Here is a 268,361-nt window from a genome sequence, read left to right as displayed (position 1 = left end):
TGACTGGGGAAGGACAGGGGCTATGGTCGAGCTGAGAAGGGACATCGGGGTTGCCCTGCTAGATGCTGAACATGCTGTGGAAGGCTCTCAGGACATGGTGGCTCTCTGGCTGGGTTCCTCCAAAGCAGACCCTGAGACAAGAATTCAAGGACAGGCAGTTAAGTTGGGAGACGAAGGAAATCCTGGGAAATGAGACAGGAAAGGCAGCCAAGGAAGGTGTGTTGTCAAGTAACTTAGCACTGCGGGCCACTGGAGCTCAATCCCACAGGGACATCCCGAGGCTGGTGGAAAATACCTCGGCATTAGCCCACCTGAGGAGGAAGAGAGCCAGGGTGTTTATACATCAAGTCCTGTCAGTCATGGCTTGAGGGTTGCTGCTTGGGGACAGTGTTAATTCTCGAGCACTTCAGACCTGCCCTGCAGTTGGTGGAGTGGGTTCCAGTGACAACAAAAAGCCCTCAGTCAATAAATGTCGTGCTGCCAGCTGGGGGTCAGCCAGTGTGCACTGAAATGGGAGGTGGGGGACACAGGTGGGGCACCTCCAGCATTGCTCAGCTGCCTCAAGCAGAGGCTTTAAGGATGAAGAGAAGATGGGGAAAGGGATGCATGGTCCAGGCAGAGAAAGGGGCATGTGCAAAGGCCCGGAAGTGAGAGTGAGGGGGTGTGTTTGAAGGGCTGATGGCCGTTCATCCAGCTGGAGGCAGAGGTGAGAGATGAGGCTGAGTGGTGGTGCCAAGCCAGTTAAGCCCCCTTTAAGAGTTCTCACATCGTGCTGAGGGCACTGGGAAGTCACTGCAGAGTTTTAGGTGGGGAAATAACATCGAGTTTGGGTGCCAGAAACCTGAAATAGCCTAAAGTACATATATGGACATTCCAACGTATTAATTCACGCTGGGGGCTAGCTGGTCCTCGCCACTGATGGGGTTACTCTTTCCCTTCTTCCATGAGTCTGGGGATGGACTCAGCCACCAAGAGGCTGCCCTTGAGTGTGAACTCAGGGGACAGTGAGATGGGCAGCCTCCGGGAAACATTTCACCTGGGCCCACTACCGGTCGACTATAAAAGATGTGTTGTTATCATGACAGCTATGAGGTTCCCCACGTGCCACCTACTGTGCTGAGAACTTTACAGCATTATCTCAGTTGAGGTGATATCGTTCTTATTCTGGTAACAAATGAGGAAACTGATGCTCAGGTGGATGAAGCTGTTCTTAGCCCAAAGCCAGGAGCTAACAAACACCCACGTCCATAGAAAACGGCAGTCTAAGTGTCCAGACAATAGGGGATTAGATAAATAAATTAGAGTAAATCCATACCGTGGAACAAGTGATATCCACCAAATGAGGAAAGTTAACAAAAAACAGGTTACAATTATTTAAGTTACTCTAGAAATCCTATCTAGCTTAGGTTACCATAATCTTCCAAATGTAAAAAGAAAAAAAAAAAGCAGGTTACCAAAAAAGTATGTACAATTCACTTTTTGAAACAGATAAATTATAGAAGGATAGTCAGTAAAAGAAGTTATCTGGTTAGATTGGGGTCAGTGGAGACAGGGGCAAGAGGAGATCACGAGTGATTTTTTTTTCCTTGATTGGATTTTCTAGTTTTCCTGCTGTTAGGGAATTGTACCCTCATAAAATCCACATGTTGAAGTCCTCACCCTCAATGTGACTGTGTTTGGAGATAGGGCCATGAAGAAGGTAATTAAGGTTAAATGAGGTCACAAGGTGGGGCCCTCATCCAATAGGACTGGTGTCTTTATGAGAGGAAGAGACACCAGAGATCTCTCTCTCCTCGAGCAAGCACCAGGCAGAGGCCATGAGGACACAATGAGAAGGCACCGTCTGCAAGACAGAAGAGAGGTCTCGCCAGCCTGGAACGATCACTCAGGAGGTCTTGCTCCCAAGTTCTGGGCAGGATGGATGGTTCTCCTGGGAGTTAGAAGTTGCCTGAAGGAATTTGCTGTGAAAAATCCTAACAGCTAATGCATCTAACTTCGACATCTATTACATCGGGGCCCGCTGATTCAGGAAGCTAGAGAGTCCAGAGAGATGCCCTAAATGTGAGGCCGACCACGTCTGAACCCACAGGGTGAGTGGAGACTGTGGTGAGTAGGAGAACACATGTCCCACCCCATGGGGACAGCTGTCCCTGGCTCCAGCCCATTACTGCCCTGCTGGAACGCAACCCAGTTGCCAGCTATTCTGGGTTTTCAAGAACCTGGGAATACAGATGTTTGTTGTAAAATCACTCATTTTAAGATTTGTTGACAAAAGAAAAGAAACACAACACTGGTGCAGGTGTAACAATACATATTTGTGGGTGGGATCTAAGCCCTCACACTGTCCGTTTGTAGCCTCTGCATTAGAAAATTTAATTTTTGCCACAATCCTGGAGGCAGTATGTTAATGTAGTATTAACTACTATAACAGATAAACTGCGAAATCACAGTGGCTTTACACAGTAGAAGTTTCTTTTTCATTCACATTAAGTCCAATTAGCAGCACATGAGGGGAGGAGGAGGGAGTTCTGTTAATCTTCCCATGTGGTTTCCAAGACAGCCCAGGCAGTGATATCCAACGGGCACTGATATCCAGTGGGCATGGATATCCAACAGGCACTGATATCCAACGAGCACGGATATCCAATGGGCACTGATATCAGCAAGCATGGATATCTGACAGATGCTGATATCCAACGAGCACGGATATCCAACGGGCACTGATATCCAACGAGCATAGATATCCAACAGGCACTGATACCCAACAAGTATGGATGTCCAATGGGCACTGATAGCCACTGAGCATGGATATCCAATGGGCACTGATATCCAACGAGCATGGATATCCAATGGTCACTGATATCCAACGGGCACTGATATCCAGTGAGCACGGATACCCAGTGGGCACTGATACCGAGTGAGCACGGATATCCAATGGGCACTGATATCCAACAAGCATGGATATCCAATGGGTACTGATATCAAGTAAGCACGGATACCCAGTGGGCACTGATATCCAGTGAGCACGGATATCCAATGGGCACTGATATCCGGAGAGCATGGATACCCAACAGGCACTGATATCCAGCGAGCATGGATATCCAATGGACACTGATATCCAACGAGCATGGATATATGATGGGCACTGACATCCAGTGAGCACGGATATCCAACGAGCACTGATATCCAGCAAGCACGGATATCCAACGGGCACTGATATCCAGTGAACATCGATATCCAGTGGGCACTGATATCCACTGAGCATGGATATCCAATGGGCACTGATATCCAACGGGCATTGACATCCAATGGGCACTGATATCCAATGAGCATTGATGTCCAATGTGCACTGATATCCAGTGAGCATGGATATCCAATGGCAGTGATATCCAATGGGCACTGATAGCCAGTGAGCATGTATATCCAACAGGCACTGATATCCAGTGATCATGGATATCCAATGGGCACCGATATAGACTGAGCATGGATATCCAATCGGCACTGATATCCACTGAGCATGGATATACAAGGGGCACTGATATTCAATGGACATTGACATCCAATGGGCAGGCAGTGAAGAGAGTGAGTCCAGGACCAGGTGAGCACTTGTCACTTTGCCCACATGCCACTGGCCGGAACTCAGTCGTATCACTCCCTCCACCCCACCTAAATGCACAGCAGAGCTGGGAAATGCAGCCCCTGGCCTGCGGCAGGCACTTTCCAACAACTCTGTCCTATGGACGAGTATGCAGATCTCTGAGGGACAGTGGCCCACCTCTGCCTCATGTAATTATTATCATCTCCATTTTACAGATGAAAAAACGAATCTCAGAGATGCTAAGTGACCTGTTGGAAGTGACACAGCCGGGAGCACTGTCCTCTGACTCCAATCCAGGGATCTTTCTCTACCTCAGTGTTTCCCAATCTTGCCATCTCACAGGAATCACCTACAGCACTTGTTAAACATTCAGGTTCCTGTACCTCACCCCAGACGCTGGATCTCAATGTTCAGGGCAGAGTGCGGTAACCTGTGTTTCCATTAAGAATCTCAGATGATTCCTGCATCAGGCTCCACACCAGGGGCTGCCCCTTAGAATGGTCTAGGGAGCCTTGTGAAATGCTAATCTCTTGGTGCTAACTCCTAGGAATTCTGATTCAAGTGGTTTTCAGGGAGGGTCCCTGACAGTGACATTTTATAAAGCTCCCAGGTGACTTTGATGTGCAGCCAGGACTCAGAACCACTGCCTCTGCTCCCACACCAAACTGGACTGGTCATGAGTCACCTGGGGGAGCTTTCAAACTAAAGCATTGAGAGAGACGGGAGGCGGGGGTGGGGGGAATCAAAGAGTGACTCTCTACCCTGGGCATCAACATTTTAAAACTCCTTCAAGTGATTCTAGTATGCAGTCTGGGTAGAGACCTATGAATAAATGGACCAGAAGATTCTGAAGCTGTAGGTTTGGGGTAAGCCAAGCTTTCTGTATTTTTAAATCATGCCCAGGGGATTTTGATGCCACTGCCCTAGGGCTTTTCTACTCGAAGTGTGGTCTGAAGTATCAGCACATCCCTGGGAGCTTGTAAGAAACGCAGACTCTCAGGCCCTACCCTAGACCTGCTGAATCAAAATCCCCAGGAGATGAGCACACACGTCAGTGTCAGAGGCACTGCTCTAAGGCACATGGGCTCTTTTGGGGAAGACAGCAGACTATGTCCTCAGATCAGGGCTGGCTCATCTCTCCCATCCCTATCCACCCTCTTGAAGGTGCAGAACCTTTTCTAGTGGCACCAGCATAGTCTGTCCTCAAAGGTCTGTGCCTGGCTGCCCCATGCTGTGGCCATCTGTTCAGGGAAACTTTGTTGGAAGGTCTGGGCATGCGCACGGTTTGATGACTCAACAAGGGGCTTGCAGGCCCTTCCTGCAGGGAAGGACATCACAGATGCTGAGTATTGACTTGAGGTCCAGACCATGGGATTGGAGGCTTCACCCGGAGACCTAAGGCTCTTTAGATCTGCAGGTTGGAGAAGAAGACAGACTTGTTTTCTGAGGCTCTGGGACCCATCAGAGGAAGTTGTAGGGAGGGAGGATGCAGGAAAAGTTTCAGACAAGCAAGAGGGGGCAGAGTTGAGGGCAGTGTTTCCTATTCCTTGAAGAGAACAAGCAGAAGTTGAATGGCCTTCACATTTAGGGGCAATCTGGAGGCAATCTCTGGATTGGATGTAAACTGGAAGGAGGCCTCTACTCAAGGTTAAAACATACAGGCCCCTCAAAGGCTGGGGGGCTGGGTCAAGAAGTGAGGAGGGCACAGGAAGCAAGATAACTCAGGATCCTACTGTGCCAACTACTGTTTGTGTATGAAATAATTTCCGTGTTGGCCTCCACTAGTCTCAAAGCTCAGCCAGGTCAGTGGCTGGGCCCCCTGTTGACCCCACAGCATGTTGCACAGGGTCTGACATACTACTGTATCTGCCCAATAAATATTTGTTGACTTAAATTGGCTGAAAATGAGTATCAATGCCTTATTTCTCTCTCACTGATCATGTCTGTGCACTGGAGGATAATTTGTCATCCTTTCGTGCCCTTTAAAACATTTTTGTCAGGTGTTCAAATTTTCTGTGTTTTTCTTCTTGTTTTCTCATTAAGTTCTAATTCTTTTTCATCCAGTTTATATCTGCACTGCATTTTTTATAGCAGCAAAATAACTAAACTATCCTAAATGGCCCACAAAAGGGGGTTTAATCATGCTTAGCTAAACAATGAAAGAGAAGTTGCCAAAGAGTATTAAGAAACAAGTTCACTATATCAGTAAGTGAAAAGAGGCTGCAGAAGAGCCTGTATGTTAAGATCTCATTAAAAAATATTTTAATGAGCCAGTCCAGTGGTGTAATTCACATGCTCTGCTTTGGTGGCCTGGGGTTCGTGGGTTCAGATCCCAGGTGTGGACCTACACACCACTCATCAAGCCTTGCTGTGGTGGTGTCTCATGTACAAAATAGAGGAGGAATGGCAACAGATATTAGCTCAGGGCCAGTCTTCCTCACCAAAAAAAAAATATATATATATATAAATATATATAAAAATATATATATTTTAAATATATGCCTAGAAAATATCTAAAACAGTGGTTCTTGTTTTGGACCATGGAGAGTCAGGAAGCTCTCTGAGAATTTAATGGGAGACAGAAATCCAAACCCACAGACAATTTTAGTGGTTTAGGGGCGCTATCCCCCAAAGCCCACCCACCAACCCAAGTTAGGAACACCTTATCTGGAAGGATCCCAACAAGACACCCACAGCTTGGTCTCTGAGTAGATGGAATTACAGGTGTTCTCTATGAACTACTTTTTGCTTGGCTGTATCTTCTGTGTTTTTTTTTTTTCTGTTCTGAGCATCTATTTCTTTTAAGTAAGAAAATTGTTTCTAAACTCTATTTCAAATCTCTAATTCATTTTAGCCAGCTTTATCTAATTGGCAATGTTTTTACTTGAGAAAATTGCAAATTGCAAAATGAAGTGAATCCTTCCAATAACCAGTTAGCGAGGAAGCTGAGGCCCCAAGAAGGACAGTGATTGACCTGTCTCTGCGCACACAGCAGGGCAGGAGCAGAACGCAGACGGTGACCTGCAGACGGGTGTTCCTCCCCTTGCATCACTCCCTTCCCCTGCCCCTGTGCGCCTCACTCCTTTCTCTCCCTCCACGTCAGCAGTGCAGGGTTGTCACAGTCATCCACGGCCTCAGCAGCTGGACACTCTATTCCCGGGACACGGTTTGTGTTGGTTCCAGAGAGTGGAGAGACCAGGGCGCCTCCGCATATGCCTCCGCTTCCTGGAAGACCACAGCGAGCTGCACATCAAATGCACAAATGCTGCAGGAGTCCTGTCCCAGGCACCAGGGCCGGCACCGTTGACCCACTTTGAAAGTCTGCTATGGAGCAATTCTACCATGCCGTCTGCAAAGGCTGTAGGCAAGTCGATAGCCTTTCTGCCATGTGGGACATTTTCCCGGGAGTATCCAGGTAAAACTGACAAGTCCTCCACGGACACTTTCTCCAGGCTGGCTCTGACTTGCTGGAGCCAAGTGAAAGGAGGACACTTCTCCAGCAGTCCTTGCCGTGCTGGGCAGGGCTCAGGCCCGGGCTCCACTCCTTTTTCATCAACAGGATGCACTGGAGGGACTGTGAATGTGTTTATGCGGCGCCAGAGCCTATGCCAGCAGCTCCGGCCTCCGGGGCGCGGAAAAGCCCCGGGGCTTGGCTCAGCTGTGCCGGCCTGGGAAATTCACGGGGTGAATGGATCTCAGGTTTCACAGCTGAAAAATGAGCATGAGGATTTTCTCTTCTGGCATCTGGGCAGAGGAGTCCATGGCAGGTGTTCCGGGTGCCCTAAGGTCAGCTACAGAAAACATGCTGTTTTGGGGCCCTGCTCTGTGGTGAGGAGTATCCTGGGCTAAGAGGACTCTCAGGGGGGCTCCTGGGTCTGGTGTCCACTGGGGAAGGAGCTTTGCAAGGGCAACAGAGAAATTCTGAAGGCCAGACGACGGAGACTTGAACTTGAAGCGCTGACGGCTTGTCAAGGCCCACTTGAGGACTTTCTTTCTACACCTTATCAGGGAAAAACAGGCGGCCACTTACATGATTAACTCTTAAGAACAGACTGCAGAGTAATAATCAAAGAGGTGCTGATTTGAAAAAAAATCTCTAGTGGCTTTTCAAGAAAATTACATAAATAACACACATTCATCATAACAAATGCAAATAATATATAAAGTAGGAAGTAAATATAACTCCATCCTCCTGAAGTGGTACAAAATGAAATAAGGTATCATTTTTCAAACTACCAGATTGGCAAGATAAAAAAGAACGGCAATATCCAGCACCGGCAGGAGTGTGGGCCAGGGTTCCTCGACTGCGGCACTACTGACACAATTCTCTGTTGTGGGGTTGTGCTGTTCACTGTGGGGTGCTCAGCAGCACCCCTGGCCTCTATCCACTAGATACCAGTAGCATCTCCAGCACTACCCTCCAGGCTGTGACAACCAAGCACGTCTCCAAGTACTGTCAAATGTCCTGCGGGGAGGGGGCACAAAATGACCCCCCCAGCTGAGACTCACTGGTGGCAAATTCTGGTGGGAGTGGAATCTGGCAGTCTGACTTGTCAAATATTAAAATTTGTGTCATCAGCAATTCCACTTCAGAATACATTTACAGAGCACAAACTTGTCTGACAAGAATTTTAATGCAGCACTATTGGTAATATTTTAAAAATGGGTAATGTTCCAGAGCACATTGGTAGAAAATTGGTTAAGCAGATACATACCTGCAAAATGCCGAGACACAGAAAACAATGAGGCAGCTGTGATGTAGAGAGGTCTTCAAGATAAAATTGTTAAGGGAAAAAAGCAAGGTGCAGAACAGTGTGGAGAACATTTTTGTAAAAGTTAAAGAACGAAATTGTATGAGCAAGTGCATGAGTGTAAATATAGTCAAAAAATATATACACAGAAATAGGTATATATATATATATATATATATACACACGCGTGTGTGTGTGTGTGTGTGTGTGTGTGTAAAGCCTGGAAGGAGGGGTACTAAACAAACAGCGCTTCTCTCTCTGCACAGCAGGATGGAGGGTCAGGGGGGAGCACGCGGAATTTTCCACATCTACGTTAAATATTTCAGCATCACTTGCATCATTTCACAATAAGGACATCATAAAATAATAAAGATAAAAATAAGAAGAAAAGGAAAGGAACCCTCCCTGGAGCACACCCCCCCGCCCCGCCCTCCCCTGGAGGAAGTAAATCCGGCTTAAGGGGTTCCTCGTGCCCCACCCTGCCAAGTTCCCAAGGCAGCACCACATGCCCTGCCTCCCCGGATCCTCAGAGCAGTTCTTCTAAGATGGCAGAGAGGGGTGGTTATTTCCGTCTTGCAAATGGGGAACCTGAGACTCAGACTGCAGTGACTTGCCCAAGAGCCCACCGCCAGAAAGACGGAGCCCAGGTCTCTGGAGTCCCAGGCTGCTGCACCCCTGCCCTACAAAGTAACCGGAGCAGGTCCAGCCACAGGCTCTTAGACCCACAGGCCAAACGTGCTTGCCTGGTTCAAGGGCTCCTACTTGCGGCTTCTACTCCTTCCACTCCTCTTCAGCTTTTATCCCATCAACCAAGGCTGGTATTCATCTCCCCAAAGGAACTTTCATCGTTCTGCCCCCACTTTGCTGAAGGCATCATGCTTTAGAAAGCGTGGGGATCTGAGATCCAACCCTGTCACTCACCGGCTCAATGAGTGGCTTTACCTCTGCGGGCCTCATCGTAAGACGGAGACAAACACACCTGACTCCCAGAATTGTTTTGAGGGTCAAAGCAATCACGAGTGTGAATGCATTTTGGAAAATATAAAGCACTTAAAAATATTAGTTGATTTTATTTTAGCAAAATCAAACTCTAATTCTCCACAGAAAGCCAGGGCAGCTGCAAGTGAGCACACTGAACGGAAGTGTGACTTTGAAATGTGGCATGAAGACTGGCAATATGAGTTCAGAGGGCCACACAGAGAGTTCAGATAATGGGTCAGCCCATCTAAGCTCGTACTTCACCTGAGCCAGGTTCCCAAAGAACCTGTTACTGGGCTTTGCGACCTGAGCTGTCCCCAGGGAGAGATGCCATAACGCTAAACATCTTAGGGCAGGGGAACAGGGAAACAAGAAAACCGAAGGTATGACCAGCACCACAGATTATACTTCCACCTACAGGAAAACGGACCGGGCAGGAAGCAAGTGACCGCATTCATCCAGGGCTTACGGGTCCGCTCAGTTAATTCATTAGCATCATCAGAAGTAACGGACGCACAAGCACGTCGGGCATGGGACCATCTCCTACCATCCTGGTGCAATGTGGTAAAAGGGACTTCGTAAAGGAACGGCAGCACAGCACGCAGACTTAAGAGAGCTCGGCTCACTCACCCTCACTGGAGAGGGCTGGAGAGGGGGACCCGTGTGTACGAATGGCCGATAACCTTTCTTTTATGCAATTTACTGGAGCGTTAGCAGAGCCTTTCAACAGTTCATACCTTCTCACCCAGGAGTCCCAGGTGTACACTTCTACTCTAAGAAAACAATCAGACCCATGGTCAGATGTAGATACAGAGCCCCACATACACACTTTTATATGTGTACATATAGTTCACACAAACAAGGGTCTTCAGCTTAGAGTTCTTTATTATAGCAGACACACATACACAACTGTTCAAACACAGAAGAATGGTTAACTATAGAAGAAATCATGAATATATTTAAATGGTGGACTATGACACAGTCACTAAAATCCTATTTTTGAGGAATATTTTGTGACATGGAAAATGCTTACAATAGTTGAGAAAAAGTAGAACATAAAATTGTATACAGAGTTTATCAGCAATTAAAACATATACATTGACAATAATAATAGTAAGAGCAGCTAACATTTCTCAGACACTCACTATGAGCCGGGCCGTGTCCTATCACATTACTCGTCAATTCTCTCCAAGCTCGGAGGTGGGTACTATCGTCACACCCATTTTTCAGAGGAGTAAATGGAGGCAGTGGGGCTCGGGCAGCATGTGCAGGGCCTCACAGAGGGGTGGGTGTGGTTAAGCAGGACTTCTCAGAGAGCCAGTCTGGCCCTCAGGCGCCCTGCAACACCACACAAAACGCTAACAGTGGCCATCCCCGAGCGCTGGGGTTGAGTGACATGCAATTTTCTTCTTCTCATTTTCCTACAGAGGTATATATATCTACTTTTTTTCACAGAGGTAAATTTTCTACAGAGGTATATTTTTCTTTTGTTAAAATTAGTTTTCATTATAAAAATAACACATTAACACATTAAAAATACTTCCAAAGTACAGGGGGGTCTTATGTAACCTGGGAGCCAGACAGATGGGAGCTGGTGAATGAAATTCAATTAAATGGAAAGGGACTCGGAGAAGTTGGAAGACCAGCCTCAGAGGGGAAGATGACCCGTTCAATTCTGAACACACGGTGTTTCACCAGGCGTTTGAGGGACATCCTCACAAAGCCAATCAGTAGGATACAGGACACAGAGGCGTGCTGAGGAGACCCATGGGCTGGAGACCCAGATGTGTCATCAGCAAGCAGCCTGCCCTTCCCTTCCCCTCTACCCTTTTCTTTGGGTAATAGCAACCCAATGTTTCCCTTGGAGAAGTACCCCTCCCACTCTCTGTGGTCTTGTGCCCTGCCATCCAAGAGGTGGGCACATCTGTCAAGCTAAAGGAGAACATTTCTTGAGGTCAAAACCAGCGTACTTTTGTGGCTGACAATTCCTGATTCCTAGGAAGCCTGCAGCTCCCAGCCATTTAATGAATGGCCTTGGCTGCTCAGGGAGCCTTGCACAGCTCTGAGTCTGAAATTTGGTTTTCTTGAGTCCACAGTGAGATAACAAGAGTCTTAAAATCTGGCTTTGTTGAGAGAGAAAAATGTTTCCGATTTTTCAAACTCTTCTCTTTGCAGATCAAGAACACAACTTGGGGGTGAGAGGTAGAGATTTTCTGTAAGCCACAGTGTGGAGATGACACACTGTAAGATTAAAGAGAAGTTCCCAGACAGCAGGAAGAGACAGGCCTGGCGGCCTGCCCAGGAGAAAACACAAGACAGGAGTTCAGACACAAGGCTTCCGGTCCACCCTCCTTCAAGGTCAGATCCCCTGCGTGGGGCTCAGGAGCAACTAGACAGGCTTGGAGGACATTCGCGCTCCCTTCCCCGAGCAAAGCCAAGGGAGAGCGCTGGCCTCTCAAAGGAGCCCCACACCAGCTGTGCCGCAGCACCAAGTTGGCAACTATACCATAAAAGCAGCCTCAGGAGATGACAACAGTGACTCCCCCGTCCCCTGACCTGTGTGCCATTTAAGCGATCTGGAAGTGTACACATGCCCCCGTGAGGGGTCTTGGGGATGTGTTAAGTGGGCTGATGGATGAGGAACGGCCAGGAATGAGGGCTGGGGCACATGAGGACCCCAAGACTAGAAACACTGGAAATTTCTTTTTTTTTGAGGAAGATTAGCCCTGAGCTAACATCTGCTGCCAATCCTCCTCTTTTTGCTGAGGAAGACTGGCCCTGAGCTAACATCCGTGCCCATCTTCTCTACTTTATATGTGGGATGCCTACCACAGCATGGCTTGCCAAGCCGTGCCATGTCCACACTCAGGATCCAAATTGGTGAACTCCGGGATGCCAAAGTGGAACATGCAAACTTAACCACTACGCCACGGGGCCGGCCCCAACATTGGCAATTTTCATGATTCTGCTCAGGAACTGAAGCAGGTCAGCCCCTTCTTGGTGGGTTCCACCAGAATCCATGATGCCTAGGGACAAGTCTAGAACAGCCACGTGGCAGCGAAGATCAGCAAAGGGTAGAGAACAGCCTCAGACCCACAACGCTCGTCCTCTGTCCCTCCTACTAGATGCCACTCAGGGAGAAAGGAGGGAGAGGGGCAATGGAGAAAACCCTGAAATACTGAATATTTATGCAAAACAGAGTGCTGTAAACCAGGAGAGACTGAAATATCCTCTAAAATTGGGAGAACGGGAGCTTGACAGCAAGATGAGATCAGCTGGAACAGAAAAGTTGCAGTTTTTACCTGTGAGCAGCAGTGGGTAAAATCTGACCGAGCCACAGGGACAACCAGAGCGTCTCTCCTGGGGACTTTTGTACAGGGGGACACGGAAGGATGGGAAATGTGCAGAACTGCATCTCTCTGATGGCAATGCCCAGACAGGCTGCCTGTGCATTCCCAGCACCTGGGAAAGGCTCTGGTCCCCAGCTGGATAAGGTCTGGTTGTTTAGCATTCCCTTTTGTTGAGTGAGCTTTCTGATACCCTTCCAGTAAATTCCTTTTCCACTCAAGCAATCAGAGTGGATTTCTCTGTTCTCTGACACAGGATCATCCAGGAAGTGAATGTGAGATGAGAAAAGTAGGGAGGCGAGGCCCCTGAGGACCAGCAAATGGGCAGAAGAGGAGCCTGAAAAGAAGAGGCCGAGAGGGTGTCCCTGTGTGCAGGGGCCACAGAAGCAGGAAGGATGGTGAGTTAAGGATGAGGCCAAGGCCAGTGTCAGACAGCACTTGGGACTCAAGCAACATAAGAACCGAGAAACAGGCCACCGGATTCAGCAACGAGGAAGTCACTCACGACCTTGGCAAGAAGCGTTGCAGTGGGGGTGGAAGTCTGGTTGTGGTAGACTGAAGAATGAGAATTGAAGTAGAGAAACTGACTCTGGTTCTAAAGGGGAGAAAAGGACAGGAGCTTGGGGGAATCTGGGTAGAAGGGGGCCATGTGGGTTTGGGTTTTGTGGTTCATTTGTCTTTTAAAAGATGAGAGAAAACATGATGTGTGTTTGCATATATGGAAAAAACAATGTGAGTTTCCTGAGAAGGTGGGAGAGATAGGAACGAAAGTGATGTGAGAGCAAGGCTTGGTCTTAGAGGGAAGACCCTCCAAGGAGGAGAGAGGGTGCCTGGTTGCAGAGATGGGCAAAGATGAAAGGACGCAGAGCAAGATCTCCTATCGCCTGGCTTCTGAGGACACAGGCGCACCTTTCTGGTGAAACCTTTTCTTTTTCCCTCTGGCAGAATTAGATGCTCATGAATTATAGGTAAATGTCAACCTGAGGACAGGCTGAGAGGGCACGTTGGTGTCGAGCACATGCTGGGCAAGGGAACAGTTCCTGGGGGTTAGGCTGAGCCAGGAAACCGAGACACAACAGCTCAGATGTAGGACCTAAGTTGAAGATGCCTATCAAGACACAGCTTAATTCACACTTAGAAAACCAAACCCAGCCCTTGTGGAACGGGCAGATATAACATCCTGCCTGCCTAAAGCCTCAGGGCAACAGCTTTAGAGCAGGGGCTCCTTCCATTTTTGGCTGCTGTGGTTTTGCACAGGTAATATATGGTCAGGATTCAAAAATCAGGACATAAGGTCCACGTTACAAAGTCTGGCTGCCCCGGCCCTGCCCCCACCATTCTCTGAAACACTTCTCTTAGTGTTCTGTTTAGCTTTTCAGTGTTTCTTTATGCAGATACAAGCAATACAAATATACACTCTTAGCCTGCATCTTGCTCTTTTCACTTACTGTATCTTAGAGATCTTTCCTCAGTCCACAGAGAGTGTCCTCTTTTCCCAGCTGCAGTCTTTCAGTGTGTGGCTGCACCTCAGCGCATGTGCCCAGTCCGCCACCAACAGACACCTGGGTCGTTTCAAATCTTTTGCTATTACAATCAATGTGGCAATGGATAACCTTTTATATAAGTTATTACATGTCTGTAAGAATGTCATCTGCAGGGCGGATTCCTGGACTTGTCATTTTGACATTTCACAGTCCCACCAGCAATGTCTGAAAGTGCCTGTTGCCTCTTGCCCCGCCCCCACCTCAACCCCATCCAACGGCTGTCACACGTTGGGACTGCTGCCAACCAGAGAGATTAAAATTGCTATCTCTGCTCTTTTAATAAGCATTTATCTATTAAAGACTAAGATTGAGCATCTTTTCAAACATTTAAAGGCCACTTGCATTTCTGTTTCTGTGAACCACGTGCTCACGTCCTTTGCTCATTTTCTCCACTCTCCTGCTGCAAAAATTCTTAACCTGGGGTCTTTCTCCCAGCGTCTTGTGATTCAGATAAGGTTAAGAATTATAGGGAAAGAAGAACAGCTCATCTTAATCTGATACATATCTTGTGGCATTCAGACAGAGATTTGTCTGTTTTCTTAAGTTTTTAAGATGTTTTATTGAAGTTTAATACATATACAGAAAAACGTACCTTACTGCATGTCATAGCTTGATGAATTTTCACAAACTGAACACACTCCTATAACCAACACCAGATCAAGAAACAGAATATTACCAGCACCCAGAAGCTCCGCTCAACGCTTGCCTCCAGTCCTCACCTCTGACAGACTCTTCTCTCCTGTAGCTTTACTGCTTGATTCTGGTTTTTGGCCTTAACATCTTCCTGATGTCATCATCCAGTTCAAACTGCAAAGCCGAATGAACTCTGAGATAGAAGGCAGGGGATTCACTAAGCCTGGGTCTTCATCAGTTTCAAAAACCCTCTCTGTAAAGAGCTTTTCTACAATTATTAAAGGAAGAGAATTGGCGGTCCCAGGGCTCCCCCTGCTGGCGATTGGAAGCCACCAGGAAAAGCCCCCCTTTCCTTAGAGCTCTGAGGCTTGAGTGCCAGGACTGACTGATCCAGCGCAGAGGGATATGGCCAGGCCCCTTACCAAGGCTTCCCACAGTCCTCATCCACTCCCCACTCTGTTACCCAACATTTCAGGAGAGCAACTATCCAATAACAGACCATAACAGCTTTGGGGCTAAAAAGAGAATGATGGGCAAGAGCAGTTAATCTCCACTTCCCAACTCCTGCCTATTTCCCCCCAAACAAATGACTGCTGTGAAAGGCCCTGCTGCTACAGGCAACTGTCAAAGGAGTCAAAAGCCCCAGTATGGTTCTAAAAAGCCAGTGGGCAACTGTAATTATTCGCTGAGTGAGAGGATTAATTGACTGACTGACGGACTCACTGACACACTCGCTCATTCAATACATTCGGCAGCAGACGCTGCGCTAGGTACCAGGGACACGAGATGCGGCCCTGCTAGGACGGAGGAAGTGTGAAGTGCTGTGGGAGCACAGAGTGCAGCGGCATTTAACCTACAGAAGGGGAAACGGACTGAGGGGAAGAGGCGGGGAAAGTTGGGGGAAAAACGTAACAGATGATTCTTGCCCTCCAGTAGCTTAGAATCAGCAGGAGACACGAATGTGTATGGGTAAAAGGCTCAAAATAACTTAAGGACGCACCTGAAGAAGTTCCAAGTGACGTGTTTCTGGAGCTCTGGAGATGGGGAGGGGCCCTGGGCTGACAAGGCTGGCAGGTGGCAGACAGGAGCTAGAAGCTCTTCAGCTGTGGTGAGGGGCAAAAATCAGATGTCCAGGGAGGCCAGGGGGCCACCAAGCGGAATCTCATGGCAGGAGAGAGTGGGAAGTGTTACCACCACCAGGACTGCGGTCCAAAAACTCGACCTTGTCAGGGTACCCAGAGCTGATCAAACTCAGGGAGGGCGGATCCATAAATGCTGACTGATGATGCATAAACCAGATGCCAATTTATTAACTGCAGAAGGGAAGATGTTCCCCACAACTGGAATGCCTGTGCCTGCCTTCCAGGCTTCTCCGTCTCTTCCCTCCCATTGTTTCCCACCCTCTCCTTGGGGGCCCTGGCCCCCTCCAGTGGCTTCGATGGCCATCTGCATGTTGAGTGCACAATTTATTTCCAGTCCGAGTCTCTCAGCTTCAGACCCATGTATCTTCCTGCCCCCTGGACACCTCCACGCAAGAGGCATCTCATCAGAGGGAGGCAGTGGGACCACAGACTCTAGCCAGACTGCCTTGGTTCAAATTCCAGCTCCACTCCTTCCTAGCGGTATGACCTCAGGCAAGTTACTTTACTTCTCTTCATTTCCGTTTCCCCATCTGGAAAATGAAGATGATAACGGTCATCTCATAGGACTGTTATCAGGACTGTTGAATGAGTTTTCTGACACATACTAAGAGCTTTAAAAGTACTAGCTTTTATTATTATCTTTCGTTCAAATGTTGTTCCTCATCAGTTCCCTGCCAACAGGATTCAACAGTTATATCGGAAATATGCAACAATAGTCATTCAGTTGCTCAAACCAGAAAGCAAATTGTCACTGTCTACTTTCTCTCACTGCCCCTCCTGTTCTCTCACCAAAGCCTGATCTGCACCACTTCCAAGCTGTTAACTTGCTCTCCGTTCCTATGGCCACCTGCTCTTCAGACTCCTGCCATCTCAGGCCTGGATCACTGGGCCCTCTAGGCTGGAACCAGAGCAATCTTTCTCAAATGGTCATTTCTCTTTTCTTCCATAGCCCCCACGGTTCTCAGAATAACCCCCTTCACATGACCTGTAAGACCTGTCATGACCTGACTCCTGCTTTCACCTGCACTTCAAACTCCTTATGTCCCAAACTAAACTCTGTCCCCAGTCCCCACAGCTGCTGGCTTTCTGGATTTCCCTCCTTAGTGAATGGTGCCACCTACAGGCCACTCATTCGCTGGGGAGGACACGTCTGACCAGCATGCCCCTCAAGTCCCGCCAACCTCTTCAGACTCCACAGCCTCCTCACCACCCTTCAGCCACTGTTCCGCTTCTGGCCTTCATTTAGATTACTTTCAATGTCTTCTAACTGGCCTCTCTTACACTCCGCTCCCGCCCCATCTACTTTCTAAGAGGCTGCCAGAGTGATATGAACTGCCCACTGGCACATCACTATTTTGCTTAAGGACACAATCCAAGCTCCTTAACACCACTCTCTCCTTGACTTGGCTTGGCCCTCTCTGCAGCCTCATCCCACCCCTGCCCACTGCCCAGGGCAATGCCTGACTTTCGAACCCCAGTTTAGCCAGAACCTACTCCAGAAAGCCTTCTCGGAGACACCCCCTGCACCTCCAGACTGGGCTAGGCAACCCTTCTGAGTGTCCACATGGTGTCCTGCGCCTCTGCTTACACAAAGCACTGGGCAACTGGCAGATACTCGCTAAGGTCTGTGGAAAGAACGAGCAGGAACTGAGGACAGGAAAGGCACCCTGACACACCGAGGTCCCAAGAGAGCAGCCTGGGATGCAGCTCTCTCTGCTCCCGTCTTCCGCAATGATCAACATACGTTTCAGTCCTGCTACCACACTGCTTTGGTAACAGAAAGTTTCTCCTAACAGGATAACTGTGGGGATTAAACATACGTAAACGTTTCTAGCACACAGTGAACATTCAATGCTTTCATTTGACAAATAGTTACTGAACGCCAACTCTGTGCCAGATGAGAGTTTAGGCCCTAAGGATATACTGTATTTTCTTCAACTCTTAGATGCCATCATTTTAAAGATTCACCATTAATTGTAGGTAGAATTAAGAAACAAACAAATGCTAGCAATTAAACTAGGACACACTTTTGATTCCAAGACGCATCGAGATTTTCAGAGCACTAAATTGTGGGAAAAGTGCATCTCAGACTGAATGAGAAAAGGAGCGATAAACAAAAGACACAAAGTCTCTGTCCTCAGGTAGCTTCTAGTCTAGGGAATATCCACTGTCAGGTAGTGATAACAAAAAATAAAGCCGGGCAAAGGGATACAGAGGGAAAGCTGCTGCTGGGGTGGGCAGGGAAGGCCCCTCTGGGGAACTGATATGAGCAGAGACTTGAAGGAAGAGATGAGTTCTGGGTAAACAAGGTTCCTAGCAGAGGAAATATCAAACACAAAAGACCGGAGAGGGAAACATGCCTGATGAGTTCAAGGACAGGCAAGGCAAGCGTAGCTGGAGCACAGTCCCAGACCCTGGGCAGCCAATCTCCTCAAGCACAGTGGTATTTCCCAGGTGGAAGCAGGCACCTCTGGTCTAGTTAGGGTGTGTGAGGGGTAGTGGAGTTGAGGCTAAGAAAAGCAGTGTAACTCAGTGATCAGGGAGGCGGGTGTAGAGTCAGACGGCCTCGATCTGAATCCCAGTTCTGCCACTTACAAGCTCTGTAACCTTGGACAAGTTATCTAACTGTGCTGAGCCTTAGTTTTTGCAGCTGTAAAATGGACATAACAAAATTACAAGTGGGTTATGAAAATTAAATGAGACAATCCTTGTAAATCAAGACACAAATGGTCATTATAATCACCATCTTCTACTCCAAAGTCATTCTTAAAATTATATCAAGGCAAGGAATAAGTTAACTTAAAATATAAGACTACTCTTCCAGATTACCAACTGGTAGGATGGTAGCCATACTGTTGGTAAAATAAATCGGTTTTTTTGTGAGGAAGATTCGCCCTGAGCTAACATCTGTGCCAATCTTCCTCCTCTTTGTACGTGGGATGCCTCCACAGCACGGCTGATGAGTGGAGTAGGTCCACACCCAGATATGAACCCACAAACCCCTGGGTACTGAAGCAGAGTGCATGGAACTCTAACCACTCGGCCATGGGGTCGGCCCCAAAATAAATCTTTTTAAGGCTTTGAACTTGCCTTCTCCGAAGTTATTTTTTAAAATCAAAAGTTATCTTCCTATATCAATTGGTTGTTTCTGCAGTATAATTTGGTGGACTTAAGTGTCCCCTACTCAGTCGCTTATAAGGTACATGTAACAAGAAGGATGTGCTGTTTTAAAGAATTTTACAGCTACCATAGCTTTCTGATTAAATGCCATTACTACGTGCATTAAACTAACACCAAGTCAATTTCATGAATGTAAAATAAGTTCAGGGATTTTTTCTGTGACTGGAGAGATCCTATGTTGCTGGTGCAGCAGGCAGGTCTGGCTTCTTGTTCTCGCAGATCATGAGTTTTGTAGTTTCTCTATCTCATCTTAAGTCATAAGATAGCACAGAGTAAGCCAGGCCTATATATAACAACTTGAGAGTCCAGGCCATATCAAGGGCTGAATTAGCTTTCAGTGCTCCCAAGAGGTCTCGCCTTCCGGGTACGCCCTGAGTAATGAGCCACATTCTCAGAAAGCATCTAACTTTATGACGGAACTATGCCTACATAAAATGAAGCACTTTAAAACTTTTTAGTTTTTAGTATTTAATGCCATAATGGGTGGAAATAAGGTAAACTGTAAAATCCACCACAATTGCATGTAGCACCCACTAACCCTCAGGAACCATTAGGCTTTGCGAATTTATTACTCGTCTGTCTGGATACAGTCCTTGCCTTCAAGGATGTGCGAATTCTATCTGAAGCTGTATTTTCAAATGACAGCTTAAAACCACATATTTAGGCTGGATGCAATCCACTTGGCAACTTCTGAGGAAAAAACACATCACATTTCCCTCTTTCTTATCATTTTCTAAGAGATGTTGAGAGCTGGGCAGCAGTGGACAGACAGGCTTTTGACACTGACTAAGTCACTTACCAGCACTGTGTGACAGAGGCCAAGGAGAGCTAGGACAAGTTTCTAACACCTTTGAGTCCCAGTCATCTTCATCTTTAAAACGTGTAAAATCACAGGGTGTCAAAGGAATGAACATGCACACAGCTGCTGCACGGCAGAAGGGAGCCATTTTATTAGCATCATTAGGTTTTATGTTGGAACTTTAACAGTGTTTTTTCATCCCGTCAGTTGCTCAGCCTCTGGTATGAACAAGGAGAATTTAAATGTTTTACCCAGGGCCCACTTCATCTTTATGTTTCACAACCTTACGCAATGACCTGTAAGATTCCATTCCCGGACACGGGTCCAGCATTCCAAGGGCTGGCTGTAGTTAAGTTGGATATGCTAAACTACTTTCAGCAGCCTATCTAGGTAGGCGACTATACCTAAGGTGTTGGGGAGTGTGGGTGGAAGGGTCCAGTTTGGGTTCAGGTAACAACCCTCACTCCAGGGTTGGGCCAGAACAAATTAGAGCCAATTCTATTGAAGAAAACCATCTTTGCCAAAAAAACTCTAAGCACACCGACGTGGGGCTGGGGCGTGGTGAGTGAGGAGAGGCACAGAAGATCTGAAGCACTCCTGGTGACGGAGGGGGTGGCAGCTGGTGCACAGCTCACCCCTTCTCTGCCTGCCGTCTGAGCAGCCATCAGAGTCAAACAAATGGAAGAGCCCTAAAGATCACCTACTTAGGTGACCTACCTAAAGCTTTCTGCAAAATTTAGCGCGTCTGTGCATTTCTCTGTCGAATGGTCTATAGATTTCATCAGATTCTCAAAGGAGTCCATGCTGGGAAAAAAACGAGATTCGATGATACAGTCCAACGTCCTCACTTCACAGATGGAGAAACTGAGGCCCGGAGAGGGAAAACCAGTTGCCGCAAGTCAAACGACAGGGGCAGTAAAGAGAAGGCATTTCAATTCCAGTTCTGGCCTGACTTTCACGGCCCTGGCCGGGTCCGATCTCTCCTCGCTTCTCAGCAGACCCTGAAGGATTCCCCGGGTCCGAGCCCCGAGGCTGTCGCAGGCGGTCCAGATTCTAGCATCAAGGAGACTCGGGCCAAGCGCTCAGACGGGGGTCCGTGGCCGTGAAAATTCCCCCACCCTGGCCTCACCCTGCGGAATTCCGTCGGTTGGGTGACTCCACGTAGAGTACCCAGACCAGGGAGACCCCGGGAAGCAGACGCGGCTCGCCGGAGGACTGCGAAGAACACCGCCTACTCACTCACCTGACTGAGAGGAGGAAGCAGGCACGCCCCAAAAGAGTCGGTCCAGCGCTAACCCAAAGCGGACGGAGGAGGGAACGAAGAGAATAACAGGAAATGACGTAAGGCGCACGTGCTTCCGAGAGGGGCGGGTGCGGGGCGTTGAGGAGGCGCGGCCACAGCTCTGCGCCTGCGCAGCCACCGCCTGCCGCGCAGCCGAGTCACTGGAGTGGGAGGAGCATGAGCAGGGGGCGGGGCACGCGCCCGAGTGACGCAGGCGCAGTGCGCCTCCGGAGGCGCGGGCCGCCCCCTCCGCGGGTTTGGATCCGGGTCAGTCAGGCGCCGCGATCGGGGACCGACGATCTGAACTGACGGTACTGGATCGCCGGAGCGCCCCAGCTGCGAGGAGGTGGGTGCCCTAACGTGACGGCGAGGGGCCGCGGCGCCGCGTCTCGGCTTCTGGGCCCGGCCTGGCCGCCGGCGGCTTCCTCGGGGCCTGCCTGCCTCTCGTCGCCTCGTCCCCCGGCGTTGGCTGCCTGGGCCGGGCCGGGCCTGCGCCTCTCGGCGCCCCCTCGGCCGCTGCGGCCTGGCCCTGCCCGAGCCCCGCGCTCTCGCCCCTTCCCGCCTTCCTCTCCGCTCGCGGCCCCCGCGCCGCGCCTCCGCCCTCTCCTGCCCCACCGTCGCTTCCCCTTTTCTCCCTCCTCGGCCGCACTTTGCCCCTTCCCGCCCTTTCCCGCTCGTTTCTGAGCCCCAGTCTCGTGGTACCCCTTCGGCTCCGCTCCCGCCTCCTCCTGCATCCCTGGTGCCAACTCAGGCCTCTCGTTCTGCCCCCGGGGAGTATCCAGAAGGGGCAGTTTTCCAGCTGGAGACCCCCGGCAGGCAGAGCCCCCCCTCTCCGAGCCCTTCCAGGTTCTGACTTTTCCCCCGATCTTGTTTAAGCGCTGCCGATCCAGATTCTGGGTGAAAAGGATTAACTTCGTGCTCCGGCTCTAGCACCGAGAGCGTAGGGGTTGAATAGTGGGTGTGTAGAGAGAGGTGTGACCGTGTGTTGTCCCGGGGGCCGATTGTTTCGATCCAGTCTTGTTTGCGTCTTCGAGAGTTGCTGGACAGGGTTTTCTTTCCCGGGCTCCACACTTCCTGGTGGGCTGGGAAAGTTTCTAAATCTTTAACATTGTGATGACACGTGTACCCGCGGATCCTTTAGTGATCGTTCGCAGGTCTTGTCCAGGTGCTGGAAATTTGGCCCTAGGCTTGGGGTTCAAAGAGGTCTTGGTTAAAACTGCAAGATATAAATAAGATTGTGACACATGCTATTCGTTGAAAGTCAGTGAACCAGGAATTTGCCCTTTTGATGGAGGAACTTAGAAGAATTTTACGTGACGTTTTTGAAAGGTTGGGGAAAAGCCGAAGCAAAGTTAAATTGCTCGGCGTGATTTTGACTTAAAACAATACAAAATAACTTTTAATAAGCCTTTAAAAGTTTGATCTTTTGGAGGATTGTTCAACTTGAAGAAGTCAGGGCAGTGAAAATGGGAAGAATGTCTTCCAGAAATTTAATGAGGAAGAGCAAACCCAGTTTCCCAGGGTTACTAGTACAGCTCCTGATTTGAGTGAATCGGAAGCTGTGAACACAGAGAAACATAGCCTTTTGTAATGACAGGCATGCTCTGATTTTGCTCTTAAGGTCCTGCCTAGCACTCACCTTTGCTCTGGGTTAATATAACTAAGGGAAAGGATGAGTGGTCAAAATGCTGGAAGTCTGAAAATAGATGGAACTTCATTCCTAAAGTTTTAGTCTTTAGCCAGTTTTTATTTTGGTCTGTTTTGGTTTTTAAATGATAGATTGAAATTTTAGCGTGTCAACAAGAATGTTAACTAAGTTTGTATTAACAGCTAGAGATCACCAGCGGTGCTATCAAGTTAGCACTATGTAATTAAAAGTTAAGTGGGTGCAAAGCTTCTTAGCACAGTGTTAGGGCAGGAATGAGGTTCTAGTCCTTACAGGAATGGGGTTCACAGTCCTGGTATGTGTCAGGTTCACCCCTAGATCCCCAGCTTCCAGTGTAGTGTTACAGCGTGTGGTAATATTTGGAGAAGGAATGAATTTCTGTCTATAGAACTCAGCAGTGTACATTTAGATGTGATGTGTACTCATTCCCATAGAGGCCCACAGAGGATTTATGTGGGGTCTGCAGAGTTGGGGAGACTGGCTCAGATGATTTCACTCTAAAGGCCAATAGTCTGAGCGTTTGACTGGTCATAGGTAATTGAGGAGAACTATAAGTCAAACTTTGATTTAGTTCTGCCAACAGGAAGAATTGGTTTATAACTATGACAGCACCCCTTTAGATGCTGTGAAGCTTCAGAAATATTTGAATATGTGATGACTGCTCACCCCCTCCCCAGATGTATAGGACGTTACTGTGTAGCTGGGGCAGGATCCTCCTCTAAATCCAGAAGAATTAGAGACCATCGAAGTGTGGAATTAATAATGTTTCCTCAGATTCTGTTCTGGTGAAATAAACCAGCACAATATATGTGGGATGTGTGTTTAAATTTTTTTTCTTAGGAGGTTGAGGCGAAAGCTAGCTAAATTCTTTTGAGACTATTTTCAGTGTTCCCCGGAGAGATCTGCCTAAAATCCCTTCTTCTACACAAAATAAATAAATGAGATGAATAGTCTTGATTCCTTGATGCTTTTTTCTGCCTCCGGTACCACAGTGTTACATTATGTCAAACATATTATGACACCTTGACCTTTGGAATTTTAGAGGCCTCACAATAACCTCAAACCCACCCCTGAGACGGGAGCAGATGCGGAATCAGAGGATTCAAGGGTCCACAGAGAGGCACTGCTCCCTCGCGGAGTGGCCAAAGGGGGCGGGAGTATGGGGGCGGGGGTATAGGGGTGGGGGTAGCAGGTTAGAAATAAAGAAGAGGTGAGGGGAATTTTTGCTTCAGAAATTCTCCATCTTCTATTTTTTGTCTAACTCTTGTCTTTCTGATTCCTTGTGATATGTTCATAGATACTGATTTGTTAATTTTTTGTTCAGGATTTAGTATTAACTAATTTTTTACCCTGAGTGAAAAAATAATTGGGAAACTAGATTCAAAGAATTTACTAACAGACTTCTCCCTTGTGTCTCTTGTTGCTTTGGTTGGTCCCCTTTCCCCTTTTCTTTGTTTAAATATAAAAATCAGGGTGGAAGAAAGGGAGAACTTTAGTTAATCAAACTAGTTGATTAAGCAGAGAGCTTTTAAAGTCGCATTTACAGAACAATACTTTCTATTTTTTTCTTACCTCCTACATCTTTGACTGAGTTTGTTCTGTTTATCTTTTTGAGTTGAAAGTAAGTTCATGTATTTTCTGTCTTTCTTGTTTAATAATTAAAGTATTCAAAGCTATTAAAAAATAGACAAAGGTATCAACCTTATAAAGTGTAGAATAATCAGTAATCATTGAAACGTTTGTAATCCTCCTTTAACAATGGGAACATCTTGATAGCTGAGTATGAATATGAATATGAAATTGATATCTGGGTCAGGATTGCTCTAGAGAAATGCTATCATGTGTTTGGAAGTTAACTGGAATTTTGGGGGTTTGACTAGACAAATAGTCAGTAGCATTTTAAAGAGTCAGAGTCCTATAGGTTGAGCTTTTCCCTTTTATTTCTGGTGCAAATGTCATTTTGTCTGTAGGTTTCTAGACCTCTACAAATGGAGAGATTTTTCCCCTTGTTAAAAAGTGTACTTAAACACACATTTCTGGTGATCTTGTTTGTAAAACTGTGTAATAGGATATTGGCATCAAGGATTTGGACAGTTGAAATTCTATCATAATAAATAGACAGTTTCTATATCATTTCATTCATCTCCTCTTAAGAAATAAAACTTGCGGTTTCCTAATCATCTACACTGAACTTCCTTTTAGAAATAGAGTTGTGTTTGTCCCTCAACAAGCAGTAATAGTGTCAGGAATAATGATTTTAATAAGAGGTATACTTTTGAACCCACTTGTTTTCACTTTGCTCATTTTATTTTTATTTTCTTTTTAGTATTAACGGGAACATCCATAGTAGTGTAAAACCTTTCACAATGAAATCGGAAGCCAAGGATGGAGAGGAGGAGAGTCTACAGACTGCTTTCAAGAAATTAAGAGTGGATGCATCAGGGTAATTAAATATGTAATATACTATTTGGGAATTGGTTACTAGATTTAAATACCCTTTTTCTCTGAAGAGCTCTTTCTCTTCTAAAATTCCTCATTATTGGTAGAAGATATAAATGTCAATAGTGTGACGTTCTACCAAATTTTGCACAGTGTTGTTTTACTTATAAAAGAAACTCATCTGTTAAATTTTGGAAAGTAGCACCTTATTTGTACTCCAAGATTGCGTGTTTTGGTTTTCCTTAACTCCGAGAAGGCTTCCCCCACTCTCTTTTTAATCAAACATTATTAAGCAGTGTCGTATTGGAGATTTCCTTACACATCTCTAGGGAATCACAGTATTTTTCACTAAAAGTGAATTGGCTCAGTAGAAGTCTGTGCAGACATTGTCAATTTCATGGGCTTTGATTGCTGAGCCTATCACTATGGAAACCTCTATTCATTAGGGTTCTGTCACAGAGATCAATAATCTTGGACCCTTTGGCCAAACTAATTAGAGCACCTGCAGACCAGCTGCTGTCTGAATGTTAATATTTCACTCTTTGCACAATGTTTTGTGCAAGACTCCTCTCATCCCCATTCTTTGCGCCAGGCCAGAAGAAACCTCCCATTTTTAATGGATGTAAAAAGATTTATTTTCATAAATGGAAACCAAACACTGGAAGCTCAGAGTAGGACACTCCACAACAAGTAATAATAATAATGACTAAAATATGTTACTCACTCACTATTTCCTAGACACTGGCTTAAAAACTCCGTACATATTTAATCCTCACCACCAACTTAGTAGATACTACTGTTACTCCGGTTTACAGATGAGCCACAGATGAATTAAGTTACTTGCTAAAGGTCACTTTGGTAAGAAGTGGTGGAGCCAGGATGTGACTGCAATTTGTCTCCAGAACCTGTACTCTTAACTATCTCCCTATATGGTACCTTGAGGACAACGTGAAGAAATGCATGCAGTACCTGGCACATGGTAAAAATAAAATAGATGTTGGTGGTTGTTCCAGCTGTCTGATTATTACTGATACTGTTTTGACATGCCGAATGAGAAGGTTTGTACTAATAGACTGATTTATACTAACTATAGAGTAGCTGTTACAGGTGCTCACATTTACGTCTATCATACTTCAAATAAGTATGTTTCTCCTCCAGTGGTTTTTCCAATATCGTGGTCATCTTGCCATTAAAATTGATCAGTATTTTATGAGCCATTTTGGGAAATGGAAACACAGCAGAGAAACACTTCCAGATTGTGGTTATGGTGTATTCCTTTGTGATTTCTGGTGTAGAAATAATTTTTTTTTTTAAATCAGGAAAATGCTAGGAATGTATATACACACGTGAATCCCTTAGTATATAAATTCATATAAGTAACTTAATACACAGACGCCTTTCCTGGTGTTTTAAGAAGTTGGAACATAAAAGTAAGTTATTTTGGTGCCCCTAAAAATTACTTAGAACATTAAAAAACCTCTCAAAATATCTGTACAATACATGGTCGCATAATATATATTTGTAGCATGTGATGTGCTTTGAGTAAAATTATAGAAAGAGAAGGAACAGTGGAAAACATTTGAGAAAACCAAATACATAAGGGTAGCAGGGGTGAGTCATTACCATGACTAAGCAGAGTGAGACTTGTATAGCGTAGCATACATTTCTAGTCGTTTCATATTGTCGCTGATTTGCGAAAGGGACATCTGAGGTACTGACTCATAAACTAACCAAGCCTTGCCAGGAATTTAGCATGATCCTGTTCAACAGGTTTTGATTGCTATCAACAGGTTTTGATCCTTATCAGGACAAATCTCTTTACGTTTATTATAAAACAGTATAATCCTTTTTATCTGAATATAAAATAATATATGCTTATTATTGAAAAACTCACAAAAACAAAAAAGCATAAAAAAGAAAGTAAACATCACAATGTACTATAACCACTGTTAACATCTAGACCATCTGTATATAATGCCGTATACTTTTTTACATAGTTGAGATCCTAATGTAGGTAGAGGTGTTTATTCATGCTGTTTCCCCTTAATATTATAAACATTCTCTCATGTCATTAAAAGTTCTTTGTACACTTAATTTTTAATAACTTCCTAATATTCCATTGTATAGATATGCCATAATTTATATGATAACAGTATTTTCTATTATTGGACATTTAGGTTATTTCCAGTTACTTTTTATTTTAAATTATATTTCAGTGAATGTCTTTTTACTTTAGCAGATTGTCTCTAAAGGATTTTTATCAATATCACAGCATGTATGGTAGGAGCCCAGTGTGTGTGTATTGAAAAGGTCTGAAAGGATTTCTACCAAAATGTTAATGTTGATAATTTCTGAGTTGTGAGATTATAGGTGATCTTTTTTTCTCTTTTAAATTTTTCATCTTCTTTACGCCATAGGAACCCATATTACTTGTGTAATTGTAAACTGCAAAGATTTAACTCTGAGTAATATTTCAAGTTTATTGGTTGTAAAAATTAGAATATTTTTCTAAAAGTTGTATAATTTTTGAAAATGTATTCATTTTCAAGTTAGATCGAGTGTCCTAAAGCTTGCTCCTAACTTAGTTTCCACAGCTCTGATTTGCCAACATAAAATAAGTGGTCAGTGTTATTAGCATTCTGCCTGGACGTAAGGCCTGATCTGCCCCAGATAAACAGCCTAAAAGTCTATTTATATCCTGCTGCTGATTACACTTAAGAATCATTCTTTGGCTTATGATTTTGCAACTGTGGGCTTTTCGGGATCCTCTAAATTTGGTTTCAGAGGAAAGTTTGCATAAAAACTGAGCAACTTTTGAGAAACTCAAACTAGAAAGAAAATAAAGGTATTAATACGAGTTGTATTTGGGTTGGCAAGAGCAGTGAATTCTGCTGCACAGTTTTCTGTAGCAGTAAACTTTGTTCTTGTCTCCAGGTCCATAGCATCTCTGTCTGTTGGAGAAGGTGCAGGTGTCAGAGCATCAGTCAGAGCAGCAGCAGATGAAACCAAACCTAAAACCACATGTGCGTCTAAGGACAGTTGGCATGGGTAAGAGCTGCTTAATGCAGATGATTTTTATCTCAGTACCTTAAAATATTGTTGGGTTTTCTTTCCTGAGTATCCAGAAAAGAGTATGTTATGATATGGAACCCAAGACCCAAGAACTAGACAAGACCCATTCTTTTTAATTGTGAATTTGCCGAGACTGGCTGCATGGCCTGGTTCATAGTCAATTTTTGTAAATGTTCTGTGTGTGTTTGAGAAGAATGGGTCTTCTCTAATCATTCTTGGGTTCTATATATGTCCACTAAACTAAGCTTTTAAATGTGTTATTTGAATCTTTTTTCAAATAATTTTTTTGTCAGTTTGACCTTTTAATAATTGAGAGAGGTATGTTGAAATCTCCCATGTGGGAGTGCGTTCTTTTGTTTTCCCCTTCAGTTCTATATTTTAGCTTTGTGTATTTTGAAGCTATTTTGTTAGGGTCATGCTGCCAAGGTTCATCCCAGGTTAGAATGTTCTCTTCCTGGAGAATTGAGATTTTTATTGTATAGTGATATTCTTAATCCCTCATAATGGCTTTTGTTAAAGTCTATTTTGTCTGGAAATAATATAGCTAATCCAGTTGTCTTTTAGTTAGTATTTGCCTAGTGTATTTTTTTCTATTCTTTTATTTTGAACCATTCTGTGTTTTAAAATGTTAGGTGTGTCTCATAAATACTTATGGCTTATTTTGTTTTGTTTTATTCAATCTGAGCATCTTTTTTTTTTAAAAGACTGTCACCTGAGCTAACAGCTGTTGCCAGTCTTCTTTTTTTCTTCTTCTCCCCAAAGCCCCCCAGTACATAGTTGTATATTCTAGTTGTGAGTGTCTCTGGTTGTGCTATGTGGGACACCACCTCAGCATGGCCTGATGAGCGGTGCCATGTCCACGTCCAGGGTCCAAACCAGTGAAACCTGGGGCTGTCAAAGTGCACATCTTTAACCACTTGGCCGTGGGGCCGGCCCCTGATCATCATTTTTTTTGCTGGGAAGGATTTGCCCTGAGCTAACATCTGTTGCCAATCTTCCTCCTTTTTTTTCCTCCCCAAAGCCCCAGTACGTAGTTTTGTGTTTTAGTCATAAGTCCTTCTAGTTCTTCTACGCGAGCTGCCCCCACTGCATGGCTGCTGACAGATGAGTGGTGTGGGTCTGTGACTGGGAGCTGAACCCGGGCCGCCGAAGCAGGGCATGCCAAACTTCAACCACTAAGCCATCAAACTGGCTTCTTATCATCTTTTTTGAACTGCTGGGTTTAATTCATGTATTTTATTGTGATTATTGATATATTTGGACTTGTTTCTGCTATTTTATTTTATGCTATTTTCCTGGGTTTTTTTTTTTTTTTCCTCTTTTCTTCCCACCCTTCCTTTCCTCCCCACCTTTTACAGAATTTTTTGAAATGAGTTGTTTTTTCCTCTTACCATCTTTCCTTCTACTGGCTTGGAAATTGTATACTTTGTTTCTGTTCTTTTAGTGGTTGGCCTTGAAATTTTACTATGTATGCTACCAAGACAAAAGTTAATATTTTAGCCCTCCGCCTTAGAACCTTTTTACTCTGACCTCCTGACTTCCAGGGTGTAGTTGCCAGATACTTTAGTTCTGTCGCTTCTTTAATCTCACAAAATAGGTTTTATTCAGCCTACTTTATCGTTATTTAAATAGACCATGTTTGTTTAGATTTATCTCATTTAAAGTTTCTTTGCTCTCACCATTCTTGTATCTCAGACCTTCCATATAGTGTCACTTTCTTCCTTCCTAAAGTACTTCTTTCAGAAGTTCCTTTAGTAAAGGTCTCTTATTAGTAAACGGGGCGTCTGTGTTATAGAACTCCACATAGAATAAATTTGAATGATGCTCCCTGGAGTTGTATAACGTGTTCTATTGGTGAATGTACTTTGCTTTGATTTATCTGAAAATGTCTTTATTTCGTCTTTGTTCTTGAAAGCTATACCTGATTTGATATACTTGAAATTAAGGTTCTAGGTTGACAGTTATTTTCTCTTAGCGCTTGAAGGGATTATTCATGTCTCTGGCCTCATTGTTGGTGTTGAAAAGCCAAGCCTCCGTTCAGTCTAATTGTTGTTCTTTTGGAAGCAGTCCATGGAGTCTCTGGCTGCTTTCAAGTTGCCCTGTTGTTTTGGTCTTCTGCAGCTCTGCTACAGTGTGTCTAGATGTGGATTTCTTTTATTTATCCTCCTTCAGTGTGCTTCCTATATCTGTGCATTCTCTTCTTTCGTCAATTCAGAAAATTTCTCAGCCATTATCTTTTTAAAAGTCACTTGTTCTCCATTGTCTGTATTCTTTCTTTCAGAGACTTGAGACTTCCTATTCTGTTTAACATATCTCTTAGCTTTTATATTTTTCCAAGTCTCCAAGTCTCTGTGCTGCATTCTAGGTCAGGGGTTAGCATACTTTTTTGGTGAATTTCCAGATAGTTTATATTTTAGACTTTGGAAGCCAAGAGGTAAGACCTGAGGATATTATGTAGGTCCTTACATAAGCAAGAACACTCCTGCCCTGCCCCGTTTGCATGATGTGCACCATCCTGGCTGGTGGACACACTTTGTGTTCAGTTGCTGAGACAGTCTCAGGATGAAATGGCTAGCCTGGAGGGATGGGTAGGTAGGGGCAGTGCTGGGCTCAGTTTTACTCTCTACCCCAGTGGCACCCAGGTTCCAGCATGCCCTTCTCTCCTGCAGAGCGCCCAGTACAGGCCAGACTCTCAATTGAGATACTACCTGTCAGTGCCCAGTGAATGCTGAGAGCAGAGCCCCAACATGTAGATGGTAGCCAGCGGGGGCCCCAGCAGTGGTGTGACGTGTCTGCTGGCCAGGAAGGCAAGTGCAGGGAGTGGAGGGGAGAATGAGGGTGAAGGAAGACAGCCCAGCCTGGTTTCCATGGCTCCCAGTGCTAGCCCACAGGAGCAGCATCCATGGGCTGTACAAAGACAGGTGGGGGGCCATATTTGACCCACAGACTGCAATTTGCTGACCCCTCTTATACATAATTTAGATTTATCTTCCAGTTCAGTTTTTCTTTTCCTTAGCTGTATGTATTCTGCTGTTTAGACCATTTAGTTTAATTTCAGATAGAAAGTTTTTTATTTCTTAAAGATCTATTTGGTTCGGTTTTTAAATTTGCTTGGCAGTTTTGAGTCTCGTTCTTTGCTCAGTTCTTTTATTTACTTAAATATTTTATAAAAAATTATATAGTGTGTCTGATAATTCCCAATGTCTGAAATCTCTTTGTCAGCTGTGCCAGTGATAGAAGTGAATCCTGAGTCTGCTGCTCTGTTTAGTAGTCATGACAGAGTGGCCGTTTGTAGTATTAGCCTCACAGTGGCACGAAGCTGCTGTCTTCAGGGCGCAGCACAACCTTTAGGTTTTACAGCATCATTTAAGCTGTCTAGGCTGCTTCCAGAGACCCACTGGTCACAGGTGCCCAAGCCAAGGGTTGGGATACGGCAGGTGTTCTGCACCAGATGTTTGGTCCAAGACATGCAATTAAAAACTGCCCTTTACCTCTCTTGTTTCTACAGCTTGCTAATAAGGAGGTGTTGAAGTTTTGGATTCACAGAAACTTAGGCAGCTTGAAAATGGAGGCAGGCACATCTTTTGGGGGAAACTTATGACCTTAGACCCGTAAACCTGAGAGGAGGCAAATTTCCAGCTATCATAGAGAATCTGTTTAGGAGAGCTCTGTGTCCCAACATCTTTTTGTGCATTTTTTTTTCCTCTTAGGTCTACGAGGAAGTCTTCACGAGGAGCGGTGAGAACCCAGCGTCGTCGGCGTTCCAAGTCTCCTGTCCTTCATCCTCCAAAGTTTATACATTGCAGTACAATAGCTGCTGCTCCCAGCAGCCAGCTCAAGCACAAGAGCCAGACTGACTCCCCTGATGGCAGCAGTGGGCTGGGGATTTCAACCCCTAAAGAGTTCACTGCAGGAGAGTGCTCTGCTTCCCTCGATACTAACCACACAGGGGCAGTTGTTGAGCCTTTGAGAACCTCGGTTCCAAGGCTCCCGTCAGAGAATAAGGAAGAAGATTCCTCTGTTGCTACCCAAGTCTCCCAAGCAAGTCTCCAGGCCAATGATCTCTCTGACTTTCAGTCTGTATCCAAGCTAAACCAGGGCAAGCCATGTTCATGCCTAGGCAAGGAGTGCCAGTGTAAGAGGTGGCATGAGATGGAAGTCTATTCCTTTTCAGGCCTGCAGAATGTGCCTCCCTTGGCCCCAGAACGAAGATCCACGCTTGAGGACTACTCTCAGTCGCTTCACACCAGAACTCTGTCTGGCTCCCCCCGCTCCTGCTCTGAGCAGGCTCGAGTCTATGTGGATGATGTCACCATCGAGGACCTGTCGGGCTACATGGAATATTACTTGTATATTCCAAAGAAAATGTCCCACATGGCAGAAATGATGTACACCTGATAGCAAGAAGCTAATTAACATGCTTTAAACCAATGAAGGGTTGTCAGAGAGATTGAGTTAATGGCAGACCTTGTGGCCATTTTGTGTGCGAAGACATCTCCTTCTGCTCACTGTGCTTGCAATAAAAACTTTTCTTGGCATCTCAGTTAATCTTCCTTCTTTAAACTTATTCTCTGAGTTCTTACATACCCACCAAGGCAAGCAGATCAAAGAAGTATTCCTCTCTTTTAGAAATGTCCTTGGGGGATGAAGAAACCCTGATTGCTTGACTGGCAGCAGTGGATACATGGTAAAGGCCTTTGTGAAACAGTGCGTTTTTAAGATCTGTTTAAGATTTGGTGGCCAAGGAAAGTGAAACGTGGTTTTGTAACTGGACTGAACATTTGTCATGCTGTAGTTGCCAGCCCAGAATATTAGAAGTTATATGACTGATTTAAACCATCTCTCATCTAACGCAAGATTTATTGTGTCTTTAAAGGTTTCTGATGTGATTGTTAAGCCAGAGATCTAAGGTCTAGATTCAATATGAATAAACTAGCTGGCCTGCTTGTTGTTTGAGAGAATCATTAAGCATCACTAAATAAACCCCTGCTGGTGCTCTTCGCCGTCAGGCGTGGCGCATGAGGTCTCTCCTGTAAGAGCAGCTTGCAGGGGGCTGCTTCAGGTGGAGGGAGGGGCTGTCATAGTTGACACTAGTGTGCGTCTTCTCCACCTCTGGCATTTTAATATATCTGGCATGTTTCAGTCAGTTGTATGTGGATCTCATACCTCAGTTTCAAATGTTCTGCATGGATCTCTTTGTCCTGCCCTCCTACCCCAGCAACCCCAAAAGAATTTTTTACATGCCATGTCCTGCATTTCTGGTCAACCATCCCAAAATTCCCTTCAAAGTTTGGTAAAAAATTCTATCCTCAGTTTTAGCTGCAGGATGAATCCTTATCTTTTTCTAGTGGCTCCAACGTGAATTTTACGTATGCCACATAACTTTTATTTTAATTGAGACCATCCTAAGCATAGCTATCAAATTTAGTAAAAATTTGTCCAGCCATTTTAACATGTTAACAGAAAGTCTGTTTTACTTTTATTTAGATTACAAAAGTTTTACTCTTTTTTTTTTTTTTGGTGAGAAAGATTGGCCCTGAGAGAACCTCTGTTGCCTGTCTTCCTTTTTTTTCTCCCCAAAGCCCCCCAGTACATAGTTGTATATCCTAGTTGTAGTTCTAGTCCTTCTATGTGGGACGCCACCTCAGCATGGCTTCATGAGCAGTGCTAGGTCCGCACCCAGGACCCCAACCTGCGAACCCCAGGCCGCCAAAGTGGAGCACGCGAACGTAACCACTCGGCCACAGGGCCAGCCCCAAAAGTTGTACTCTTTATTAAAACATCCCGTTGACTATGGGGTTGACTTGTGACAGTGGGGTCTGGGCTTCACAAATAGGTGATTTGTACTTGGGAGAGGTGGGAAGGGTATTTAGCAGAAAAGTCCCCAGCTGAATAATGAGGGACCCTTCCTAGTTACTAGGTTAATATGGATTTAGTAACATCTGGAGGCTATGGTTTGAGAAAGGGAGCAAAATGCCATGCCATCACAGCACTAGAAACTGAGGATTTCTTTCTCTTTTTTTTGAGGAAGATTAGCCCTGAGCTAACTACTGCCAATCCTCCTCTTTTTGCTGAGGAAGACTGGCCGTGTGCTAACATCCATGCCCATCTTCCTCTACTTTATATGTGGGACGCCTACCATGGCATGGTGTGCCAAGCAGTGCATAGGTCCACACTGGGGATCCGAACCGGTGAACCCCAGGCTGCTGAAGCGGAACATGCGAACCTAATAGCTGTGCCACCGGGCTGGCCCCTGAGGATTTCCTAATGCTTAGAGAGGGTGCACTGAAACTTCCTGTTCTCAAGACTCTTACACTTAGAAATTGAGGATCCCAAAGAGCTTTTGTTTATGTGGGTTATATTTATCGATATTTACCATATTAGAAATTAAAACTAAGAAATTTTAAAAATATGTATTACTTCATTTAAAGATAATGAAGCCATAAATCCATTTAGGTTAGTATAAATAACATTTTTAATTGGAAAATAACTTCCAAAACAAAAAACATTTAGAAAAGTGTCGTTGTACATTTTTGCAAATGTCTAATGTTTGGCTTAATAGAAGACAGCTCGATTCTCCTACCTGCTACTTTCAGTCTCTTGTGACGTCACATGTCACGTGACCACTGGAAAACCACACTCATGAGAGAATGAGCACGAGAAAGGCAAATCGTATGTTAATATCATGAAACTAGTTTTGACCACGCAGATCCCCTGAAAGAGTGGATTCCCAGGCCGCACTTTGAGAACCGCTAACCTAGGCCATGAGAGCTGGTTTAGGTCCCTACCACCCCACCCTCACCCCCACAACTAGTGTTTTGCTTCACCTTTTTTACCAGAGAGTAGTGGAGCAAACCGGCCTTAGCATGTTACGTGAATTAAGCTGGTTCCTAAGTCTCTAAGTCCTTTTTAGTTCACTTTTCAACCCAGTGGTCTGGTTATTTACTTAATTCTGTGTATTAACAGAACAGTCAGCAGAAAGTAAAGGCTGATGCACGTTCCTTTCATACAAAGTTGTTAGGGCGAGGGATGTCAGGATTGAAAAGGACCAAGTTCCAGTGGCTGAGTAACCTACTGAAGAAATCCAAACGTGGATGAGAGCTCAGGCATTCCACATCCGCGGGAGTAAGTTGTGAGTATTTACATCTCACTCAGAATCTTCCTCAAAAGATGAATCTTGAAGCTAAAAATTACTTGGCTCAGGCCCAGTTGGACCAGCTTTAACACGTGTCCCTCCTTGGAACAGCTGGCCTTTTGTGAGCGACTCACGGAACCAATCTTTCTCTGACGCATCCTGGAAAACGGATTTAGATTGTGGATTGAGCAATTCTTACTCTGATGTTTTGAAAAGTAGTATCCTGACGTGTCCTTATTTAATAACTATCCATTGAATATTCATTCATTTATTCAACAAATACTTATTGAGTGCTTACAACACTAGGCATGCTATGCTGGGTGCTGGGCATAGAACAGTAGGAGAGCAACATCCTTGTCCTCAGCAGAGAAATGCTTTGGAGAGAGAAGGATTAGGAGCTAATGAGGACTGGGGCAGGGGGAGGGGTTGCTATTTTATTCCAGGCGGTCAGAGAAGCTTCTGTGACAAGGTGACATTTGAGCAGAGACCTGAAGAAAGGGAGGGAGTGAGCCATGTGGCTATTTGGGGGAAGAGCATTCCTGGCAGAAGGAACAGCAAGGACATCTGTAGCTCGAGGCAGGCAAGGTCACAGAAGCATGGGGCACAGGGGCAGACCATGGAGGGCCTTATGGCCACTTGAAAGGCTTTGACTCCAGAGACGATAGGGAGCCACTTGGAAGGCCTGGAGGAGAGGGTGTGGTATCAGACTTGCCCTTACCCAGAGCGCTAGCTCCACTTATGGACCATGAGGGGGGCAGTTAGGAGCTATTGCAGTAAGTCAGGCACGGGTGTTAGTGGCTTGGACACTTGGCAGTAGAGAAGGTGTATTCCAGAATTATTTTGAAGGTAGAACTGAAGAGATTTGCTGCTGGATACAGGGTGTGAGAGAAAGACTGGAATTAAGGAGGATTCCAAAGCTTTTAATAAACTAGGAGTTGGCTGCAGGAGCAGATCTGGGAGGAGAAATTGGGAATTTGGTTTTGATCTTGTCAAGTCTAAGATGCTTATGAGATACCATGTAGAGATGTTGAGTTGGTGGTTGCATACATGACTGAAGATCGGGAGAGAGGTACAGGCTGGAGATCCAAATTTAGGGGCCATCAGTATATGCTTGTTTTTTAAAGCTATGAGACCAAAGGGGATTGCTTAGCAAGTGAATGTGGATAAAGCATTGGTTAGAGGACCAAGCTCTGGGATATTCCCAAGGTATTAGAGGTCAGGGGAATGAGGAGGAACCAGCAAAAGACTAAATAGGAACAGCCAGGAGCAGATCCAAGCAAGGAGTCCTAGAAACCAAGTGAAAAAGCATTTCAAGACGGGACATGTCAGCTGCCAAATACCGTGGAGAACGAAAGATGAGGAGCACCCACTATGTGCAAGCCCTGGGCCTACAAAGATGAGCCAGAGTACCGGGCACTTAGTAGGTGTTCATGCATTTTTTTGGAATGAAGCTAATCCTTGCTTGAAACACTTCATAGTTTGGAGGAGGAGCCAGCATGTGGGAAGGCTCCTGACCCAGCCAGGAAACTTGTCTTGGGAGGTGAAGCTGCTTCAGCTGAGCCTTCAATGGCTGAGAAGAACTCAAGTGGGTTTCTGTGCTCAGGCCTCTCTGTTCTGGATTTTCAGTTCCCTCCCCTCGGTGCTCCCTAGGAAGCAGCCACGCCTGAGAAGTTGAGAAGGAAAGAGAGGCAGCAAGTGACTGCCCCTTCTGACCACAGAACAGAACCACAGAGCAAGGAAAGACCCGGAAGAGAGAGAGAGTGCGATAGCTAGTTTAAAAACAGTGTCAACTTCTTTCCCAGTTTAGCTAATTCCATCCAGTCTGAAGAACCTGGTTTTCTCAAGGAAAATCCATTGTCATACACATATGGCCACGAGGGGTCTCCCTTTCCCCGACCCGAACCTCTTTAAAGGGCGGGGCGCAAAAATGAAGGCTGGTCACAAAGTTCACTGGTCAGGTAAGGCAGGACCAAATTTGGCAAAGAGTTTACTTAAACTTCAGAAATTAAAGTGTCCCTTTACCAATAACAGTTTATCATTTAAAAAAAATGAAAAACCACGAGGTAATGTTGAGTAAACACGGATTGCACAGTAAGGAGAGCTTCGCTATCAAGGAACTTAAGAGGGGTGAGTCTCTCTTCCCTTTTTGGTGACTATTTTTATTAAGCATGTTAGTGTGAAAAGCAACTTGTTATGTGAGAAGAATATTAATAGCTAACGTTTATTCGGTGTCTGGTGTGTTCTAAGCCTTTCACACTGTTAACTCACGTAATCCTTACTCAGCCGTGTAAGGTAGTTACCCCGAGTCGTAATAATCCTTTGAGATAGGTACTTTCAGAGATGAAGAGTTTATGGTTTAGAGAAATTAATGATTGGGCCAACGTCACACAGCTTGTGAGGGACAGAATTGGGAGTTGAACACACATCTAACTCCACAACTATCTACTCTACACAGCCGATGGTAAATAAGTGGATTCATGAATTTGTAAGTGTTATTAAGAAACAGTTTCTTAATTTGAAAGCATGCAGTGGTTCTTAACCAGGAGTGAAAGGCAGGTTCGTCTGAGGAGCTTTTAAGAAAATGTAAGGGTCCAAGGCTTCTCCCAGGACCATCTAATTCAGTAGGTTGGGGTTGGGGATCGGGGTCTGGAATCTGTTGATTTTTAAGTTCTCCAGGTGATTCCTGTGTGTACCCACCGGTGGTGGGAACCCCACAGGGAGCTGCACTGATGAACAGTGGCTGCATTTCCATAGGTGGAACCGCTCACTAGGACAGAACAACCACTCAGCCTCAGCACAGGATTACCGGCATTCGCCTGGCCTTTAGCTACACAGGGTTTTGAACTCGGGCAACTCAAACTCCTCTAGCTTCCAGTGTGAGATGCTCTTTCCTCTCCCCTTGAGAGCAGAGCTGGAAAGAAACGTGTGATTCTCCAAAGGCCTCGGTGAGAAGCGGCAAAAACAGAACTCTCCGGGGGCAACAGTGCAGAGTTCTTAGAAGGGAATTGTGCGAGCAGGCTGTCGGCCAGCCTGGCCCGTGGTGAGTCAGAACCCAGAGGATACAGTCTTTACCCACTGCCATTTGCTGCCTGTCAGCTTGGCACACAACCAGGGATAGTGAGCTCAGAGGCTGGTGTCTCCACCTGGGGTGAAAGGTGGACACGGAAGGGGCTCTCCAAGGCAGGGGGCTGTGAACCACAGAGGAACCGTGTCGTGAGGACTGGGAACCAGCTGGGATGAAGGGAGAGAACATTCCTCTCCATTCCTGAAAGAACAAATCTGCAGAGTCTTAAGTCGTCATGGGATTTGGAGTATGTCAGATAATAGTCTGATGTTCTCAAGTGCCTTTTTCTAGTGCTTTCTCTCCTCCCCCTCTCCCATCTCTCTCTCACACACACCCGGCTTCCTGTTCTCAGCGGCCCGTACCTTTCCCAGAACTGCCCTGTGCTCCTGTTAACCCTGGGCTCAGCTGGGATTTCCAGTCATTAGCCTTGGCCACAGCTTCATGTCATAGAGATTTACTCGTCCCTTTCTCTAGAGTCTGTGGGAACCCGAGTGCTGAGCATCCGTCCAGGCCCTTAGCTCCTGCCCTGCCCCAAGAGCTCCCTGAAGTCTGGCCTCACAGCCTCTTAGGACACCAGAGCGAAAGGGAGCTTGGCAAGGGAATATTTTCAAAATATCACAATCCTTGAGTATTTCTGAGACGACCTCATTCCAACACAACGGGCAACCCTGAGTCTCAGAGGCAGAGAGAGGAGGGCGGGCTCCTCGCTCTTCAGAGGAGACAGATAGGGAACCGTGGCTGCCTTTTGCACTGGGCTCCTCCCAGGGTTTTCCCAGGGTTGGGGTGGCGGGAGGGAATTGGGGGTTGTGCGTGAGTGCTGGACTCAGATCTGCTCTATCTTCCAGACTCTGTTTCCAGAGCCTCACCTCTCTTTCCGAGTTCCCTCCTCTGCTTTCAAAAGCCTGCGTGAAACCATGCCCCGTTCCTTTCTCCTTAGGTCACCAGATTCCTTTGCGGGGTTGGCAGCGTGCGATACCCCAGGTCCTGTTAGGGCATGTGAGTAGTGCTGGGGCTGTGACTTGCCAACCTCTGTGCTCTGGGGGATTTTAAGTGTCCAGGACTGGCTGTTCCGCTAGTCTTCCTTTCCCCTCCCTTCCCTGACTCCTCTGCCCCTTCCCTCCCCGCAGACTCCCGGGACCATGAAGGTGGAAGGGAGCTCTTACCCAGTGGGAGAAAAGCCACCAAATTGCCCCAGCTGCTGATACTTAGTTCTCAGCGTCCCTTCCTCATCCCGCCAGCCACTCCCTGGGTCCGAAGCACTAGCCCAATTTTAAACACCCCTCCCGCTTTGAAGGAGGCTGGGCTGGCCAGGGGGTTATTTTGGGAGCAGCTTCTGAGATCCAATGGCCTTGTTAGGGCAACACTGACCTTTCCATCCCTGGAGGAGGGCAGGATTGGAGAGGGGGCGGGGCGGCCGCCCGGAGATCGACAGCCCCGCACACCCACTGGGGTGGAGGAGAAGGGGGCCAGCGGCTACAGGAATTCAGCCTCGGGCTGGGGCTGTCACCGAGGGGAATTTCCCCTCTTTGAATCGGACTGGGGACCCTCCCACCCCACCCCTTTCACTGTGCCTTCTTAAAGGGATCACACTGTTTTCCTCTGACTCCATGGAATCCAGACTTGGGACGCTCTGTGCAGACTTTGAATCTTTCCCTCCCGCTTCCTTCCCAGCTGGCAGCCTTCCTCTGGCTGATTGAGTGGGGGCCTCCCAGGCATGGCACTGACCAGCCGACCCAGTGCTGACTTGGCTCCTGGGCTGCTTCAGCCTCTGCTGGCATCTCGCGTGCCCCCTCCTGGGGCTCTGTGGCAGTGGTGAGTGGGGGGCCCAGCCCTGCGCCCTGAGCGTGCTTGGAGAGTGTCGCTGGCACCCCTTCGCCCTCTCCCCCAAGCTGGAGGACGGCGAGGTCGTCAGGAGCTATGATGAGATGAGCGGGGGCCGCTTTGACTTTGATGATGGCGGGGCGTACTGTGGGGGTTGGGAGGGGGGAAAGGCCCACGGACATGGACTGTGCACGGGCCCCAAGGGCCAGGGCGAATACTCGGGTTCCTGGAACTTTGGCTTTGAAGTGGCGGGTGTCTACACCTGGCCCAGCGGAAACACCTTCGAGGGATACTGGAGCCATGGCAAACGGCACGGGCTGGGCATAGAGACCAAGGGACGCTGGCTCTACAAGGGCGAGTGGACCCACGGCTTCAAGGGGCGGTACGGAACCCGGCAGAGCAGCAGCAGCGGTGCCAAGTATGAGGGCACTTGGAACAATGGTCTGCAGGACGGCTACGGCACCGAGACCTATGCGGATGGAGGTGAGCCCAGCCTGGGCCCCGCAGAGCTGGGGCAGGAGCCAGATGGGGTGAGGAACACTGGTGGAGGATGGGAAGAGCAAGGGGCAGTGTGGCACAGAATCAGAGGGGCCAGGATGTTATTTGCTGTGTGGCATTGGGCAAGCTGCTCTACCTCTCTCAGCATCCATTTCCTTGTTAGTAAAGGCAGTGCCAATAACCAGGGCTATTGAGAAGACTGGCAGGAGTGCTTAGTAGAAGCCCTGCCTTAGAGATACATGCTTAACACACATTCAATAAGATGTAACTGCTACTGTTTGCATGCTGGGTATACCAACTGCTGGGGAATATACTCTCGCTTGTGCTCTGCAAGAGTTTGCTAAGCTCAACATTGCCATGAAAATTATTTTCAAACAATAGATCATGAAGTGTCCATTCATTCATCCATCCACCCACCCACTCCTCCATCCATCCATCCATCCGTTCACCCACTGACTGACTCATCCACCCATCCGTCCATCCATCCATCCACTCACCCACTTATCCATCCATCGACCATCCATCCACCCACCCACCCACTGACTCATCAACCCACCCATCCCTCCATCCCTCCATCCATCCATCCATCTACCCACCCACTCATCCCTCCATCCAAGCATCCATCCATGTGTCCTTTTGTTCAGTGTGTATTTCTATAGCACTTCCTATTTGCCAGGCATTGTAAAAGGGTTGGATATAAAGGTGAATAAGACACAGCCCGTGGCTTCAAAGATAGGCATTTGGACAAATAACTGCACACCTGTATGTACAGAGTGCCGTGGCAGAAAAGGGCAGTTAGATGTGAGGAGATCATGGAATGCTTTAGGACAGGTGACATCTGAGCTGGATCTCGATGGGAACATCTCCTTTGTTGGGGTGGGAGTGGGACAGAGAGGAAGGAGTGAAAAGCTCAGAAGCATGAGTGCTCAGAGGGTTAAGGACACGGAAAGGAATTTCCTGCGGCAAAAGAGCCCTGGGAAGGGGCAGAGCAGACAGCAGCACCTCCTCCACTGGGTGTAACTTTGGACATATCACTTCTCTGGGCCTCAGTTTCCTCATCCATAAATGGGGTGTTTTAGAATATCAGGACTGCTCAAAATGTGGTCAGTGGACAGGCAGCATCAGCATCATCTGTCCGCCAGTTAGAAAAGCAAATCCAGGGGTCCCACTCAGGCCTTCAGAAGCATTCTGACTCTGTCTGAGGGCGGGCCAAGGCATCTATTTGAACAAGCCCATGTGGCAATCTTTATACACATTAAAGGTGAAGCAGTATTGCTTTAAATCAGTTTCTTGCAAACTACAGATAGTGGGCCAGCCTGGCCTGCTGCCTGTTTTCGTACAGCCTGTGAACTGAGAATGGTTTCACATTTTGAAATGTTTGAAAAAAACCCAAAAGAAGAACACTATCTTGTGACAAGTTAAAATTCTATGAAAGTCCCTATGTAACAGCCTCAAATTTGCCTCTTGGCCCACAAAGCCTAAAATATTTATTATTCGACTCTTTACAGGAAGCGTTTGCCAGGTCCTACTTCAAATGTTCATTCAGGTTCCTTCCAGCTCAGGATCATTCTGTGAAATCTCCCTCCCGTGCTCCATTGGGAAGAGGAGCTGACGCAGATAACTCGAAACTATGGCTAATTACAAAAACATATTTGGTATCATAAGGCATCGTGGTATATTATATTTGTCACGAGTCTCCCTTCCTTATGGTGAGGGCAGGAGGTGGGCAGTCTGGGAGGGCACTGGGGGTGGGGCAGGAAAGAGCATAGCCAGCCCAGGGTGGAAGGTTTGCTCACACTGAGGCCTTTGGGCGTACAGAGAGCAGCCTCAGGTGCAGGATGGGCTCCTGACCGGGCTGCCAATTGGTGAGTGTCTGGCGAGGACCCTTCCTTGAATGTGTCTGGATGTTAACAGGGTTGTCCCTGGAATTTCTGTGGGCACAATGGCGGCTGCACAGCATGGGCTGGAATTGGACAGAGGTGAAGACAACTTCTGGCTCCCCACTTCCTAATTCGGTGACCTCGAGCTGTTTGCTGAACCTCTGCAATTCAGTGCAGTTCAACTCAGGAGATGTGTATGCCCCACACTGCGCCAAGCCCTGGGGACAAGCAGAGAGCAAGCCTCAGTCTCTCTGGCTATAGAGTGGAGATAATCCTTGAAGGCCCGGCAGGCGTCAGTTCCCTAAGCAAAGTGGTGCAGTCTGCACGTGCCGACAATTCCCTCCTTTCCCTCTTCCCCCTCTCCAAACCAGGGTGTGTGTGAGGGCCTGGATGTGAGTCACAGGGACACACATTTCTGGGAAACTCTGCACTGATCTCCCACTATGTCGGAAAGAGGAGAAAACCATTCATTCATTCATGCGACCAACATTATGGAGCAAGAACTGTGTCAGGCACCATGCCGCAGCAAGGTCCAGGGGCCAGGGCAGGGAGCAAGCAAAGTCCTCAGGGAGCTTCCTGTCTAGTGAAGAAGACAGAAATAAACTGGAAAACAAATATACATGTAATTTCCAGAAGTTACTGATATGATGGTAAAAATAGCAGAGAAGGAAGAGGGTGATATTTTTGAATAGGGTGGTCTGAGAAGCAGGATGGGGAAGACTAGGGAGGCAGTAAAGACTTCCAGGCAGAAGGAATGGCAATTGCAAAGGCCCTGAGGCAGGACTGGGCTTGGCATGTTTGAGGAACAGCAAGCATGCCAGAGGGGTGGGCATAGAGTGAATGAAAGGAACAGGCAGGAGCTGACGGTGGAGTTGTGGGCCAGGTCACTTGGGCTTTGCAGGACCCTGGGTTTTATCCTAGGTGTGTCCAGGGGCTCCTCAGGCCAGGAAACTGGAAGACCTGCTCCTCTGGTTTGTCAGAGGCCCAGATTCTTCTGCTTAACGAGACGGCCCCACATCCAGGGGCCAGGAAAGCTCACAGATCCTCTCTCCAAAGCCACACACGAGGTGCAGCACTCCAAAATTAGATGTGGCCACTGCTTCGGAAAATCTCGTTAATCAACCTGTCATCAGTACCCTGAGGGTTTGTTAAGGACCTGCCCTTTGCCCCATCCTGTGTAGTGCTGAGGGGAATGTGGACAAATGAGATCCTGAGATTAGGAGCAGTTGCGAGTCGGCAGCCCTGGGTTATCGCTCTGGCCTTACCATATTACTTAATCTCTTGGAGCCTTAGTTTCCTCGTCAATAAAATGGACTTGTACTAATCTCTCATAAGATTTCTCGTGGGATAAAGGAGTACTCGATAAATGGTAGTTGCTATTATTACTACTAACTATCATCAATTCATTCAATAACTGTTGAGTGAGTATTATGAAGCCAGCACTATACTACACTGGGGGCAGAGGGGTGTAGAAATGAACAGAATGGGGAAGGCCCCTGCCTGCCAGAGAATCTAACAAGAAATTGTACTACAGCATGTTGGATGCTAGGCAGGGGCATACCGGGGATGAAGGGAGCAAGAGGCCGGCACCTAACCAGACTTAGGCGTAAAGGGAGGCTTCCTGGAGTAAGAGGCAAGCCGGGCTCTGAAGTCTGGAGTGAGCCAGATAACAAGGGTGGAGGACGGATGCTCCAGGTGGAGAGAACAGAGCGTACAAAAACCAGGACGTCCACACTCTGCAGTGCAGCTGGGAGAGCAAGCTGAAACTGGCATCTTATCTCCAGTTTTGAGAAGTATTGATCAAAGGGACAATATGTCCCATTTCCTCCACTCCCCACGTTACCTCGCAGTCAAATGTTGCCGGTGACCGTCTTCTCTAAACCAAAGTTTTCCAAACTGGAGGTGTCGCCCATTAATAAGTGGTGAAAACAATTTAGTGAGTCATGACCTGCATTTTTTTAAGATGAAAAAATAGAAGAGAACAGATTAGAATAGAACAGAACAGAACAGAATAGAAAACATCAGAGTGTTTCACAGAAAATAAGGTAAGGCACTGTATCCTGAAACATTTGTTCAGTTGGAGATATATGTAGATATTGTGTGTGTGTGTGTGTGTACAAGTGTCTGTGTTTATGTATGTGTTACGACGTCAAATGTATTTCCTACTGCAGGTCATGCTCAAAAAGTTTGAAAAGCACTGTTGTAAAGTGACTTCAGCTGGCATCTTCATCGAAGCCCCTGCCATTCCTACCTCCACAGCCCCTCCCTCTCCTCCGCGCTCACTTTGGCTGGAGGTTAAGCTCTCCACTTCTCTGGCAGGAAGGGGAAGGTGGCGAAGGCAAAGGAGCTCCGGCTCCCCAGCTCTGCTGTGAGCCTCCTGGGCCCCCTCCCCCACCTATAGTGCTTATTCCTCCCCTGGCCATATATAGCAAAGCTAAAAATAGCCACTGACTTAAAGTGCCAAAGCAAGCATACACCAGACCCTTAAGTAGTAACCTGTAATGTGTTGCGTGGCTGCCTGGCTGTTCCCACCCCAGAGACCAACAGACCCCGGGACTAGAAGGGCCATTAGTGATCTTTGCTTTCCGCAGTTCTTCATCTGGGACCTGTGCCTTGGCCTCAGAGGCCCATGAACGCGCTGAAATTGCAGGCAAGATGTGCGCGTGCAGGCAAGATGTGGGCGTGTGCGCATGGACAGCCTGTGGTTTTCTTAGGGGCATTTCCTCGGAGAGCCATCAGATTCTCAAAGTAACCTGGTGCTCAAATAAGTTCCAGAACCACTGATCTGGTTCAGTAATGCCCCCCAAGATGTGCAGTGGGAAAACCAGGCCCAAGGTTGACTTTTTTTCATAAAGCTAATAATAATAATGGCCAACATTTTTGGAGTGCTTACCATGAGCCATGTGCTGTCCTTGGCATCTGACATACGCTGTGTTATTTAAACCTTGACAACAACTTTATGGGGAGGTACTGTTATTATCCCTATTTTATAGACAAGGAAACTGAGACACAGATCATTTAAGTATTCTCACTCATCGTCCTCTGGCCAGTAAGAGGCAGAGATAGAATTTGATAATAAGAAATGGTTATTAAATATTTCACGTTATAAATATTTTCATAAGTGATAAACAACTATACAAATAGTCAGCACTGGCTATGTCATTTGTAAGACCCAGCGCAAAATGAAAATGCAGGGTTCCATCTTCAAAATCATTAAGGAATTCAAGATGGCGACAGAACATTAAACCAAGTGCACTTCCTTCTGAGAGCAGAGCCCTGTGTGACAGCACGGAGTGAATGCCCACGAAGCTGACCCTGACAACAGTGATGACTGTATCTGCCACTTATCGAGTCTTTACTATGTACCAGGCTCTGTGCTAAGACTCTTACATGCATCCCATTATTTAGACTGAACAACTCTCTCATCTACTACACTCATGGCTTTCACATTTTTATGATGACAACCCTGTAAGATACGTATTTCACATTGTAATTCTATGCATACGTGCACACAAATGTAAAACTGAAACAAATCATTACAAAACAATATTTTCCTTCCTATTGTGGGACTTGCTATTTTCTCTTTTATTTGATCTTGTTGATAGAATTATTATTCTATCTTCTGGAGAGAATTAAATGATGCCTTGATATATGTCAAGCACTTGGAACAGATTTTGGCATGTGGTTAGTACTTTTATTATGATTACATGCTGAAAAGATGATATTTTTATGTTTAACTATGATAAATGGATCAAAAACCCAAGGTTTTGGGCTCTGGATACAGTTTTCTTTCTCCCGCCCAAAGCTGATGACTGAAGCTCATTTTAGCCCCACTGCCTGAACATGGGAGCTGAACGAATTTGCCAGGATCGGGGCCTGCGCAGTACCTGCTGTCACATTATCTGGGTCTGTGATATGTGTTTCTTGAAGCAACTTAACCTCCATATTTATTTATTTATTTGCTCCCCGAAGAAGTGTCTTTTCTATTGATCTATTTGTCTATCTTTGTGCCAATGCCACACTGCCTTGGTTACTGGAGCTTATATTAAGTTTTTAAATCAGAGTAAATCTGCCAACTTTGTTCTTCTTGTTCAAGACTGTTTGGGTTAGTCTAGGTCATTTCCGTTTCTATTGACGTTATAAAGTCAGCTTGTTGATTTCTACAAAAAAGGCTGGCTGGGAATTTGATTAAAAATGCATTAGATCTATACATCAACTTGGAGAGCATGGACATCTTACCAGCAGGGAGCCGTCCAATCCATAGATAAGGAAAATATCCCTATTTATTTACGTCTTCTTTAGTTTTCATTCAGCAATGTTTTGGAGTTTTCAGTGTCTTACAAATCTTTTGTTGAGTAAAATTAAGTATTTTTTATGACATTGTAAATTACATTTTAAATTTCATTTTTCCAATTTTTCATCGTGAGGCAGTAGAAATACAGTTATTTTTACATATTGACTCTGAAGCCTTTCACCTTGCTAAATTAATTTTTTAGTTCTAGTGTGATTTTTTTGTTTTTGTTTTTTAGATTTAAAAAGAATGTCTTTCAACTTAAAACTTCTTGATTGCTATTAAACGTCAAGTGTAGACGTCCTAAGAGAGTCTGGTGATACCGAAGGAGGCACGTGGTACTTAAGCACCTGGGGCTTCCAGGAGCCAGATCTGGGTTCAGATCCCAGCTGTGCCACTTCTCAGTTCTATGAACATGGGCACATCATGTAACCTCTCTCAGCTTCCATTTCCTTCTTTCCATTACGGATGTCAGAATCTCCCTCAAAATATGATTGAAAAATGAAGTGAACTGATACAGAAGAAGCACTTAAATAATGCCTGGCACATGGAAAACGCTGAAACAGATCTTTTCTTTTCTGTGTTTCCTTCACACTCCAAAGAGTGAACTGATTCAGGATGGCCTGAACCTCAGCTGTCCCTATTTTGGAGAGAATATTTCAGCACAAAAACTGGATTTTGACTCTGGAGCAGTTAATCAGCCCGGCCCTCGTTCTGCCTTGAGTCTTGCCAGTGTAGATGGAACCCATGCCAGGCACGGTTCCATTTCGAATGTAGAATCAGCATAATTTAACCTCATCTTGAAAATCTCATCCCAGATCACAGCCAGGGGTCAATACAACAGCCAGCTGAGTTGCTGTCGTGGCAGCTTTTGGCATTCTCTGGGACCCTGGGGAGCAGAGTGGACCCTCAGCAAGACAGGGAAGTGGACATAATTAGCCTTTCCTCTCTATAGCCTTCCTTTCTGTGATGCGTGAGTCCAGCTGGCCAAGTGTCTGCAGACGTGCCCCTGTCCAAGGCCAGGCCCTCGGGATTCATTGAGCTTGCTTGTTTCCAGGGTCTGCTAATTCCATGTCCCCAGCAGCTGTTCCCTGGACCAGCCCTTGCGGCCACACCCTTTTGAGGAATGTCCAGTCTGATCTTCTGAGGGCCCTGGTTGAGGGTGCCGTGTGTGGTAAGGGGACAGGGTTGCTGACTGCCAAGGACCGGGGGCTGTCCTTGTTCTCTCCTATCCCTTTCCAAGCTAGAGCTACAGAGAAGGTGGGCAGTTGGGTCCGGTAACGAGCGAAACATCCAGGACCCCGACTGGCTCCCACATAACTGCTTTGAGTGGCCAAGACCCGCCTGGCAAAATCCATAGAGCCATCCAGGGGCAGTGGGAACTCCTGAACCCCTTCCCCTCATGCAAGCGGTAGTACCTTGTGCCCAGAGGTGTTCAAGCTCTGGACACCATCGCTAAGGACGGTGTAGAATGGGGACCACACGCCAAGGCCTGAGGGCTACACACAGCTGTGCCGGGAATGCTGTATGGCATGCACAATGTTTTTATTACTTTTATTTTCAATGAAGTTTGAATCCCTTAGAGATAACATCTTAACAAAGTCATCCAATTCCTTATCATTGATGGTAGGACAACCTGACAGTATGTGCCCATGATGGGATGTACAGAGGACAGTATGTGCCAGGAAGGTGTGGAGCAGGGGCAGTTCATGCAGAGGCTTGCAGGCCGTTGTAAGAATTTGACTTCTACTTGGAGAAAAACGGGGACCATCAAAGTGACATGATCTGACTTCGTTTAAAGGGATTCCTTTGGCTACTGTGTTGAGAGACAGGGGGACAGGAGGTGACACAGAAAAGGGTAGAAGCAGAGAGACCACTTAGTGAGTTTATGGCAATAAAACAGGTGAGAAACAGTGATGGCCTGGACCACCATCTTGTCACCAGGAGTGGAGACAAGTGGTTGAACTCCGGATCCATTTTGAAGGTGGAGCTGATAGATTTTGCTGATAGATTGGATGGGGGAGCATGAGAAAGAGGAATCAAGGATGGTTCCAAGGCTTCAGCCTGAGCCATGGAAGGATGGCGTTGCCCTGAACTGAGACGGGATGAGGGGTGCGGGGGGGAAGGTCTGGAGCTTGGTGTTGGACATCGTGGGTGACAGAGGCCTGTTAGATGTGCCACGTGGGCATGAGGGTTGTGGGCAGCGCTGCATACAAACAGAGGGGCCTCCTTCTGAACTGAGACCCTCTCCCCTTGATCCCTTTTGCCTCCCCAACAGCCAGTTATTTCTGGTTTCCAAGGCCCTCAGGGTTGCTGAGCTGACCCGGGGCCTGGCGAAGGGGCTTTGACTCGGGCCCCTGGGCTTTCAGCACCAGGCAGCGTCACCTGGTTAATCCCTGGCTTCTCGTTGGAGCTGTGGGGCGTCATCCGGGGCAGCAGCCTCGGGACGTGGGGGTGGTGGAACCCTGCAGGCTGCAGGGACTTGTCGTACACCTGCTGCAACCCGACCCTGCTCTCGGGAGCTGGTCGCAAATGCCACCGGCTTCTCTGCTTTGGGGCGCTGATGGGGGATCCTGGGAAACCGGAGACAGCGGCGCACTGACAGGCGGCAGCATTTGGAGCCATGGGAAGAGACTTTGGTGCCACCCTGCAGTGGGGACAGAGCAAGGCCTTGGGATTGTTACAGGAAAAACAGAGTGCAGTCTAAATGCCCGCCCAAAGGGACTGTTACACGAGCTCCTGAGACCACGCCATAAAGTATTGAAGCCCTTAGACAAAGGCAGACCCACTCTACTCACACGGAAAGGAATGGAAGACATTTTAACTGAAAAAGAGCCACTGGACAGATACTTATTGAGAGCCTACTGCCTGCTAGGCAGTGTTCTGAGTGATGGGGATAGTGGTAGGGCGGGGAATAGCTGACCTTTTAGTCTATTTGTTATTTGTTTCATGCATAGGCTTGTAAATGAATGGAAAAGGCCTGGAAGGACCTAAATTGTTAACAGCAATTACCCCTGGGGAGACAGTACAGGGTTTTCTTATTTTTTTTTTAAGATTTTATTTTTTCCTTTGTCTCCCCAAAGCCCCCCTGGTACATAGTTGTGTATTCTTCGTTGTGGGTTCCTCTAGTTGTGGCATGTGGGACGCTGCCTCAGCGTGGTCTGACGAGCAGTGCCATGTCCGCGCCCGGGATTTGAACCGACGAAACACTGGGCTGCCTGCAGCGGAGCGCGCGACCCCAACCACTTGGCCACGGGGCCAGCCCCCAGGGTTTTCTTATTTTAAATCCTCCTTTCTTTTTGAATTTTATGCAATGAGGATGTGACTTTTGTAATTTTTTAAAAAGTGCCCTCTGTCCCAACACATAAATAACATTTATATACAGACATGGTAAGAAGTCTTAGGGTACAAAAAAGCATTTGGGGGCTCTAAGCAGAATTCTCTAGAATCTAGGCTCAGATCCCAAATGATCTCCCTTTGTTCCTCCGCACTCTGGGGTATTCAGCTCTTCAAGGCAAGGCAGAATTGAAAGGCAAGCAAGGCCGCAGATCTGTTCTTTAGTCCCAGCTGAGCTACTGAGCTACCAGGCGGCTGTGTGGCCTTGGGCAGGTCCCTCTACCTCTCTGTGCCTGAGCTTCCTCCTTTGTATAATGAAATGACTGAACTGTACTTACTCCTAATAGTAAGCTGATTTTCTTTCACAAGCAACACCAGCTCATTGACTATGGCTGCCTGGAGATGTGATGAGGGGAGGCTGCTTGGCCACATGAGTACTCAGCATCAGGGTGGATTAGCAACGTCTGTTGTGGTCACAGGATGGGGAAGAGACGGTTCATGTGACAGATTACTTGTTGCCTTGGGCTAGATGGTCTCCAAGGTCCACTCCACTGTCACCTTCTGAGGATTGAAATATTCTCACCTACCCGAGTTGAGGTTGTCTATGACCACGGTGACCATTTGCAGATACCAGGCACGTGACAGTCTGTATGAAGTATGAGGTGCTGGCACCAGCTCCTACCGGCTCATGAGAGCCCACTGTTAAATTTTTAGAGACTTTGCAAGTAGGCTGTTCCACTGTTGGTAGCTTGACTGGCAATGGTGCGAATAATTCTATGATGGAAATTGGCCAACACTATGAATCAGGGTTGATTGTTTTTCCAACGAGCTGTTTACCAGTGTACCAGTGAACAGTGTGTGAATACGAACAGCCCTTCTTCCCTTCTCACCCACACTTAGGGCTACCAACCATCCCCGTGTGCCTGGGAACCATCCTGGTATTAGTACTGGAAGTCCCGCATCTCGGGACGCCCCTCAGTCTCAGGCAAACGGAGACGACTGGTCCCTGCAGTGACTTCACTTCCCTGAGTGAAGGGACCCAGCATCAGTCGAGAGTCTAAGGTCTCTGCTAGACGACCCACGTAATACTCACAGCAACCTGGCAAAATACGCTTGCCGTGCTTACTTTACTGAGCCGACAGAGACTCACAGAGAACTCGTCCAAGGCCTTGTACTCATTCACCTGACAGTGTTGCTGAATGCCTCCTATGTGCCAGGCATCGCACCGAGCGCTGGAGATGCTGTGGTGAGCAAGGCAGCCTCAGTCCCTGCCCTCAGGACACGCATTCTAACAGCAGAGACCAGCACCGAACAGCTGGCTATTTACAACAGGGGATAAGTAATTGGAAGGGCAAGTAGGAGAGTTTATGAGCTGATAAGGGGGAACCTAGCCTGGTGGGGTAATCAGAAAAGGCCTCCTTGAGGAAGTGATGTTGAGGCTGAGATCTGAGGGATCAAGAAAGGTTATCTGGGTGACAGGGGAGCCACACTGTGCCAGGCAAAAGGAACATCAAATGCAAAGGCTTGGAGGTGGGAATGGAGCATGTTATGTTCCAGAAAAGGCTGGAGCACAGAGATTGAGAGAGTGGGGTAGATGAGGATGGAGGGATGGCTGGGACCGGACCATGAGGGCCTCGTGGGTCACAGTGAGGAGTTCTGACTTTATCCTTATGGTAGATTCTGCTGGACACCCTCAGACACCCCTCAGGACCAGGGTCCTCATTCCTCCAGCTGCCGGGAGTGTTGGCTGCTGATGGCCCCTAACTGGGCATTGGTGTCTGTCAAAGGGAGATGCCTTACTCTGGGGGCAACCCACAGCTGATGACTGGCTGATACAGGAGCACACAGACCTGGCCGCCTTGCTTTGATTTGGGACAACTCCAAAGGGCCATCCCAGCTCCAGAGATCCCGTGGGGTCAGCTGAGGCTCAGCTGGAACTGTTCAACTTCTTCCACCGTTGAAGCCTGCTCCCTTCCTTACAGGTGCCCATCCCGAGAGCACTCCCCGCAAAATCACCCACATGCAATCTCAGTCGCAGACGACATTTCCTAGGGACCCAAGACAGTCCCCCTTCCAGGCACTGGGAAGCCATTGCAGGGTTTTAGGTGAGGCACCCTGAGCAGATCTGCATCTTATAAAGGAGACGACTCTGGCAGCAGCGAAGAGTAGATTGAAGCAGATGTCAGTGGAGGTGGGAGAGCGGGGAAGCTGCTGTGTGGTGAGCCTCGGAGAACTGCCGCGGCCTGGACCAGATGGATGGGTGCAGATAAAGAGGAGTGGGGGATTAAAGAGATATTCCAAATCAGGTCTATCTGTGTCCAAAGCCCAAGCAATTTCCACTATTCTTTACCGCCCCTAAAGATGTCTCAGGCTTGACTTGCTTGCTCTGGGACACTGGGTCCATGGTCTTTATCAAGATGGGTTAGAGCCAAGCTGGGATGGTCCCCTATACCCAGGGGCATCTATATGGGTGTCTGTGGCACGGGCATGAATGTTCGCCACCATGTGCGTTCCTGGTTTACCTGCTCCGGTTTTGGTATGCCTGGATGAAAGCCACTGACCCCCGGACTCTCTGGTGCTCACTCTCCTACCTGCCAGGCTCCATCTTAAATCCAGTCTGAAATCTGTTGATGACACTTCCATGGTCCTGCCCAAAGTTCTTGTGCTAACATCTGAGACTATGTGAGAATACTTGGAGAAGGATCGGGGACAGCTGTTAGACAAAACAGACAAGATCTAGGCAAGATAGCTGCCATCAGAGAGAAGAAGAGACAAACGTCTCCAGCAATGAGAGTTTGGAGGGAGGAAGGAGTCCTGGGGAGGTTTCCTGAAGGAGGTGGCTTTGAAGCTGGGCTTTGGAGGGTTTGGGAAGACAAGGCTGGGAAGGGGAGTTGGGACCAGGTCATGAAGACACTGGACTGTCAGGTGAGGACTTCCATAGGCAGTGGGGACCCTGGAGTCGAGCTGGGCCTGATTCCTCGTCTCTCCATCTCTGTTCAGTCCTCCAGGGACACTGACGTCCGGAGGCTGATAGGAGGTCGGTGGACACGTCTTACAGCTCTTACCCAGGTTGCATATTACAGTCACCTGAGGTCCTTTAAACAGTCCAGTATCCATGCCAATCAAGTCATAATCTCTGGCCAGAGGGCGGGTCTTGCACTATAGACGTGGCTTCCAGAAACTGCTCTGTTGTGTGTGTTCAGGGGGTGTGCAGGCAGGTCTCACTGATGAACAGACCCCCAAATCTTCTTCCTCCCAAGGACGCAGGCTCTAAGGCCTCCTGAGTCAGGGGTGGGCATTCCGGGCACATGCCTGCTCCCTCACAAGCCACCAGGCAGAGGCAGAAAATCGGGGCTGGTCTCATTCCCTCCGTCTGAGTTCTCTCTGTCCTCTCTGGCTCCTTTGCATGTTTCCAGTTAATCCTTTCTGGGCCAGCTTTTCTGAGCAAAGACTCTGACCTGCCAAAAAGCTAGCCTTTACTGAGCACCGACTATATGCTGCTTGCCTCACATATAGTTCACTTAATCTTTGGTCAACCAACCCTCCCCACTCCCCTGTCACCCAGGACCTGGACCACCATTACTCTGGACCATGGCTGGGGCTGCCTAATGTTTATTTTTGTGATGGTTGATTAAATCTAGACTGTTCCTGGCGCTAGACTCCAAGCCCCTTGAGGGCAGGGATCTGTCTACTTGTTCACCGCTGCGTCCCCCACACCCAGCACCAAGAAGGCAGGGTCCACAGCAAACACTTGTTGAATTCAAAGGAACGAATGACCATAGGAAATAGGTATCGTTACCTCCATTTTACAGAAAGACAAACTGAGGCTCAGCAGGCTTGAATACTTCATGCACGTTTTAGAACTACTCGGTGTCAAGGTTAAGGTTAAAACCCAGGTTATTCGATCCAAAGCAGAAGGGCGACTGCAGAGAGAAAGCGATATGCAGGTTTTATTAAATTCAAGAGCCTCCTCCGAGGGACAGAATGGTAGCTACCATGGGTGCAGCCCTCACCAGCCTGTGACATGTACCCCCTAATTCCCCGGGTTCGAGCTGGCTGCTGAATCTAGACTTGAACACTCTGGCCGCCGCTGCCCATCACCATGGAGCAGTGACCACGGGCTGAGTCCTGCCCCTGGAAGAACGGAAGCGTGTCATCCAGGAGAAGACACTCGGAGTCATCAGATGCTTACCGTGGGCTTCCTTGGGCCTGGGAACTGTGCTAGGTTCTGGGATCATAGTGGGAAGCAGCTGGACATGGCTCCCTCCCTCTTGGAAGCTAAAGTCTGGTAGGAAAGGCTTACGGTGTACAAATGATCTTAATAATTATTTAACTGCAATTGGGAAAAGTGCCAAGAAGTACAGGGTAACATGACGTCATGTGGCAGTACTCAGGGTGTAGGGTTCAAGAAATCTTCCTGGATGAAGGCACATTTAAGCTGAAGTTTGAAAGATTGGTAGAAGTTGGCCAGGGGAAGCGGGAGAAGAGCATGCCAAGAAGAGGAAAGGAAGCAGGTACAAAGGCCCTGAGGTGAGAAGGCGAGTGTGACTGGAGAGCTGTGCAAGACGAGTCAGGAGAGGTGGGCAGGGGCAGCCCACGCCAGGCCGAGTAGGCTGCTGAGGGTCTTGCTCCTCACCCTGAAGGCAGTGGGAAGCCCTGCAGGGTTTAAAAGGCCAAGTGAGGGGGACAGCCAAAAGGGTATCAGAAGGCATGTCCTTCCACAGGGGCCCTTCTTAGCCAGACAGCTGTGGGCAGGGTCCTCCTTCTCTCCCTCTTTGGATGCGTTCTTCCTGTCCCCAGGGAGAACTGTGCTCTCTTAGAGAGAGTCAGCCTGGGGACGGCCCCAGCACTTGGCTTTTCCCCTTCCCAGGGCCCCGCCACTCCCAGCCTCCCCTGGGTGTCTGTGCCTCTTGCCACTTGCTCGTAAGTTTCCTAATATAGACTGGCCGTTTCCTCCCAACTGGTGGCCAAGAGCCGCTCTCCTGTTGCAATCTCAGTTTTTCTTGGGCTTAAAGGGACCGTGTCAGCCCATTCACACCAAATTTAAGCTGAAGGTGGATTGATTGACTTAATTTCCCAACCCAGAGATGTCTTCTCTCTTCCCCCCACTTACTATCTTCTCTGCCATCTTCTCTTCTTGTTCGCTTTCCCCTTTCATACTTTTTCTTTTTTCTGAGACAAGTGGAAAGAGCACAGCCAGCCATGGATGTAAGTTTCGGCTCTGGCATATTAACTAGTTGTGTCATCTTGGGTGACTCTGACAGGAACCATTAATACCTTTCTGGTCATGTTCACAGAGCTGTTTTCAGATGGAGAGAGCAGAAAGGAGAGAATCAACAGCTATAGAATGCACACTGTTCATTCATTCATTCATGCATTCATGCAACAAACATATACTGAGGACCTCTTTGGTGCTGTCCTAGGCACTGAGGATACAGCAGCGAACGAAAGAGAATGGAATCCCTGCCCCTACGGAACTGACGTTCCAGGGAGGAGACGGTCGATAAACAAGAGAAAAAGCAAACTATGTTATATTAGATGTGCTATGAGGAAAAAGAAAGCAAAGAAGGGAGCTATAAGATCTTAGGTGGAGGTTATCATTTTAAAGACAGTGGTCAGGGAGCCTTCAGGGAGATGGCATTTGAATAAAGGCTTGAAGATGGTGAGGGAGTGAGCCATGCAGAAAGCTGGAGGAAGCGCATTCCAAACAGAGGGAACAGCAAATGCAAAGGCTCTGAGGCAGGACCATGGCTATTGTGCGGGAGGAACAGCAAGGAGACCATTGTGGCTAGAGTGCAGTGGGAGAAAGGGGAGAACGGAAGGAGGTGAGGACAGAGGAGTGATGGAGATGAAGTCAGGTAGGGCCTTGTGGGCCACTAAGGACTTCAACTTTTCCTCTGAGTGAGAAGGGGCAGAGCAGTGCTGTGATCTGACTTACTACGTTTGAACAGACTCCCTCTGATTGGTGTGTTAGGAATAGATGCAAGAGGGAAAGGCGGAAGCAGGAGCCCAGTGTGGCAGCCGTTATGAAAATCCAGGTGAGTGATAATGGGGGCTCCGGTAGCCAACCGGTAGCAGTGGGGGTGGTGAGAAGTAGCCGGATTCTAGACTCACTTGGAAAGGAGAGCTGCCAGGATCTCCTGATGGATATTTGCAGGACACTGTGCTGGGTGGTTTTTTTTTTTCTTAAAAGTTTATTTACAAATTATTTATTTATTAAATCCACTTTGTCGAGGTATAGTTTCCATGCAATACAATGCACTTTAAGCGCACCATCTTGACAAATGTACACCTGTGTTACCACCAGCACAACCAAGACACAGAACATCTCCATCAACTCAGAAAGTTCCCTCGTGCCCGTTCACCCTGATCCCTCCACTCCAGCCTGATAACCAGAGATCTGCTTCCTGTCACTACAGATTAGCTTTTTCTAGACTCTCACGTAATTGGAATCATCCGGTTTGTACTCTTTGGCCTCTGGCTTCATTCACTTGGCACGTTTCTGAGATCCTCCCATGCTCTACGTATCAGCAGTCCATCCACGTTGTGGGTGTCAGAGTCTGCTACTTTTTATTGCTGACTCGTATTCTGTTGTGTGGTTGTTGACCACAGTTTATCCACTTGCTGGTTGATGGACATCTGAATTGTTTCCATTTTTTGTTGTCTCCTTTTTAATCTTTCCCAAAACCCTGGAAAGTGGGTATTATCTTTCCATTTTCCAGATAAACAAATCGAGAATCAGAACAAGTAGCTTGTCCAAGGTTCCCCCGCTTCGATGCTATTTGAAGCCAGTTTGTGTCTGACTCCACGTCTCTTTCTGTCTCCCCGCCTCCCATACAATGTGACCACATGTGCATGAGCTGGGAAAGCGGAACATACTAGTTTTCCATCTATCCGTCTCCCCATTTTTTCATCCTTTGCACCACACTGTCATTTCTCTGTGTTTTGCACCTGCCACGCAGTCCCATTTTCCACTTTCTCAGCTTGAGTCAGACCTCAGTCTACATATCAATTCTGCTCCTTCCTCACTGTGTGACTTTGGACAAGACACATAAGCTCTCTGAACATCAGTCCAAACTGGGGAAATGGAGGTCATATTTGCGTCTTCCTCTATGAGATCATTCCCAGAGATCTCCGCTCTCTCTGTCTCTCCCCATTTCTCTTGGGCCCTTTCATACCTGATATTCTGTGATCATTGGTTTTTCATGGCTGGTCATGGAAGGGAGGAGAGACCTGACATCCCTCTTACTCGCGGTGGCTCCGCCTGCTGTACGCCTCCCTGGGAGCACCAGGGGCCTCCTCAACAAATTAAACCAGAATTCCTGGCGGTGAGGCCCAGGGATCAGTATTTTTTTAAAGCTTCCCTGGTGCTTCTGAGGTGCCGCCAGGATTGAGAATGAGGGGCTCAGAGCATGAGCTTGGGCATGGGAGAGACCTGGGTTTGGATCCTGCTTCCTTGGTCAAGCCGCTTAACCTCTCAAACCACCGACTTCCTCTCCTGCAAATGAGCATCATCATGGGACCCGCCTCACAGGGCTGCCAAGAGGTGTAAGTGAGCCCTCTGCATAGTACCCGAGCCTCACGGGGCTCTGCATGCAGAAAGGGCTGGGCGGGCGAGGAGTGGGAGCCTGGGCTGGAGCAGCCAGTGCCGGGGGGGACCAGGCAGTGTGGACGTGTGCTCCTTCGCCTCCAGAGTCACAGTGCCCCAGTTCTTAGAAACCCAGCACCCCAAAGTTAGACGAAACCTTAGAGAGCTTCATATCCAACCTGTCACTGACCGATGTAATGGAGGCCGGAAGAAAAGAGAGCTGCCCAAGGTCACACAACAAGACGGAGTTTCTGGACAGGTTCAGCCAATCAATCAGCAAATCTTCATGAAGCACCTGTATGTGCCGGGCACTGTTCCAGGTGAGGGGGATACATGAGAGGACAAAACAGGAAAGATCCCTGCCCTCGTGGGGCTTCCACTCCAGCTGGGGGAGAAAAACAGTAAGACTTGAAGGATATCTGGAGAAAAGAGTTCCAGGCAGAGGGACCAGCCAGGGCAAAGGCCCAAAGGGAAGCGTGTCTGTTGGGCTGAGCTTAGGAGTCCCTTACCTGGCTGACGGATGCAGGTACCCAGCCACCCCGGGTCAGAGGACTTGTTGAGAAGGCCATTGGGTTTTTGTGGTTAACCAGGGGAAAGTCTCCACTTGTGTTTATGACAAAGGCTCTGAATCTCCCCTCTCCATTCAGTGAACGTTATGTGTCCGGCCCTGTTCTCTATGCGGGAGCTGCAAAGATGAAGCCAGGCCTGGCTTTCCAGGGAGCTGCAGTGGGAAAGAAAGATCAAGAAGGGAGCACAAGGGTGTGTGGGGTGGGGGATGATGAGCTGGAGGTGACTGTGTAACTTCGAGGGGGCTTCTACCTCCAGGCTGACGTTGACGTCTGGAGCTGCAGAATGGAAGGGAAGGGGCTGGGATGTATGCGGGGGAGTCAGCAGGACGCAGACAGCAGTTATAAAAACACGAGGTGACGCGATCACCCAGGAGGATGGGGAGGAGGTTTTGGGTGGAGCCCTGGGGAGCACAGCAGGGTGGGATGGGGGTGGAGTAGGAAGATATCTTGTCAGCTTTGTATCAGCTTGTTCCTACAACGCAGGTGACCTCACACACTAGCACAACTCTGCAGAGTCACAGTATCACACACATAGCTTCCCTTCCAGAGTTTTTCAGAGACAGTAACTCATTTAAACCTCAAACAACTCTACAAGGTAAGAGGCAATTATTATCTCTGTTTGACAGATGAGGAAGCTGAGGCACAGAGAGGTTAAGTGACTTGCCCAAGGTTACACAGCTAGTAAGGGCAGAGGGAAGATCTGGACCCAGCAGCTTGGCTCTGGGGTCTATGCTCCTAACCACTACCCTGTGCTGCCTCTTATTCACACCATGGCACACTTACAGAGTCTTGTTCCCAGGAGGTCACATGTTCACACTCATGGACCGCGAGGTCTTCATTGCTGACATCTCCTTGTATACACCACAGTCCTGCATACACATGGTCTTACCTGGTCTGCTTCACTAATGCCCACAAGCTCGCACACTCATTTAGCCTCAAGTGCCTCCTACTACTTTGTGCTTTAACACTCAGATGGCCTTGCACACTCAGAACCTCTCACACAACCATAATGTCACCTCCACAGGACCTTGGGCACTCACCCGACTGTGTTCACACTGCATTGCACTCATGATCTCATATTGTCAAAAGACACTGACATGCACACCCATAAAAGTCCTCTATACACACGGCCTTGCACAAATACACACTCTCCCATGCTTTCCAACCCAGTTCCATGCTCTCCAACATTCACACTACGGTGCAAACTCACTGTCTGATCCATTCATGAGCCTCCACATTTGCATCACCTTGCACACTAGGATAACCATGCACACATGTTTAACCTCACAGTGCCTGGCCTGCTCACATACCTTTGCACCCTTTGACCCTCAAGGTCTTGTACCCTCACTCAACCTGGCCTTTCCTTGCACACTGAAGACCGCGAATGCTCTCATAACCTTATGTTAAGGTCCCATTATGTTACACTTGCGTGATCTCAGTCACCCTCTGTGCATGCACTGCCTTGCACACTCATGACTTTGGGCCTCCACTACCTTGCACACTCCCACAATGCAAATATCCACGTTACTACACAAACTCACTGTCTTAGGCACTCATGCTCTTGCACACTCATTCTCTCTTGTGTGGTTCAAAACCTGTGCACACTCATTTAAGTTCACACTCACAGAGCCTCACCTGCTCATATAACTTCACAGTTTAAAACTGACTCACTTAACCTCGCCCTGTTTTGCACACTAGAGATCTTGGTGTGTTCCCACCAACAGACATACACCATCATGCAAACTCCTCTGCTTTGTCCACTCGTGTCCTTGAACACTCGTTTAACCTCGTGCACTCCCAGGGCCTCACCTGCTCACACAACTTCATACACTGACGCTCTGCCTTGCATAACCTCACTCTATTTTGCGCACTTGTGACCTTGCCATGTTCCCACCAACAGAAATATTCACATCACTGCGCAAACGCCTATCTTGCACACTCGGGTAACCTCACCACTCAGAGCCTCCCCCACTTTCCTAATTTCAAACTCCTCGCCCCTCGGACGGCCTGGCCCCCTCCTGCCGGCACCCCCGCCCCCCCGCGGGTCGCGGCCCACAGGCGGGGGCCCCGTCGTGCTGCCCCACTGACGCGCCCTCTCCTCGCCCGCAGGGACTTACCAAGGCCAGTTCACCAACGGCATGCGCCACGGCTACGGCGTGCGCCAGAGCGTGCCCTACGGGATGGCCGTGGTGGTGCGCTCGCCGCTGCGCACGTCGCTCTCGTCCCTGCGCAGCGAGCACAGCAACGGCACGGTGGGCCCGGACTCGCCCACGTCGCCCGCCTCGGACGGCCCGCCGCTGCCCTCGCCCGCCATCCCGCGCGGCGGCTTCGCGCTCAGCCTGCTGGCCAACGCCGACGCGGCCCCGCGCGCCCGGCCCGGCGGCCTGTTCCCGCGCGGCGCGCTGCTCGGCCGGCTGCGGCGCACCGAGTCGCGCACGTCCGTGGGCAGCCAGCGCAGCCGCGTGAGCTTCCTCAAGAGCGACCTCAGCTCGGGCAGCGACGCCGCCTCCACCGGCAGCCTGGGCGAGGGCGCCGAGGGCGCCGACGACGCCGCGCCCTTCGAGGCCGACATCGACGCCACCACCACCGAGACCTACATGGGCGAGTGGAAGAACGACAAGCGCTCGGGCTTCGGCGTGAGCGAGCGCTCCAGCGGCCTGCGGTACGAGGGCGAGTGGCTGGACAACCTGCGCCACGGCTACGGCTGCACCACGCTGCCCGACGGCCGCCGCGAGGAGGGCAAGTACCGCCACAACGTGCTGGTCAAGGGCACCAAGCGCCGCGTGCTGCCGCTCAAGAGTAGCAAGGTCCGCCAGAAGGTGGAGCACGGCGTGGAGGGCGCCCAGCGCGCCGCCGCCATCGCGCGCCAGAAGGCCGAGATCGCCCTCTCCAGGTAGGAGCCCGGGATGGGGCAGAGGGGAGGGCCGCTCCGAAGGGGTCCCGGGGCAGGGCGACCCAGGAGGTCATGTCTCCAGGGTCAGGTGTTCCCCCCATGACCTTTGGAGGGTTGGTTAGTTGGAGGCGCTTCAGGATATGGTGGTGTGTTTATCACCTGTGGTAGGTCGCGGGCGCCCAACCTGTTCACCCATCCAAACTCCATTTGCTTAACCCGTCCATTCACCCAACCTCTCTAATAGCCACCCGAACAACCATCTCTCCACCCAGCTTTCCAACCACCCACCTACCCAGTCAACCACTTTCTGTTTACCCATCAACCATCCAGGCATCCATCCATCCGCTCAACTCCTTCATTCACTTAACTTCTTGACTACCCACCTGAACAACCCGTCTATTCACCCAACAGCCTCCAGTCACTCATCCTCTCTAACATCCACCTGAACAACCCCCCCATCCATCCTCTCGTTGACCAACCACCTGCATTCACTCAACTGCTCCCATCCCCCCAGCCGCCCATCCTAACATCCAACCATGCATCCGTGCCCCTAGCCACCTCCATTTACCCAACCACCCTGTCTTCCAACCTTGTTTCCATCCACTGAAGCAACATCTGCTCCCACCCACCTGCCCAGTCATCCAACCACATATCCCTCTAACCACCGCCATCACCCAACACTTCCATCCAACCACCATCTGCACTGCCCATTCACTCACCCCTCCCACCTGCCCATCCGCCAGCTCTGCATCCATTCAGCACCCGCCCTTTCATCCATATTCAAACCCCTCTGTGTCTTCTCATTGTGCTTCAGAAAAGTTCTAATGTTGTCTTCAAACATTTATAGCACCTACTGTGTGCATAGCACTATTTTAAGTGTTTTACAAATATGGACTCATTCAATCTCCTTAATGACCTTATAAGATCAGTCCTGTTTTTATTTCCATTTTACAGATGGGCTAAATGAGGCTCAGAGAAATAAAGTGATTTGTCCCAAATCACCCAGGTAGTGAGTGGCCCTTCGTAATCTGGTTCCTACCCCCCTCTCCAGCTTCATTTTCCACAGCTCTTGCCCTGGACCTGGATTTTTTTCTCTGTGCTAGTCACGCTGGCCTTTGAGCATCCGTCTGTAGCTCCTCCTGACAGACGGCTTTTGCTCCTGCTCGTTCCTTGGCCTGGACTGCTTTTCCTTCCTGTTGCTGCCCACTTAATTCCGACTGCTGCTTTGGACTCAAGTCAGACCTGACTCCCTTAGAGAGCTGATGAGGCCCAGGCCCCGTCACAAGCTGCCTCTCACTCAGCTGCGTGGCCGTCTTCTTAGGATGTCTCACTGTTGCAGCTCTATGTTGCTTATGTGGCCTGTTTTCAACCTACTGCTTATGAAGGGCCCCGTATGTGCCAGTCGCTGTTCTGAGGTCTTATGTTAACTCGTTGAAGCCTTACAAGATGTTGATGAAGTAGGTGCTGTTATTATGCTCTTTTGGCCAATGTGGAGTGAGCTGCAGGGCCAACAGCGGGTGTGGTAGGACGGCGGTGAAAGGCACACACCTGTCCCGGTGCCCATAGCAGTCCTGCAGGTGGCTCTGATGGCCTGGGCTGGAGGCTGTGACATTGCAGTCTTCAAAGTTAAGCAGACTCAGGGCCGGATCTGCCGTCTTTGAGCTCAGAGACCTGGGCCGATCTGTTTATCCGTCTGTTCTTTAGTTTCCCCCTCTGTGGCACAACCACATGTATGTTCTTGGCTAAATCAACCTCAGTTGTCTCATCTGTAAAAATAGGGTTGGCCTGAGAGTTAAGAAAGATGGGGCAGGTCCAGCGCTTCACGGTCGTGTCACGGGGCCAGCTCCCCGGGAATCCGGCTCTGAGATGGAGATTAGTGTGCGGGGAGGTTGTGGGGATGCTGTCAGGATCTACGCTTGTGGGGAAGGGAAGGGAGCAGGACTGGGCAGAGGGAGACCATCCCCAGGGCAGCCTCCGCAAAGGCCTCAGCCCACCTCAGGGGCTCTGCGGTGCAGACGCCCTTCAGAGTTGTCCCAGGTTGAGGCGAGGGATCTGGGTCTTTCCACCCTCTGCGCTGGGTGCCGGCTACCCTCCAGAAAGGACCATGTCCTGGGGCTGGACAGCCCTGCTCAGCCAGGGGCAATCGCTGGACAGGGCTGACAGCCGGGAGCACGCAGCAGCTGGGGGAGCAGGGAGAAATAAGGCCTCCATCCTGAAACTGGGTGGCACGTCCCAGTGTCCACTCCAGTGCTGGACACCTAGCAAGGGCTCTGTGAATATCACTAGTCACTGTCGTCATTCAGTGAGTTCATTTTACAGATGTGGAAACTGAGGCCCAGAGAAGAGTGTAATATGCCCGAGGCCACCTGGCAAGCAAGTGGGAGAACCGGGGCTGCGGCCCCCGGCTTTCTGGCCCCAAAGCTTTGACCAGTGCATCTTGCTGTATCTAAACTCTGTAAACTATAAATTGCCACGGATGTGCAAGCGGGTAGTATCCTTAAGGCAGAAAGAAGGTAGAGGTGAATTTTTTAAGATTTCTTGGTTAGGGGCGGAGCCAGGCTTATAAACAGGTCACCATATAATTGATTGTCCAAATCTGGACACTTTTAGGAGTAAAACGGGGCACCTTTTAAAAATGAAACTTTTATGTTGGAATAATTTTAGATTTACAAAAAGGTTGCAAAGATAGTATAGAGAGTTCCCACATACCCTCCTCCCAGTTTCCCCAGTGTGAACTTCTGTTGTTATTAGTGCTGTTGAGTCGATTCCAGCTCCTCGCGACCCCGTGTTCAGCAGAGCGGGGCCCTGCTTGGTCTTTTTGCTCTGTCTTCTCCCCTTCCGGCGCCGTCTCAGACGGTGCTCTGCTGCTGTTCACAGGGTTTTCATGGCCACCTTTTTTGGCAGTGGGTGGCCGGGTCTTCTCCCTGGTCTGTCTTAGTCTGGAAGCTCTGCTGAAACCTGTCCACCGTGGGTGACCCTGCTGGTCTCTGAAATCCCAGTGTCCTATCTCTCGGCATCACAGCAACACGCAGCCGCCACAATATGAGAACAGACAGGTGGGTGGTGTGGTTCCCTGACAGGGAAGTGAACCTGGGCCTCACTGATGTGAGCGCTGACTCTTAACCACTAGAGCACCGTTAACTTCTTACAGTACCAAATACGTTCATCAAAGCTGACATCCATACGTTACTATTAATTAAACTCCAGACTTTATTTGAATTTTACTCGTTTTTCCAAAATTTTCTTAGTTTGTCCTTTTCCTGTTCCAGGATTCCATTTTTCACTTGATTGTCTAGCCTTCTGAGTCTTCTCTGGCCTGTGACCGTTTCTCAGTCTTTCCTTGTTTTTCGTGCCCTTGACAGTGTTGAGGAGTACTGGTCAGCTACTTTGTAGAACGTCCCTCAATTTGGGTTTGTCTGATGTTTATCTCATTATTAGACTGAGGTTATAGGTTTTGGGGAAGAAGACCACAGAGGTAAAGTGCCCCTCCACCACATCGTATCAGGGCCATGAACTTGACGTGACTTATCACAGATGACGTTGACCTTGATCACGTGGTTAAGGTGGTGTCTGCCAGGTTTCTCTGCTGCAAAGTTGCCATGTTCCCCTTTCCATACTCTGTTCTTTGGAATCCAGACATTAAGTTCAGCCCATACTTGAGAGGGAGAAGGGTCTGGAATTAAGCTCCAGAGGGAGGGGTGTCAACATATATTGTGTGGAATTCTCCTGTAAGGACGATTTATCCCTTCTTCCAAAGGGCACCTTTTAAATTATTATGCCCAGTGTCTAAAGTTATTGGAGGCACAAGCCAGGACTGTCCTGGGCAGCCCGGGACATGGCACAGTTTAGAGTAGGTAGAGGTTAGGCTCTTGATTCGGAAGACTATGAGTTGGAATTCTGTCTCTTCTACTCAGGAGCTGTAGGACCTAGCCCAAGTTGCTTCACCACTCTGAACCCTGGATCCTCTTTCCTCCTAGGGTTCTTTTGAGGAGTAGGTGAGCGAATGCCTGTAAGTGCCTGGCACAGAGCAGCCAGCAGTGACAGCACTCACTGTCATCACCTGATGTGTTCGATTTTAAAGGCGAGACTGTGCAAGCTTGGGGAGAAGGAGGGATTTTCCCAAGCTCTTGCCTCTTGGGGACAGAATCTTGCCCCTGCCTGCCCCCTTGCCTTCCCTTCTCTTCTAGTGCTTCCTGTAACGCCTAAGCCCTTGAATGTGAAGGTGTTGAGCTCCCTGCTAGAAGTCTGCCAGGCCCAAGACGGGAACTGAGTCTCCGGAGCGAGAGGGTGGTGTCCAGCTTCCTCCACGTGGTGCTGCTCCGGGGGAGCACTGGGGAGACCTGGAGTCCTCGTGTGTCTGAGGAATGTGTTCCCTACGCCCGCAGGGCTGGTGCCATTGGCGGGAGGGGGCGGCTGCCTGGCTTGGTTTTAAGCTTAGACTGAATTTCCAATTAAGGGAAACTTTGTGTTAGGAGGAAAAGCAGAGTTGTCTCCCTCCCAAGGGCTTTGCTGAGTAATGGGGAGCAGAGGAGCAGGAAGCATTCGCAGCAGCCACCCGCCTCCTGGGCCCAGGCAGGCTTGGGTTTCTCTCCACTGCGGCCTCGGGCTCCTTGCCCCGGGCTTACAGGGAACTTGTCACTCCGTGTCTAGGATCAGGACAGCTTTCCCGGGGGAAGGAAAGTCTCATCCCCCTAAGGTGAGCTATGGATTGAAAAAGATTCTAGCCCTGTGCTGTCCAATATGGTAGCTAGTAGCCACATGTGGCTACTGAGCTTTGAAGTGTGGCTGCTCTGAATGGAGATGCGCTGTAAATGTGAAACACACTCTGGATTTCAAAGACTTAGTAAGGAAAGAACATAAAATAACGGGTTAATTTTTTTCATATTGATTACATGTTGAAATGATTATATTTTAGATATATTGGGTTAGATAAAATATATTGTTGTAATTAATTTCACTGTTTTTTTCTCTTTGTTTTTGGTGAGGAAGATTGGCCTTGATCCAACATTTGTGCCAATCTTCCTTTATTTTGTGTGTGGGATGCTGCCACAGCATGGCTTGATGAGCAGTGCATGGGTCTGTGCCCAGGATCCAAACCCATGAAGCCTGAGCTGCTGAAGCGGAGTGCGTGAACTTAACCACTGTGCCACTGGGCCAGCCCCCTTACTTGTTTCTTTTTCCTTTTTTCAATAATTTTGAATACTAGAAAATTTAAAAATTACATATGTGACTCACATTATATATATATATATATATATATTTTTTTTTTTTTTTTTGAGGAAGATTGGCCCTGAGTTAACATCTGTGCCCATCTTCCTCTGTTTTATATGTGGGACGCCTGCCACAGCATGGCTTGAAAAATGGTGCTAGATCTGCACCCGGGATCCAAACTGACGAACCCTGGGCTGCCAAAGCAGAGCAAAGCAGAGCACACGAACTTAACTGCTACGCTACCGGGCCAGACAGTGTTGCCCTAGACCCATTCAGCCCTAGGAGATAGTCCAGCTCCCTCACTGACCACTGACCAGATGGGGACACCGAGGTGCAGAAAGGGACAAAGAGACCCCCATAGCTGCTAAGTGGTCGATGGGGAGCTGGCCTCGTGTCTTTGGATTTTGTGGCTAAGAACTCTTTCTGTAGAGGCGTGGAGGCAGGGACATGTGTGGTGTATTTTGGGAGTGATGAGTCATTGGGATGCTGGAGTGGATGGGGAAGAGATTAGGGATGAGGCTGGAAGGCAGCCTGGGGCCAGCTTGGGGCGGGCTTTGCATGCCAGGTTAAGGAGTCTCAAACTTACTGTGCGGCGGGCACTATTCTAAGTGCTTGGCAGAATTCACTCATTGCATTCTAACTGCGGCACAGAGAGGTTTTTTAACATGTCCCAAGGCACACAGCCAGAAGTGATGGAGCTGAGATTCCGACCCAGAGTTTCTATCCTTGGCCACCACGCCCTTCTGCCACTTCATGTACAGTAAGCTTCTCTCTTTATCTTTTTTCATTTTTTTACGTTGTTTGAAACAACGTACTTTTAAAATCTAAGGAAGCTAAGAATAATAAAAAGTAAGAAGCAACAAAATCCCTCTCGTCCTTCCATGTCAGTTGCATGTCAGAAATAACCATTATTAACAGTTCACTCACGGCATTCCTCCATTTACCTATTCCAGTTTTGTTTTTTGTTTTTTTTTCACACCTGGGACTGCCTATCTAATATATATAATGAAGCTGTGTGATGTTCTTCAGCTTGCTTTTTTGACTTGTGTTTTGAGATTTTTTCATCTTGTGCACATAGTCTGCCTTATTCTTTTTAATAGCTGCGTAATAGTCCATGCATCCATTGGATATACTGTGATTTCTTTAACTGATCTCTCTTGATGGAGATTGAAACATTTCATGTTTTCATGATTACAAATGAGGTTGCAACGAACATGCTTGAGCAAGAACACATACATATTCTTGCTCACAGAGCTGGTTAAAGGGATGGCCCAGTCTAGCACCTTATTCTTCTGGGGACATTTGAGCATCATTGGTATGCATTAGAAATGTAACACCAATTAACCCGGGTCTTTGCAAGGGACTGACTCCTGACATTCACTGTCAAAATGTGATTTTGATGGTCGCTCTCCTGACAAGGTCCGCAGTACCCTTAAGTAGACTAGCCCAAACAAGCAGAACTCCACACCACTCCTATCTAATGCCCGTACCCCACATATGTTCAATAGATATGTAAAAATAATTGGTGCAAGAGGTACCAAATTATTAGCTTGCTGGAGTGCTCCCATGTCTCTGCCTATCCTTGCTTGCACAGATCTGCTTTTATGGGTTAAATTCCTAGAAGGGGAATTGCTGTGTCAAAAAGAATGTGCATTTTAATTATTATCAGAACCCCGATTAACCTTCAAAAGGGTTGCACCAAATTTATAAGCCCCCCACCACCAATAGTGTACAAGAGGGCCATTTTCCTCACACCCTCGCCAATACCATGCACTACCAGTCTTTTGCATTTTTGCCAAATTATTTGGGACGATCAGGTGTTCTATGAACCCAGGGACCACAATCAACTGCGCACACTCAGATGGGCAAGGTTTGCCCCGTTCTGTTTCTGGCTCACCTCCTGAGATTCCTCCTGGACATAGGGGTCCGTGGAGGGGGATTAAGCTCTCTGAGGATGGCCTTGAAAGGTTGGAAAGACCCTGGACCCTCGGCTCCTGCCCTCCATCACATCCCTCCTTGCAGAATTGCCAGATGGACACAATCCCTTTGCTCCCGGAGCCTGAAGACTCGGGTGAATGGAATTTCCTGAGTTGTCAGAGCTGGATTCTCGTGACATACACGAGGCAGCTGTGACTCCACGGCCGGCCTCTGGGCTGAGTGGTCTGGCGAGAGAGAGGAGAGCTTGCCTGGGTCCGTGGCAGCAGGGAGATGTTCAAATGCGGGGGCAATGCTTTTGGGGGAGCCAGGCCTTCCAAGCCAGGAGAGTAGAGAGCCAGAGAGAAGACTCCACATGCTCCCCTCAGTCCTCAGAAACAGCCGATCAGAGCTGGAGGACACCTTGGAGCGAAGGCTGCCCAATGTGCTTATTTCACAGATGGAGAAACTGAGGCCTCAAAAGGGACCGCGACTCAGGGTCAGAGCAGAGAGAGGAGAGTGGCCAGAGGGCGGAGCAGGGGAGGCTCCTGGGTCGCATTTAATAAATCAGCTGGGCAGAGGCCAGGGCTGTGGGAGGTGGGAAGAAAGGTTTCTGTCTCCCCCTCCCTCAGCCCTGTAAAGTGTGCTTACTGTCCGGCTCCAGAACCTTGCCAGCTTGATTTTTCAGCGTAAATAGCAAAATCAGAGAAGAGAGAGGCTAACAGCCTGCACCTTCGGAGAAAAATGCCCCTTTACCCAAAAGCAAGGGTTTCCCTACATGCCAGTGAAAGGTCTGATCAAGTGAGGCCATGTGTGGCCCTGTCCCCGGCACCTGAGCTGAGCCCCAGCAGTGCCAGGGGCTCAGGGGTCAGCACTGGCAGGGCCGGACAGAGGGTGCTGGAGTGACAGTGACGAGCATGAGAGTGGCTGACGTCGGGGAAGTGCTGGAGTGTCAGGCTGCCTGGGGTCTAGGCCTGGACACTTGCTGGCTGCGTGGGCGAGTGACCTGCCCCTAAACCTCCATTTCTTCATCTCTGAGACGGGGATCATGAGAGAACCCGCCTCGTGGGTATATGCAAGGATCGAGTGCTTAAGACAGTGCCTGGCAAAGATCAGTGCCCCTTTCTCAGTGCCAGGTGCCAGACTCTGTGCTAATTCCATTTATATGCATCTTCTCATTTAATCCTCATGAGGGAGGTGCTATTTATTATATTAACCCATTTCACAGATGACAAAACTTACCCAAAGTCCCAAAATAACTGACACAAGCAGACTTGCAATTCTCGGATCCAGACTCTGCCCCCCTTACCGCTGTTGGAAGGGACGGCCTTTCAGCTCTAAAATTTCAGGTTCCCAGCCTGCCAGCCTGATGGTCCGTGCCTGGACCGTGGGGCCTGTCCGTGCTTTTGAATGGCAGAGCAGCTGAGAGCATAGGCTGGGGAGATGGAGAAATTGAGGTTCAAATCCTGTTTGTTCCTTGGCCATGTGTCCTTGGTCCTTTCTGAGCCTCACTTTCCTCGTCTGTAGAATGGGGACAGTAACAGCCGCGCCTCCAGGTTGTGGTGAGATGATGTGTGTGGAGGGCTCTGCGTGGTCCTGGCGCTTGGCGGGTGCTGGGTAAGTAGAGGCTGTGGGCAGTTTTAAGTCTTTCTTCTTACCCAGAGACGCGGGCGAGCGGAACATGGAGAGGCCAACAGGCTCCTCCTCCGAGCTTCCTCCTCCCCCAGGTGCAGGCCGCTTGGCTCCCCCGGGTCTCCAAAGCCCGGGCCGACTTCCACTTGACTTCCTAAGTCCACACCAGTGAGGCCCTGCCCCGGGAGAGGAGTTAAAAATAAAGCCCAGCCTTCAAATCCTTCAAGTAAACACCCAGCTCTCTAAAAATAGCACCTTTGCAACAGGTCTCCGGAGCCAGGCCGGGCTTAAGCGATGGCGCTTGGTCAGGCTGGTTGTCGCAGCCAGGCGGGTCCAGGCCAAGCCTCCACGTCACCCTACCTTGCCACCGAGCCTCTGGTCCTGAGGGGGGACCAAGTGCCCATTATTCGTCTCTACCCCTTTCTCTCTGTCTCCACTACCGCTGGCACCTCTCACCGCACCACTGTGAGGGCCCCTCGTCAGCTCTTCACTCCCCTTCCTGCCCTCTGCTCTTCTCTGCACCATAGCTGGAGTGAGCTTCTAAAAATGTAAGCCTGACCATGCCACTCTGGCAAACAAAACTTTCACGGGGTCTTTAGTTTGGATTCCCCTGAAAACACAGCCTGAGACGAGGATCTGGGTGCAGGAAGTTCGTGTGGGAGGTGACGCCAGGACGGAGGAAGTGAGTGGGGAGTGTGAGATGGGGAAGAAGGAAAAGCCAATATGAGTGTGTGTTATCCAGACATCATTGCAGGCCACGGGGACTGGATTGGGCAGGGACCTTGGTTCAGAATGCCACCCTGATTGTGCACATGGAGGGTTAGGGGGGTGTGGGCAAAGCTCTCTCCTCTGGCTCCAGTCCCCCATTCAGTGAAGATTTCCCGAGGGAGCATAAATCCCCTGTACTTCTGGGCGTGCTTGCACTTGAGGTGGGGGTGAGGGGCCTCCTGCAGCCGCAGAGCGGACTCTGGGCAGAAGGCGGAGAGCTGTACTTGCGTGGGATGCTCGCTGGTGGTGCTGGGGGAATCTTACCACATGTGGAGCCGCCCTCCACAGCTACGGATGAAACTGGAAGATTGAGGAGCTGCAGTATGGGCATCAGTGGCGTCTGCCTGTAGGAGGAATTTCAGACTCCTTCGTCCCGCAAGATCCCTCCTCTCTGGCTCCAGCTTGCCCCCAGCCCCATCTCACACCCCTCTCCCCATCGCTCACCTTCAGCCACAGTTCCTCCAAAAGGCCCTTCTCTTTCCTGCCCACAGCCCTTTGCACATGCTGTTCCATTTGCCTGAAATGCTTTTCCCTTACTCTTTACCTTGCTAACACTTTCTTGTTCATCAGGCCTCCTGCAACTCAAATGTTTCTTCCTCAAGGAAGGCAGCTCTGAGCTCCCTTCTCATCTGGGTTCCCTGTTTTATTGTTCCTGGTACCCTATGTGCCCTGCCTCAACTGTACCGACCCCCTCATTGTCCTACTCGTCTGTCTTCCCTGCTTGGTTCTACACTCCTGGAGGACAGGGACCCTGTGTGCCGTGTGGGCGTGTGCTTGGAGTGCTCTAGCATGGCTGACGTGGCGTGAGAGGGGAGGACGACAGAGGCCAGGGAGAGTGCGGGGTGGGGCAGGGACGGGGTGCTAGCCAATGTGGGAGACCCTAGCCACATGTGAAAATTTCAATGTAAATTAATTGAAATTAAATAAATTAAAAGTTCTGTCCTACGGTCGCTGTAGCCACGTGTCAAGTGCCCAGTGGCTACCGTATCGGAGAGCACGGACGTAGACTAGATCCCTCATTGCTGAAGTCCCGTTGGGCAGGCCGCTGTAGGGCCTTGCAGGTCACTGCAGGGCGACAGCCTTGCCCCCACATAACTGGGCACACTTCCTGGGGTCCTTTCCTCACCTCTCAAAGTGGGTATGATTAAAGCATGCAAGGCCATTTGGTCCAGCCCCAGCCAACGTCGGAATGCCTTTCCCGTCATCCTTGCCAAGCTGTCCTTCAGTGGCTGCTTCTGTGTCTCCAGGCATGGGAGACTCACCACCTCTCAGATGGTCCAGGCCAACTTTGGACAGCTTTGACTTTTGGATTTGCTAAAACCAGAAGAATGTTCTGCCTTTCCATACCTTCTACGCGTTGGTCCCAGTTCTGCCCTCGGGGACAGTATCAGTTAGAACTGTGTTCAGCTGCAGGTAACGGAACCTGTCCATTGTGTCCTAACCACTGGGCTTACCGTCTCACGTGAGAAGATCAGAGAGGCAGTGCAGGGCTGTTGTGGCTGCCCCCTGCTGCCCTCAGGGACCCACCTCCATCTGCCTTTCCCTCCTACTCTCTTTGGAGTGAGACTTCTGTCCTCGTCCTCAGAGATGGCCACTGCACTCCTGGCTTCACCTCTGCGTTCCAGGGCAGAGGTCAAAAAAATGCAACAGCCTTTCTTCACGGGGAAGTGAAGCCGAAGCAGGGATTTACATCTCCTCCTGAATGGGTCACATGGCCTCCCCTACGTGCAAGGAACCCGGGAAGGTGAATATTTCTGTCGGGCACATTGCTTCCCTAAATGACATTAGGCTTCCATCAGCAGGGAAGAAGGAGAGAGTGGAAGTTTGGGGAGCAGCTAGTAATGTCTGTCCCTGCAGAGATTTAAAGATTGTGATCCTAGCAACCCCAAGAGTCTGCTCCATCTCAGCCTCTCCAGGCCCTTCCCTCGGCCTCTGCTCTCAAGTCTCCTCACTTTCTGCATTTTCTGCGGGAGAAACAGAGGCACTGCATCATTTAGCGACCAAGAGCTCAGGTTTGGGGGTCGGATAACGCTGGTTCCTTGGGCACGTCACTTCCCCTAGCCTCACTTTCCCCAACTGTGGAACGTGGTGTAAATTGGTATAGTGCTGACTGCTGAGGGCCTTGTGAAGGCAAAATGAGATAACCCACGTGTGCCTGGCACGTAGTAATCACTCAGTAGTGGCCGTTGTCATTTTTATTATTATAACTAATATTGCTCTTACGTCAGTGATTCCTTCTGGTGCTGGTGAATGGACAACCAGAGAGCACAGACCGGGTGAGCTCTGCCGGGGTCGCCTAGGTGTCACCATAATCCCAGCACTCACCCCAGGGAGAGCCTCTCCTTATGTCTTGGGGAGGGGTGTGGAGTGGGACCGCAGATGGGAGGGAGGGGCTGCAGTGTGGACCATCCCTAAAGCCACTTTTGGCTGAGCCGCATCCCTCGTGGGGCTGTCACATCGCTGCTGAAGCTCTGATCCATCAGCCCAGCTCCTGCAAGCCTTTCTGGGAAGCCCGCTGCCAGACCGTAACCCCATGGGACTTGGTATGGTCCTGCCGGAAGTCTGGCCAAGGGTGGGGGGGCGCCCAGGAGCTCTGACCCACCAGGTAGAGGGTCAGAAATGCCACAGAGCAGGTCATCTAGAAGGGGGCTTGTCAGAGGCTAACCTGGGGCAGCCTCCCGGGCCCCAGGGCTGCACAGCTCTTCCCTGACCGCCCCAGCCGGGGTGATAGAGAGACACGCATCCTGCGGCAGAAAAGCCGCCTGGAGCCCGTATTATTTTTTCCTGTATTTTTTTAATAGGTTACCATTCATATGGTTCAAAACCCCACAGTTATAAATATGTAAAGTCTGTCTCCTCTGCCCGTTCCCCTCCTGTCAACACCTCCGCTCCCGAGAGGCAACTATTGTTTGTTGTTTCTTTCCTTTCCTTCCAGAGTTACTTTACACATATATTAAGGGGCAACTTATGAAATTGCTAATATTTGACCATTTTGACAAAATGGTGGTTTCATACAGTTCCACGTAACCTCAGCAAAGGCATATCTGGATTCCTACTTTTCTCTTTCTTACACAAAAGGTAGCAGATTATATGTACTCTTCTGAACTTTGCTTTTTTCTCTTTGCTCTGTATATATCAGAGATCTTTTCATAGCTTTCCACATAAAGAACTTTGTCAGTTTTTTTACACCCACGTAGTGTTCCATTATATAGCTGCATCATAATTTATTTAATCAGGCCCCCGTTGCTGAACAGGATTGTCTGGGTAGTTTCCAGAATTTTGCTGTGTTAGATAAAGTTGTACACACCTCATTTCACCCATGGATCCGTAGATCTCAAGCATTGATTCCCAGAAGGACAATTACTGGATCAAAGGCTCTCAGGGGTGGTTGTCCCATTCTGTCTTCCCATCCACATCATGTGAGGGGGAGAAGGCGTCTGCCACTCACGTGATGAATGACCTTGGGCCAGTCCCTGCCCCCTGCGGGTCTCTGTTTCCTGGGGCACTGAGCTGTCTTTGCCTTGTCCTTGGAAAAACAGCCGTCCCAGACCCGCCTCCTTGCTTGGCCTTTCCCATGCCCCAGCCACGTGCAGCTATTGTAGCTGTGGTTTCTTTGGGAGATGACTTCAGCCCCGACTGAGGCCAAGGCAGCCCAGTGAGGTCAGCATGGAAGAGCAGCCAGAGGGACCAGCATGGACAAAGGCACAGTGGTGTGACGGCATGGGGTAAGGCAGGATTTCCCAAATGCCAGTCACTGAGGTACCTTCCTGAGCCATGTACCGCATACCACCTGGGTAGTTGTTTCCTTACTGTTTAAAAAACATTTTAATTTTCTTAGACTTAAATTTATCTTTATAAAGGAACTTTACATTATTACCATAAATAGAAATCCAGTTAGATAAAGAGAAGTTAGCCAAATACACACACACAGACACAGGAAAAGAGAAAAATACACTGAAACAAAACATCATTAAACCATCCCTCTGCTGCCTCCTGAAAGCTCGGATCAAGGCTGCTTGCTGCTCTGCTCTCTCTCTATTAAAAACGGAAATACAGTCACGAGTCGCACAGCAACATTGTGATCAATGACGGCCCGGATATACGACGGTGGTCCCATCAGATTAGCACCATGGAGCCTAGGTGTGTAGTAGGCTCGACCATCTAGGTTTGTGTAAGTGCACTCTATGATGTTCTCACAACGACGAAATCGCCTGACAACGAAGTTCTCAGAATGTGTCCCCGTGTTAAGTGATGTATGGCTGTGTAAGACACATGTTAAAGACATATAAGCACCAAATGAGAGTTTCTCACTGATGAAATCAGGGTGGCTGAAGTCATATTTTAAAGGAACAATGTTACCTGGTGAGTGTCCAGTACCTGTCATTTTTGGTCCTACCAGTAGTAGGCACCCTGTTCTGTAGAGACACTGGCCTGAAGGACAGGTTTCTCTGCTCCCTCCTCAAAGAGCCTCAGAGAGAGGGAAGTCAGTCTTTGGAAGGGCCCATGCTCCAGGAACCAGAGTTCGAGCCGAGAGGAGCCCAAGCTTAGACAGGCCTTGCACACAGTGGGCACTCACTAAATGCTCGTCAGTGACTGACCATCAGTGAGCCTGAGGGGCTCTTATGAAAGAAAGTCAGGCATTCACACTAACAGGTGCCTTCCTGAACCTTTGCCAAAGAGACCGTCCTCCTCTCCTGTCATCTTGTGACAGTTTCCCTCACGGCTGATGCTTGCTGGGGGAGCACTGGTATTGGAGCCGCCCAGAGTGGATAGGAGCCCAGAACCTCTCTTGCCGCTTTTCCCTCATCTTCTTCCATCCTTCATTTGTTGGTGGGAAACAAACACACAGATGTAGCGCAGATCAAGCACAGGTTTATTTCTCACTCATGTAAAGTGCAAAGTAGGTGCCCTCATCAGTGGGCGGCTCTCCTCCAAGCCACGATTCAGGGACCCGGCCTCCCTCTGTCTTGTGGCTCTGCCGTCGTCATGCTCTTGTGCATCAAGCTGGTGAAAAGGGAAAACATATAGAAGGATGCAAGTGGGAGGTTTTTATGGGCCAAGCCGGAAGTAGGGCACATCCCTCCCTCTCACATTCCATTGGCCAGAATCCAGTCACATGGCCACGTGTTCCTGCAAGGGAGGCTGGGAAATGGTCTAGGTGTGTGCCCAGGAAGAAGCGGAAACTGCTACCTAGTCCCAGCCATGCTTAGTGAGCATGCATTCAAGGCCCTTTATCATCTGCCTCCATCCTATCTCTTCATTCACGCACATCATTGTAGGCTGAACTTTTCTCAGTTTCTTAAACACCCAGTACATAAGTGTGTGTGTGCATGTGTGTGTGTGCACGTGTGCGTGCGTTTTTCACACCCTTTTGTGCCTTGGCTCCTGCAGTTCCCTCTATTTAGAACACCTTTTCATCACTTCTTTCTTTTCTTCTCTAACCAGCTCACACAGCTGTGGAAATAAGACCACAGCCTCAGAATTTAAAATAAAACTTTATCGTTTTCTAAGACTACATGCACGGAGAAGGGAGGACATGTGTCCGCAGCATGGAGGGGTCCTCGTCAGCTCCCCCAGTCCTTCACAGAGCAGATTGCGGGTTTTCTTTTCTATGCAGATGACTGCTGAGACCTGCTCAGCTAAGTAGGGGAGGGGAGACTTGGGGTCACAGACGGCAAACCTCAGGAACTTTTTGTCAAGAGAGCGAGTAGCTGGTTTTCCAAAGGGCGGGGCCAGGGGGCGGGTTGCAGAAATTGCCCAGGGAGGAGGTAAAACATAAGGGTCTGAATCTGTTGAGACAGTTAACTTTTTTCTAGTTATTGTCTATTCTGAGATGTACGTGCTGATTAAATAGCTGTGGGGTGCGGGGCCGGGGGAGGACGCGAACCCTGCTTCCCTGGGTTTGCCGATTTCCACGGTGTAAATACAGCCCTATGCTCGATTTCAGGCTGCCACTGTGCAGTCACTGAACGCAGAGCCGGGAAGATGTGTGAATAATGGGCTCTCGGGAGCAGCCGAGAGCTTGTGTGAGTGGCTCCGGCACGCTCTCAGCCCAGGCCTTGGTTTCCCCGTCTCTGCTCTGCTTCAGGCTGTAGCTCAGAGGTCCTATCTGCAGGGAAGCTGACCATGTCCCTTTTCCTTCTGGGCTTCCTATTTTAGAAGCCTGAACATTCCAGATTGGGTTGTTCTTCTGCAGATCTTCTCTACTCATCTGTAAGTTCCTTACGGCCAGAATTCTGGTTTTAAATTTCTTTATGTGCCTGTTCCATTGTCGGATGCCCACCCTTAGTCGGCACCCAGGAAATGCTTAGAGAAGGCAGGCAGGAAGGAGGACAGAGGGAGATGGGGGTGAAGAGCCTGGCGGGGAGTCAGTTCCTGCTCTGTGACTTGTTGGCCGTGTGACCTCAGGCAAATCCCTTCACCTGTCTAGGCTTGTTTCCTCATCTGTGAAACAGGCTCCTGTATTTTCCTCTGCTCCAGCTAGACCAGGCCTATCACTGCGTGATAATTCTGACAATAATAATAGTCATGGCTACTGTTTACTCATTCAACACATTTTTATGAAGCGTCTGCTGTGGCCCAGACGCTGCTCTAGGTGCTGGGGATTCATCCATGAACAAAACCATCAAAAATCCCTTCCACGTGGAGCTTGCATTCTGCATTTGCAGCGAACTACAAACTGAACGAATTCCACAGGCGGCACCTTGTTTGGTCCCTGGGCATCCCCGGAGGGTGGAGGCATCGCTGGCCGCATTGTGCGCTGCAGGAAGTGAGGAGAAGCGGATGCAGGGGATGCAGAGGTCAGCCAGTGCATAAAGGGTAGAGACCGCCGGTCCCAGGACCTGGTTCTTAGCCATGACGACATGCCCTCTCCTACCCACAGGCCCCCTTCCTGCCCACCTCGCTGCCTTCGCTGGGGCCGTCCCCGCCCTTCCCCCAGTGCCCTCTCTGCATTCCATCTGTTCCCAAGAACACATCCGTCAGGCCCACCGGCCGCCTGTCTCCTCCCTGGTGCTGTCTTTCTCCACCTCGGGCCTTGTCTCCGGATCCTTCCTCCTTATCCCACCAGCCATGGTTGGTCACCAGGGATGGAATCTTTCTTTAGTTTGCTCCCTCGAGACACTTCTTTTCCTCCCCCTCCCCCTGCCACCCCAGGGCCCAGGCATGGACCCACAGGAAGAGCTCAATAAATACCTCTTAATGCAATGAAATCTTAGTTTTTCTCTGGCCTCTAGGACAAGTCTTGGTTTTAAATGTCTTCATCGTAAGGGCTATTTATTCTTCTTGGGAAATGTGAAGGTCAGATCCTTTAAAACAAACAAAACTTCAGCAGCCCTTGTGTGCACCTGCTGTGTGCTGGGTATGGCATTCGGTGCTGCAGGGCTTACAAAGATGACAGACCGAGTCACTGATCTTCAGCCTCAGTTGGCATCTTAGTGTGGTCAAGGCTGAGATGACCACATGGTTCTGTGTGCCTGCGACAGCACTGGTTCCTGCTAGGTTCCAGCCTCCCTCTCGGCCCCAGGTGCCCTGGTTTGAGTGATAAGCTCTCTGGTCAGGCCAGACAAGACCTGAGGACAGGACCCCTCTTACTGCTCTAAGCGCTTTGCAAATACCAGTGCATTGAGTCCTCCCAACTCTGTGAGGTTGGTACTGTTATTCTCCCATTTCACAGATGGGGAAACAGAGGTGCAGACAGGTTAAGTAACTTACTCAAGGTCACACAGCTAGGAAGAAGCAGGGCTAGGATTTGAATGCAGGTAGGCTGGTGCCAGAGTTCTCCCGCTTAACCACCACCCCAGTGAGACCTTCCCTAAGAGGTCCTCCCTGATCCCATGCTCAGGGCTAGACATCTCTCCCCCTCGTCCACCCCACCAGGAGCTGTGGACTTAGCCCCGTCCTGACTGCTGGGACATGGTTTTGTGACAGGAAGACAGCCGCGGGCTCGGAATCTCCTCTGGAGCCCTCATGTCTGGCGCTGCGCCCAGGGCCAAGTCAAATCTCTGGCTTTTTGAAACAAGGGATGCGATTTTCCAGGGCTGGGGCTGGGTTTGGCCCTCCCTGTGGCTTCTTCCTCCCTGTGTGGCAGCAGGGGTGCCAGCCCCCAGGAGCAGATGTAGCTGCCTGGAATTCCTTCCCAAGGCTCCTTATCAGTTTTCAGAGCAGCCTGGGGTGGAGCGAGGGGGGTGTCAGGGCCACTGGGGGCTGCTCTGGGAAAAGCTGGAATGCCAGAGCAGAGCTGCACCTGGGGAGGGGCCGGAGGCGGGGGAGGGTGCTGGGCGGGGCGGGCTCAGCTGTCACATTCCTCCGCTCACAGAAAGCTCTCCTGGGCGCCTTGTCCTTATTTAGGCAGGAGATGTCTGCTGACTCGGGCCGTGTGTGATGCCATTGTGGGGTGAGCTCACTGGCTGGAGTGGGCTGAGGTGGGGGGCAGAGCACGCCTGGAGCCAAGTCAGCGGGCTCTGGGGCAGGCGATCCCTGCAGACCCAGACTCGCTGGGGTGGGAAGTCCAACCCTTGGGAAGAAAAATCACTCTCTAAGTAATAATAACACAAATAGCAGGTCCCGTTCATGGGGTCCCTACTACGCACAGGGCACCAGCTAGGCTAGTCGGTAAGCGCCAGGAGGTGGGTTTCTTCTGTTCATAGTTGTACACCCAGATCTAGTCCGGGACGTGGCACACAGTAGGTGCTTAGAAAATACTTGTCATGATGGAATGGATATACACTTCACATGCCACAGTCCACTTGATCCTGACGATAAGCCTAGTGGTAGCTCAGTGCTACTACTAACCCATTTTATAGATGGCGAATCTGAGACTTGGAGAGGTTCCATGAGTTGGCAAAGGCCCCTCAACTTGAAAGTAGAGGAGCTGGGGGTTGAAACCAGGTCGTCTGACTCCAGCATGTCAACGCAAGTAGTCCATAATCAATCTACAAATCAAAATTGGGGTGAGTTTATTATGAGCCAGGTCTGAGGACTGTAGCCCGGGGCCTTCCCTCCCTAAGGAAGGAAGGGCACCAAAGTGGGGTGTACAGAGTGGTTATACACCGTCTTGGAACAAAGAGCATCCATCACATATGACAGGAATGTCTCTGTTACTACTGTCAGGAGATGCTTCTCTGGCACAGCAGGTCGGTGGTCACAAGGTGAGCACAGCAGGTCAGTAATTAATCCTTAGTTTCCAGAAAGAGATGCTTATCCTTCACGAAATGCCGATATTGGGGGGAAGCTACATCCCTATCTTTAAGGGCATCACTCTTGTCTTTGGGGCTTGGTAAATGTTTAAAGCAGATGTACAACACATGCTCGACAGGCCACGCCAGGCCCTTTTGAAAAAATAGAGTTAGACCGAATTAGCTTTAAACCAGATGGCTTCCTCAGATACTCCAGTATGTCCCATTGCTGTTCATTTATTTACCAAACACTAACTGATGCTTCCATCTTTTTTTTTTTTTTAAAGATTGGCGCCTGAGCTAACGTCTGTTGCCAATCTTCTTTTTCCTTCTTCTTCTTCCCAAAGCCCCCCCAGCACATAGTTGTCTATTCTAGTTGTGAGCGCCTCTGGTTGTGCCATGTGGGATGCCACCTCAGCATGGCCTGATGAGCGGTGCCATGTCCAGGCCCAGGATCCGAACCAGCGAAACCCTGGGCTGCCGAAGTGGAGTGCGCGTACCTCACCCCTCAGCCATGGGGCCGGCCCCCCGTCTTCTTCCTTTGGTGTAGCCACTCTGTATTTCCTGGCTTTCTCCCTTTGCTGGCTCGCGAGTTGGGTTATATAACCTTCTTATGCTTAGTTTCCCACCTGTAAAATGGGAACTGATAGTGCACTCTACCTTAGAGAATGTGGTGGGGATTAAGTGAGATGACACATGCAAATGCCGTAGCAGAGTGCTGGGCACACAGTAGGTGCTCCCCAAGTATCGCCTGTTAGTAATGGTGATGGTGATGATGACGTGCCCCAGGGGATTCAGCATCCTCCTGGCGGGGTGGGACCCAAGCAGCAGAGTGGGCAAAAGGTGAGGCCATTCGCCAGCAGGCTCCACCCCCTCCTGGAGCATTGTGACAATCGTGGCCTTCTGCAGAGGGCCACTCCCAGGCTGTCTGAAGCCTCCCCGGTTCCCAGAGCAAGAGGCTGGAAGGGATCTGGGGTCCTACCCTCGGTTCATACCTGGTAGGCAATCACACTCTTGTGTCACTTGATTGCTCAAGGCTTCCACGAGCACCGGCCATGTGCCCAGGCCTGGGCCAGCTCCCTAGACGAGGCAGAAGCAGGGCCAGCTGGCCTCCCTCGGGGTGCCCGTGGCCACACTGTGGAGTGGCAGCAGAGCATGGTGTTGGAGAAACAGGGACTCTGGGGCCAGGCTGCCTGGGTTCCCCTCCTTGCTGGCTGTGTGCCCTTGGGCAGGTTGTTGAAGTGCCCAGCACCCCAGTTCCCCCTCTGTCACTGAGGATTTAGTACTGGTATTTCTCTCTTACCAGTGTTGTCCGGGTGAGTGATATAGCATGTGTAAGCAGGAGACCAGGGCCTGTCGCGTGGTAAGTGACCCTTCCAACATGTCTGTAACAGAGGAACAATCACAATGATTTATTTTCAATTATTGAAAACGATCACACAGGCTTCTCTGGGCCTCGGGTCCTCCTCCTTGTTACCGTCTTGTTCTTAAATGAGGGGAGATGGTTTCTAAGGGTCCTTCCAGCTCTGTGAGTCTCACAGTCAGATAAATGTGATCCGCACAGCACAACATTTACCTAACAGATGCCCATGAGCTCCTGCTGTGTGCCAGCCTCTGTTCTGGTGGCAGGCGCACAGCAATGAGGCTTCTGCCCCTTGTGGGGCCCACAGACTAGTTGCAGGAAGATGAAGTAGTCTGGCAATTAAGTGCAGGGGATTGCAAGAGCAGAGAGCCAGCAGTCAGGGTAAGCTTTCTTGAGGAAGGGTCCTGAAGGATGAATAGGAGTTTGCCAGATGAAGAGGTAAAGGATAAGACTGGGGAGAAGAGTTCCCAGGAAAGGGAACAGCCTGTGTAAAAGCCCCAGAAATGGAAACAATAGGGCACGTGTGAAGAACTGGAAGTTTCTGGCTGTCTGGAGGGCTGGTTTGGATTAAGACCAGAGAGACTGGCAGGAGCTAGGTCATGAAGTGGTATGCGTGTAACATCGTAACACATTTCCGCTTTATCCTCCAAGCTCTGGGAACAGCACTGAGCGGTCTTAAGCAGAGGGTCAAGATTATATTTGTTGGGGATGGCCCGTGGCGAAGGCTTCCTGGACCAGATGGGGCATAAGAAGGAAAACTTACGTGCAGAGTTAGTGTCTGGCTGGACACTCTTGTAACATCGTGCCAGTTGTTAAAGTTCTGAAAGATTCCAGTTTGTACCAGTTTGTGACCAGCAGCTGCCCTGAGACCCCTAAGTGCTCCCCACCCCGTGTTACTGTCCTGTACTCGTGGCCTCTTGCCCAGAACCTTGTCTTCCCCAGGACCCAGAAACTAAATGTTTAACCACCTGGCACAACAGGAGGGCCTCCACACCATTCTCATTGGTTGGCGCCCCTATGCAGTTACTGGATATTTTTAATGTCACCCCGCTGCCTCCATCTCAGTCAAGCCTTCCAGCTCCAAGAAAGCCTTAGAGAACACAGCACAGAGCAGGACCAGCCCAGGAGACCTGGGTGTTAACCCAGTCCTTGCCTTCTTCCTGTGGGGTACACAAGGCTTAGACTGGAATGTCCCCTAGGGCCCACCCTGCACTGGATGACACAGGCTCGGCATCAGGCCACCAGGGGCTCAGCCCCAGCCTTGCACTTCCCAGCTGTGTGGCTGCCCTGGGTCACACTGCCTCTTGGAGCCTATTTCCCTGCCTATTTAGTGGCCATAACAATACTACGCCTTAGAGTTGTTGTAAGGAATACATAAACCATAGCTCTAAAAGTCCTCCCACTGATAGGTGCTAGGTTTTTAAAATATATTTACTTATTTTGGAATAGGCATACTATATGCACATGCAAAAGATCTGAAGAGGTCGTATCAGTCAGAGTCCTGGCAGGAAGGGGTGTATTCAAAAGATTCAATTGAAGAGAGTTTAATGAAGCTACTGTTTTGTTTTCCAACTTTATTGAGATACAATTGACATATAACAATGTGTGAGTTTCAGGTGCACAATGTGTTGATCTGATACAGTTATATATTGCAAAATGATCACCACTTTAGCATTATCTAATACCGCTGTCATGTCACATAATTACCATTTCTCTTTTCTGGTGGTAATATTTAAGACCTTTTTTCTTTCTCTCTCTCTTTCTCTCTCTCTCTCTCTCTCTCTTTCTTTCTTTCTCTCTCTCTCTCTTTCTCTCTCTCTCTTTCTCTCTCTCTTTCTCTCTCTCTCTTTCTTTCTTTCAAGATTGGCCCTGAGCTAACATCTGTTGCCAATCTTCCTCTTTTTGCTTGAGGAAGAATGTCACTGAGCTAACGTCTGTGCCAGTCTTCCTCTATTTTTTATGTGGGATGCTGCCACAGCATGGCTTGATGAGTGGTGTGTAGGTCCGCACCTGGGATCCAGACCCACAAACCCTGGGCTACCAAAGGAGAGCATGGGAACTCAACGACTACGCCATCAGGCCGGCCCCAGGACCTACTTTCCTAGCAAACTGTGCTTCCACTGATTGCCGACGTGCAGCCAGACCTCAGTCATACGTAGTCAGCCAGGCAATTCCCAGGTCCCGATGGACTAGCCTTTCTTTGGGAATGTAGGGGACATTACTGCTAGTAACCACTAGCCCTGGGCCCTCTCAGACAGGCAGGGTGAATGCTGGGGATAAAATTCAGGGCCTCACAGCGCCCCTGGGGGAAGAAGCTGGGTTGTGTCTGGGCCCTTCTGGAAAGGGCTTGACCTGCGGCAGCGTGCAGATGTGCGGGTCAGCGCAGGCTGCGGCCCCACACGGGCCTGGATTCAGGTTCCAGCAGCTCTGGCACTTACTAGCTATGAGCCTTGGGCAAGTAATTTTCTGAGCCTCCATTTCCTCTCCTGTAAAGTAGGTTGTCTTGAGGTTGACGTGCAATCACACAGGTTGTTCTAGCTTCTTATTGCTACTGTAACAAATTCCCACAACCTGGGGGCTTAAAACAACACAAATTTCTTCTCTTACAGTCCTGGAGGTCGAAAGTCTGAAATTAGTCTCACTGGTCTAAAGTCAGGCTGTTGGCAGGGCCGGTCCTTCTGGAAGGTCTGATGGGAGGACCCAGTTCCTCGACTTTTTAGCTTTTTCGTGGCTGCCCGTTCCTTGGCTTGTGGCCCCTTCCTCCATCTTCAAAGCGTGTCACTCCAGGCCCTGCTTCTGTCATCACGTCCTTTGCCTTCTCCTCTTCTGTCGTCACATCTCCCTCCACCTCCCTCTTTTAAGGACACTTGTGATTACATTTAAGGCCTGTGGCGTAATCCAGGAGAATCTCCCCATCTCAGGATCCTTAATTTGATGGTATGTGCAAAGGCTCTTTGCCATATAAGGTAACATTCATGGGTCCCAGGGAGAAGGGGAGAAGGGTCGCCATAGAACAAGATCTGGAAAACGCTGCCTCCGTGCCCTGGGGATTTCAGGCTGGGATTTCAGGGTGAGGAGGTTCTGCGTAGGGCCTCTGGGTGGCACAGACCCCCAGACTCAGAACCCATGCCCCCCACTTTGACTTGAACAAATCCTCTTTCTGAATTTTCCAAACACTTGCATAGAGCTCACTGTCAGCCAGGCTCTGTTCTAAATGCTTTATGTACACAAATTCGCTCTATAATCCCCACAACCCTGTGAGGTAGGGGCTGTTCACACCCTCATTTTACAGATGGAAGAGTCAAAGCACAGAGAATTTACACGAATCACCCACAGTCACGCAGCTGTGCTCCTGACCACCTCACAATAGCCAAATGTTAACGGCAATTTTTTCTTAAAAAAAAAAATCTATTTTCCAAAATTTTCAACAAAAAAGCCATAATATTTTTTTAAATTTTTTAAAAAATATTTTATTTATTTATTTTTCTTTTTTTTTTTTAAAGGTTGGCACCTGAGCTAAAAACTGTTGCCAATCTTTTTTTTTTTCTTCTTCTTCTCCCCAAAGTCCCCCAGTACATAGTTGTATATCCTAGTTGTGAGTGCCTCTGGTTGTGCTATGTGGGACACCGCCTCAGCATGGCTTGATGAGTGGTGCTGGTCCACGCCCAGGATCTGAACTGGCAAAACCCTGGGCCACCAAAGTAGAGCCCGTGAACTTAACCACTTGGCCACAGGGCTGGCCCCAGAAGCCATATTATTTTATACTATATATTTTATACGTTTATATTTATAATATATAGCATAAAAATAACAAAACACGAATTATGAGCTTGTAACCCACCAGATCGGCTTGCTCCTCTAGCCTTCTATTTGTTCTGCTCTCACGACTTTTCACCTTGTCTTATCTGTCCTACCAGACTCTATATCCTTCCAGAGTGGGAGCCGTGTCTGGCTCAGTGGTCATTCTGATGATATGGGCAAGTGACTTAAGCTCTGGGTGTCAGTTTCCTCCTCTGTAACATGGTGGTGGTGCCCACCTCATAGGGTGGTATGAACCCTTAGGTTATTTCTCATTTTTTCTTATTGGAAGCAGTGCTCATAGACCTATATGTAAAAGCTAAAACTATAAAACTCTTAGAAGAAAATATAGGAGTAAATCATTGTCTTAGATGGGACACCAGAAACATAGGCAACAAAAGGAAAATAGATAAATTGGACTTCGTTAAATTTAAAAACTGCTATGTTTCAAAGGACATCAACAAGAAAGTGAAAAGACAATCCACAGAATGGGAAAAATATTTGCGAATCATATATCTGATAAGGGACTTGTGTCTAGTATATATAAAGAACTTTTACAACTCATAATAAAAAGACCAAAAAAAAACCAGTTAAAAATAGGCAGAGAATCTGAATAGACATTTCTCCTAAGAAGATACATAAATGGCCATTAAGCACATAAAAACATACTCAACGTCATTAGGCGTCAGGGAAATGCAAATCAAAACTGCCATGAGATGGCACCTCTCAAACCACTAGTGTGACTGAAATAAAAAGGATGGATGATAACAAATGTTAGCAAGGATGTGGAGAAATTGGAAGCCTCATACATTACTGATAGAATGTGAAATGGTGCAGCCACTTCAGAACCAGCCTGGCCGTTCCTCAGAAGGTAAACATGGAGTTACCATATGATCCAGCAACTCCGCTCCTTGGTGTCTACCCAAGAGGAGTGAAAACACACATCCACACAAAAACTTGGACACAAATGTCCATAGCAGCATTATTCATAGGAACCAAAAGGTGGAAACAACTCAAATGTTCATCAACTGATGACCAGATAAACTAGGGTTCATCCGCCCAGTGGACCGTTATTTGGCGAGAGGAAGGAATGAAGTGCTGATACGTGCTATAGCGTGGGTGAACCTTGAACAATGTTTGGATGACCTGTCCTTCTACAAGAATGTATATTTACATCCCAATTTGTAGTCAGTCCATAGAGTTTTGGAAGGGAATTGCTGGGAGTATTGTTATAATAATAACAAAAACCACGATAATGATGATAGCTAGTTTTTGTTAAGTGCTTGGTTTATTATGCTAAGCACGTTTGTATTATCTCATTTCGGACTCTTAGTAATTTTATGAGGTAAGTGTTATTATCTCCATTTCACAGTTGAGGAAACTGAGGCCGGAGAGCGAAGGTCAGATACCCACAATGTGATGGTCTGCAATTTGGGCTTGAGCTTGGCCCTTAACCCTCTATGTGAGGGGCTTCCCGGCAGGGGCTTAGCACTCGTTTGCCGAGTGAATGGAGTCCTGAGGGTGGGGTGGGGAGGACTGCCCCTGTCCGTCAGGGCCCCCTAACTGGGCCCTTGCCTGCATCCTTGGCGGGGGCAAGGGGGCTTTCTCCAGGGAGCCCTCTGGGCGGGTGGCCAGCTGTGGCTCCTCCTCATGGTTCCTCTGACCATGATTGTTCTGGGGGCAAGGGCCATGGCCGTCCAGAGCCGGGGCGAGGGGCCATTTTGGGAGAGGGCAGGCCAGTGGCATGGGAAGCAGCCCCCCAGGAAGACCCTTGGCAGCACTGTCCCTGTCAGCCACCTCAGCAGCCTCCAGAGAGGCTGAGCTGGGGACGTGGATTATCTGCCTCTGTCCTGCAAACCTGCCGTGGGCTCCTTGTTCTGAACAATTGTATTTTTTCATTTTCATTTAACAAATTAGTGACATTTGGTACATTCAGGATTTTTTTCCTCCAAAAAACTGTGCTTGTTATTTAATTTATTTCCCAAGCCCCTCTTGGCACTTCGTCTGTCCTGGCCTCTGTTCTCAGTCCCTGCACTGTTTCTCCGAGGCTGGTGCTGGTGTTATCCCCATGTTACAGATGAGGAGACTGGGGCTCCGGGGGCTCAGACTTGCCCAAGGGTCTAAGGAGCAGAGCCAGGACTTGCACCGAGGCAGCCTGGCCAGTCTGGCCAGCCTGGCCCCCTCAGCTCCTCCACCATGAGGCGTATGGGCTTTGCTCTGCACCCCTGTTCATCCGTTGATTTTCAGAGATGTTGCATGATTGTCTTGGCAGACCTGCATTAGGCTGCGAGCTCCCCAGGTGGCTGCTGGTCCTATTCCTCTCCATCCGTGGTCCCCGCATGTGGAGGACCTGGCCCAGAGTCAGTGCCAGCAGGGCAGCAGCTTGGTGTGATGGGGAAGAGCTTGGGCAGATTCACTTTCTAGCTGTGTGACCTTGAGAAGGTGACTCCCCCTCTCTGAGATCGTATGTGTAAAGCCATAGCACAGAGCTGGGCACAAAGTGCTCAACAAATAACAGATTAATATTATTAATAAGAGTAGTAGAAGAGACAGTTGTTGAGTGAGTGCATTAGAAAAGGGTCGGCAAACTTTTCCTGTAAAGGACAGGAACGTCAATATTTTTGGCCTTGCAGGTCAAAGTCTCTGTGGCAACTACTTAACTCCTGACCATATGTAAACAAGTGGGCGTGGCTGTGTTCCAATAAAACTTTATTTATATGGCCACTGACATTTGAATTTCATGTAATTTTCACATGTCAGAAATTATTACTCCTTTGGTTTTTTTTAACCATTTAAATATATAAAAACCATTATTACTTCACAGGCGGTACAAAAACAGGCAGCGGGCCGGATTTGGTGTCCCACCGTAATTTGCCCACCCCTACAATAGAATGTGGCTCTACAGGGGATTTTCTGATGCTTGGTTTCCTCTTGTAGCCACAGTGCCCAGAACACAGTAGGCACTCTGTCGAGTTGCGTTAAATACACAGAAGCGGGTCTGGAGCTGGCCATTAAGGCTGGGAGGGTGGACGGAGGGCCAAGAGCATTCCAGATGGGAGAACAGCCAGAGCAAAGGCATGGAGTCAGGGGCCAGGCCAGCGAGGGTCCCTCTCTGGCCCAATGAAGCCATCAGTGCCTAGTGGAGGTTCTAACTGAGCGTTGAGGGCCGGGGCGGGGCGGGAGCTCTCAGACGTGCTTCAGTTAGGGTTAGCCCCCTCCCTCTGTCCCTCAACCACCAGCCTTATTTTTAACCCTGCTGACGAAAGATAATCCGAATGAAATCAAGAAGAGTGACTGATCCCTGCCCCTCCCCCTGCCCCAGTTACTGCTCCTTGCCTTCCCCCCAGCAGGGTCAGAGCCCTCCTAGGAGACCCTCCCCCAGAGGCACCAGGCCAGACCCCAGGACTGGTGGTGGGAGAAGAAATGGTTGTTGCATTTCCCTTCCAGGAGCCAAACTCGGGGAGGGTCCTGGTGCTTAAAGAGAACTGCTCAAGGCTCTGGGGGGTTGAGCAGGCTGGGAACTGCCGAAAATAGAGCTGGATTTTCTCTCTGTCTGTCTAGCACATGCTTCTCAAACTTCAGAGAGCAGTGGAAGCATCTTGAGAGCTTATAAACATGGATTCCTGGCTTCTCCCCCAGAAATTCTGATTCACTAGATCTGGGGTGGAGCCCGAAAATCTACGTTTCTAGCAAGCTCCCAGGTGATGAGGGGGCTGGGAGGGCATGGACCACACTGCGAGTGGCACTGGACTGGAAGCCGTGGCCTCTGGGCAACAGCGATTTGGCCGGCCCTTCACCCTCTGAGCTGCCAGATAGACCCCATCAAGACTGCCTCGGGCCGAGGGTCTGCAGAGCTTTGAAGGCTGTGCTAAGTAGTTGGGACTTTATTTTGAGCACGGTAGGTAGCCTTGCAAAGATCTTGAGCAAGAGGTGAGGCTACTGGATGTATGGGGTAAGCCAGCTCATGGTGGCGCTGCGTGCAGGATCCATGGTAGGGAGCGAGCCAGGAGGCAAGGAGGTGGCAGATGGGGGTGGGGGCTTTGCAGGAGGAGTGACAGAAGGATGGAGAGGTGGGCACATTCTAGAGCTTAGAGGGAGTAGAAGGGACAGTAGGTGACTGGTGGCTGTGGATGTGGACGGGGATGAGGAGGGAGCGTGTGGGAGAGCACTGGGATTCTGGCTGGAAGGCTGGGGAGCCGGGGAGCCATTCCTGAAATCAGAGCCACTGGTGAGGGGAGGGCTGATAAGGGATTTGATCGATCGGCCAGGCTGATGGACGCGGGCAGGAGTGAGCTTCCTTCCAGCACAGCAGCCCTCACTGCCTTGGGCTGTGTGGCCTCCCCCTTCTCAGCCCTGTTCTGGCTGCCCTGAAGAGTTCACAGTTGATCCCCGAGAATATTCCAGGGCTTTGGGTGAAGGCTGCCGTTCCGGCCTGCGGAGTCCTGCAACACCGCTTCCCAGGCACTGGGAAACAAGCCTCATCCAGCTTGCATTACCAAAAAAGGACATTTTCTCAGTTTGAAGGTTTGCCCAGCCCTTTCCCTCCTCCCCCCACCTGGGGTTTCAGGTTTCCAGGGAAGTGTTTCTGGAAAGTTCAGGACTTTGAATCACACATACCCATGTACAGGCATATATGAGCCTGGGGATATGCATGTACGACTCGCAGTTTTGATGTCATAAATGGCATCTTCCTCCTTCTCCTCCTCCTCCCTCACCACCACCACCATTATCACCGCCATCACCACCATCACCACCACCACCACCACCACCACCACCACCACCACCACCACCACCACCACTCAGCCCCATGCTGGGCTAAACACTGTCATATGCTGCCTCTCTTTAGTTTTCACAGCAACTCCCTGAGGGGAGAAGTATTGTCTTCAGGGTACTGATTAAGAAACTGAGGCACAGAGAGGCACAGCTACTCACCAAGGTCCTAGAGCCCCAGTGGGATCAGGACTAGGCTGAGGCAAGGGAGGCAAGTCACACAAATGCAGGGTCTGATCCAGTCTTTATTCACATTTTGTTCATAGCTTGTTCATCAAGGACTTTTTTTTGCACTAATTTTGACTTTTAAAAATAATGCGATAGAATAGTATTTATCTTGATTACTGAGTTTTTTGGTATCCCCCTAAGTTTTGAGCCCAGGTGAATGCCTCACTTGCCTCACCCTGGCTGCGGCCTCGGCAGAGCCACAGTTGGAATCCAGGGCTGCTGACGCCAAAGCCGTGCTTGTAGCTATTGCCGATGTTGCGCCCTGGTCTGTACACGTACGCGTGTGTGCGTGTATGCGTACGCTCACTTACGCACTCTTTAATTCAGCAAAATATTCTTCCCTCCAGTAAACGTTGTGGCAGTGTGGCAGAGTGGAGAGGGCGGGGGCTTGGGAATCAGACTGTTCTGGGTTGGAACTGCACTCCTCGTTACTGAGTGGAAGTGTTGCCCGTCGTTAAGGGCACAGACTCCAGATCCCAGAAAGCCTTGGTTTGAAAGCTCACTCTGTCGCATGCCAGCCGTATAAGTTTGGGTGAGTTCCTTAGAGCCTGCTGTGGCCTGGATTTCTCCTCTGTAAAGAGGGATGATAGTAGTAACATCTGCCACGTAGAGTTATTGGGGGAATTAAAGGAGGATTTCCGTAAAGCCCTTGGCATGTGGTAAATGCTTTGTAAGCAAAGCATCATTTTGTGTTATTAAGCATCATTTTGCATCCTGGACCAAGATACCTGTCTGAGACTCAATTTCCCCACCTGTGAAGTACGGACAGTGAAAACTACTTCCCAGGCAGTTGTGAGGATTGAAAGGCATAACATAGGTAAAGGGCCTGGGACGGGGCAGGAGCTTAATAAAATTTATCTCCCCGATCAGGGGCTCAATTCTGTGCTGGAGACTGAGATACAGACACACATACACAGACACACGCACAACTCTCCCGGTAGTTAACTCGTCTGCATGTGTGGGCACTGATTTGACCTTTGAGTTTCCCAAAGGCACAAGCTCTTACTCCCCCCAGGGCCTTTGCACATGCTCTTCTCTCTACGTGGCTTGCTGTCCCCTCCTCACCTCTATGGGCCTACTTTATGTGTTTCTCCGTCTTAGCCTGAATGTCACATCCTCACGGGAGTCCTCCTGACCGCCCCCTCCACTGCCGAGCTGCATCAGGTCGCCCTGTTCTGCATGCTCAGTGCATTCTGTACTCTTCCTTCATGACACGTCTCACAACTGCAGTGAAGAATTTTTTATTTAATTACATTTCATTAAATAACTTTGTTGTTTATTTACTCCCCATTCCCCCTCACTGGACAGTGAGACAGGCACCAGGCTTGTCTCGTCCACAGGAATCTCTGTCCTCAGCTCCTGGCCACATGAGTGGCACATGCTCCAGAGTGCGCTCAAGCACACAGGCCCTGGAGTCATCTGGCCTGGGTTCAGAATCCCAGATCTTGCACTTAGTGACTCTGAGAGCTTGGGCAAGTTATTGAAGCTGTCTGTGCCTCAGTTTCCTGTTCTGTAAAATAGGGAAAATAGTAAGAGCACTGGCTTCCTAAGGCATCACGAGATTACGTGAGCTCATCCCTGCAACTCCTTTAGAGCGGTGCCTGGCCCATCAGTCAGGGGCTGTGACTACTTAGTAGTTACTAATAGTTATTAGTATTAGTGTTATTAGTCAGGCTAGACTAACAGCTGAAACAAACATGCCCCAAATCTCAGGTGCTTAACGGAATAAACGTTGAAGACTTGTTTAAATGTTCCACATTTAGTGTTTAAATTTAATGCTTAAATGTCCCACATTCCAGTGGGTCTGTGGGCGGGGGACTTTGCTCCATGCAGTAATCACTTATGGATCCAGGTTCCTTCCACTGTGTTTCTTAACCTGGGTCTGCAGGGGATTCTCTGGGTATAATTCAGGGAGTCCATGAACTTGGATGCTGTCATAGATTAGATTCCCTAGAAGCTGGATCGAAGATGGGGATTCTGTGCAGGTGTTTATTGAGGGACCACTCTCAGGAGAGGGGGGGGTGAGAGAGGTGGGATGGGATCGGGAAGTAGCCAAGCAAGGGTGTGGTCTTACGTGGAGTCTTGCTTCAGCCTGATCCCACAGGAACTCTGGACCCAGGATAAGACCACAGAGTTGCTTCCTCCTGGGACAGGAGGGGGCTGGGCAGTGTCATTAGTCATTGGTTGGGCTTTCTGGGTTGGGGGAGCTAGGGGGTTTTGACCTCTGGAATAAGATGGCTTCTTGATTGCAATTCTCTGGGACAGCAATGAGCCATTAGCAATCGGCTGAGCAGCTGGGGGTGGGTGCATTTGCCCAGTGAAGGGATCTGGGCAGGGTACCAGCGGTCTACATCAGATGGGAAAACTACATCTTTATTTTTCTTAACCTCTAACTGAAATTTAGCATTTTCTTTAATTATGGAAGCAGGCAATAAACCACAGTAGTATTAGAAGTATCTGTGACTTTGTCACCAATAGAAATCACAGATATTTTCATGTCACATTACTATTGTTGCAGTATCCTTGAAATATCCTTTATGCTAATGTATACTTTAAAACTGTGGTAGTTAATAGACCTGCTAGTATTTTGTTTAATGTATTAATAAAGAAGGACATACATTATTATATTACAAATTTGTTCCTTTAGATATTTTGGTAACAGTGTGTCAGTATAATTGCATCCCTTTGTAATCCTATGTAATTTATGCATTTCAAAACATTATTCTGAGAAGGGGTCCATTAGGCATCACCAGATGCCAGAGGGGTCTGTGACACAAAAGAAGTTAAATGCCTTGTTTAGGGACGTTGGACTCCTCTGCATTTTATAGCAGTGGGGGAAAAGAGAGGACATAGAGGATTACAGGGGAGATTTTTATGGACCAGGCCTGGAAATGGGCTACAAAATGTCTTCCCACAATGCATTGGCCAGGACTCAGTCACCTGACCACATCTAACTGCAAGGGAGGCTGGGAAATGTAGTCTATCTGTGTACCCAGAAAGAAAAGGAAATGGTCTGGGGGCTGCACAGCAGTCTGGGCCACAGGGCTCAATAAATACTCATTGACAGCCTGAGTGAATGGATGCTCTGTCCAAGGTATCTCTTTGTAGGTTGGGGAGGAGGAGCAGAGGGCTGGTTCTCTGGAGGGATCCTGAATCTCCGCCATGTTGTCTCCTTAGGACAAGCCACGCCAAGGCCAAAGCAGAGGCAGCGGAACAGGCTGCCGTGGCTGCCAACCAAGAGTCCAACATTGCCCGCACTTTGGCCAGGGAGCTGGCTCCAGACTTCTACCAGCCAGGTAGGGCCAGCCAGGAAGAGGGTGGGCCGGACAGGGTGGGGAAGGTCCCGGGGAGTGGACACTTTTTTTTCCTTTGCTTGCTGGAAAGCTGAGATGCCTAATAGATTCATGAATGCCTGTGAGTTCTAGAAACTGTGGGGCCTGGTGCGAACATGGGATGGGATGACACAAAGGGACTCATGCTGAGACTGCGGAGCTGGTATGGAGGCCCCCAGCAGACTAGCCTCACCCCAGGCTCTTTGCTCTGGGAAATGAGGCTGCAGAGTAAGGAGTACCTGCGGCACTCATGCAGACTTTGCTCTTGGGTTGAGTGGTGGGAGCTCTCCGGGTGGGAGACAGGTGTTCTCTGCATTGAGAATTTTAAGGTGAGTGGATGATTAGATTTGTATTTTCTAAGCCTTATTCTGGCTGCAGCAAAGAGATCAAAGGGAGACTAGATGGAAGGCCTTGGAGCACAAATCCCGGAGGTTAAGTTGCTTCTGGTCACAGTGCCCCCCTGCTGGTCCCAGGAAGAGTGACACTGGCGGCTACCTCTGTCTTGGGTGGTTGTACCAGCAGCTGTCACTATGTGCCAGGCCCTGAGCTCGGCATTTTACATGCATTTTTTCCCACTCAGTTGATCCTTCTATTTGCATTTATGAACTAAGTATGATTAGGCCCATTTTTCAGATAAGGGAATGGAAAGAGATCAGTGTCACCGTTAAGAGCATAAACTGGGTGCTGGTCCTGGCTCTGCCCTTTGTCAGCTGGGTGATTTGGAAAAGTGATTTCACCTCTCTGAGCTCCCTTTCTTCGTGTGTAAAATGGAGGTTAAGTAATAGCGTCAGCCTCGTAGGGTTATTAAAATGATTGAATGAGTTCCTATCTGGACATTGCTTAGACCAGCGCCGGGCACACGGGAGACGGTAGGTGAGAGCTGGCTGAGTGAATACACGAGGCTCAGCGAGTTAAGTGGCTTGCCCGGGATCCCCCGTGGCGGCCCGGGGGTTCAGACCCGGCCCCTCCGTGTTGTCCCTGGCAGGTCCGGAATATCAGAAGCGCCGGCTGCTCCAGGAGATCCTGGAGAACTCGGAGAGCCTGCTGGAGCCCCCCGACCGGAGCCCGGGCGCCGCGGGCCTCCCGGAGCGGCCCCGCGAGAGCCCGCAGCTGCATGAGCGCGAGACCCCTCGGCCGGAGGGAGGGCCCCCGTCGCCGGCCGGGACGCCCCCGCAGCCCAAGCGGCCCCGGCCCGGAGCATCGTCCAAGGACGGCCTGCTGAGCCCGGGCGCCTGGAACGGCGAGTCCGGCCCCGAGGGCAGCCGGCCCGCCACGCCGTCCGAGGGCGCGGGCCGCCGCAGCCCTGCGCGCCCCGCCGCCGAGCACATGGCCATCGAGGCGCTGCAGGCGCCGCCCGCGCCGTCGCGGGAGCCCGAGGTGGCGCTGTACCGCGGCTACCACAGCTACGCCGTGCGCACCGCGCCGCCCGCGCCGCCGCCCTTCGACGACGAGCCCGAGCCCGACGCCGCCGGGTCCGACTCGGCCCCCGCGTCCCCGGCCAGCGCCCCCGCGTCCCCGGCCAGCGCCGCCGCGCCCGACTCCCCCGCCAAGCTGGAGCCCAAGCCCATCGTCCCCAAAGCCGAGCCCAGGGCCAAGGCCCGCAAGACTGAGGCCCGGGGGCTGACCAAGGGCGGGGCCAAGAAGAAGGCTCGGAAGGAGGCGGCGGCCGCGGCGGAGGCCGAGGTGGAGATAGAGGAGGTGAGGCTGGTTCCCTCGACGGGTCGAGCTTGAGGCAGGATTCCGTGCAGAGGACTAGGGAGAGGGTGATGGCACAGGATAGAGCCGGGGGCAACCCCCAGCAGGGATGTGGGCTCAGTCAAGTGTAGACTGATCCCGGAGAACCTGGGAGCATCAATTACCCCGCAGCGCCGCCTCTTCCGGGCAGGGGCAGGCCTTTGTACCTGCTGTCTAGTCAGCAGGGGGCAGTTCTTTGGAGAATGGGGCGCTAGGGGCCCTAAGCAGCTGGGGGTGGGTGCACCTGCCGGATCAGAGAGATCTGGGCGGGGCACCAGCAGCATCTGCTTCCCGGTGTAGCAGGGAGGCCTTCCTAGTGGGGGTGGAGGAAGGGCCCAAGGGGGCTTGGGTCCTTGTCCTCCCGGCTTTTTATGGGAGGCTGGGAGCTGGGAACTGAAGCGACGGAGAGGGAAGCTGGGCTCTGAGGGACTGACGAATGCGGCTCCAGAGGAATTAGCAGTGGGGAAGGCCGAGCTCCTGGGTTCCAGGCGCAGCCCAGCCCAATGTGTACTTTGGGGCACGCTCCTGCGCCTCTCTGGGCCCCGAGCCATTTGGTAAATTATTTCTCAGAATCCTCTGGCTCTGATGGTCTGCTGTCCTCTGCTGGACACAGCAGTGAGCAAAACGGGGTAGGGGGGTACTCTCAGGAGGAGCCTTCTGTAAGTTACTGCTGCTGTGTCCAGCCTTGCTGTGACTTGTGGGGGACATGTTTCAGAGGCCGGGGGACTCAGGCGGCCCCTCTGCGCTATTCCCAGGTCCCCAACACCGTCCTCATCTGCATGGTGATCCTGCTCAACATCGGCCTGGCCATCCTCTTCGTTCACCTCCTGACCTGACCCTCGGCTACCAGGTGCGGCCAGGAGGAGGCGTTGGGAGCACACAGAGCTCTGGGCGGCAGGGTGATGGGACGGGCCTGCTGCCTCCTGGGCGTCTGTCCTGCGGTTAGTTGAGACCCACCCCCCAGCAGAGGCAGGGGCCTAGAGTGTGAACTTGATAGATTCTGCCCTCCACACACGCACACACACATGCGCATGCACACACACACACACCCCTCATTAGCTCACATCTGCAGAGCACCTGTCCTCTGTCAGGTGAGCAGTGGGGCTTCACCCACTCATTCGCTCACTCGTTCATTCATTTGACCAACATTTACTGAGCAGCCACTCTGCTGGGACCTAGGGGCGCAGCAGCCACTCCCTCCTGCCCTAGGAAATGGAGCGCACGACAGGAGTAAACCCTTCACCTCCGGCTTACTTGGTAAAGCCTTGCAGGTCAGACATCAAGCAAAGCAGTTCTTGACTCCCTCCCCCCAGCCCCCCAGGTCCAGACGGAGTCCACTTGGGACGGCCAATCCTCTTCTCTCTGCCCTCCTCTCTTCCGGTAACCCTGCTGTCAGTCAGTTGGTTCCATCACTTGGTTTTCTCCCATGATGGAGCTGGGGGGAGGGGTGCTGTGTAAGGCCCCATGACAAGAAGGTGAGGTGGGCTGGGCTGAAAGAAAGTGGCCCCCACTGACCTCAGGGTGAAGTGTCTACAGGACGGAGTCCTTCTCCTGCCCGGCCCAGCCTTTACACTGTCCGTCCCTTGCTTCATGATGCCAGTGGAGTTTCTGCCTCTTGCCCCGCCCCCCACGAAGTCCCCCTTCATGGATCCTAGCTTAGTGTAGGCTGGAGGGTCCTCCTCAGTCCCAGAGAAGGAGAAGAGCTCCCTGTCCTGTCACCGTCTAAATAGCCAATGACAATATTAGCCTGGTCGGTGCCGACCTGGGGGTGAATGCTGAGCCCCGAGGGGTCCCTGGTTCATAGGGGATCTGGGAACGATGGCTGCAGGGACTGAGGATGGAGTGACCTGAAGGATGGGAAGAGTGAACCAGATGGCAGTGGGGGAGGAGGAAGGGAGGGAAGAGGGAACCAGGCAAAGGACACGGCACTGCAGACAAGCAGAGGCAGCATCCCCAGGAGAATGAAGCCGGCCTGAGGGCCCGGGGAGGCCTCAGGGACTGTCTCTGAACCCTGAGTCAGAGCCAAGGGGCAAGGCTGCCCTGGGGGCCTAGGAGGCGGGATCTTACCCCAGGGAAGATCAAGCCTGAGGCTTGAACTCTGCCTTGAACCTGGCTCAGCTCTCCCTCCCTCCCTTGCTCCCTCGCCTGACACTCTTGCTGTCTCTTTGCAGAGCCAGGAATTCCTGCTGAGGACGCAAAGACCCCTCTTTTTGTGGTGCCACGCAGGGTGGCCAAGGAGGACTGGAACCCCTGGGTCCAGCTCACTTCCACACCGCAGGCGTTCAAGGAGGCCTCCCGTGGCGCCCGCACTGGGTGGCGGAGGCACCCAGAGGACTCGAATGCACAGGGAGGCCCCCAGGGAAGAGCCCTGGTCTCTGGAGCTCCCTGACCTGCTCCCGTCCCTCCCTCTCCCATGCTCCCTCACCCCACCCGTAGGTCCCCTCCACCCCAGGCTTTTGTGTGTTTTGGGGGAAGTCCCCAAATCAGGATGTTAATAATAAATCCCAGCCCCCTTCTTCCGCCCTTCCCTTGCTTATTTTAGCCTCTGGCTGCAGGGCCGGGGCCCCCAAGCAAGCGGGGGGAGTGATAGGACTCCTGTGGTGGGCCAGCAAGGGATGCAGTCTCAGCACAGGGGCCCTTCCTTCGCAGGCTTGATCCAGCACACACCTGTCCCTTGCTTACAGATGTTCTGGATGACAATAGAGGAAATGGACATGCTCAGCTTCAATATCCCAGGAGACAGTGCTCCCATCTCCTCCCACCGGTCCAGTTGGCTTCCCTTCTGGACCAATGGAAGAGGGGGAGATGTAAGGAATTGGAACCTTTAGCTGGGAAGCCACTGACCAGGTGGTGGGGGGTGGGAGTGGGAAGACGGGCTAAGGGGCCGTTAGGATGGCCCCTGTTTTGAGTGTGCCTGAGCCCAAGGTTGGCATTGCATTTAGGGCTCCCAGTGTGCTCAGAGTGCTCAGGGTCACCCTGGGGGAGCCCCGGGGCTGACAAGGTAGAGCTCCTGTGAGGCCCTGTGAACTGGTTTGTCCACACCCCAGCTCAGGGGAGCAGGAGTGGAAGCCCTCGGAAGCCCAGGCAGACCTCCCTGGGGCAGACTAGCAGGCAGGTGCTAAACAGGCTCCTTGTCAACAGCCTTTCCCGGGGAGGGAGGAGGAAGTCTGGGCTCCCACTGGGCGCAGTCTGTGCAATAATTAGCCCTTTGGCTTGTTTGGCAGAAGAGAGTGTTTGCATGTAGCCCATTACAGATGTTTGGTACCACACTGGGTCACTGGGCCCTTGTGCTTGCTGGGGGTGGCTGGAGGCTGAGGGATTATGGTACCCTGCCCCCGGGAGGACAGAAGGAGTGGCCCCTCTCAGTTGGGGGAAGGATGTGGTGACAGCATCCAAGCAGAGGTATGGAGAACTGTGGCCCTTCTGCCTTGGTTTCTCTGGACCTGGGGCCTTTGGCGTGGTGACCTGGCCTCTGGGGGCAGCTCTACGACCTGCGGTTTGCTTCTGATGGGGTCAGCTCTCCCTTTCCCCCCAGTTCTAGGCAGCCTTCCTCCAGCTTCACACTTGCTGTTTCAAGCACTGCTGGGGACTCGGGGTGTGGCTGGAATCTTGGACTGCGTTTCTCGGATTCTCCCATCCCCACCAGGGCCCATGGCTCTGCATCTGTGTTTGGGCTTTTCTGGCCTCCTAGGGAATGTAGGGGGATGGCCGGGGGCACTGCTCAGGCTGACAGGCTCCAGGTTTTCGGCCTGGCCCAGTGCTAAGGATTAAGCCTCCCGCTGCCAGAGCTCCCAGGCCTAGTTTTGGGGCTGGTGTTTGGGGCGAGGGTTCAGGATGCTGCAGTCTGTGCAATAATAAACGTGCATCTGCTCACGGGCTCTGGCTGGGCTGTGGTGTCTGCTTGTGGGCCCAGGATGAGGGACTGGCTGAGGGAGGGCGACAGTGGCTGGGGGCCTCTGGGTCATGCTGGTCCAGGCCCCCTCCCCTCTCTCTTATAATTCCCATAATACCTTGTGAGGAGCAGCTGAGGGGCGTCGGTCCTGGAGGGGTGGCTCAAAGGCCACAGACCTCCTAGGGAAGACCCTGAGTTTCTAAAGCGGACTTCCAGAAGCTTCCCTGAGCGGCATATGATAGAAGAAAGAGCCTACCCTTTGAGGTCGGGTCTCCTTGGGCTCCAGTCCTCCTCAGCCACTTACTTCACTTCTCTGACCCTCAGTTTCCTCATTTGTGAAATGTGGAAAATAACTACCTACTTCCTGGGGTCATGGTGAGGATTACATTGACTACTGAAGCAATGTGTGTAAAGCCGAGCCATGGAAAGCAGTTGAGAAATGGAAACTGTATCATTATTGCTGTTAGACTGCATTACTGTCAGTAGCCCTCTCACATTTTCATGGAGGACCCCGGAAGCCTGCACGGGGTTGAGATGATTCAGGCCCAGTCAGATAGTCTGGAATGTCTCAGTCAGAACCGGACCCGGAGACCATCTTCGTACTTTACAGAGGCTCAGAGAGAAGAAAAGACTTGCCTAAGGTCACACTACACGTCAGTGGCGGGAAAGCAGTTGTCTTGACTTGGTTCACCAAGGTTCTCTCAAAGCTGGCAGCCCCCAAGACGGTTGGCAGGGAGGGTCCCTCGCCATCGACAGGCTTGAGTTCAGGCAGGTCCCGGAGGGGCTTGGTGAGCAGGAGTCTGCTGCCACTGACTTGCTGTGTGTCAGTCACCTGTGCCTCAGTTTCCTCTTCTGCCAAAAGACCATAATCCCTGCTCCGTTGCCTTCGTCACAGTAGTGCAGATGTGAGAATCAAATGGGGTGGCTTATGGGCAGTAAAGAGTTTTCAAAACCTTAGAATGGTCCAGGGATCCCCAGGAAGAAGGGTGGGTTTGGTGGGACCTCGGAAGTGATGAGAGTGGGAATGAGGAGGGAGTCATTTTCATCTGCAGATGTTTTGATAAAACCCACAGGGGAAGGGAGAGGCAGGGAGCCCAGTCAGCTGGTCTGTAGACGGGCTCTGTGTGTGCGTGTGTGCGTGTGCAAGTGTGTGCAGAAAGTGGGAGTGAGGGGTGGGGTCAGCGGGATGGCTACATTAGAATCATCTTGGATGGCTTGAAAAGAAGGCTCGTTGCTGAGCCCCCATTGGAACCTCGACGTCCTGGAAGGTTGGTTGGAGTTGGGCGTCCCCTGGTGGCTCAGGCACAGCACACAGCCTGGCTGGTGCCCCTTCCGATCTCCACTGGCCCCTTTAGGAAGTTTGTCCTCGTCCTCTGCCACGTCCAGGATCCACGTAAGGTGTCTTGTGCCCTGAGGGAACTTGAAACCACCCTGTGGGCATTGCCGGGGCTTATGAACACTGACCGCTGCCTTGGAGTCTCGTCAGGGCTCTTCCAGGGCGGAGAAAGGGAGAGGGCCCAGCAGCTGTGGGATTCAGATGTGGGATTGGTGGTAAGAAGGGAATTTTCGTAATCTCTGATGGACCCACGGAGGATTGGGCTGTGCTGGGAGAGATGCTCGAGATGCTTTTGGCTGCACGTAACAGAAAACCAGCCAGATGGTCGGAAGCCTTTGGGGGCCTCAAGCCTGAAAGAGTTATATGGAGCAGCCTTAATATGTAACTCAAAATAAAAACAATACCTAAACCGTAAAACAGAAAACTTGCATGTATGCTGAAATTAAAACAGCTCAATTTTTTTTCCTTTGTGCAAAATTCTGACTGTGCCTACGGAGGCTGGACTTCTCCCTCCCTCCCCCTTGCTCCGCCCCTGTCTTGCTGGTCCACCAAGAGGAGGGAAACCCCACGCTCAGTGGAGTCAGGCGGCGCTGGGCAGGCACCGTGCTGAGCCCTCCACTTCCTCTGGGTGGTGGCAGAGCAGCAGTGTGGTTCGGTGCAGGAGCTCTGAGGTCGGGTCGCTGGTTGGAATCCTGGCTCTGTCTTGTGACATTCCAAACCTTGCTATTTCCTTTTCCAGGATGATGATTACCACGCTACCTGCCTCTTAAGATTAAAAACATGAATAAAGCACTTAAAACAAGGCCTAGCATGGAGTGAGCACATGATAAATAAGCTCTCATTATTCAATCTTCACAACAATTCTGACATAGATCTATCACCCCATTTTACAGATGGGGAAATTGAGGCCTGGAGAGATGGAGTGATTTGTTCAAGGTATCAGAGCGAGGGGAGGGCAGAGCTGCAATGGAAACCCGGAGCCTGTGCTCTTTCCGCAGAACCACACTGCCTCCCACAGCGCAGGAGTGAGCTCCCCGTCACTGGAGATGAGCCAGCTGAGGGCAGGTGGCTACTGACCCGGCAGGGCATGGTTGGGGGGAGGGGCTTGCTGGGAACTGGGCAGCTGGAGGAGGGAGGAGGGGTGCTTGCTGTCCAGAAGGGGGCGGGAGCTCCATGCCCAGATGAACCTTTTGGGCCAGTAGATCAATGAGATGAGCAGTAGCTGTCAGAGCTGGAAGGAGGCTCAGAGACTATCTAATCCAGCCCCTCCTCAGGTGGGGAGACGGGCCCAGAGAAGTGAATGGAGTGTCTCAAAATCACACAGTGATTCTGTCAGAATGAGGACTAAAAAGTGCTACCGTCCAGGCCCAGCTAGCTTCATGGTCCTCACACTTAGTTTAAGGCTCTGCTGTCACCATCTTGAAGTTCTCAATAATTTTTGAACAAGGGGCCCCACATTCTCATTTTACACTGGGTCCATACATCACGTAGCTCCTCCTGCACCATCTACTGGGAGTGGGCTCGAGTGTGCCAGGCACGTATCTGTCATGTACCTACTGTTATTTTGCCCATTTTACAGATGCAGAAACTGACGGTCAAAGATGTTGAGTACATTAACCAGGGCCAGGATTTAAACCTGTGCAGTCTGACTTCAGAGATGTCCTCATAGGGGTGACACCATGTTGCCCCCTGGGGAAAGGCCCTGGGCTCTGGGCCACCTGGTGGCTCGTGCTTAGACCCACTCAGGCTCGTGTTTCCAAAGTGGCTCCAGTGGGAAAAGGGGATGAGAGAGGAGGAGGATCACAAGGGGCAGCGTCCCCCAAGAATGAGATATCAGTGGGCGGAAGGGGGACGACCAGCCTCCTTCTTTTCCTGGACAACCAGCTTCTGAGAATTCACCCACTGACCAGGGCACCCTCCGAGTGGATTACACAAAACCATCTAAGCACACAATGTCAGGATGCTTTAGGCTGCGTGTAACAGAAAACCAAAGTCATGAAAAGCTTTAAGGACACGATTTTAGAAAATCATATCTAATATGAGGTTTGGTGGTGGGCTGCATGGTCCGCAGAGACTTTCATCAAGGACCCAGTTTCCTTCCATCTTTTTCTTCTGCCCGGCTCACAGCAGGTACACTTGAGAAAACTTTCTTCATAGTCACAGAATGGCTGCTGCTGTTCCAGGTGTCTGGGCTCCCTATACCCAAGTTCAGAGGCGGAAGAGAACAAGTTCTTCCTGTTTAATTTTTAGCTGCCAAGAAACTTTCCCTAAGAGCCCAAACTCGCCCTGGCAGAGTTCTCCCCTCATCTCATTGGCCCGTTCCTAAGCCAATCACTGGTAAGTGGACTGATTCTGACCAATTAGGATTCACCTGAGTCACGGGGGTGGGGTGGGTCCTGGATTAAACCCCTGCACAGGCAGCGTGGAGGAAGGAAAAGGACTGTTTGCTTTTTGGTGTAGATTTGCTTCTGGCCCATAAGGGTAAGGGGGCGTGGCTGTGTGCTGGTGATGCCTTGGGCAGTGAGGGGACAAGGCAGTGTTGATGGAGTGTGCACAGTGTCCTAGGAGATTGACATAAATTGGATCATTTAATATGGGCCACACAGTAACCCTGTGAGGTTGGTATTTATTATTCTCATTTTACAGATGAAGAAATGGAGGCTCAGAGAGGGGAAGCGACTTGCCTGTGGACACACAGTAAGGGCCAAAGCTGGGCCTGGGCCTGGAGCAGACTGGCTCCAAACCTGCTCTCAGCCACCGGACCCTAAATGTCCTCTCCGTGATTCTGACTGTAACAAGGAGAGGAGACAGAACAACAGGGACCAGACAGCAGAGGGTGGGCGAAGGGGTGACTTGGAAGCAGGTGATGGGAACTGAGAAGAACTGGTCCAGGAGAACGGATGGGGGGTCTAGGAGCTGGAGCTGAAAGTGGCCACTTGAGAGGACGGACGAGTTCAGTGAGGCACTTAAGACAGTCGGAGACCTGCCAGGACTGGAGAGAGCAAGGGGTTTACAGGGGGCCCCCTGCGTGTGGGGACCAAGCACACAGGCCAGTCAGCGGGGCCTTGTGTTCAGAGGTCAGCTCTGGCAGTAATGGCGGGCTTGGCCCATAGCCCTCTTGGAGCTCCTGGCGTTTCATTGGAATTAATTGCTAAAATGTTTGAAAGCAAGTTACTTGGGAATAGGCATTGGTTTCTTGACTCATGGAGGAGGGCTTTATGAGGCCTCGCTTTTGTGTGTGTGTAAGGGTTTCGCGCCCAGATGCAATGGTACTTGAAGAGTCCTCGTCAGACGGCGCAGTGTGGAACCTCTGGCAAGTCCAGCAGGAGAATCACAGTGCAGACCCCTGAGTTCCAGGGCAAAGACATGCCCTCTTCTCCAGAGAAAGACATCGGGACTTGCTGTTGGGTCCTGGTAGAGACTAAAAACCTGGCCATCAGGCCCCCGAGGCAGACATTCGGGAGTGGACAACAGCAGCCCATCATCAAGAGGAAATGGCGCGTTCCGGGTCGGGCTCGCTCTGGTCCTCAAGGTACAGGCAAGTTTTGCGTGAGCAGGGAGGGCAGGCCCCCAGGGCTGTTGCTTCGGATGCTTTGCTGCCGGTCCGTCACTGCGCAGGTCTGGTCCCAGGGAAGTTCCCGCTGGTGGGAGAAGAAAAAACTCGAACCTGTGTGCTTCGAGGGTTAATTCCAGGAGGCCTGGAATTAGCCTGTTTGGCTGAAGAAAGAGAGGCACCTGCACAGAGCTGAGCCCGGATCAAGGCATGAAATGCGCTGATCAATTGTGCTTCTTTGTAGGAACGGGTCCAAGGCCAGTGTGGGGGCAGTTTAATGACAGCTTGTCGGCATTGGTTGTTGGTAACAGTGAGACTGATGATTGGCGCCTGGTCTTGGTGGGGACCCCAAAAGGCTCTGCTGTTGGGGCTGGTTACGTAGCAAGAATGTGCCAACGTGCCCAGCAGGGCACAAGCTCCATCTTAGGCTCCATGGTTGGGAGGTCTGTGTTGCTGGTCTCTGATCCGAGAGAGAAAGCACACAGTGCAGGCTGCAGAGCGAGGACAGTGGAGCTCACACTCAGCCCTCAGACCCGGCTGTGAGGTGGCCTTCGGCTGTGATGTTTATCCTTGCTTCAAGCTGTTGCTCCATTGAATTCTTTTCTTAATAAACCTTAGATTGGAGGCAGTGTCATGTGGGGTCCTGCGAGTCATCTTTAGCAATTGAACCCTGTCTAACTGCCACCATTAGCACAACCTGGTTTTCAGATTGTATTAATTTTCTATTGCTGTGTAACAGATTACCGCAGACACAGAGGCTTAAAACAGCACCGATGTATCATCTCACAGCTTCTGTGGCTCAGGAGCCCTGCACATTTTCACTGGGTCCTCTGCTCAAGGCTCTCAAGGCTGAAATCAGGGTGTCGGCTAGCTGCGTCCCCGTCTCGGGGCTCATCTGCTTTGAGCTCCCCTGGGTTATTGGCAGAGTTCATTTCCTGTGGTTGTAGGACTGACGTCCCTGTTTTCTGGCTCGCTGATGGCCAGTGACTGCTCTCAGCTCCTAGAGACCATCTTAGCAGTTCTTGATCGTGTGGCTTCTCTGACAACAGAGCAGCTTTCCTCCTTCAAGGCCAGCCTTGTCAACGTGAGCTGTTACTCCTGCTCTTATTTCTCGCCTGGCAGCAGGAAAGGATGCAGGGAGAAAGTGGAGGCCTCTCTTCGTGGGTTGCCAGATAGAAGGGGCTTTGGTTTGCTGGAAAAAGACCCCAGGATCATGTAAGGAGACGTGAGCAGGGTGTGGGAGGAGGGGCATGGCTGACATGGGGCCAACTGCTCCAGAGAGAAATAGGGGCGGAGGCCCTGCAGCGTGAGCTCAGGACTGGCCTCCAGTCCCCCGTCTCCTGGGGGTGGCCCCACCAGCCAGAGGGCAGGCTCTCCCACCTCATTCCCTCCTGGCCTCTGAGAAGGAAGGAAGTCACCTCTCCAGGCAGAAACAGCAAGTGGGGCAGAGGAGTGTGGGTGGAGTGGGGGGTCCCGCTGGAGATAATGACAATGCAAAGTGTCACACCCCAGTGTGCCATTGTTGTATGGGAGGAAAGCAGCTCCTAAACTCATCTCCCATGGGTATTTGACACTAGCGGTCATCCTTCCAGGGGGAGTCTTCATCTTAAAAGAGAAATCTGGGTGGAGCAATGCATAATCCAAAGGAATATTTTGTTCTAGTAAAATTTCAGATATCCGCAGGGGATCTGTGTTTTCGGTCAGGGGCTCCAAGCCCCGGTAACCCTCCCTTACCCCCACGCAATAAAAGAAAAAATAAATAACAACTGGGTGCCTACCTGTTTCACCTTCTTGCAAGAGGCAAGGATGTTGGCAACATGAGGCCGGCGGTGTTCTGAGAGTTAGGATCATGTAGCATCACAGCCAGCACTTATTAAGGGCCTACTGCATGCCTCCTGATGTTATCTTGTCTCATTAAATTGTCAGAGCTGCTCCCTGGGGTCGTGACTGTTGAGGGAGGTGGAGGGTAAGAGTGGAAGTGAATGACCTAAGTTACCTACTTGGATACGGCAGAACTGGAGTCAAAGCCATTGTCTGTCTAGACCCTCAGCCCAACTTGGCGCCTAACCATTCTACCAGGACAGCTATACTGCCCTGCAGTTCCTGATTACGACCACCAGGAGGCGCCACCACTCCACCTATGAGTGCACTCATGCACTTGCTGGAAAAGACTGCTTTTTTTTTTTTTTTTAAATCGTCACCATCACTATTTTCTGATTTACCACAATAATAACAGCTACTATAAATTAAGCACTTACTATGTGCCAGGCCCTGGACTAAACACTTTACTATTAGTGATGACAAACATCATTTCTTCACTGAGAAGAAAGAACAAAAAAAAAAGCCCAATTCTTGCCTCTATGTTAAAAAGTACGGTGCACGAGTAAAACAGAAGAAGCTGGAGGGGGGATGCCGTCTAGCATTCTTCAGATGGGAAGGGTCTACCGAGGGCCAGCCTAATGAAAAAAGACCCCCCTAAATGGACATCCCGGGTGATTTCAAGACACAGCAGACAAAGAGGAAATCTGAAAGCTACCGGAGAAGGGGCGCGATGCAAGCGCCAGACAAACAAACGGGAAGCGGAGTATCGTCAGACTCTTCAAGAGCAATGTGGATCCTAGAAGGCGACGAAGCGATGCCTTTGGAGTTCACAGAGAAAGTTACTTTCAACCTGGCTGTCTTTCCCCAGTCCAACCGTCACTCGAGTGTGCAGAAAGAATACGATGTCTGCAGAACTGCAGGTTTCCTTCCCATCTACCTTTCTTAGAAAGCTACTGGCGGATGTGCACCACCACCACAAAGGCGCAAAGCAAGAAAGAGGAATAGAGGGATCCAGAAAAGAGAGGACCCTTCCACAGAGAAAGTGAAGGGATTTGCTCAGTAACAATAAAAGGAAGCTCCAGATGACAGCTGGGAGGCTACCTGGAGAAGGGAGAGCAAATGGGCCCACAGGTGTCCGACCGTGTGCAGAGGGAGCTCCCACCCTGTGAGATTTGGGGAAGAATGAGTGGTAGGGGGAAATTCAGCACATGAAGAACAAAAAACAACAACAAAATGATTCCAGCCAAAAATGTAATGAAAGTCCACATCTTGGCCCATCAGTGAACACTAGTTTATGTAACAATAATGTAAACACGGAAATTGATTTAACCACAATTATTATGGAGCTTCACTGGGAGGACAGGGGAAGGGGAAGCAGAGGCAGAGGCGTAGAAGCCCTGAATCCTCTTTTTTCCACAAACAGAAGTAAATAAATTCTTCAAACTGGTGTGTCAAAGCTGTGTGACCTACACTCACGTTCCCACCAGGTACACAGGCAGTGGGGGCTCGGGCAGGCTGGCCCTGAGGTTGGCAGGCTGAGTCAAGACACAGATGGAGGCCCCCGCCCATAGCCCCCCCATGTGTTTCTTCCCACCGCTGACCACCATCCTGCAGCCCAGCATGCACATTTGTGTCCAGACCACCTAGTTCGCATGTCCAGCTGTGTCCACCTCCCTCCCCTCCGGGTGACACCATTGGCCACCTCTCAGGGGCAGGAGCGCCCCCCTCCAGCAGCTCCGAGAGCTGGCCACAAGCCCACCGAGGTCCCAGGCCATGGAATGTGGTTCAGAAAGGTGGAGTGCTCTGGGTGGGCACGTCTCCTCGGTTCCAGGGACCTCTCACCCCGCAGGGAGGGCAGCAGCCAGAGCAGGACCCTGGGAGGTCTATGTCAGGCGGAGCCCTGTCTCCCGCCTGAGGCAGCACTGGTCTGCAGCAACCAGAAGCCCAGCCAACGCTTCCGAGGCCGCGGTGGCTCTCACCTGGGGGTGGTTTTACCTTCCGGGGGTCATTTGGCAAAGTCTGGGGACTTTGGGTTGTCACGCCTGGGGGAGGGGTGCCACTGGCATCTGGTGGGTAGAGGCCAGCGGTGCTGCTAAACATCCGGCAGTGCCCAGGATGGCACCTCCCCTGTCCCTCACCAACAAAGAATTGTCCAGCCCCAGTGTCACTGGTGCCAAGATTGAGAAACCCAGTGATACATGTGTGTGTGGAGGCCAGCAGACTAGGGCTTCAGACCTTGACTCTGCCACTGACTTGTTCTGGGATCAGTTGTTTCATCTCTCTGTGCCTCAGTTTTCTCATCTGTAAAATGGGCTTAATGACAACTATCACACAGGCTTATGTGAGAAATAAAATGGACCTGATATGGAACATGCCTGGCACACAGTAGGTCCTCAATTAGTGTTATAAGTGTTCCTTAGATGGGAAAAAGACGTGCATAAATAATATTTTCAAATGTACAAGTGAAGAAATAGCAGTAAATGCATATTTATTTATTTGTTAAAAAGAGCAAATAGCTGAGAGTTGAGAGTATCACCCCAGAGGTGGGAGTCGGGGGCTGGAGGTGTGGAAAGCGGAGGGCAGCCTGTGTGGGTACAGGCTGCATAGCAAGTACATGTGTTGCTGAGGTTTAGAGTTGAAATCAAAGGCCTGAGCACTGACATTCTTCCTCCCGGGACAGATGCTAACTGCCGTCACACAGCAGCACGAATGCCAGCTGGGTGTCCCAGAAGTGTGGTGCATCCTCTGAGCCCGCCCCCCTCCCCCCACCGCCGCCCCGTCCTGCATGCTCCCAGCGCTGCGGGAGCTTTCCTTGCCCCTCCAGAGCTCTTCCTAATTCTGAGGGTCCAGCAGTCAGCCCGAGCTGCCACCGTACCACAGACTGGGCGGCCGGAACAGGGACATTCATTTCCTCACAGCTTTGGCGGCTGGATGTCCAAGACGGAGGGGCCTCCAGTCTCCGGCGAGAGCGCTTTCCTTCACAGGCAGAGGGAGGAGGCCAGCTGTCTGCTGGCTCTCTTCTTACAAGAGCACTGACCCATCCTGGAGTACCACCCTCCTGACCTCATCCAAACCTCGTCACCCCCAAAGGCCCCATTTCCAGATCCCCTCACACGGCGGTTAGCGACGCAGTTCAGTCCACAGCCGAGGGCGACAGCGAGTCCCCTGGCCTCCGTGCCAGCCCGGCCCCGCCCCCAGAACTTCTTCAAGTGTTTTCTTTCACTGCTTCGCAGCTGCGGCTTAGAATGGCCTTTCCTGGCCAGCGCTCTCCCTGACTCTCTCCCCGCCCCTCTAGTCTCACTGTCCCTGCGACACTAGGCGAGTGTGCTGGGGCAGGGACTGGGGCCAAGGTCCCTGAGGCCAGGACTATGGGCACTTCACCCAGTGCTGCGTCTCTCTACCAGCAGCTGTCCTGCTCCGCTGCCCCGCGAGGCCCTGTCCAGTCTCCCATGGCACAGGGCATCCAAGCTGCCCGGATCCCTCTCCTCCACTGTCACCAGCCTGCCAGCTCCTCCACCCCTTCTCTCCCCCAGGACTGCTCAGCCCCCTGAGGAGCCCCCGACTTCCACTCCCCTCCCAACAGCTGGGGGGTTTGCGGAAAATGCAATTGGGATCCTGGCTCTCCTTCGCTTGCTTGCCTTCTCGTTGCCCTTAGAACAAAGTCCAAGCTCCTTATGTGGTCCAGAAGCCCGGATGTGCCCCTGCCAGCTTCCTCACACCCCTCTCGAGCCTCCTTCCCCAGCCACGCTGGTTTCCTTGCTGAGCTAGCCTCTTCCTGCCCCAGGGCCTTGCTGTGTGCTGTTGGAACTCTGTTCTCTGATGTTGTCATTGCTTGTTCCTTTACTTCCTTCAGCCTCTGCTTTGCTGCCTCCATCCCCTCTTTGAAGTGGCCACGAGCTCCCTGCACTCTTCACTGTCATGTCACCCTATCATGCAGTATTCTGAGCATTTGTCACCATTTCAAACTATCCTGCTTGTTTGTTTGTCTGAAAATGTTGACTGGCACCTTTCTGGTCGCCCAGTGCGGGTGACCAGGGCTCACCCTGAGGGTCTGAGTGTTGAAGAAACTGATTCTTAGTTGGGGCCAAACGTCACCACCCCCAACACACACATACCCAGAGCTCCCGAAGAAGTGGATGAACCAGCGCCTCCTCCAGGGCAGCCCCGGCTCCATCCACACCCCCTCCCATGGAAGGGGACGGCTGGAGCAGGCAGAGGGCCACCAGGTCACCTCCTCAAAGTCCCTTCCTTCACCACCTTCCACTGATCTAACCAGGCCCACCTACTATTCTTGCCCAGGGCCGCTCTGAGAAGACCGGGCCCTCTGAGCGTTATGACGGTTCCAAGCCTTAGACGTCTTGGCGGGTGTCCTTGTTTCAGGCTTGTTTCTCCAAGAGGGTGGGCCTGGCCTGTGCTCTTCATCACTTTGTTGCAGCACAAAGCACAGAACCGGGCACTTAATAGGAGTTTATTAAACATTTGTTGAAGGAATGCCTATTAGCCTGTTTTGTATTTTCCAGGCACCTCTGGAGGTCAGCCTTTGGCTGTCACAGTGGAGGGGCAGCGCAGGCCTGGCCAGATGGGCAGAGTGGGCCAGTGGCTGGGGGTGGGGCTGCGGTGCCTCCGGGGGCAGGAGCAAGCCTGGAGGGGAGGGAGGAGAGAGGCCCAGGCAACCTGCGCACAAAGTAAACTGAGGCAGAGAGATGGAGGGCCAGCTGGTCTCTAGGCTCTCACGCCCACATTCTTAAAGTAACCATGCAATGATAATAAATGCCAACGTGAGTTGTGTTTTTAGGAGGCAGACACTTCCTCACACACCATCCCTTGTGATCCTCACAACCGTTTAGTGGGATGCATAACAGTCTTCCAATTCTGCAGATGAGGAAAGCAAGGCTTAGAGAAAGGCAGGTGCAAAACATTTATTAAATCGTCGCAGCAATTCGCACGCATTTCCTCATTTAATCATCAGGCTGAGCCGGAGCTGTTACTGTCATCGTTCTTCACACGAGGAGACCACATCTCCAGGTGGAAAGTCTCCCAGGTATCAGAGCCAGCGAGGGTCGGGCTGGTCCTAGAACCCAAAGCTGTTGCCACCAGTCTCTGCTTCTTCCCAGATGCTGTGCAACCTCCCTTGTGCCTGAAGCCTCTCTGGTCCTGGCCTGCTGGGATTCACAGTCTAAGCCAGGGCGTCTCTCCAGCCCCGACTCCAATGTCGTCTTCTTTTTCCTTTATTCCAAGGACAGTGACAGCTCACCTGGTCCCCTTTACCAAGACAGAAACCATTTTGCAGAAATAAATATGTCCAATAATTCACCTATGTCATTTATAAATGTCGAAACAAGAAAAATTGTAAGCAGGCTGGGTGAAATTCTTTCCCCAAAGCTGCGTACTGAGTTCAGTACACGTGTACTGAACCCAGGGGTTGTGCTGCTGCCTGCGGGGCGGCTGGTGTGTGTGGGGCGGTCTGACCTGCACCTGCTGTCCCCAGAATGCTCGAGTCCTGGCGTCTGCTCTCCTGGTCTCCCACCTCCTCACCCCGCCCAGCTTCGCTTCTCAGTGTTGGTGCGCTGGCCCCCAGAGCGGTTTTCTGACCTTCCCAGCATGCTGAGGGCCGGAAAGTAAAGCGTGCGGGGATTGCGTGTAAAGCGAGGGTCTGGGGGACTTCGTGAGAAGCCCCGGAGCTTTCGTGCCTGAGCTCTCAGCCTCCCGGGATCTTCCCACGTGCGAGTGTGAGAAACCCGGAGGGAGGCTAGATTCGGGGTCTGACAGACGTCACCTTAACTCTCAGCTCCCCACAAATTATTTGACCTCCAGCAAGTAACTTGACCTCTCTGGGCAACACGTTCCTCATCTGAAAATCTGTTATAATATATGGTAACAGCCTCGTTAGGAGCTCACAGACTGTTGCAGCCCCCTCCCTGCCCGGGGCACAGCGCGACAGCGCCTCTCCAGCCTGCTGACCATGAGCACGGAAGCCGCAATGCAGGCCACCTCCAGGCCTTGGCTCCCAGGTGTCCCCTGAGACCCCCTCTCACTCATCCCTGGCGGCTGCAGAGCATCCAGGAGAGGAGGCCTGGCTCCCCGCGGCTTGAAGGCTTGGAGGAGGAGCCCCCGAGAGGGAGCCAGAAACTTCTGTTGAGTGACACCGCTGAGATGTCCGGAGTCGTCCCTGCAGCCGAGCCTGGCCGAGCCTGACTGGTGCAGAATGCACGAAACCTGCCTTCTGGGGTGGAGATTAAACAACAGCAACAACAATAATAATAATTACTGTTCTAAGAAGTTTCCGTGTATTAACTCTGTTACTCACAACAACGCTTTGCAGAGGAGCCTATTATTATCCCCAAGTTACATCTGAGGAAATGCAGAAGGGGAGAAACTTGCCCAAGGCCGTCCCACCTGGAGGCAGCAGAGTGACGCTCTCAGGCAGGCTGTGCCCTCAGCGCCCGCTCCTCACCACCGCGCCGGCCGGCCTCTTTCTGCACGACAGCCCTCCAGCCTCTCGTTGGTTTGAGGTTACTGGTTTGGGCAATTTGGGGAGCAGAGCTGAGTAATATCTGATGGGTTGGGCAATTTTTTTAAAACCCCTGAGTCTGTAATAGCTTGTTAGATTTTTTTGCATGTGAGTGCTTTCAAACTTTCAAGAACACGTTATTCCCACACTAACTGAGGTATGTACATGCATGTGCTGTGCACGGGTATGCACAGTTGGGTGGTTTGTGTGTGTGTGTGCGCGTGCATGTGATGGGCATGTGTGTGCAACATGCACTTGTGTGTCTAGTGGGTGGGTGTATGGGGGATGTTTGTGTGCCTGTGGTAGCTGCGTGTGGAAGGCTTGTGTGTGTGAATGTGGTGTGTGTGTGAGGTATGTATGCATGTTTTTACATGTGTGGTGTGTCATTGCATGACATGCACACATGGCATATATGTGTGCACAGGCATTGTGTGCATGTGGTGTGTGATGTGTATGGTGGGCATGCCGATGTGCTATGCACGTGTGTGATGTGAATGTGTATGTTTTTGTGTGGTGTGGGGGTATGTAACGTGCCCACGTGTGGATTTGATGTGTGTGGTGTGTGTGGTACGTGTATGCATGCATCTGTACGTGTTTTGGGTGCACTGCACAAGTGTATGCTCTCTCACATGCACACCAGCTACACATATGCACACCACATATGTGTTCACATTTCTCTTGCTTTCACCAAGTACACCATGCACAGATATGCACACCACAGAAAAAGAGATGCACACCACCACACACAAATACACAGCCCAAGTATGCATGCATAAACACTACACACAGACACACACACCACACGTGCACACCTCATCCACCCCACACGCGAAACACACAGGCACGTGACTCACTCCCCCACCACTCTCCACCACCCCACCACACCGGGAGTCAGGGCTGGCCGGACCCCAGGAGGTGGATGCCGAGGTCAAGGGCTCAGGAATAAGCACCGTGCCTGAGGTTCGCCTTCAACCTGACGGTGGCTGCCCCCGTTCCTGACTCAGAGATCCTCACGCAGCTATGTGGATGCAGCCTCAGCTTTTCTTCTGGAGAGAATTCTGGAGACTACCAGCACAGAGCCACAGCCTCTGGGGGACTGGGATCAGGAAAGCACAGCCCTCTAGAAGCCCGTCAGTCCTTGGGATCAGTCCTGGTCACTGTGCAGGGCACAGCCCTGTCACCTCACCCAGGAGGCCTCCGCAGACCCCGGCTGGAGTGGGGCCCCCTCTTCTGCATTCTCCTGCCTCCCTCTTTTAGCACTGGTCACGTAGTATTTGTTATATTTTTATGATATATAATATAAAGTACAACTTTATAATTTTAAATATTATTATTTTCCTTCTCTGCCTCCCCAACGAGACCTGAAGCTCCTGGAGGACGGAATCTGCGTCTGATTCCACTCGGCATCCCCAGTGCCCAGCCGAGGGCCTGGCAGAGGTTGACTGCTCACTTGTGCGTGTTCTTGCTTAGTCAGCAAATTGAATTTTAGCATCATGGACTCTGAGGATTAAGTGGAAGGCCCCTCCGCGCCATGATGCCCGCATTCCAGTCTAATGTGGAAATTCATACGGAGCCCTCTGGGGATGGATTACCGCTGGGCAACCTTAGGACCTGCCATACTTCCCTCCTGGGCCTGGGGCTGGCCTCTGTCCAGGCTGTGCCTCCTGCGAGGATTCCACTGTGTTTGTTGGGGGAGGTGTGTGATGGAGGAATCTGAAGGAGGCACTTGGCACTCGGACAGACAAGGGGCTTTGGTCCCTGGGCGAGCTCCACGGACAGTGGGCCAGGCTGTAGGCAGGAGCTGAGGGTCCTCACAATGTCAGGGGCACTGTTCTAGGGTCCAGGGGCTAACAGGTGCTCGAGGTGTGGCAGGTCCAGACCACAGACTGGCCTTGGCAGGTTGAGGGTGCCACGGCCACGGCAGTACCCAGTCTATTCTGAGGCTGTGCAACCAGGGTGGCAGCTCTGGGAGCATGGGGGTGGGGGTCGGGGGGTGGGAGCTGTGGCAGAGGCCTTGGTGCTTTTACCATGGTTGTGGCCTTGGGCTCTCGGTGGCTCCATGGGTTGTGGCTGTCACCATCACAGGATGGAATAGGAAGAATGCAGCAGACACTACTTCCAAGGAGGGAGAAACTTTCTGCAAACACGTGGGAACCTCAGTCCCCCTTGGGCGAGGTTTGGGTGGGTTTCAGGGGCTGACAGTCTTGCATCTGCAGGTAGGGCCAGAGCCAGTGACAGAATACGGAACATTACTGATGAGGCCCCACTGTGCTCAGCGAGTATCACAGGTCTATTTCTCTAGAAATAGACAGAGCCCGAGATGGGAACTCTGGTTAGAGTGATTTATTGAGGGGGCACGCTGGGAAAGGGAGGGAAGCGATCAGGGTAGGGTCGGGAAGAAGCTAAGCAAGGATGGCTGGAGAGCTGCTGCAGCCTGATCCTGAGGAAGCTCTGGAGCGTGAACGGTACCACAGAGTTGGCTGCTCCATTAGCAGAGGGCAGCTCTGGGGAGATGAGGCATCACGTCCTGGCCAGGGCAATGACTGGGACAAAGGGGGCAGCTTTGTGAGCGGCCAACACTCAGGAGCTGGGGGATGGGCACTGGCCGATTAAGGGATCTGGTTGGGGTGCTAACAGCACCCACTATAGTTGGCGTCCACTCCATGGAAATCAGCCTTCTTGTACCTTCCATCGACCACTGGCTCTGTCCCATTGTCTGGGGCCACAGGACACACCCACTTGACAATCCCTGATATCTGTAGGCAGGGTATTTAGACTGCTTGGGCATCTGAGCATCCTTTGCAGCTGAGAGGCCAGCCTCGGCATGCAGGCACTTCCAAAGGACTCCTGAGCTCTTGGCACAGCAATGAGAGGCAGGTGGATGTGTCTGCCTTGGAAGCAAGAACCCAATGGCCTTGCACTCTTGTTATTTCAGGCTGTCTGCACGGATTCCAATAATGCTGTTTTCTCAAATGTAGAAGCAAGAGTTGAATATTAAACTAAGTCATCACCGTGTTACTGACCAGCTCCCCACAGGAGAGGACATTGTAGCCACATGAAATACTGATGCTTTGTGTTGCAAGGATGCTGCTCACATGGCAGCGGGTTGCTTGTGTTTGTTGGTTGGGTTTTCTTGTTTCTTTTTCCAAAGTGGATTACAAAATGCCCTCCAGTGAGGAAACTGCTCACAGAGAAATGGCGCCCCTCCCCACCCCCGGGCTGTTATCTGGGAGAAGGCGGGGTTCGATGAAGGAGCAGCCCTGAGGGCTGCTGTCCAGGGGGGCTCCCGTCAGGATCATGGGTCTGGCTCAGAGGGCCAGTGGATGTGCCCATGTCGAAATAGTAGTGTCATGGGGCCCAACAGCTGGAGCCTCCCAAAAGCTCCCCCACACCAGGCAATTGTTATTTTTCCAGATACAGTTAAAATAGTCACATAATTACTATTATTTTTTTGAAGTATCACCACCTAACATTTGTCGGGAAACCTGGTTTAGAGTCGCCTGTCTGGGATGCTTGCTGTGCTCAGGTTTGGAGAAGTCCACCCCTCACCCCAACCCCTGGGCTCCCACCACCCTGAACCCACCCTCACCTCCAACAGACTGAAAGCTTTCAGAAGACAGAGGCTCCGTCGGTGGGGTGGTGGGAGGGTGCACTGCGGTCACCTGCTGATGAGTGCTCCCTGCCCGGCCAGCACTCTATGCCCAGAAGCCCCTTCAACCATCACAAGAACCCTGCGTGTTCAACCCGTTACTATGCCACTTCTACAGACGGCAAGATGGAGGCCAGCGAGGCTCTATCACCCACAGCCACCTCAGGGGCAGGTAGACGGCAGGGACGACCTCTACCTCAATCTGACTGACGCCAGGGGCTCCGTCCTGGCAAAGCCACCAGCGAATGGCACTTCGGAAGGCCTGGCCCCGGCTGAGCCAGTACAAGAGGAAACAGACTTGTTTTCAGCTTTTCAGACGTTTTATTACAAAGGAGTCTGAGAGAAGCACTGGGCACCGAGACACACGTTCGCCAGGGCCAAGAAACAGCGGCAAACAACACCAAGAACCAAACCCAAACCAAAGCCCAAACCACGCACGCTTTAGGGCACACTGCATTTCTGTTCTTGAGTCTTCTTCTTAAATAGACAAAAGTCATTGTTGGCAATTTTAAATAGATGGTTTAAAAAAAAACACACACACACAATGCCTCCGAGTGTGGCTATAAATTGTCCGGTTCTTGCCATACAGACGATGAAACGGGTTGGCAGCCGCTCTGTGCACCTCTCCCTGAAGATAAAACTTAAAAACATGTGCTAAGGGTCATATAAAATGCTTTTTACCTTAAAGGAAACTACTTTTCTCCCCCCACAAAATAATCTTACAGATGTCTTCAGCACAGTTCTAAAACACTTAGTCAACTACTTACACGGAGCCAACAGTTCATAGGGTCATAATCTTTTGTTCACACTGTAAAACCGCATTTGCACGTCCGTGGCTGGGCTGGCCCCTGCCCCAGGCATCTCGGGGTGGGTCTCTGTCGGTAAGCGACCCCTCCAGGGGCAGCCCACAGGCGCGTGGGCTGGGGCCAGACGTCCAGACATGGGGTACGGTGTGCAGGGCGAGGAGCGGGGGCCACAGTAACCCTGGAGCAAGCAGGTCAGGGGGCGGAAGGTTCCTGCAGGTTCTCTGGGCTGGCGGCGGGCGGCGGGCTGCCTCTGCAGTCTGGTGGGAGGTCGAGGGAGAGTCTCAGCCCTGGGGCATTGGCATGTCACTGCTCTCTCTTCTCTGTCACCCTGCTTCTGCCCAGGCCTTTTCTCTGCTGTTGGCCCTTCTGGCTCTGAGCAGTGCCCTTCCAGCAAGCCTCAGGGAGGAGGGGGAGGCGGGATTAGGTGAGGTAGAGCGATTTATCCCTGGGGAGCAGGCTGTGGGAGAGAGGAGGGGCTGTCAGAGCCAAGGCGACCCCACCCAGGTGCCTGGCCCTCAGGGGCCTGGACACAGGGCCCCGGGCAGCCGCAGGACACCCGCTCACTAGCCCTTCACCCTACCCTGGACTCCGCTGACCCCTGAGGATGAGTGAGGGGCAGGTGCTGGTCCCTCCTTGACTGTGCACTGGGGAGAACCTAACACCCCTCCCGGGACCCTGGGGGGAAGGTGGCAGCAGTGTGTCCGTCCTTCATGGAAGCCAGTTCCAACACGGCCAGGGCTCTCAGCTCAGTTTTTGGTCGCAGTGTTTCACGTATAAATTTCAAACAGAATTAAAGACGGGCAGGTGCTTTTTATGTTTTTGCAATAGGGCGCTCATTTGCGATAACATGGATGGACCTCGAGGGCATTACGCTGAGTGAAATAAGTCAGACAGAGAAAGACAAATACCCTATGTTCCCACTTATGTGGAGAATAAAAAAACCCAACAAGCTCATAGACGGAGAGAAGAGATTGACGGTTGTCAGAGGTTGGGGGGGGGGGGTTGAGTGAAACGGGAAAAGAGGGTCAAAAGGTACAAACTTCCAGTTATAAAATAACTAAGTCCTGGGGGTGTCATGGGCAGCAAGGGGACTGCAGTAACAATACTGTATTGCTATTTGAAACTCGCCAAGAGAGTAGATCTTAAAATTTCTCATCACAAGAAAACAAAGTTATTAACTATGTGTGCTAATGGATGATATCTAGGCTTACTGTGGTGATCATTCCACAACGTGCACAAACAGCAAATCATTCTGCTGTACCTCTGAAACGAACATAACGCTATACGTCGATTATATGTCAATTAAAATAAATGAATGAAATAGGGCACTGCTGTCATCGCCCCTCCATGTTGGGGAAGCTCTGACATTCTGGGCTGTCCACGAAGGAGCCCCCCGACCTCCACACTCTGACCCTCGGGGAGGGAAACTGCGGTGAGGGGGAGGGGGGGATGGGAGTTCCTGCTGAGCTCAGGCCGCCTGCTGGTAGACTCTCCTGCCGGGCACATCAGAAGTTGGGGCCCGTGCCAGGTGTGCTGGCTCGCTGGCAGGCTTGGCAGGGGAGGAGCCAGAAGGCCGAGAGCTAGGGCTGGGGCAGCTGGCCTGTGGCAGAGATGGCAACTGTCCACCAAACGTTAGTGTCCCACCTCCCAAGGGGTGGAGCTGTTGCAGGGGCAGCAGCCTGGCACCACAGTTCCCAGGCACAGCCGCAGGATTAGTTCCTGCCAGGGGAATGGGAGTGGGGGTTGGTGGGGTTAGGGAGCAAGCCTGGTCTCTCAGTTCTGTTTTGCTGTTCTGCTGGCCGAAATGAGGTCACTCTGGGAGGAGGTGTCGCACGGATCCAGGAAGACTTTCTAGAGGAGGGGCAATTAGCGTGGGTTTGAAAGGCTAAGAGGGCTGGAGGGGAGAGGATGTCCTGAGGATGAGGACCAGGGAGGAGCCAAGTGGCGCTGGAGTCTGCGTGTCAAGGCGATGCTGGGCTGCAGGGCTGGTGTGGGTACCACTAAATTCGGCGATCCCTTGAGTTCAGTAGTCGGCCTCTCCTCCCAGGCTGCGGTCAACACTGCCTGGTGGCTCACCTCGATCCCTTCCTGCCCTCGCAGCTGCCCTCTACCCTTGGCTGGATGGGACCTGCCTTACCTGGGGGGCTACACTCTCTGGGGCAGCCCACAGCCAATGGCTGACTGACACAGGGTACAGAAGCCCTGGGCTCCTGATGGGATGGCGTCTCCGGTGGATGCCTGCCCAGAGCTCCCAGCTGGATGGGGCTGACCGAGTCTCCAGCTGAGGCCACACCCTCGCTCAGCTCCTTCCCCTGCCCAGTCCTGCTTCCCTCTCTCCCTTCCTCCTGCCAGCTCTCCCTCAACATGTCATCATCATCATCAAGGGCACCCAAACCCCTGCAGCCTCAGGCTCTGCTCCTAGGGAACCTGACCGAAGACAGAAAACATTCTGTAGATGTCACACGGAACCCCTCAGGAAAAAACCAGGATGGCAGGAGAAAAAGCAAGATGGAAGACGGGCCTCAGTTTCCCAAGCGGGCCTTGCACAGACCAGCTGAGTCCACCTGGGGCCTGGCTTCACTCTCGTCCTCTCTTAAAGCACACACGAGGCTCTCCTGCGGGGCTGACAGTGACCTGGCCCTTCCCATCCCTTGGCATGTCCCTTCCCATCCCATGTCCCCCTCTCTGGCACCAGCAGGACCAGGGCCGCACAGTGGTGGGCTGGGGCGAGGACCGACCTGCAGGTGCTGATGCCACACTCCCCGCTGGGGTAGCTGCTGTCCCAGTCTCCGCTGCTCGTGGGGTTGGACGGGCCAGGGGAGCGGGAGCCGGAGCCGCCGGGGAACTCGGAGATGTGAGGGAAGTCCTGCCAGGGAAAGGAGGCCGGTGAGCCGAGGAGAGGGCGCAGGAGGTACATGCGCCTGAGGGGTTCGCAGGGACACTTCCTCCCTTGCACAAAATCTCCACTCTGCCTCTCCACCGGGAGGCGTCTTCCTTTTCCCACTAGAGCACCTTTTGAAAAGTTCAGCCCTTAGCTGCAGGAGGGGGTGAAGGACTTTGCTTTCAGGGCCTTTCCTAGTCCGGGCCTCAGTTTCCCAATTTGTAAAATGGAGTTATTGGGCTGAATGACCTCCCAGGGCCATGCAAGTCTTGTAACAGTGTCTGTGGATGGCTCAGACAGGGGCTGGGGCTGATCTGGTAGAAGCCACAGTGGCCCCAGCCCCTCGGGCCAGAGAGCGGAAGTGGATGAGGATGAGAGAAGGCAGGCCTGGGACACCCTAAGAGTGTCAAGAGTCTGTCTGGCAACTCGTCAACTGTTCACTGCAGCCAGTCCATCTCGGGTGAGATGTACTAGACCCATTTCACAGATGTGGTAATTGAGGCTCAGAGAGGTAAGGCGCCTTGGCCAAGGTTACCCAGGTGGTGAGTGGCAGGCCCAGTATGTGAAATCCCAAGCTGCCTCCCCTCTCCACAGGGGGTCCCAGAAGGGCAGTTCCTACTGCGCCCTGCTTACCTGTGGCCCTGGAGGTGAGGGGCTCATAGCCAGCTGCACCTGGAGTGCCATGGGAGTGGGCAGGACAGGGGGTTGGGGGGCTGGGGACATGCTAACAGGGGGACTGAGCAGGGCGCCCTGGGCGTGGGGGGGCAGAGGCAGCTGCTGGTGCAGCGGGGGACTGAGCGGGAAGGAGGGTGGCGGAGGCGGGGATGCGCTGAGGCCTGGCAGCAGCGACTTGGAGCCCAGAGTCCGGGCGAGGCTGGCGGGAGAGGCCCCGCTGCGGAAGGCCTGCAGGTCCGATGGAGTCAGGAAGGAGGCCAGGCCTGGCATGGCATACATGGGCTGCTTGGGTGGGAGCATCTTGGCCGGAGGGCTCGCTTGCGTGCTCTTGGTCTCCCCCGGGTCCGGGGAGCTCTGAAGGGAGACAGACACCAGTCACTCCAGAGCAGGTGGATGAGCCAGAATGTGGGCCGTGAGGCCAGCTGGCTTTGCAAGCCACTGACATGGCCCCTGGCTGGCTCTCTGGCCCCTTGGGGGAGAGCTGTGGACTAACCAGAGATCATGCAGGGTCCTCAGGACGCTTGGCTCTGACCATCCAACCACCCCTTCTTTAAACCCCAGGGGCCCCCCTGCCTGCGGGGGAGCCCACGCTCCTCAGCCTGGCCAGTGAGGCAGAATGATTCCACTGGGCCAGCCTCTATTGATGCTCCTCCCCAGCCTCTATGCCTTTGCAAGAGCTGTTCCCTCGACATGGAACACTCTTTGCTTGGCCCTTTATGGCCTAGCCCAGAAGCCATGTCCTCTGTAACAGCTTCCAGACAACACCCCTGCCCTGCTTGGGCCACACATCCACCATCGCACTGAGCCTCCTGTGGCGCTGGTGCTGACTGAGGAGGCAGATGGTGTGGTCAGGAGTGAAGGCCAGATTTGAAGACTGACAAAACTGGGTTTGAATCCCAGGACAGGCGCCTAACAGGCTGGAGAATTTCAGGCAAGTTGCTTAACCCCTCTGAGTATTGGGTTCTTGTTGGAAAAATTAAATGAAATGACATGCATGTCAAGTACCCCACATGAGCCTGGCACACAGTAGGCACACTGAGAAGTGACCACCTTGGTCTTACCCATCCTTTCCAAGACCTATGGTGTTGACCTCAGTGGGCCTCAGTTGACCGTGGGCCTCTGTTCTTGCTCCATCCCTGCAGGGGCCCCCTCTTACCAGCACTGTGTCCAGGAACCCCAGGTGTTACCTTGGAGACAAGGCTGGCCCTGTAGGCAGCCAGAGCCTTCAGATATTCCTTCTTTGCCGCCTCGGTCTTCCTCTTGTAGGCCTGAAAGATCCAAGACAGGGCAACACCGGGGAGAGGCTGGGTGATGAGCCTGAGGTCACACAGCTGGCACCCAGCATTTGCCTACAAGCTGGTTCTGCTCCCTCTTCCCCCTAGAGGCCCTTCAGAGGGGGCCAGAGGCATATGGGCAGGGGGACAGGCAAGCTCCGGCCTGGACCTCAGACTGTCAGAGTTGGAGGGACAAGATAGATAGAGATGCTTGTTCTCAATTGACAGATGAGGAAGCAGAGGTCCAGGATGGTTAGGTCACTACTGAATGCAGCTGGAAAAAGCAGAATTGGAAGGGACCTAACTTCCCAGCTTACAGACGGGGAAACTGAGCCCAGTAAAGACCTCTGCAAGAGGCTAGTTCCAGAGGCCAGGTCTTGTTTCAGACATTCCTGTCTGTCTTTGGTGCCAGGGCCTCAAAGCCTCAGGGGATGGCTCAGAAAAGGACGGAGACTCACCTGTTTCTGCTCCTCTCCCAAGCTGTCCCACATGGAGGCCACGATTTTGGACACATCCCCGAAGGTGGCGCTGGGGTTCTGTCCCTTGATGGCGGCCTGGGTGTCTCTGAAGAAGAGCGCGTAGGCTGACACGGGCTTCTGGGGCTCGTTGGGGTCTTTCTTCTTCTTCTTCTTTGGGTTCTTGGCCTTTTTTCCTGGGTCAGCCGAGGGTCTCTTCTCTCCTGACATCTGCCAGGGTGAGAGGAGTCAGAAAACCAGAGAGGCCCAGGGCCTCCTGCCAGGGGGACCCACCCAATCTCAGGCAGAGCTGGACTTTTCTCAGCAGGCCCACCACAGGCTTGTCCAGCCCACTGCACGGGCAATGATGGGGGGCTGGCTGGCCACCGCCCCGGGCTTGAACACAGGCAGCTTGGGCCACAGTGTAGGGCTAACCACCCACTCGGTGGGGGCGGAAATGGACCCGCGCGTGTGTGCGCGCGCGCGCACACACACACACACACACACACACACACACACACACGTCCTGGGTAGGAGTCCTGGGTTTTTTATTTAACTCATTGAGAATCAGCATGATGGTAAAGTTGATCCAGAGAAACTGGTTAATACCTTTTAGGAATTTTAAATCTTTTCTACTGGACAGAAGTCATTTGCATCTCTACAGGGGAAAATTAATTTGCCTTGTAATCAGACAAAAATCCTTTACCTCTCTGTCACTTTTTCCCCAAGTGAACGTCTGTCTTCATAGAGTGTGAAACCCCCTAATCGATAACGAACAACGAATCAAAACATAGGTACCTTCTCCGCGGGAATCAGAGAAGTCTTGAGTGAACCTGCTAGACAATGCTGTGGACACCATTGAAATAATGTGCAGTCACTGTTTTTTGACCTATTTCCAAGTTTTGGATAGATATCTTTTCTTAACAGTTGACCCCTCTTATGATCAAAAATAACCCCCAGAGATTATGCTCGATTACAAAGGCTCGGTCTCCTCCACCACATTTTAGCTGTGCAACTTGGGGCAGGGGGCTTAGCCCGCTGTGGCCCCTGTGAAGTGGTTGGATGGCAGTGAGGTTAGTGTGACTGTCATTGGTGTGGCCTCACCCTGGACACCTGGCCTCTGGAGCAGTCCAGCTCCAGACCACAATCGTGCAAGCACCTGACTTGGGGCTTCCAGGGTGGGGAGGGGATGGAAACGCTCACTACAGACCTCGGGGGCTCACTGACAGGACCCTCAGGCCACACAGGGATCAGGGGCTTTGGTCAAAGGTCCTGCATGCTGCAGAGAAGACTGGCTCTATGCACCAAGAAGATGAAGGTGACCCCAAGGAAACCGTGGCCAGCAGACAGACTTGGCCTCCATGTCTGAGGGACAGTGAGGGGCAATCTGTAGCAAGGGCAGTTCTGTTCCTGAGCCTTCCTCCGCAGCCAGCACCTCTCCAAGCCTCGGTGCTGTCAGCACCGTGGGGAGGCCCTAACGCAGGATAAGGGACACAATGTACCTGTAAGTGATGCAGAGCTGAGCAGACGCAGCATTGCAGGTGGTTAAGAGCACCTATGCTGGGGCCAGACTGCAACCACCTCGGTTTGAAGTCTGGTTCTGTGACACTGGATAAGTTACTTAACTTCTCTGTGCCTCAGTTTCCCCATCTGCCAATCAGCGATACTAATGGCACCTACCACATGGGGTTGCAATGAGGATTACACGGACTCCTACTTGTTGTGCGCTTAGAACAGTGTCTGGCCCGTGGGAAATGTTTTAGACATTTTTGTAAAATAAAAACCACCCCTGCGTGGCCTACGTAGAGACCAACTTATCCTGGGGATGAAGCTGGACCAGGACCCAGAGGTGCCCACCCCAGCTCACGAGGTTAGGGCCTCTGGTAGATGGTGCAGTGCCATGGTTACTGCCCAGGCCTCTGCAAGGCCACGGAAAAGGGTGAGAAGCCCTTATGAAGAAGGAAGGGCACCATACTGAGGGCAGCAGGACGTTGAGGGATCAAGTCTTGATTCTGCCACTAGCCCCGTGGGAGACCCCCAGCAATCACTTCCATCCTTGGCCTTCCTGGGCCCCTGTTTTCTGCCCCAGTAAAGCAAGATGCTCTCCAACAGAGAGGCAGATTTGGGGTCAGTGCAAAGAAAGGACCAGAGCCTGGACGGTGATGAGCTCTCATGCCTGACGTGTGCTTGAAGAGGCAGGATGATCCCGGCTTCAGGGCTGCTGGGGGGGGGAGGCATGTCCTCAATGAGGGTTTTTTTTTTAGTGCTCTGTCATGTGGTCAGTGCTGCCCAGAGGTGCCCTCTGCTGGATTGCCCATTTTTGTCAGAGTATTTTTGCTTAAAAGGCCAAAGTGGCCATAGGACGTGACCCTGAGGATCTTTCCCATGCCATCTATGCCACTGAAATGACCCACTGGCCATTCAGGAAAAAGACATCATGTTTTCACAGAATTTTCTCACCCATCCTCTTGACATCTGTTGGTGTTGTCTCTGCTTTACACTCAGGCCCTGGGAGCACAGAGGGGCAAAGCTCGTCAAGGATGCTCCGCAAATTTAGCAGCTGAAGCCAGGTTTTCCAAACCCCAATAGGTGCCGTTCCCGCTGACCAGGGGTTCCACTAGCTGTCCCCATTCTACGTCTGCTTCCTCTACTCTTCTAGAGGCCCAGCCCCCTGCTGACAGGAGAGCTCAGTCTTAAGGCTTTGCATTTCCACCGCTACAGTACCTTGAAATGTGCTTCCGACTCCTCCTCCTGAGTTGAACTGGAGGGAGAGGGGGTCGCTGACTTGCTCCCTGGAGGTGACGGGGAGCTGTGGGCGATGCCGCTCCGGAGGCCCATCTGAGAAATGAGCTGGGACTGGCTGAGGGCGCTCATGTGGCTGGCCAGCATCGCCGGGCGGCTCAGCAGGGGCCCTGGTCGGCTCGAGTCATAGGCAGCAACCTCCGAGTGGACCATCTCCTGGATCTAAGAGAGGAAGACAGGGCATTTTGTGTTAGAAAGGACCCGCCCTGCCACCCCATCACATCTGCACATCACGCCCAGAGGAGGGGCATGTGGATGAGAGGTGGTGGGTGGCTGGCTCCACTCTGAGCTGTGGTTTCCCCATGGATCCCCGAGGGGCGAGCCCCCATTCTATTTTGCACGATTCAGTGCACGTACGGGGGGCCTACAGCTCCTTGACGGTTTACCATCCTATTGACATTCACCCCACACAGGCGGTCAGCATTCTGGCCTTTGCCAGAGAGCTCAGTCCAGCTGTGAATGGATCATTTTATGATACTGAGTCTTCCTTCCTGGAACCCAGTGTGTCTCTGAATTTATTCACTATGCAGCATGAGAGCAAAGAGCACAGATGCTGGAAGCCGACTGTGTTTGACAGCTTGGTGACTTTGGCCAAGTTACTTAACCTCTCTGTGCCTCAGTTTCTTCATCTGAAAAGTGCAGATAATAATTAAATCTACCTTCTAGTGTTGTTAAGGATTAAATGCACCTGGCACAGAGTAAGTCCTATATCGTATAAAGGTTTGTTAAATACATAATATAAAAAAATTCCTTAATAAAATTTTGCACTTTTCTTCCTATAGGTCAGCAATTTTCTTATTAAAATTATTCCCTATGATATTTTCTAATTGGCTATTTTTTACACACAGGCATTTTTCACACTAAACACATATTTAGAATAGTGTGTACTTTTCACCTAAACACTATATACACGCACACACACTGTTCAGTGAGGCATACCAATTTGCATGCTCATAATTATTTTTATTTCCTCTGCATCTGTGGTTATTTTTCCCTTCTAATTTCTCATGTCGAGTATCTGTGTTTTCCTCTCAGTTTTTCTTCATTAGGCAAGCACATGGGTTTTCCACTTTATTATGTGGGATTTTTTTTTTCTCCTCAAAAGAATCAAATCTCAAATTTATCACTTCTCCTTCTCCTACACATTTTCCTCTGAGTGTGACTTGAACATTTCTCAGAGACTTTACCATGTAAGGTTTTCATTATTGTTTTTTATGTATTTATTTAATTTATTTAATTCTCTCTTTTATCCAACAGTCATTTCAGAAGTTTTGAAATTTCTAAGAGGTTAATTTCTGTTTGTTTCTCTTCATTTTGCTACTAATTTCTAGTAATAAAAGTGATCAAAGAATATGGTTTGTACTATTTGCACCTTTGAGAATTTATTAAGGTTTCCCTAAGGACCCCAAAATGTCCAAATTTTGTATCTATGCCACAGTTCCGGGAAGCAAAGGGTAAGCTGTGTCGGCAGATTAATATAACAGTATCGCGTTTATCTATTCGATCAGTGGGGATGGTAGTATTTCGATTCCTGTCTTACTTTTTGGCTTATCTAAGTTGCCTACAACTTTTCTGCTTCCATTAAAATCTCCCTTAATGTTTGAAGTTTTTGTTTTAGGAATTTGATCTTGGTTTTTATCACAAAAAGAAAACTGGCAATTATATCTTCATTATGGGATGAACTTTAATATTACTATAAAATGTCTCATTTTTGCCTTGAATTCAGTGGCATTTGATATTAACATTCTCTCTTTGCCTGTATATGTATTTGTTTGAATTTGTCTGGCGTGTCTTCATTTCTCAGGAACTTTCTTTTTTACGTTTCTCTGAATTTTCATTTTTTTAGGGTTATTTTTGTCAAATGTGGGCATTTGTGTTACAGTCAGCTTTAGAAAAAGAACTGAGATGTTTTCCTTTTTCTTTATGTCCTGGAACAGCAAAAATAACCTAAAAATTCTATTTTTCTTAAAGGAATAAAAGAGTTTATCCATAAAACCATCTGAGGTCCAGTGCTTCTTGAAAGATTGATTTTCACAATATTTTCCATGGTTCATAGGTCTATTTTAGTTTCCATATTCTCATGATTTAGTTTTGGTAAATTATATATATATTTTCAGAAAATTGTCTACTTCATCCAGATTTTAACACTAACAGCACACCACTGGGATAATATTATCATACATATTTCTAACCTCTCTATGGCATTTGTAGTTAAATCCCCACTTACAATTATAGTATTGTGAATGTATACTGCTTTTTAAATGTTTCCTTCTGAAAAGTTTATATATTTTTAACTGTCTATCCAAAGAACCAGTTCTTATATTTTTAAAAAATCCAATTTAACAACTTTTCTGATGATTAATTAAATTTTTCCTTCCTCTCTATTAATGTTGACTACAGGTATCAAATATTGCTTTTTATCTAGCTTTTCAAATTAAACAATTTACTTATTTTCACTTTTTCTTTTTTAATAACAGAAGTATCTGGGGCAGAGTTCTTTGGTGTGTAGGAGGCACGTGGCAATGCCTGGAGACATTGGTTTCACAAGTGCCTGGTGTGTGTACGGGGGTGCTACTGGCATCTAGTGTGGAGGCCAAGGATGCCGCTAAACATCCTACAATGCACAGGACACCCCCCCCCAATAAAGAATTATGTATCCCAAATGTCAGTGGTGCTGAGGATGAGAAGCCCTGCTCTGTAACTATGATTTTTTTCCCCCTGAGAAGGATTTTAGCTGCATCATATAAATATTTTTAAAATATTCTACAACTGAAGACTTGATTTTCCTTTTTATCCTAAAGTTATTTGGAAAAGAGTCTTTATGGGATGTATCCTTTTGTTATTGGGGTCAGAGAACATGACTCCTAGAATTTTATCTGTTTGGTATTGAGGGTTTCATTATGGCTTAGGATACGATCAATTTTTGTAAAATTTTCATGGACATCTGAAAGAATGTTTACTCTGTAACGTACACATTTCTCTCTGCGTCTATTCAATACACTGTTTTGACTGCTTTAGCTGAGAAATCTCGAGAAAGATGAGTCAAAGCTTCCCACTACCATGGTGCTCCAATCAGTTTCACTATAGAATTTAAACAGGTTTTCTTCATATACATTGACGTGAAGCTACTCATTCCCATTAATATATATAAATATAGAAGGCTATATTTTCATTATGGCTTCCCCTCGTTAATAAAAAAAGTATCTTTGCCTCAATCAATGCTTCTATTTTAAATCTTGCTTTATCTGGGATCACTGTCCCTCTCTTTACTTTTCCACTGTTTATTTTTGTCCTGCATCCTTTTAAGTGTGCATCTTGTAAACAGCATTTAGGTAGATTTGGGTTCTGAGTTCTTAATATGCTATATCGTGAAATATATATTTTATTATTATATTGTTCATAAAGAAACCTGAGAAACAGGCTTAAAGTGAATTGTTTTAAAGAGTAGAAGGTTTTACAAACAATCTTATGAAAAAATGGGCAAAGGACTTGATTAGATATTTTGAAGACATACAAATGGCCAACAGGTACGTGAAAAGGAGCTCAACATCAGTAGTCATCAGGGAAATGCAAATCAGAACCACAATGAGATCTCACCTGACACCTGTTAGAAGGGCTATTATCAAAAAGACAAGAGACAAGTGTTGGCGAGGATGCAGAGCAAAGGGAACCCTTGGGAACTGTTGGTGGGAACGTAAATTGGTGCAGTCACTATGGAAAAATAGTATGGAGGTTCCTCAAATTAAAAATAGCACTGCCATATGACCCAGCAATTCCACTTCTGGGTATACAACCAAGAGAAATAAAATCACTGCCTTGAAGAGCTCTCTGCACCCTCATGTTCATTGCAGCATTATTTACCATAGCCACGACTTGGAGACAACCTAAGTGTCCCTGAACAGATGAATGCACACAGAAAATGTGGTGTGTATATACAATGTCATTCAGCCATAAAAAAGAAGGAAATCTTGCCTTTCCCGACAATACGGATGGACCTTGAGGGCATCGTGCTAAGTGAAATAAGTCTGACAGAGAAAGACAAATACTGTATGTTCTCACCCATAAGTGGGATCCAAAATAGCCAAACTTGAAGTAATAGAGAGTAGACTGGTGGTGGCCAGGCCAGGGGGGTGGGGGAAATGGGTGAAAGTGGTCAAAGAGAACACACTTCCGGCCATACGACGCATAAGTTCTGGGGATCTAACGTACAGCATGGTGACTATAATTAACAATACTGTACTGTATCCTTGAAAGGGAAGAGAGTAGATCTTAAAAGTTATCACCAGGGGCTGGCCCAGTGGCACAGTGGTTAAGTTTGCAAGTTCCGCTTCGGTGGCCCGGGCTTTGCCGGTTCGGATCCCAGGTGCAGACCTAGGCACCGCTTATGAAGCCATGCTGTGGCAGGCGTCCCACATATAAAGCAGAGGAAGATGGGAACGGATGTTAGCTCAGGGCCAGTCTTCCTCAGCAAAAAGAGGAGGATTGGCAACAGATGTTAGCTCAGGGCTAATATTCCTCAAACAAACAAACAAGTTATCACCACACACAGGAAGGCAATTATGTGAGGGGTTGGAGGTACTAACAAACCTTATTGTGGTCATCATTTCACAACACATCCACGCATCAGACCATCACATGGTATACCTTAAGCCCACGTATGTTAAATGTCAGTAATATCTCAATAAAGCTGGAAAAAAGTTTTAAAAACTCTCAAAAACCAAACGAGTAGGTTTTAAATCTATTCTCTAAATATCCTCCTTTCCACTCCAAAATGTACACAGTCTTCCTTCCATGACTCTTAAAATAAGAATCTGACATTATTTCCTCAAGGGCAAATGGGCCTTGGGGCTCCGTGGTTAGGGCTTGTTTTTCATTTTACTTTTTTTCTTCCCAGCTGCCTGCTCTAGATTTCTTCAACCAGATATTCCTGACTCAGTAATTTAATATATTGTCGACACTTGATAATGGCAGACTTTTGAATTTTTGCAGATCTGCTAAGTGTGAAATGCTCTCCGAGCTGTTCTAATTTGCCCCGCCCTGATTACTAGAGAGGCTGGCCACTCTTCATAAGTTTGCGGGCTATTTGGGTTTCTGTTTACCCCGCTGTTGGGAGTGTAAACTAGTAAGATAAACACTTTAGGAAATAATCTGACAACAGCCAGGATGTTGAAGATGCACATATCCTATAACCTAGCAATTCTACTCCAAGATATTCTATACTATAAAGAACTTCCCCACACAAGAAGATATATATATATATACTGACAGAAAATTTTTAAAGACTTTGAAATGGGCAAAAGAATGTCCTTTCAATGGAATGCTGGGCATTGGCTAGTGCACCTGTGGGGTTATCTGTTTCTATAGGAATCTGTGCCTTTGACTTTATTTTTTTTAAAGATTGGCACCTGAGCTAACATCTGTTGCCAATCTTTTTTTTTCCTTCTTCTTCTTCCTCTTCCTTTCCCCAAAGCACCCCCCCTCCCCCTAGTACGTAGTTGTATATTCTGGTTGCAGGTCCTTCTGGTTGTGGCATGTGGGATGCCGCCTCAGCATGGCCTGATGAGCGGTGCCATGTCCATGCCCAGGATCTGAACCAGTGAAACCCTGGGCCACCACAGCGGAGCACGAACTTAACCCCTTGGCCCTGGGGCCGGCCCCGTGTGCCTTTGTCTTTGACTAGACTATTTTACAACTTTGTAAGCTGTAGAAAAATGATATTAGTGAAACTTATTTTTTATCATTAAAATTTTTTTACAATTGTGGTAAAATACATATAACACAAAATTTACCATTTTACCATTTTTAAGTGTACAGTTCAGTGGCAGTAAGTGCATTCACATTGCTGTGTTATCATAAACACCATCCATCTCCAGAGCTCTTTTTATCTTGCAAAACTGAAACTTTGTACCTCCTAAACAAAAACTTCCTATTCCTCCCTCCATGACGCCCCTGGCAACCACCTTTTACTACTATGAAATCTGACTACTATTCTGTGACTCTGACTACTCTAGGTACCTCCTGTAAGTGGAATCAGACAGTGTTTGTTCTTTCGTGATTGGCTTATTCCACTTAGCATAATGTCCTCAATGTTCATTCATGCTGTAGCATATGTCAGAATGTCCTTTCAAAGGCTAAATAAAATTCCAACGTATGTGTATACCACATTTTGTTTATCCATTCCTCTGTTGATGGACCCTTGGGTTGCTTCCACATTTTGGCTACTGTGAATAATGCTGCTATAAACATGAGTGTACAAATATCTCTTCAAGATCCCACTTTCAATTCTTTCAGGTATATACTCAGAAACAGAGTTGCTGGATCATATGGTAATTCTATTTGCAATTTTTGAGGAACTGCCACACTGTTTTCCATAGTGGCTGCAACATTTTACATTGCCACCAACAGTGCACAAGGGCTCCAATTTCTCTCCATCCTTGTGAACACTTTTCTTCTTTTTTTTTTTGATAGTAGCCATCCTAACGGGCTGAGGCGGAATGCAACTGATTCTTGTCCATGAAAATGCAAATAAACGTGGTCTGGTAGAGGTACAATTGATACCACCCTGTAGAAAAGAACATTCTATGAGTTGTTCCAAAATTATACTCTCTTGCTCTATAGATATCAACCAGTTTTGCATTTAATAGAAAATTTATTTTAGCATTCTTGGTTGCCTATCCATGTGCCTATTGATCAGATTCTCCTTTTAGCTGACTGTAATATCTTATGGGTGTCCTCATTAATTGAGTTAAATTGACACATTTCACTTTACATTTGTATGAATCATGACATTACCTTTCAAGAATTATATATTACAAAAAGATGATCACTACAGCATTTTTTTGATTCCAGAAAAACTGGAGATAATCTAAATGTTCACCACTTGGGAAATGGTGAAAATCTGTGATATTTTCACATGATGGGATTCTGGATAGAGTTAAGGTAAATGGCCTGGAGCTACATCTACCCATGTGGATGAACTCACAAACAATAATGAGTGGAAAGAGTTTCATAAGGATACACACAATACCTTTACGTACATGTTAAAAACATAAAACATTAGTATAAAGTGTTTAAGGACACATAAAATATAGTAAAGGCATAAAAACACCTACTACAGAATAGTGGTTATTTCCTTCCGGGAAAAGAGACGGATACAAAGGGTGCTTAACTTATATCTGTTATATTTTATTTCTTCAAAAACAGATCTGAAGCAGAAAAATAATAAAAGTAACATGGGCTCTTCAAAGTATAGTGCTGAACTCAAATGAGATGAGTCCTGGGAAGTCTGAGATGAGGGGAGATGGCTGGCATTGCATCACTGGCTACGTAATGCACCCTGAAACAAGGTGTGACTGGCCCTGTCATCTCTAACCGGGCTCCAAACTCTTACGTTCCATTGCCTAACTGACATCTTCACTTGGATGCCCCACAAGCACATCAAACTTAACAAGCTGAAAATGGAACTCTTAATTCTCCTTGAATTTGTTTTACCAAAACACTAAATGGCATCATCCAAGCAATTGTCCAACTCACAAACCTGGGCATCAACCTCGATTTCTCCTGTTCCTTGCGCACCCCCTCCCCTGCAGACACACCTCTGTTGGCTCTGCCTCTACCATGAATCCCAAATCTTACACACTTCTCCCTCCCAAGCCACTGTCATCTCGCTTCTTATTTTTCTTATTTTATTGCCCTGCTCCCCATCCCCACCACCCATCTATTTCCCAACCAATCACCAGAGGGATCCCTAAAATATGTAAATCAGACCATGCTACTCCCCTCCTTAAAATTCTTCATCGGCTTCCTGATCTCCTTAGAACAAAGTCCAATCCACTCACCACAGTTTTCAAGGCTGCGCCTTCTTGGACCCCAGGCTAATGCTGCAGCTCTGCTTGCGCACTGCCCCCTTCACTTACCGGGCTCTAGCTCAACTTAACTTCCTTCCTTCAGCCCCTCAGCTGATACAGGAAGGCTCTCCCTGCCTCAGGCTCCTGTGCCTGCAGCTCCCTTAGCTGGGAGCATTCTTTCCCTGGACCTCTGCACGCGGCTCCTCATCCTTAAGTTCTTAACTTGAATGTCACCTCCTCAGAGAAGCCTTCCCTGACACTTTGTTGAAAATACCTAACCCACTACTATTATTCTCCACCATCATACTGTTGCCTTCATAATGGGTATTTCAAGCTATAATTATCTTGTTCATTTATTTGTTTATTGTCTCTCTTCCCCTCTGGAAGCTCCGTGAGTGGAGGACTATCTTGCTGGCCATTGCATTCCTAGTGACTTAAAGTGCCTGGAACATAGCAGGTTGGTACTTAATAAATATTCATTGAAGGATGAAAAAAGGACGGGAGGGGAGAATGGTACTCCTGGTAGTACCATCTTGCCTCTTTTCTTGGGAATGTGATGGAATGCAAGTTGTTTATGGTAATAGAACGGGGCAGAATTGGTAGAGGATTGGAGGAGATGTACCATTGGTTGGATATTTCCTTCTTTGAATCAGACTTAGGTTAGGACATAGTCATTCCCTGTAGGATCGACAATCTCCTAAGATTTTTATGAGCCAGATAAGACTCGATCTTCTCTACATCTTTTTTTTGGAGTTTCCTTCACCCTCCTGGCATAGAAAGCACAAATAATATAAATAATCAAAACAAACAAAAAACAGCACAGAATAAAATGATAGAATAAGTAAGAATAAGTAAGTAAAATAGTTATCCAATTATGTATATAAAGAATCTTATTTAAAAATCAGGAAAATTAATCCATTCGTATTTATTGTGAAGACAGAATTATTTGTTCATAGTTATCTCAGCTTATTTTTTTGCTTCCTTGATTTTTCCCCCATCTTTCTTTTGTTGATCAATTTTATCTAGTGATTGTCATGCCACTGTATCATTTTTCTGCCTCCTCATGTAAGAAGAAAAATTAAACTTTTAATTTTTCCCTCCATCAGTGGTTTGTGTTACAGGTTGCTATTATTAATTTATATTTCTTCATTAAATCATCTATTTCAATCGTTATTTTTACAGTTGCAGTAAGTTTCATAACCATGATGACAACAGTACTTAGACATTGACTCCAGGTTTTGCTGTTTTCATTGCTCACACCACTCTTTCTTATACCATATGTTTCCCATACTTAATCTATTTTCATTCATTTTTTAATCAAATGTGCTGCTTAAGTAATTTTTTTATCCCAAAGTTTCTTTGAAATAAGAAAAATATGTATGATGCTATTTTTGTATGCAGGCAGTATTTATTTAATTTTGCCCAAGACTTGGTCGGCTCTTTTGAGCTGAACACTTTCCACTTTCTTCAGAGAAGTGATATTTTATACTACTATTTCTTTCATTATTTCCTCTTTTCCATTGGCCTTTGGTCAGAATTTCCTATCAAACACATATTGAATCATCCAGATCTTTTATCTTTTCAGTCATAATTTTGAGCTCTTTAACTTCTTCCTTGGAGTTTTGGGAGAAAATCTTGAGCTGATCTTTTTTGCTTATTTAATTATGTGCAGTGTTGTTCACTACTTTCACTGCATTTTTAAATCCAATAATCACATATTTCATCCAAAAGCAATCTTTCCTGATGTCAATTTTTTCTCATCATATAGATACACTATATAATTGAAGTTTGTCAGTTTTTCCCCATTTCTTGGTGTAGGATCTTCAGAATAGACCTTCTTTAGATAGACAGTTTTTGTACATTTGTCCAGTGATTTTTCTTTATAGTCCTAATATCTAGATTAGCATGTTGCACACAGCAAGAGCACATGCTTGTTCGACCTACTGAATAAAATTAAAGATAGAACAGCAGGATTGGGTGTGATCTGGGAATGATGTCAAATTGGGCTCCGCTGTGTCCAGGGTGCCCATGGAGGGTGGGTAGGGAGCTGAGCCACTTCACTCCTGCTATAGTTACAAATATATTCTCAGTAAACAATTGTCAGACCTTTCATGACGTCTGCTTTGTGATGGACATAAGCAGACAAGAGAGCTGTGGAAACGAGAGAGCCGCCCCAAGTGCCCTTCAGGGTCCCACAGTTCATTAGAGAGACAGACCCCTATGTAAAGATAACATATGACTGGTTATTGGCAGACACAATCCAACAAGATGTGGGAACAGCCACATACCAGATTTTCTAGGGCATTAAAAAAATTTTGTCCTAATTTCCCCAAAGTGAAAGATATGCCCCCAATTTGAGGCCTGCTACTCGAGGATGCCACTGACGTAGACACCATAGGCGCCTAACCCAGATCCCTCTTACCAGGCGGCTGCACCCATCCCCAGTGTTCTGGGAGGGTCAGCACCTGTCCCCTTCTCCAGAGAAGTGCCTTTGGCCAAACGGGAGCTGCCTCCCTCAAGAGGCTGTGACACCCCACAGCCCTAACGCCCAGGCCTGCAGCAGACGCCAACACTGCGTGACTGACACAGGGGTACAAAAGGCCAGCCCCTCTCCTCTGCGGTGCAGGTCTGCTCCAGACCTCCCTGCGGGATCAGGCTGAAGCGAGTCTTGGCTGAGGCCATATCCTTGCTTGGCTCCTTCCTCTTTGGACCCTGAATCCTGCAGCCCTCTTCTCCTGAGAGCACACCCTCAATAAACAACGTTCACAAGAATCCTTGTCTCAAGCTCTGCTTCTAGGGGTGTCGCCTAAGTCATCCTCCATCGGGTCAACTGGCCTCCCCTCTCTGTGGGCTGCATCCCAACAGCATCAAATCATGCCAACTTCTCTCCTGTTTTTAAATGAAAATCTCCCATGCTTCCAGGTCTCCTAAAAACTTGTTCCAACTTTCCTTCCTGCATGGCTAAGCTTCTTCAGAGAACTGTCCATCCTTACTGTCACTAGACCCCGCCTCCCGTCAGCACTCATCCGGCATGTGTCCTCATTACTATCTATACCACCATAATCATTTTCATTGTCCTCACCACCATCCTTGTCAGGAGGAGGAGGAGAAATTGGTCACATTGGTTTATAACACTGAGTAATTTTCAGCTGTACATCATTATATTTCGGCTTCTCTCCAGACAGCATCGTGTTCACCACCAAAAGTCTAGTTTCCATCCATCACTGCACATATGTGTCCCTTTACCCCTCTTGCCCTCCCCTCACCCCCTTCCCCTCTGGTAACCATCAATCTGTTCTCTGTAGCTATGTGTGTGTTTGTTTATCCTCCACATATGAGTGAAATCATATGGTATTTGTCTTTCTCTGTCTGGCTTATTTTGCTTAGGATAATACCCTCCAGGTCCATCCATGTTGCCCCAAATAGCACAATTTTGTCTTTTTTATGGCTGAGTAGTATTCCACTATGTGTATATACCACATCTTCTTTATCCATTTATCCATTGATGGGCAGTTGGGTTGCTTCCACGTCTTGGCTATTGCAAATAATGCTGTGATCAACACAGGGGTGCATATATCTTTTCAAATTAGCATTTTCATGTTCTTTGGATAAATACCCAGAGGTGGAATAGCTGGATCACATGGTATTTCTATTTTTAATTTTTTGAGAAATCAAGGAGGATACATTTGTATAAAACACTTACTATGTGCCAGAAGCAGTGCTAAGCTTTTCCATATACGACTCATCTAATCACCATAGCTACTGTAGAAGGTGAGTAACATAGTCATCCCCAACTGAGGAAGTCAAGGCTCAGAGAGGTTCAGAGATTTCCCACGCTCACACAGCTGCTAAAGGTGGAGCTGGGTTTCTCCAGACTGTGACACCTTCTCCCTGAGCTACGATGCCTTCCACAAGACCCTCCCCAGTCACCGAGTCCTGGGACGGCTGCCTCCCCACCGGCCCTCTTCCCTCTGCCTGGCGCCTGGCTCTTGGCTGTCCAGCTCTCTCTCCAGCCGGTCCTTCTTGGTGTTCTTCAGCCCACTCCTTAAACACCAGACCTCCTCAGCTCCTATGCAACCTTCCCTCCTTTCCCACACTCCCCCTGGGTGAGTCTGCGGCTGCCACACGGATGCCTATAAATAGGGGTTGCCACCCTGGTGATGATTCTAAATTCGTATGTCCCACCTAAGAAAGAGTTTCATTTAAAGCCAATTTCAGGCTGTACAAAAAGGGGAGCTCACAGCAGAGGTACACAGAAGTGGTCAATGTCCATCCTTCCACGCATTCTAGAACACTCTATTGGTTCACAGGACCCCTTCCCCAATCAGAATCCAGCCCCCTCTGCCCAACACGTTCAGCAGCCATCGCCTCATCCTAATGGCTACAGCAGATGCTGTGAGGGGCTTCCCGTCCACCCCTGCCCTACCTTGGAGGTCCCCCCAGAGGGTCAATGCACCTGCTGACGGCTTCTTGCATTGCTCTGCCAGAAGGCGTTCTCTGCCCAAGGTGGCCTGGAATTGCTGAGGAACTGAGGCCCCAGGAGTGACCCTCAACCACTGAGGGGCAGGAGTTTGTGGACAAAACCTCGGCTTCCTCTCCCCTCAATGGGACAATTCTGAGTGGCATTCCCGACGCCTCTCAGAGGGTCCACGGCAGGGCGGTGTTCCAGTTGCCACAGTGGTCACGGCTCACCGACCTGCCCTTGCCTGGCTTTCTTCCCTCCCAGTCTCACTTCCCCTCTTCTTGCACAGGGTGTCCTGGGATCACCCCCCCAACAAAGTCCTTGCACCCAACCTTCTGTGTCAGCGTCTGTTTGTAGGGGTCCCAAATTAGGACACCGGCCCTCCTTTAGCCCCCAGCATGGCTTCCTTGAGTCCAGGCCACGGGGGCCCTGAGGGACCCTTCTGGAATATAAAACTCCCTGCTCACAACCTTTCAGGAGCTCCCCTGTGGTCTGCTGCCTTGTCCCCGCCTTGTAAAATGCCCCAGGGAGACCTGCACCATCTCTCCTGCAGACCTCTCCAGCCCCTTCCCACAGCTCCCCACGGGCAAGTGGCCTTCTCTCTAGAATGGAGACTTTTTCCCCTGTGGGCTCTGTGTCATTGTCCTCCGAGCTTTACCTGAAACGTCACCTCCTCAGAGAAGCCTTCCCCGATCTCACTCTTCTCCTCCCTCCTCTGGCCACACCCTCTTCCCCAGCCTCTCCGAGGGCTCACCAGGGTGGATCAAGCATCTGCTTACATGCAGAGACACAGCAGCCTCCCCGGCCCTACAGGTGGCCCAGCACACAGCTGGCACTTACAAGCTGTCTGGTAACGAAATGAACCAAGCCCGCCGCTTCCCTCCTGGAAACATAGGGACACGTCCAGGAGCCACAGCTGCAGCCTCTCCAGGAAGGATGGAGCGCAGCAAACGGTAAGGAAGCGCCGAGGGGGATATAACGAGGTTCACCTGGCGTAACAGATCCTCGGGGAGGCAGGCATGCAGAGGGGTTCTTCTCAGATGCCCCAGCTGCCGTCTCCACAGAGAGTAGCCCCAGGGGCCGGGAGCACCGCGCACACACACGGCGGGGTGAGGATAAGACATCGCACCTCTCGCCTTCCCGCCTCCTGCGGGTTCACAGAGCCAACACCCCGACCGCCGCGTCTGAGGCCAGGACGGGAGTCACAAATACAGCCTCACACTCTGCCCGCGGCACTGGGACGCTCCTCCTGCAGGCGAGCGCGGCTCTGCTCAGCCGCGTGCTCTCACGGAAGCCCGGGCCGCAGTTGCAGGGGGTCCAGAAACTTCTCCTTAATTTCTGAGCACAATCAGACCCCAAAGGAAAATTCACAAGCTACTGACCAGCATTTTACAACCCCTTCCACAGTCTCAGAGCAGCCTTTTCTAACAGATGCCAATATCTCTGTTTCACAAAGGATGGAACAACAGTCATAAGGATAATAATACCTCCTATTATACTTAGTGAGTACTCACTGTGTGCCAGGCATGGTGCCAGGAGCTTATGAGCAAACCTTTGACATAAATGCTCTCATCACTCCCATTTTACAAAAAGGCACTAAAACTCAGAGAGGTTAAGTGACTTTCCCCATGTCACACAGCTGGAGTGGGAAAGTCAGAATTCTGGCTGACTCTTCACTGCACCCGCACAGATCTTAATGGCTCTGTCACAGGTGGAGGGTGATAATGAACCTGCTCACATGGGGCAGCTGTGAGGATCCAGTGAGAAGGCTCTTTGTCCAGAGCCTGGCACATAGTAGGTGTTCAAACCAAGTTTTCCTTTCCTTCATCCCCTCATGAACTTGCTCAAGATGTGAGCTTGAACTGGATTCCACATGGGCTAAGAGGTCAGAAACAATGGAAGTTTCTGGATATGAGAGAAATGAGAGAGAAGCCAGAAAGGAGGCACCAATGAGAATAAAAATAGTAGCACAAGGCCGGCATGGGGGTGGTGCTCACAAACATTTGCTCCATTTATTAGGTCAGGAGTTGGCAAACTTCTGTAAAGGGCCAGATATTAAATATTTTAGGCTTTGTGGGCCAGATTGTCTCTGTCGTACCTACTCAACTTCGCTGTGTAGCACAAAAGCAGCCATAGACAGTACGTAAATGAACGATGTGGCCGTGTTCCAATAAAACTTTATTTACAAAAACAAGCAGAGGGCCAAATTTGGCCTGTGGTCATAGATTGCCAACCACTGTGTTAGCTGAATATTAAGTAAACAGAAATAATGGTAGAAGCACTACTTTTTATTTGGCAGTTACCATCTGCCAGGCGCTGACGTGGCCACATTTAATTCTCACCCAGTCGTGGGAGGAAGGTATGTTTATCATCAGCATTTCACAGATGAGGAAGCTGAAGCTCAGAAAGGGAAGCAATGTGCCCAAGGTCATTTAGTTGTAAGCAGGAGAGCTGGGATTCGAGTCACGGGCTGTCTGTTTCCCACGCCTGTGTCCTCAGGCCCAACACCATCAGCCCACCCTCCCGTCCAGCCCCAGCCTAGGAAATACCAGCTCTGCTCAATGAGCTGTTCCTCGGCTAAACCCTGCGCTGGCACTAACTGGGCTCTTGCTCTGACTCGCATCGCAGCCTCTCTCTAAAACCCGTGCAGCCACGACCGCTGCCACCCAGTAACCACTTCAGGGTCACAACGCTGCAAGTGTTGGCTGCTGACAGCTCACAGCTACAGCCCTCTCCAGGAACTGCCTTCGGCTGATGGAGCTGCCTCCCCAAGTTACAACCTCTTCCAAGGTGCAGCCTGCATTCAATGATGCGGGGGTTCAAAGGCCCAGCCCCCTTGACTCAATTGAGGACATCTCCAAATGGGCCTCCTGGATCCAGGGCTCCCAAGGGGCCTGGCTGAGGCCTCTGGGGCAAGGCATTTTGGTGCTTGTTCTTTCTCTTCCAATCCTGCTTCCTTTACCCCTTGCAGCTGATGTTCCCAAGAGCGCTCCCGGAAACCTCCTGCCCACAGTCTCCACCTCAGAGCATGTTTCCAGGGATCCTGGCTGACGACAGCCCCTTGCTGGCCCTGCCAACTCCTCACCCAGCACGGTCCAGCTCTCTGTGCCCCCCATGCGTCGGGCAAGGTCCTGCTGAAAGGGGCAAGGACCAGCCTCTCCCTGAGGCACCAGCCCTTCAGCGAACCCAGCTGATCAGGAGCAGAGGCCAAGCCCAGATGCTGGGTTCAGAGAATGCAGGGGTGACTGAAACACAGGCCTTCCCTTCAAGAGGCCTGCATGGGGGCGGGCAGTGGTGGCAACAGCCGTGTAGACACTTCCCCAACCACTTGGGAGAAGAAGAGGGCTACCGAGAGGGAGCAGAGTCTCACCTGAGTCTTGCAGCTGATCAGGGGTAGCTGGTGAAGAGGGGAGAGGATGTCCAAGCAGAGGGAGCAGCCTGCGCAAAGCCCTGGAGGTGACATGGACCTGGCAGCACCCAGCATGGCTTTGTGAGACTTTGGAGGTCAGCAGAGGTTGACGGTGATGGGCCCGGAGAGCCAGGGTCGGACGCTTCTCCCAGGCTAATGGGGAGCCATCAAAGGGTTTGAAGCAGGGGAGAGAAGTATTCAGGAGGCCCCTTTGGAAAGACCATTCTGGCTGCCTGTGAATGATGGAGTTGGGATAGGAGGCCACAGCAGCTGTCCAGGAGAGGGGAGCATGAGATAGTTGATAGGGGAATGTGGTCCCAGGGCAGGGAGAGACTGGGTGGGTCTGAGAGGCCCTGAGGAAGACTTCTGGGTGATTGAGTGGGATGTGGAAGATGAGCAGTGACCAGGAGTTGAACGAGACTCTTGGGACAAAGTGGTGATGAGGGGTGGGTATTGCAGTTCTCTGAGGTGGAGACATAGCAAGAGAGGCAATAATGTGAGAAGTCAATGCCAGAGCTCCCAATGCCAGTCCAGGGGGGAGAAGAAGAGGTCATAGGTCTGGGGTGCAGCCTAGAAGTCTAGAGCCCAGAGAAAGGCCTGGACTGGTGACGGAGACCTGGAAGTGGGCCCCTGTCCTCCAACGCTGAGCTTCCATCGCTGTCTTGAGCCTCTTTCTCATGTTCTTGACTGGGCCTCTGACCTGAGCTGCCCTCCTCAGAACTGCCTCTGTGGTCATTTTGCTTCTCTAGTCCTCCCGGGTCCCCAAGCCTGCTCCTGTTACTAATTCAGTCAACAAACATTCCCTGAGGGCTGCTTTGTCTAAGACCCTGAGCTGGATGCAGGAGACAAAGAACAGACTAAAAACACCCATCCAGAGAGCACAGTCTGATGAGAGAGGCAGAGATGTACTCATACAGTTTTAACCTGTGCAGCAGCACAAGGGCACAGAGGGCCCTGGGGGCTCAGCGGAGAAGGGGCACCTCCAACGCCTGGAGAGCCAGAAAGCCTTTCCACAGGAGAACATCCTGAGCTGACTCTGAAGGGGAAGCTTGCAGAAGATGAGGAGGGTGTGGAGGGCATGTTCAGGAGCAGGAACAGCATAGGCAAGGGCACAGAGGCATGGAGCAGTGTGATGGTTAATTTTATGTGGGCCCCAGGGTGCCCAGACATTTGGTCAAACATTACTCTGGATGCGTCTGTGAGGATGTTTCTGGATGAGATTAACCTTGGAATCTGTGGTCTGATTAAAGCAGACTGCCCTCCCCAGTGTGGGTGGGCCTCATCCAATCAGTTGAAGACTGGAAAGGAACAAAAAGGCTGAACAAGAGAGAACTTCACCTGCTTGACTGCTTGAACTGAGACATTGGCTTTCTTCTGCCCTCAGACTGGAACTACACGACAGCTCTCCTGGGTCTCCAGCTTGCTGACTGCAGATCTTGGGACTTCTCAGCCTCCATAATCATATAAGCCAATTCCTCATAATTATCTGTCTGTCTGTCTGTCTATCTATCTATCTATCCATCCATCCATCAACCCATCCATCCACGCACCCACCCATCCATCCACCTATCCACCCATCCATCCATCCACGCACCCACCCATCCATCCACCTATCCATCCATCCATCCATCCACGCCACGCACCCACCCATCCATCCACCTATCCACCCATCCATCCATCCACGCACCCACCCATCCATCCACCTATCCATCCATCCATCCATCCACGCACCCACCCATCCATCCACCTATCCATCCATCCATCCATCCACGCACCCACCCATCCATCCACCTATCCATCCATCCATCCATCCACGCACCCACCCATCCATCCATCCATGCACCCACCCATCCATCCATCCACCCACCCACCCTATTGGTTCTCCTTCTCTGGAGAACTCTGACTAATACAAGTGGCACGATGAGATGATGAGCTTTGCAAGCTACCCCTAGCCTGGCTTGGCTGGAGTGTCGGAAGAGTGGAAGATGAGAATCAAGGGGCATCCAGAGGCTAGGACTCGGAGGGCCAGTGTGTTGGGCAGAGGTGGAGGGACCATGCCTGCAGGCGCTAAGTTGATGACCACAGGCTTTAAGCAGAGGAGGAGGGCGAGAACCCAGGTCTGTGTGCCGACCACTGTCATGGAGTCCTGTGATGCACAGCAGAACCCCCTCCCCAGGGAAAGCCGTCTTAGGACTCTCTGAGGAGCAGCAGAGACCCTGGGGAGTAGCTTCCCATCACTGCTGTACCAAATGACCACACACTTTGTTGCCTAAAAGAACCAAACGTATTGCCCCACAGCTCTGGAGGCCAGAAGTGCACTGAGTCTCACGGGCTAAAGGCAAGGTGTGGGCAGGGTGGCTCCCTCCAGAGGCTCCAGGGGAGGCCCTGTCTCTTTGTTATTTTTTTAGGACGGATGCTGTCCTTATTCCTTGGCTCCTGGTCCCACATCACATGTTCTGTTCTCTCTCTGCTTCCATCGTCACATCAGCGATTCTGTCTTAGACCCTCCCGCCCCCTCTTGTAAGGAATAATACAGAATAATCTCCCCATCTCAAGATTTTTGAGTTAATCACAGCTGCAAAATACCTTTTGCTACAGAAGGTAACATAGTCACAGGCTCAGGGCATTAGGGCAAGGCCATCTTGGGGGTGTGTGGCATCATTCAGTCTAAGGCACCCCAGAATCAAGCATGTGAGAAGTCACAAGGAAAGCTCCCCATGCCAGCCTTCCTTGGGGCACACTGCTCTCTGAGGCGTCCTCAGGCTTTCGGAGTCAACTATTTGAAAATTATTTCCTTTTAGGAAAAAAATTCCAGCACCGAAGAGAAGAAAAGAGAGCCAATGGGAAGCCTTCCCCAGTGCCTGCCCCTCGCCCCGAAGCCCTGTCAGCCAATATTTCTAATAAACTTTCACGCTTGGCGGGAGATCCTTCGCACGCTGACAAATTCCTCCCGAAATTTGAGATGTCTTGTTCAGAGTAATAGCTGTGGTGCCCAGGTGCCCAGCTGCTATTGTAAAATCAGTAAGCATTTAATTGAAACAAACGACTATAATAATAGTACATTATCCCTGCAGGCTGAGCGCCATCACAGTTTTAATTATTGAGTTAAGAGTCAGACTAATTTATCCTTTAAAGCAGCAGCCTCGTTCCTGGTTAGACTGATCATCCTGTTATGAATATGAAGACACCAGCAGGGAAGGATGTAAATGGAAGGCAATCTGTCCCCCTCCGGGGCGGATGTTGTGTTTGAAGAAAGGTTTGCAAACACTTCGGTCTTGGTGGCTGAGTCACTGGGTCTGGGTCTGGGACTGCCCTGTTGGGGGTGTGAGATTTCTGCTCAGGTTGGGACAGGGGCTGTGGTCCTCAGGTTTCCCATCTCTGGGAGGCAGGCCTCACTCCCCTGCTCAGAGCCTGCACTAGCGCCCACTCCGTGTAAAAGCCTAAGTCCTTACTAAGCCACAAGCCCCTGGAACAAGCCCCACCACCTGGTACTCCGGCCTTCTCCCCTTGCTGCTCTTGCCACCACTCACTGCACTCCAGCACACTCACCTCCTTGCGACCCCTTGAACACCCAAGCACGCTCCCACCACACCTCAGGGCCCTTCGATAGCTCCACCATGTGATTTGACCCCCTAGGGGACATCTGGCAATATCTGGAGATATTTTGGGTTGTTACAACTGGGAGATGCTACTGGTATCTCATGGGTAGTAGGTCAGGGATGCTACTAAACATCCTACTAAGCACAGGACAGGCCCTGCAACAGCTCAAAATAGTGCCAAGTATGGGGAACCCTGTGAGTCGGCTGTTGCCCCTGAATGGAATGTGCTGCCCCCATCTGGGGGGACACCTGCCTCACTTACTGTCTCACCTCCTGCCAGTCTGTGTTCACATCTCCCCTTTCCTCTGAAGCCTTCCCTGACCCTCCCACTAACACTGCAGCCTGCGCCCTGCCCCCACCACGCCCGCCTTCCCAGTGCTCTTCACGCTGCCACCCCTTTCCTTCCTTCCAAAGCTCTGATCCCCTGTGCACACACTACAGGATTTATTTATTAGTTTGTTGGTACTTATCTTGCTGTCCCTGCCAGGATGTAAGATCCACATGGACAAAGATCTTTGTTTGGTTCGCCGATTATTGCCAGTACCCAGAACAGTGCCTGGCACAGAGCAGGAGTTCAATGAATGTTTGTTGAGTGAATTATCTGCCTGGACCCCTCCCTCCTTCACCTCTCATGTCCACTCTGCCTCCAGGTTGGGGACATGCCACCTCCTCATGACACCCCAAATCCACCCCTTCTTGCCCAGCTTTATAGCCTGGGAGGGTTAATTTTAGGTGCCAACTTGACTTGGCTAAGGGATGCACAGAGAGCTGGTAAAACATTATTTTTGGGTGTGTCTGTGAGGGTGTTTCCAAAGAAATCAGTAGACTGAGTAAAGAAAATGTCATCACCAACGTGGGCGGGCATCAGCCAACCCCTGGAGGGCCCTAACAAAACCAAGTGGTGGAGGAAGGGCAAATTCTCTATTCTTGAACTCGGACGTCCATCTTCTCCTGCCCTCGGACACCGAAGTTCCCACTTCTCAGACCTTTGGACTTGGGCTGAATTACCCCACCGGCTCTCCTGAGTCTCCAGCTTGCAGATGGCAGATCGTGGGACTTCTCAGCTTCCATAACCACGGGAGCCAATTCCTATGACAAATCTCCTCTTATATGTCTCTCTCTCTATCCTCTTGGTTCTGTTTCTCTGGAGAGCCCTGACTAATACAGAGCCCATTTCTTTTTCCCAAACAACGAAAAGTCTCTTAATGGACAGCTGAGACATCTCTCCAGCAAGCGTTTTTGGGAAACTCCCACATGCCACCTGGTACATCCTCGGTTCCTTGAAGGCAGAAACAAGGCCTGTGATCTGTCACAGCCCCAGGCCCTACACGATGACTGCCCATGAGCCACAGGCCCTGGGACACACAGAAGGCAGGCACAGGCACTGCCACTGGTCTTGGTGGCCGTTCTTGGTGGCCTCCAGAGAGATAAGTGAGCCAACCATATCAGTACAGCACAACACATACTTTTTGTTTTTTTGAGGAAGATTAGCCTTGAGCTAACTGCTACCAATCCTCCTCTTTTTGCTGAGGAAGACTGGCCCTGAGCTAACATCCCTGCCCATCTTCCTATACTTTATATGTGGGACGCCTACCACAGCATGGCATGCCAAGCAGTGCCATGTCTCCACCCGGGATCCGAACCAGCGAACCCCGGGCCACCTAAGCAGAACGTGCGCACTTAACTGCCGCACCACCAGGCCAGCCCCAACACATACTATTAATGCACCATTAATTCACTCATTTGACAAATGCAGTGTATTCCACTGTGGCCTGTGTTCCTGGGACACAAACTAGCCCATCCCTGTGAGCCGCGGAAGGCTGCACCACATGGACGTCCCCATCAGCCACATGTGATTCTTCCAGCACCTTAAGAGTTTGTGCCAAGGAACAGCCGCTGGACACAGAGGACGCTAATCCAGCTGAACTCAGCAAGCGGTGGAAGAATCTGTGCTATTCCCCGAGCCCATTCGCCCCACTTCTTCCTCTCGTCCTGTCTGGCCACATGTTCTGGCGTGAAGGCACACCACATGCGTCTCCCCAATCTTTGTGCTTTTTGTCCTTGTCTCCATAACCAAGCAATGACAAGGTGTCCTTACACCCCTCCCATCAAGCTATCTTCCTACTTCCTACCGAGAGTTTATTTTGTATGAATTTACACATATTTTTAAACTGTGCAGGACATGCATTAGGACTGTTATGATTTTCTGTTAGTGCTCTGTTTTCGAAGTTGTGTAGACCTTGAGAGATTTGCCCCAGCTCCATTTTTCTTGGAAGCTCTGTTACTTTTAGGATTTTGCAGGTTTTTCAGGACTGCATCTGTCGCGATGTAGAGAAACATCTGCATTTATTAAGCATCTGCTATGTGCCAGGCACTGCGTGGAGCATCAAGGATTCCCAGTAAAGAATGCAGGCATGGTCTCTGCCCCATGGAGCTGACAGTGTCGTGGGGGAGACAGACACTGATCAACTCCACACCCAAATCAAAATGCAGTCACAGTGGTGATGAGTGCTGAAAGGACAGCCACAGGCCCGCTGAGGTTGTTAGATGCAGACTGGGGGTCTGGAAAGGCCTCAGTCTGGCTGGAGCGAAGGATAGTGGGGAGGGGTGAGGAAGGCGGAGAAGGATGAACTTAGAGAACCAGGCAGGGGCCAGGCCGGGGAGGACCTTGCATGCCAGGGGAAGACGTTTGGACTTTATCCTGAGGGTCATTGGGAACTCAGAAAGGTTTTAGGCAGAGCAGTGACTTGAATTTTAGAAAGACCAGGTTGGCTGCAAAGTGGCAGGTGGCAGCTTCCAGGTGAGAAGCGATGTACCCACCATTGAAGATCTGGATGGATGGCAAGTAAGAGATGGGTACGAGAGATGCCATAGGAGAGAGCAGGATTTGGGACTGGTCATGGCAGGTGGTCAAGGATGACACCAGATCACTGATGATATTCACAGGCTAGTCACATGGGAGAAGAGACACGTCCAGCCAGGTGGGGAGAGGTGGTCAGCTCTGAACAGGCTGAGCTTGGGCACATCATCCATGTGGGGTCTCCAGCGGGGGGAAAGGTTGATTACATGGTCTGGTGCTTACAGGAAGGGACTGAGCAGTGGAACCTGGCCTGGGGTCCCCAGTGGCACCTGGACACAATGGTGGAGAATCAGGCAGAGAGAGACAGAAGCAGGAGGGGTCTGCAAGGGGGACAAGAAGGGGTGGTCTGAGCAGTGGAGGACGCCAGGAGTATCCCATCGAGGGAGCAGAGGAGAGAGGAGATTCAGGAAGAAGGGGGTGGCCAGCTGGTCTAACACAGCCAAATGTCAAGTATGACAGAGACAGCACATGCCCAGTGGATTTGGCAATGTGGAACATACCAGGGCCCCTAAGTGGAGCAGTTTCACAGTCAGGGGGAGGCAGAAGCCAGAGTGAATGGGAGGGGAGAAAATGCAGACAACCAGGGTCGATGACCCCTCCCTGGAAGCTCCGCCGTGACCGTGAGGGGAGAGATGGGACAGCAGGCAGGTGCCGAAGGATGACTTTCTATTTAGATGCTAAGGGGAAAGTACAATTGTGGCAGGTGGGTGTTCCTGTCACCGTTATGCCCCCATGGGGACTTTAACTGCAAAATCAATGGGTCGCAACACGGCCACGTTCTCATCTTCAGTCTCGGGTGGTCCTTGTAAGAGCCCTGTGAGGTACATGCTGCTCTTCCCCCTTTACAGGTGAGCATACAGAGTCTTCGAGAGGTGAAGTCAAGTGCTCCCTGTCCACAGCTCGCACAGAGCAGGGCCAGGATCCCAGCCCGGGCCTGCCTGACCCCACACCCTGAGATCTTTTCACTATTGAGGCAGAGAGCCACTGCGCGGGCTGGGCTGGCCTCGCCACCCTCCCGCCTGCAGTTACGGAGTGCCCATATCACCGCACGGTGGCGTCAGCACAGCTCCTCCACCTTGTCTCTGCGACCGCTGATCTCTTCCATATCTTTGTGAGGAACTGAGAGGACAAAACCGCTGGACAAAAGCAATGATGAACCACAGGAAACTGCCGGGATTAAATCAGAACTGGAGGCAAGGCTTGGGGTCCAAAGTCAGCACGAGGTCACCCTCGAGTGTCAGGGGCTGCTGAGACTTGGCGTGCACTGAGGCCAAGGCAAGGACAAAGTTGGGGGAGTCCCGAGGGTCAGATCACAGCGGAGGAGGGCTTGGTCCTCAGGCACTGGGGAGCCAGAGTGGCTGAGAGAGGAGGATGGCCCAGCAGGTTTCCAGCTCAAGGTAAGAGGCCAGAGGGGGGTCAGGAGGCACATGGGGCAGACTTGATGGACAGGAGAGAGCTGAGAAGATGGAGACAGCACCCTTGGAGGCCGATAAGCAAAATGACCTGTCCGACCTGTGACTCCTCCTTCTTCCTGAGTTTGATCTTTAGTTCCTATTCCAAAGGGAGCCCGATGCCTGCAGCACTGGGGCTGAGCCACATTCTGGCAGGATGTGTCCACTTATCCGGCAACGAGCCTTTGCCTCCCTATCCGAGTGGTGGGTAGGGTGTACTTTATTTCTATATCTCATCTGCCTGTCTATTCGCTGGAATGTAAGGTCCATGGAGCAGGGCTTGGGAGAGTGCCTGGTACATAGTAGGGACTCAATAAAACTCTATAGAATGAATGAATACGTGCATGAGTGAGTCCTGATGAAGAGAAGCTGAGAAACTCCACATCTTGCTCAAGGTCTTGCAGCTTTAAGACCAGACTTGGGACCAGAAAAGGGGGTTATTTCTCCTTCCAACAATGAGCCGCCCAAACATAGACACCTCTTTCCCATTACCAGCCCAGCCCCCCAGGCCACAGCCAAAGACTCTGCTAGACCCCTGTCCTCACACCTCCTTCTAGGGACGGGGCAGCTCTGACACCCTGCTGGCCCAGCTCCCTCTGCCTGGAACCCAGTTTGCCTCCCTCACCAATACTTACTTTCCAGGACTCAGCTCAAATGTCACCACCTCCAGGAAGCCCTCACTGGCTCTCTCACCTAAACCAGGGCCCCCCAGTGATTGCCTTTCACGGCACCTTGTTATTTTTTTCATTGGCCTCATCACGGTTGTAATTACCCATTTCCCTGCGTGTGTTCATGATTCTGTGTGTGCTCCATCTGTGAAGATGGGAACCATAGCTGCTTTGCTCGGGGCTGTTTCCCCGGTGTCCGGCCCCAGGCCTGGCACCCTGTGGGCACTCAGTAAATGTTGAAGGAATGAAGCAGGTAGGCCGGGGAACTCTGGGCCCCAGAGTGCCAGCCTCCCCAAGCTCCAGGTCAGCCCCGTGGACAGTGAGCCCCTAAGTGGGACCTGCTCTCCAGGCATTTGAGGCACCCTATGGCTGGGCCCCTGATTCCTTCAAGCCTCTGCTCATCCTGCTCCCTGCTGGCAGTCCACACACTGCACGTTCCTGCCTCTCTGCCTTTGCTTATGCTGTTCCTTCTGCCACGATGCCTCTCCCATCCCCACACATCTGGAGACTGGCTGAAGTCAGAGGGTCCTGGTGTGTCCCTGGGGACCTGAATGACCTTGATTACCTACTTCATCTCTCTGGGCTTCCTCAAAGTAGGGCCTCTAAAAGGGGCAGAAGTGGAATCAGAGTTGCATTTCAGAAAGCTATGCTGGCTGCCCCAGTGGGAATGTACCAGCTCACGGCTGAACCCGAGGGGAAGAGACAGAAGCAGGAGACCAGTTCGGAGGCTTCTGAGGCAGCCCAGGCCACGACAGGGATGTCTGAGCTGGGATTGGGCAGCGGCGGGGGGAGAGACTCTGGAGGGAGGCTCTGCAGAGCCTGGTGGCAGGCTGGCGGGCTCTCAGGGAGGGCTCAGAGATTCCTAGCAGGTGGTGGGACCCCACATGAGACAGAAATGTGAGGAAGAGGAAGGGTTACTCACCCCCTCCCCCTTAACGCTTAACATCCTATGCTCTGAATTAGTACATGTGCTAATTAAAATTATCTTTCCAAGGAATTTATTATAGGATATTCCTAGCTAATTATAAATTCTCTGTTGCTGGTCCTGAGCAGTTTGCTAATGCAGTGTTGAAATCTCTTTGGCCACCCTCGTTTAAATTATTCATTAGGCCCTGCAACAGTTGTGAACTGTAATTTAAACAGTCAGCTCATGAATATTCAATCAACACAACAAACACTGGCGTGTTTTACTGCCTTGCCGCTCAATATTTTGTATCCTCACCCGTGTTTACATGTTTTTATGAACTCTCGAGAAACGCGTTGCCTGTTGAAGTCCCTGGTTAAGCTGAGATTGAAATGCCCCAGAGGCGGCTGGGGGCAGCAGGCAAAGCTTCCAAAATCCTTTCTCAGGAGAGCTGCGGGTGGTCAGGCTGGAAGCGTGCAGGGATGGGAGGCCCAGAGAGGGCAAGGACTGGCCCTGAAGTCACATGGCGGATCCAAGGCACACCCAGGACTTGGAGTTCTAGTGTGGTTCCTGCTGCCTAATCTCCCACAAATTAATTGGCAAAGGGGGTCTGTCTGGGGACATCTGGCACTGAGACAGTGTTAGGAACATCGAGCCCCTGCTGCCTAGCCTCCTAAGGGCAATGGACAAATGTTGCCAAAGCAGGTACAGCTGTTCAGGGCAACGGGCTGTTTTAGAACCCAGGCTGGCACCACCTTTAACCATCAGAGTTCCCACCCCTCCATGGCCAGGTCATGTCGCCAGGAACGTGTTCCCTCCCCTTGCCGTGGGCTTTAGGGACCCCCCAACCTGTAAATAGTTCTGAGGCCTCCACAAACGGCTCCTCGTTAATTCTCACATCCATCCTACGAGGCCAGCCACAATGACAATTCCCATTCTCACAGACGAGAAGACTTAGAGGGCTACGAAGCTCACCCGGGCAGAGCTCCCCTCTCCGCCCTCTCCTGAGACAACGACCTCAAAAACTCATGCTCCCACCTCCTGAGGAACCCGTCCCAAGAGAGCTTCACGATAAAGTGAGAAATAGCCTGTCTGTCTGTCCATAGAACATTGTGTACGTTCACGATGAAATGTCCATACGATGGAATGCTATGCAGCCACCACAAATGAGGGCATGACCTATAATTATGGACATGGAAATACATCCATTAACACTGTTGCAGAAAATCATCAGGTCACAGAACAGTTCCAACAGAACAGATGAAAAAGTACAGGAAAAGGCACCAGATTATGGTCCCATTTATGTAAATTTTATGTGTATAATGCACAAAGATACCACTGGAAAGGTACCTAGCACAGAGTTAGGTTAATAATGGTTAGCTGTGGATGCAGCAACTTTAACGATGTTGTATTTCTTCTTCGTATTCGCTGGTGTTTAACATCTCTTACAATGAACACGTGCCATTTTTATAAAGATTAATAAAGCCATGTTTTTGGAAGAAAGAAGTAAAAGATGTAAAAACACTCCATTTCAAAATCTGTGGGATACAGCCAAAGCCATGCTCAGAAAAAATGTACAGCCATAAACTTTTTATTATTAAACAATAAACAATAAAAGTAAATGAACTAAAGAATCTAAAATGAAAAATTTAAACGTCTACAGAAAGAAAGAGGAAGGGCTTAATAAACATAAAAGAGGAAATGAATAAATTAAGGAAAAAGAAAAGTAACAGAATTGAAACATAACTCTGATGGTTAGTTCTCTGAATAAAATGAATAAAACAAAGTAGATAAACCAATAACACGGATAAACCTCTCATGGAACATGAAAAAGGAGAGAATCACAATATACAACTTTAGGAATATGAATAGGGTCTAATTATAGGTACAAAGACTATGAAATTATAAGATAATACTAAATACAATTCAGTGGTAATGACTGTACAGATCTCAGGGTAACGAACTATTCGTTTTATAAAGACGGTATAACCTGTACAACGGCTCTATAGATGATAGTATAATTTATATTTTGATACAGAAATATGAGAAAGCGATCTTATGAAAACTAGAGCCATTTCACTATAAAAAATGTAAAAGAAAAATCTTAAGTAGTACCTTAAATCCAGCCCCATACTTAAAAATTCATATGTGTATGTATGTATGTTTAACTATGTGCACATACACGCATCCCATAACCAAGCAGAATATATTAATGCTGAGGAATCTACTAATAAAGTTCATCACCTCAATATACCATGGGAGAGAAACTATATGATGACCTCAATAATACTCAATAGGCACTCGATAAACGGGAAAGGTCTTGTTCAACCAGTGAAACAAGAAGAAAAGGCCAAGTATAATTTACAGATAGGTCAGTCCCCTACGTGGGCACAAGCCAAAAGTGGGCAGTGACTTTACTACGCAATATTCCCGGGGGGCTTTGAAAGGGAAGAGAGTGGAAGGATATTCCCCGTGGGTGGAGCTGCGAGCCCTGCCCACCATCATTCATTTGTGTGGAAGGAGAAGTGGCCTGAGGGGAGCCTACACAGTCCATTCTCATCATTCACAGTACTTATGTTCCAAAAAGTTGCCTTGAACACTGAACTAGCGAATACTGAGCCATTTCTCCTAGGGGAAACAAAGGGTGAGGTTCCTGTGAGCCTCTGGTCACAACATTTTCATCAACCGATCAATACATAACCTTGTTTTACGCGTGTTTCTGTTTAAAAACAGGCTATTTGGTATATATTGTTCACGCGTCAACACTGAACTGAAGGCACTATAATTCATGCCGAGGCACAGCACAGCTCTCTTGCTTAGAAGCACTAGCCAGCACTTCGGCACTATACTTGGGGACCATTTCAGACAGTGAAATCAGCCAGAAAAAGCACAAAAATGCAAAAAACGTGGCACTAAATAGACCACGGAAAGGATACTTGCTTATGGATGAGAGCCAAAACGCGAAGGCGGAGTGTCGCCTCGCTCGACCTCAGCTGGGAAGGTGCTCATTGGGTGACTGGAATGTTTTGCTGCTCTGCACATGTCCGCAGATGACCATGAGCATTGATTTTGGGGTTATAAATAAGTTGTAGCTAGCAGACGCACTGGCAAACACAGAAATCCACCGATGAGGAGGATGGACTGCATATAGATTCACAGCAGTGGCCAAGGGCCTGGCTGTCTGGTCAGGGGCCTGGGAGGAAAAGGACTGTGAGCTTGGAGGTAAGCTGGGCCTGGGGTAGAGGTCCGGGGTATGGACGGAGATATGGGAGTGGACACAAGGTGTGATTTTTGAATCACAGTTTGCCAATCAGAGGCATTCACCACGGAAGAAGCCCTGAACTACCACGTGGACAGGAATGGCTCGGCCCATTGCCGTTAGCCAGCCTTCATCACCAGCCACCCCACAACCGGCACTGGGCATGTGAATGGAGTAGCCAAGGTGGCAAAGACGGAGGCTACATATGGGCCCAACGACATGAACTCTCACTTCCCAAGGCAATTTAGCAACCACTGCCTCTGAATGCCCACCCTGTCAGCAGCAGATGCCAATGCTGAGCCCCCCATGGCGCTGTTCCTTGAGGAGACCAACCAGCCCCTGGATGGGCAGCTGACTACACTGGGCCCCTTCCATCGTGGAAGGGCCAGCAGGTCATCCTCTCAAGGACAGATATTCTGGGCATGGTCTGCCTCTCCCATCAGCAGAGCCTCAGCCAGCACCACTCCCTGGGGGCTGAGAGAAAGCCTGGTCCACAGGCATGGAATCCCACAGGGCAGAGTATGCAACCAGAGGCTCTGCTTCACAGGGACAGAAGTGTGGGAATGGGCCCCTATCCCCATGGAATCTACTGGTCATGTCACATATCACACCCGACAGAAGCCACCAGCCGCACAGAATCCAGGGACGGCCTTCTAAGGTGCAGATGAAGTGCTAGCTGGGAGACGACACTCTGGAAGGATGGGCTGCTGTCCTTCAGGATGTGGTGCCTGCACTAAGTCAGAGACCTCCACATGGTTCTGTGAAGAATACCTGTGTACAGGAACCAAGAGGCGGAAGCAGGAGTGGCCCCACTGAGCATCACTCCCAATGGTCCCCCGGGGGATCTTGTGCTCCCTGACCCTGCAATTCTGGGCTCTGTTGGGTTGGAGGACCTGGTCCTCAAAAGGGCTGTGTTCTTGCCAGAGGACACAATAGGTATGGCTGCTGCCAGGGGCCTTGGACTTCTTATGTCTGGGAACCAGCAGGAGAGAGGAGGACTCCCCGTCAGGGTAGGAGGAACTGATGCCGATGAGCAGGAGGAGGGAGGGCTGCTGTGACTCAGTGGGGGCAGAGTGTAATACACATGCAAGCCAGGTGCCCCTCTTGGGGGCTTCCTGCCACCTTCCCCACTGCAACTGTAAATGGACAGGTGCAGAAACTCTGACCTGAGACGAGTATGAGTGCCAAGGACTCAGACCTCCCAGGAGCAAGGAAGACACATAAGCCACCACATCTGCCTTGCTGATAGCCAAGGGAGAGGGGAATTTAACAAGAAAAGCAGGAAAGGATGAGTATGAGTTATAGCCCCAAGATCAAAGGCAGCAATGGGGGCTGTAATTTGTTCCACTAAGTCTCCTTCAGGAAGAGGGGCCCAGGGAACCATGGAGATGCTGCTCCCTCACCTGCATGGAGAAGCAGATCTGTGTGATGGCCGTGGAAATGCACTGCTCAGCTCTCCCGCTTTGCGAGCACCAGTGCTGAGAGCCCAGCTGCTGCTCTTCTGGCCCCATGAATGCGCTCTCACTGAGGCCACCCTTCCCACAGGACACCCTCAGCCAGTGACTGAGCATACCAAGGCTACTGAGGCAGGGCCACCTGGTGAGACATGTGGCTCCTCCAAGGGGTGACGTTGGTTTGAAGACTCCCTATTGGACCGGCCAAACCTTTCTTGGAACTGTGCTGCAGTCCAAGATTCTTCCCTCCCAATCCTCCTGCCTTCCTTTCCTCCTCCCACAGGTGTCAGACCTGCACCATGGTCTGAAATTCCCCCCACCTCCCGCCTTCTCTTTCTCCCTCCTCAACGAATCTCTTACATGTCTAATTCTGTCGAGTGCCGCTTCTTGGTGGACTCCAGCTAATGCAACCAGATCTCTCTTCAGGAGGAAACCACTTATTTGACTTGTATTGAGAAATACACCGATGCCCTAGTCAGGGTGGAGGGTGGACTCCAAAGATGCTGAGTCCAAGCCAAGGGGGCCCTAAACCAACCTCTAAGGACACTGGGTCCTTTTAATAAAGGAGCCTGTGTTCTCTTGAGCTCAGAGGTACATCTGGCTCTGCACGTCTCAGAGGAGATGCTGAGGCTGAGGGAATCACACTGTGAGACAGGACCCAGAGGAGCCGGACACCGACCATGCCATGGGGGCAGGGATAAGTGTGAGGTCACTACACTGTCCGTGTCACCAAAAGGGGACTTGGGAGCAGCATAGACATGTGTAAACTGTCTGTGGTGAGACCCCCATGAGACCCCAGGGACCCGACTTTGTCCACCAATACTTGGGCAGGTAGATTTCTTGGGAGACTAGAAAGGACGCAGAGTTCTCCACGTGGGTTGGCAGGGAAGAAAAACAGAGGCAGCTCACACACAAAGTCCTTGGAGACAAATAATAGACTGTTATGGCTACCATGCTGAGCATTTTATAAGCTTTACAGCATTTAATTTTCCAAACCACCCCGTAAGGTAAGAATTATTAACATATCCATTTTACACATAAAACTAAAGTTCAGAGCGGGTGGGGGTAACTTGCTCAACACGGCAAGCAGCTGGAGGAACTCAGATTTAAACCCAGTCTCTTGAAGTCCGAGGACAGTGATATTAATTCTGGCAAAGGACTGATCCCCTCTCAGTAGGGCCATGGGCACTGGGCCCAGAGACGCAGTGTGAGCATCCAGGTTGAGGGGCCGCAGTGGAGGCCAGTCCCCTATTCCTAGAGGACACTTTTGTCTCTAGTGTCATTGGCTGGCCACTAGTCACTCACACTCTGGACACCTGCGTGGGTGGCAGGCCACGTGCTGGGGAACTAGAGCTTGGTCCCTACCATGTTTGGGAATCATTTTGCAGAGGGTTATGGGAAAATATAGTTCTTATTTACTACGACCAAGGTCACAATGGTGGGGATGTGCAGAGAAGAGGGCACCCAATTTTCTGGCTGCAGTTTATCTGCTTCTTCTGGCAGGGACACAGCAGTAAGAATACATCAAGTTCACAAGGAGATGAAAGCGAGAGGGGAGGATGGGTCTTATGTGCAAAGGCATAGGGGCCTGAGGTCTGGGGTTCTCCAGGGAGGAGAGGAGTGCTGTGGAATGGGGGAGTGACCACCTCAGGCTGACTCTTTGGGCCCAGGATCTCAGGCGGGGACCCCACTCTTTGCTGTCACCCTGTGCCCTTGACCAAGGCCCGGTTCTTCTGGTCCAGCTGCTGCCAGTGCTGCAGACGTCCAGTCTGAGTCTTGCCCAGCTGCTCACACTCTGCCCTCTCCTGCTCTCGGAGAGTGGGCTTCAGTCTCGCCCTTCCCTGGCACACAGGCACGCTCCCCCCAGGCAGTAGGCAGAACCCCGTGACCTCCCCTGCCCGGGGTTTCCTTTCTTTTCCTGATTGCATTTTGTTTCCAATTCTGCATAGGCCCTTCGTGCACAATTACCAGGAGGCCTCACAAGGATGAGACCTTCTACAGTCTGAGGACATGTGGCCTGGAGTCCCTCTCATCACAGGCTGGGGACAGTCCTCTTGCCAGGGCGTCTGCTTCAAGGCCTGAGCCAACAGGAGGCAAGTCAGAACCACAGGCAGAGGTGTGGGTCCACTGGTTTCTCTGGGGAAAAGGTTTGCAACTGTCACCGGTGTGATGAAACCCTCAAGGCAAACAGAAACACAAGTGACAGTTCCACGTGTCCTGAAACCACTGGAGAACTGGGGATGCAGCTGCGGGTGATGGCCACCCCCATTCTGAGCAGGAGCACAGTCCCCTGCAGTGCTGGTTAAACGCAGGCTGAGGGGCTCAGGTGGGGCCTGAGGAGTGCCACTCTAACAAGCCCCGGGTGCCATGACCCAGCCGGCCGGAGGACCTCACCTTAGATGCAGATGCTGCTGGAGCCCCGCTTGGATCAGCTCCTGGAGAGCTGGCTGCCAAGGGCTCACAGCTGCCCATGTTCCAAGAACTGCCCTTGGCCAGCGGGAGCCCCACCCCCACCCCAGCCTGTGACCATGATTGACTCATACCTCACATAGGGGTACTAACGCCAGCAACTCTGTGGTCTCATTCAGGCTTGAAGGCTCCCTGTGGGACCAGGTGGAATGCCTTCTAACACAGATCTGCGTACCATCTGTGATTTCTCATCTACTCCTCACAGCAACCCCACAACAGAGGAAACTGTGGCACAGAGAGGTTAAGTGGCTTGGCTGAGGTCACACAGCTGGTTATACATGCAGCTGTCTGACCCCAGAGCACACCTTCCCAACCGGCTGGGCTCTCCTGATCTGCAATCCTACTGACAACAACCCTTTGCGGGGCCCATTCACGACATGAATGCTTTAGCGACGCTCTCTCCCCGATCCTCTCCACGACTCCTGCGGTCGTGTGGGATTTGTCCATTCAACACAGGAGGCAAGTGAGGCTGGGAGGAAAGTGACTTGCCTCTCACAATCCATTAGTGGTGAAAGGGACAGGACATGAAACCGGGTTTCCTGACTCCATGTCTCTTGATCAGTTTCTGGGGTGACAGGAAAGACTAGCATGAGCCCCACCCCCAGTTCACAGGCCTGAGGTCAGGGGCTGGAGCGAGGGATGCTTCTGTACCATGTTGAGGGCACAAGACACTTGGGCTCAAGGGATCGAGGCTCCCGTCCTGCCTCCACCACTTCCTGGTTGTGTGTCTCTGGACAAGCCACTTGCCCTCTGTGTCTCAGGTATACACCGATAAAATGAGGACTCCATCACCCTCCAGAGTCAACAGGAGGCTTAGATGAGATAAGATGGACTGCCCCATAAGACAGAGAGGCTACAGGGTCCCCACCGGATTACTCACCTGCAGTGATGCAGGCAGCACTCTACAGTTTATGTAGTATCCACACAGTTTTCACTCATTCATCCAGTCAGTCAGCCAGTCATTCAACAAACCCCATTAGACATTGGCTACATCCCACGCACAAAGCTAAGCACCAGGAGTATTTTATTAGCACATGTGACTCTCACAACCACCCGTGGGGTAAACAGCATCAGCTCTATCTTACCTGAAGCTCAGAGAGGGAGAGCAAACCCCCACATCACGCACTAGGGTAGAACAGGGACCCCACAAGCCCAGACGCCATGTTAAGAGCTATCACGTGGACACCAGGCTGCCACCATCACAGCCGGGGCCACAGCCCAACCCAGCTGGTGTGCTGAAACCTCCAAGAGGATGCTCTTCTCCTCGAAACGCTCCTGGCTCCTCGGCCTCGACGTGCATCGACGCTCTCTTCTGGAGCCTTACTATTTAGATGAGTTTTATTTGTCTTGCTGCTTTTTATAAAGACCCTGAGTTCTAAATGGACAAAGCCGTAAGATGAGGGAGAGAACGCATGAGGCTGACTTTTTATTATCCAGCCAGAGCAGGGGGAAAATGACTCCAATAGATCTCAAGTTTTATGTGCTCCAGACACTCTGCGGAGCCAGAGATGGCTTCTCAGCAACGCCGACGGTACATTAAAAGCTCATTTTCCCAAACATGGTACTGAATATGCACTCGGAGGAAAGAGCCATTATCCCGGGTAATATGGAAGCTGCGGCTGACGAATGCTGCTGTGACTTTCCCTGAATTCTCCCTTATGACTCAGAGTGTGTCTCAGAGGAGAGGTTCTCTGCTGAACCTGGCATCTTGCCCGGGCTGGAAGTTAAATGCCTGGCCCTTGCAACTTCGTGGCCAGAGGGTCACAGCTCCAATTAGGAGCCTGGCAGGGGATGAAGAGGACAGGCACCAGAGGGCGCCTAAGCAATCATAAAACATCACCAACTGTTCTGTTTCAGAATCTCAGCAGAAGGGCTGGCGATTGGGTCTGAACAAGGAAGTCCAGGCAGGTATGAGATTTCCTCCTCTCAGGCTTCTGCTGCTGTTCTCTGGCTCCTAAGGCTCAGCCCCAAAGCCACTGCCTCCAGGAAGCCTTCCCTGCTACTCCTCTCCTCTGAGCTCCTCAGTATTTATCTGTTTCTCGTTCCAAGCTCCAAGCTAGCACCTCACACTTCATACTGTGGTTACTTATGAACAAGAAAGGCTTGACTCAGAATCAAATTGATAAAGTGGGTCTCGATCCTGGCTCTCTCCCTCCCTCGCTCATTCATTTATTCATTCCTTCGTTCCTTTGCAGGCTGTACAGGTTAGATACTGACCACACAGGCTGGGGAGTCGGCCTGCCTGGGTTCAAATCTTGACAGTTTCATAGTTGTGTGGCCAAAGGATTTACTTCTCTGTGCCTCTGTTTTCTCACCTGTGAAATGGCAACAATAATAGTACCTCCTTCTCAGGGTAAAAGATGCAATGAGATAACCAATATAAAGGGCTTACATGGGTGCCAAGCGCATAGTAAGTGCTAAATAAATGTGAGCAGATTACAGTTACAGATAATTCATCCACTCATTTAGAAAAAGTTCACCTGGAGGATATGGGGCCGGACAAGGTGTGGTCCTTGCTCTCCAAAGGCCAAGATGAGGAATCTCTGGCCACAGGGAACAGGAGCAGCGCTCCGAGGCACTGGCCATCACCACTCTGTTGGTGGGGATGCTCTGCGTCAGCGAGCTGCCAGCTCCTGCCTGGCACGGGGGTTGTGAGGCTGCAACGAGACAGCCACAGGGAGAGCCAAAAGGATACCCACCTGAAGTCATGGCTGCTGTTACCTGTCCCCCTGCCCCAGGCTGTGAGCGCCCCAGGGAATCTTTGATCCTCCATGGTGCGGGTACCACCCTGTAGGCAACCCCCATTCACCCACACAGCCTCAAGGGTGCAGAGAGCACTGGGCTGGGAGTCAGAGGCCCAGGGTCAAGTTCCCACTCTACCCTTTTTCTCGCTATGTGACCTTGGACTCTCTCTTCTCCTATTCATTCAGTCAAGAAACAGACATTGAGGGTTATCTGCTCGCCAGGCCCCCTGCCAGATGCTGGCGACCGAGAAAGGCTTAAAGCGCAGACCTGCCTTCAGGCTGTCCCTGGCTGGTAGTGCAGATGGGCATCTGAATGGACAACCATGTATTTCCATGAATTCAGACGGATCTCACCTTTATGTAAATTTTTGATTTACTGTTCATCATGGTTTATTGATTTTTAACTTTGATAAAAATTTTGACTTTTAAAAATACAACATGAAAATATTATTTATCTTGATTACCGAGTGTTTTGGCACTCCCTTATTTTTGTGATTGGGGTGAGTGCCTCATTGCCTCACCCTATTCCCAGGCCAGAGGATCCAGGGAGCCTCAGAGAGAAGAGCACTTCTGAACTGGGTCCTGACACAGGAATAGGAGTTCACTGCCTTGACAAGGGGGAAGAGCCTTCCTAGAAGAAGGAACAGAACGCTGGGTTCTCAAGCAGGGGCGATTCTGTCCCCCAGAGGACATGTGGCAATGACTGGAGACATTTTTTATTTTGATTTTGACTGAGGAGTGCTACTGGAAGCCAGAACTAGTGAGCAGAGGCCAGGAATGCTGCTAGGCATCCTACAATGCACAGGACAGTCCCCCACAACTGAGAATTACCCTCTCCAAAATGTCAGTAGTGCAAAGCTGAGAAACCCAATTCTAATAAAGCACAAAGCTGTGAAACACCGTGGCATCAGGCTCCCTATTCCTTGGCCTCTCTAAGCCTCAGTTTCTGCATTTGAAAAATGGGGATAACAATGGTCCCCACTTCAGAGGGTTGTTGGGAGGAGGGAATGGCTCCAAGTCTGTACACCGGAGGTGCTCAATCAGTGTCCATGCTCCCTCCTTTCCTGCTTTGAAAACGCCTCAAACTTCACAGCAAACAGGTCTCAAAAGAGACAGCATCCCGTGTTCCAAAGAAAACTGGGACACGGAAAAGAATACACTTTGTTCTTTTCCGACCTTTCTCTTAGTGAAAACCAGGAGCCGTATCTCTCAACAAACATGAGCCTGTTCGCGTAGAACCAGCCTGCGCGCTGGCTTATCACCGGCCTGAGTTTTAACAGGGAGTGAATTTTTACGACCGAGTTATAAACCTTTGCAAAAACCATTTTTAAACTAAAAAACGCTGACAGGTTCTTAACTACTATAGCTACTAAATTAAGCATGAGGGATGGGGTGGGGGAAAGAAAACAAAAGTGCCCTAAAAAGAGTTGGTGGAGGTAAAATAATGTTCATTAAAAATAGAAAAACAAACACACAAAAAAATCTTTTGTGTTCAACTTCACACTCGTACATCATAATGTTCCAGTAAAAGGCCATTTCCCCCTGAGATAATAAAAGAATTGAATTTTTCCTTATCGGTCATCTATTTTTCTAGCTGAAGCTATTACTCCCGCTCTGGGGTTGCTAGGCAACAAGAAATATTAATAGCAGCTTTTATTAGCTTAGCTTTTGCAGCCGAGTACCAGAATGAGAAAATGGGAAACATAAATGTGTTACATAAATCTTTCAACCTTTCAGAGCTGGTGTTAGTCTCTGTTTTCATAATGATTTATTGAAGTGATGGTTCATTTATGAGAAAAAGGAGTGCAGGATAAGAAAACGGAGCAGTCCCCTGCAGGAGTGTTTGAAAATAAATAATTATAGCAGGGGAGCAAAAGCTGTTTAAAGCCATTTTTCTGAGTTTTATAAAATGTAAAAAGACATATTTCTTTTGCTTACTGCCTCTGCAAAACAAGGTGAGGGAGCTTCATCTGGACTCTGCTGAATACGAGGGACCTCTGGGCCTCCGGTCACCCCCACTTAGGATCCTCAGAAGCCTGTTTGGGAGATCAGCGCCCCCATTCCCACCCCCAGAGGGAAATTAGACAAAAACATGGCACCCAGGAAAAGCCCAAGTTGGAGGTACGTACCCCTGCGAACCCCTGGTTTTATGTAGACGGATCCTGCCCCTGGTCATGCAGCCAAGAAAGTTGGGTTTGGGGCCCTTGCTTTCTTGGCAAGCCATGGAACTGTCACCCTGCTGTTGTTCTCAAGCTCTGAGCCCTGACTGAGGTTCTGGTGTAATTAATATGCCCTCTCCCCGCCCACCCCCAAGATGGGGCCCTCTACCTACCCCCAGTGACGTCACCTCAGCCTCTGCCTGCCTTTCCCAACCTCTACCTTTTGGATGAGCCCCACGGGTAAGCCAGCCTGACCACTGCCCCAGCAGAGCTGATCCCTAGCAGGTCAGGCTGGACAAATGTAGATTCAAGGCTGAAGCGACCCAAACCCCAACAGCAAAATGAATAGATTAATAAATAGAGTAGTTTACATTTATTAAATGCCTACTGCATGCCGGGTACTGGGCTGAGTACTTTACTACACTGCTCATTGAATCTTCATAAGTTCCTATGAGCCAAGTAACATAACCTCCGTTTTACAGATGAAAAAACTGAGGCTCAGGGGCAATTAATTCCTTGCTCTAGGTCATAGGGTGGAGGTTAACAAATGGCAGAGCTGGGTTTTGAACTTAGGTTGGCCTAACCCAGAGCCCGTGCTCCTAACTACTGGCTGATGCTCTACGTCAAGAAAACACACACACACACAAAAGCCTTATCACAATAGATTACCAAAAGGGCCACAAATTCGTGCCCCCCTGCATCCACACCACTTCTGCAACATGGCTCTGCCACTTCTCCCTTCAAGAGGTGGGGTCTCTTTCTGGGCTTGGCCATGTGACCTGCTCTGGCCAATGGGACATTAGCAAATGTGAGGCAGGCAGAGGTCTTTTCAGCGGTTGCACACTGGGTCTACCCTTTCTTGATGCTCTTGGGAACCCTGTGACCATCCCCATGTAAACAAGGCCAGGCCACCATGTGATGAGAGACCTGTGGCCAAGCGATCCCCACTGACCCCAGCTGACATCGGGCCAGCTGCTGAGCTGCGAACAAGGCCGTTCTAGACCATGCAGCCCCAGCCAAGCTGTAAGCTGACCCCGGAAATCCAGCCAAGCCAGTCCACATCAAAAGAACTCACCCACAGAATCATGATAAATAGTTAAAGTTCCATTTTTGCTTTAAGTCACTAAGTGTTGGGATGGTTTGTTACACAGTAAAAACTGACTGATACAATCATAAAAACAAAAACAAAACAAAAATTATGCATTAAGAGCAATAAAATAAATAGGTTGGACTGAGGGGTCTCTACTGCCTCCTGTGGCTCCAAAGTCCAGAGGACCAAGGGTTGGGGGTCTTTGGTCCCTTTCACTCAGACTCCGGAGGGGATCCCCTGCATCCCCACTTGTGAGACTCAAATAGAGGTGCACCAAGTCTTCCGGGTGGAGGAGTGATAAGTCAGGGAAGGGAGAAGGGGAGAGAGAGGAGATTGGAGGGGAAGAGGAGAGAAGAGGAAGAGAAGGGGGTAGGTGTTAGGGGGGATATTAAGGACCTTCCAGAGTCAATACACAGGCCCTGCCCCTAAGCTCTGAGCCCTGCCCCCAGGCTCTAGGCCCTCACCCAGGGCTGTGGCTCTCTCATGGGACCATCTCTAAAGCAAGGGGGCGAGGTGGTAACTAATGTACTGCCCAGCCCCCTCCCCAATAGCCTGCCCCAGAACACTAGCCCGGAAAGACCCTTCACTTGGCATGGGGGTCCCTGGACCACAGCCCCTTGCCCTGTCCTTGTGGGGAGAAGGACCAGTCCTGGCCAGGTGCTTGAGACAAAGACCTAGAGCATCTAGACTAAGTGCTACCAGTGAGCACTCAGGATTCTGATCCAAGCTGATAAGATTTGAGCCCACCAGGCCGGTGGCATGTTGTGGTGGTGGCAGTGCAGGGTCTATCAAAATTCAAACCCACATACTTGTCCAGTGTGTCATAGCTGATAAAGCAATCATTCCTATTTGTGAGTTCACCAGAGCTGGAATCCCAGTCACCATCCCATAGACGGGAAAACGGAAGCTGGGAGGCAAGTGACTTGTCCAAGGTCCCGGAGAAAGCAAGCAAAGAGTTGATGCTGGAGGAGCACGCTTGAACGACAGCTGTGTACCATCCCTGCGCTAACTGAGGCCTAGGCTAGACCACACAGCTCCAGGGACCCACAGGGCTCAGCTTGGGGAAACCTCATATTTCCCGAATCACCAGAGCCCATGGCTGGTGCGGGGAGAGCTTTGCCAGAACTCATCTCCCATCGGGCCCCGTGTCCACCTGCCCCAGGCTCTCCCAGCAGTTTGTCTGGTCTCACAGGAGGTGCAGGTTCACTGAGAACTTCTCTGGGAGCATCACGCTGTCTCCCTTCCCAGGATACTTCCTCTCCAGGGTAAGCCAGGACCATAAGCTCGAACATTTCCCAAGGACGACTCCAAAATAAATTATTTCAGACTTAACAGAGGCTGCTTAATACATTCCACTCTTCTAGTTTCTTTGGATATTTTAGAAACTGATTTATACATACAATATCTCTCTCAAAATGAGACAATCAACACAGGATAAAATTATTGAGTTATGAAAATAGGGGTCAGATGGAGGTGCAGTGCTTTAAATTAGACCAGCAAAATATATCTTTCATACTAAATTGACTCTTTTTGTCTTGGAAATGAATGTTTAATCAGTTAAGACGATGAAGTCGAGGGAGAAGCCTTAAGCATATTTAATTTTGTGAAAGGACCCTATTCCAATACCGCACATGATTCCTGCCAGCAGCCATACCCTTAAAGCAGAAGGGCCAACTCCCACGCATGTCAGGAGGTGGCATGGGGCAGGGCAGGGGACCAGAAGGAATCAGTGGCCTCTGAGATGAGAGCCAAGGGGGCTTGGCATTAATGAGGTGGCTGCCAAACGCCTTGGCCTCACCCACCTCTCCAGGGATGACATCCTTTTCTCATCTCAGCCTATGCAAACAGCATCTGTGGCATCCTGGCCATCAGAGCATCCTCTGTGCCACTTGTCGCCCTGCAGCCCAGCTGCTCTGTCCCTTGTGCACCTGCTAAAACTGAGAGGTCCTGGCTTACCCTGGAGAGGAAGTATCCTGGGAAGGGAGACAGTGTGATGCTCCCAGAGAAGTTCTCAGTGAACCTGCACCTCCTGTGAGACCAGAGAAACTGCTGGGAGAGCCTGGGGCAGGTGGTAGGAGATTGGATTGGGGACAAAACTGGGCTTGAATTCTGGTTTTGCTGCTTAATAGCTGTGTGACATTCATTCATTCATTCATGAAGTACTTATAGAACCTACTATGTATCAGGTCATCACTTCCTTTAGGAAGCGATCACGCCATAGCTGAGCCAGGTGCATCCTCTAGGCACACACAGCACTACACACTGATCCTATCAGAGCATTTACTACATTTTCAGAAATGGGCTCTTCACCTGTCTCTCCACCTGCACCAGGAGTTTCTCAAGGGCATCTCACAGATCCAGGGCTCAGAACGATGCCTGGTACCTAGCAGGCTCTCAACAAAGGATGCTGTACAGCTGATCACCGAGGTAGGTTGAAAAATGGCCCCTTAAAGATCTCAGGTCCGAAGCCCTGGAACCTGAAAATGTTACTGTATTGGAGGGAAAAGTGTCTTTGCAGGTGTGATTAAGGCTTTGAGATGGGGAGATGATCCTGGATTATCCCTAACGGCCACCACGAGCATCCTTATAAGAAAAGCAGAGGGGCAGAAGGCAATGTGAAGACAGGCAGAGACTGGAGTGATGCGGCCACAAGCCAAGGACGGCTGGCAACCACAAGAAGCTAGAAGCAAGAAGCCAGAAACAGATTCTTCCCCAAGCTTCTGGAGGAAGATCGCTCCTCCTGACACTCCTGACACTTGATCTCAGCCCAGTGATACTGATTTCAACTTCTGGCCTCCAGAGCTGTGACAGAATCAATGTCTGGGTGTTTTAAGCCACCAAGTTTGTGCCAATTTCATAGATCAGCCACAGGAAACTATACCATCACCTACCTGGCCTGCGCCTCCATTTCCTCATGACGGTAACACCTGCCTTGCGCGGTTCTCGGGAGCATTACAAGAGAAAGCGTTTGTAAGGCCCTCTGCATGATGCTGGACACCTCGCAGGTGCTGACACAATTCCAGCATCAGCCACAGAGCGCGCACGTCCACACGCAGACACACCCCTGCATCCTGCAGCTCAGACAAATTTAAAACGTTTTATCTTTAAGGGCACCTTGTCTGTCTTCGCCAGATAGTCCTACTAGATGGACATGCACTTACCCAGTTTCCCAGTTGGTCTAGCAGCCCTCCCCTGGGTCAAATGGTTTGGCTTATCCTTCATTACATAACATGGGAATATAAAATGCAGCGAACCTTTGAAAACTCTGACTAATGGAAGAAGGAAAGCTACCTGAATTTGTGAAGCATCTTTAACATGAGCTAGCCTTAAAGAAATCTGGAAAATGGCTGCAAAGTGCCTATTTGGACTGAGCCCAACAAAAGCATTTCCTAGAAGGAGCGATCAGGGGGTCGTCGCCGATAAACAGATAACGTCCTTTGTAACTATCAGAGCTACTGTAACCAGCTGCCCTACGAAGGTACCTGAGAGAGGGGGTATCTGTAGTCTGTTCCTTTAGGTAAACGAGACTTATAGGAAAACACTGCCGTTTGGTTACAGTGGGAATTCATTTCTATTGCTAATAATAATAATAGCAAATATTCCCTGATTGTTTATTATCTGCCAGACATTTGCTAAGGCTTTAGATACAGTATCTCAGATACACTTTACTGCAGTCTGGAGGTGGGTACTATTATGACTGCAAGACAAGGGAACTGAAGCTCGAGAGGTGGAGCCAGGATCTAAGGCAGGTCCCTGGGACCCCAGAGCCACGCACAAACCACTACCCCACACTGTCTCCATTAACCGCCAGCACGGCAGGCCAGTGACGCTGTGGCCCGGAACTGCACCATATGCACCCTGCACTCACGACCCTCCCCAGAGGCATCAGCGGGGCCCTGCCCTTGCTTGTGGTACCATAAACCCCGAACCGGGACAGTCTGGAGCAGTGAAGTTTTTGTTAGGAAATCAGCCAGGAAAGCAGCTAAGGTATGAGCATGCTAACGAAGTGGCATTAAAACCACACGGCTGTGAAATCTTCAGGTGTCTCAGAGCAGAGGAAGCTCAGGATCTGCATTATTGATGGGCCCAAAAGGAATGTATTCCTCAAGAAACGCGACATCAACTTCCACCGAGCACTTCAGTCAGACCCCGAACATTATAAAACGTGGAGCTTGAATTGGCTTCCTTCCTCCTCCCTCCCTTCTCTCCTTTTACTTCTCACTCAGCTTCAAATAAAAAAAAATGTGATGTGGCTTACAAAAAACACATAGAGTATGCCAGCTTTTTTTAAGCAAGGAAATTTGGTGGTAATGAGAGTAAACAATAAACAAGTGAAATACAGTCAAGATTGTTAGGATATAAACTGTATGCCCAAGGTCCCAGGCATCTGCTAGAATTGGGCCACCAATTTGGCTGTGGCCTCTGAGCAGCCTCTGCAGAGGTAAATAGGATCCACCCAACCCCATGCGATTCTGAGAGGAAATCAATTAAGCAGCCGCTCCTTCCCTGCCACAGGTGTGTGTATTTGTGACCCAAACTGACAAAATCAAGGAGTGCTTCCTCCTGGACACAAGGGTTGGTCCAGCTATGCTCCATCACGGTCCTCCCTGGAAGATCCAAACTGCCACCCGTGAGAGATGCCAGGGAAGATGTTGGCTGCCAGTAGCCATGATGCCTGCTATGTGTAAATGGGGATGGGATGCGGCCCTAATAACACTCCTGGAGTTCCTGGATCTAACCATGCCTGAAACCCTTTGTCCATCCTTGGATATTTCAGTCTTTTTTGCTTAAGCTAGTTTTAGTGTGGTTCCTGTCACTTAGGAATGAATGTAAGAGTTGTGATTAGTATATAATACTAAGTATCAATGAAATAGCAAGAATAAACACAAGTCATAGTCATTCAGGAGAAGTACTAGAATTCCCTTAAGGAGATTTTCTTATTATACAAAAAATCTCTACTGACTTTCTACAGGTCTTGATTGTTCAATCAGCCATTCATGCTAGAAAACCATACATTTCCTTAGCATGGGATTCAGGACCCTTACGATCCAGGCCCTGCTAATCTCCCCTCTCCCTCCTTAGCTTCAGGTCCTTTCTCTCCAGCCCAATAAAAGGAATAAACCACATGCTGCTCCCAAACACAACATGAGCCCTCTTGCCTCCTGTTTTTGTACATGCTGTTTTAAGATACAATATTTTAAAAATAACATGATTCCATTTATATGAAAGATCCAGAATAGGCAAATATATAGAGGCAGAAAGTAGATTAGTGGTTGCCTAGGGCAGGGGGTTGTGCAGGGCACTGGGAATGATGGCGAAAGGGTGCAGGGTTTCTTTTGGGGTAACGAAAATGTTCTAAAATAGATTGTGTTGATGGTCACACAACTCTGTGAATATATTAAAAACCACTGAGTTGTACATTTTCAATGAGTGAACTGTATGGTATGTGAAGTATATCTCAAAGCCAGTAAACTTTTTTTAAAAGACGAGATTACACTATTAAAAAAATAATAAAACAAATAATACCAAGATATTATAAACAGAGCTCCAGAAGTAAGTCGTGTGAAGACATAAATTTCCCTCCGCGCCTACCCCCCATATTCTGCAGACCCCCATGGAAGCCACCGACTGAGCCTGGACTCTGCACAGAAGCAGAGGGTCCTCATCAAGGCACTGGCATCCTGAGCCCCCTCAGCCCCCCCCCATCACCAGTGGGAACCGTGGTGGGGGACAGGGACTCACCGTGGGCAGCTGGCCTGACAGCAGGTGGCTGTCCTGGGCCAGCATGTTCGATACCATGATAGCGGGGAGGTCCATGGCCTGGTAGGAGTAGGCAGGGAGCAGTCCGTTGGGCGCGAGGCCGTGGCACAGCGAGTGGTAGCCGGCTTCGTGGTCCCCCAGGTGCAGGAGGGATGGCTCGGGGAGGTTGGGAGGTGTTATCGGGGGGATCTCATAGTCTTCGTTGCTCTCGTTCTGGCTGTTGTAGGTCTAAAACATCAAAAGGGCAGGTTGTCGGGGGTCAGTGTCTTACAACTGCAGAAGATACGAGACCAATAGTATCAACAACCACGATAACAAGCCCCTCGGCAAAGGAGAGAAGAGATGATCGTCTGCAAAGCAGACAGTCCAGATGACCTGACTCCTGTCCCACCCCCAATACAGGGGGGTCTCTCCCACTACAGGGTCTGGATGCAAAACCCTGCCCTCCTGCAGAGTAGGGACAGCTCCTGTTCACCTGTTCTCTGTTTTCCCACCAGATCTGGCCACTGCAGCCCACCATGAATCCATCTTTCCACACCCACTCATTTTACAGATGGGAGAACTCAGGTCCAAGAGACAAGCCACCCAGGCAAGGTCAGGAGAAGAGCTGGGAGTGGAGACGAAGAGTCCCAACTCGCTGCCTGGTGGTTTTCCAGGGCAGCTGGACAACTTTCTCTCATCAGTTCCCAACGCCCGGCCAAGCGGGTCCTCTCTTGGTCTTTCTTGTCTTGGTAAATAGTACAAACATTTCCCCAGGAGCACAAGCTAGGAGCCATACTGGACACCTTCCTTTCCAATCCTTATTTGTTCATTTTCCCCACCTCACTGCACCGGCCAGGAAGCTCCAGGACAATGTTGCATAGAAATGGTGAGCGTGGGCACCCTTGCTTTTTTCCTTATCTTAAATATCCCAATATTTTACCACTAAGCAAGACATCTGCCATAGGTTCTTACAGGCATTTCATAGCAGGTGGAGGGCATTCCTAGTTTGTCAAAAAGGTGTTTATTTTTTTTTTAATTATGCATGGATTTTTAATTTTATTGAACTCTTTCCCCCAGCATCTACTGAAAGGCTCAAATGACTTCAATTCAGTTAATATGGTAAATTACTTCACTTGGTTTTTCTAATGTTAAAATAATTTTGCATTTCTGGAATAAACCCAACTTGGTCATGATGTATTATTCTCCTTATGCACTGGTGGATTTTCTTTGCTGATATTTTGTTTAGGATTTTTGCACCTAGTTCATGAGCAGGATTGGGCTATGATTTTCCCTTCTCACACTGCCCTTGTGAGGCTTTGGCATCAAGCTTATGTGAACCTGGGGAATCATTCTTTACCTTCTACACTCTGCAAGAGATTAGACCCAGAAGAAAAGAGGTGTGTGGACCGGAAGAGTTAGAAAGAGGTCTCCCTCCCCCACAATTTACACCATCTCCAAAGAAAGGCAACACTTTCACGTCTGTGACACGGATCCTTGGAATCTGGGTCCTTATATCCTTAGAGGCAGCACCAAGTCATGGCCAAGGTGAGAACCTGGGCACCAAGAAACAGGTTTGGTCCGACCTTGTTACTGATGAGTTTGAGAAAGTAACCCCTCGCTCTATATTGTGAGGATCAAAAGCACATTTTCTTACACAGGACACTGATCCAACGTTTACTGTTACCTTGAATAAGAATCCTCATGACTAGTTACGGGCCACCCACTTCATGCTGGGTGTTTCATATGTGCATGACACTTAACTCATTTTTTTTCTCCACGATTTCCTAGTGTATAACATAGAACTGGTAAGTGTCCCTAATACCCCAGGTGTGTCTATAGTCGTGACCTCCTATGTCCCTCTAATTACAAATGTGTGTCTGATATGTTCTGGGATGTCTCCCTAACTCCCCACATATGTCTACACTGACCCGGGATGTCTCTTAAGTCCCCAGTGGTGTCTACCCTGTTGTGGGTTGTCTCCCTAATTCCCTAGATGAGTCTACGTTGACATGGATGTCTCCCTAATTCCCCAGGTAGGTCTACCCTGAACTATTTCTTCCTGGGTTTATTAAGATATAACTGACTTATAACTCATATCTAATTCTTAAAAGAATCCTGTATTCATCCCCATTTGACAGATCAGAAAGTCAAGGTCTGGAGGCTTCGCCCAGGTTACAACACTAGGAGGTAACCGGGTCTGATCCACATCTTCTCCTGCTGCTGTGACAGCAGCAACCTCTTCAAGGAGCCTCTGTCCACTCTGCTCCCAGCGCCCTTCCACAAATAAATACATTCCGAACACTCCTGCTTAAAAATTAGTACCTGTCTACGAAAAAAAAAAAAAAGAGAGAGAGAAAGAAAACCAAACATCTTAACATGGCACCTAAGGGTGATGGAAATGCTTTTCAGATTGTATTTTAATGCATTTTGGTGCATATATGTGGGTGTTAATGTAATTTCACCCTTAAGTGCATCTCTTTCAAGACAACACACCCATGTGTCAAACGATAAAACTGTAGTTACCGATATGAATGGTGCACGATTTGGTGAAGGGAGACTGCTGTAGGGGAGCACAGAGAGGGGAAATGGGAGGAGTACCCCCAAGTAATCAGAAATGAGTGGAGGAGAGAAAGTGCTCTGTGCCCCTCTATGCCTGGAACCTGGCCAGTAAAACCCCCACCCTGATGTGAACCCAACCATCCGCCCCCTCTGCACCTGACCAAGAGAGCTGAGCACGGCTCTGGCCAAATGCCACCAGAAATCACGCTCATCAGCTCTGTGGGGTCTTCCATGCCCCTGGAAACCACTCCCTCCCAGCTCGTTAGTTTCCATGATGACTCTCTCCAGCCCCATCTTCTCTCCTCAGTCCTTTAGCTCCCTCTCTGCTCCTTCACCCTTTGCAGATGACCAGTTGCCTACTTCACAAGGAAAACAGAAAAATAGCTCCAACCACATCCTGAAACCAGGACCACAAACCTGCCCATTCAGCACTAACTTGCTTCCTGTTTTGGGGCCAGAAGAGCCATCCCTCCTTCTTCCTAAGGCCACTTTCCCTGCCTGCGTATGGAATGGTCCTATCCCCCCTTCCCTTCTTCTCCTGTCCCAAGGACCTCAGCCAACCCGCTAACCATTCTGATGCCTGGCTCCTCGGCCTCCCCCCTCTGCTGGACGATTCCCAAGAGCACAGAAACATGCTCAACTCTCTTGAGTCTTACACGCTTCCCCCATCCCTCTCCAGCTACCGCTATCTCTTCTTCTTCAGGTCACACTCATGTTCCTGAAAAGGCTGTCCTCACCCAGTGGCCCTCTTTCTCATCTCCCATTCTTACTCCACAGGCCACTGCAACCTGCCTCCTCCGTATGCAATGGGCCCTCACCAACCAGTGGCCTCCATGGCACCACATCCAATCAGCTTCTTTTAAATCGCATCCCACTTGTCCCCTCAGCGATGTTAGCCCAGTTGATCTCTTTCCTTCATCTTGAAAACACCCCTCCTTCAGCATCCAGGACGGCATGCTGTCCTCGTGTTCTGCCCACCTTCTCACTTCTGCTTCTCCCTTCCAATGCCACCTCCTCCTCCTCTCCCCAACCTTTCGTGTTGGAGTTTCTCGGACTCAGTCCTGAGCTCTCCTCTCTTCCTGCCCTACACTCTCTCCCCAGGGGAAGCTGACCCAGTGTCAGTTTCAGCTCCCATCTAGATGCCACATTTCCCCCTCCAATCTTGGTCACTCACTGGAGCTCCAGATCTGAGCATCTAAACGTCCCTCAATATTCCCACTTGATGTCTCACGAGCATCTCAAAGTCAACACGCGCAAAGGTGCTATCACGTCGCCCCTTCCCCCACCTGGCACCTGCGTCTCCCTCACTGGGTCCTCCACACAGTTAATAAAGCCACAAACTTAGGGCTCACCCTTGGTCACCCCTCAAACCCAATGAAACTCTTCTTAATATGTTTTAAACCTGTCCATTTCTCTCCATTCCCGCTGCCACTGTCTTGGAGCAGGCCACTACCACTTCTCACCAGGACAACGGCAACAGCCTCCTTACTGGTCTCCCACAGCCCACTCCTGCCCCCGCGCAATCCATTTCCCTCCTGGAGCCAGTGGGGTCTCCAGAAAGGGGATCATCTCATCACGTCACTCCCATGCTGATGATGCTTTGACGGCTCCCCATGGTCCTTAGGATAAAGTCTACAGTCCCAAACTGGACTGCGGCCCTTAAGTCCTTGCGGGGCCTGGCCCGCACCACCCCTGTAGCCACCGTTATCCTTCCTGCCTCCAGACCTCACATACGATGTGCCCCTCTGCTAGAAAGCTTTGCCCACCACACGCTGTCCCCTCATCTGGCTCATTCTCACTCATCCCTCAGCAATAGGTTTTGTTTAAATGACTTCCCTGAGACCCTCTAGACTAGGCCCGGGTGCCCTACAGTTCTTAGAAGCACTCATCAAACTTGCAGCTAACTAACTTCTTGTGTTATTATTTGTTTAATGCTTAATGTGCATTCTGCCAGGACAGCCCTTGTAGGTTCTGTGTTCCAGAACCTGGCATAAACTAAGAGCTCAAAATAATTAGTTGAATGGATGAATGAGCCAGGTCCTAGAGTAGACGCCACAACCACACATCTCACTCAATCTTGGTGACCACCCTGGAGGCAGGTGTTACTGTCCCCATTGTATAGGAGGCAGCACGATGCTGTGGTTAAGAGCCAGAGGGCCTGGGTTTGCATCCTGGCTCTGCCATGTACTAGCTGTGTGACTCTGGGCATATTACTTAACCTCTCTGTGCCTCAGTTTCTTCATCTGGGAAAAGAGGGTAATAACATACTACAAAGTTGCTGTAAAGAGTAAATGAATCAACACGTGCAAACTGCTCAGGACACTGCCTGGCACACAGCCATCCCCCCTCTCAGTGTCTGTTGTTATTGCTGTCATCGTTGTCCCTGCCTGGAGTTTCAGAGACATTAAGGGACTTCCCCGAGGACAAAGAGCAAGTATACAGCAGCTCACGAGCTCAGCATCCTTGCTCGTTTTTCCCACTGTGAATGTTCCGAACTCCCCACACCGCAGGTCTGCTGTGATGTCTGTCTTCAGCCTGACCACCGAGATGGGCTGGGGGCTGATGGCCTTTGGGTGGGACTCAGCCACAGGCACCATATCATCCCAGAAAGCAGAGTCCCAGGGAGCCTTCCCCGGTCCCCTGCCCATCCTACAGCAAGCCTCCCGCCCCTCACTCCCCCTCCACAGCCCCTTGTATGTGCTCCCCACAGTATCACTACCACCTGCAATTATTTTTGACTCTTTGCTGACCTTTTGCTTGTGTCTCCTCCCCAGACCACAGGCCCCATGAGGGCAGGGTTAAGGCTGTCTTCTCACCAGTGCCTGGCACACAGTGGGTGCTCAGTTAGAATGGGATGAATGAGCACATGAGATGGGGGAAGGTGCCAGGCTCTAAGTTTAGACTCGCCTAGGTGTTTCCATGTCTGTCCCTCCCGACAGACTGTAAGTCCCTCAGTCACCTATTGTTCACGTCTCTTGACCGCCACCTTGCTGCCCGTTGCCCAGAACTCAGAACTGGGGGTGCTGACACATAGCATGTGAGCATGTGCCCAATGAATGCTAAATGATACACAAGTCCATTTCCTTCCTTTAAAAACCAAAGCTCAACACACTGGAACCGGCCCAATCGACCAGAAGCCTTTTGCAAAAATAAGCATATGCTGTATCAAAATATTGCAATAACACGATTATGACAATTCATTTAAAGAGGCAATTAGCACACTTCAAAATAACTAAACATGCAAACGTGTAAGTACCTCCTCCAAAGGCAATCAAACCCTAAACGCACAACACCTCAATACCAACCCATCCTGCTACTGATGCATGCAGTGAGCACCGACTGTATGCCAGCCGCTGGACCCAGCTCGTCCACACATGTTCTCCATTTAATCTGTTCTTCAAAGAACAGATTCTTCAAAGAACAGTTCTGCAAAGAAGTGACTATTCTCTCCATTTTGCAGATGAAAACAAGGCTTAAGTAAGCATTAGTAAGTCTTGGTTGGGATTGAAACCCAGCACTCTGAATCCAGCATTTTCCCACACTGAGTCAGAGGCCTCTTCAAGATTCCTATTTCTCACTTCCCCTAACTCAGAGAAGGGCCACTCATGGTGCCTAATTTGCTCTGTACCACCAGCATCCTCATAAGAACTTAGAAAGAGATGCCAAAGTGTAAGAGCTCTAGAAGTTAAAAATAGTAGCAAAAGCTTACGGGCAAACTTCTGGAAAGAGCTGTCTTTTCCTTTCCACCCATTCTTTCTCAAACCCACTCCAATTATATTTTCATCCCACCATCCACCAAAACTGCTTGGGAAGGTCACCAATAACCTCTGTTTACTAAAGCCAATGGTCAGATCTCAGTCTTCCCCTGACCACCTTGACCATCTCGGCAGCATCTGACACAACTGGTCACTCCCTCCTCCTGGGAGTAAATTTCTTCACCTGCTTCTGGGACATCATAGATGTTGATCTTCCTGCATCACAGGCAGTTTCATCTCCATGTCCTTTGCTGGTTCCCATTCTTTTCCCCAACCTATGAACAATGACATGTCACCAAGCTCAGATTCTAGACTTCAAATATACTCACTCCCCTCACTCACCACTTTGGTGATCTCATCCGGACTCGTGGCTTTACAAACCATCTCTATGCTGCTAACTCCCCAGCTCATACCTCCAGCCCGAACCTCTCCCCTGACCTGCAGACTCATACAGCCCACCATTATTTGACACCCTTGTTTGGACTGTAACAGACATCTCAAATTTAAAACGTCCAAAGAGAATCCGTCCATCCGTGGTCTTCCCCATCTCAGTTAAAGAAGTCCGTCCTTCCAGTTACTCAGGCCAAAAACTCTTGGTACTACGTTTGACTCGTCTCATTCTCTCACATCCTACACCAAATCTGTCAGGAAATCCTATTGGCTCCACCCTCAGAATAGGTATAAGATGTGCCCACACCCAGCATCCTCTCTATCCTGGATGACTGTGCCAGTCTCCCACCTGGCTTCCTTGCCTTCACCCTTGCTGTGATCTGTTCTCACTCAGGGGCCACAATTATCCTGTTAAAGTGTAAGATCATGCCACTCCTCTGCTCACCTCCCTCCAGTGGTCCCCTTCTCACTCAGAGTAGGAACAGGGTCCTCACAATGACTACATGGTCTAGCTCCCGCACTTCCACCTCCATCCCTTTTACCTCCCTGACATCACCTCCTACTCTTCTCCTTGTTCGTGCCACTCTGGCCATACTGGGCATGCTTCTGCCTCAGAGCCTTTGCACTGGCTGTTCCCTCTCTCTAGAGCACACTTCTCTCCAGTATTCACACAGCTCATTCCTTCGCCCCTCAGGTCTTTACTCCAACATCCCCTTCTCCATAACGTCTACCCTGACTGCTCAATTTAAAACTGCAAACCATCAACCACGCTCGTTTGTTTGTTTGTTTTTATCACTTAGCACCTTCTAACATCTCACATATTTTATCAATTTATTACTTATTAATTTATTTATGACATAATAGAATGTCAGCCCCATAAGGGAGGAGATTTTCATCTGTTTTGTTTATTGCTCTCTCTCCAGTTTCTTCAACAACACCTGGCATGTAATGACTGCTCAAAAAGTGCTGAATGAATCAATGAACAAACCACTCATCAATGCCAGTAGAAACAGTGGTAAGAAAATGGATGGCAGCCCATGAAGACCCCCCTTCAGGAGAGGGCTTGCTTGCCCTTGGCTCTGACCCAAGGGTAGGACACAGGTTGTCTCAATGAGTCCAGCATTCCTCCCTTCCCAGAACCAGGGCATGAAAATCATAACTGACTGCCCCTTGCAGGGAGGGAGGTGGGGGGAGGGCAGGGCACTGAGGCAAACGGCAGGGCTAGGAGGTGAGGGTTTACCAACATGAGAGAAGGGAGAGCCCCCCCACCATAGAGAGCTGTTCTCAGGCTGCTGGAGTCCCCCGTCCCTCAATCCCTCCAAGTGTGCTTCTCTTTCCAAATCAGCTCAGGAATGGGAACTGAGAGCACAGCACGGCCGGGGTAGAAGGGGCATCCGGAAGGAGGCTGTCAGGTTCTTCACGCACCGGTTCCAGGAAGGGAAGAATGTTGGGCGGATTCAAGCAACCTGCGGCTTGCCCTTGGATCAGAGAATGGTAAGCCTCTTCCTGGAATTCCTAGGAGGAAGGGTCTTCATAAAACAGTGAAGGCAGCAGCTCCTTGAGGCAGGGGACTGAACAGGCAAAGGGGTGGCCTCTGGGCCTCGAGGAGGAGGTGGAGAGGAAGCAGTCTAAGAACAGCCAACGGACCAGAAGCCCGTTGTGGTGATAAGCTTATGATCTACCAAATTATCCGAATAAACTCATTCACTTACAGCAAGAAAATAAAATGACAGACGAATCTGAAAATTCACCCATAGGAAGGAAAAATGTATACTGTATTCTTTTAAATAATACCTTCTGAAACAAAGACTCAAAGCTAGAACCTAGAGAATGAAAAGTGAACCCAAGAAAGGGATTCTAGAAAGAGTGATGAGCAGGAAAACTACTACATTTATATTAATTCAGAATAGTGATTGGGGAGGGGCTGCAGGATTTAATGTGTCTTATAAGGGTTCCTAAAGTAGAAGGGGATAGGACTATAAAATTAATAATGATCACAAACTAAACATCTAGAGGATTTCAGCTAAAAGCTGTGTCTTCCTTAAAGGAGGAAATTACAGATACCGATTAGTTATTTATATTGTAAGGAAAATATGTTTAAATATATTTGTTATAACTTCTTAACATTTGTTGAGGTAAAATTTACATGACAAAATTAACCATTTTAAAATGAACAATTCAGTGGCATTTAGTACATTCACAATGTTTTACAATCACTATAACTAATTCCAAAACATTTTCATCATCCCAAAAGGAAACCCCATACCCATTAAGCAGTTTCTCCCTATCCCACTGGCCTCCCCATCCCTGGTACCCACCAATCTGCATCCTGTCTCTATGGATTTACCTGTTCTGGATATTCGAATATAAATGGAACAGTATAGTATATGACCTTTTGTGTCTGCCTTCTTTCACTTAGCGTAATGTGTTTGAGGTTCAGCCACATTGTAGCATGTATCAGTAGTTAATTTCTTTTCATGGCTAAATAATATTCCATTGTACGTACATACATGACTTGTTTATCCATTCATCCATTGATGGACATCTCGGTTGTTTCCGTCTTTTTGCTATTGTGAATAGTACTGCCATGAACATTCATGTACATATATTTGAGTTCCTGTTTTCACTTCTTTTGGATACATATCTAGGAGTGAGAATTGCTGGGTCATATGGTAACTCTTTAACTTTTTGAGGAGCTACCAAACTGTCTTCCACGGTGGCTCCACATTTTACATGCTCACCAGCAATGTATGGGGGTTCCAATTTCTCCACATCCTTGCTGCCAACACTTATGTTTCACTGTTTTTACTACAGCCATCCTAGTGGGTGTGAAGTGGTATCCTATTGTAGTTTTGATTTGCATTTCCCTAATGACTAATGTTGTTGAGCATCTTTTCATGTGCTTCTTGTCCATTTGCTTATCTTCTTTGGAGAACTGTCTATTCAAGTTGTTTGCCCATTTTTTAATTGGGTTGTTCATGTTTTTGTTGTTGTGTTGTAAGAGTTTTTTATATATTCTAGGGGCTGGCCCCATGGCCGAGTGGTTAAGTTCACGTGCTCTGCTTTGGCAGCCCAGGGTTTTGCGGGTTCAGATCCTGGACACGGACATGGCACTGCTCATTAGGCCACGTTGAGGCTGCGTCCCACATGCCAGAACTAGAAGGATCATAACTAAAATATACAACTATGCACTTGGGGGATTTGGGGGGGAAAAAAAGAAGATTGGCAACAGTTGTTAGCTCAGGTGCCAATTTTTTTTAAAAAAAGAGTTTTTTATATATTCTAGATACTAGACCCTTATCAGATATATGGTTTGCAAGTATTTTTTTCCCATTTGTAGGCTGTCTTTTCACTCTCTTGATAATGTCCTTTGATACACAAAAGTTTTTAATTTTGATGATGTCCAATCCATTTATTTTTTTCTTTTGTTGCTCATACTTTTGATGTCATATGTAAGAATCCACAGCCAAAGCCAAGGTCATGAAGAGTCACCCCTATGTTTTCTTCCAAGACTCTTATGGTTTTAGCCCTGACACTTAGGTCATGGATGCATTTTGAATTAAGTTTTGTATATGGCATGAGGTCGACTCCAACTTCATATTTTGCAAGTGGCTATCAAGTTGTCCCAGCACTATTTGGGAAACAGACTGTTTCTTCCCCATTGCATTATCTTGGCACTCCTGCTGAAAATCAATTGGCCATAGGTGTAGGGGATCATTTTGGACTCTTAATTCTATTTCATTGGTCTATATGTCTATCCTTATACCAGTACAACACAGTTTTGACTACTGTAGCTTTGTAGAAATTGGGAAGTGTGAGTTATCCAACTTTGCTCTTCTTTTTTCAAGATTGTTGTCGCTATTCAGAGGCCCTTGCAATTATATATGAATTTGAAGATCAGTTGTTCCATTTCTGCCCAAAAAGGCCGGGAGGAATTTAATAGGGATTGCACTGAATCCGTAGCTCACTTGGGCAGTACTGCCATCTTGCCAATAATAAGTCTTCCAGTCTATAAACACAAGATGTCTTTCCATTTATTTAGGTGTCCTTTAATTTCTTTCTGCAACGTTTGATAGTTTTCAGTGTTCAAGTCTTTCACACCCTTGGTTAAATTTATTCCTACATATTTTATTCTTTTGGATGCTATTACATACAGAATTGTTTTCCTTGTTTGTTTTTGGGATTGTTCATCGCTGGTGTATAGAAACACAATTGACTTCTGTGTATTGATCTTACACCCTGAAACTTTGCTGAATTCATTTATTAGCTATTTATTATAATTCTAAGGGAAAGTAGAAATTCTACACCATTGGAGGAACAAAAGAAAAAGGGAAAAGAAAATAGAATCTGATCAATCTAACGGAAAGCTGAAAAGAAAAAAAATAGGAACGAACTATGAAACATGATAATAAAGAATCTTCACAAATTGACAGCATTAAGAATAAATATTAGTAATCACCATATATACGAATGATTTCAATTCTTTTATTAAATGATAAAAAATTAATATTTTGATTAAAATAAATGAATCTAAGATATGACATTTATAATAGGCATGCCTAAAATAAAATGACATGGAAGGTTAAAAATAAACAGATATATCAGGCAAATAAAAAGCAGAAGTGGCAAAATTAATAACAAATTAAGTACAATTCACGGCAAAAAGCATTAAAGAGAGCATGAGGAATACTTAAGTTGATAAATGATACAATGCACTAAGAAGAAATGACAGACATAAACTTTTATGTAGACTGATAAACCACAGGAACATAAAAAGAAACCGTTAGAAATACAAAGAAGATTTAACAAAACCATAAACATAATGAGACACTATCACATCTCCGCAAAAACTGACAAATCAATCAGATAGAAACGAGTAAGGATAGAAGATCTGAATAACACCATTTACCCTCTTGATTTGTCCCAATATTTAAAGAATACACATTCTTTTCAAATGTCCATGGAACAGTGAAAACACATGACCATGAACTAAATACTCTGATACAGCCATGCGTTGCTTAACGATGGGGATATGTTCTAAGAAATGTGCTGTTAGGTGATTTCGTCATTGTGCGAACATCGTAGAGTACACTTACGCAAACCTAGATTGTAGAGCCCACTACACACCCAGGCTACATGGTACTGATCTTATGAGACCACCGTCGTATATGCAGTCCATCATTGACCAAAATGTCGTTATGTGGCACGTGCCTGTAATCTCAAATTTTTCAAAAGGTAGAAATGATACAGACCACATTCTAGGATCCAAATGTACCAAGCTAATTATTAAACAAAGAAAGAGGCAGCAGAAAAAAATGGAGGGAGGCAGACACTCCTAAATATATGGACACTTTAAGAGCAATTTTCTAAATAACTTTTGGGTTAAAGAGGAAATCACAACTAAAATTACGAGAACACTGCCTGACAAGACCTGTGAGAGGTGGACAATGGAAGATTTATAACTTTTTGCCTAAACACATTTATTAGAAGACAGAATAAATGAACTCAGCACTCAACTGAAGAAGCCAGAAATAGAAACAATATGAACAAAAAGTCAGTAGAAGAAAGAGTAATAAAATAGAAAACAAATTTTAGATAGATACAAGAAAGAGCTGATTTTTTGAAAAGGCTAACAAAATAGTCAACCACTGACAAGAAAAAAAAAGAGGATACCCAAAAAGGAATGAAAAATATATTGATTCTTTGAAAGTCATTGAGAATTCCTTTGTTAACACAGTATAAGGCTAATTTTCATAAATTTTTATTATTTCCCGCTTAATTCTGTTGTTTAAACCTTCTAAAAAACTATTATTTCTCTTTTTCTGCTTAATCCATTGGTTTCTAAGACAGATATGTTAAAAATTTCCACCATGATTGTGATTTTATTAATTTCTTCTTGTCTTTCTGTCCAGTTTTTACTTCAGATATTTCAGAGCTATGTTGTCAAGTATTTACAAATTAATGGTTATCCTATCTTCTTGAGGAAGTGTACCTTTCATTATTCGATGGTTTTTCTACTTTTTCCAGCTAATGCTTACCAGAAAATTCTGAGACTGGCATTTGGACTGTCCATTCCCATTGCCCACCCCAACGCTGTAGAAGAGAAAGGCAGAAGGTTCACTAAGGGGGAGTCTCTAGGAGTAGGGGGCGATGTGACTTTTCTCCCATCCTGGCCCCCCCACCTTCAGGCCAAGTGAGACAGCCCCCGGCAGCACAGCTTGTCGGGACTAGGGGTGCAGCACAAAAGGAAAGTGGCGCCTCACTCCTTCGTGAAGCCTGATGAGAAAGTTCTCGGGAACACCCAACTTGTGTCTCCAGAGTTACAAGCCTTAGGAGGTCACTGTCACTGGAAGGTTTTGGCAGATAGGACGATAGCTGGAGCTGCCTGAAATGGCAGGGCCAGGAGAGACGGAGAGAATGAGAGAGAGAAACAGAGAGCAGTTGGCATGTACTTGGTTTGGCAAGGCAGGGATGTGTGAATTGCTGGGAGGCAAGTGAAAGCTAAGGAAGGCAGCTGGCTGACGGCGTGGAAAGGGGTTCCACCCAAGACGGTAGCCTGATGGGGCAGGGGGACCTGAGAAGCAGGAGGTATGTCATCAGGTATACGACTACCTGCAGAGCAGGCCACGAGAGGCGAGCCACAGAGTGAATCCCCAGTTCCGTGTGCCTCATGGAAAAGAGCCAGCATGTGAGAGCCTGCTGTAAGAGCAGGCACGGCCAGTGGAAGATCAACACAACTAGTCAGCAAGATGTTGACTCTACTCCTTTAACTCCACCTCACCCTGTCCTCATCCTAGAGTCTCCAGCAGCAGCAGAGGAAACGGGAGTGCAGGGAGAGGCAACAGAACCCCCATCCCCACCACAGTTTTCCGAGCCCATGAACCAGGGAGGAAAGAGCACGGGATGGACCATGCTGTCTTGTACCCTGCAGAGTCCAGCCTACTCAATAACCCAGGGTGACAGCAACAACACCTTATGTTGATACAGGACTCTCGGGTTCCAAATGCTTTCACGTATTTCAAATACTTTTCCCATAAAAGCTTGAAGATTCTTGGAATACATAATCAGCGAGTACTATTTTTTGATCTGCAGAAAGAATGCTGGCTTTGGCGTTAGACTGACCTGGGGGAATTCCAGTCCTGCCACTTACTTGCTGAGGGACCTTTGGCAATTTATCCAGCTGCCTACTCCTGAGTGTCCTTATCTACAAAACCCCACCTAACAGCTGAGGGAATTATACAAGGAAACAGATGTGAAAACACACGAACAGCAAGTCAACACAACCCCCTCTCCCATATCCAAGGAGGGAAAAAAAAAAGACCTCAGGGGTAAACAGAGCAAGTGTTAAACATCTTTCCCATTTTACAGATGACGAAACTGAGGCTCAAAAAGGAAAAACGGCTTAACCAAAGTCACGTGGGTGGCATTTACGGAAACAAGAACGAGAAGCCCTGACTATCTGGAGCCAACACGTGCTCTCCCACTGTTCATGCCGCTCTCCATACACGCACATTAATCCTGACTAGCCCAGGACAGTCCTGGTTTATGCCTCTTGTCCCGGGGTAATTTTTAATAGTGCTCTCTTTCACTCTAAAATCGTCCTGGTTTGGACAATTATATGGCCACCCCACCATCCCACCATTTTGACAAGTAAAACCCACACTGTACAAGAACATCTCAGCTAAAGGACTGTCATTCAATTCAGTGTTTCCTGACTCTCAAAACAAGGAAAATGGCATCTTATCCAAACCTGAAACCCCATCAACTGGAGCAGGGCACCCAGCACTATAACTTCTTATTATGTGTACAGTGGTTTTATGAATTCAGTGGGGAATGAAATGCAATTTTGTCAGGCTTGTCTGTGTCCATAATGACCCAGTCAAACTAATCATCTTGGCTAATACCCCTGTGTCACCCATCCCAGAGATGTTTAATAGAATCTTTCTGATTCATGTCTCGCAGCACATCAGATCTGGAGTATTGCCACACTTCTGAAAATCAGCACAATTATGCCTTCTTGTTGGGCTATCATTTTCCTGGCCTGAAAATGCTTCTTAAAAATAAATAAATAAATAAAAACCCATACCGTCTATAAATGAAATGGGAGTGAAAAAGCCATACTGTTAAAATTGAATGTGGATTCTGGAGGAGGAGGGTGGAGATGTAATATCTTTTGAAGCCTTTATTTATAGGCAGAACCTCCAAGCCATGGTAACAGGGGTGGAGGAGGACGCATGACACCCTCCCGCTGGTGGTCCTGACCCTGAAATGCTTGGATCTGAGGAGACAGAGGGAGGCATCGTAATGTGACGATGACAGCCAGTCATATTAGACATGAGTTTTGTTTACTAAAACTATATCTGGGCACAAACATGATAATCCCCTTGTGTTTTCGCTCAGGAAGTTATCTGAGTCACTCTAAGGTTCAAGCCATTTTCTGGACTGATACACCTAGGGGGGTTGTTTCTGGAAAAATGAGTGATTAGTGGTGGGGCTTCCTTCCTCTTTAGGAGGAAGCAATCCAAGCAGAACTTAAGTAAAAAGGCTGGGGATAACCTGGGACAGTGTTTAAGGGAGAGGGGGCGGCCTGAGCACCAGGCATTACCCCATTTTGCAGATAAAGAAACTCACTTTTCCAATAAGTGGCAGAAGTTTGTATATTTTAATAACATACTTTTTACAACCACGTATCCAACTGCCTTTTTGACACTTTCCCTTGGATCTCCTAGAGGAGAGGTCAGCAACTTCTTCTGCAAAGGTCCAGATGATAAATCTTTTTGGCTTTGTGAGTCAATCAGTCTTTGTCACAACTATTCGACTCTGCTCCTGTAGCACGGAAGTAACCACAAACAGCATTTACACTAATGAGAGTAGCTGTGTTCCAATAAAGCTTTATTAACAAACAACAAGTGGAGGGCCAGACTTGGCCCATGGGCCATGGTTTGCTGACCCCTGTCCTAGAGATGTTTTTTTTCCCCATAGACACTTTTACCATCTAACACACAATGTTCTTGACTTTTAAAACATACTTATTGCCTGTTCTCTTCACTGGAATGTAAATTCTGCTGTTTGGTCACTGATTATTCCAAGGACCAAGGAAAGTACCTTGCACATAGTAGGCCCTCAATAAACATTTGCTGAATGAAATAATACATGAATGAATGAGAATAGGGGTTTTGGACTGCTGTGTTCACAGTTGCATCTCCAGCACCTGGAACGTTGCCTGGCACACAGTAGGTACTCAGTAAATATTTTTTTGAATGAATCCATTTTCTGATGGCCTGCTGTGGTATAGGGCCGGGCTCTGCACCCTGTAAGCTCTAAGAAGGCAGCCAAGGTCTGAAGTGGTCTTCCCCTTAGAGATGCTGCTCAGTGCAAAATTCTAACTTGACCTATAAGAGTCTTCTGGTTCCCTGTCCTCTTCTTGGAAATCATCTTCCCATGAAGGTGTTTGAGCCGCAGCTCTGCCTCTGACAGGCTGTGTGACCTTAGGAAAGTCACTGCCCCTTTCTGGGCCTCAGTAACACCACCTGTGAAAAGAGGGAGTCGGACCAAGAGATTTTTTTTTAAAGCTGTTATTGGTTTTTTTTAAAGATTGGCACCTGACTAACAACTGTTGCCAATCTTCTTTTTTTTTTTTTTTTCTTTTCTTCTTCTCCCCAAAGCCCCCCAGTACATAGTTGTGTATTCTAGTTGTAGGTCCTTCTGGTTGTGCTGGGCCAAGAGATTTTTAAACCCAAATTTAATTCCCGTATGTGCCACCAGTTTGCAGGTACACAGGAAGACATCAAGCAGTGCTGATTTTAAAAGCATTTTAAAATGATGAGTAGGCTCTCCAGTTGTTTCCGTGTTAAAATAGCTTCTTGAAAAAAATTATGTCTATTTGAAGCTTTTTTCTTTTCCATTTCTACCTTTTGAAAACTACAGAAGCACCATTGTCTAAAAATGTGCCAAGCCAGCTGCCTGGGGATGAAGGCACCAAAGTTCTCAGAGACTGGCCTTTGCGAGTGTTCTGAAGTCCTGTGACACAGGGCTAAGGAGGGAAGTCCCCCAGTCCGTGCTGCTCCAGGGACACCGACCTGCTCAGACCCTTCCCAGGCCTGCCGCCCTCACAGCAGGGTCCCATATCTGTTTGGTATCCGAGACCTCCTGAACCAGATCCTGCAACATCACCTGACACCAGGCACGGTGAGCCCACTGCAGCCCCCAAATACTGCATGCTCTGGTATCAGCAAGCCCGGGGTGTGCTGGACCCTCTCCTCCGGCCATTGTACCTCATCCCAGTGACATTCCAGGACCACCACAACACCATTCTGCCTTCCCAGGTGCTGGCACCAAAGACTAGGCCCAGCACTGTAAGCCTGCTCTGAGCAGAATGGAGCAAGGCCTCCTCCTACAGCCTGGACCCCATGTTCCTGTTAATATGCCCCAGAAGTCCCATCAGGAGACTGCAACCCACAGCTCATCCACTCCCCTAAGGTTTATTGAGCCCCCTCTGTGAGCCAAGTTTGTGCTGTCCTGCTTCTCTGCAGCTTTGTTCAAAATAATAATAATAGCAGCAAGAATTTAAATGCTTCTTACCATGTGCTAAGTGCATCCCTGTTGTATGCACTTTTCATACATGAATTTATTAGTCTTAATAGCTCTATGAGGCAGGTGTTACTATATCTGTTTCACAGAGGATGAAAGCACTGAGATGTAAAACCTGCTAAAAGTCACACAGCTAGGAAGGGATGGGGCCAGGTTTCCAACTCAAAAGTCTAGCTCAGGGGATCTGAATCCTGCCAACAACCACCAATGAGCTTGGACACAAATCCTCCTTCAGTCAAGCCTTTGGATGAGACGGCAGCCCTCAACAACACACTGACTGCAGCCTCGTGAGAGAGCTTGAGCAGAGGCACCCAGCTAAGCCACACCTGGATTTCTGACCCACAAGAGCTACGAGACAATTAACGCATGCTGTTTTTAAACTGAAAAGCTTAGCTCATGACTTGGTACTTTTAAGGACTGTATTATTCTTTATAAATAGAAGGGACTGGGCTCCCTCATGTGCGATGCTGAGCTTCCATGTGGATTCTGTCTCCATAGGCAGCTCCCAGCTGCCTCTTCTCCCATTCTCTGATGGCCTCTCTCTGGTGGTCCTCAGGGAGGGCATGTGCCTGTGTCCTTCCCAGTTTATGAACCCCCTGAGCACGGACCCTAATTCCTTTTAGTGCTTAGGGGACACAGTACACTTTAGGCCACACCTCTCAATCTGTAGTGTGTACACAGATCACCCGGACCTTGTTAAAATGTAGGTTCTGATTTAGGAGGTCAGGGTAGGACCCGAGATGCTCCAGGTGATGCTGCTGGTCCACGGATCACAGTGTGGATCACAAGGCCTTAGGCATTAAAAGCATAGACTTTGACCCAGACTGACCATGGTTCAAATTCCAGTTCTGTCACATCCCAGCTAGGAGTCCTTGACCTCTGAGAGGTGGAAAGACTTACCCAAGGTCACATAAGAAACGAGAGTTACCTGAGCCACACACAGAACCCTGTGTTCTGACATCCAGTCCAGAGGCTCAAAACTGCAGCAAAACCCACACTCCTGAGCTCCGGACTTGTCTACGTGTGTATCCCTGCATGTCTACACACACGAACGACGTGTCTGCACGTGCACAAACACGTAGGTGAAAGTGTCTAAATGTCAGCACGTGTGCCAGTGGATTTGCGAGAGCTGTTCATTCATTCACTCCCTCTTTCACTCGCCGGATATTAACACAGCTCCTACTATGTGCCAGATCCTGCTCCCATGAAGCCAACAGTCTAGGAGGAGGCAGCCATTAAACAAATAAACACACAATAAAAATCTCATTCGTGTGTGAGTGTGAGTGTGAGTATTGCTCACAACAGTCCGAAGAGCTAGTTGCTATTATTATCTCCATTTCACTGAGGAAATTGAGGCACAGAGAGATTAAGTAACTTGCCCAGAGACACAGAGTGATGCTTAAGGAGTGAAAAGATGTCTATCAGCAAGCACGCCTGGGTGAGCACAACATGCACCTGTGCTTGTATTTGTGCGTGAATGTCTGTGTACAAGCATGTCCGTGTCTGTGCCTGAACCTGGAGGCACTTTTCCACAGACATCTTCAAATAGTCCATAAATAACATTTTCTGGCATCACAACATAGCATCACAAAAACACACACAGGCACGCACATGTACAAACATTTTTTTTTGAGATGTTCATATTTTCAAACATTTCTTAAAACTCTGTCCACAGAGAAACAGGAGTGAAGGTTGGGGCCCGCAGAGCTGAGCAGATGCAGAGAAGCCCACACCACCTGTTTCCCTGGGGTGAGCCACAGCTCGAGCAATTTCACAGCTCATCATCCATTATGAGGCTAAAATAATTCTTCCCCACCCAGGAAGTTAAATAAATCGCTCAGGCTGTAAAGGACTAGTCCATCCAGATCCCCAGTGGGAACACATTACTTAGTGAGCTGATAGACACAAGATACAAATGACCAAATCTGGATAGTTCCTTTCCCCATCTCGCCACCTTTCTAAAAAGGGAGACATCTGTACAAATACCTTGATAATTCTCTTACTCTTTATTGTAGCATAGGGTACCAACAGAAGGCGCACAGTCACAATGTACAGCTCAATGATGACTCTTCACAAAGTCCACAGACTTGCATCAACAGCACCCAAATGAAGAGAGAAAACCTTACCAGCCCCTCAAGGCCCCTCACTGCCCACCCCCTCAGCAGGGTAACCACAATTCAGATTTCTATCATCATAGATTAGTTTTGCTGTGCATGTGCCTTATGTGAATGGAATCATACAGGATGTTCTATTTTGGTGTCTGGCGTCTTTCACTCAACCTGGTGTTTGAGAGATTCATCCATATTATTGCACGTGGTTATAAATGGCTCATTCTCGCTGCTGCACAGGATTCCACTCTGCGAGAATATACTGCAATCACTTATCCAGTCTACTGTTGATGGGCATTTGGATTGTTTCCAGTTTTGTGCTTTTATGGAAAGTGCTGCTGTGAATATTCTTATCCGTGTCTTTTGGTGAACAGATGAATGCATTTCTGTTGAGTGAACACCTAGGAGCTGAATTACTGGCTCACAGAGCTTTAGAGACTGAGAAACGGTTTTCCAAAGTGGTTGTACCAATTTACACAGCAATGTATGAGGGCACCCGTTCCTCCACATCCTTGCCAACTTGGTATTTCTGTCTTTTCCATTTCCTACATTTTAGGAAGAGTATTTCACAAATTTCAAAATGCTTCCTCACCCTTCTCCTGCTGTCCTTCTCCCACTGCCATCTCTGGCAATCGTTTATGAAGGCCAGCAACAAGAATAGAGCTACAACTGCTCCATGTTTAGACAGCACACAGATACAGCCTCCAGCCACAACCCACCTACCCTCGAGGGCCATCCCAGCACAGTGAACAGCCCAAAGTGGCACAGAGCAGCTCCAAGGGCCTGGAGCTGTTACAGAGAATCTTATTTAAGGTTTTCTTGAGGGGACTTTGAAGAGGATGATCCCATTTCCCAGGCAAAGCAAGACTTCCACAAGGCCCTCCTTCCCCATCCCCCTCTCCTAAGCCAACAGTGGTTCAACGGTCCCTCTGCCCGTCCTTCCCAGCCTGGTACACGCTCCTCTCAAGGCCATGCAGCCCCGCTCCCCCAGGCTCCTGTGAGTCACCAACACCCCACCTCCCCAGCTCGGTGTCCCTGGGTGGTTGTTCAGACTCTGTCACCAGGCAAACAGGCGCATCTCCAAGGCCCGCAGCACTGGCCTGACTTGAGGGAGTCTGGGCTGGATTTCCATTGACCTGAAACCTCACCTTATTCATTCCACCCCAGTCCTATGTAAAAAGTGTGCACAGAAAACTGGAGCTACCAAACTTTCCCCTCATTTCTTCACTATTTGGCTTCTCTTCTCTAAATTGTAAATTCCAACAACAATAAAAACTTTATCAAGCTCCTATCATAAGCAGCACTGGCCGAGCCAGTTTCCTTATACCTACTTAACTAGTCCTCTTAACTAACCTACATCCACTTTAACTAGTCTAACTAAACTAAACTACTTAACTAAACTGAACCCACTTCTGATTTTCTTAACCTACAGTAGGTAATAAGATCCCCATTTTACGGAAGTAGAAAGCAAGGCCAAGAGAGGTTACGTAATTTGGTCACAGTCACACAATGAGAACAAGGCAGAGACCTGGAGCACAGACCTGCAACTCACTCTCACTCAAGTCCGTTGTGCTCCACACTCTCCCAGGAGCTGGCAGGATGAAGGATGACAGGCCTGGCAGGGGCAACCACCACAGGCCTGGACCTTTGCTCCCCATCAGAGCCACAGGCTTTCAGTGTATATGAGAGACAGAGAAATTGGCTGTCTGGACCACATGAAGGCCTCTTAACGTTAATGAGACGTGAACCAAGGAGGCTTGGCAAGCCCAGCTGTTCCCTGGGGCACTGGGCTGGAGGGCCATCAAATGGAGAGAGGTGGGGAGGGGTCGTGCATCTTCAGAGGGTTGGCGATTATCAGGAGGCATCTTCTACTACTTTTATTTTGCGAGAGTATTTCTTGGCACATTTTAAAAGCAAGATAGTTCCAATATCATCTTCTCAATTTCAACCCTCAATGTAATTTGATTTGCATTAGATATAATAGCTGACTGGCCTCCCCTTTCCTGATATTTCTGATGCTGCATTTGACTCCTCTGCCTACCACGATCCGGGTGGATGACCTTGGGCAAGTTGTTTTACTTTCCTGAAAATCAGTCTTTTCATCTGTAATGGATATCTTAATAGCACCTCATGCTAACTACCATTTGCCATGTATCAAGCACTAGAGTAAGAACTTTGGGTATAAATGCATCTGTTTTCCCCACATCACTTTGACGAACTTCTAAAGACAAAATTGAGGTTTGAAAAAGTTGGTGGACTTGTCCAAGGTCACCCAGCCATGAAATGTCAAGACCAGAATTTGAGCCCTGGTCTGTCTGTCTTCTCGTGTCATTACCCTTATAACCCATCTGACCAACAGCATCTTTTTACTGTCGCCACTGGTGGGCTAAAACCTTGCTCAGAGCCACTGACCTCCATCTCGGAGGCCCCCTCAGCACTGGGGAGACTCAGCCAGGTGGGAGAGGTCAGTCTCTGGCCTGTTGGACAGACCACCGTCCCTCCTAAGGACTCAGTCAGGGGGTGGAGGAGGCCAATCCCTTGGCCATAGACATAACTAGAAGGTCTCTCATAGATACCCATTCAGCCTCCATTCACGGATGCAAAAACCAGAGCTCCGAGAGGCAAATGACCCACCCAAGGGCACACACTGAGAGGGGCTGAAGAGAGCCAGTCCCAGGCTCCTGACCCTCCAAAAGCTACAGACCCAGCACCATTCTGGAAAGGCCCCACATCTGGCCTCATTTCTACTTCTTGAGCGCAGGGTGAGCTCATGCGTATGTAGCAATGACCAAACGTGTTACGTCAGTAGCTCTCCCACCAGCAAAGACCCTACAGAAAGCCCTACAGAAGATGCTGAGTTCAAAGTGGCTGGCGTGGGAGAGGGAGAGGGGTGCTGTTTTAAAGAAAATCCTTGAAATTACATTTCCAACCCATGACTGTTCCCTCCCCCAACCCATAAACTTCCTGCACCATCTTCATTGTTTCCATCCCATTTAGAGAGAGTGAACGTTTCCAGGGATTCAATTTCTCTCATAATAGTTGGAAGGAAACAAAACTATACGCTGTAAACATTCACTGCATTGTATGAAAAATATCTTTATTACAGAGAGGGTGCAATAAAATGCATACCAAGTTCCCTCTACCCCAAAAACATTCCCTAATGCTTCCATGCCTGCGCCCTCAAATATTTGAACATCTCACGGCCAGGCCTCGAGAACTTTAAAATAAACATGCTTTTAGCCATTGGAATGCAGCATTAAGACTGGTGAGGTGTGAGCACCAAGTCCTTCCAGGCAGTCTTCTCCCAATGAAAACAAGAGAGGCTCGTGCGTTTTTCCGAGCACGTGCAGGGGACGGATGGGGGGCGGCTGATTAGTTCAGTCTGACGTATACTCAACTCCCTCCATAGACATCGGATGGGGTTTTTTCCCTCCTTGCATTTTATTCTCCAGCTGCGAAATGATATTAAATTTCATCAGATTTGAACAAAATCTATGGTCTCGAAACAGTTTCCTTTAAGGCTCCTCATATTTATTCAGAATTCATGAATCATGTTCCGATAACACAACCATAATTATTTTTAAAGTGTGATGTTTGTGGCTTTAATAGGAAATGCTTGCAAAAGGCCTTTTCTCTTTGATTGTTTGTAATCTTAGCAGTAATCGCTGCTGTTCCCTTCTCTGCACCACAGCAGGCGAAACACAATTTCATTTTAATATGAATCGTGAGCTCTTCACCCAGGTTTTAATTAAAGCAATAAAAGCCATGTCGTTTTTGCCCTTTATGAGGTACACAGATTCAGAGGCCAGAGTTACTACTCCTAGAATCTTAGATTTCAACGATGGCAGGGGGGCCTCCTGCCCCTCAGTGCATTTACTGGGAAGCATTTTTGTTTGTTTGCTGGTTTCAAAGACTCAACTCCCTCTCTATCTGTCTGCACTGCAGTTTCCTCGCCTGTAAAATGGGACGGCAACAGGACCTGCCTGATAGAGTTAATGTGAGGATGAAATGAGACCAGCCATGGGAAACATGCAGCCCCAGTGCCTGAGCCCAAGGAAGCCCACAGTAAATGTTTGTTATCATCAGCATCATCAGTACTTACGGCTGAAAAAAGCCAACAGACCATTCACCCTCGTTATTCCCATGAGGAAACTGAGGCTCAGCGAGATACCAACACAGGTGAAAAGAATGGAGCAGAGCAGAACCTGGAACTCAGAGCTCCTGGCTCTCTCCCCATTGCAAGCCTCCTACACAGGCCCCCTGCTGGAAGGAGGCTGTGCCTTCAAGGCCACAGGACAGTACCCGGGGACTGCAGGTCTGACTCCGGGCCCTGACCGGCTCCTGGTCTTCTGGCCTCCTGGTTATACCATCGACCCATTCTAGGTCTACATTTGATCCAAGGGGAAAGAAAACAGACCAGGCATCCCTGGCTATCTATGAAGGACGGCTGCCGCACAAACACAGTGGTGTTCAGAACCAAGAGCAAGAATCCACTTCACTCAAAGTCCTTGTGTGCCTGTTGTGTGCCAGTGACGTGAGAGGTGCTAGGAGGCCCGTTTTGTAGTATGGGAATCTTGGCCTTAATGACACAATAACTCCACTCCAGCCCATGTTCTACTGGTCCACCTAGAAGGGATGCTGAAGGAGCAGTGGGTAGGCAGGGCCTACTGGGTGCTGGGTGCTGCTCACACCTGGCAGTGCTCCTAATTGGTGGTATTCCCCATGCTCCACAGGCCCTAGGGCTCCCCAAGGAGCACCTCAAGTGGAAGCCCCCTGAACCTTCATGCCATACTCCCCCCCAAATAGCCCCTGGGCCCACTGCGACTCCCACTCTAAGAACAACAAAGTTCCTCGTTCCCCAGCCGCATCTTAGAACATGCCTTCCACTCCCCTCCTGCCTCACCGGGAACCTGTCTCCCGCACACGTTCTGCGGGTGAGCTGCCCGTTCCCCCACTGCCCATGTATCTCAGGTTGGAAGGTAGGACTGAGATCCTCCTCTCTCTCCACTGCCCCATCCAGACCACCATCCACCTTCCCTACAAATCCCTCCCCCGCCCCATGCAGCTCCATCAGCATCCAGCCGCTCATGCTGCCCACCCACCTCCTGCCTGGCCTCCCCTGTCATGCTCCCAGCCTTCGGCTCTGGGCTCTGGCTTCCCTCTATCCCACCCTAGCATCATCCTGGGTCCCTTCAGCTCAGCCACCATGCTGATGCTGGGCTCTCGGCTCCTCAGCTCCAGGAGCTTCTGCTCCACTCTGTGAGAGATTCCCACTCCCCAGATGCACCCAGGACCCCGTCAATGCCCACGGCTGCTCACCTTCCAATCACCACCCTACTTCCCACTCTGTGACTAAGGCATCCCCATCAGCTCCTCCCTTGGGGACTCTCTGGACCCAGGGCCCTCCTCTCTTCTCTCTTTGCTCAGCTTGGTTGCTCTGGTCCTTTACTTTAGTATCTCTTTGGGGCAAAAAGGCTTCAGTGTCTTTCTGGTACACCTGCCCGACAAATCTTTGCCCTGGATTCACACAACCGTCTGGCCCCCACAGCACCTGCACCAGGAGCTCAGTCTCCCAAGCATCACAATATCGCAGACCGTCTCCACCTCCTCAGGCCTCCAGTGCCCTGACTTGCCCAACAGCCTCCCCGAGAAGACAGATGCTTCCAGGTGCAGACACCCTCTGCTCCCAGCCAACACATCCACAAAACCACACTCCTCTCCTCCTCCATCCGCCTCCTGGCTAAGGCCAGAGCTTCCACTGTGGGCAGGACCCACCCCCTCCTGCCTTCTCCCAAACTTAAACCATCAGTTAACCCTTCCCTCTCCTGAACTCTGAACTTCACCCTCTCTCCTGGATGCCTTCCATCAACCATTAAACATTCTAAAGATTCTCTCATCTTTTAAAAAAATCCCTTCTGCGGAATCCTCATCTCATTGAATGACAGCCCTCACCCTTGGCCTCCATAGCAGATTCTCACGCAGGTGGTCTGTGCTCACTGCTTGCATCCTCACTCACACCGGCTCCTCCATCTACCCTGGGACCTGCACGACACCCCTACACATCGAAGCTGCTTTTTCTGAGATCCAGACTTCCTTCTTCCTAAAACTATTGGATGGATTTCAACTCTCATCCCAACCAACCCCTCAGGAGCATCCAACCCCTCCTTCTTGTTTAAATTTTATTCAACTTCTTGAAATTACAACAAATCCCCATGTTAAAACCCCGACATATAAAAAGGTACACAGAAAAGTCTCTTTTCTACCCCTGTCCACCTGCCTAGTTTCTATAACACACACACACAACATGTACACAAACACACATATGCATGTACACACACGTATACATAGACACAATGTACTCAGCCTGTGGTAAGCTTCCATATATCCTTCCAGAGTTTCTTTGATCAAATCGAAGCACAGAGAAACATACATTCTTACTATCTTTTTTGCAAAACTGGTAACATGCTGTATCTACTGTTCCCCACCTTGCTTTTTTCAGTAAATAATGTATCTAAAGAACTTCTACGTCACTTCAGCTTCCTCATTCCTTCTTTACTGCCCCAAGTATTGCATTGGACAGATGTACATAATTTATTTAGCCAGTCCCATCTGGTGGCACATCTGGGTTGTTTCCAATCTCCGGTCATTATAAACAATACCAAAATGAATAATCCTGAATATGTAATTTCTCATGTGGGCAAATATATCTGTAGGACGTATTTCCAAAAGGAGAATTTCTGGGTTGAAGGTTAATGCATTTGTAATTTGGACAGACATTGCCAATTTGCCCTCCATAGGGGTTATACCAATTTACTCTCCCTTCCATGATGTATAAAAGTGCCTGTTCTCCGACACGGGCTCTGACAGCGTGTGCTGTCAAACTTTTAGATTTTTCCCAATCTAATAAATGAAAATGGTAGTTTTAATTTATTTCTCTTATGAACTATTTTTAGCATCTTTCCATATATTTAGGATCCATTTGTATTTTCTTTTATGTAAGCCATCCCCTGCCAATTTTCCTGCCAGGGTTGTGAATTGATTTCTAGGAACTCTTTATATATTAGGGAAATGAGTCTTTGATTATGTTGTGAGTTGAAAATATTCTTGTCCAATTTTTCATTTTTGTCTTTTGACTTGACTTATGCTGTTTTGGCCATACAAAAGGTGTTTTTCATTTTAATTTATGGTCAAAATTTTAAATCATTTCTTCTGAGACTTTGAGTCATAGAAACACCTTTCTCACTCCAAAGTTTTAAAGTACACCTTAAAGGCTTTTTTCAGGTGCCTTTATGGCTTCCTTGAGCACATTTCAATCTCTGATTTATTTACAATTTATCCTTTGATAGGGGAAGAGCTGTTGATCCAACATTATTTTTCCCAGATTCCTTGCTCCTTCTTGAAACAATCTGCCCTTGGCTTCTCAGATGCCATGTTCTCCCCCTATTTCTCTAGCCACTGCTTCTCAACCTATTTCACAGTCTTCTTCTCATCCTCTACTTTGCTTTCAAATGTTGGAGTTCAACATTTAAGAGTCATTGGTCCTCTGTTCCTCTCACTCTTCTCTCTCTCCATAAATTTCATCCTTTCAAGGTTTTAATGCCACAGGCTGAGAACTTCCAAGTTCACTTTCCCCATGAGCCCTAGACATGTACAACCATCTACCTACTTGGACATCTCCACTTGGACGAACATCTCCAATGTAACAAGTCCAAGTCTGACTTCATCAAACTTGGACCTCCCCAGGCCTTCCCCAACTAAGAAAATGGTACCTCCATGCTGGAAAATGAACTCATGCTAGAAGCCTGGGAGTCATCCTCTACTCCTCCATTTCTTTATCCCTCTATATCCACCATCATCAAGACACCAACTTTATTTCTAAAACATATCTCACATCCATCCACTTCTTCCCATCTCCTCTGCCTCTACCACAATCTAGGACATCATTCTTCATTTGGCCTATTACCATACTCTCCCATGTGATCTCCCCATATCCACTCTTGCCTTTGAGCTTTTAAAACAGCAAACTCATTCAATCTCAATCTCTCTATTTCTCATTAACAAAGCCCAGTGACTTGCTTTGACTAACAGAATATGCTGGAAACAGTCATTCGTGCCAGTTCATTTGCGCTCTCTCTCTCTCTGTCTCTCTAACACATGCACACGCACACACACACACGTACATACACACAAGTTCTTTCAATAATTCTTAGGACAAAGTTGGAAATCTTTAGAAGAAGTGGTACTTAGAGTTGTGACAGTGGAAAACTCTACTGACAGCCAGGAAGGCTGTACTGAGGAGGTGACATTTGCAGTGCCCCTGAAAGAACCAATAGGCATTTGTTGGGTGAAAATGGCCACAGGATTCCTCTCAGAGGAAACAGTGCATACAAAGGCGCTGAGTTGTAAATGAGCACAAGAGGTGACCAGATTCATCTAGTGTAACCAAAACATTATTTATGGTAATAAAAATAAGTCATAGCTAGTTTCATCAAACACTGGTACTTTAAATACTATCTTGGCTTAGATTCCCTTGAAGTAGGGCCTGAGATGGGATTCCTATGAGAGTGACCTACTGAGGAGTGACTCAGGAGAGAGGAAGGGAGGGAAGCAGGACAGGGCAGAGGGGGCTGAGCAAGGATGTAGTCTCTGCTGGAGTCAGCTGGGGCTCTGTGGGGAGTTGCAGAGCTGCTCCCCACTTGAGACAAGGCACCTGGCCTTCTAGACCATCCCCCACAGCCCCTCCAAGTTCACTGCTCCCATTTGGCAAAGACCAATTCTCCAGAGAAGGGGCAGCTATGAATAATCAGCAGCCAACATTCACAACAGCTGGATGCTGGGTACCCTGGCCTGGTGAAGGGAATCTGGGGGAGGCACCAACAGAATCTACAACACACACCTCACATACTTCTCATAATACCCCAGGAGGCAGGCGTTACTCTGCCCATTTGACCATGCATAAGGGGTCTGGCTGGGATGTGGAAGAGCTGGAATTTGCATCCAGGTCTGCTGAGACTCCAGCCCAGTTCCTTTCCTCATCCCAGGAAGGAGTCTCTTCCCAGACGACATCACCAGGAAGTACCCATCCCTGTAACTCCCGGACAGGGTCTCCTCTCAAAAGGAGGAAGAGCTGATCTCCACCAGGCCTCCCACCCACAGAAGTTGCTGAAGGGCTGGAAGCCACACTTGAGAACAGCATCCCAGTCTCAGTCCACCCAGGTAAGTCGGGTACGAAAGAAACACAAGGCCCAGGGAAGGGGAAAAGGTGATAATTTGTGAAAGCTAAGGCAGCTATGCAGGAATTTTGTGGAGACTTACATAAAGCAAACAATGCAGCGCGCATGTGCAAAAGAAACTTCAAGCCCATAAGAGCTTGCTGGAACGTTTTTACAAGGGACACAGTTGGCTGATACATATCCCATAGAGACCTCTGTCTCAGCTGCAGTTTCTAAACAAAGAAGCTGGTGTTTCAGGAGGTCATTACATTAAAGAGCAGGTTTTTAACATGAGGAAACTGGATATTCTGGAAGCAAACGTCTTTCAGAAACGGCTTCCCACTATATCCAGAGCTTTGCACATATTAGGTGCCCAATAAACGTTTGCTGAATGGGTGAATCTAATATTTAACTGTATTTATAAAATACAGCTTATGCCAGTTAGAGTGTTTATCCTCAGAATTCTCTATTGGCCATGAGACCTTCAGTTTGCCCACATGTTTATGTCAATCCTGCAGTAACTGGGACAATATAATTTCTGCAGCTGATGAGGCCACACCCCGTGACAGGTTGTTCCTGTGCATATGTGCGTGTGTGTGGGTTCCAGCAAGCACTCCAGGGGAAAGATTAGAAGGAAACATACAGAACTTTTGCCATGAAGAACCAGGGGCCAGTGGAGGCCCACCAAGCCACAGGGAGCTGTAGGTCCCAGAGGAGTCGAAGCGATTCCTCAGCAAAATCCCGAACTACATCCCATGTGTTTCCCATACGTGGCAGTTTGTTAACAGATCACAAAACACTGCAGCTCCTCCCATAAACTGATGGAGCCATTTCTACATTCCTTGAATCTAGACTGGCCTTTTGACTTGCTTTGACCAACAGAATGTGCTGGAAGTACTCATGTACCAGGTCTAAGCCTCGACCTCAAGAGTTCTTGCAGCCTCTGCTCTTGCTGCTCTGGGAACCCTCTCCCACCACGTGAACGATCTCAGGCTGCCTGCTGGAGGGCTGGGGACCATCCGGAGTAGAAGTGAGTCCATCACACCAATCAGCCCATGGCCAACTTGGCAACTTCTTGCTGCCACTTAAATCATCCTGGCCATGACCAGAAGAGCCACCCAGCTGAACCCAACCAAACTGCCCAGCCATGGAATCAGGAACTCGATAAATATTGGTTGTTTTAAGATACTAAGTTCTGGGGTGCTTGCTATGCAGCAAAAGCTAACTGATACACTATAAGAAGTCTAGATTGTAATTGCTAAACCTGTTTACATCAAGGTTGGCTCAGGCCACCAGGTGGACTTAGTCAATCTCAGGGAATCCTGCTGTCTTCCTTATTAAGTTCTAAGTTAGGGAGACTCTCTTAGTGACAGCCAAGAGACCTGGAGGGATCCTTGGGGAGTCCAACCACCTCATTCTACTGTTAGGGATACTGAAGTCCACCGAAGAGAAGGAGTCACACTCACTCACCACACAAATATTTCCTGAGCGCCTTCTATGCACAGGCTTTGTGTCACACTGGGGGACACAACATGAAGAAGATAGACCAGAGCCTGCCCTCATGGAGGTTACAGTCCAGGGTGGAAATCAGATGTTAACCAAGTCATCACACAGATAAACAGACAACCACAAATAGGGACAAACACCCTGAATTAAAGGACATGGTGCCATGAGAGAGAATCACGGGGAGGGGACCTAATTTGCATTTGGGGGTCACCAAGAGCTCTCTGAGGAAATGACATTTGGGCTGGAGCGAGGCGGTGGCAGCCTTGAGGTGGGAACAGAGCTCTCCACAAACAGCAAGGTAACAGGTAGAGCCCTGAGTCCCAGCTGTGCAGGTTCAAATCCCAGCTGTACTCCTTCCTGGTTGCCAATCAACCACCTTGAGCTTCAGTTGCCTCATCTACAAAATGGGGTTAGCAATAACGTCTACTACTTCTCCAGACTGTTGTGAAGATCAGCCGAAATAATCACTGAGAAAAGGGCTTTGCAAACTGTAGAGTGTAGGGTGAACAGTTGAGGTTGTTGTTAACAACTTGGGGGGGACATTTATTTGCCCTGCACCTCCTCTCCAAAGGACTGTGCACCCCTCTGCCCAAGCCCTAGAGCAGACCTGGAGTGCCACTGAGCGCCCCTTACCTTTCTTGGCGGAAACGCAGAGCCAACACTCTCCATCAGGGTTTGAACCAGCACCTACTCCACTATAGTATGGTTCTGAGAGCCCAAGCTCAGAATGTTAACAAAATGCAACTTAAACATCACTAAAGGGCTCAGAGGAGATGTTCAGGGGTAAGCTCTGGTCTTTTGAGACAACCACATTTCCAAGCTAATTATGGAAAATTAAATAACTTCAGTGGACTCTTCCAAAATGAGCATTTCCAAGACCTGGAGTCTTGCCCACCAGCTTCTTGCAGGTTGGCACTTCTGGATGCACTATAAAGGCAGCTTTGCAGCAGCAGCACGTTGCTCACAAGGCCATAGGCCAGAGAAGGGGCCTGGCGTGGCAGCCCCAGCATGAGCACCCCCGCAGAGGCAGGGGAGGGGATGTAGCATCTGCAGTGGGGCTGCCACACTGCAGTGGGACCACAGTATCTCCCCTCACTGGTGGTGCTCCCTAAGGGCCACAGGCCCAGGTCCTATTCACCATGTCCCCCACAAGACCTGTCACATAGTAGGACACATAAATGTTTGTGAATTAACAGGCCTCTGTTTCACCAGCTGGAAAATGTGGGCCCAGTCACCCAACTTGGACTGCCACAACCACCACGACTGCATAGACAGAGGTGTCCCTGGAGCTGACCTCCAGCTCCCCAAGTTTCTCAGCAGCTATGAAACTCCTTGGTTCTCCATCCAGCACCCTGGGCTTCTGCCACCCTGCAGGCACCACTGCCTAGGGAACCATCCTCCAGGATGCCACAATCTGCAGTGAGGACCCTCTCTGGCATTACAGTCTATAGTGGGGATGCTCCCAGCTGAGACAAACCTTCATTTTCAGAGACCAGGCTCTCAGTGGGAAATCAGATTCCAGCTGGCATCTGGGGCTCCCAGAGGGCTGGGCTGGGGCTGGGGCCAGCCTTACTCAGGGATGACTTAGGCCCGTTTGCCCCCAGGGAGGACCGCACAGGAAGCCTCTGCTCTCCCCTCTCCGTGCCATGTCCACATCCCTCCCCAGTGACATCAGACAACTCCAGGTGGGCGGGAGAACCCTGCACACCTTTGTGTGGATGTGCTCACCTCCACACCAATGTATGTCCCATGGGTGCTGTGTAACAGCAAGAGGCAGTCAGCACCAGGGAGCACGTGACATTTCTGCTCAATGCTGCTGAAAGTTTCCCCTCTGTGCATGGGGAATGTGGGCAACACATTTTGAGGTTTATCAAGTTGTCAATGACGTCCATTTGAAGCCAACAGCCAGGTACATAATTTACAGAAAACACTGTAGTCCCAGTTTGATTGTTCCTTTTAAGGGGACTCCACTGACATTCTTGATCATTCTGAGCGAGGACAGTGGTAGGCTGTGCCCCCGACTCTGCACCCCTCCCACCCCCACCCCTAAGCAGCTCAGCTCCAGCCGGCCCAAGGCGAGACCCTACTCAGGGAGGATGGGGCACCCACCTGACTGGTTGATAGGAGCTCTGGGTTTCCGTCACTCATCCCCACGTAGGCACTGTCACCATCAAACTGGAATAGAGAGAGACAAGAGGCTCTGAGTAAAACGTTCTCAAGAAGGCCCCAGGAGAAGATGCCAGAGGAGGTCAGGGGACTGAATGCTCTGAAGGAAAAGGACTTTGGGGCCTGGAGAAGCAAAGATGGAACCCCAGGGTGCCTAAGTCCCCATTTCAGCAGGGCTCCCTCTAGGGCGGGAGGAGGAGCTCTGTTCTGTGGTCCCGAGGGCTCAGGTTAGCACCATCAATCACAGTTAGGATGCCCTTTATACCTCATCCATAGATGCGGCAGGCTGCCTTGTCAGATACTGAGCTCCCCACCCATGCAAGTACACAAATATCTCTCTTGGCCAAAATGCCAACAGGCTATCAGCTAGAGCCAGAATTCCACATGATAGAGGGAGCCCAAGATCGACAGTCTTAGAGTCTTGACAGCCTGCCCCAGACATGCCCTCCAGGTCTTACCACCCTAAGAAGCTTTGCCCCTTCACATCTGCCCCTTAGGCCCCCCTTGGCCACAGGCAGTGAGGACAGTGGTAGAACCATGTATAGGAACTACAATCCTGTTTCTGAGAAGCTGCCCAGTCTGGATTCAGGGAGATTTCCCTGCAATAGGGAGCAGCTGTAGTGGGAGAAGTAGGCTCAAGGACCACCAGCTCCCCATTTCCATGACGTGTCATGAGCTGGTGTCTGAACTTCTGAGGTTCCTCATCTGTTGAATGCGGATAATGACAGTAGTCCCCTCTCCACGGGATGTTGCACTGACACCTGTACAGCACTTAGCTCAACTCCAGTTAGTTCCCTTCCCTTGAGACAGGTGTCTCGGATAGGGCTCCTCAGAAGCAGAGCCTGAGACAAGGATTCAGAAGCATGCGAGCTTTGAGAAGCGCACTTTAGGAATAACCTGTAAGGGAGGGAGGAAAGCAGGACAGGGCAGCGGAAGGAGCTAAGCAAGGATGTGGTCTCAGCTGGAGACTCACTGCAGCCTGATCCCACGGGGAGTCTGGGGCACGAAATGCACCACAGAGTTAGTCCCAGCATGAAGCAAGGGGCCGGCCTTTTGTAGCCCACGTGAGTCAGTCACTGGCTCTGGGCTTCCCCTGGGGGACAGGAAGAGGCATAACCCTCTGAGCAGAGTGGCCCCCACTTGGCCAAGGACAGTTCTCCAGAGAACTATGCCAGTTGGGAGCCATCTACAGCCAGCGCTCCAAGCAGACGGGAGACGGCTGTGCAGGCTAGTAAAGGGATCCAGGTGGGGCACCAACGGCCATGGCCCATTTTATTTTAATTGAAAATTTTTATTTCTTTATTAGATTATATTCACATGGTTCAAAATTCCCAAAGGATAAAAAGAAACAGAGTAAAAAGTCTCTTTCCCATCCACCTCCCAGCCATCCATTGCCCCTCTCCAGAGACAACCACCACGTCCACCAGTTTCCTTGATATCCTTTCAGAGATGGTCTATATATATACATTTTAGAGTCACTTCTTTCACACAAACGACAGCATACTATACACACTGTTTTGCCCCTTATTTTTTTCCTGGCAACACATCTTGGAAAGTGTTTTATATCAGAACATAATTCTGTCTTCTGGTACCTAGGATTCCACGGCATGGACATAACATATATATTTAACAGGATGGGCACATGGGCAATTGAGTTGTTTTCCTGTCTTTTGCCATTCCAGCATTGCTTCCACGAACATTTTTGTGCATCCATCATCTCACATGGATGTGAGTTTATCTCCAGGATTAGTTTGTCTCATCGCTGGGACCAACTGTGTGTGCATTTGTAACTTTGACGGACATCGCCAAGTGGCCCTGGTGGAGGTTATAAAAATCTACACTCCCACAATCACGCACACATGACATCAGCTCATCCAGACCCTCTGCGCTCAGAGATGCTTTCCTCAACAACCACTCAGATGCCAGCCCCCCATCTCTGTGGGCTGAGGGCCCACATTGCCACCATTCCTGAGTCCCTTGCTCCACGCTACCTTGTTCTCTGCTCCATAGATCCTTTCACCTTCTAGCATTCAACATAATTTACTTACTTGCCATGTTCTTTGCTTATAGTTGGATTCCCCCACTAACATGGAGGCTCTCTATACACTGATGCCTCCCAAGCACCTAGGAGAAATGCTTGCTGAATGAATGAATGAAGCAGCCACTACACCATTCACATTGTCTGTTACCAGGCCAGTCTCTCCATGGAGGCAGGGGGATTGGTGGTTACACCCAAGTGCCTTCCCAGCCCAGGGATGGCAGTCCTTTGGTGACCGCTGGATGAGCAAAAGAAAAGGCCAGGCCATGCCTGGAGTCTGGGCACTGACCCCAAATGCAGGGCTCCATCCACCACCCTGCACCTAGAGCTAAAGCTTCAAGACCCTGCTCAGAAAGCACCTCCTCCAGGAGGCCTGCCATTCTCTTGCCTCCTCTGGCTGTCCCTCTTACAACAGAGATTGTCTCCACATCTGCCTTCTACCCCAGAGTGGGACAACATGGAGGCTGGATCTGTGACCTGCTCATCTCCAAATCCCCCAGCCCCTGGCATAAGCTGGCATCAGGACGGGACTATGCATTGGGTAAGATGGGGCGCTTTCAACAAAAGCTCCTGGGTACTATTTGACGTGTCACCATGGCCATCTATTACTTTGATAAAAGCAAAACTTCTTTAAAAACTACACACAACTTAGAAGTATGCTCTAAAAGAAAAAATGACTGGAAACGGAGGGGGACAAAGTTTAACCATGTATTTAAAACATTTTATTAAGCAATAGTAATCCAACAGCATGGCATAAGTTAAAAATATAGGAATATGCATCAAAGGAGCAGAGGGAAGGATGTCCCCCCAGACCCTGTGTCACAGCCCATTTATCAAACGCTGGCTAGAAGGGAGCCGACGCATGAGGAGGGGCCCGGGTCTGCTCTCTCCCCCGACGCTGTGAATGAATGAACACACCTGGCGTGAGCAGAACGCTTTCCACAGAAGTTCTCATTTAATCCTCACAACAACCCACTGAGCAGGTTTATCTTCCCTGTTTAAAGCCGAGGACGCAGGCTGAGAGGATGAGCAGCTGCCAAGACGGTGCAGTGAGGGAGAGGCTGGACTTCAGAGGGGCTGTTGCTTCTTCTGCTTGCTCTCCCACTGGGCTGGAAGCTCCTCGACAGCGGGGATCAAGGCTCTGCTGCACCCCCTGATATAAACAAGGACTAGTTCGGTCTGGCGCATGACAGTGTTGATGAGGACGTGCTGGTGGTTCAGGGAGGGAGGGGTTATCCACAGCGAGCTGTGGGGGATGGCATTGGAGACATGAGGAAAAGGGACCTGGATTTTGATGTGGGCACGCTGGGGGTAGGGAGGGGGTCGGGCAGTGGGGCCCCTGAGGTCACCAGAGCCTCACTCAAGTGGGCTTATTCATTCACTCGTTTATTCAACCAAGAAAGAGCTGCCGCACACGGAGTAAAGCCTGCCTCTCACTTTCAAGGAGGACCTGAGAAATTGGCGGCGGTCCACAAGGCAGGGCCTGGGTCAGCCTCCGTTAGGTCATCCCTGGGTGCGTGGCACGGTACCCTGGAAGCACACTGGGCTCAGGACCGTCTTACTGAACAGCTGAGAACAGAGGCCCCGAGGTGGTGGTGGCGGGGGTCTTCTCTGTCCACCTCTCCCCAGGATTCCACCATGTTAGAGCCCTTGGAGAGGGACGGCATGATAGAGAGAGACGCTGAGGGCTCCCAGGCTTCCCCTGGCTTGTCCTCCAGGGCACCAAGGCCTGGGCCTTCCCCTCTCAGCCCTCCTCTTGGGGAAGCTTTTCTGGAGGAAAAAAACTGTAAGCCAAGGAGAGAGGTCACAAAGCCAGCCTCTGTGCTCAGGCACTACAAGGCCACATCCTCCTCCATGTGCACAGACAAGACAGAAAACACCCACATCTATACCCACCCCACAGCGAATCTGAGTAAGTTAACAAGATAAATGACATATGCAATGTGCCCAAGCATGGCGACAGCTCATGCCCCACAAACCAGTGGGGGCCCATGCCACACAAAACACAGCGTCCAAGACAGCACAGGTCACACATGTACCACACCCATGGGTGACACAAACCAACCCAAAGGTGTTCACAGCACAAACATGAGTGTGCACACATCACAGACCCTTTACATGCCTGGATACACAACACCCACAGCATGCACCCACAGGAAGGAGGGGATGCCCGATGTGTATGTGTACCGTGCATCTGCAACTGTATAAATATAATTCACACAAATGCACACGCAAACATATATGGCATGAGCATGTACAGACATACAAAGCAAAGATACACAAGAACTTAAATTCTATGCATACTTCACAATTTATCAGTCCCTCAGCCAAACATCTTTTTTCACACCACATAACCTTCTGTATGCTTTAAAATGTGGGGAAAAAAATGTAGGGGGAAATATCGGCCTAAGAATTTCCATGAAATGCCAGGAGAACATCCTCTTACCACTGACTGGAATAGATTAATTTTCCCCATTTCATATTCTAATTATAATTCCTTTTCCCATCGCCATCTTCAGTCCTCATTACAGCTGGAAGATTGTTCTGCAAAAGCCAGGCCTTCATCTTCTCTTCCCAAGAGTTTTGTCATGGAAATGAGTTTTGGAATCTGAAAGAACCCACATTTTTGCAAATATCGGATGTGTGGGGATAACCCTTTCATGACGGCCACAGGGACTCCGTTCACAGAGGCTTTGAAAGGAGCTGTCTCTCCCCATGCTGTGTGGTCCCCTTGGCAGGAGGGGTCCTGGGTCCCTAATTCCAACAGCCCCCACACACACACCTAGATCCATTTTTTATCTTTAAGGAAACTTAGCAAATAGGCAGCTAAGGTGAAAGCTGAGGAGCCCTGATCTTAGACAGTCAGATGATGCGAGCTCCATCTATGCCACCTTGGGCAAGCTCATTAATTGCTTGAAACCTCAGTTTCCTCATTCTTATGAGCCACACAGTCACTGATTCACAATAGGTGTAAATTAAATATCTGTGGGGCAGACAAATATGATAAGTGGGTGGATGAATGGATCGAAGGAAGGGAGAGAGTGAAGGATGGAATGGATGCACGGATGGTACAAATCAGCAGTGTCCATCAGAAATATAATGCAAGCCACAAATGCAAGCTCCATGTGTAATTTTAAATTTTCTAGTAGCTACAGTTAAAAAAGTAAACATAAACAGGTGAAATTAATTTTAATGATATTTTATTTAACCCAACATATTCACAATATTATGGTTTCAACACATAATCAATAGAAAATCATGCATGAGATAGTTTACATTCTTTTTGGGGGGGAGGCACTGTCTTTGAAATCTGGCATGTATTTTACCTTACAGCACATCTCAATTTAGACTAGCCACATTTCAAAAGTCACATGCGGCTGGTGACTGCCATAGTGAATAGAGCAGTAAATACTTGGAATGAGTGAAATGAATGAATGGATGGTTGGTCAGGTATATGGGTGGGATGGAGGAATGGATGGATGGATAGATGGATGGATGGATAAATGGGCAGATGGGCAGGAGCAGAAGATCAGTGGTTTGGGGAATGAATGGGATAGATGGGCCAGTAGGTAGATAAACAGATGACACCATGGTTGGATAAACGGAATCAGAAGGTGAGATAGGTGGGTGGGTGAGTGGACGAATGGGCAGATAGGTGGTTAGAATGTGTGGACTGAATGTTTGGGATGAGAGGGATGAGTGGATGGATGGATGAGATGGGATGGCTGGGTGAGTATGAAGAGACAGCTGTGTGGAAAGATGATTGGGATGGTGGGTGAGACAAACAAACAGATGGTCGGGATGGTTATGCAGGATTCACAGATAGACGCCTGAATGAGTAGGATGCCTGGCTGGACAGAATGGGTTGAATGGGTGGGTGGGATGGATAGGTGGGTGGATAAGTGTGTCTGGTATTGCCTGTTCACTCTATTTACACTTTCCATGGACGATGTCCTGGTTTCTCAGTGTTGCAACATGCACTATCTCTCAAATGTTCATCTTCAGCCAAGATTCCAATATACAGTTTTCCCCGGACATCTCTCCCATTGGTCCATGACCACCTCAAATTCAACACATCCAACACTGAACTCATGACACATGTATGGACCTGCTCTTTCTCAAGTGCTCCACCATCATGGGAGAAGGTGTCACCTTCCATGCAATCCCATGGTCAGTACCCCGTGGCTCTGGACCCCTTAGCTCCTAAATCCTCCTGATCCAGTCACCTGCAGAAACTTTCTGCTCGGTTTCCCCCACCAATTCATCTTCTACCCTGCCTATCACTAGTGATCTTTTGGCAATCATGTCACTGCTCAGGTCAAAACCCTGCAGTGACTCCACATCACTAACCCTGGCATCCAGGACCCTCCAGGATAAGTGGGCCTGAGCCTCGTCTCCACAGCATCCCTCAATGTTACAGGGACCTCCAGGGCCCTTGCCTTTGCACACACTGTCATATCATCAGCCTGGAGCGGCCTCCTCTTCCTTTTCTCTACCTACTGAAATCCAGCTCTCCCGAGGTCTTTTTTTCTGGCTACGCACTCCAACTTAACAGTCTTGCTTGCTTCTATAAACTCGCGCTCTTGGCCCTAAGCTTAAGGCTGCCACCCCAGGTTGCCTTTGGACTCAATTCAACTTCTGTGTGTAGTGTGATATACCGGGCAGCACACTGATTCCTGAATTGGAGTACTGGCCGCACCAGTTACTTGGGACCTTGGATTTAACATCTCTTTGCCTTAGTTTCCTCACTTGTAAAATGGTAATGATGGCAGTTATTAATTATTCCGGCCCCATAAGGTTTTGGATTTCTGTTATCAGATATCAGATTTGGGTTAACGTCGCAACATTGTGCTTAACAATGGTAAAGATTTTTAACAGGTGCTGAATAAATGTCTATTATTGTTATTATATGCTAAACTTTTATCCCCTCATCAGCCACAATCCCCCCCAGTCCGGCAGAGGACCACGTCTACTATGTCACTAAGGCGATCAAATATCCCCCCCAACTCTTTCCCCTTCCTGATATTATTTATATCACACCCATCCTGAACTCCTTTCCTTTGGTCTGAAAAGGTAAAGTGACTCCTTCTTGTTCAAGGTCAGCCCTTTCACCTTGACCCCATCCCTCCCGTGTTGTCCCCTCATTCATTCCCACTGCCTCAGTCCTGGGTCTAAGATCTAATTTAAACGTGCTGAAGCAAAATGAAATCAGTCAATGCCCTGGTTGTATCACAGACCAAGCACACACAATGTACTGAGTGACACGCTCCCAGATGGACTCCCATGGGGACTCACCATGAATAAAGTGTGTCACGAGGCAGAGAAGAGGTAAAAGCAAAGGGATTTGCAGGTTATAGAGGGGGCAACAGTCCTCATTCATTGACTGGTACCTGGTGAGTGCTTTCTATGTGCCGACATTCTCCTGACCCCAGTCACGGCATAATGATTATGACACAGCCCCTGCCCTCAAGGAGTGCCCAGTCCTTGGGAGAAGCTTGGGCGAATCAAACATCCCTCTTCTCCAAATCTGAGAAAGGAAGACAGGCTGGTCTCTGGCCATAGTCCCAGGATGGGAACAAGTAACCACAAAACCTGTATGAAGCCCATCCCAATTGGTCAGTGACAGCTTTCCCATCACTCAGTCTCTGAAAGTCAAGTGATCAATTACAGTCTCACTCCAATAGCCACATGTCCACAGCTGGAGGTCAGCCAGTCCGGAACCTCCTGCTTCTGAAAGCCCGCTATCCCAGGACCCCATGATTCCCAAACCCTGCAAAGCCCAGCTCTTGCTTGCTCTGGATAGATTAGCTTTGCAAAGTACAGCAATGAATTCAGCATCTTGTTTCAGACATCGAATGATGGCCTCATCCTTGACAAATGTGACAGTGGCAGGATAAGGTTATCACAGGGGAGTGGAAGCAGGGCGAAGGGCCTTTCCAGAGAGGCATCTTCAAAGTAACTTGGAAGCTCCATGATAGAGGACACACAGGAGCTGGCCAGGCAAAGAGCAGGGAAATGACATCCAAGGCTGCTGGGAGCACCTACTGTATACCAGAACTCATCCCAGAGCTGCACTTGGTTGTCGCATTAGAAGCCCCCCAGAAATTCCAAGGGTGCATGACCTGCCCTACTATAGAGATAAGCAAGCCAAGGCTCAGGGTGCTTGGGGAGCTTGCCTAAAGCACCCAGTCAGCTCTGAACCTGGCCTTGACCCCAGGCACCAAAGCAACAGTTGTTCTGTGGAAGCTGCTGCCCCTCCCCTCTGCACAGAGACACAGATCAAAGACCAAGGATGCACAGCCCTCAGCCCAGCCAGTTGCAGACACGGAGAGACACGCCTCAAGGAGATCTAAAGAGGAAACAATCAAAGCAGCATACACTGCTCCCGCCCACCCCTACAGGGCCGTGAGAACACTCATTCTGCACAGATAAAACGCGGCTCAGAAGATACAGGCCGTGAATGCGGCAGCTGCACCCTGGGCCCTGCCGAGAGTGCGGTTTCATGTGGAAGTCTCACAGAGAGATGCATATCAGGACCAGGGAGATGCTGGGGGAGGGGGCAGAGCATGCTGTGTGCTCAACTCCGGGCCCACCAGCACCGAGGCAAGGAAGAGAGCACAGCAGGAACACACACGGGCTGAGGCCAGGCTGCCCGGGCTCAAATCTCGGGCCTGCTTTCCAAGCTGTGTGACTTTTTAACTAAGTTACTATTTCTCAGTTTCCTTATCTGGAAAACGGGTATGCCTACCATTCGGATTAAATAATGCATACACAGAAAGCGCTTCTAACATTGCCTGGTACAGAGAAAGCACTCAATAATTGTTAGCTGTTACACTCATTCTTATTTAATCCTCAAAACAACCCTGTGAGGTTGCTGTAACTGCCCCTCTTCTGTAGATGAACAAACTGAGTGGGGCTTCAGACCAGCCTTTGAGGTCCTAAGAGTGGGAAAGACCCCTGAGGCCTCTGCCCGTCATTTGTAGTCTGAAATAAAATTTGTAAATTAAAATCTTCATAAGAGTCCAACTGAGGGCTGATTTTTCCCATAAGGATGACTTTCATGCTTTGTTCCTAAATTTCAAATATCAACGTCTCTCCAAAAAAAGTTTTGCTCCTTATTGATGCTCCTGCTTTGCTGGGCATAATGCGCATTCTTATTCTGCCCAAAGAGAAATCCAGTGCTATGACTGAGGCCCAGAGAGCTTAGGGGATCTGCCCAAGGCCACACAGCCAGGATATACCCAAGCTGATTCTTCAGTCCAGGTTGCTGGCTCCCCAAAGTCCACACTGGCTTCCCACCCCCACTGTTTCCAACCTGTGTGAACCAGAGCAGTGACCTCTGGGCTGGGGGCCTTATCAACCAGTAAGGGGAGACAATGCTTTGGGCAGGGCCTGCCAGAGGGGCTGGGAGCGTGTCTCGTGAGCAGGACCCACCTCCCTACTGCTGACCAGAGTTGGCTTGGATGGTACCACCTGTTTTGGTCAACAGAAAACATTAGGAGGTGGTGTAAAATGACAGTGGTCACTACAGCTCTGGGATGGAGTGCCACCAGGCACCTGGCTCTCTTGGGAGGTGGGAATCACTGCCCTCCTTTTACACATGAGGAAACAGAGCCCTCACACCTGGCTCTGACCATGCTCCTGCTAGACCTGTCTGTCCAGTGTGGTGGCCACCAGTCACACTCGGCTACTGAGCACTTGGAACCTGGCTAGTCCAAATTGAGATGCGTTTAACTGTAAAATACACACCAGTTCTCAAAGACTTAGAACAACAACAAAAGAATGTAAAATGCCTCATCAATATATTTACATCGATTACACGCTGAAATAATAGTATTTTGGATATATGGGGTGAACTAAAACATATTATTAAAATTAATGTCACCTGTTCCTTTTTACATTTTTGATGGGGCTACTAGAGAATTTAAAATGACGTATGTGGTCTGCATTCTGTTTCCACTGGACAGCACTGGTCGAGATGCCCTCTCACCCTCTGCGCCAGACTCAGAACCTTGGAGAGAGAAGAGTCCACAACAGCAACAGCTGATCCAATTCTCTGTAATAGCTATGGGGAAACTGAGGCCCATAGAGGGAGAGTGACTTGTTTAAGGAAAGAGGCTGCTACAGAGGCATTCACTCATTCAAGAAATGTCAACTGAGTTCTAGGTGCTGAGATCCAGCATAGAAGAAAATATAGAGCCACATCCTAGCCCAGGCATGACATTGTGATGATGCAGAACTCCTTGCCTAGCCAAGAGCCCTGGGGACCAGGGCAGCTGGACTTGGCACTAACCCCTCATCTCCCCACAGTCAGCCAATCACAGAGCTCAGAGACTGCAGATGGAAACCGACGGGAGCTCCCTCTCCAACCCAGAGCAGATCCAGCTCAAAGAACACTGGTCAGTCCCACCACAGGGCATTAGCCAGCTGCAGCTGCCAAGTGGGCCCAACAAGCAGGGTAGCTCAGTGGGCACAGCACGGCTGCCTGGCAGGCCTGTGTATCTACCACTGGTGGTAGCTTACATATCGTCCGCATTACCGCAAATTTATGGCAAAAATTATCCTCTCTCAGCTCCATTTAAAGCCATTTGGAGCTCGCTCCCATCCCCGATTATAAATCTAATTGCACATTCCAAACAGACAAGCGCTCATTAAGCTTTAATTATGCACATGTTGTTTTCAACAAACATTTTCATTTGGCCGCTGTGAGGGGGAATGGTTCCAAGGGGGCTGCAGACGCTGCCTGTGGGTGGAGGGAGCTGGGGCCTGGGAAGTGGGTCAGGGTGTGGTCAGATGAGACCGTCCAAGGGCAAGGCCAGGACCCCACCAACTCTGGCTCATGACTTTAATGCCCTTCCACCAGGCTTCTGCTGCAGGAGACGCCAATGTGTGTGTTCTCAGCTGGTCCCACCTGCACCCCCAGTGTGCCCAGAGTCTCATCTAAAGCTGGCGCCAAAGGCCCTCTCTGGGGTAGGGCCAGGGAGCATAGGGACCCACACTCCCAGCTCTGAACAGTAAACCGCCCCCTGCAGGAGCTGGTTTCTTCAAAGCCTCTGGGCTTGTCTCTGCTCCCACCCACTCCCTACACCCACCGCAGCTGGAGCTATCTTTCTCCAGCACCATCTCCCATTCCTTCATTCATTCACTCATTTACTCCACAATTCTTTACTGAGTGTAGACTTGCTCAGGCAGTTGGGGGCCAGTGGGGATCAGGAAGCTAATGCCCCTATCTGGTCTGCCCAAGTCACCCTCCTTCAAGCCCCATCTTCCCCACTGGGGAAAAGTCCAAATTCTTCACGATACCATTGAAAGCCCTTGAGAACCTGCCCATTGCCAACCTAACCATCCACCTGGGCTCCCAGCCCTCACTCACACGCCTCCCCTGTTCTGCCTTTCCAAGATGCCTCGAGCTCCCTGCCAGGACCCCGCTCTCCCACATGTCTAGCCTCGGCAGCTCTGCACTCTCCACCTGAACCTCCCTTCTCTTCCCTTTCTTTATGGCTAACTCCCCTTCACTCCCATGCCGTACCCCTCCAGGAAGCCACTGCTGATGCCCACTCCCACACCAGACTGGCTGCCCCTCTGCCTCGGGGCATCTACCAAAGCATTTATTGGACCATAACGCCGTAACCGACTGCCACACGTCTGACTCCTAAGGCTAGCCTGTTCCACTATTTCCCCAAAGCACCATCTCCTCCAGGGGCTGAGAGGAGAGATGTCTGCTCGCTGTGTGGCCTTGAGCAAGCCTTCTCTCTCTGGGTTCAGGTGTCCTTATTTGTATGTGGAGGGGTTGACAGAGAGAGGCTCTCTGGCCCCGTGGCAGTTCAGTCAGTTCTAAGTTTTGTGGTTTGTCCAGGAGCTAGACCTTTCTCCACCTGAAGAGGGTCCTGAAGCCACCGACCTGCCTTCAAATATTCAGCCGGGACCCTCCGGGGCAGAGGGAGCCCGCCAAGCCATGTCCGTCATGTGTAAATGGCGCACACCCAGAGATGGGGGACAGGGACGGTGCAGAACCCCCAAGGCCACTCCTCACAGAGCTCCTGGAAGCACAAGCAAGTGACATAAGCGTGATTTTTAAATGGACGTCAAGATCCATTCAGCACTGACAACTACCTGCTGTTTTAGGGCGGGGTGGGGGGGTCCCCGGAAGCAGACCCTGAGAGCAAAGGCAGGCAGTCTACCGGGGAGTGCTATAGAAGCAGGGCTGAGCAGACGGACAAGGCGAACTGTGATGCAGTCACATCAGAGGCTCAGCCTAGCCCTAGGAGAGCTCTGGAGCTGGCATGGCTCTGCAGAAATGTCCCAAATTGAGGCAGGGAGCCACTGCATTCCCAACTGGGCCAGCCATTGGATCCAGGCTTCCCCGGGGGAGGGGGACAACCCCAGGCAAGGCCTCCTCCTTCCACCAAAGGCAACACCCAGAGAGACTCAGCTGGGAGGCAGTGGCAGCCAACACTCTCAACAGCGGGGAGAGCGAGAGTCTCAATGGAGGAGGGATCTGGATGACTCACAATAGCATCCACTATGGTCATTTCTTCATTTTAGCTAATCTGGGTAACATTCACAGAGTGCTTGCTGTCAGCCACATTCTCCTTTAATTGATTTATGAATTTTACTCATGTAATTCTCACAACAACCCCATGAGGTAAGTGGCCAGTACTAAGGCTCCCATCTTACAGATGAGAAAACCGAGGTCAAGGAGCTTGCCCAAGCCCACCCAGCTAAGAAGCGGTGGAGTCAGGATTCACACACAGGGAGTCCAATTCCAGAGCCCAGGCTGTCACGACCAGGCCGTGCTCCTCCTATGGTCCTGGCCTCCACCCGCCAAAGGCACAGAGCTGTCCACTCCCGGCTCCTCCCCAGAGGCTGGGCTGCGGTCAGCAGTCCAGAGCCTCAGGTCGCCCAGCACTGCCAGCATTTGCGCTTGACAATTATCTATCATCCAAGCGGTTGGGAACAAGGCCTAAAACGGATCCTTGCCAAAGACAATTAACTAGAAGCCACATGAGCGCTGGCCGGCCGGGACTGTGGCTGGGGGGAGCGAGTGTGACTGAGACAATGAGCAGCAGATGATTTGGGAGATATTTTCTCCCAGCGCTGCAAACAAGCCCTCAATCACGCCACGAAGGGCTGGTGTTGTTGGAAGGGAAATATGTCAACGACAGCGTTCAATCATGGGGCGGTTAAAAAAAAAAAGAAGAGAAGAAAAAAATCTTTTGAAATTGTAATCTGACCTAGAAAGGCTTTCTAGGTCACCTGAACTTGGCACTTGCGCACCTAACCCCAAAGCTGAACACAGACGGAGTACCAAGTTCACTTCCTTCTGTCAGGACCAGATCCCACAGGAAGCGATATTTGTAAACCCTGCTGCTATGTTTCCAAGGGCTGTATTAAAGTCAGCCCTTGGACTTGGGAGCTGAGAGAACCCCGGGGCAGCACAGTTTGGGAAGCCCGCAGACCTGGGTTCACGTCTGGCTCAGCACTCAGGTGCTGTGTGGCAGGTGTGGCAGGGACCGCACCTCTCTGATTCTCAGACTCCTCTGAAAACTGGAACTGGAACCGGCAGGGTTGTGCATGCCGCAGTGTGCAGTGTGCAGACACGCCAAGGTGCCCTGGTAAGGCCAGCTCCCTCCTTTCACCCAGCTGCCTTCTGTTCTTGACTACGGAACCCTTATGCCCCTATGGGCTCTCCCTGGGGACCCTGCAGCACAGGGGCCAGGAGGGTAGTGGGGGGATTTCTGTCCTAACCAGCCTTTTCTCCCCAGAAAACAGAGTAAACCACGCTCCAAGACATAGCACATGCCAATGAGTTCTTCTAACTCATCTCCACTATTGAATCTCCCAGTTCAAGACAAATCACAGGGCCTCAGGGCTGATAGGCCTCGCAGACCTTCTCATTATCCCACTTGGGAAACCGAGGCCAGGGCTGGTAGATGGATCACAGTTATTGGCAACAGCATCCCATGGGTTATGACTACCCCATTACCAGGTCCCCTGAGCTAGACCTCCAGAAGAAGCCAGAGTTACTGGTTAACATCAAAGCCCATGCACGAGGGGAACGTCTCCACTTCCCCAAGCCCTGGCCTGAGCACCTATGATGTACCCAGCCATGTGCCAGGCTCTGAAAGGACTGGGGACACAGAGCTGATCTCCACAGAAGCCTGGGGTCCAGGCAGAGCACAGGCACTGGCACCGAAGACACCCAGGGGCGACAAGGCAACAGGTGGAGATAGACCACCCATCAGGTCGAGGGAGCAGAGTGAGCAAAGGCTAGGCAGCTGGGAGGATGAGAAGACTAGGGTGTGGACGGGTATCTACAAGTCACGGGGGTGGGCTATACTGCAGAGTGGGCGAGAGGAATCAACAGCCACTGGAAAAACAGGTGAGAGTTCGAAGCAACAGTCCTAAAAGAAGAGCCATGGAGGGCTGCCCAGGTTGGCCAGAGAAAAAACATTCTGCGAAGCGACAGTTAAGGCAGTGTGGTAGTGACGTCAAAGGAGAACTTTAAATCAATGAAACAGAGGCGAAAGTGCAGAATTAGACCCAACTATGTATGGAAACACAGTATGGTTAAGGAGGGCACTAATTATATGCCAGGTCCTGTGGGACATGCTTTCCACAGAATATTCCACCCAATCTTTGCAATAAGCCTCTGGGGGAGATATTATGATCCCATTTTACAGAAGAGAAAAGCTCAGTTTAAGCAACCTTTCAAGGGTCACATGGCCACAATGGGCAAAACTGAAATCTTAACTCCGCAAGCTCACTTTGATAACAACTACTCTATTTTGTCTCTCCTTGTGGAAACAAAGAGACAAAGACCAATTATTTAATAAACAGGATGGGGAGAACAGGGTTATCCTGTTCCCATTCAGGAACACTGAACTAGATAGCCACTGCACCCACGAAAATGTACTCTAAACAGATTAAAGAGTTAAGTATAAAAAGTCATGTTATCCGAAAATATCAGAAAACAGAACAGAATGTTTATCGGATCCGTGGAAGCAGGATAACTTGCTCAGCCCTTGAAGCAATCACGGAGGAAGGGAGATTGACAGATTCAAATATATACGCATTAATATCTTCTGTAGAAGGAAGCATAATAAAACCAAAATGAAAAGGACATCAGACTAAGAAAATATCAGCACCAACTATGAGACAGTTAATATATACGATGTAGAAAAGACTCAGTCAAATTAAAGAGAGAGCAAGACGCCAACAGACAAAAAGACACGAGACACAACAGGAAAGTCACAGAAGAGGTGATCTACCACAAAACAAACACATAGGAAAAATGTATACTTGATTCGATGACAAGGGGAGAAATGTGCATGAGACATACCTACCATAATGAAACCGGGATATTCCATGCCACCGCTGACATGGAAAAGAGTTCCAGCCTACTGGAAAGCAATATGGTGGCCACCCCTGGGCAGATAGCCAGTCAGAAAGAGGGGAGACAAGGACCCAAGACCTCTGCCTGCTGCCTCAGGAGTCACCCCTTACCACACTGCCCATCTGTTTCAAGTCCATCCATCCAGTCTTGCTCAAAACAGCCTCCTGTTCTGAGTGCTGGGGATGGTGCCAGTGATGGATGGGACACAGTCTTTGTCCTCCTGGGCTTACGGTGTAGTGAGGGGGACAGGACCAGGAATTATAATATGGGTGGTAAGTGTCCTGGGAGCCAGAGGATATGGGAGCCTAGCTACTTCTCAGAGGAGGTGGCTTCTAAGCAGACCTACCTGCAGGCTGAGCAGAATGAGCCAGATGAGGGGAGAAGGCACCAGATGGAAGGGAGAAGGCAGGGGAAACAGCATTTGCTGAGGCTGGGAACTGGAGAAGGGGCCATTCACTGAGCAAGGAGGCAGGGAGAGCTGAGATGCTAAGGCAGACAGAACCTTATCATGACGAGGCTTCAGGGCTACACTGGGGGGCTGAGACTGAAGCCCGGATGGTGAGCTGCATTCTAGAAACTGGCCTCTGGCTTCAGGTGGAGAACGGATTGGGGAAGGTGAGACTGGAGCCTATCTAGGAAGCCAGGCAGAAGCTGCTGTGATGATCCAGGGGTGGGACCAGGAGGCAGGACTGTGAGCAGAGCCTGGACAGGGAAGAAATATTTGATGAGACAATAACAAGTAAAAGAGAGTGGCAGTGATTCAAAAATAGACATTTCTATTGATGGCTAGAAAGGGAAGCAGGATTGGAGCCAGCATAAAACCACGACAGTGCCCGGTATGTTTTCCACCATATGGAACTGAGTCTCTCGGAGATGAATGGAAACTGCCAAGAGCAAGGGGTCACCCAGGAGCAGAAAGGGGTGACACACCGCTCACAAACCCTCATTTCCTCTCCTTGGTCACACACTTCCTTCTGATTTCTTTTTCTGATGATTCATAAGAAAAAAATTTCCCCTTTTCATTTCAAACCAGAAATGCTTGTGCACCTGGGCTCACCCTGCCCAAGGCCTAACCTCTGCCCCTGAGCCAACAAAACCCAGCTTAACCCCAGGTGACTGAAAAGACTCTGGCTGCCAAGAAACTGAGAGGAAACAAGAGGGTTTTGGCTCTGTGACGGCTGTCAGAGGCCCCCATGGACCCTCCTGTGCTCCAGGAGGGTCTTCAGTGGCAGCCCCCACACGCAGGTCCATAGCCCCTCTGCCAGAACCCATAGGGTTTCAGGATTCAGAATTTGCTTGGATTTCAGAAACGTAAGGAAGCAAAGATTCTACAATTATGTTGGAACTACAGTGTGGTCTGAGGCAACACCTGCAGTCAACGCATTCATATTTCTGCAGCAAATCCTATGAATATTCAGGCAAGTGGGTTAAGCAAAAAGTATAAAGAGACTCATGCCAGCACAGGTCAGGTTTGCAGACCAGATGAGTTTGCAGCATCTTTACAAAACAACGTTTGGTTGTGGAGCTTTCTGGATTTCAGATAAGGGAGTTTAGAGCTGAACCAAGCACTGGGCACACATGTACTCGGCCCTCATCGGAAGACCATCCCTCTGTATGCCCATTTTACAAATGAGGAAACTGAGGCTCAGAGGGATGAAGGAAGCTGCCCAAGGTCTCACAGCTATTAGGTGGCTGAGCTGGGATTTGAACCCAGATCTGACATCTTTCCACATGCACCATGGATCCTCCAGACTACTGAAATGCCAGGCAGAGTGGTTAGGATTTCAGGGAATGTGGGCCCCACACTGGGAGGGGTCAAAACCATGTGCAACAGGAGTCGGGCTGCTCCGCAGGACTCAGAGTCCACCGAGGGAGGCAGACGACAAACAAGTGAACACACAAAATTGGCTACAGTTGTGACAAATGCTGTGACACAAACAAAGAGAGTGCAGAGACAGAAGAGGGAGAGAAACATATTTAAAAATGTCTCTCTCTAGAGGTGACAGTTAAATGGGGGGAGCCCTGAAGAAGGAGAGGGGGCCAGCCACACAGTAAGAAGGGAGGGCACTGCTGGCAGAGGGAACAGCGAGTGCAGTCGCTGGGGTCAGCAAGCAGAAAGCTCACCACAGGGGACGGACCACGGCTGGAGCACAGTGAGCAGAGGGTGGGACCAGGATGAGGTCAGAGCGCTCAGCGGGAGCCAGGGCACGTGGGGTCCCGAGGCCATGACAGGGACTTGGATGTTACCCCAAATGGGAAGCCCTTGGAGAGTTTTTGCAGAGGAGTAATATGCTCTGACTTATATTTTAAAGACAACTCAGGCTGCCATATGGAGGATGGATTCTGTGAGACTCCGTTCCTTGAGTCTCCATTTTCTCATCTATGTAATGGGTTCGTGAGAAATCTTGTGAAAAGCACAGCCAAGGATGTCTGGCACACAGCTGACTCTTAGAAGGTGGAAGAAGAAAGACTGGATTTTCCCATCTAATCAAACCAGGAGAACCCAGTCCTAAATCATCCAAAGTCACTGCCCCGCTCAGAATCCTTCACAGGCTCCCCGCTGAGCCCAGGATGAAGACCGACCTCTTTCCCTTGGTCCCCAGGTCCTCCTTGATCTGGTTGCTGTTGATTTCTCCAGCCCCATCCCTCACCATCTCCCACTGGACCTCTGCTCTCCTGCCCGGTGAACCGCCCCTGACACGCGGCGGGCCCTCTGTCTGGAGCACAGGGTCTCCCAGACGCTGGCTTGGCATCAGTCTCCCTTCCCACAAACACTGAGGAGCACCGACCCTGGGCCAGCCCTGTCCCGAACACTGAGAGGCTCAAAAAGTGGCTGAGGGCATGTGCATGTGCGTGCATGTGTACGTATGTGGGCATTCAGGCATGTGAGCGTGGACACAAAACCAGAATGCAAACAAACCCAGCCTGACCCTCTTCTGATTGCGGGGCTGGTTCTTCACCTTCACCTACGCGTCCATTTCCTAAAAGAACGTTTACAGAGGACCTACTTGGTGCCATGCACTATTCCAGGGCCCCAGGATACAGAAGTGACCAAAGATCCCTGGAGACTGCCTCTCACATCGGAGACAGAAAGCAAAGACCAAACATAGGAAAGAAGTCCCTTACACAGCACGTTAAGAGGTTGTAAGAACTACGGAAAGAAGACAAAGGCGAGCAGGTGAGATGAACCAGGAGTGCAGGGATGGAGGGTCTGCAAGTTTACACAGGGTGGTCAAGGCGGGCCTCACTGGGAAAGGGACAGTGGAGCAAGACTGGAAGGAAGGGAGGGAGTGAGCCAGGCAGGTGGGGAAGAAACGGCACGTGCAAAGGCCCTAAGGTGGGAGTGTGCGGGGGGGGGGGGGGGGGGGGGACCAGTAAGGTGGGCAGAACAAGCAAGGGGGGAGGGGAGGAGAAAGCAGAGAGGCAGCAGGGGATGGAGTGTACCCCCACAGATGGCAGAGATTACCCCTCCCCACAGAGAGGGAGGCAGCACTTTTTCCACTGCCTTATCTGATGCTGTGGTCGAGGAGCCGGCGAGGGCAGGCGTGAGGGCTGCAGAGCCCAGCACGTTGGAGGAACCTCAGCGGGGCCTCAGAGCAGCTGACATCCGCTCGGCCTGCGGCTCCTTCCTGTGGCTTCCACATCGCAGGTTGCCCCCGGGGTTGCTATTTTTGCTCCTGTTTGGGGTTCTATGCAGGGTTCCTCTGTGCAGGTACTGGGGGCCGCTGGGCCTGGCCCCTCTTGGGGTTTGCTTCACTCAGAGCAAAGGAGAGGAGACACTTAAATATTCCAGGTGTCTTTGGGGACATTTACTGTCCAGCAAATGAAAACGAAGAGGAAACTTGTTAGAGGAGTCGTTTTGTCAATCTCATGACCTTCCAAGCTCAGAGAGGTTAGATGGCTTGTCTGAGGTCACACAGACAAATCAAACCACAGTCAGAGGATTCTAACCTAGTCTGCCTAGTCTGAAGGCCTTTAATTTGCAGGGAGTTCTCTGCACTTACTGCCTAATTAATGTGTCCCAAGCGGACACTCTGTGCCGTCTGGCCTTCCAGAGGGCATGAGGATAAAGGTGATTCACACACGGACGGCTCCAGTCACCCCAGAGCACCACAGCCCTGACAGGGAGGACTACAACGGGGTGGGCACAGGGAAGGGGCGGCCGGCCCAGACTGCTGGGGTGGGACAAGTGGGCAATCAGAGGCGGCTCTGGGAAGCAGTGATGCCGTGACTCTGTCTGCAAGGATCAGCAGGAGTGTGAGGGGTAGAGGAACGTTCTGGACAAAATGCAGGTCCGTATATACAACACCAAGAAGCCTGATAGCTTGGGTGGTGGAGGAGGGGCTCTAAGGAGCAGCAGGGAGGAGGAGGCAGAAGCTTGCTGACTGCAAAACAGGCGCTCTGACAGGCGCCCAGCCCTGCAAGTGGGCATATTGAAAGCCTCAGAACTGATTCAGCGGGCTACCAGCGACCATCCAGCCTATAGCATTCACAGGGGAGTGGTCACAGAAATCCACTGGCTGCTTCGAGGCGAGCAGATGCTAAGGGGGAAGGTGGAGGCAGGGAGGCCAGGGCGGAGGCCCCCGGATCGCCCAGGAGACAGGTGATCGTGAGGCAGGGAAACGTGGTTGGACCCTGAGGGTGCCGCGGAAGTGAGGAAGAGAGGTCAATGATGACGTAAGCCAAGGAGTTGACACATGGGGTTAACCAAGATGGGTGCGATGGGGGAGGGCATGTCTGGGGGTGGGGTTGTGTGAATGAAGACAAGGACCATTCAGAGCCACTGTCTCCTCTGGATGAACCTTTGGAGATGAGGACGTGCAATCAAAGCTGCCTTGCTATATGATCCCCCACTCTTAAGGGGCTGCTGTTGCCATGGCCTCGATTGTTCTGCACAGCAAGAAAGACCCGGAGAAGCTCAGTACCTTGCCTCGAGTCTCACAGCCAGAAATCAAGAGAGCGAAGCCTGCACACGCAGGCCCACCTGGCTCCTATTCCAATGCCCATCTCAACAGACACCCCACAGCGGAGGCCCCACACCCTCCCTGGAAAATGGCCCCCCAGGGTCTGGGAGAAGCTGGAGAACCCACCCCCCATCTATGATGAGCTTCATTTGCGACTGTTCACACTTGTGCACACTTGCCAGGCCCCCTGGCTGGACAGAGATGGCGACTCCTGGGTGGCCCCCAGGCCCCCTGAGGCGATCACAGTGCGTGCCACTGAGGCTGCCTGCTCAGGAGCCCCAAATCCCTGCCTCTGCTCCCGATTTCATTAATTACTGGTTTGTGAATGCACGAGGCAGCAGAGGAGAGAGTCATCACGAATGCCACTGACTGCGGAAAGGAAATTAACTTCCAACGTGAAGCTTGTCCCCCTCTGGACGTTCCGCACACAGCCCTGATTTCCAACACGGAGAACAGGAGTGGGTGGGACCAGCCTGAATTATTTTTCTGAAGGAATCAGAGACCAAAAGAAGGTGAAGAACTTGCCCAAGATCGCAAAGCAATTACAAAGCAGGATACATACATATAACTCATTTCCCGCTCCCTGGGCACTTTTGTTTTTTCCGTAAATATTCAGTGGGTGCCTGCTGTGTGCCAGACCCTGTATGCCAGCAGACATCCTGGGCCCCAGTCAAAGCTCCCCCAGAGGGGAGGGTATTTTATTTACTGAGCACCAACAAAGTGCTTTATATATCTTGTCCCGTTTAATCCTCCTAACAATCTGCCATTTTGTAGGTGAGGAAATACTGGCTCAGGGAGGTAAGGAGACCCGCCTGAGATCACACAGCGGGCATGGAGCAGAGACAGGGCTCAAAGCCCAGTCTTAAACCTGGGTACAGCCTCTGTTCTCCAAGCTCAGGAGGTGTGTCGGGGCAGCAATACTCCAGACACACTTTCTGTTCCAGGATCACTCCCTCCTCCCTTCCACACCCTTCCTCCCAGATCCATGGCTACTGTCCTGAGACCCCACCAATACTACACTGGTGACCAGCATCCAGTTAGCTCTTCAGGAAATGTTAAAAATAAAGAGTCAGATTTGTTCCAAGACAGCCAGTAAGTCCCTGTAATTAACTCCCCTCCCAGTCAAGAGCCCATGGATGTGGCCAGAGACAGAAATCCATACCAGCCAGGGCCAGGAGGCAGACTGGGGCCCTGCATTCGGGCTCCCGAAGAAGAGAAGCAGATCACAGAGCCTCTGGCCATACACAAAGAGGGGAGCGCCCAGGTTATACACACACATGCACGCACGCGCACACACACACACACACACACACACACAGTGGGAACCATGAAATCCTCCTCCTGAGCAGAGCCGCATATTCTGGGTCATTTGCTCATTCATTCACTCAACATTTGTGGAGGTCCTACCACATGCTAGGCTAAGTGTTAGACAGAGTGTGTGTGTGTGTGTGTGTGTGTGTGTGTACGTACATACACACACACACACAATCATCAAACCCGGGGACAGCTATCAGCGTCCCCATTTCACAGGTGAGGAGACTGAGACGGGCAAGGCTCAAGAAGTGTGCCTTACATCACAGACTGTACCTGTGGCAGAGCTGAGATTTGAAACCAGGACCTAACCCAGACCCCGGTACACAGTAGGCACTCAATAGCGATTTCTTCAATGGCTGGCTGGCTCCAAAGCCTTCCCCTGCAGACCGGGCACCTGTGGCCTCTTGCTTTCAGACCCAGTGTGCTGAAAGCGGGGCACAGAAGCTCCTGTTTCTTGGTCTCTCTCTGTCCACCTGGATATTCCAAGGGAGGGAAGGCAGGTCTGAGAGGGCGGCTTCCACTCCTGGGACACATGTGCACAAAGCCAGATTTTCAAGGACTGTGATAAATCAGGGCACCAGAAGAGGTCGGGCCTCCTGTTCGGCTGGTGCAGCCCTGTCAACAGCAACAAGCCCCGCCCCCAACTCAGCCAACTCCCAGCACGAAGCCACTCTCCCCAGGGACCATGCCATTAAAGCTGGAAAATGCCATTAGAGTCAGGTTTCTGCATTCACAATCTCCGTCACCTATTACGTGTGTATGTGGTTGCCCTCAAATCTGGGACGACGTCCTTCCTCATTTTTGCTGTCCTTTCTTCTACGAAAGTATGGCGACTGAAGATCCCAACTGGTTACTTTTCAGTATCCTTAACGGACAAAAGGAAAATGGGGCACTCACCAAATTTTGGGAGGAATTTTTATTGATTCCACAAACTCCAAAATCCAATGGAGGAGGCAACACAAACTTTACTCCTGATGACGCCCGCAGCCGCTCCTCACCCAGGCCTCTCCCGGCTCCTCCACGCCATGGGCTATCTCCATCATGGCTTCTGGTCTGAGTCGGTCAGACACCCCCCACACCCACACCTGGCCAGGCCCACTGCAGGGTGTGCTGGATGGATGGATGGATGGATGGATGAATGAATGAAAGAACAAATGCTTCCTGAGCACCCTGGGTGCCTAAGATGCTCTGGGCACCAAGACCTGCTCTCTGGGGGCCAATCTCAGCCACTTACAGAATTCCTTTTCAAGAAGGAGCTGTCACCTGCGGGCCTCCTGGACCTTGCACGGCATCTTCATTCTACAATGTGACAGGCAGGAGTCCAGGTCCCTGCCTGCCCCTACCCCGGCCTCGTCTGTCTTCACCCCGCAGTGACGGTCTGACCACCTCCACCCCGGGAGGTGGCGGGTGCCCGCTGCTTACCTTCTGCCGAAACACACCTGCAATGCACCAGCGCCTTGTAAGTAGAAGGAGCCCGAGCCTCATTCCACAGAAGCCCAGGCAGCGAGAGAACGCGCCCGCGACAGCCTCTGTGCGATTCTGCTGCATAATCAGCAGAGAAAGAGAAAAAATGCCAGAAATAGCAAGCTTTATAAGCCCTCCTGACAACTCTTGGTCCTCTATTGGCTGGAGGCCCGGCACCCCCGCCCCCCATCCCATTCCTATAAGGTGAAATGGAAAAACCTGTTATTTAACCTCTTTTATCAAAATCCATCTTCTGTCCCAATTTGGGCCTGTGTGTTTGGAGCTCCTGGCGGCGGTCTCCACGCCAGGTCTCAGGGAACAGAAGGGGAGGGAGCTCAGCTCTGCATCATTTGTGGCTTAAGGGCCATCCCCCCTCAGGCACCCCACCCTGGGAGCAGGTATCAAGCTGGCAGGGCTTTTGGGAGGCAATTTGGCAGCACCTGTCAACGTGTGAAACTTGCACGCCACTTCATTTGGCAATTAGACTTCTGAACATCCGTCCTGCAGAAACACTTGTATTCGTGTGCACAATGCATGTCCATGGATGTTGCTTGTTACAGAGAAGAATTAGGGGCAAGCTAAATGTGTAAAACTGGGGTCAGGTTGAACAGACTGAAATACATCCATTTCATGGAATATGATGAAATGAGGAAGGTCCATAGGTGCTGACTTGGAATCGGGTGGGAGGAAAAGTCAAGAACATGATTCCATTATTATACAAACAATAACTTGTGTGTGTGTGGATGTGCACAGTAAAAAACGCCAAACTGTTAATGGTGGTTACCCTGGGGAGCAGGAGAAGGAGGTATTTTCAGTTGCTGCTTTTTTCTTTCTTGTCTTTTTTTTTTTTTCTTTTCCACAAGCATGTATTACATTTATAATTTAAAACAAAAATGTAAGTGCCTCCCTGGTTCCTTCCCACTCCTCTGAAGCCAGCAGGCCAAGGGCCAAGGTCACCCTCCACAAGGCGGCATCAGGCTTGGGACAGGGCTGGCCCGAGGCCCTGTGGATCCCCCAGCATGAGCTTTCACACAAGTGCAGTTAAATTAGGGCTCCGTGAAGAGTGCGGACTTTGGAACAAGACAGAACTGGGTTCAAATCCTGGCTCTGCCTGTTGGAGCAGTTAACTTCCCTGAGACTCAATTTCTTCAACTGTAAAATGGGGATGACAGGACCTATAAAGTGCCATGTACTGTGCTGGGCACTACTGAACCAATTTTAATCCTTTTGGACATTTCAGAAACACCAGAGGCCCCAGAGGAAGCCTCTCAGAGCTGAGGGTCCCCAGGACTGAGAGTTCAGGGGAATCATCTCATTAGTGAACACTTACAACAATAATAAACTAAGTGGCAGAGACAAGGGCCTGGGGCCAATGCCATGTGACGAGGGGGCCAACGCCCAGAGCGCCGTCAGGGCGCACTCCTCCAGCCAATGGTTTCTGGTTGGTTGTTTTGATGTTTTTCATTTCTGTTTATTGTTTGCCTTCCTCACTAGGCTGTGATCGCCTCGATGGCCGGGACCATCTGTCTGTTCATCTCTGGGTCCCAGCTCCTAGCACAGGGCCTGACACACAGTAGGTGCTCAATAAATAGAAAGTACGCACAGTATCTAGATCCAAGGCCATGAACAAGTACACGGAGTTTGTCTGAAGGAAAAGGAGATGTGGATTTTGCACCGTGATAGAAAGATGGATGGAAATTTCACACATACTGAAGATTTGGAAACACATGCACAAAGCTGGAAGGGTGCTAGAAGAAACCATCCATGAATATTTATATAAGCCTAAGATGGGAAAGGACTTTCTAGGCCAAATTCATATGGACAAGGACATCTATTTCTTCACTGCAACATTATTTATAAGAAAATGGAAATGTCAATAAAATCCATTGATAGAGGATTAATTAAATAAATCACAGCTCACAGCTGTCTGTACCATGGAGTACTATGCAGCCAGGAAAAACATTCGGCATTTACTGACATGGAAAGAAGCCCATATTGCTTGTTGAATGTTACACTTGCTAATTGGAAACCAGAGCCTCTGATAAGCAAAAGGTTTAACTGATTGTCACAGAGAAAGTGTGAAGGTAAAAATCCTTCAAATATCATTTATTCATTCATTCCCTCAACAAGCATTTTCTGTTCCCTCTGCCTACTTCCTGTTCCCTGCAGGGCACAGTTCCAGACGCCAGGGCAAAGTTTGAACAGGACACTCTCCTTGCCCTCAAAGATATGCCAGCTCGTGCACAGAGGTGAGAAATTACGTATCAAGAGAGACAGTGCTCACAGCTAAGGGTCCAAGGGTTTCATGGAAAAGGGTCTGTGTTGTTTGAGGTGGGATTTGAAGGAGGGGCAGAGTTGAAGTAAACAGAGAAGAAGAAAGTAGGCTAAGAGGGAGAGGTGGGACAATCCAGGGCAAGTGCAGGAAGCCCCCGCATTCTCCATCCAACACTTACTGAACTCCACCATGTGCGTGGCAAGGGAGTCTGTGGGAGCTGAGCTGGGAACAGAAGATTCTGGACTTGACTTGGCCACATGTGCTGGAAGGAGGAATTCTGGGGTTGTGCTCACGCTGTCAACAGGTGTGCAGTGACAGAGCAGATTCCCGACCACGACTCACTCACCCCGAGAGTGCCAGCCCCACGGGCAGCCAGGGCTGGGGCAGGTATGCCCACCTGGCAGGTGGGGTAACTGCGGCTCAGCAAGGCGAACCCCTGCATGTGGGATTCCAAAAGAAGTGTTCTTCGCTTTGCACTCAACATCTGGGCCAAGGAGCCCAGTGCGGGGTGGAGGGAGCCGCAGCTCCATGGACCCTCTGCTCAGTTCCTTCTGGGGTGGGGCCAGGGTGGGGCCACTGCATCTAGACAAAACTCAGCATTTTTTATTTTCATTTTTCAGATTTTGAGGCATCTCGATGGTGATGGTTCAAAACAAAGAGAGATGACTCAGCTTCCTGTGGAGGAGGTGCAGCCTTTTGGAAAAGATTCTTCCGTTTTAACGCTTCTCCCTTCTCGGCCCCTGAGGCAGTCATCCAGGGCAGCCTGTCGTCTCGATGTTCAAGTGTTCCCAGAGTGAGGGGCAGGGAGAAGGGACAGGCCCTGGGGCCAGATGGCCTGAGTCTGAATCCTGGCCCTACCCCTTACTCACTGAGAGGACCTGGACAAACTTATACCCTCTCTGAGCCTGCATTTACTTATCTTAAGACTTCCCTGTGGGTCTTTGTGGAAAGCAGCCATCATCTATGGGAAAGGTCTGGTCCTGTGTCTGGCACAGAGTAGGGGGACAATAAATACCACTGTTAATAACAACAGCCGCCTGCGCTGAGGGTCTGCTGTGCCTACATTATCTCTTTTCATCCTCACACCTGCCCAGCACAAGTTCCCATTTTACAGATGAGGAAACTGAGGCTCAAAGCCATGAGTTGACCCGAGCTTCCATTTTCCCATTTGTGAAGGTCCGTGTTACACACCCCTGGCCAACTTAGAATTGAATGTGTACAAGCTTTTTCTTTCTCTCTGACTCTCTCTGCACCAGCAGCCAAATGCACACTGGCCCCTCACTGTCTTTATCTGCAAAATGGGGACAACATTCTGAGGCCGTTGAAATATTCTAGTCAAGGGTTAATAAAAATTATTCCGTGAAGGGCTCGGGACCTTCAATAATATCACACCTTTCCTTCCTCTGGGACGAGGAGTCAACGGAAAGCTGAGCTCTTCACTCACAACATCCCAAGGAGAGGCACGAAGCTGTTGGGAAAACCGCCTCACAAATCTAGAGAAAACCCAAAAGCTTAGAAAGAGGTGCGAGCTCATACAGATGAAAAGAAAAGGACTTTAAAACAACCCATCATTCAAATGGCCACCCTGTGCCGTGACATTAACACGGGGTCTCACAAACCTCTGTCCTGGAACCAACGTAAAAAGAAAATCTGTTGCAGGTGAACCCAAGATAACCCAGGACGGTCAAAACCCAAGTTTCCCCCGCCCCTCGCATCACCCTGAAACACAGGCTGACAGAGCAGCCTTAATAGTAACTGACTAATTTTAAACCCTGTGATTACCAGGGTTGATTTCCATGGAACCTTCCCTTCACAGCTCCGAGAACCTCTCGCGAGCGGTAATTGCCAAGTGCAATTTTAGCTCTGTCACATCCAGCCATCGGTGCTAACTAAGGCGGCGGAGCCTCGCCAGGTAAGCTGCTAACGAAGCCGGCTCTGCTGCTTAACTTCACAATATTGTGATGCCCCGTCAGCACCTATAAATGCTGAGAAGCTACAAGCTTCTCTTAAACAAATCTCGCCGGAGGGAAGTGCCTGCAGCCGCTTTGCGCCTCTCGGGCGCCCTGTCTGGATCCTCACGCCCACTGGGACATCGTGGATGCTTACTCCCATGTGCCTCCTCGAGGAAAACGCTGACCACCACGGGGCCACGCTGCGCACGGGAGCATGCACCGTGCCCAACCTCTCTTCCTCCTCTGCAGTCGCCTCCATTTCCCCTCTCCATCTCCACAGCCCTCCCAGAATTCGAACTCACGACTGATGGCACAGGTGGTCACCAAATGGGCCTCACTAGTCCTCCGACCCCACTGCATGTACTCGTTCGTGGGGCATATGCACACGCCATGTTCCAGCCTCATTTTGTCAAAGTGCCCCATTGGCCTTGGCATCTGTCCTATGATTAAACAGCTTCCACCCACCACACACACAACCCTCCTCCTGACTGGGTCCCGACCCAGACGGTACTCTGGCACGGCTGGATTTGTTTGGGCTGACTTTGTGCTGACTTCAGCTTCCACCCAGAAATTGACAGGAGCTAGCTATGATGGGCAGAGGGATGAGAACTATGTCCTCGGGCGCCCACTATACCCAGGCAGGCACCAGGTTCTTGACACCCACATAATCCCCACAATCAGCCAGAGAGGCAACGGAGCAGGGATTCATCCCCCCTTTTTACAATTGGGGAAACTGAGGTCTGAGAACTTCCATGAGGCTGGTAAGAGGAATTTCTTTTAGCTCCAAATGTCGGTTAAGTCTATACTTCCCATGAGGAGCTGCCAAGCCTCTTCCCATGAACAAAGAAATCATGCAATCTATTTCCCTTTTTGCTTGTCTGCCAGGAAGCCCAGAGCCAGATTTGCAAGACAATTTCAAAGACTATAGAGTCCAGGGCCAACATATCTGTTTTTGTTTTCCACTTAGAATTTGTTCTACTTTATTTTTTCCTTGGCTCTAATTTTGCAATGTTTTATATATACTTTTATATCGTTACATGTTCTTGTGAATGAATGGCCAAAAATAAAGAATCACCAAAAGCAAGACACAGAGAGGTTAGGTAGATGACCCAGGGTCCCACAGCCAGCCCAGTGGTTTGTCTACCCCAGTGCCCTCCACACTGACCCCATCTCCTTCGTCCCCTCCTCAACCACAAAAGCAGTTTCTGAGCATCTGCCAAGCACAACGCATGACAGGCCCTGCCACATCCATCTTAACTTCCCAACGACTCCAGGAGGTAACACTAACAGTAGGACATACGCTGTCCCAGGGATGTTTACATATTTTGGTCCTCATGACAACCCTATTAGGTAGGAACAATTCTTATGCCCATTTTACAGAGGAGGAAACTGAGGCACAGAGAGGTTAAGTAACTTACTAGATGTGCACAGCTAGTAAGTATCACAGACAGGATTGGAACCAAGGTTCTGGGCCCTACCGTCCATGCTCACTACAAGACTGTCAAGAGAATCATCAAGGCCCTCGTTTTACAGATAAGAATCCAAGACTCCAAGAGACAAGGGGTTCACCCAAGCTTGGATTTTGTCCAGTCTGGATGGCTGCAGATGCAGAGGGAGAAGGCAGGGGCTCCAGGGAGCCCCACTCCCAACTTCCAAGGCAAGGCCGTGCTTCTAGAAGCACAGGCACGAGGGCACTCCTGCCAGAGGTGCACAAGGAGGCTGCCAGGCAGAAACGCAAGGACTGGAAAACCTTCCCGGTCTCCGAGGCCACCTCAGCTCCCCTCCCCACCACCCTGGACCCCCCTGCGCTGGGGTCAGGCATCATAAGTCAGCTGCCCCCACACAGGGAACAGACAAATATGCTCTTTCCCACTGCACCGGCAGCTGAGCCCCAGTTCAGCCAAAGGCAGTGTGGAAACGAGCTCTGAAGCCTGAAGACCCAGCTTCGAATCCCAGCTCTGCCACTTCCTAGTGGTGAACCCTGGGTGAGGGTGGCCTCTCCACAGTGGGGTATCAACGCCACCACTCGCTGGATGTCTGCAGAGACTGGCAGAGCCTGCTGGCCCCATGCCCTCGACCCAGAGTAGATTTGCCACCGTTTCAGCACCCGCCTCCAGCAGCGTCCTGGCATCTCCTGCCAGGGCGTCAATCAGGAGATGATAGAGGGAGGGGGACGGGGGGAGGTTCGCTCGAATTTATCTCACTCAAGACAAGCTTTCTGGGACAAGACGGAAGAATAAAATCAAATAATAAAATGTGAGATTGAATAGAAACCCAGAGTCAGGACTGATTTTTCTAGAACTTCTCAGTCCGATCTCAGGCAGGGAGGGAGGGCTAAAGGGGGTCTCCGTGGTTCACCCCACTGCTGGTGGCATCTGTGACAGGCCCTTCTCGTGGCTATGGCGGCGGGATGGGCCGTCGGCCACGTGATGCATGCTGGTTGCCATGGTTTCTGTTTATTCTGGGGAAGACAGCTTCCCTGACATCCAGGGCTGCTGCAGGGGACGGTGTGCTGCTCTCCGACCGTACAGTAAGGGAGGTCCCCGCACCGGCCGCAGCCGCCACAGGCAAGAGCCCGCCTGCAGATGCAAAGGCCCTAACGCTGACTCAGCCCACGGGGGACGGGACAGGCCCCATTTTCAGATGAGGAAACCGAGGCTCGGGGCTGGGCGGTGACTTGCCCAGAGTTTCACGGCGACATCAGTGAGGAGCAGGGATTCAAACTCAGATTTGTCTAACCTGTCCCATTTTTCCATCTCTGTGCTGGCTCACTGATGGTCATTATTCTGGTTCCCCGGGACTCTGTGCCTTTTCCAAAACCGCGCCCCCTTGAGTGAAGCTGTTGAAGATGCTATGGAACATCAAAGGCAGCTCCTGGGAGCAAGCAGGCCAACCCCAGAGGGACTCAACACTCAGATCCCCCCTCAGGACACCCATCCTGGCCTGACATGTGGACACAAGGCTGGCTTGGGGATAGGGGCTTGGGGTTCAGCTGGTCAGGAGAGTTCCCCAAGTGTTCCTACTGTGCACCCTCCCCACAGGTCTCCCCACCCAGATCTATCCCATCGCCCTCAGTTCACGGATCAAAGATCGCGGCCAACAGAACTAAATCCAAAACTCTTACTTAACCCAGCACCCCAGCCCTGCTTATCACTCACACCACACCCCCCTCCAATCCTGCACATCTGACCCCTCCCTCACCACCTCCCTGCCCTTTCCAATTCCCAAATCCCTCCTCGCCTGCAAAGGTTTCCCTGGGGCCCACGCGAGCATCGAATCTCTCCCTCCTCCCAAAGGACACCAAGCCCCACTGCCCTGTGTGCGAGCTGCCCGTGGAAAGGTCTATTCCCACTCCCCCCTGAGACTGCGTACACAGGGGATGCTCAGAGGATAGCCACAAACCCAAAGTTCCTTTCTCAGCTGAAGCTTGCTGACCCTTCAAGGGAACTGGCACTTCACTGGGTGCTCAAACGTGCCAGGTCCCTCCTTCCACAGGGCCTTTGCACACACTGTTCTCCCTGTCTAGAATGCCTCCCCTGTCCCAGCAGCTCCTAGTCTTCCTACAGGTCTCAGCTTAAGGGTCAGGGAGCTCCCGCCTGCGTTTGCACAGCTCTCCCAGTCACACCTGTTACACTCACATTGTGTGCTGAATTAGGTGGCTATTTATTAGCTAGACTAGAGGCCACAGAAGCACAACACTGGGTCTGCCTTGTGCACTCCGGAGTCCCTGCCATAGAGCTTGGTGCGCAGCAGGGGTCCATAAATGTCTGTCTGAAGGAGCGAGGGCAGCTGTCGTAGATTACCAAGATGACCATGGGTCCTCCCATTTCTGCACCGTGCTCTCTGCCCGGTGACATTCTTGCTCCTCTCACCAAGAGCTGGGTCTGTGTCACCATGCCTGGAAGGCGGGCTTAGCCATGCTACTTTATTTGGCCAATGAGACAGCAGCAAATGTGCCACAAGCAAAGCTTTGACCCGCACTTGTGCACTGGGGCTCGTGCGGTGCTGGGAACCCCACAGCGCCAGGAATGAGCCTGCGCTGGCCTGTGGGAGGACGAGAGGCCACGGGGAGAGCTGAGCCAGCCCCTGGCCAGCAGCCTGCCAACTGCTGGACTGTGAGCAAGGCCATCCTAGATCACCCAGCTGCCAGGTGACCAGCTCACTGACCGCAGATGCAGAAGAGAGCCCCGCAGAGGCCAGCCAGCCCAGCCCAGCAAGCCCCCCAGCCAACCCACGGATTGTGTGCTAAATAAAATAGTAGTTTTAAACCACTAATTTGGGGTGGCTTGTTAGGCAGCAATAGATAACTGATCCAGGAGCTCACAGCCAAAAGTCCGGTCTGTACAACAACAAGTTGAGAACAAAGCCTCCTGGGAGGTGGAAAGCAACTGGGGCGTGAGGGTCAGGCCTCGGGGTTTGAGCCCTGCTGGCCTATGACTTTGAATTGAGCTTGGACATGGTGGGCACTCACCCTGTGCCCAGGTCTGCCCATCTCTGCAGTGGGAATTACACACCCTACGCCAAGTCTTCTCAGTGGGAATGGTTTGAGTCAAAACAGGGAACACATGGGAAAGGACCTCCCAGAGGAAGCTGAAGACCCTCTGCATATGGGACATGTGCTGCAGAATAAAGCTCATTACTTCAGAGCTAGAGAGATTCCGGTTCATGATCCACTCTGCCACCTACAGGCTGTGTGACCAAACACAAGTTTCTCAACCTCTCTGAGCTTCAGGTGTCTGTGACATGGTAACAATAATACGTAATTTGCAGGGCTATTGTTAGGGTTATATGAGACAGTATACGTAAGACACCTAGCTCAGTGCCTGGCGCATAGTAGGTATTCAATAAATAGTAGCTCCTCCTCCATCCCCACCCCCACTTCACTGGTACTTCTCACACTATCATCTTAGCCCCAGCGCTCCGCTTGGCAGTAAGAGTTTCTGTGTTGGACATCAGCATCTCGTGCCAGGTGCCAAGTTGTGACTGTAGCTTATGTAACATCCTGAGAGAGAGAGAGAGAGAGAGGTTTACTTGAGGATGAGAGAGAAAGAGCCGGGTGTTGCCAGCTTTGACTGGGGGAGAACTCAGGCCACGGGGAACAGAGTGAAGAAGACCGAAGATGAGTCCTCACCACAAAGGCTTGACACAGCCGAAGCCCACACCTGCCTGCAGCTGGGGCAGTGATCTGTGGTCCTTCCTCCACTCGCCCCAAGGCACCGACGCACAGCATGGGGCTGGCCGCCACGGAGGAGCGAGGCAGGAAGGTGGGCTCCTCTCAGTGGCAAGGCGACCAGCTCTCACCCACACTGAGATCCCTGGAGGGCAGTATGACTCCAGGACCTCAGTCCCACAAGCAGCTACAACAAAAGTGGGAGCCCCTCTGCCAAGAAAGTGGTCTACAGGGAGGGTCCAGGACGGACTCCCGCCAGCCCCCAGCACACACATACACTGATGAAGAAGTTGAATCCAGGGGGCCTGACATGTGGGAAGATGGCCCCAGCGTGGGGGCGGGAAGGGCCCCAGAGGAGAGGGGCACAACACTGGATTCCGCCCACATCACGCCTGCCCCAGAGCCCTCCGTGGCTCCCCACTACAGGACTCCAACTCCAGGGTCTGGCACTCAAGGTTCTTGTCAAGCTCCCCGGGGGCCACCTCTTCCACACCAGCCTGGACCCATCCAGCCAGGTCTGCAGTGGCTCCCAAAGCCTGATGTTCTCTCTGCCTTTACCACGCCCCCTCCCTACACGCTGTGGTCCTGGAAGAGGAGAATGGGGATTCTGGCAAATAGGTTTGGGTTCCAATCCCAGTGTGACCACAGCCGGGTCACCTCCCCTTTGGAGCCTCAGCGCATCTGCACAGCAGGGACGGCTTCTGTTTCAAGGGTTGTTGTGAAGGTTAAATAAATAGCATAAATGAAATACCCATCCTGTGATGGATACTAAATAAATGCCTGTTCTGTTCTTCCCTCCTCCACATGTCCCCATTCTACCCTTCTTGGAGGTCCTGCCGAAATGCCTCCCTCCACCAGGAAGCCCTCCCGGAACACTGCCGGTCTAAGGGCTTCTCTCTCTCTCTCCTCCTTTCTCTCTCCTCCTCTCCCCTCTCTCTCTCTCCTCCCTCTCCCTTGGGCTCTGAAGTAAGAGCTGCCTCATCCTGCGCAGACCCCGACCCATCCACTCATCCCTACCCCCAGGCTCCATCACAAGCTAAGGACAAGGACCAAGGACCAAACACAACCAAAACCTCATGAGGCTGGGGCACAAACAGTGCCCAGAGAGCAGAAGGAGCTTACCCAAGGTCACACAGCAGAGTGGAAACAAGAGCCAAGAGTCCTGTCTCCCAGTCCACACTCCTCAAGGCCATTCTCAGGCCGGGGTACAGTGTGTGGATGCTGATGGGCTCCCACTCAGATCCCTCTCTTCAGGCAGTGTGCTCATCCCCCAGTGGCCGTGAGTGCTGATGCCCATAGCTGCCCCTTCTCTGCAGAGCTGCCCCTGGCTGATGGGGGAAAAGCAGAGGAAGCATGACACCTCTCCCTCACCCCTCCCTGAGGAAGCCCACGGCCAATGACCAGCTGACATGGGGTGTACCAAAGGCCACCCCCACTCCGGCCTCCATATGGGACCAGCTCTGTAGTATCACTCATGCTCAGGGCTCCCCGTGGGATCGGGCTTAAGCAGGTGCCCAGCTGAGACCATGTCCTTGCTCACCTTCTCCCCTGGCCCTGTCCTGCTGCCCCCACTCCCCTTCTCATAAGAGCACTCCCTACTCAATCTCCTTCCCCAGAATCTGCTTCTATGGAGCTCAGCCTGACACAAAGGCCTTCGTTTTTAACCTGTGGTCCACTGACCCACAGCTCAGCATCACCTGGACCTTGTTAGAAATGTAAAGTCTCTGGCCCCACACTCCAGATCTACTGACTCAGAATCTGCATTTTAACAAGACCCTACGTGATTCACATGCATGTCAAAGTTTGAGAAGTACTGGCTTAAGGTAGGTAGTTCCGAGCCCACCGTGGGGATCATCTAACTAACACGGTATTAACCAAAACCGCCCATCTGTTGTGGCGATCATATACCTCAGCATGGGCGCTAGCCAACCTGACCATGGACTGTGAGGTGAGCCAGCTGGTATGGTCACAACCAGCCCCACCACCAGCTGTTTGATCTTCACGGTCTCTGCTCCTGGTGACTGTATGTTCCATCGTCACCCAGGTAGAAGTTCCGTGTCCTGGTTTGAGCTCCAACCCCAAGCACCTTACTCAGTCACCAGAATTCTGTTTCTCTTTGACACCATAGGAACTGGTCCCAGGGTTTGCATTAGTCAATTAAAGCCTTTGCTTCTACTTCCTCCTTGAAGGGACCCCACCCCCAACACCACAGTCTAGGAAAGGCTCCCTCAGGGCACCCCTGGGGAAGATGCTGGAAAGAGGGGCCAATGGGATTGACTCTCCAAGACCCTGGAGGAGGGAGGGAGGGGGAGCAAGGCCACTGATGTCTCTGCTCTGGAGGAAGCAGCTGCCAGCTTTCCCTGAGTCAGAAGCCCTCTTCAGAGGCCCCACTCCAGCCCACCCAGGGTGTGAGCCCCTCAGAGCCCCTCTGAGGGGATGTCCGTGACCTTTGCAAAACTAAATGCAATAACCAAGTCCTCCGAGCCGAGCGGACCCCAGGGCCAGCCCCGGAGGCTGCAATAATCCCGACGTGTGTTTGGACAGGAGGCACCCTGCAAAGCTCGGTCAACTCTGTGTGTCGCCTGAGGAGGGAGGCGGTTCACCTTTCGCTAATCGCCCTAATTCATTTTTTATTACTAACTTTCCTGTTTTCTATTTGCCGTCTGATTGAAGATATTACCAAAGGCATTTAAACAGCGTCAGACGGCACCACAATGGCAAACATAACTCTTTTTATTGAAATCTGCATTAATATACATATAATTCCCTGATCACAAAGACCTCATGGTCCACATGTTAGACCCTAAGTGAAGGCAGATTTCGCAAGAGGGATAGACACAATTGACGGTTTTTCAAAAGATAATAAGCCGTGCCAGGAGGGTGAAATAAAATGGGTGCCTTCCTATGCTGTTGGGGAACATGGATGACTCTTTTGGAAAAATGGCATGACAACCTGAATCAAAACCATAAACATGCTCACTCCTTTTGACCCAGGAGTCCTAGTGTGGCCCCAAGCCACTCTCTCTATCACATCCCACATCCAACCCATCCCCAAATTCGTACATTCTACTTCCTAATATCTGCCGTACCCTCCACTTCTCTCCACGCCCACCCTCCCACTACAGTCCAAGCCAGAGGGGCCCAATGGAACTTTCTGCAATGACGGGAATGTTCCATATCTCCATGGCCCAAGAGGGGCTATCGTAGTGGCTAGAGAGCCCTTGAAATGCGGCTAACGTGACTGAGGAATGAGATTTGATTTGATTTTAAATTTAAAAAGCCATGTGTGGCTAGTGGCTACCATATGGGATAGGATAGCCCTAAGTCATTATCAATTCTCTCCTTAACCATGGCAGTCACCTCCCAACCGTCCCCCTGCCTCCACTCTTGCCCCCATCCAATATTTTCCCCATAAGACAGCCACAAAGATTCTTCTAAAATGTAACACACCTCAACTCTCACTGCCCTTGAGACAAGCCCAAGCTCCTGGACACAGCCTTCGAGGCCCTGATTCCTCGGGACAGAGAGCATCCCAGCTCTCAGGAAGCCTATGGTGTTCCAGGAACCAGAGAGGCAAGGACAGCGGCACAGAGGACAGCAGTGAAGGCCTCCAGGAGGGGGTGGCACCTGAGCAGAAACTTACAAGACATGTATGTAGGAGTTTGCCAGGGAGGTGGGGCATGCCAAAACCAGACGCACAGCAATCAGAGCGGCTCTGACAGATATATCTCTGAGCCAGCAGCCGAGGGCCCCACCCTTGTGAAGCTGACATCCTAGTGGTGGGGGTGGGACATAAATTATAAACATAATGAATCGGGAAATCATACTTTGTAAAAAGGGGAAAGAGAAAGATGGGGAAGGGATTTCTCAGGGACCAGGCTGGGGTGGAGCCGTCTGCAGGGCTGAATATTAAGAAAGGGAAGCGTCCAAATAAACACTGTTCTGGAGTCTGCATGGGGGACAGGAGGGCGGTTTCCCCCCATTTTCTAAACTCTTTGGAAGGTAACATCATCTTCGTAAATTACAGTTTAACAAAAACAAAGGGGAGATAACATTAGGAAAGAAGGCACCAAAAAGTCCTTGCTCAGCAGAAACGTTCCCACGGACCGGAGAGATTCCGTTATCTCTGAAGGCCGGCCCAACTGTGCCCCAGATACCCCAGCCCAAGCAACCGGGAGCGACGCCTCCCTTCTGAAAATGGCAAGGTCACCACTGCAGGGAGAAGGGAAGTGGACAAAACAGGTGGCTGAGGTCTGCCAGCCCTTGCCCCAGAGAGTCGAGCGTTGATTAAAAACCATGAGGGCGAGGATTTCAAACATCAACCCTCTTGACTCCCATTTCAGCTTTCTTCCTTGGGCTTGGCGGGAAGTGAGGGTGGCATGTTGCTACAACGGGAATAAACATTTATTAACACTGGCAGCCTCAGACGCTGAGTCTGTCACCTTTATGTGTTTAATCCTCCCTGCAACAATGTACAAATAAGACAAGTGAGGCCAAGAGAGGGTGAGTGAATTATTCTTGGAAGCACAGCCCAGGATATGTTATGGTGGCCATCTCTGGAAAATATAACTGCCACACTGATTCATTCATTCTCTCAACAACTTTTTACTGAGTACCTGCCACACAGCAGACACCAACCTAAGGCGCTGGAGACTCAGTAGTGAAGAAAATAAACACGACCCCAGTGGTTTGAAAGCTTACCGTCCTGAAGGTAGAAAAGACACTCAAGTAAGCTCACAGATAGCCCACGCAACGGAGAAAGACACACACTAGAAGCTGTGATAGAGGACAATGGTAACTGCGCAGAGGAGAGCGTCAGAGTCTTTGAGAAGGAGAGGATAAAGCTGAAACCTCAAGGGTGAACAGAAGCCAGCCATGTGAAGAAGGAAGGCAGGAACAGTCCAGGCAAAGGGAACAGCTTGTGCAAAGCCGTCAAGCCAAAAAAAGGCATTGGGGGGAGGCGGGGAGTGTCTGGGAAACAGCAGGAAGACCAGGGGGCTAGCATGAGTCGACGAGGGGAGGCCAGCTGTGCTCACCACCATGTGCCCAGCACAAAGCCTGGTCGCTGGGACAGAGCAGCCAGGAGTGACACTGGACAAGCAGGCAGGGGCTAGCTTACACCAGGACTTATAAGCCAAAAAAGGCATCTGATGCCAACTACACCCCAGGGGAAGCCACTGGAAGGTTTTAAGCAGAAGTGTGACAGGTTGGTAAGACTTCACCAAGCTGCAACAGGGAGCCATTGAGCAGTTCTGCACAGAGAAATGACAGGATTTGATTTCTGCATCAGAAAGATCTTGATCATGGACCGGATGGCTCCTCGGCTCATCCTGATGTGTGGCTGGTGGTCACTGGTTGGTAAACGTCCCCAAGAGCTAAGCATCCCCAGCTGGCATGTGGGAGGTGGCCACCTTTCAGAAAAGCAAGACACAGCAGTAAATGACAAGATATGTTGACAGGGCATCAGACAGACGCACGGGTGTCAGCAGATGGAAAACTGCCCCAGAGAACGCCTCCAAGGGTCGTGGCTTATTGTTAATGTCGAGCCATTAGGAAAACACAATTATGTGCTTCAGCGATACTGTAAGACATAATCCACAACAGCGTGCAAACATTTAGCGCTCCATCCAAAAGACAGGCGACACGACTCGCAGAAGAGCAGCTGGAGGAAAGGCTGCCGTTGCACAGGTGGGCGGTCGGGCCCTTCAGTATTTTTTTTCTCTTTGTCTCATTTAAAATCAAAGCCTGGCCCTTAGGCATTTGGAAAGGGAGTTAAACTGAACTGTCCCAGGTGCTTAAACACACATTATTAGCTCATTTACTTTCATAAACAGGTAAGCACTGTTAATCCCATTTTGTAGATGAGGAAACTGAGGCCCGGAGATATTAAGTAGCTTTCCCACTCCAGCCTCATCTCTCAACATTCTCCTCCCCTCCTATATCTTTGCACATGCCATTCCTTCTACCCAAAATGCTTTTCTCTACCTTGTTCACCTGGCCAATTCACCTGCAAGCACAGGCCAGTTCTCCCCTCCTCTGCCTACCCCTAGCCTGGCCTGGTGGTCTTACACCCATTTGGAATTGTGTATTTTTACCTGTCTCTCTAATAAGATTGTGGCTCCTCAAGGACAAGACCAGGTCTTAATCACCTGTTCATGCCTGGCACCTACCACAAAGCCCTGCACACAGCAGCCAATGGATGTTCTTTGCATGGCTGAACGGATGGATGAATAAATGAATTAACTCTTAATAAGTTGCAAAGCCAGCATTTGATGCCAGGCCAATATGACTCCAGAGTCTGTGAGGGTCTTATATAGATCAATCAAAAAATGTACACAAGCATGAAATATATTACAAAACAGACTGAGGGCTTCAGTCATCCCTCCACAAAGATACCGAAAGGACCACCCCTCGGGAAAACAGGATGATGAATAAGGATAAAGGGTTAACCAAACCCTTTTCCCTTTTGCAAGGGAATTTCACCCTTGTTAATTGTCTCGCATAAGTCCCCTGGAAACCAGATGAAGGGAGGATGTTAACTATGTTACTAGGCAACTCTGCTTATGGTCAAAATGACCCCTGATTCGGAAGTTGCATCTGGACTGCAGGAACTCTAAATAAATTATAAATATCTGATAAAGAAGCCATACTTTGGGTTTTCCTGAGTGCAGTGACTCTTGTAACTGACATGCCCCTTGCAGGGACCCCTGAAGCGAAGACTATGGAATTGTTACAAAAATATAAGTCCTTTGGGGAATGAAGCTTCCAAGCCTGGGTGGCTTCCAAACCCACCCGAGGTGGCTCTCATTCTCCTGCAACTGAACTAAAACCTGGGGAAGGGGGGCGGGCAAAGAGAAGAGCTGCTGGCCACCTCCGCAGACAAGTGCAGACACCGCTGCGAGAACTATCCCCGGGAAGAGGAACAGATCCTGTGCCCTGTTGGCAGCCGGCGGTTCCTGTCCCAACTCCTTCGAGGAGACAGGTGCCAAGTGTCGCCTGTGTGAGTCTTGCACATCTGCACGTTTCACTGAACCTTAAAGAGTCCCTGTGGAAGCTGCAATGAGAAAGAACGGAACTGATACAGGAGCGAAAGGAGACAGTCCCACCCAGAACCACCATCATCCCTGTTCTGAACTGGAAAGCTCCCTAGACTCTATCACTTACAAAAGACATAAAAACCTGGGGTGAGCCTGTGCTCTCGGTCCTACAGAGGACCCAGATGACCCAAACAGCACCTGGCAGCAGGAATGAGGAAGGAGATAACTCATTTGATCTCCCAGAGGCCTCATCACAAACCTGAGATGCAAGTGTGATTAGGTGAGGAAACTGAGGCTCAGAGAGGCTAAGTGACAGGTGCAAAGTCACACAGATTGTAAGTGCCAGGATATGAACCCAGGCACTTCCATTGAACTCAAAGTCATCACACTTGAATCCACGTCTGGTTTTGCATAAAAATTAGCTTACAGCTCAAGTGGACGCATAGAACAGAGAAAGCTGGGGTGGGGGGGGAGGAGGGGCCTCTGTAAACAATATAGGTAGCATCTAATAGGCACTCAGTAAATATGTGCAGAATAAATGAGCAACAAAAGGCCCAGGGTCCATCTTCCACATTATCAAGTTCAGTTCAAGTCAAATCGCAGCACAACGGAACAATAAAATTTATGCATGAAATTGACCCTGGGTTATACTACTGAGTTGGATTCGTTTCCAACAAGTTTCTAAATCATTCCTGCAAATTAGGCCCGACTTCGAGATAAGCACGTTTTAATTAGCTGTAATATGTAGGCATTCTATTAGCAAATGATGTTTGAAGCTGAAAACAGAGGCAGGAGGCCCTGCTGGGAATCCCCTGGTCCCCAGAAGAGCTAACACATCAACAGTACACACAAGGGGCAAGCTGACCCACTCTCCCCTCTCTCAGAGGGCAGGAGCTCGCCTGGCAGCGTGGAGGCTGCAGGAGAGAGGAGCGGAGAGGGCACAGGTGAACCCCTGCTCTGCCAACCAGCTCCTCTGCCGCATTTGGTGGCCTGATCTATTCGGATCTTAGTTCTCTCACCTACAAAATGGGGACACACGTGCCTAGCACAGTTCTTATGAAGAATCAATGAGAGGATATGAGTGAATGAGCCTGAGATGTGCTAAGCGCCCAGGGAACAATCTGTGCTTTTTTCTACCCTACTTTTCTCCATAAAATAGCACAAAATTTAAAAATCAGTGAGAGGGGACTTTTTGTTTCAGATGGTAGATACAGCATATACTTTTTACCTCTCCTCTCTTCTAAACCCAGGAAAATAAAAATAAAAAGGAGATACGCGCACACACACATATACACATATTCATAACTCAAATATATACATATATATTCATAATTCAGATAGACTGATGAAAACACAATAACTCCATAAGCGCCCATAAGAAAACAAGAAAGGCCTGGGGATGAGAAACATCGAGAGTGTGCTGAAAAGTAGAAAGTCAAAGAGACAGACTGACAATGAAACTGAGCAGCTCTAAGGAGCCAGCACACCAACACAAGAACTCTGCAGAAGCTCTTTTCCTAACTGAACCCCAGAACATCCCAAGAGAGAGGCAGGAGGGTAGAGGAGGTGACTGGAGCTCTGTGTTAGCCTATAAGCTGACGGCTGGTCTGGCCTCCAGGCTAAAGCCAGGGAGAAGAATTATTTAATTAAAGTGAGAGAACTGCCTCAGGATCCCCCAGAGATGGGGCACAGGGCAGGAAAACCAAAGTGCAACAGCGCCCACAGGTTCCTGCTGGCCTCCAGGAGGGACAGACGTCCCCAACCTCACGGGAGCTTGTCCTATGCTCTAATAGAAGTCCCCGGCTTCGAGTGTGCACCCACAAATCACACCCAGGGCACCTAAAATTAACATTCACATTGTCTACCCACACCATCGTGGCTTTCACAGGTGTTGAGGAAACTCACAAGTACAAAACAGATTCATAGACTCTGTTTAGAAATAAATGTCAACCAAGAATCACTAGGCATTTGTAGCAAATATCAGCACAAAAGAGAGACCTCAAAGTGAAGAGAAGAACTAACCACCAAGAAAACAGAGTTAATACAGGAAACAGAAGATAATTTTTCAAAAATTGAATTATCATCTTCAAAAAGATTCAAGACATTCACATATCCAGAAAAAATATAGGCTACTGTGATATAAGGTCAATCAAGAAAGAATACAGAATTCTGTGAAATGAAAACGTGATTACAGAAATAGAAACAATAAACTTATTAGAAGTGTTAAACTCAAGTATGCTTATGACTGGAAGTATGCCCGCCAAACTCCCCTCAGGGGTGAGCCCCAGGGAGAAGGGGGGTGCAGCAGGGAAAGGAAAAGAGAATGAGAGAGACTCCACTTTTTTCCTTCATATTCTAACATATTTCTGTGTATGTTACAAAGAACAAAAACAAAAAGAAAAGAATGGCAGGACTCAAGATAAAAGGGGAAAATGATAGAGGAGTGAAAGGAATTTGAGAGTGAGTTAATAAGCAGAAGAGTGGCATAAGATGCCATGTTATGGCTACAAGTGACCCACTCACTTCTCTGGGCCTCCTGGGAGCTCAGAGAAGATGAAGAGGATGGTGAAGAAGCAGCCATGGACACTCACCCACATGGAGGCGGGGGCAGGGCAGGAGCCTCTTGTTGAAGAACATGACAGGACTCCAGCCCAAAGAGAAAGCCATGGTCCCCCGCCCAGAGGTGACTCCAGCCCAAAGAGAAAGCCATGGTCCCCCGCCCAGAGGTGACTCCAGCCCAAAGAGAAAGCCATGGTCCCCCGCCCAGAGGTGACTCCAGCCCAAAGAGAAAGCCATGGTCCCCCGCCCAGAGGTGACTCCAGCCCAAAGAGAAAGCCATGGTCCCCCGCCCAGAGGTGACTCCAGCCCAAAGAGAAAGCCATGGTCCCCCGCCCAGAGGTGACTCCAGCCCAAAGAGAAAGCCATGGTCCCATGCCCAGAGGTGACTCCAGCCCAAAGAGAAAGCCATGGTCCCCTGCCCAGAGGTGACTCCAATGCAAAGAGAAAGCCATGGTCCCCCGCCCAGAGGCTACTCCCTTGGGCCTGGCCCAGGAGCTCCTCAGAAATGAATCTGGAGTCCTTCCCACTGCACAGCAAAATGTGTGACATCTCAGTGCAAGAACGTGGGAATCCTACCCTGGAATGTGTAAGAGAAGCTCCTTGGGCCCCAGAACATTCTGCTAATTTTAATTTTTTTTCACCCACTGGACTTAAGAAGTAGCTATCCTGCAGCTGTCACTCACATCACGAGATAAAGAAGAATCTTCAGCCAGTGAATCAAAGTTGCTCAAAATCATCAACATGCCAGCCCTTGATTTCGTGGGAAGCAAACGGTGAGTTTTCTCCCCAAGATGCAGCTCCCTGAGATGGATACTGTGGTGCTCCCCTTCTGATGCATTCATCTCCCAACTGCTGGGAATATCCGTGTCTGGGCTCTCGGCTGCACCCCACACCGGGACCTGCTCTCTGCCACAGGGAACTACCTCACCCAAGGGGACTGCCTGCAGCCAATGACCAGATGAACAAGAATCAAGGGCATGGGCAGCCCCTAGCCTCAGTTTGGAACAACTCTGAAGAGCCAGCAAAGCTCCAGAGCCCGCTGTGGGATGGCTTTCACCAGTAGCCACGTTCCGGGCCAACTTCTCCCTCTACCCCACCATGCCTCCCTCACTCCCTGACAGGTGCACCTCCTGAGAACTTCCCACAATAAACCCTTCCACAGGCAACTCTCCACCTCAGAGTCTGTTTTCAGGGAACCCAATGTAAGACTCTCTCCAAGGGGAAGGAGACTCTCTCCACGACCTACGAGGAGGCAGAGGAAGGCAAGAGACTCTGGGACACATGACTGTGTCCAAGCCAAGGCTACACGCCCCAGGCCAGCCATACATCCTGCTGCCCTTGGCCGAGCGGGGAAATCCTCCCATCTTCTCGTCTAGAGCTGTGTTCTCTCAGTGCGCCTCCCAGGCCAGCAGCACCAGAGTCACTGACTTTCTAGCAGTGCACATTGTCATCCCTTCCCCAGACCTGCGGAATCCGAACTTCTGGGAGTGGCGCCCAGCAATCTGTGTTCTCATGACTGTCCAGGTGATTCTGTTGCACTAAAGTCTGAGAAGCAGAGCATCCCTGGCTACAGGGGGCAGGAATCAAACACAAGTCATGAAACTTGCGGCATCAGCAGAAGACCAAGAGAGACAGCCACTGACAACAGTCTGAGCCAGCAACATTACGTATTCCATACTCTGCACCACCCCTCTGGCTCCAAGGCACCTCTCTGCTTAAAACCCACCTGGCTGGGATGAGACACTCTTTCTGCCGATCTCCACTGGTGCCCCAGCTCCCCTGCAGGCCGGCTGCCCCACCTTAGGCTGACCATGTCTCCAAACCACCTGCCAACCCACCTTGCGATGGCTGCTCCCTCTGCCTCCAACACTCTCCCACCACTCTACACCCCATGTAGCCCACCTGGTGTTTCCTGTAAGACTCTTGTGTGTGAAACCTTCCCACACTCCTGGCACTGTCCCTTCCCCAGACAATGATATATTTAGTTATGACTCTGCATTTTAAGTCAATATATTACAGAACCACACAGCCTTTCATCTAGTGAAGAAAAGTTTCCCATTGAGTCACTGAGTCTTCAGGATGGGGATGAACCCCCTGGCACACAGTAGGCCCTCAATAGAAACCAGCTGGACATCTGAGAAACCCAGCAGTAACCAGGTAATTATATGTTGAAAAACCACAATCCTGTTGCTCATTCTAGTAAGCTCCAGAAATCGCAACTGTACAGTAGCAAGTTTAAGCATCAGGATAACTGATCAAAATTTATTATCCCCTGTTAGACAACATGTTTTCACTAAGACATAAAATTACAATTTACCACGACTCATTAAGTTAATAACTACTTACCATATGTTTTTACTGCTGCTCCCAAACCACAGAGAAAAATCACTATGTAGGTTTTTGGTCCGTGTAAACAACATGACTGCCAACCACGTGGATATGGGATTTACCGACAGGGAGACACCGGACTAAAATACTGGGCAGAAAGCATGAGCCCTAAAGCTCTGCCACTCTCATCACCATCATCTCCTAGTTTACCTGCACCAAACTTTGGAGATCAGTGGTTCCCAGACAGGGGCGATTTTGCCCCCCAGGGAATACCCGGCAAAGTTTGGAGACATTTTTGGTTGTCACGCCTAGGGAAGGGGTGCTCCTGGCGTCTAGTTGGTAGAGATGCTACAAGACATCCTAATGTATGGGACAACTCCACAAAAGGAATCATCCGGTCCCAAATGTCTGTATTGCCGCACTTGGGAAATACTGTTCTGTATTAAAGAGAACTTCCATATCTGTTACTTTAATCTGAGCTTCACAGCAACGATATGAGGAAGGCATTGTTGTCCCCTGGGACAGATGAGAAAACTGAGACCTGGTGCGGTTAAATGATGTGCACAAGGTCCCCCGGCTCGGTCCGTGAATGGTGCAGCTGCGATCTGAACCAGTCCCCTCTGCCCTGTAAGCCCACCTTCCCTCCCACACAGATTCGAGAAGGAAACAGAAGACACAGAGCAAAGGAGCAGCTGCCTGTGGATTCAGAAGCCTGAACATTCCAACAAGCAACCTCTTCAAATGGAGGCGCTGGGAAATCAGATCCAGAGGCCACGGCGTGGAAACGCCCATCTTAGGAAGATTTCCTCTGCAGCTGCTGGGGTGGCCAGGCCTCCAGCAGCCCCTGCTGGAACCAAGTTCCCCTCACATTTTAACTTTCAACTATGCTGCTCTGTGCGAATAGAGATGAAAGCACTTCCTGCTGGGGCCAAGTGCTGTCTATGCAGATCTCCAAACCTCCAGACAGGCAACCCCACGTGGAGGTGGGGAGGTCGGGAGGTGTCGATGTGCCCATTTTGCTGATGAGGAGACTGAAGCCCAGGGAGGGGAAACAACTTGCCTGCGCTGATGATGGTGAAGGCAGTGTTCAAATCCGGGTCTGCCGGGTTCCACTATCTGCGTTGCCTTTATATCCTGAGACCAGCTCCAGGATGTCAGAGAAACCAAACAGATGGCCCTACAGAATCACACGGTGCTGGCTGCCGTGCTGCAGGGGGATGCTTTGGCCAAGGGTGAGACGTGGGGCCTTGTCCTGCGTGCGCAGACTCAGGGCTGCTCTTCCCGGCTTCTTGGCTGCTCTCCGTGCTGGGATCTGTCCTCTGTGCCTACTCAGGGAGGGCCCTCTGGGAATGCCAAGTCAGCCAAAAGACTCTGGACCCCTGCCCTACCCTGGACTCCAAGTGCTCACCACAGAATCTTCTGATTATATGAGCCAAACAGATGCCAAGTTACCGAAGCCACAGGGGACAACAGGCCAGCCTTGAATTCATTCATTCAGCAAATATCGGTAGAGCACCTATGAGACAGGCCAGCTCTGGGAACACAAAGTAAAGGGAGACACAGTGGTTTCTACCCTCTGAGTCATATGGGGGCCATCTCCCCCAAAATCCTCATCCTCATCCTTGCTGGGTGCACCACTCCCTACAGTGATAAAGGAGAGGCCCATCCTTTATTTCACTGTATTTCCATACCACAGCTCTCATTTCACAAGGCTAATGGTCACTGATTTTCTTTCCCTTTGCACAGAGGGGAACAGAGACCCGGAGAAGATACGGACGCATGGTCCTAGAGGACCTTCAGGACAGGCTCAGGGAGGGGCACAGAGAACACATTTGGATAGAACGTAAAGAAAGGCTTCCTAACAGAGATGCAGAGATCCCCAGGACCAGCCATCTCAGCTCAGAGCTCACTCAGCCCAGGGCTCCTTCCACAGGACCCGCCCACAGCCACCTGTGTCCCTAGAGAAAGAAGCTGTGAGGACCTCACCCACCAGGGATGCTAAGCAACCCTCACATATCCCAAGTTCGGGTGAGGCAGGAACAGCAACTCCCACTTCATGGATTTTCGTCAAAAGGAGACTCCGGTCATTCATTAACTAAGCTTGTCTAGAGCCGCATCCAGGTACCAGATGCTGTGCCCAGAGCTGTGTGGGTGGAGAGTTGAATCATCACCCACCCGCACATATTTACTGAGCAATTATGGGTCAGGCACTGTGCCAGGTGCTGGGCTTGGTTCCTGCCTGCTGGGAGCCCACAAAAACCTGTATACAAACAAGCAAACCGCTGCTACACAAAGAGTGGTCCAGCAGCAGCATCACCTGGTAGCTCGTTAGAGACGCAAATTCTCAGGGCTCCAACCCAGACAAGTGAGTCAGAATCTCTTGGGATGGAGCCCAGGAATCTGTTTTTAAAATCTTGCCAGATGATTCTTAATGTGTATATCAGTTTGAGAAACGTGGTCTAGACCACAAGGCGTTCCCCAACCTCCCTACTTAAAACTGAAAATCAGCTCCTGGCCTTGGCACCCACTAACTCTCTTCCTTGCTTCACTTTTCCCCACAGTTGTATTGCCATCAGTCATAGCACCATGTATTTCACCCATATATTTATGATTTCCCATGTTAACATATAAGATCCAGAGGGCAGCAATTTGACTTACTTTTATTCGCTTTTGTAGCATCAATTGCCTAGCACAGTGCCTAGCACAAAGAGGTGCTCAATAACTGTTTGTTGATTGAATGACGGATGGCAGAACATGCCACATCCCAAGCAGTGCCAGTTCTTGGGGGAGACTAGAGGGAAAGAGAAGGTGGCTGGCCACAGAGCACTGCCTGGGGAAAGTGGTACCAAGGTTGGCCTTGAGGATATTGGGACCAGGGATGAAGGATGCTTGGAACACAGAGATGCTAAGGATCTTACTAGAATAGGGCCTAGGTGGTTGATGCTGTGGATATCTAATTAGCAGCTGGTGTGTGCCAAGAACCGTCTTAGCCTCCTGGACCTCAGAGGCAGGCAGTGTTGTCCTCAGGAGACGAAGAGGCTCAGAGATATTTGAGCCTTTAAATAACCTGCCCTACCCACAAAGAGACTTGTCTGAGAATGTTCACAGCAGCTTTATTTCTAATAGCCCCGACCTGGTAACAAACCCAAATGTCCACCAGCAGGTGAACAGATAAACCAACTGTGCTATATTCAGACAATGCAATATTACTTAGCAACAAAATGGAACAAACTACAGATAGACACAACACAGACGAAACACAGACACGACACTGAGCAAAAGGGAGCCAGACACAAAAATGTATATGCCGCATATGAAGTTCTAGAACTTCAATATAATTAGTCTACTTCGGTTGAACTTAAAGCACTGATAATAGAAATCAGACAAGTAGTCTCCTCCAGAGGTGACGACAGGAGGTGTTCACTGGAAAGCAGGATGAGGGAACTTTCTGGAGAGATGGAAATGCTCTATATCTGGATTGGGAGAGTGGTTAACATCAGAACTCATGGAACTGTACACTTAAAATTTGCATTTTAATGCATGTAAATCATATCTCAGTTAAAAAATGAGCTAAAAATCATTTGCCCTAGGTCACAAAGCCATAGCGGGAGATCTGAACCCAGGTTTGCCCAATTCCAATGGCCAGGGCATACTAGTCTGCCACAGTTGAGCGGGGAGCCCTGGGCAATGCCCCCAGCCTGGTAAGGTGCCTTGCCAAAATCCAAATGAAGGGAATCCGGTTACCCGAGGAAGGATGTCACAGCCCCCTAAACCCCAAACCACAACAGAGACTTGTGAGGAGGCCAAGTAAGTGTCAAGCTGGGATTCAACTTGGATTCAGGCCTCAGCTCTGCTCTTCGCTGGCTTTTAACCTGCGAGTATGCTACTCCATGACTCAGTTTCTCCTTCTGTGAAGCAAGGAAGAAGGAGGGGATCCATGGTTCCCAGGCTTGGGCCACAGATCCTGGGGACCACAGGGCCACAAGCCCCTGTGCTTACCAGGCACTATTATTACATGAAATAAGCAATGTGCCTGCCATATATCTGGTAAGCTATTTTTCAAATGCATGCTAATAGCATGGTGACTAATAAAAAACACATCTATTTCAAAGCAAAAATGAAACCAGTGCAGCTTTTTGTCATTGTGTATTTTCTCAGACAAAAGATACCAAAAGAACAGCCACAGCTCATGACTTTGGTTTAGAGAGGCTGGAATCTCTGTGTAGAGGATTGCTAAGGGGACAGTCACCAAGGGAACGGTAGCCAAGGGCCCTTCCAGGTCAACTGCCCCGAGCTTGTCTGGCATCACTTTGGCAAATGCTTGGCCTCGTGTTTCTCAGACCTGGGTCCCTGTGAGACAAGCCTCTTGTCTGGACTCCAGGGACCAAGGCCCCCATGTGCAGGCTGTGTCCTGGTTCCGCAGCCCAGTCTATAGGGCCCAGTCTGGTCATGGCTACAACCTGGGCCTCAGTTTCCACTCCAGTTCTGATAGTGACCAGCTGTAAGGATTAAGCCTGGGCATTTCTCTCCCTAATCCCTCCCCATCAGCTCCTGGTCACAACATGCCCACTCTGCAACCATAATCACTGAAGACAACTACCCACCTGGGATCTACCAACAGGCCTCCTACCCACCCCCAGCTGAGCCCGGCAACTTCCCCTGCCTCACGCTGCCATGAGCCTGAAGGACTGACAAGCAGGTCTCACATCCAAGTGCAGGGGCAAACCTTTCTTTTACCTACCCTGGTGGCCCACCTGCCACCCTCGTCCACCTGCACACACCCTCAGCTCTGGGGCAGGGGTCCTAGATCACAGACGAAGACCAGAATCAACAGCCTCTCATTCCCTGCGTGGTTCCGTCCCTGCCCAGGTTTGACACCGATTCTTGCTGCTGAGTCAGAGCTTTATAGGGCGTCAGACTAAAGCAGGGGCCTCGTCTGAGCGCCGCCTCCCAAAAGCCCACGGATGGGATGCCCCATTCTGGCGGGGTTTATGGAAACCCCACCCCCAAAAGGAAGACTCCAGGCCAAGGGACACCCACCTTCCCAGACTTCGAGGCACAAATCCCCAATCCCCAACTATGCCCCTAAACCAGAGGCTGGAACCTTGCCAACTTCATATTTTAAAAAATAGCAAACCCAAGGGTAGAAGACAGACCAGCTGCCCCCACACCCAGCCGTCTTCCTCTCCCTGAGACTCCGCGTGCTACTTTTAATCAATTCTCCCTCCATCGGACTGGAAGCAGCCCAAGAACCGGCTTTCTCTTAAGGACACCATCCCCCTCCTCGGCTTCTAACTTTGCCGGTCACCGGACAAAAGATAATCGCCCCCACCCTCCGCGAGACCTCGCCTGCCGCCCACTCCCGCCCCACGCCGCCCCCACGCCGCCCCAGGCCCCGGTGGCCCTGGTCCCCACTCCCCCGCCCCGGAAGAACGGCGGAGGGCTTTGCCCCGCGACCCCAGGAGCCTCTCCCCAGGGCCGAGGACGCACTCATCGAGGCCCAGCCTGGGAGGTCCCGCGTTCCGCGCGGGGACGGCCCCTTCCCGCAGCAGCCCCACAGCAAAGGGCTCGGGGAAACGCCTGCGGGGTGCGGTTGAGACCCCGGGAGGGCCGCCCCTCCCACCCCCGACGCGCACTCACCAGGCAGCGCCGCGGGGCCCGCGCGTCTGCGCCACGGCCGCGGGGAAACCCACGCGCGCCGTTCAATCCGGGCTCCGAGTGACGAAAAGCCGCGCTCGCCTCCCGCCGGGCCCGGACCGATGCGCCGACCCGCGGACGCGCGGACCGTCTGGCTTCCCAACTAAGTTTGAAAGTTCCCTCCCGGGCGGGAGCAGGACGCGGACGGCGCGCTGCACCTAACCCTCCCGCCCGGGCTGGGCGCGGGGCGCGGGGCCGGACGCCCCCTGTCCGGGGATCCAGGCGCTCGCGCTGCCTTCGCGCCCGGCGCGGCGCCGCGGGAACCCGGCGGGGGTGGGGGCGGCGACCTCGGAAGCGGCGCGGGTGGCCCTCACGGCAGCCCCAGCCTGGAGGGACGCCCGCTCACCGTTCCCGGGAGGGGACAGGCCCGATTGGCCATTACCAACTCGGGATCCGAGGCCCCGCGGGCAGGGACGGCCAATTAGTAAACGGCCCAATTAGTGCGCGGCGGCGCCGGGAAGTTAAAACCCCGACGCGCGAGTGTAGATGACCGAGGCGGGGACGGCGGTGCGGAGGCGGTGGCTGCCCTGCGTGTGTGACTGTGTGACCGTCAGGGCGATGAGTGTGTCTGAGGCTCACCGTCCATGGGGTGGCTGTGGGCGACAGTGTGCGCCTGTGAGTCACTGCGAGTGCGAGCGTGTGACTGTCGGAACGACTTCTTTGTGTGACTGTCCCTAGTTGTGACTGGGTGTGATAGCGGATGGGGGCATGTAACGGGGTGTGTGGCATCGTGGTGTGTAAATGGGTGACTCGTATGTGGCGGTGTGACAGTACGTGGGCGAGTGCGTGTCTTTGTGCATAAATGACTGTCAGGGACACTTGTGTGGGACGGTCAGACAGTGTAAGCAGGTGCACGGCTGTCTGCGTAGGACGGTCGGTCACTGTGTGTCAGCTTGTGAATGCATGTGCGGCTATCGGGGGACGTGGTGAGTGTGAGTGTCACTGTGCCATCGTGTGACTGTCGGGTGACTTCTGCCTGGGATCCGAACAACTCAGGGCGAGCGTCACCGCGAGGGTATCGGTGTGAGTGGCATGTGCCCGTCGGCGGGGCTGAGGTGTGCGTGTCCCCGTGCACTGGCACCGCCGGCGTCTCGCCCCGTGTGTCCCCGAGAGTGCCCGCGTCCCGAGCCGCCGGGGGACTCCCGGCCCGCGCTCCAGCTCGGGACGCTCGGGCGCTGGCGCGGGGTCCGAAGGCGCGGGCAGGCCCCGCCCGCCTCGGCCCCCACCCGGCCCCCGCCTACCTTGCCGCAGTGGTAATAGTCCAGGGGCGCCAGGCCGGCCGGCTCGGCCCCGGGCCGCGCGCCCACCGCGGGCGCCGAGGGGTACAGGCGGACGTCCATGGCGGGCGCGGCGGCGGCGGCGGCTCCGCGGGCAGTGCCTGGGCGGGCGGCGGGTGGGAGCGGTGTGCGCGCGGGTGTGCGAGCGCGGGGGGCGGGCCGGGGGCGGTGCCCGGAGGAGCGCCCCGCCCCCGCCCCGCCCGCCCGCCCGCGCGCTATTGTTCCGGCCGCGGGCGCCGCCGAGGGCCGGGGGCCCGAGCCCCGCAGGGAGGTCCCTCCTCCGGGCCACCGGGTCCCCCGCCTGGCCGTCCGCCGCTGGGGGTCCGGGAGGGTCGCGCGCTTGTCCAGAGGGCCTTTTCACGTCCCTCCTTTCGGCACCAAGGGTGAGGGGAGGGAGAAGCCCCTGCGACGCCCCTCCCCAGAAGTGGGACGCTCCCCACCCTAGATACTTAGGGCGTCGCTGAGCCCCACGCGGCGCGTGGGGGAGGGGGCGGAAGGCAGTGACAGGAACGCTTTTGGAGATGGGTGCTGCCTTCCCCGGGGGCCGCAGCCCAGCGCCTGAGGCTGATCTTAGGATGCCCTCCCTCCTGTCCCACTGGTCTGAGTCACTTTCAGAGGGGCCCTGCGGGACTGCTCCGCTTAAACCCTGACTTTACATATGAGGAAACTGAGGCAGGGACTTGTGGCGTCAGTAAGGGAGCTCCAGGTGAGTGGGCTCCGTGCCTGGAGAGGATCTAGGACTGAAACCGCCCGGAGAAGGCAGAAGGACCGCGCCTCCCTTTAATGATACCGAGAAGGAGGACCATAAAAATGTCCTAGAAACTGAAGTTCTGAGGTCAAGGCCAGATTTTGCCCCGCCTCACGTTGTCCTGGAGTGAGAGAAGGACCGAAATGGGCTGGCTCCCATGGTGGGGCAGAAAGATGACCGAAACAGGCTCCCTCTCCCACAGAAAAGGCCGCCTACCTTTGCGCGTCACCTACTGGCGGCTGGCCGGTTGCTCCTCCCCTTTTCGTCCGTGAATGGTCTACACTGGCAGTCTCTACTCCCTCACGTCCCACTGACCGCCCCCCTCGCCGCTCTCTGGTACCTGGCTCCTACACACCCAGGTGGGAAGGGCCAGAAGGCAGAAGTAGGTCAGAGCGGGATTCCTGGGTAGCAGCAGGACATGGGCTGCTGTTTAGAGAGGAGGGGGTGAGCCTCCTGTCCACTGGGGAGCCAGCTTGGAACTCAGCTCCCAACTTTGACTTGGGCTTTGCCGTTCCTGGCCTAGATCTAGGACCACTCTTCCTGACCATAAAGATCCACTAACACAAGACAGGTGTGGGAAACAGGCTTTCGCTAAAGGTTTGGAAACAACAGAGGGAAATTACAGCTCAGAAAGGAAAGCACGTCTAAATACATTTCAGCAGTCATTGTTTCTAGAAATACATTGCCGTATCTCTTCAGAAGGAATTTCCCACCCGCCCCTCTCCTTTTTTTCCATGTGCACATCCAGCTGATCCAGCACTGTTTATCGAAAAGATCACCTTTCCCTCCACTTCTCTGCAGTGTTAGCTTTGTCATAAATCAAGTAGTCCACGTGTGCATGGGACCCTTTCTGAATCCCCTAGTCTATTCCATTAGCCTGTTTTTCTCTCCTTGTGACATTATCGCACTGTCTGGGTTACTGTAGCTTTTTAAGGTCTTAACGTCCCAAAGAAAAGTCTACCCACTTTTTTCTTCAAGACTTTGTTGGCTATTCTTGACCTTTGCACTTTCATAGAAAATTTTGTCAGCTTGTCTGTTTACGCATACACAAGTCCGCTGGGATTTTGATTGCTGTCACATTGAATCTTTAGATCAATTTGAGTAAAACTGACATTTTCAATCTTGTCTTGCTATCCATAAACATGCTATGTCCCTTCATTTATTTAGGTTTGTTTTTTTTTTTTTAAGTTCTCTCAGCAATGTTTTATGGTTTTCTATGTAGACATTTTGCACATCTTTCATTAGATTTAGTCCTGGGTGTTTTATTTTTTTGATGCTATTATAAATGGTCTCTTTATATGCTTTTTATTTTCTGTTTGTTGCCAGTACAATGTGGTGGTTTTAAAACAAGTCAACAAATTCTTTGACACTCCTTCCAAGGGGCTGAGTCTAATAAACTTCCCCTTTAAAAGCTTGTCTTGGGGCCAGCTGGTGGCCTAGTGGTTCAGTTCCTGCGTCAGCTTCAGTGGCCCAAGTTTGATCCCGGGCACAGACTTATACCATGGTCAGCCATGCGGCAGCAGTGACCCACAAAATAGAGGAAGATGGGCACAGATGTTAGCTCAGGGACAATCTTCCTTAAGCAAAAAGAGGAAGATTGGCAACAGATTTTAGCTCAGAGACAATCTTCCTCACCAAAAAAAAAAAAGAAGAAGAAGAAGAAGAGGAAGATGACTAGCCAGCCAGTCCCTGGTTGGACCAGCCCCCTTATGTTCCAGTTCCATCCAGATATAGTCTGACTGCAACCACATGAAAAACTCTGAAATATCCAGCTGAGCCCTTCCAGAGTCCAAAATGCATAGATACCATGAGAGGTAATAAGTGATTCTTGTTATTTTAATTGAAGCCATGGCTTTAGTTAAGCCATGAAGTTTTGGGGTGATTTGTTACTCGACAATATAGATCTGGAACATATATAGAAGTAGATATAATGTCCTAGTATAATGGACATTGTATCCAGCGACATTGCCAAACTCACTTATTATAACAATTTGTAATAATCTGTAACATCTAACAATCTGTAGACTCTTTGGCTTTTTAAAAAATATACCATATTCTATCTCATCTGTAAAAACAAGATTTTTAACTTTTTCTTTTCAGTCCTTATACATTTTATGTCTTTTTGTTGCCTCATTGCACTGTCTAGTATTGCCAGGACAACATTCGAAAGAAGTAATAATAGCAGGCATCCTTGTCTCATTCCTGATCTCAGAAGGAAATCTATCAATATTCCACCTTTAATTGTAGCTTGATGTAGTTTTTAATTTATTTTTTTGTTTAATTTCATTTTGTTTTGTTTTGTTGTAGATATCTCTGTTGTGGGTCAGGGAGGTTAATCTCAGCAATCCTCAGGGGCAGGAAATAAGACCACTGTGGCCGTTTTACAGATGAGAAGAATAAGGCCCAGGGAGGAATGCTCAACATGACAGTGTTAGAAGCAGGACTAATTAGCAGTACCTAAACCTGGAAATCCCATCTGGAGCACTTCCCCCTGCCCACCACAGTCTCGGTCTCACTAACTCTGTCCAGAGCAATAGAACAACATCTACAAGGGCACGGAGGCCCATGGCAATGGGGCAGCTGTAGGCAGCTATTTGGCTTCTCTGGGGTCTGCCAGCAGCAGCAAACACCAACCCTGTCACCTACGTCCACTCCCTTTCCTAAGGAAAGGGTCAGCACCAAGGCAGTCTTTGGGAAGGCCAGCAGGGAAGCCCGGCAGAGAAGCCATGTGGACCCCAAGCTTGGGCTTCCCCTTGCGTGTTGGCAGTTGTTCAGACAGGAAGTGGATGACTGGGTTCCCCCAAAGAAACACCCCAGCCTCATTTGTTGTCCTCAGGATGGGAGTGGGGCTTGAGCCTTCCTCTCTTCCTTTTGACCCCATGTGGCATCTGTGAGAAGACAGTCTCAGGTTTCAGCCAGTGACCAGCTGACTCAGGCCAATTTGATCACACCCTGCCTACAGCAACCCAGTTTGGGGACCCAGGATATCTGTTTGTGCATCTTTCGGTTCTCAGCTTCTGGTATCATAAATAGCTGAGATATCAGAATATAGATGTATCTTACTATGTTTTATCATTATCTAGGTATGGTAAGGCAAACAGATCAGGAGACAATTGCCATTGAAAAGACAGTTTGTCACTCACAGTTTCTCAGGGGGCAGGGCACGCCACACCATGGGGGGGCCACACAGGGAAGCACCAAGGTCACTCAGGAGGCAGAGAGAGAGGGAAGAATTGTGGGCAAGAGCATTCATTGTGGTTTCCGCAGGAAGGAACAGGCAAGGCCCAGACTTAGGATTGGCTAGTTTGAACAATTTCAGCAGGCTCTGGGGACTAGGGACTGTCCCTAGTTTTCTGTTACTGGCCCTGGGTGAGTAGAGTAGATGGTTAGTGGCCTGGAGTGTGAGAATCTGATAAGAGGGCATGTGGGCTCTGGATTGGTTGGTTTATATTTGAAAAGCACATGCACAGGTGGGTTGTTTACTATCTCTAGGAAATGGCTAACCCTATAAGGGGCAGCCCTTCAGAGTCTGTAAGGCCCCAGACATCACAGCGTCTAATACAGAAAAGACATGGTTAATACAAGATGCGTCCACTTGCCCATGGGATCGCAGAGGGAAATGAGTCCTACTCCAACTATGGCCCCCTTACCTGGGGAAGGTCTCAGCTTTCAATCAAAATGACCAACCCCTAAAAAACAACTGTGGCGAGGAGTTAAATACCCAACTGTGGGAGTCCTTGGGTCTCATCATGAATATTCCACCTCTTTCTCCTGATGGCATTTAGTAGAATTGTACTTCCCCTCTCACTTGAATTTAGGTGTGACCATATGACTTGCTTCAGCCATGGGAACATGAGCCAAAGTGATGCGCGTCATTTCCAGGTGGGAGCTTTAAGAGTGTAGACATACTTCACCCTATTCTTTTTTCCTTCACCCACGAAAACCCTAACAAACTCCAATTCATTCTTTAAGACCCAGTTCAAGTAACACCTCTTTGGTGAAGACTTCTCCAAGACTCCAACTCATTGCTCCAATAACCATCTGCACACAGGACCATTAGTGTCGATTTCACCCAAGCGTAGTAACACCTTTGCCCTATGAGTATCTCTAGGACAGAAACTATGGCTCGCTCGTCGTGGTGCCTCCAGTGACTCGCACAAGGGCTGACGTGGCAGGGCTGCTTTATGCCCTCCTCCAGGGGAGGCAGCACTTGCAAGGACCAGCCTGTCTACACCACACCTCCTCAGGAAGAGGTAACCTCTGAATTGTTCAGATTCCAGGGCACAGATGGGCCTCGTTTGCTGGTGAGAGGAATCACAACTCAGAGGATGTAGGTGAGGCCCAGTCAAATCTGTCTCTTCCTTCCCAGCACCCAACGTGCATAAGATCTGACTCAGGTATAGATTTGGTGGGATATGTTAAGCCAGATTGGAGTGTGGAAAATGGAGGTCCCCAGGGAAAAGCTCACCTCTCTTAGATGGGGTCCTCCAAAAGCAGATCCTGAGGCAAGGATCCTGCTGCAAGTAGTTGATCGGAAAGTGACCCCAGGACACACAGTGGGGAAATGAGACAAAGAAAGGAAGACAGTCAATAAAGGGCAAATTACCACCGCGGGCACCTGGAGCCTAACTCCACCGAGGAATTCTGGAAAATAATGTGGAACGCTGCCTCAGAGTTATCTCACTTGAGTGGCAAGGAGTTGACATCTTTACCTACCAACTCCTCACAGCCTTGATTGAAGGCTGCTCCCAGAGGCATTAATTCCCAGGCAGTTCAGCCTGGCAGGCAGAGCGGGGCTCTGGCAGCCAGAGAAGCCCATTAGAGAAAGACATGCAGGTACCAGTGGCCAGTAGCCGGGGCTTCGTGTGCTGGAATGGTGCCGTTTGTAGGGATGTGGACGGAGAGCTGGCAGTGTCTGCGACAGTGCTCAGGTCCATCTAATAACAGAGCAGAACGCAACTTTCCTTAGACACTCTTGCTTCGTGTGTGTGTGTGTGTGTGCACATGTGTGTGTATGCACATGTGTGTGTGCACATGTGCTCCATCTGTGTGTGTGCATGCGCACATATGCGCATCTCCTTTGGGAACTTGGTTGAGGTGGGAGGCTATTGTCTGAGGAAGCAGCTGGGCATTCCTGGGGCCCTGGCCATTGTACCCCCCCACCAACAGCCTTCCAGCCTGTCCATGATTTCTGACAACTGGCTGAGGGCTGAGTCAGCCCACAACTTTCACTCAAAATGTCTGCTGAACAAAGATCAAATGGACCAATGCATGTGTGGCAGAAACGTTGGCACAAGATGATTTGCTCAAGCCCTGGCACACAAAAGAGCACGAGACCTCAAAGGCTCTGAGTTCAAGTCTTGACCTCTGCTCGACTCCTTGTTTAACCTTAGCCAAGTCACCGCACCTCTTTGAGCCTCAGTTTCCACTTCTGCAAAATGGGGTGGTAATGCCTACTCCACTGGTCTGTGAGAAGCAATGAAGAAATAGATAATAGAGCACTTCTAAAACCCTGAAGCACTATTAAATTGTGACTCGTTGTTATAAAAAGATGTTTTCTCATCAACAGTTCTAAAGAAGGGGACTTCTCCCTCATGTCCCACCCTTGAATCCCTCTCCAGCTTTCCAGAGGGGCAGTGCCAAGGTCCATCTGGGAGACTTCACACCCTTTGGAGTTTCATGGGGAGAACAAGTCGGGGTGGGAAGGAATGGGGGAGGGTGGAGAGTCCTTGGGAGAGGACTGAAGTTCATGGAGAACCTGCACCTTATTTTGGGACCCTCTCACCAGCCTTCAAGGTGGGTGTTATTATCAAAGTACCTTTTACAAGTGAAAAAACTGAGGCTTAACAAAAACTCCCTGAACCTCAGCCACATAGTCAGGACGTCGTGGAGCTGGGATTCATACTTGAAATCCATGTTCCTTCTACAACGATGCACTACACTTGAGTTTAAATTACATCGTGCAAATTGTCTTACAATACAAAGAGCTTGTCATGGGTGAGCTATCTGGAACATATTCCCGGAGAACTCTCAAAGTCTCCTTGCCTTTGTCTGCCATGTGCACACCTGCATATTAGTGTGTGCTGGATTATAAGGAGAGAAATCAGAAAAATTAAATGCAAATAAACCCCACTCCAAAAAGAAATAAGAAAAGAAATCATGATTTACAGCCGCCTAGGGGAAATAAAAAAGATGCTCTAATAACAGCTGGAATTACTGAGTGATTGATGTGTGCCAGGCACTGTGCTGGTACATCTATTATTTCTATTAATTTTGACAACAACCCCATGAGGTAGCTATTACTCTTATCTCTATTTTACAAATGAGGAAACTGAAGCACAGAGAGGCCAAGTAACTTATCTGCATTAGTACATTGTGTAGCCAGGATTTTCAACTAGCCAGTTTGGCTCCAGAGCCCACACTTATAACCACTAGACCTCACTGCATCTCTCTGACCTTACATTTAAATTTCAACTTAAGCAAAAAAGAAAACCCTGCTAATGTTTTGAGAAGAATTACATTTAATTATTAAGTTAACTTGGGGAGAATTTAATTTCTTTGATAAAAAGTCTTTCAGTCATTGAGATTTGATATATATGTCGATGTCCAGGAATAATATTAAAGTTTAGAATATTTCTGTAATATCTGGGAAGCTTACTAAACTCTCTTGTTTATTCTAACAGTTTTTCTGTAGATTCTCTTGGATTTTCCTGCTTAGATGATCGAGTTATCAGGAGAGAAAGATTGATTCTGCTCTTCCTTTCAATCATCTTACTACTTCTTTCTTTATCTTTTTTTTATTGCATTGTCCAGGACCTCTAGCATCAATGTTCAATAGAAGTGTTGATATCAGGCATTCTTGTCTTCTTCCTGGTCTCAATAAACATGCTGGTTACATTTCACCATTAGTCTGTTGAGTAAGATACTTACTGTAAACTTTTGGTAATACTCTGTATCAATTAATAAAGTTTCTTTTTATTCCTAGTCTGTTAAGAGATTATTTTGGGGGGGCATGAGTTAGTTATAGTTTACAATTTTTTTAGCATATAGTGAAATAATCATCTGGATTTTATCTCTAACTATTAATATGGTATATTATATCAATAGATATTTTTCATGTTGAACCATCCTTGAATTCCTGGGATAACTGTTGGAACTTCTATTTGGTCATAATTTATTTTTTAATACACTGCTAAATTCCATTTACATTACTTCATTTAGAATTTTTTGCATCTACGTTAATAATTGAAATTGGTCTTAAACTTTTTTGTACTGTTGTTGCCAAGCTTTGTGTGTCAAGGTTATACTGAACTGATTTTGCCTAATGAGTTGAAGAAGAAGAATTTCGATTACTGATTCAACTTCTTAATTAAAATTGGATCATGATGTCCTATATTTTTCTTCAGCAAGTTTTGGTAAATTATACTTTTCTAGAAAGTTGTTCATTTCCTCTAACTTTTCAAATGTATTGGTATAAAGGTGTTTTTGTATTATCTTATGGTTTTAACAACTCTACTGTAATATTATCTATGCCTTTACTCTTTTTTCTTAATCAATCATACTCAAGGTTTGTCTATGTCATCAGACTATATTTTTTCTATAATCTGTATTTTCTATATTCTCCTCTAATCTCCAAATTTTCTACAGTAACTGGGTAAAAAAATTAACATTTTTAAAAACAAAGATAATATCTGTAAAGTACCTGGCACTTAGAAAGTGTTTGGCAAATACTAGTTAAATTAGTACATGAAAAATACTTTTGGTCACATGCCAGAGGCTCGAGACTCAACAATGATCGAGACATGATTTGTGCTTTCAAGGAGCTCACAGTTGAACTGGGGAGACGGGCAAATGAATAATCGAGTACAGTGTGATAAACGTATAGAGGTTAGTGCAAAGTGGAATGGGAACACAAAGGAGGGCTTCCTGAAGGAGGTGGTGCTGAGCTGGGCAGTGTAGGATGAGTAGGAGTTAGGCAGGTGAAGAAGATAGGTGTCTCTTGGCCCTACCCTTGGGCCCTTCTTCAGTTGACACAGCTCTGAGCAGGAGTGGACTGCCTGGACTCAGGAATTGGCGATCTTAAGCTTCCTTCATTTCTCTAAGAAAATGTCTGCTAATGTTTCCTCCTTCTAAGGATAAGGATATTCCAGTATATCCAGAGAGGACCTAGTCACCTCTCTGTCCCATATTCTCCATCACCTCTAGTAGCCTCAGTGATGTACAGGCTTGGGATAAGGAGAATAAAGATATAGTTGGTTTTACTTCTCACCTTGAAGAAGACATTTGACAAAGTCCCTTATAGAGACATTCTCTCCCCAACTGCTGGTGGCTTTGTAAACAGGCCCAGCCTTAGAGGGAACATCAGAACAAGTCCATTACTATAAAAGATGTTCAACTTTCTGATCACTCCCCTCCAAATCTCTTCCCTGGGGTCTCAGGAGATCTATTTAGCAGAAGTCTAAATTTCCTGGTCCAAAGACGTTCAGAGAAGTGGGGCTTATAATGGCTAAAACTGGACAGAGGGAGTAGTTTGATTAATGGCCATGAGAAAGAAGAAGGGTGTCACAGTCCTGGAATGCTGACAGCAGCCACTCAGCTGTGGACTCTCTCAAGAAAACTATTTACTGAGCATAGATAAATTAGGTGAGAATTCACCTAATTCTCCCAGCTACCTGTGAGGTTGTTGCTGTCACCATTGCCAGCTTACAGGTCAGGAAAGTGATGCTCAGAGAGGTTAGGTAACTTGCCCTAGAAAACTCCGGATCTGAGATTCAATGCCAGACAGCACGGCCCCAGAGACCTTACCTACTGTCTCATATGGGGTCACATCCCCAGTGCTTGGGACAGTGAGGCCCTGGGTGACGAAAGGATGGAATGAGTGAAAAGGAGAATGAATTAACATAAAGACTAAGAAGCAACCTGGGGAAATTATTGAACTATAATGGTAAGTGAAAAACAAATGACAAAATGGTGTGTGAGATGTGTGTGTGTGTATGTGTGGAATTAACTGGGAAGGAGCATGAGGGAACTATCGGGAATGATCCTAATGTTGTATATCTTGATAAAGGTTGGGGTTACACAGGTGGATGCAGTTGCCAAAACTCAGAGAAGGTGCATTTAAGATTTGTACATTTCGTTGCATGTAAATTTCAAATCAAAGGAAAAAATGTAAACAAATATTGGACTCTAATTAATGATATACATGCTGATGTATTTTAGGGGGAGTTAAAGAATGTCTGCATTTGAAATGTGTCAAAAGAAATAAGATGGATTGATCGGTGGATTGAGAAAGCTAGATGGATAGGTGATAAAGCCAGGACAGTGCAATGATAAGGGCCGAAGCCGAGTGTTGGATATATAGGTGTTTGCTATAATATTCTTTCAACATTGTTTATTAAACTGTCATAATAAATTGTTGAAGGAAAATGTCGTGTATGTTGTGCTGGCAATTGTGTAAAGACATTTGTGTCTGACACGTTTGCCTGCATCCTGCCATTGACGATGCTTTCCCCTTTAAAAGAATGCAGAGAGAGCCCTTCCTCCCCCTTCCTTCCTTCCCTCCCTTCCTCCCTCATTTCATCCAGCAAATCGAAAAAAAGTGCCAACACTGGGTTGGCAGCAAATCCCTTCTCAGTTCCCTATCTCTCCCAAGGCCTGCTCACCGCCTTCCCCACGCAGCAACAGTTACTCCCTCCCGATGGGTGTCTGCATAGACCTCGACTGAACGCGGAGTTGGATGGAGATCACACACACCCACGGGAACCCCACTATGCCATCAGCCTTGGAGAGCAAGAACCTGGTTTATCTTCGCATCCTCCACCCCAGCTCTTGGCCTGGCATGCGGTGGATCGTCCAAGATCGATTAGGGAATACGGAGACAGAAACACGGAGAAAAAAAGTGTCCTGTGTCGAGCAGGTGGAATTCCAGATGATTTTTTTCAAACTTTCTTTAATGGTGTCTGATTGCCTTTTGGATTAGAAGAACCCACAGCTCACCCAGGGGCCCCAACGATGCCCTCAACGAGGCTTTTCATCCCAGTTTTTCCAGAGAGGAGGACCGCGCATGCTGACTTGCAATGCTGCTTGTTTGCTCGGTTCTCTGTTTATTGTTGGCTTATTTATTTTTTTCTTTCGTTGGCCATATGGTTCCTTTAAAATATTCTGAGAAGGAAACCACTGTACATAAAGAAATTTGAATTTTTGAATGCCCGCTTCCCATCTGAAATGTCACTTGCACGTTAAGTCTGTGTCCCTGAGTTGCTGTGGCAACCTCGGCAGCACTCTTTGCCCGGGGTGACAAAGGGGCCCTTTGTTAGCCGGGAGGCCAGGTCTGGGTGCAGGGACATCCTATTCAGCCCATCGTAACAAAGGAGCACACGTCCCCCTCTATGAGCAGGGCAGCCGCCGGCCCGATTATGCCTGCACTGTTGACAACCTTCCATGGGGAGACCGGGAAAAGAAATCCCCTATTATTGGCATCTTTGAGCCAAAGTTGTTTTTTCTTTTTTTCTCTCTCTGTGCTGCTTGCCATACAAAAACCCCTGCAAAGGGCCCCACTCATGCTCTTGCAAAGAAAAGCACTGACTGTGAGGCCCCCCCTGGAAGAGGGACACGGCCCCCAATCTTAATTGAATCTCCTAAACTTGGTTATTAAAATGGCAACTCCAGCAGCAGTGAGTGAGCAGACAGGTTCTTCAAGTTTTACCAAGCAGCCTGGCCCTGGTCCCAAAAAGGGTCCTGGCTGCCCTGGCTCTGGAGTGGCCTCTGTATCCAAGAGCAAGGGGCTCGCACTAATGGCAGTCCCCCCAGGTACTCAGATCAGATCTGGAGCTCAGGTTTCATTCAGCCTTGGACTCTCCTCTGTCTCAAACTTCCAGTCCAGTTGGGGAGTCAGTGTCTTGCCCAAGTTGGCTGAGCTGGTCACCTGAGAGCAAGGCCAGGACCCCAGCACCCCGACTTCTAGGCCTAGGCTCTTTAAGATCACAGGTGAGTGGAGAACAGCTCCAGGCCCAGGCTGCAGCCCATGGCCCTCTTTCTGCTCCCAGAGCCCTGGGGCTCCACCCCCACCACCTGCAGTCCTTTCCTCTATCACTGCTGCCACCTGAATCATCTTCACATTTCTCTTTCGATGTATGTGGTGGTGAAGACCAGGAGCTCCAGCACAGCCAGAAATGGTGTCTGTCTTACTCACTGTGCACCACACCAGCACAGTGCTTGGCACACGGTATGTACTCAGAGACTCTTGTTGAGCCAGTGCATTATGAGTAAATGAATCTGTCCGTATAGACTCATTTCATCCTATCAGCCACTCTCTGAGGTTGAAGCCGTTTCCTCATTTCCTGCTGTCTTCTGTTGCCAGGTCCAGGGTTGGGGCAGGCTACCAAGAGGGCAGATGTGGTCTCTTCCCGAGAGGAGCTGCATTCAGACAGATGCGTGTGCAGACACAGCAGTGGAGTGCAGTGAGCGCCCGATGGAGGTTATCCAGGGGCTGCAGGAGCTGAGGGTGGAGGCTGCAGGAGGCAAGAAGACAGGACAGGAGGAGTACAGGTGGGCTTCCAGAATGAGGACACTCCCAAACGAAGTCTCAGGAATGCCCAGGAGCTGGCTGAGCAAAGAAAAATGTTTCAGTCAGAAGAAACAGCAAAAGCAAAGGCAGAGTGGTGTGAAGTAGCCTGTTATGTGCAGGGCATCCCATGAAGCTGGCTATTGGTAGAGAATACAGAGCATGGCAGAGAGGGCCTGGGTACAGCTGGAGAGGCAGAGCCAGAGGGAGGACCCCATGAGCCAGGCTTAGGAGCTCAAAGCCAAAGTGACCATGTGCAGCTGTATAGGTTGTGTCCTGTGTAAAGCGGGTGAGTGGAGTTGAAATCCAGCCTGCATTCTGCTGGCCAATCCCTGTGGCCATGGCTGAATCCCTCCACTTAAAGAGGCAGCGAGGTCACTTGTCTGTTCCCAGGGATGGGCAGCAGTGTCTTCAGGCCAAACTTCAGGCAGCGTGTGTTGGGGGAGGGGTGCCAAGTCCAGAAGCAGGCCAGGCCAGAATCACAATAAACGAGCAGACCCTGGAGAATCGCTAGGGGCTACTTGGGCTGCCAGGGATGTCTGAACCTGCACCCTCCAGTCCACCCAAATTCTCCAGCCTCCTGCGCCAAGAGGCGAAGGCATTTGCGAAGGAGCCGTGGACACTCTCAGCCTTCGAGCTGATTCTAGATTAAGAGAGAAGGGAAGTCAGGAGGGCGCAGATTATGAGACAGGGAAGAGATTCTGGCTTTGGAGGTCTCCATGGGATGGGACTGGAGGGACCATGAGAAGGCTGAAGATGTACAGGAGGCCTGCAAGTTGGACATTTCAATTTACGATGAGGGAGCGGAAGTACTAAGGGGCAGACTGTCTCTGGGGTGCATCCTCAGCAGTGAGGATGGGATGGCCTTTGGAGAAGGGGAAGTCCAAGACCAGAAGACTGGGCAATGGGCTGGATCTCGAGGTGGGAGAATGAGGCCTCAGGCCCACAGCTGGGCTTGGGGGTGAAGCAGCAACCAGACCTCCTCAAGGAAGGGTAGCGATGGAATGTGCATTGTGTCCCAGGTGCCCAGCCCTGCTCCTTGCACATGGTAGATGAGCTATAAATATTTGTTCGATCAATGACTGAATTAATGACATCAGTGACTCGGCTATCCTGAATGTCATCTATGAATGCCTGAGAGGTTTGGAAGGGAAGGAAACAGAGGAGGGGGTGCCAGGGGAAGTGGGTACATGGAGAGTGTGCATCTTTTAGGGTAACATTAGCTGCTGTAACAAATAAACCCCAAATTTATTGGGTTAACCTCAAAATAGATGTCTGTTTCCTGCTCACTGAAGAGTCCAACCTAGTTGTTCCTCCTTGGCTGAGAGCTTTCCTCCACATGGTGACTCAGGGGCCCAGGCTTCCTCTATCTTGGGCTCCACCATCCCCCAGGGCCCTGGAGTCCTTTGCATCCAGCTGGCAAATAAAGGCCAGGAGAGTGCAGAAGCCCCAACCAGGAAGTGACACATCACTTCCGCTCACCTTCCCTTGAGGAAAACTAGTCCATGGCTCACCCTAGCTGCAAGGCCAGCTGGGAAGTGTAGTCCCACACTGGAAAGATGCCTCCTGAAAACAATGTTACACCATGGAAGGGCAACCCAGATTTTTGGTTCGCTGACATAGAAGGTAACGGGAGTGTGAAGATGGTGGGGTACAGATCTATGGTAGTGGCCAAGGACACAAGCAGCCACCAGGTGAGCCTTGAATCCAGCTCTTGGCCTTGCTGGAGGTTCTAACTGGAACATGGAGAGGAGTCGTGTGTGCGGGGAGTGCCTCTCCCGCCCTGACTGCGACATTTGATCCTCACTGAGTCCTGGAAAATGGAGCTCTTCAGCTCATTGCGCATTTTTACAGCTGAGGAAACAGGTTCTCAGAGAGCCTTGAGCAGTCACCAGGGGTGAAGCCAGAACTAGAACCCAGGGCTGTGTTGGCCCATCTAGTCCACTGTATCAAAACTGATTCTCCGGAACACCACCCAGATGTTTGTGTTATTCCAGAAAAACAGCGTACCGCAGGGCACATCTCAATCTTGTCCCCAAGCACAAAGAGAGCAGCCTGTGGCCATCAGGGTTGGGCGTTTTCTTTCACTGACAGCTGGAGGAGGGGCCTCGATTCCCAGCCCCCAGAGGCGGGGCTTGGTCAGGTTCACCCTGCTGTGTCGGGAATTCTTCCATTATTGCTCAGCAACTGGATTACAAAGTATAGATCTTTGAACATGTATTTAAACACTATCAACTCTGCTCTGTGTTTGCTCCTCTCCCTCCGTCCTGAAGCTGGACCCAGACAAAAACCTCTTTTCCATCAAAAATTCAACAGGACCCTTACAAAGTGACAGTGGATTAAATAGCAGCATTTATGATAAGATTTCCTCCCCGACCCTCATGGCTTCTTTTTTTTTTTTTTTAGCCCAGCACCAAATATCAAATGCTAAACACTGATCTCAGCTGCTTTGAGACAGGCTGTGTCATTCCACAGGTGATTTCACTTTGGACACTGTGAGCCTGTGTTGGGGCCTCATATTAGGTTAATACACACAGAAGGATCATCAGCACTGTACTGCCAGCGCCCCGCCCAGTGCCTGGCACACAGCAGGTTCTGTATACTTGAGATGGAAACTCACACCTGGGGTTTCTCTGACCCCCCTGAAAGACAGCGAATTAGAGTTGGCCAAGAAACCCGTTTCTGTGGCTTTCCATTTTAAATCCAAGTGTTCTCACGTTGCCTTAAAATTTATAAACGCACAAGCATGGAGAGTATTCCCCGTGCCTAGCATGGTGTGGCTCAGAGTAAATAACCAACATATCATTTGTTGAATGAATGAACCAGTTACGTAATTAATGTCTCAAGATGGGCTTTCACACATCACATTATTTCCTGAAAACAGGACATGTTTTTTAACTTCCCTGTAGCCAAGGGAACTCATTGCAAATTGGAGGATTGGGAGATGCAGAATGATAGCTCTGGGGCCTGTGACGCCCGCCTCTGCCACCCACCTCTGCTCTGACCTCCAATCCTACATGTCTGAGGCTCTCACCCTCCATTCCTCCCCTCCAGGACTCCTCTCCCAGCTCCTGCTCACGACCTGCACA

At 49.7% G+C, this 268,361-nt stretch overlaps 3 protein-coding genes and 3 long non-coding RNA genes across 13 annotated transcripts; 2 read left to right on the top strand and 4 right to left on the bottom strand.

Moving 5' to 3' along the window:
* Positions 1-16,131: 16,131 nt before the first annotated feature.
* On the bottom strand, positions 16,132-21,346 carry LOC139078243 (uncharacterized). The gene is made up of 2 exons (XR_011531119.1): positions 21,216-21,346; positions 16,132-16,523 (listed from the first exon to the last, which is right to left on the bottom strand). It is a non-coding gene; the product is annotated as an uncharacterized lncRNA (long non-coding RNA).
* Positions 21,347-21,437: 91 nt separating this feature from the next.
* Positions 21,438-33,378, top strand: OSER1 (oxidative stress responsive serine rich 1). 2 transcript variants are annotated; one of them, XM_070589289.1, is made up of 4 exons: positions 21,438-21,600; positions 25,247-25,363; positions 28,294-28,407; positions 32,142-33,378. In XM_070589289.1, exons 2-4 carry the CDS (start codon positions 25,287-25,289, stop codon positions 32,827-32,829), a joined length of 879 nt encoding a protein of 292 aa, XP_070445390.1. In that variant the 5' UTR covers positions 21,438-21,600; positions 25,247-25,286; the 3' UTR covers positions 32,830-33,378. The 2 variants fall into 2 exon arrangements, with proteins under 2 accessions (XP_070445390.1, XP_008513979.2); XM_008515757.2 differs by lacking the exon at positions 21,438-21,600 and adding an exon at positions 24,003-24,130.
* A 5,189-nt stretch (positions 33,379-38,567) lies between these two features.
* JPH2 (junctophilin 2) lies at positions 38,568-99,308 on the top strand. 2 transcript variants are annotated; one of them, XR_011531116.1, is made up of 7 exons: positions 38,568-38,606; positions 39,568-40,934; positions 60,723-61,506; positions 93,544-93,662; positions 94,684-95,396; positions 96,188-96,373; positions 97,604-99,308. XR_011531116.1 is itself a non-coding variant. In XM_070589282.1 (7 exons), the coding sequence occupies exons 2-6, from the start codon at positions 40,556-40,558 to the stop codon at positions 96,266-96,268; spliced, it is 2,076 nt and encodes a 691-aa protein (XP_070445383.1). In that variant the 5' UTR covers positions 38,568-38,606; positions 39,568-40,555; the 3' UTR covers positions 96,269-96,282; positions 97,604-99,308. The 2 variants fall into 2 exon arrangements, 1 of the variants encoding a protein (XP_070445383.1); XM_070589282.1 differs by having other exon boundaries at positions 96,188-96,282.
* LOC139078241 (uncharacterized) lies at positions 56,631-60,980 on the bottom strand. The gene is made up of 3 exons (XR_011531117.1): positions 60,731-60,980; positions 58,554-58,765; positions 56,631-58,429 (listed from the first exon to the last, which is right to left on the bottom strand). It is a non-coding gene; the product is annotated as an uncharacterized lncRNA (long non-coding RNA).
* On the bottom strand, positions 69,810-71,788 carry LOC139078242 (uncharacterized). The gene is made up of 3 exons (XR_011531118.1): positions 71,476-71,788; positions 71,296-71,375; positions 69,810-70,439 (listed from the first exon to the last, which is right to left on the bottom strand). It is a non-coding gene; the product is annotated as an uncharacterized lncRNA (long non-coding RNA).
* Positions 99,309-116,495: 17,187 nt separating the features above from the next.
* TOX2 (TOX high mobility group box family member 2) lies at positions 116,496-253,171 on the bottom strand. 6 transcript variants are annotated; one of them, XM_070589286.1, is made up of 9 exons: positions 252,926-253,171; positions 201,434-201,499; positions 169,205-169,450; positions 125,010-125,249; positions 122,289-122,516; positions 121,744-121,824; positions 120,515-120,910; positions 119,739-119,866; positions 116,496-117,457 (listed from the first exon to the last, which is right to left on the bottom strand). In XM_070589286.1, exons 1-9 carry the CDS (start codon positions 253,022-253,024, stop codon positions 117,421-117,423), a joined length of 1,521 nt encoding a protein of 506 aa, XP_070445387.1. In that variant the 5' UTR covers positions 253,025-253,171; the 3' UTR covers positions 116,496-117,420. The 6 variants fall into 6 exon arrangements, with proteins under 6 accessions (XP_070445387.1, XP_070445385.1, XP_070445388.1 ...); XM_070589284.1 differs by having other exon boundaries at positions 116,496-117,257; XM_070589287.1 differs by lacking the exon at positions 252,926-253,171 and adding an exon at positions 251,628-251,986 and having other exon boundaries at positions 116,496-117,257.
* Positions 253,172-268,361: the final 15,190 nt, after the last annotated feature.

The sequence above is a fragment of the Equus przewalskii genome, chromosome 21 (genome assembly GCF_037783145.1).
Source record: "Equus przewalskii isolate Varuska chromosome 21, EquPr2, whole genome shotgun sequence".
Lineage (NCBI taxonomy): Eukaryota > Metazoa > Chordata > Mammalia > Perissodactyla > Equidae > Equus > Equus przewalskii.
This window is presented reverse-complemented; position numbering and strand designations above follow the sequence as displayed.

Coding starts and splice junctions, on each gene's coding strand:
- OSER1 (XM_008515757.2), top strand. CDS start 24,006: ATGCGGAATCAGAGGATTCAAGGGTCCACAGAGAGGCACTGCTCCCTC. Junction 25,364..28,293: donor TTAAGAGTGGATGCATCAGG/GTAATTAAATAT, acceptor TCTTGTCTCCAG/GTCCATAGCATCTCTGTCTG. Junction 28,408..32,141: donor TCTAAGGACAGTTGGCATGG/GTAAGAGCTGCT, acceptor TTTTCCTCTTAG/GTCTACGAGGAAGTCTTCAC.
- JPH2 (XM_070589282.1), top strand. CDS start 40,556: ATGAGCGGGGGCCGCTTTGACTTTGATGATGGCGGGGCGTACTGTGGG. Junction 93,663..94,683: donor TCCAGACTTCTACCAGCCAG/GTAGGGCCAGCC, acceptor TGTCCCTGGCAG/GTCCGGAATATCAGAAGCGC. Junction 95,397..96,187: donor CCGAGGTGGAGATAGAGGAG/GTGAGGCTGGTT, acceptor CGCTATTCCCAG/GTCCCCAACACCGTCCTCAT.
- TOX2 (XM_070589283.1), bottom strand. CDS start 224,750: ATGCAGCAGAATCGCACAGAGGCTGTCGCGGGCGCGTTCTCTCGCTGC. Junction 201,500..224,624: donor CAGGTGTGTTTCGGCAGAAG/GTAAGCAGCGGG, acceptor TCTCTATTCCAG/TTTGATGGTGACAGTGCCTA. Junction 122,517..125,009: donor AGTCGGAAGCACATTTCAAG/GTACTGTAGCGG, acceptor TCACCCTGGCAG/ATGTCAGGAGAGAAGAGACC.